Source organism: Chiloscyllium punctatum, chromosome 17 (genome assembly GCF_047496795.1).
Source record: "Chiloscyllium punctatum isolate Juve2018m chromosome 17, sChiPun1.3, whole genome shotgun sequence".
NCBI lineage: Eukaryota > Metazoa > Chordata > Chondrichthyes > Orectolobiformes > Hemiscylliidae > Chiloscyllium > Chiloscyllium punctatum.
Genome location: NC_092755.1, coordinates 73,450,432 through 73,708,419, shown reverse-complemented (window position 1 = coordinate 73,708,419; position 257,988 = coordinate 73,450,432). Strand labels below are relative to the sequence as shown.

Here is a 257,988-nt window from a genome sequence, read left to right as displayed (position 1 = left end):
GAAAGTAACGGATGAGGATAGCAAGATTTGGGAATTTTGGGTGACAAAAGAAATTGTGAGCTTTGTCAAAAAGAAAAGGAAGTATACATAAGGTTTAAGAAACTGCAGGCAGACCGATCCCTTGAAAACTACAGAAAGATCTTAAACAAGGAGTTAAGCAGGCTAAAAAGGGCCATGAAATCTTTATGGCAAATAGGATTAAGGAAAATCCCAAAGTATTTTTGTACATATAAGGAGCAAGAGGGTAACTAGGGAAAGGGCAGGTCCACTCAATTCCAAAGGAGGGAATTTACTTGTTCAGCCAAAAGAATTGGATGAGGTCCTCAACAGATAATTTGCATTGGTATTTGCAAAGGAGATGGACATGGTGGATGGTGAGGTTAAAACAATGACTGCAGATGATGGCAACCAGATTCTGGATTAGTGGTGCTGGAAGAGCACAGCAGTTCAGGCAGCATCCAAGTAGCTTTGAAATCGACGTTTCGGGCAAAAGCCCTTCATCAGGAATAAAGGCAGTGAGCCTGAATCGTGGAGAGATAAGCTAGAGGAGGGTAGGGGTGGGGAGAGAGTAGCATGGAGTACAATGGGTGAGTGGGGGAGGGGATGAAGGTGATAGGTCAGTGAGGAGAGGGTGGAGTGGGTAGGTGGAAGAGGAGATAGGCAGGTAGGACAGGTCCGGACAAGTCATGGGGACAGTGCTGAGCTGGAAGTTTAGAACTAGGGTGAGGTGGGGGAAGGGGAAATGAGGAAACTGTTGAAGTCCACATTGATGCCCTGGGGTTGAAGTGTTCTGAGGCAGAAGATGAGGCGTTCTTCCTCCAGAGGTCTGGTGGTGAGGGAGCGGTGGTGAAGGAGGCCCAGGACCTCCATGTCCTCGGCAGAGTGGGAGGGGGAGTTGAAATGTTGGGCCACGGGGCAGTGCATAGTGGATGGTGATTCCAGAGAGGAGTATGTTGATATTGTGGGGCACATCTATTTTAAAAAGGAGGTGGTGTTGGGTGTTTTGAAAGGCATTAAGGTAGACAAGTCCTTGGGTCCTGATGGGATCTATCTCAGAATACTGAGGAAATCGCTGGGGCTTTGTACAAGTCTTTGTATTCTCTTCAGTCATAGGAAAGATCCCAGAGGACTGGAGATTAGCCCATGTTCTTTCATTTAGGAAAGGAAATAGGGATAATCTAGAAAATTTCATTGGTGGTAAGGAAATTATTGGAGAAGATTCTTAGCGGCAGGATTCACTCACATTTGGTAAAATATGAACATATTGATGACAGGCAGCATGACTTTGTATGGGGAGGTCACGTCTCTCAAATTTTGATTGAGTCTTTTGAGGAAGTGACAAAGATGATTGAGGGCAGATTGGTGGTTGGTTTCTACAGTCTTTCGCAAAGCCTTTGACAAGATTCCTCATGGCAGGCTGATACAGAAGGTAAAGCTCTATGGGATTTATGGTGAGCTCTGGTAAGATAGATACAGAACTGGCTTGGTCATAAAAGACAAAGTAGCAATGGAAGGATGTTTTGATTGGAGATCTGTGATCAGTGATTTTCCGCAGGGTTCTGTGCTGGGACCATTGTTTAATATATATAAGTGATTTGAAGAAGAATTTAGGTGATCTAGTTGGTAGGTTTGCAGATTACACAAAAGTTGGGGGGGGGAGTGGTGGGGGTACGGTATCAACAGAGGATCCAGCAGGAAATGTATGGGCTGGAAACTTGACAGAGAAACAGCAGATGGAATTTGCGAGGTGATGCATTTTGGAAGGTCTAATGCAAGAGAGAAGTATACAGTAAATGGCAGAATCCTTAGAGACATTAATATACAGAGGGATTTGAAAGTGGCAATGCAAATGGATAAGGTGGTCAAGAAGTCATATGGCACGCTTATCTTCATTTGTCGGGAACTAGAGTATAAAAATCGACAAGTCATATTGCAGCTGTATCGAAAGTTAGTTAGGCCAGATTTGGAATATTGCAGACCATTCTGGTCACCATACTACACAGAAAGCTTTACCAGGATGATGTCTGGTTTGGGAGGTATTAACTGTAAGGAGGGATTTGTTTTCACTTGAACTTCAGAGACTGAAGGGTGACTTGATAGAGGTTTACAAAATTATGAGAAACATACAGAGAGTGGATAGTTGGAGTCTTTTTCCCAGCATAGAATTATCAGTTACTGGGAGATAAAGCTTTAGGGTAAAAGTGGGTAAGTTTAAAGGAGATCTGAAAGGCAATTTTTTTTTATGCAGAGGACTGTAAGTTCTGGGAATGTGCTGTCAGAGGAAGTGGTAAAATCAGAAACAGTAGCAACATTTAAGAGGCATCTTGAATACATGAGTAGATAAGGCATGGAGAGATATTGTCCATGTCGAGGCAAAAGATTTTAGTTTAGAAAGTGTTGGTGCAGGCTTGGTGGGCAAAACGGCCTGTTCCTTTACTGTACTGTTTCTTCTTTTTAACATGCTGCAAACCGATAATATATATATTTTCTTAGATGGATAGAGAACTGCTTCGCCATCTTAGAATCCCAACAGTATGGAAGCAGGCTCTTCAGCCCAAAACGTCCACACCGATCCTCCGAATAGTATCCCACCCAAACCCATTCCCCATTATCCTACATTTACCCCTGATTAATGCACCTAACCTACACATCCCTGACACTTTGGGCAATTTAGCATGGCCAATTCACCTGACCTGCATGGTTTTGGATTGTGGGAGGGAACCGGAGGAAACCCACACAGATGTGGGAAGATTTTGCAAACTCCACATACAGTCACCTGAGGTTGGAATCAAACCTGAGTCCCTGGTGCTGTGAGGCATCAGTGCTAACCACTGTGCTGCCATGCTGCACTCCCCTGAGCAAAGCCAATCAATGACATTCACATGCAGAGGACATGGTTTCTGTTCCTTGAAGAATACGTGACACATAAATAGGTTGGAATTTTTCAGACTCTTTCTGGTAAAGTACTGCAGTTGAACAATGTCCTGTGTAAGTGACTTCTAGGTTGAATAGTAGGGTCAGGTGTAGAAGACTAATAACCTGAGTGACAGTCATTTAAATTTTATTACAATTGTTATGTGGCAATCTTTCCAATTTGGCTGAATATTATCTGCGACCTAGGACTTTTGAAAGTTTATAAAGTGACTTTTTCATATCTGCAAAATGAATAAGGTTAGAGGCTATTTTCCCTGGAGCATCAGAGGCTAAGAGGTGACTTTTTATAGAGGTTTATAAAATCATGAGGGTAGGGTAAATAGACACGGTATTTTCCCTGGGGTGGGTGAGTCCAGAACCAGAGGGCATAAGTTTAGGGTGAGAGGGGAAAGATTTAAAAGGGAGGTAAGGGGCAACTTTTTCACACAGAGGGTGGTCGTGTATGGAATGGAATGAGCTGCCAGAGGAAGTAGTGGGGGCTGGTTCAATTACAACATTTTAAAAGGCATCTGGATGGGTATATGAATAGGAAGGATTTAGAGGGATATGGGCCAGATGCTGGCAAATGCAACGAGATTAATTTAGGATATCTGGTCAGCATGGATGAGTTGGACCAAAGGGTCTATTTCTGTATATCTCTATGACTCTGCCTAGACGCAAAAATGATTTGAGAGCAGTTCTAGATGTAGAGATTGGTAGTCTCTGGATAATCCTTGCTTTTGAGCGAAATTGCAGTGCTCATCCAATTGATTTTAATTGCTACTCCCAAACAGCATACATTTTTGAACAATTCATGTTTTTAAAGCATTGTGTTCAAGCCTGTTAGATCAATTTCATAAATAATTTAATCCAATAGGAACAAATGTGTGTCCATGGTTTTGATTATTAAAAGGATGTAATTAACATATTGCAACAGTCAGTCATGTCTTGAAAGTCTCAAATGGCCACCATCTGTTTGTGAAATTATTGTAGGAGCATTTTGGGACTCCTGTGGCAAACAAGTCCAAGTGTAAATTTGGAATCGAATATGAAAGCCCATCCACACTGATCCTCATTTCCTAATCAGAGTACGACAAAATTCATTAGAAATATCCAGCATGGCAAAATACTATCCAAGAAAATATATTAATTCATTGGAGGCAATTCAGAAAAGGTTCACTAGAGAGTCTACTATACAATATGATTACAAGCTGGTGTTGCAGAATTACGTTTACGATAATAGATAGTTAACCTCCAATTGTCATCAGGTTTCTTTTGAGTTAGTTGTGAATGTGCCTTATAACACCAAATGCCATTGGAGTCTCCATTTAACAATTTGTCTCCTTCCATCTACCTTTGTTTTTTTTTCCTTATGGCAAAAAAAAGATGTTCTTGAATTAATTGTTCCACTGAGTCATTTTCATTTTCAGAGGGATCATACACAAGCCATTTTTAAGTTGTAAACACAGATTAAACAAGATTACTGCAATATTTTCATTTTATTGTCTAAACCAGATGTAGTCTATAAGACCATAAGAAATAGGAGTAGGCTGACGACCTCCTTGAGCCTGTTCCGCCATTCCAATAGGATTGTGACCGATCAGACATTTCTCATATTCCTGTAACCCTTGATTCCCTACTGATCAAGAATCCATTTATCTCAGCCTTAAATTTACACAAGGACTCTGTCCCCATAGCTCTTTGTGGCAAAGAGTTGCAAACTCTGAACCCTCAGAAGAAATTTCTCCTCATCTCAGTATTCAATTGGTGCCTCTTTGTTGCCTATGCCTTCTGGTCCTAGACTCTCCCAAGACAGGAAGCATTAACCCTGTGAAGCCCTTTAAGAATCCTATAAATTTCAATGAAATCACCTCTCATCCTTCTAAACTTCAGAATGTAGAGTCTCAAACCTGTTTAGCCTTTGCTCACAAGGCAATGCCACCATACCAGGGATCATTCTAGTGAACCTTTTCTGAATTGCCTCCAATGAATTAATATATTTTCTTAGATAAAAGATGAAAATGGCTCACAGTACTCCAGATGTGGTTTCACCAGCAACTTGTACAGTTGCAGTAAGACTTACCCTACTTTTATACAACAATCCCCTTGAAGTAAGGGCCGACATTTCATTAGCCTTCCTGATTACCGTTGCTCCTTTAAGCTAGCTTTTTGTGTTTGCACAGATACAACTAAGACCCTTTGTGTTGCATTTTTTCTGCAGTTGCTTTCCATACTGCTCTTCCTTCGAAAATGAGTACTCTCTCATTTTCCCACATTATACTCCATTTGCCAGCTTTTGTCCACTTATTTAGCCCATCCATATACTGTTTATATCCCCACCGCAACTTGATTTGTATAAAAATGTAAGTGGTCTGATTAGTAAATAAGTGAGGGTTTAGCTGGGTTGGTGAGATGAATTAGAGCCTGTCAGAGGGGTGGGGGTTGAGAGCTGGGGCAATCCAGCTGAGTTAAAAAGAAGAGGAAGTTAGGTTGGTCAAGTGTGTGTGGGCTTCTTTCGATGTCCAGTGAGGGTCAGTTTTGCATCAGAATTGGAGTGGGAAGAATACTTTTCAGGTAGCCAGGAATTAAAGCAAATTTGAATTTCTCTAACTTTTTCTGGCTAACTATTTAAGATATGTAAAATAACCTGGAGTTGGAGTCTTTTTTTTCTTGGGGAATTACCTGGCTGCTGGTGCCCTATCAGAAATTTCAACTTCTTAGCAGTTCATAAAGTCAGCTGCGTCAGGACCACTGCGTGATCCCAACATGGAGCTCATTTCAGCAATGGCCCTGATTACCTCTTGCGATAATACATGGATAATGATCGGGATTTATGGTTCCTAGCCAGGGTTTTGTAATTTATTGTAGACCCTCTATTGTAAAACCAGTTGAGATTAGCTAACATAGTACAGACCAGAATGTATCCAGATCCTTCTGATATTTCGATGACCTAATCTTGATGCATTCCTGACATGGGTGTGGCTGTTTAAACCTTTAACACACAAAACTGCATTTTTTTCACCCTTGTCTTATGTTGAAATAGTGCAGAATAACCACCTGTTTTCAAGACCGAAGTGAAAATACCAGTAGAAAACTGCACGTGCTTTTGTGGACTATTTCCAAAAAGAAAATCTTATCCGGACGAAAAAGATTGTTTAGCTTTTACTTGGTTTTAGTCATTATTCTTTGAATGGAACTTTGTTATAATATGCTAACTTCAGTGAGATTGTGTAATATGAAACTAAAGTTTAAAATGATTAATTACCAAGTGTAATTTGATCTTTCATCTGTTAAATCAGGCTTTTCATATTCTTGAAATCACAAGACGTTGTAAACATGGTTTGTGGAAATCTACAATTCTTACATCCTTATGGATTTCTTTCAAAATAACATTTGAAAATTTATCCCACTTTAGTTACTGGAATAATCATAATGAACTGTAAATTAGTTTGAATACTTCAGAAATATTTGGTATGTTCGTATGTGAAATCCAAACGTTTGTGAATAATTTGTCTGGAAGCGAGAAGTGAGTAGACAATTGGAAAGAGTGTTGTCATTTCTGCCCATAAATGTCTCAGATTCAGCAGAAGAGCTTTCCTGTGCAGTACCTAGTGTTTCGACAGGTGGCTCACTTCGCTGGAGATAGTTTGTCTGCATTTTCACTTCCTGTACCATTGTGGTAGCTGGAGATACTTCTGTTTTTCTCCCCTGTTTCTCTCTCTTTCCTGGACTTGTTCTGTACAGTCTCATAATCCTAAAAACACTCGTTAGTCCATAGAATATCTTCCAAGTACCAACTACTTGCTCCAAATTTATTCACAATGTGGAAGAGTTGGTGCTGGATTGGGGTGGACAAATTTTAAAATCACACAACACCAGGTTATAGTCCAACAGGTTTATTTGGAAGCACTAGCTTTCAGAGCGCTGCTCCTTCACCAGATTATGGTCCTGCTCCACAGCTACCTGATGATGTTGTATGAATTTCAAGTTTATTTAAGTGGCTTTCTATCTTTGTTCTGTTCAATCACTGAGGCTTGTATAGATTAGGGGAGAAAGTGAGGACTGCAGATGCTGGAGATCAGAGCTGAAAATGTGTTGCTGGAAAAGCACAGCAGGTCAGGCAGCATCCAAGGAACAGGAGAATCGACGTTTCGGGCATAAGCCCTTCTTCAGGAATTGTATAGATTAGCTTGTATAGATTAGCCTACAACTTCTGGATAAAGGTAAAGTCACCATAGTCCAACTAGATCATAGGGCAGCTCTCTTATTAGAGAAAGCTGACTAGTGGTAGTTTAACCTGAAGGTCACCTGCCTGAGTCAGGGGAAGAGGAGAATCCGTTCATGGTAACTTCAGCTAATGCAGGAATTGAACCCATGCTGTTAGTGTCACTTAGCATTGCAAGCCATCTGTTGAGCTAACTGAAATGAGAGGCAAAAATTGGAAAGGATTGTGGGAATTTCTTGAATGGCCAATATTTGCTCAAAGTATTTGGAATTTGTGGTGACTTGTTCCTCCTAGGTTATTAAGAATTACACATTCACAGAAAAGAAATTCCTCCTTATCTGTCTTAAATGAGCATCCTATTATATTGAAGTTATACCCTCTAGTGCTGGACTGTCCCAGCAGGTGATGCAATTTCTCAATATCTACCCTATCAAACATCCTCAGAATCTTGTATGTTTTAACGTCTGCTCTCATTCTAGAAAGCTAGTACCAGCCCAAAGGGACCAAAGCTGAGGTGAGACTGGCAGCCTTTGACATCAAAGCCAGGTTATATAGAGTGTAGGATCAAGGAGCCCTAGCAAAATGGAATCAGGAGACAAATCTCTGCTGGTTGGAGTCATACCTGACAATAGGAAATTGGTTGTGGTTGTTGGAGATCTGTTATCTTAGCTTCAGGACTCTGCAGCAGGAGTTTCTCAGGGTAGTGTCCTAGACCCAATGATCTCCCCTCCATCATAATTCAGAAGTGGTGATGTGCAAATATCGGTGAACAATGTTCAGCACCATTCATGACTCCTCAGATACTAAAGCAGTCCATGGTAATATCAGACTTGGCCTGACGAGTAACATTAGTGCCACACAAATGCTGGGCAGTGACCATCTTCAATAAGACACAATCTAACCACCGTGCCTTGACATTCAGTGGTGTTATCATCACTCAATTCCTCTCTGTCAAAATCCTAAGCATTACTATTGACCAGAAAATTAACTGGACTCACCATGCAAAGACACTGGCTACAAGAGCAGATAAGAGGCTACTACAGTGAATAAGTAACCTTCTGAAGCCTGTCCACCATCTACAAGGAGAAAGTGAGGTCTTCAGATGCTGGAGATAAGAGTCAAGAGTGTATTGCTGGAAAAGCACAGCAGGTCAGGCAGCATCTAAGGAGCAGGAAAATTGATGTTTTGGGCATTCCTGATGAAGGGCTCTGGCCCGAAACATCGATTCTCCTGCTCCTCAGATGCTGCCTGACCTGCTGTGCTTTTCCAGCAACACACTCTCGACACCATTTACAAGGCCCAAGTAAGGACTTTGGGTGTGATGGAATACCCCCTACTTGCGGATGAATGCAGCTCCAACAAAACTCAAGAAACTTAACACCATCCAGGATAAAGCAGCCCACTTAATTGGCACTATAACCAAGATGCATAGAAGAAATTCATCAAAGATCCTTAGCACCTTCCAAACTCATCACCATTTCCATCTAGAAGGACAAAGGCAGCATTTATACAGGAACACCAGGTGCAAGTTCCCACCTAACCTACTCACCATCCTGACTTAGAAATATATTGCCATTCCTTACAGTGTTCCTGGGTCAAAATCCTGGACTTTCCTCCCAAACTGCAGTATGGGTCGACCTACAGCACACAGATTGCAGTGGTTCAAGAAAGCAGATTGCCTTCTCAGGGACAACTATTATAAGGCAATAAGTGCTGGCCAGCCAGCAACATTCAAATCCCATGAGTAGATAAAGAAAAAAAATATTCCAGGTCTGACCAGAACTTCATATAGTTTTAGCAGAAGTTCCCTACTTTTAATACTTCATTCCCTTTGAATCAAAAACCAACATTCCATTTGCCTTCCCTATTTCCTGCTGAACTAGTTTGCTAGCTTTTTGTGATTCATGGATGAGGATTTCCAAATCCCTCACTGCTGCAGCTTTTGGCAGTGTTTATCACATTTCAGTCACATTCAGCTCCACTTTTTTCTGACCAAAATGCATAACCTCACATTTTCCCACATTATATTCCATCTGCCAAGGTTTTGCCCACTTGCTTAACTTGTCTAAATCCCTTCAGATTCTTCACCACTTGCTTTCTCACCTTTTTTGTCATTCAGAAGCTTGCTGATTGCTTGGATGTCATTTGGAAATCCATATATATTACACCTAGTTCCCCTTTATCTAAGCTGTCTGTTATACTCTATTTAACTCTCATAAATTGTTCAAGCTTGATTTCCCCTTCATGAAAAACTATGTTGACCCTGCTTGATTATATTAAGCAGTTGTAAATGCTCTTCTATTACATCATTTATCATGCGCTCTTAACATTTTTCCAATTACATTTATAGAGCTGGTATTCCCCACAAACTGGCAGTTGCGTCTCCATAAAGGGCAAAATGCCAGTGAGGTGATTAAAAAGTCCCAATTTGTTATCCTCTTCTGTTCAGTGGGCAATGTACCTTGCAGCTATAGGGTTTCCTAGAACATCCCTATCCATTCTGTGCCCTACTATTTCCCAAACTTCTGCCCTATCAATGAATAGGCTGAACTTGACAATCGAGCCCTGAGGTGAAATACCCTCCGTGCTCTGGGTATTATTAATCACAGCCAATCGTGGAAATGTTCTTTACCCAATTTCAAGTAATGAGCACAGACATGAGGTAGAGAGCTCAAGGTAGACTTCTAAAAATGTTGTAGTTCTCAATTATGAGCAAGAAGGTGGTGTTTTGGTGTCCTTGGCCATTGCAGATGGAGAAACTGAGCCCTCACTGTAATAGCAACGATCATGTATCATTCAGCACCCAGTCATTTCCACACAGTTTTGTCAGCAAGTATCATGTATAAGTTGCACTATTCTTCCCTTTCCAGCATTAACTCATATCTTCTGCATGTGTCCACAGGCATCACGGGTGACAAATCCTCAAAGACTTAATATCTTGTGAGGATGCCCCATCACTCACACTTCTCATGTACCAGCTTAGATACTTGCAGTTCAAATTAACATGGCAAATAGGTGGGCTTCCAGCTGTTGATACACACTTAGTGAGTGAGTGCAGATGGTATTGGCAGGGAGAGCAATGGATATTCTGTTGTCTGATGTGGTCCTTCTCAAAATTGGATCAGCTGGACGCAGATATTATACCCTCCTAGAGCTGGATTATCATTCAGCTGAAGTACAGAATGTATGATGTACCAGCAGACCTTTCAGTATACTGATTACAATGGCAGAGAGAATATGAACGTGTTGGCAGCTCACTTTACGGTGTGTCTTGTATGGCCAGAGTGGCAAGCTGTGTGGATGATCATGTGACTCCATGCATTCCTTGATTGTAGCCTTGCAGACACTGACTGCCATCGTGTCTGCTGCCTTCAAGGAATTGCATACTTTGGCCTTGTGCTATTGTGCTGTTTTGCACCACAGTGCTCCCCACACTGACATTTGGTTAGCCCAAGAGAGGAGAGCTGCACTTAGTCTTCCATTCTTACCATTTATAACACCCATACCTTTGGTAATATTCCATACTAACAGGAAAATCTGCTGCTTGACATTTACAATGTTTGGACAGATACACGAATAGGAAAAGTTTAGAGGGATATGGGCCAAATGAAGAAAGTGGGACTAATTTTAGTTTGGGAAACTTGGTCAAGTTGCACCAAAGGATGTGTTTCTATGCTCAGAGATGTTGACACAGGTCTGGAGCAGTGGGGCTTGAACCCAGGCCACCCGGCTCAAAGATAGGGACATTAACACTGTGTCAAAAGTGCATCTTCCTCCCAGTGTCCTATACTACTTGTTTCCCTAGATCCTTTGTTTAATGCGATACTTTATATCAAAATAATTTTTAAAGGTACCCAGCAGCTGTTAATGGTTTTGTGAATTTATGCAAAGAACACATAAAAATGATTTAATCTCAATGAAAACAGTGGAATTCCTCTAACGCTATTAATGAAAGTGAACAATGTATGTTATTTAAATAAAGAAAACTTTATAGAATTGTCAGTGACAAAGGATGAATGTAGCATTGTCAATGGTCTAAAATACTGCATTAAATACTATTTTCCATGTTGGTTTGCTAAAGTTTAAGTTTGATTCTCAACAAAGTCAAACATCAAAGTCAAAAACGACCACAGGCTTCAACTGTTTGGTACAGCTTTTAGCTGAACATCATCCTTATGATGCCAGAAATATTCAAAATGAATTAAAAGTCACAAGATTATCTGTATAAAATGCACTGGGAGTTGAAATCAGTCTGCACAAGCAAGAAACAGGTGATATTGAATCAACAGCTCCTTTTACATTGTGCCCATTTCTTTTCAGGTAAAATTACTTTAAGCTTATCTAGAGCACACTTCTGAAGACTGATTATTGTGCTACAGAAACTTCTATCCTGCTAATACTTAAGGAATCTATATATTTGTCAAAGCAAATACAGTGAATAGATCACTTTCTTATATCTTTGTATCATACTGGACAAGCCATCTTGGATCTTGGCTGCAGGAATAGGCAGACAGCTGCAGACATTTCTGTCAGCATTTTCTGGCATTTCAGCCGTCATGAACTAATAAAAAGAAGCAGTTTATTTCTTTATTGGTTTAAACATTTAACTTTTGCAACAATCAGGAGCCCTTTCTGATGAGGAAGTTAAGTTAGACAGTATACATGATTTGGAGATGCCGGTGTTGGACTGGGGTGTACAAAGTTAAATAATCACAACACCAGGTTATAGTCCAACAGGTTTAATTGGAAGCACTAGCTTTCGGAGCACTCCTCCTTCATCAGATGGTTGTAAACACATCAATTAAACCTGTTGGACTATAACCTGGTGTTGTGTGATTTTTAACTTTAAGTTAAACAGTGACTGAGTTATGAAAGGAAGAATGAAAAGAAGTTGAATTTTCCTTGGAGTGTGATGTTTAGTCCTAGAAAATCAGTAGCCTGTTTCCTAATTTCTCCCCCACTCTTCAGAAAGAGAAGCTTTAGGTCAACACTAAATGGAAATGAGTTTCAGGGGAAAAGAAATTTCAAAATGACATCTTCCTATTTCAAATAAGTAATCAATGAAATGACCAGTGAAGTTGCAAATGCAGAGCTACTAATAAAACCCTTTTTTTTGCCTTTTTAGTTAAGAAGCAAAGATAGAGAGAGAAAATCCTGACCACCAAGGAAAGGGCTGGAGTCTAGGACTGAGTGAAGAGGTTGGGATGAACAAACTTCAGTTCAGGTCACTTGATCTTACAATCCCTACAGTTTGGAAGCAGACATTTTGGCCCATCAAGTCCACACAAAACCTCTGAAGAGCATCCCACCCTATTCCCTGTAACCCTGCATTTCCCATGGCTTATCCACATAGCCTACACATCCATGGACACTGAGAGCAATTTACCATAGCCAATCCACCTAACCTGCATACCTTTGGACCGTGGGAGGAAACCAGAGTATGCAGAGGAAACCCACTCGGACTTGGGAGAATGTGTAAACTCCACACAAAGTCGCCAGAGGGTGGAATTGAACCCAGGTCCTTAGTGCTGAGAGGCAGCAGCACTGAGACACTGTGTGCTGCCCATCTTCTTTCTTCTTTGGACACAGCATAATTCATCGGAGTCTGGCTCCAAAATCATGCTTGCATTTGGTTATTTCTCTGAGCAAGGCAGAACAAGCAGAAAAGATTTGCAGCTGTTCAACAAAATGAATTAAAAACTTATTAAGATGTGTCTTATTTGTAGTGCTTTAGCAGCTTTCCTGATTGCTCATTTTGAAAGGCTGTGTGGTGGACTTGAGCAATGTAGATGGCAAGATATTAGTTTTATTTCCCATTTGGTGCAGAAGTAAATGTTTTCGACTGGCAGTGGTCAAAGGTACATTCATTGGCATCCAGAGACAATGGGTGGGGGAGGGGGAATATCGGCTAATATTCACAGCTCCTGGAAACTGAAGAGGAGTGGGTGGAGCTGAATATTATTTCCACAATGTTGAATAGCCCGCTGTTATTTAAGGTCAGGATATTTAACAAAAGAAATTTGAAAAAGCCACCTGAAGGTTAGGAGCCATGCTCGTGTAACCCTTTTGTGGGAGGGGAGTCATATTTCAATTTCTCCCCCACTCTTCAGAAAGAGAAGCTTTAGGTCAACACTAAACGGAAATGAGTTTCAGGGGAAAAGAAATTTCAAAATGACATCTTCCTATTTCAAATAAGTAATCAATGAAATGACCATTAAAGTTGCAAATGCAGAGCTACTAATAAAACACTTTTTTTTTGCCTTTTTAGTTAAGAAGCAAAGATAGAGAAAATCCTGACCACCAAGGAAAGGGCTGGGGTCTAGGACTGAGTGAAGGGGTTAGGATGAACAAACTTCAGTTCAGGTGGGACACACTTCATGCTGGCTTCGGAATTCAGTTGAATATGGAGCATGGAAATTGGTTGCCTTTTAGCCTGGGTATGTTTTTTGGAGGGGGAGGAGTGTTTTATTTTGTCTCAGAAACCACATTTGATTGGAGGATTTGATTTGATTTGCTCCTTGCAACATCATCCAGTTGCACTTAACTGGAACCACACTTGTGTTGGATGAGCCTGCAGTAGGCACTTGTGAAACTATATTCTTCATACAAGTCTATGCTTTCAGAAGCAAAAGGAAAAGGGGGAAATAGTTACTTTTAAAAAGTGCTTTAGTGCCATTAAACTGTGATTGCTTGTAGTGACAGGTTATACTGTTACTTCTCACACTTTAAAGCGTGGTTGACCTGAAAGCAGCTGCTATTTTACATTATTTTACAAAATAAACATTGAACGTAAAAATATGTTCAACCGTAAAAGTTGCATGAGACGCAGGCAGCACTAAATCCAACAGCAACAGTGATGGTTAAGTGATGTTGAGTGACATTAGCACAAGAATAAAACTTGCTGGAAATACACAACAGCATGTTAGCATCAAATTACATTTCAATAACAGCTCATCTTAAGTCATGGAGATATACCCTTTGAAAACACCCTCTTGGCTTCACCCTACATAGATGCTGTGATTCCATTAGGCTATGTATCTTTTTTGATTCAAATGGTCAGTGTTTACAATTTTTAAATTTTTGTATGGAGTTATTTTTTAATGTGGATGAAATGCCTGATTCTACAGATCACTAAAGACTTTTACTCTTCTTGCATCTGACGATTTATTGTGTGTTAGCAATGCATTTCTAGCCTGGAATATCTTGGTATATGGCAACATAACTTCTGAGGGATGTGAGAAATATCCCCTTATCATAAAATGTTTTCAGTGAGAATGTATCACAATTACAAATAAATTTGTTAAAAGCTATGACTAATTACAGTATATGCAGCCCAGTCTGGCACACTGATGTCCATTAACCTCTGTAGGTAATGACTGTCAAAGAAGCAAGCATTGTTTCTGCTTCCTCTTTTTGTTTTTCTTCTTCTTGATGGCATTTAAAGCTGCACTTGACGCTTCTCTGAAGATGTCCTCTATGTTCTCACGGAATTTAGCTGAACATTCCAAGTACATGACTGCGTTAATCTGGCGAGCAGTCTCTTCACCCTGAAAACAACAAAAATGAGAATCTGTTTCTTTTCTCTCTCCCCTTTCCACACACAAATTTTTGTTGTGTTGCCATTCAGCTCACACCTACAGCCTCGCAGTGGAGAGAGCTTTGCAGTGGATTTATCTCACGTAGGCCCCATAACGAGGTGTCATCCTTCAGGGGACTTGCCAACTCCTCCTCTTCACCTGAGAATATTTTCCACCCCAACACTGACTTATTACCATATGAAAATAACCTACCTGAAGGATCACTGTCAAAGGGCATTGACTAAGTATTTGAAGTGGAATAAAGTACAGAACCATCAATACAGATCAAAGATCTAGTTTGGGCATAACGGGCTGCATAACCTCCCGCTATGCATATAAGATGCTCTGATTCATTACAGGGCAAGCTGGTCAAATCATAACTGGCAAAATTAATCAAGCAACAATATAATTTAAGACCAGGGCTCCAATTCTAGCTGCCTGATTGGGAGTCCAAACTTCTTCTATGCTTGGAGAGAGATAATCATTGCTCAATCTGACGAGAAAACATATCTTTCTTTGTATCCCAAAGTCTAAAACAATTGAAATGCAAATAAAATAGGAACAATTTTGTTTGGGTAGAGAACAGGTAGAAAAAGGTATGTTAAGAAATAACTTGCACTAAGACATTATAATAAAGTGCATCCAAACCCACAACTTCTACCACTTAGGACATGGCTAGCAGATGCAGGAGAGTACCATCGCCTGTAAGTTCCCCTCCAAACCGTATTCTGTACTAGCTTAGAACTACATGGCCACTGGGTCACAATCCAAGATTTCCCTCCCTAACAGCACAGAGTGTATCTACATCACACAGACTGCAGTGGTTCAGGAAGGCAGCTCACCATCATGTTCTCGAAGACAAATAAGGATGGGCAATGATTGCTGGCCCAGACAGTAACGCCCATGAATAAAAATAAACGTTGGCGTATTGGGAATTTTTAAGCAGATAGAGTATCTGAAACATCAGAATTAGCTTGGTCTAAAAGTACTATTTATTAACCACAAAGTAAACTTGTGCTTTCAGCAATGTACTTTCAGTTTAACTTTGGCACAGTGGTAGTACCTTTACCTTAAAGTTGGAAGGTCTTATGTCGTAATCCATGCTCGAAACTTGAGGTTATCATGTAGCCTGTGTAAACTAGCAACCATATTTCCCTATCCATAATTAAAAGGTATTGAGTTTACTCTGAAACAACCCAACAGTGTATTATGCTACATTTTAAAAAATAAAACCTGTTAAGTTGTAAATGTGAATGATGCTTTCTTTGGTTCCAATTTCAATGTGTGCCGTCTTTTGACTTTAAGTATATATGAACCTTAAGTTTCACTTTTCTCAGAATTTTACCTTCTACTTTTTCCTGAGTGTCCCACTATTTTCCTTCAACATTTTCTTCTTTCTCAGTTTTTCTCATTTCTTTTAATAGTTTCTATTATTTCTGGTTTTACTTTCAGTTCCTTTTTTGCCTGCTCTTTTTTTTTAAAATGACTTACTTCACGTCAGCGATTCAGTACTTGCCCAGAGGCCAAGCTTTGGAGTAGTCACTAATCCTTAAATGTCAGGAAAACTGAATGGAAAAATTAAAAATCACACAAACACCAGGTCATAGTCCAACAGGTTTATTTGGAAGCACTAGCTTTCGGAGCGCTGCTCCTTCATCAGGTGGTTGTAACCACCTGATGAAGGAGCAGCTCTCCAAAAGCTAGTGCTTCCAAATAAACCTGTTGGATTATAACCTAGTGTAGTGTGATTTTTAACTTTGTACACCCCAGCCCAACACCAGCATCTCCAAATCATGAATGGAAAAGGAGAGACCAGTTTTCAATAAAAAGTGGGAACAGCTAGGTAAGAGGGTTTTAACATCTCTACAACAGAATGGTTACAGTACAGAAAGTAATCATTTGGCTCTCTGAAGGAACAATCCAGCAAATCCCACTCCCCTTGCTACATACCCAGAAAATGTTTCCCCATCAAGTACCTCATCACTTATTATTAACATGTCTGATTCTCTTTTGAAAGTCTCAATTGAATTGGCCTCCACCATCCTTTCAGGCAGTGGTCATAATCACTCAGTGGTTTACAAAATATTTCCCCATGTTGCCTTTGATTTTTTTAACCAATCATTTTAAATCTGTGCCCTTTCATACTTATACCAATGGGGACTGTTTCCTTCCAACTATTATGTCTAGACCCCTCAATTTTGAACATTTCTATCAAATCTCCTTATTTATTATTGCTCCATCCAAATTCTCTATCTATTTGCCAGGTGTTTGGATCAAGAGGATCTTCCTTTTATTTAACATTCCTTTGTGTAACTTTAGATTTATGTTTATGGAAAACCTGGTTCCTATCTCATTGCCAAAGGTGCACTATCAGTGACTGCTCCACTGAACACTTTTTAGTAAATATAAGGGTGAGAGGGGAAAGATTTAAAAGGGATCTAAGGGGGATCTTTTTCCATGCAGAGAGTGGGGAGTGTATGGAACGAGCTGCCAGATGAAGTGGTGGAGGCTGGTACAATTACAGCATTTAAAAGGCATCTGAATGGGTACATGAATAAAAAGGGTTGAGGGGGATATGGGCCAAATGCTGGCAAATGGGACTAGATTAGGTTGGGATCTCTAGTCGGCATGGATGAATTGGACCGAAAGGTCTGTTTCCATGCTGTACATCTCTATGACTCTAATTGCTACTCCAAGTGAAAGGTCTGGAAATTTATGGTAAAACTGGCCATGTGCAAATTCTTTTGAAAACCCAAAGTTAGACTGAAAGATAAGAAAATGACAATATCAAACTTATTTGATTGCTAATGCATCCAAAACACTGGAGACTTGTACAGCTGAAGTCTGCTATTCAAACATATCACAAATACCTTTACTTTTCAATAATTTTTAAACACTCAAAGGTTGTGTTGTGAATTCAGTTTTCATCTGCCTCTCAAGTCTTATTTTGACTCCTAGTCTGTAAAATTAGCTGATGTAAACTATAGTGACAAAAATTATCTTGGCATCCTAAGATTTGAGGGAATTGTAAACAAAAAGCTAATTTTCGATAAAGATTATTCCTTCCTCTCTGTCCATCAGTACTTGTATGTTGACTTTCTTAATTACCTGGAATTATCTTGCCATTATCTCTCCGCCTATATATTCTGTGCCTGTGCACTTCCCTCCGCTTCACCTGACAAAGGAACTGTGCTCCAAAAGTTTGTGATTTCAAATAAACCTGGTGGACTGGTGTCATGTGACTTCTGACTTTGCCCACGCAAGTCCAACACTGGCACCTCCATGTCATGCCCTTCACAAGATGGCAGCCAACCTTCTTGACAGTTCACGTAGTGAAGAAATGATATTCAGGAGAGAGTTCTATGATCCCGTGATGATGAAGGAAAGGCAACATATGTTTAACTCAGGAGGGCAATTTGAAGGTTGTGATGTTCTAATGCACTCAGTCTCTGAAAGTATTCAGATGTAGTTGTTGATTAAGGACAGGATCTGGCTATTTAGTGATTCCTCTGCATTCAAACTGCTTTCCATGATATGGCTCAAACATAAATAAGAACCTGCACAGCTCATTAACAAGGTAACACCTTGAATGTCGGAGAGAAAGTGGCCAAGAGAAATTGTACCGAGTGTGGGGTCCTAGAAAAGCACAGCGGGTCAGGCAGCATCTGAGGAGCAGGAGAACTGACGTTTCGGGCTTAAGCCCTGAGTCAATTCTCCTGCTCTTCAGATGCTGCCTGACCTGCTGTGCTTTTCCAGCACCACACTCTCGACACTGATCTCCAGAATCTGCAATCCTCACTTTCTTCAAGAGAAATAGAACAAATGCCAAATGTCACAATTTCAAGATAATCAGCAAGTGAGCTCGGAGTGAGATGAGGAGAAATGTCTTTACTCGGAGAGTTGTTAGGATTTGGAATATGCTGCCTGAGAGAATGGTGAAGATGGGTTCCATAAGAAGTTTCAAAAGAGAGCTGGCTATATATTTGAAAGTAAAGAAGTTAGAGCATTAGAGAAATAGGACTGGTGAATTGGATGGTGAGTGGGACTAGTTGGGTACCTGTTTCAGAAACCTGTATAGATATGATGGATTAAATGGCCTCTTGTTTTGTAAAGTTTTATGATTCTAAATTTACAGTTTGAACATTCATTTCTTTAGTAATAATGGTTTTTTGTGTTGTTTTAAGGTACTAAATGCAGGCAGAACTTGATAATTAGATCTATCTCATTTGCTCAGTTTAAGATCATTTCAATTTATTAAAAAAAGACAACGTCCCTTTTTGAAGAATTAGTTTGGAAAGCAGCAAAGGCATGGGCTTTAGTTTGACCCTCCATTTCAATCATACTGACATAATTCAGACACTCTACCTCGTTATATGTGATTGGTTCTTGCTGGGCAGCTCTCAATCTTCTCAAACGTTCTTTGTCCATTCGCAGGTCTGTTTTGCAACCGATCAGGAATATAGGCACCCCCTTGCAAAAGTGACTTACTTCTGGAACCCACTATCATTATTGAGGAAATACAAGAAAGAAAATATGTACACCTTAACATCATTTTTGGACATGTGCAGCATTTTGTATTTCTTCAGAATTGTTTCACAACATCACTGCAAAACATGGATGAGTTACTTGTGCTTCAGGCGCTTTTATTTATTCTTTTGATAAGAACCAACAGCCCAGTATTTCCTGCCAAAATAACAATGCTCACCATGATTAATTTGTAAATAGAAACTTGTGGAAATGAAAGAATACTCCATAAATTCTGATTCACCACAATTTGTGACAACTTGCCATTAGCTTATGAAAACGGCAACACACCCTCATCCTTTGAGAGTTTCATAAAAAAAAAGCTGCACTTGCACATTAATTATGAAGTCAACTCACAACAGGAAGTTAGTGTGGAGGAGGTAGGCCAAAAATGTTTCCAGAAATGAGGGAGTTTATCTACAAACTTAGATTGGAGAAACTGGGCTGTTTACCATGCAGCAAAGAAAGCTGAATGGAAATCTGAAAAAGGGGTACAAGATTTAGACAAGATAGATTTCTCAAACACCTGAAGGTATCAGGACTCGGTGACACAGACTTCAGGTTTTGGGTAAGATACAAGATTCTTCTAGCAAGGAAGAATTTAATACTCGGTGAGAGAATGTTGTCTATGAAGGTCAGAGACTAACAATTTCAAAAGGAAATTAGTTGGGCAATTTAGGGAAATAAACTGTACTGGAGTTTGGAATTTACTATATTTCTGCTGTTCATGACTGGGAGTGCAACCTTCAGAAAATTCTATAAAATCAGGCTTTGCAGTGCTGCAGCACAGAGGTATAATGCACTGCATTACATAAATTCAGAGGCAGCTTTACACCTAAAATATTTCTCCTAATTCTGCCATTGACATTAACAGCAAATGTTGAGTCCAGGTGAGGCACATCCCCACAACATCCCCCTCACATATGGATGGAAAGTGCTATTGGCAGACAGAGAAATGATTCCCCCCACCAAGCTTTATACTTAGGGTTATCAAAGATTACAAAGGGCCAATGGATCGAGGAATGGCAAATGGCATTTAATTTAGATAAATGTGAAGTGTTGCATTCTTTTAAGACCAACAAGGGCAGGACTTACAAAATAGATGGCATGGCCCTGGGGACGGTTGTAGAACAGAGACACCTAGGGTTTCATGTTCATAGTTTCTTGCATCACAGGTAGATAGAACAGTAAAGGCAGCATTTGGCACACTTGCCTTCATTGCTCAAACCATTGAATTTAGGAGCTGGGACGTCATGTTGCAGTTGAACAGGATGTTGGTGATGCCACTTCCTAGATCTAGGGTTAGGAGTTTAAAACTAGAGAGAATAATTTTAAGGCGAGGGGAGAAAGATTTAAAAGGGACCTGAGGAGTAACCTTTTTCCACACAGAGGGTGGTTCGTATATAGAATGAGCTGCCAGAGAAAGTGGTAGATGCAGATAGAGTTACAATATTTAAAATTCATTTGGACAGGTACACGAATAGGAAAGATTTGGAAGGATATGGGCCAAATGCAGGGAAAAATGGGACTAGTTTAATTTGGGAAACTTGGTCAGCAAGGATAGGTTGGACTGAAGGGTCTGTTTCCATGCTGTCCGACTCTATGATATTCTGTGTTGGGCTACCAGGAAGGGAGTGAAAGAAATTTAAAAGTTATTCATCCAGCAAAAGGTGATTACAGTCAATTAATTGCAGAGATATGGTAAAGCAAGTGAACAGTAACTACCAGGATTTTGCTTCTGATGAAAATAGAAAACATGATTTGCTTCCTCACCTTAATACGGACATTCTCAAAACTTGTGGGGTTTGTGACATCATAACAGATTAAGAAGATGTGTGTATCTTGGTAGGAGAGAGGGCGGAGCCTGTCATAATCCTCTTGACCTAAATAAAACAGCAAAGTTATCACCACAAAATAATGCATGTTAGTTTGAAGTTAGTTTACTTGAAACCATTTATTCAGTTAATAATGGCTTGTCCGTGCAAGATGTTTCAAACATAGGAGCACCGTGACAAAAATAAATGCAAAGAAACCTACTGTTGGGATAATGCTGCCATTATTGCAGACAATCCCCCTCCACCATAATCAACTGATTTTTGTTTCTTGAGTGTGTGTGTGTGGTAGCAATTGTCGTGAAACTATAAATATACACCTCTACCAGTAATCAGGGAATAGAAACCCAGACTGATTTCCATTAGCCAAAGAATATGAAGTAGCAAGACTTTCTTCTTAGCTAAAATCAGCAAAGTCAGTACAAATCAAAGATCAAGGACATGATTTTCCACATAAAAGCAATGTACTGCAGATTGCTTGAAATCAAATAAAAATAGAAAGTGCAGGAGAAACAAAAGTGGTTTGACAGCATCTGTTTCTCTCTCCACTGATACTACCTGACTAGCTGAGTTTCTCTAGCACTTTATGTTTTTATTCCACAATCCCCCAGCTCTCTGGAGCTTGAAACTAGCTTTATAGTCTATCAGCTGAACCTCTTTCCATCTAAACACTACAGGGTGGCATTGGTGGCACAGTGGTTGGCACTGCTGCTTCATAGTACCAGGGACCCAGATTCAATTCCAGCCCTGGGGACCGGTGTGGAGTTAACACATTCTCAGTATCTGCATGGGTTTCCTGGAAATGCTCTGGTTTCCTCCCACAGTCCAAAGATGTGCAGGTTGTGTGGACTGGCCATGCTAAATTGCCCATAGTGTCCAGGATGTGCAAGCTAGGTGGGTTAGTCCAAGTGGGATGCTCTTTGGAAGGCTGGTGTGGACTCAATGGGCCAAATGGCCTGCTTCCACACTTGAAGTATCATGAACAGAAATAAGCTATTCAGCTGATCAAGCCCAACCTGCCATTTAATACAATCATGGTTGGAGACAAAAAAAACTGCAGATACTGGAATCCAAAGTAGACAGGCAGGAAGATGGAAGAAACACATTAGGCCTGGCAGAATCAGGAGGTGGAGAAGTTGACTTTTTGGTGTTCCACCCAAAACATTAACCTCTCCGCCTCCTGATACTGTCTGATTTGCTGTGCTCTTCCAGCCTCCTGCCTGTCTACATTTAATACAATCATGGCTGACAGAACACTTCAATGCCTTTTACTCATACCAACCCCATGGCACTGCATTCCACTGGTAATCAGGAATCTATCAATCTCTAACTCAGGTATACACAAAGTTTGGGCTCCAAAGGTTCACAACTCTGAGTAAAAAAACAAATTCTCATCTTGGTCCTAAGTGCCATCACCCTTATTTTTAAATTGTGTCTCCTGGTCTTGCTGAATTTTGAAACCACAACATAAAACCAATATCGAGGGGTTTGGGGTGGTGGGGGGAAAGAGGAGGAAAGAGAGAAAGAAAAGAGATCATTTTAACCTACTACATGACATTCTATATGTATTAATGTCCTATTTTAACATTTACCAAAACAGGCTTTAATGCTGTTCATGACAAAAGATACACCATTCTATATAATGCAGAATGCAATATCTTGTGATTGCAAGATTGTACAATAGCAGATTAGACTGTAAGCTCTCTCTTTATATGTAAAAAGCATGGTTCTCAAGGTTATTCATTTTCAATGGAGATTTCCCATATTGTTTTGAAGTATGGAGACACGTACGCCCTCTAACAAGGAGACCAGCCTAAGTGCCTGCCAATCAGCACTCTTGGAGCGTGGGTAAGTTTCTCAGCCTGTTGCAGGCCTTGACATTGGAAACACAGGTTAAAGGAGAACAACCAGTGATGTAGAGGTGTCATTTTTATCCTCTTATCAGGCATGGGAATTCCAGGGAGCAGGAAATCAGTGGAGTTGGGTATAAGAGCCAATTCCACCATTCCCCCAACCTGGCCAGCCAATAACCATAGTTTCCATTGGGAAAGCAGGTAATAGGGGAGGTTTCATATTGAGGTGTTGATACCGCAATTAATTGATCTCTAAGGGCCTTAATCATTAGCAGGTCATGACGTTGCCCGTGGACATTCTTGCTCAGGCATAATTGCTGAGGTGGTGAGGAGGATGGCAGTCTCACTTCAGGGCCAACCCACCTAATTATTTTCCTTCACACCACCTCCAGGGAGGGAAATGTCATGCCCTCTGACTGGGTCAAAAGAGTATCATTAAAGATGTAAACATAACTACTGGCAAGACATGTCAGAGTGTCGACATGGATATTACCATTACTCGTTGAGATACTACCCACCATGTGCGCTGCGGGTACTCATGTGACTTGGCCAACATTGCATATCTCATATAGTGCAGGGAAGGATGCCCCAAGGCACAGTACATTGGCAAGACCAAGCAGATACTACGACAACAGATGAATGGATACTGTGCAACAATTGCCTGAGAGGGATCTTCCCTTTCAGTTGGGAAACACTTCAGCAGTCAAGGACAATCAGCTTTAGGATCTTCAGGTGATCACCCTCCAAGGCAGACTTCAGGATAAGCAACAATGCAAAGTGGCCAAGCAGAGGCTGATAGGCAAGTTCGGTATCCATGAAGATGGCCTCAACCGGGTCCTTGGGTTCATGTCACACTTTAGGAGACCCTACTACACTGTACACTTTCTCACACATACACCCCACTGGAGAGGCGCACGCACACACACACATTCTCTCTCTCTCTCCCTCACATGCACACAAGTCAATGAGGTGAATTTGTATTTGCAGAATTCTACTTGCACACACATTCTATTTTGTTCAAAAAGCACACAATCCACAGGCTTGTGGATCCATGTAACATTTTATAAGTTTCTACTTTGGAAATAGAACCAGTCTGACTCAAGATTGAAATACAGACAGACTTTAACCTCGCACCTTTAATACATTGTCTGAGCTGAGATGTCAACTTTCTTTTTAATAAAACCTTAAGTTATCTCAAGAATGTGATTTGAAAGTAGTTCTGGAGTTTACATATTAATGAACCGAAACCGACAACCCATCTAAAAGATGAAAGACTTAATAGCAATCTGGATTTGTTCAATATATCATATCAGTCGCATGACACTGTGATCTTTTACTATAAATTCTGTGTCTTATGATCCTGCTTCACAGCTACCTGATGAAGGAGCAGTGCTCCGAAAGCGAGTGCTTCCAAATAAACTTGTTGGACTATAACCTGGTGTTGTGTGGTTTTTAACAAATATAAACAAAGTGCACCACCTCAAACATTATTTGTGTTTTTAGTGAAGAAAATATTGCTTCAGAGACATGATAAAAATGCACAATGGGCAGAAAGTCTATGATACTCACTTATTTTGATTAATTCAAGTTTTAATTGCTTTTCAGAAAACAAAATAATTGGAAGACATTAATAGACATATACTACTTACAAAATATGGGTCCATTTAATGTGAGTCTCGAAAATTATAGTCCAGGACAAGGTTAATAGATCAAGAAGATATTTATACTTGGTACAAAGCCCAAAACTAGGGTCACAATAACAATGTAGTCACTAATAATTCTAATAAGGTATTCAGTAAAAAGTTCTTTACCCTAATAGCAATTAGAGTGTGGAATATAGAGTAGTTGTAACAAATACTATAGATACAGTTAAAGGCAATAAAGAAAGGACATGTGAGTGAAAGAGCTCAAAGGAAATGGTGATAAAGTTAGATGAATTGGGGCAAGATAAAGGTAAACAATGATATAATCTGATTGGGCTGAATGGCCTATTTCAGTGTTGTGAACTCTAGGTAACCAAAGTATATACAAGTAGGTTTGAAAGGAGATAAGGAGGAAAGAAAGAAATTCTAATAATGAACAATAAGCAACTTCTATCAAAAGCAAAAATGTAGCATGCTGAAACAATATACCTACAGAATTACTTTAAGGTTAAGCAACAAATATTTTTGAAATGCAAACAAAAGACAATCTTCAGAGGAAATGAATTCTCTTGCAGAGACAGGAAGAGGTGTGAAAAAACCTATTCATCTGTCTCTCTGCAAAAAATGCTAACCACATCCCTTTCCTCACATCATTTCAGTGAACTGAGTGAAGAATACATTGTGGATAAACAGATCTGTCACCATTTCAGATTTTTTGAGACCATTTCAACAGTGCTGCAACTGCAGTTCCTTTAAGTGTACCTTCTCCTTTATAGTCTAAAGTGGTAATTTTTTTTCACTTATGTTAGCAGAATTGTGTACATGATGCTGACAGTTATTCTGCAATGATAGCACTATTAGGCATAGGTGGAGAAGTAGGCCATCCAGCTGATTGAGTTTGCTTCACTTTTGGCATTATGTCTGACCTAATCATCTTCAATTCCACTTCCCTGTATTTCTCCCATAACCTTAATTCCCTTACTAATGAAAAAAATTATTCTTTCTCAACCTTGAAAATATCTAATGACTCAGCCTTAATAGCCCACTGCAGTAAAAGAACTGATTCACCAGCCTCAAAAAAAATTCCTCTTTATCAGTCTTAAATGGCTGAATCATTATTCTGAAAATATGACTTCCTAAACACTCCCACATAAATCAAACAACCTTCTCTGGATCTACCCCTTAAAAGGTGTCCTCTCATTCTCCTAAATGCTAACAAGGACAGGCCTAACCTTCTCAACCTTTCTTCAAACAAAATGGCTCCATACTTCATGAAGTTTCTCTGGACTGTCTCCAATGCCAGTGTATCTTTCCTTAGATAAACTGTTCACAGTGCTCCTGCTTTTGTCTGACCAGTGGCTTTTTAGCCAAACTTCCCAACTATTATATTTCATTCTGCTTAAAATAAAGGCCTTACCTTGAAGACCCGATCTTGAAGAAAGAAGCTTTGACGCTCAAAGGTAGAAGGCAGAGGGTGGTGATGTAGGGTTGTTTTTCAGACTGGAGGCCTGTGACCAGTGGAGTGCCACAAGGATCGGTGCTGGGCCCTCTACTTTTTGTCATTTACATAAGTGATTTGGATGCGAGCATAAGAGGTACAGTTAGTAAGTTTGCAGATGACACCAAAATTGGAGGTGTTCTGGACAGCAAAGAGGGTTACCTCAGATTACAACAGGATCTGGACCAGATGGGCCAATGAGCTGAGAAGTGGCAGATGGAGTTTAATTCAGATAAATGCGAAGTGCTGCATTTTGGGAAAACAAATCTTAGCAGGACTTATACACTTAACGGTAAGATCCTAGGGAGTGTTGCTGAACAAAGAGACCTTGGAGTGCAGGTTCATAGCTCCTTGAAAGTGGAGTTGCAGGTAGATAAGATAGCGAAGGCGGCGTTTGGTATGCTTTCCTTTATTGGTCAGAGTATTGAGTACAGGAGTTGGGAGGTCATGTTGCAGCTGTGCAGGACATTGGTTAGGCCACTGTTGGAATATTGCATGCAATTCTGGTCTCCTTCCTATCGGAAAGATGTTGTGAAACTTGAAAGGGTTCAGAAAAGATTTACAAGGATGTTGCCAGGGTTGGAGGATCTGAGCTACAGGGTGGGGCCGTTTTCCCTGGAGCGTCGGAGGCTAACAGGTGACCTTATATAGGTTTACTAAATTATGAGGGACATGGATAGGATAAATAGACAAAGTCTTTTCCCTGAGGTCAGGGAGTCCAGAACTAGAGGGCATAGGTTTAGGGTGAGAAGGGAAAGATATAAAACAGACCTAAGTGGCAGCTTTTTCACGCAGAAGGTGGTACGTGTATGGAATGAGCTGCCAGAGGAAGTGGTGGAGGCTGGTACAATTGCAACATTTAAGAGGCATTTGGATGGGTATCTGAATAGGAAGGGTTTGGAGGGATATGGGCCGGGTGCTGGCAGGTGGGACTAGATTGGGTTGGGATATCTGGTCGGCATGGATGGGTTGGACCAAAGGGTCTGTTTCCGTGCTGTACATCTCTATGACTCTATGACCTATCCCAACTTCAGATTTGCCAAAAACCTAAAGACTGTTATTATGGAACGCAATGCAGCAGCTTTTTGTGCCTGACAAGTTCCCAGGAAAATTAAATGCACAATTGAGTCTCCTTTCCTAATGTTATTAGTTGAGGCATGAATTCTGAGCCCAACACCAGGAAAACTTCCTGCTCTTCTCCAAATGTCTGAACAACCGGGAGGAATCTCATTTTGTCCCCTTGTGCTCGTGTATCCAGGAGAAAAATAAATCATTGGGTTCATTCAAAAGTCATCACTCTGATAATATAGCACTTATCAGTGCCACACTAAATTTTCCTTCCAGTTTCTTCAAATCCTATGAAGTGATTTGAAATCTTCTGAATCAGGTGATAGGGCTTCCAAATGAGCCAGGCCATAGCACAGTTTCTTTCTAGATTTAATACCTCAGAGTTTGGTGGTGCATCTGATTCACTGATATCCTTTAGGGAAGGAAATCTGCCATTCTTATCTGGTCTGTCCTACATGTGACTCTAGACCCAAAACAAGGTGGGCCAACGGTAATGGCAGCAGACTTTTCAAGATGGCAGGGCCGGCAAGGCAATATCTCAGAGGAGGGCAGCCGCAGTGGGTCCCTCGGTGAGGCTGCAGTGGCGGCGGTCTGGTCTGGCAGCGAAGTCAGGGATTGCCTGTTGCATTAGACCCAGAATGGGGACTCCTGCTGTTAGTGAGGTGGTGGCTGTAGCAGAGGGATCATGGTCTGCCCTGGGCCCGGCAGCAAGGGAGCCAGGAACTCACGGTTGCTATATCAGTGTAGCTTCAGCATGGGAGAAGAAAGTGAGGACTGCAGATGCTGGAGATCAGAGCTGAAAAATGTGTTGCTGGAAAAGCGCAGCAGGTCAGGCAGCATCAAAGGAGCAGGAGAATCGACATTTCGGGCATGAGCCCTTCTTCAGGAACTTATTCATTCCTGAAGAAAGGCTCATGCCCGAAACGTCGATTCTCCTGCTCCTTGGATGCTGCCTGACCTGCTGCGCTTTTCTAGCAACACATTTTCAGCTTCAGCATGAGACCCGGCATCAGTGAGATGGGCCTAGTGCCCAAAGAGTGGCGATTCCTGCATTGGTGGGTCTGGCGCAGGTGGCAACGAGGTGGTGCAGGAAGAGTAGCAGCGCAGGGCTCAGGACCCTTTTTCAGTTATATCTTTTAACCTTTTTATTCTTAAACCATTCAAAATATTGCCAGATTGCGGCAACTGTTGAAGCTTTTCACTGAATTTTGATGTTTTTTTTCCCACTGTAAAGTGCAAGTTACAACAAATCATTCAGCATTGACTCTTCACTCCCCTCTGCGATTATCCCAGTAAACCACTTAGCTCAAGGACACTAGGGAAGAGGAATAAATGCTGGTCTTGTTAATGACATCCACTCCCATGAAAGAATAAAAAATCTCACCCTTCAAAATAATGGATATCAAACAGTTCAGATTTTATTAGCTAAACAATAATCACTATTTATGAACTTGTATTTAAAAGGTGACACCTAACATCAAAATCACTTATTCCAGATTTTAAAATTTATGCACAATGGGTCCCTGTAATAGGTTAATTAGCAATTGGAAGAAATATTTATATCTTCTGATCGATTATTAAGAGACATTCTATTTTGTGAATGGCAGGTTCAGCTCTTTCTTGTCATGCACCTGGTCCAGCTAACTATTACTGTATTATAATGTATTATCATTTTAGCATCTTTCAACTGATCAAATATTAGAATTTCAGAAATGACGTCAGCCCTTCTGCATATTTCAACAAGGGGACTGAATCTAGCAGTTCGTTGGGTGTTAAACCATATCAGTCAGGGTCTTCTGTGATCATCAGTTTAGGACATCACACGTCGATGGTTTCTGAAAAGTTAACAATACCCTTGAATTTGGCCAAACACAATGGACAGGTTATATTCTGTACAATTACCAAACAGTATGACAGTGGGAGATGCAGTCACAATTTGCTATCAGAGAATCACTTACATCTTAGTACATTCACCAACACGTTATTCACCAAGTTAAGTTCTAACTAAATAAAACAAGCAATTTAAACTTTGAGAAAATTTGACATCCTTTACTGATTGTTTTGTTATTATCAAGTCCTAAAGTTCTGGGGACTTTCCAGAGTACTCTTGCAGCGCACTACTTAGAGCTTTCTACCGTCAGTGCTGAAAGGAAATCAACGTGGATCAATGTTTACAAAATCACAAAATAAAAGGAAACAACGACTTTACAAGAAAGAGTCATGGCCTGTACCAAGTTGAAGAGAGCAACCAGAGTAGACATAACAATATTGCTGCACTATGTGATAGTTGAAAACATTCAGGCACAAATACGTCCTCAAATATATAAAAACACAAAGCCTGTTCCATTTGAAAAAAACGGTCAGTCTTCTGTTTATGGACTGTAAAAATGAGATATGAAAAAGTGAAATTTGAAGGATAAGTTTTTAGAGGGAAAGCACTATTGAACAATAGCTTACTTGGTAAAGACAATGTTATAACTCACCCATCCAGACAATGCAGCACTGGCTTTATTTCTAGTCTCTGCCGATTTAGCTAATTCTAATGGAGGCAAAGGCAGTAGCCTTCATCCTTGAGAGTTAGAGGGGGAAATATATCTCTTGTGTTTCTGTTCCTGATTACTTTCCAATACCTCCTGCTGGAATGCGTGTGCAGATGTCAGCTAAGGACAGAAACTCATGCTATTCATGCTGGAATAGTCTGCAACCTGGGATATCCAGCCTCATATTTATAGAACAGTTAGCTGGACCAGGTGTAGGAGAGTGACTGCTCCTCAAGAAATTGTACCCAGACCTTTACAGAGAGGTAGAGCAATTTACCTTCTCCCAGATTTCCAAAAGTAATTTATACAACTATCCCCACATCTGCACCAACACCAGATAAATAGCTGGAAATCTCACAGCACAGGACCTTGAGTGCAGCAAGAAAAAAAATTGGGAGAATTGCAGCGACAGGCCCGTGATTTTTCAATGTACACAGTACATGTGACCATGTGCTGCATTATCTTCCTAAGTTTTCTTTGCATATCATTCTAATATCTGAGCATTAATGCCTCAGTAGATTCTACACTGTACCTATCCTCTGTTAGTCCTTGAAAGACAACTTTTCTTCTTGGACTATAAACAAAAACAAAGAGAAAAAGGATACTACTGTAAACCAAGGAAGCTGTGTAAAAAGGTGTTTACAGTTTTAAAAAGAATTTCTGGAATGCGTGGAGAATTGTATGTACAATATTGCCTTATTCCAGCAATGGGGAGAATGTTAGGTGGGACGTGCACGTGTGTTCAGGCAGTTCTGCTCAGAGTCAGTTTTTGTTTTAACTGTTTTTGCTGATTAATCTGGAGAGGTCAGCATAGTACCAAATTCTTGAATCATTCCTTGTCATGTTCATGTGCAAACAAAATGCATCTATATCTCCTTCTCTCCTCCTTCTGTGAAAAAGTAACATAAAATCTCATGGTAGCTGTATGCACTCACTGCTTTCCTGTAAATGGCACTCTCTGCAAATTCCTTTGTGAAAGGGAAAAAAAAACTCACCCGAACTACTGATAGGACAAATTCTTAGCCAGTGAATGAAAGACTGAGAAACAGCTTTCCCATAACCTCATGGCTTCATCAAAGAGTTGAAAGGAACCGAAAGGAAATAATTCAAAGTTTGCGATTTGAATTAGTGAGTGAATTGTGCATCTTTGAATCTTTTGCCCTTCCTCACCTATAAATACTTCAGTTTTGTCTTGTCTTTGTGTGGCTGTTTATACATGAATTGGAATCTTTAAAGTTTAAATTATGGAGTTATAAGTTAGCAATTCATGTTTCTTTCTGCAGTTGGTTAAAAACAATTTGATTACAATAAACAATTATGTTCTTGTTTATGGAAACATCTGGTTGGCATTTTTTAAAACCTGAATTAGAGAGTTAGGTAAAATTGGGCAGTCTACTACAGGAATAGTGTCAGAATACTGAAGCATAGCAAATATTGTCCCTTTGTTCAAGAAGGGGAGTAGAGACAATTCTGGAAATGATAGACCAGTAAGCCTTACTTCAGTTGTGGTTAAAGTGTTGGAAAGGAATAGAAGAGATAGGATGTATAATCGTCTTGAAAGGAATAATTTCATTAGGGATAATCAACATGGTTTTGTGAAGGGTAGGTCATGTCTCACAAACCTTACTGAGGTCTTTGAGAAGGTGACCAAACAGGTGGATGAGGGTAAAGCGGCTGATGTGGTGTATATGGATATCAGTAAAACATTTGATAAGGTTCCCACGGTAGACTTGCAGAAAATACAGAGGCATGGGCTTGAGGGTGATTTAGTGGTTTGGATCAAAAATTGGCTAGCTGAAAGAAGACAGAGGGTGGTGTTGGAAATATTCATCTTGGAGCTCAGTTACTAGTGGTGTACTGCAAGGATATGTTTTGGGTCCATTGCTGTTGGTCATTTTTATGACAAATGACCTGGATGAGGGCGTAGAAGGATGGGTTAATAAATTTGCAGATGACACTGAGGTAGGTGGAGTTGTAGACAGTGCAGATGGATGTTACAGGTTACAGAGGAACATAGATAAGCTGCAGAGCTGGGCTGAGAGGTGGCAAATGGAGTTTAATGCAAAAAAAAGTGTGAAGTGAATCACTTTGGAAGGAGTAACAGGAATACAGAATACTGGGCTAAATGGTAAGATTCTTGTTCATGTGGTTGAGCAGAGAGATCTCAGTGTCCATGTGTATTAATCCCTGAAAGTTGCCACCTAAATTGATAGGGTTTTTAAGAAGCTTTTATTGGTAGAGGGATTGAGTTTCAGAGCTGTGAGGTCATATTGCAGTTGTACAAAACACTGGTGTGGCCGCACTTGGAGTACGGCATATAGTTCTGGTCACCGCATTACAGGAAGGATGTGGAATCATTGGAAAGAATGCAGAGAAGGTTTACCAGGATGTTGCCTGGTATGGAGGAAAGGCTGAGGAACTTGGGACGATTTTCATTAGAGAGAAAAAGGTTGAGAGGTGACTTAATAGAGACATACAAGATAATCAGAAGATTAGATAGGTGCACAGTGAGAGCCTTTTTCCTCGGATGGCGATGGCTAGCACAAGGGGACATAGTTTTAAATTGAGGGGTGATAGATATAGGACAGATGTCAGAGGTAGGTTCTTTACTCAGGACAGTAGTAAGGGTGTGGAATGCCCTGCCTGCAACAGCAGTAGATTCGCCAACTTTAAGGGCATTTATATGGCCATTGTATAAACATATGGATGATAATGGAATAGTGTAGATTAGAAGGGCTTCAAATTGGTTTCACAGGTCAACACAACATCGAGGGTTGAAGGGCCTGTACTATGCTATAATGTTCTATGTCATAGTTTAATCAAATTTTCATATTTGTAATGACTCAGAATAGTGAGGCTTGATTTCCCGTGCACTAACTCAGTAATCACTGAAACACTGGTTACTACTTATCTGTTTCAGTTTATGATGCTAATCATAGTATCGCAACAAGGCCTTAGGAATTTGGTTTTGTGCTATCAAGGTGGAATTTTAAGGGTGTGTTGATGTGTTCTGAACTTTTGGTACCACTTCCTGCAGCACAAAAATAACCAGTTTATCTGCTGCAATATGAACTTCTGTAATGTGATTCTTCAGGATTTTTTTGGTTGTACATCACACACAAAAAGAATGAAAAGGATGATATCATTGTCTCACTGAAAATTTTGCATTCTTCTTCTAAGGCCGTCAGAAGAGAGATCTTGTTTCAGCACCAGCACCAATCATGCATTATAAAATGATTGTGTTCTGATTGTAGACAGCAACTGTTACAGCTGTAAAGAAAGCCAATTCGGTATAGGTGCAGATGAAGAATTTGTGGACTGTAATGGTTAGCACACAATTAGATTACTATGGGTGAAACTGATTGGTGCGTTCTCAAAAGGCATTCTAAAGCCATGGAGGATGCACAAGAGCCATAATACCAGGGATTACAAATATTAGTTAAATGGAGGGGTTACAGATTTTGGAAATATTCCCATGAGACCAGAGACAGCTAAGAAAATTTAATACATTTAAAATCAAAGAAGAGTGCTTTGATAAATCAGACCACCTCCTTAATCTGGGGAGTCAGTCACAAAGCTGTCAATTTAAAATTGTGACTAAAATATATTTTATGCAGTTTTTTTAATAGAATGGTTCTGTTAATGGAAAAATGAAGCATGCAGAAATACAGACTATGAGGAATGCAGGGTAATGAGAACAATTGTGGATTGTTCCAGCATAAGAGTTGGTACTGATACAATAGGCCACATGGTCACATTCCAACTGGAAGTTATAAGCAGCAGTACAATTTGTCTTTTGCTAAACAAGATACAATGCCCCAGGCCAGCTTACAAACCTAGCTCACTTCATCTGAGAAAGAACCTACTACTAACCTTGCCTGCAAGGTTCACTTATGCCCTAGATAAAATTCAGCACATTCACTCAACAATGAGGAAACTTAGAGTCCTGTAATTTAGTTGTTAATGGGAAGGAAGCTGTGGGTTAGCAGTCTGAGCTTACAGTATTTTTAACTATGTCATATTCTTGATTGTTTGTGTAACATGTTTCACATGTTTCTGAACAAGAGAAACATTTCTGCACAATGAATGCACGTAAAATACTTACTACACGACATAGAGTCATAGAGATGTACAGCATGGAAACAGACCCCTCGGTCCAACCCGTCCATGCCAACCAGATATCCCAACCCAATCTAATCCCACCTGCCAGCACCCGGCCCATATCCCTCCAAACCCTTCCTATTCATACACCCATCCAAATGCCTTTTAAGTGTTGCAATTGTACCAGCCTCCACCACTTCCTCTGGCAGCTCATTCCATACACGTACCACCCTCTGCATGAAAAAGTTGCCCCTTAGGCCTCTTTTATATCTTTCCCCTCTCACCCTAAACCTATGCCCTCTAGTCCTGGACTCCCCGACCCCAGGGAAAAGACTTTGTCTATTTACCCTATCCGTGCCCCTCGTAATTTTGTAAACTTCTATAAGGTCACCACTCAGCCTCCCATGCTCCAGGGAAAACAGCCCCAGCCTGTTCAGCCTCTCCCTATAGCTCAAATCCTCCAACCCTGGCAACATCCCTGTAAATCTTTTCTGAACCCTTTCAAATCTCACAACATCTTTCCAATAGGAAGGAGACCAGAATTACACGCAATATTCCAACAGTGGCCTAACCAATGTCCTGCACAGCCGCAGCATGACCTCCCAACTCCTGTACTCAATATTCTGACCAATAAAGGAAAGCATACCAAACGTCTTCTTCACTATCCTATCTACCTGCGACTCCACTTTCAAGGAGCTATGAACCTACACTCTAAGGTCTCTTTGCTCAGCAACACTCCCTAGGACCTTACCATTAAGTATATAAGTCCTGCTAAGATTTGCTTTCCCAAAATGCAGCACCTTGCATTTATCTGAATTAAACTCCATCTGCCACTTCTCAGCCCATTGGCCCATCTGGTCCAGATCCTGTTGTAATCTGAAGTAACCCTCTTCACTGTCCACTACACCTCCAATTTTGGTGTCATCTGCAAACTTACTAACTGTACCTCTTATGCTCACATCCAAATCACTTATGTAAATGACAAAAAGTAGAGGACCTAGCACCGATCCTTGTGGCACTCCACTGGTCACAGGCCTCCAGTCTGAAAAACAACCCTCCGCTACCACCGTTGAGCCAGTTCTGTATCCAAATGGCTAGTTCTCCCTGTATTCAGCGAGATCTAACCTTGCTAATCAGTCTCCTATGGGGAACCTTTTCGAACACCTTACTGAGTCCATATAGATCACATCTACTGCTTTGCCCTCAATCTTCTTTGTTACTTCTTCAAATAACTCAATCAAGTTTGTGAGACATGATTTCCCATGCACAAAGCCATGTTGACTATCCCTAATCAGTCCTTGCCTTTCCAAACAAATGTACATCCTGTCCCTCAGGATTCTCTCCTACAACTTGCCCACCACTGAGGTCAGGCTCACTGGTCTATAGTTCCGTGGCCTGTCTTTACCGCTCTTCTTAAACAGTGGCACCACGTTTGCCAACCTCCAGTCATCCGGCACCTCACCTGTGACTATCGATGTTACAAATATCTCAGCAAGAGGCCCAGCAATCACTTCTCCAGCTTCCCACAAAGTTCTCGGGTACACCTGATCAGGTCCTGGGGATTTATCCACCTTTATCAGTTTCAAGACATCCAGCACTGTATTCAATTGGCTTGCCATTATGGTCTGAACCTTGTATGATGTCCTGCTGACAGGACCATAAGCAAGGTCCCCAGCCCACAAGGATGGATGGCAGGACCCTGGAGGCAAGATCAGGTGCGCACTTCAGTGGACAACAGCCCACTCTCACTATGTTTCGTCCCTTGAATGCGAATGTAAATTGAAGTACCATGCCTCCCCAGTTGCCCACTATATTTTACTAGTCGGTTAGAACAACTCTTGTTTATTCCTCCAGCAATTGAGATCATTGCAGCTCAGACAGGAACACACCCTTAGCTGGTCATTATTGGCCACTTAAGGCCTTCAATTGATAGCAAAGCAGGAAGGTCAATGCAGACCTTCCCAGTCAGAACATAGTTTTGGGGTGCGGGGGGCAGAAACAGATGTGAAGACAGTGGGTTTCTGAGTTATCACCAACCCATCTAATTAAGTTGCCTTCCTTCTAAAGGCTTATCATCTCATTGACAGGAATATATTCTGCCTTACAGTTCTAAAGTACTCCATTGTCTAAGGAACTTTCACTCTCAAGAGATTGAGAGAGATGAGATTCAAATGCAGATCCTCTCTGTTTATGTCTCTCTATACAGGAGCATTGCAATCTGGTATAGAATCTACTGGTTTATCCAAAATCTTATGGCTTGTACTCGCTGGAGTTAAGAAGAATTGGGGGTGGGGGGTTTAGATCTGATTGAGGTATATGAAATGCTAAAGGGGACTGATGAAGTGGTCATTGAACAGATGCTGCCCCCTGTGTGGGACAGTGTCAAACAAGGAGGTCATAGGTAGAGTGAGAGGAGGTCGGTTCAAGACTGTGATGAGGAGGAACTACTTCCGTCAGAGGGTTGTGAATCTTTGGAACTCACTGCTCCAGAGTGCAGTGGACGCAGAATCAAATCAACAGATTCAAGAGAAAAAAGAGAGATATGTTTCTGTTGAAAAACAGGATAAAGGATTATGGGGAGCAAGCAGGAAAGTGGAGCTGAGACCAGGATAAGGTCAGCCATGGTCATGTAAAATGGCGAAGACTTGAATTGCCTATTCCTACTCCTAGTTTCTATGCTCCTATGTGGACAGTGCATTTGAGTCATTATTCTCAGCTATTTGCAAGATGTCCTATGCATCTCCAATGTGAATATCTGTAATTTGTTACAGATCAATATACTATATGAATCTCTTTCTTGGAATAAAGACTATGTGCAACAATTCTTATCACTAGTTGAAATCAAGAGAACTAAGGCGACCCAAAGCAGTTAAACTCTCCTGCAGAATGGAGCTAAATTCCAGTGAATCTGTTTGAAACTCATGAGCACTTCACCTAATGGACGAGAAAATTCAGTTGATTATAATATACACCTTCAAAAATGATAATATTTAGTCAGTTCCTTCCTGTGGTTTATCAAACTAAGTGCAACACAGACAGGAAATGGCTTTGTAAATGTCAGACACTCCCATGTGTCAAGTTAAAATTTTAAAAAGGGGCTCGGGTAAAACACCCATATCACCCAATAAAAAGGTGCTTTAGCATTCTTGTGCAGTTCCCAATTATTACACTACTCTTTAGATGCAGCCCGTTTAATCTGGTCTATCCCTTTGAATTTAATTCAAAAGAGGTAAATTTGGAGGTTAATTGCTCTTCATGAAGCAAATTTTCAAGTGCCACTAAATTCCTGGACCCCTAGCAGAGAAAGGAATATGAAATTGCTACAGTTCTTTTTCTAAATACCCAAGATATTTAAAATTTCAAATATAGCAGATAATGTACAGAAACTTGATTGTCTATGTGAACAAGCAAAGTGCATGCAATGTAAATTTTGGTTATTAAAGTAAGACAAAATTAGCATGTACTAAATATTTGTGTCTAAGAATTCCTATTTTCACACAAATGAACCATCAAACTCCAAGCAAGCAATCAAGCACAGTGAGCATCAGTAGTGGACAGACTCTCAATCAAATTTAGAACAAATGAAACATTCAACAATACATTGGTCTTATATCTTAGCTTCATCAAAGATAGTAGCATTGGTTTTGATCTTCCAGAACACACTAAACTTTAGAACAACCCCTGCAGATTGGATGGCAGAAATTGTAAACCCACTGAGAAAAAGGAAAAGAAAATAGGGAACTGTAGACCAGGTAGCCTGACATGCAACAAGAGAACTTGTCAGAATCTATTGGTCATGCGGTAATGATATTTAGAAATATGGATATACATTTGCAGAGTCAACATGGATTTATGAAAAGGGTAAACATGCATTACAAATGTATTGGTCATGCTATGTTTAAAAAGAATTTTTGAAATTGGCTTTCTCTTTATGGTAACATTTAGAGCTTCCCCCTCTTAAGATCAAGGTCACTAAACTACAGAATTCAAAAGGCACACAGATATTGAATAAATCTCCTGTGCCAGGAAAATCTATTTTGACAGTCTTTTCACAAGTGATGACAATGCTTTTAGCAGAATAGGATAATTGGTTGGTTAGCTATTCTGAGCATGGATCGGTCTTCTTTCCTGGCTTCCATGCTACTGAATTGAGGAAATACTTAACAACAGATGATCAAATTAATTTTCAGTATCACAGGCTAACAACGGATACCCCAAAACACTTCGCAACTAAATCAAGTCACTGTTCTAATGCAGGAAACATGGCAGCCATTCACACTTAGCAAACACTTACATACTGTAGTGTGACATGACAAGGTAATCTGCTTTGGTGATGTTGATTGAGGGATAAACATTGATTGGACATTGAGAATAACTTAACCGCTATTCATTACCATAGGATATGTTGTATCTACCAGAGGGGACAGATAGGGCCTCACTTAAAGACTGCAGTAAACTGCTGTCTCAGGATTGCACTAGAGTGTCAGCCAGCCTTGATTTTGACTGGTGTCAAAAATAGTTTCTCTATTACTGCTATGGTCAAAGTCACCAATTCAAGCACAGACCAGAAATAATTCCAGGACTTCTTAGGGCTCAGCCTTGTGATGCAGTATTTTCAAGTATTTTCAATAAAAGGTTCCTGAAGCTGAAATATATAGAAGAGTCTTACCTGCAGTATCATATAGAGTCAAAGTAAACTTCTTGTTTTTAACCGTGATATCTTTCACATACTTCTCAAACACAGATGGGGCATATTGCTAAAAATCAAAGCATGAATGAAAATAGTAAGATTTCAAAGTGGCTAAACATTTAAGTATGAACATTATTGCCCAGTTAGAGACAAGATTTTATTTACTACCACAATGAGTAAAAATTAATAAGACAGTACACGGAACCACATGAATCTTTCTAGCTGAACTTTATGGAAATGTAATTGGGAATGGCAGCCATCAGATGTCATTAGACAAATTAGTATTCAGAACAGCAGAAGGAGGCACATTTCCACAGGAAAGAAAATAAAGACCATAAGAGGGAGGTAGAGTCTACTCTATCATTGAATGGGATCATAGCTGATCTATTGCAGCAGGTCAGGCAGCATCCAAGGAGCAGGAGAATCGACGTTTTGGATATGAGCCCTTCTTCAGGAATGAGGAAAATGTGCCAAGCAGGCTAAGATAAAAAGTAGGGAGGAGGGACTTGGGGGAGGGGTGTTGGAAATGCGATAGGTGGAAGGAGGTTAAGGTGAGGGTTATAGGCCGGAGTGGGGGTGCTTTGAGTCCTTTGTGATGGGGGATGGAGGTGTATAGGGACTGGATGTCCATGGTGAAGATAAGGCATTGGGGACCGGGGAAGCGAAAATCATGGAGGAGGTGGAAGGCGTGGGTGGTGTCCCGAACGTAGGTGGGGAGTTCTTAGACTAAAGGGAGACAGGACCGTGTCGAGATATGCAGAGATGAGTTTGGTGGGACAGGAGCAGGCTGAGACAATGGGTCGGCTGGGGCAGTCAGGTTTGTGGATTTTGGGCAGGAGGTAGAAATGGGCGGTATATCCGCCACAAATTCACCTGCACCTCCACACACATCATTTTCTGCATCTGCTGCACCCGATGTGGCCTCCTCTATATTGGGGAGACGGGTCGCCTACTTGCGGAACATTTTAGAGAACACTGCTGGGACACCCGGACCAACCAACCCAACCGCCCCGTGGCTCAACACTTCAACTCCCCCAAGGACATGCAGGTCCTTGGACTCCTCCATCACCAGACCATAGCAACATGACAGTTGGAGGAAGAGCGCCTCATCTTCCGCCTAGGAACCCTCCAACCACAAGGGATGAACTCAGATTTCTCCAGTTTCCTCATTTCCCCTCCCCACACCTTGTCTCAGTCCCAACCCTCAAACTCAGCACCACCTTCCTAACCTGCAATCTTCTTCCTAATCTCTCCGCCCCCACCCCCATTCTGGCCTATCACCCTCACCTTAACCTCCTTCCACCTATCGCATTTCCAACGCCCCTCCCCCAAGTCCCTCCTCCCTACTTTTTATCTTAGCCTGCTTGGCACACTTTCCTCATTCCTGAAGAAGGGCTTATGCCCGAAACGTCAATTCTCCTGCTCCTTGAATGCTGTCTGACCTGCTGCATTTTTCCAGCAACACATTTTCAGCTCTGATCTCCAGCATCTGCAGTCCTCACTTTCTCCTCATAGCTGATCTAATCATCCTCAACTCGACTTTCCTGTCTTTTCCCAATAACCCCAATTCCTGACTGATTACAAGTCTATCTCAGCCTCTAAAATAATTAATGACCCAATCTTAACAGTTATCTGCAGTAAAGAATTCCACAAATTCATCACCTTCAGAAAAAATGTCCTCCTCAGCCTCTAACCCATCTCTGAGATAAGGCCCTCTGGTCCTGAACATTCCCACCTGGGGAACAAACACTGTGCATCTACCCTATCATGCCCCTAAAGATCTTACATGTTTCAATAAGTTTGCCTTTCATTCTTCTAAACTGTAATAGGTACAAGCCAAACCTATTAGGTGTCATTTAACTAGTACCTTATATAATTTTAGCAAGATATTGCTTTATTTACTCCATTCCCTTGAAGAGATCTCTGTCACTTATCAGCTCTGATCAAATGGCTCAGACCATGACATTTTCTTTCCTGAACGCCACTTATTTTTTTTCATTTTCAAACATTTCATTGTTTTAATGAAATGTTTAGAATACATCTTAACATTCATTTTTTCCCCACATATCTATTGTCTATTGGCAATGATTTCCTGAAGAAGGGCTTATGCCCGAAACGTCGATTCTCCTGCTCCTTGGATGCTGCCTGACCTGCTGCGCTTTTCCAGCAACACATTTTCAGCTCTGATCTCCAGCATCTGCAGTCCTCATTTTCTCCTATTGACAATGATTCTCAGGCACTCAGAAGTGGTTAGAATGTAACACTTTATCAAGTGTTTTCTGGTTACAAGCTTGTTTAGAAACAGTTCAGAAGAAATTTACCAGGATGTTGCCGGGTGTGAAAGGTTTGATTATAAAGAAAGGGAAAATATGCTGGGACTTTCTTCATTGGTGCATAGGAGGTTGAGAGGTGACCTTATACAGGTTTATAAAATCATGAGGGGTATAGATAGATTAGATTACTCAGTGTGGAAACAGGCCCTTCAGCCCAACAAGTCCACACAGACCCTCCAAAGCGACCCACCCACACCCATTCACCTACATTTACCCCTGCACCTAACACTATGGGCAACTTAGCATGGCCAATTCACCTAACCTGCACATTTTTGGACTGTGGGAGGAAACCGGACCAACTAGAGGAAACCCACGCAGACACGGGGAGAATGTGTAAACTCCACACAGTCAGTCGCCTGAGGAAGGAATTGAACCCGGGTCTCTGGCGCTATGAGGCAGCAGTGCTAACCATTGTGCCACCGTGCCGCCCCAGATAGGGTTAATGGTAGGTGTCTTTTCCCTAGGAATGGGGATTCCAAGACTAGGGACACATCTTTAAAGGTGAGAGAACAGAGATTTTAAAAAGTCAATGAGGGGCAATTTTTTTTTTTAACAAAGTGAGTTGTTCATGTGTGGAAAGAACATCCTGAGGAAATAGTGAATGCGGGTACGATTACAATATTTAAAAGACATTTGGATAAGTACATGAATAGGACAGGTTTGGAGGAATATAGGCCAGGAAGCGGCCGGTGGAACTAGTTTACTTTGCATTATGTTCAGCATGGACTGATTGGACTGAGTGTCTGTTTCTGTGCTGTATGACTCTACATGTGGACAGATTATGGAAAAATATAAAAAACAGCATTGTCATGGTGGGAGATTTTAACTTCCCCTATATTGACTGGGATTCCCTTGGTGCCGGGGAATTTGTTAGGTGTGTCCAGGATGGTTTCTTGAAGCAATATGTTAATAGCCCAACTCAGGAAGGGGCCTTACGAGACCTGGTATTTTAGGAACAGTGATCATAATTCCATAAGTTTATAGTACTTATGGATATGGATAAGAGTACTCCTCAGTTGAAAGTACTAACTGGGGAAAGCTAACCATGACAATATTAGGCAGGAACTAGGGAATGTAGATTGGGGGTCAGCTGTTTGAGGGTAAATCCACATCTGTTATGGAGGAATCTTTTAAAAGCCAGTTGATTAGAGATCAGGACCAGCATATTCCTGTGAAAATTAAGGATAAGGATATAAATAATTGTGACCATTGGATTACAAGAGAAATTGTGAGCTTATTCAGAAAGAAAAAGGACACATATATAAAGGTTTAGGAAATTGAAGACAGACAGAGCCTTCAAGGAACGTAAAGACAGCAGGAAATAACTTGAGTAAGGAGTTAGATCAGCTAAAAGGGGCCATGAAATAACCTTCACAAACAGGATTAATGAAAATCCCAAAGCTTTTTATACATATAAGGATCAAGAGGGTAGCTAGAAAGGACAGGTCCTCTCAAGGATGAAGCAGGAAATTTATATCTGAAGCCAGAGGATGTGGGTGAGGTCCCTAACAGAGACTTTGCACGAATATTCAGAAAGGAGAAGGAAATGGTGGATGGTGAATCTAGGGAGGGGTATGTTAATATTCTAGGGAAGGTCAATCTAAAAAATGTGTTGGTGTTTAGAAAAGCATTAACGCAGACAAGTCCCCAGGATCTGATGGGATTTATTCCAGAATACTGAGGGAGGAGAGGGAGTAAATTGCTGGGTCCTTATACAAAATATTTGCATCCTCTTTAGTTACATGAGATATCCCAGAGGACTGGAGGACTTAAAAGTTTATGTTCCTTGAGGGCTGTGTCTGTCTTCAATTTCCTTAACCTTTATATATGTGTCCTTTTTCTTTCTGACTAAGCTCATACTTTCTCTTGTAATCCAATGCTCACAAATATTTACATCGTTATCCTTAATTTTCATAGGAATATGCTGGTTTTGAACTCTAATCAATTGGCTTTTAAAAGATTAAAAGACTTAAGAAGGACAATTGGGATAACTTGAGAAATTACATACCCATGAACCTTATGTCTGTGATAGGGAAATTATTGGGGATTCTTAGAGACATATTCACACACATTTGAAATACGTAGACTTATTAGCAATAGACAGCATGACTTTGTGCGAGGGAGGGTCATGTCTCACAAACTTGATTGAGTTTTGAGGAAGTGAGAAAGATTACACAAAAGTTGGGGAGCTGAGAAGGATTGCCAGAGGATACAGCAGGCTTTAGATAGGCTGGAGATTTTGGCAGAGAAACTCAATTCAGACAAATGCAAAGTGATGTATTTTGGAAGGTCTAATGCAGGAAAGAAGTATACAGGAAGTGGCAGAACCTTTAAAAGTATTTACATACAAAGGCATTTATCCGTACAGGTCCACACTTCTGTGAAAGTGGCAACACAAATGGATAATTTATTCATTCAGTCACAGGATGTGGTTGTCACTGGCTAAGCCAGCATTTATTGCCCATCCCTAATTACTCAGAGGGCAGTTAAGAGTCAACCACAATGTTGAGAGTCTGGAGTCACCTGTAGGCTAGACAAGGAAAAGATGGCAGTTTCCATCCCTAAAGGACATTAGTGAACCAGATGGGTTTTTCTGACAATCAGTCATGGATTCATGGTCATCATTAGACTCTTAATTCCAGATTTTTTTATCGAATTCAAATTCCACCATCTGCTGTGGCAGGATTCAAACCTGGTTTCCCCAGACCATTACCTGGGACTCTAGCTTAACCACGCAGCCATAATACCACTAGACTTTCGCCTCCTTCTATTGACAGCTGTATAGAACTTTAGTAAGATCACATTTGGAATATTATATATGGTTCTGGTCATCATACTACCATAAGGATGAGGAGACTTTGGAGAAGCTACAGAAACGGTTTACCAATATGTTGCCTGGTTTGGAGGGTATTAGCCTGGAGGAGAGATTGGAAAAATTTGGCTTGCTTTCATTTGAATGCTGGTGGCTGAGTGGCTACCCGATAGAAGTTTACAAAATTCTTTTTCCCCCCAAGGTAGAAATTTAAATGACTGGGGTCATATATTTCAGGCAAAAGGGGAAAAGTTGAAAGGAAATGTAGAGGCAAGTTGAGAGTGTGGTGTTGGAAAAGCACAATGGGTCAGGCAGCATCTGAGGACCAGGAGAATTAATGTTTCAGGCATAAGCCCTTCATCAGGAATGAGGCTTGTGGGTCCGGGAGCTGAAAGATAAATAGGAGGGGTATGGGGATGGGGGAAAAGTAGCTGAGAATGCAGTAGGTAGATGAAGGTGGGGAATAAGATGATAGGTTGGAGGGGAGGGTGGAGAAGCTAGATGGAAAGACAATGGACAGATCAAGAGGGCTGTGCTGAGTTGGAGGCTTGGGACTGGGATAAGGTGGGGGGAGGGGAAATGAGGAAACTGGTGAAATCCACATTGATCCCATGTGGTTGCAGGGTCCCAAGGCAGAAGATTCTTCCTCCAGGCATTGGCTGCACGCATTTGTCAGATCCATGCCCCCCACTAGCCCTCACCCCATTCCCAGCACCTTCCCCTGCCACTGCAGGAAGTGCAAAATCCGCACCCACACCTCCCCCCTTCACATCCATCCAAGGCCCCAAAGGATCCTTCCATATCCGGCAGAAATTTACCTGTACCTCCACCAACGTCATCTACTGTATCCACCGCACTCGAAGTGGTGTCTTCTACATCTGGAGACAGGTTGCCAACTTGTGGATTGTTTCAGAGAACATCTCTGGGACACCCGCACCAACCAACCTCACCACCCCGTGGCTGAACACTTCAACTCCCCCTCCCATTCCACCAGGGGAATGCAGATCTTGAGCCTCCTCCATCGCCAAACCATTACCACCTGACACCTGGAGGAAGACCGCCTCATCTTCCACCTTGGGAACCTGCAACCACAGGATTAACGTGGATTTCACCAATTTCCTCATTTCCCCTCCCCCCACCTTATCCCGGTACCAAGCCTCCAACCTTGCCCGACAATTCTCCTTTCTTTGGGCTTATGCCTGAAACGTCGATTCTCCTGCTCCTCGGATGCTGCCTGACCTGCTGTGCTTTTCCAGCACCACACACTCGACTCTGATCTCCAGCATCTGCAGTCCTCACTTTCTCCGTGTACAGGCAAGTTGTTTGTTTACACAATGGGCAGTAAGTGCCTGGAATGCACTGTCAAAGCAGATACAATAGCAACATTTAAGAGGCATCTTGACAGACACATAAATATTCAGGAAATAGAGGGATAGAGATCACATAGAAGCAAAAGGTTTTTCGTTTATAAAGGCATTGTGTGTCAGTGCAGACTTGGTAGGCCGAAGGGCCTGTTCCCGTGCTATACTGTTCTTTGTTCTCTTTGTTATGCACTTTGATAGGAAGAATTGAGGCATAGACTATTTTTCAAATAGAAAAAGGCTTTGGAAATCTGTAGCATTTACAAACTTAGGAGTCCTATTTCAGGATTCTTTTAAGGTAAACATGCAGTTGGCAGTAAGGAAAGCAAGTATGATGTTAGCATTCATTTTGAGGGGGCTACAATACAAGTGCAGGACTGAACTGCTGAGGTTGTATAAGACTCTGGTCAGACTGTATTTGGAATATTGTGAGCAGTTTTGGGCCTTGCATCTAAGGCAGGCTGTACTGGCCTTGGAGGGGGTCCAGTGAAGGTTTACAAGAATGAGCTTGGGAATGAAGGGATCATCACAGAGAGGGCAGATGAGGACTACGGGCCTGTACCCTGACTTTAGAAGGGTTGGGGGGGGGGCGGGGGAAAGAGTCTCAATGAGACTTATGGAATACTGAGGCCCTGGACAGAGTGGACATGGAGAAGATATTTCCACTCATAGGAGAGACTAGGACTGAAGGGCACAGCCTCAGAGTGAAGGGATGACCCTTTAGCACTGAGATGAGGTATTTCTTCAGCCAGACAGCACTGAATCTGTGAAACTCATTGCCTCAGAAGGCTGTGGAGGCCAAGTCATTGACAGTTAGATAGGTTCTTCGTTAGTAAAGGGATCAGAGGTTATGAACAGAAGGCAGGAGAATGGGTTTGAGAAACCTATCAATGATCAAATAGCAGGGCAGACTAGCCTAATTCTACTCCTTTATCTTATAGTTAAAGGTTTCCATCCTGAAAATGCCCCTTTTATCTCAATTGTCTTCTAAATCCAACACCATCTCATTAAGTAGCCTAAATGTTGTACTTACCAAGCACCTTCTGGAAACCCAAATATATTAACATTCACTGCTTCCCTTTTATCTATTCTGCTTGTTACCCTTGCAAATAATTCTAATACATTTGTCAGGCGTGATTTCTCCATCATGAAACAATGCTGATTCTGCCTGATTTCTAAATGCTCTGCTCTTACATCCTTTATAGTGGGCACAAACAATTTCCTTTTTTTTAAAACCTCCTTCCCCTTTAAAAAGTGTTACATTAACAGGTTCCCAATCCTCAGGCACATTGCTCAATCTAAGGATTCCTGGAAGATTGCTACTATTGTTGGCGGGGGGGGGGGGTTTGTAGGTGTTCAAGTGGCTCAATTGACTGGATGGCTGTTTGCAATGGCACTGACTGAGGTTAACTCATAAAAGACTCCCCTTCTCAACCTCTCTCCTTACCTAACATATGGTGATCCTTAGGCTAAACCACCACAGGTTGGCTCTCTCCAATATGACAGCAGCTGTCTGGTCCAGTAGGTCTAAGGTGACTTGAACTGCCAGTGCATCTGCTATCTCTGTAGCTACTTCCTTCAAATATCCTGGGACACAGACACATCCCATCAGGTCCAGGGGATATATCAGCTTTCTCCCCCCATTTATTTGCCTAGTACTTTTTCCTCTTGTGCTAATTATTAGTTTGTTTCCTCTTTCCCTTTTGCCCCTCACTTCGGTATTTTCAGAATGCTATTATATCTTCTAGTGTGAAGACTGAGGCAAAATATTTATTCAACTCCTCTGCCAGACTTTGGTTCCCTGTTATTATTTCCCCAACCTCATTCTCTAAGAACCCTATATTCTCTTTGACTTCTCTCTTCCTTTTCATACATTTAAAGCCACCCTAGATTATGATGACTATAACGGACCAAGTCATTTACACCTTGTTGCAGTGAAAAGGGGCATTGGAAAAGATCTGGGAGCAGCTGAACAATTTGACATCTCAAAACAGTGACAAAATCGTTCTACTGAAAAATCCACCGTAAGATGGAAACTTAAGTTTCAAATGAGAGGAAGTAATATCTGACTCTTGTGGCTTTCTACCACTGCAAAAGCATAGCAGTACAATATCTATATGTGCAGGTAAAGTCACTAAAGTCCCAGAGGAATGTAGCCACACTGTGTCACCCAAGTATGAGTCTTCTGCGTGGGCCTTGACAGTAAAATTGCTAGATTATTGAAATAGCTTGTGGAAGGGTGGGGGGAACCATGGGCAAAGTCAATTATTTCACACGCTGCTTTGTTCTCTTTTAAAAGCACAATCTGTGGTGAGAAAGAAATACGTCATTTGTTGAAGGTTGCCACATACCGTTAGCTGTTTGTACAGCTCTGTCATTTGCCTCACACTAATTGAGCTCACAAATTTTTGAGTGTTAAGAAATTGTTAGGATTTAAATAAAGAAAGAGTTACATTCATAAAGCAGCTTTCTTAACCTCTTGATAGCTTAAGTTACTTTACAGTAATTAAGGCCTTTTTAAATACAGTCATAGGATCTGTTTCCATGCTGTGCAACTCTTTGGTCCAACCAGTCCATGCTGAACATAATTTTAAACCAAATTAGACCCCAAACTACCTGTTCTTGGCCCATATCCCTCCAAATATTTCTTATTTATGTGCCCATCCAAAAGTCTTTTAAATGTGTAACTGTACCCACATCCACCACTTCCTCTGGAAGTTCATTTTACACACAAACCGCCCTCTGTATAAATGATTTTGCCCTAATCTCTTTTTAAATCTTTCTCCTCTCACCTTTAAAAATATACCCCCAGTCTTGAAATCCCCTGTCCTAAGGAAAAGACGCCTTCCATTCACCTCATCTATACTCCTCACGATTTTATAAATCTCTAAAAGTTACCCCCAATCTCCTACACTCCAATGAAGAGTCCTAGTCTCTCCTTATAGCTCAAACCCTCCATTCCCAGCAACATCCTGGTCAATGTTTTCTGATTCCTTTCCAGCTTAATAATATCCTTCCTATAACAGGACAACCAGAACTGGACACAGAAAAAGCCTCACCAACATCCTGTACAACTTCAACATGATGTCCCAACTCCTGTACTCAAAGGTCTGAGCAATGTTGGAAACGTAGTAGCCAATTTGCACAAAGCAAGCTCCCACAAGTAACAATATGATAGAGTCCAGATAATCTTTTTTTTAAATGTTTATTGAGGGATAGGTAATGACCACAAGGCCAAAGTAGAACTCAAAAACATGTTGCTGGAAAAGCGCAGCAGATCAGGCAGCATCAAAGGAGCAGGAGAATCGACGTTTCGGGCATAAGCCCTTCTTCAGGAATGAAGAGGGCGTGCCAAGCAGGCTAAGATAAAAGGTAGGAAGAGGGACTTGGGGGAGTGGCGTTGGGAATGCGATAGGTGGAAGGAGGTTAAGGCGAGGGTGATAGGCCGGAGAGGGGGTGGGGGTGGAGAGGTCGGGAAGAAGATTGCAGGTCAAGAAGGCGATGCTGAGTCTGAGGGTTGGGACTGAGAAAAGGTTGGTGAGGGGCAAATGAGGAAGGTGGATAAATCTGCATTCATCCCTTGTGGTTGGAGGGTTCCTAAGCGGAAGATGAGGCGCTCTTCCTCCAGGCGTCGTGTTGCCATGGTCTGGCGATGGAGGAGGCCAAGGACCTGCATGTCCTTGGCGGAGTGGGATGGGGAATTAAAGTGTTCAGCCACAGGGCGGTTGAGTTGGTTGGTGCGGGTGTCCCAGAGGTGTTCTCTGAAATGTTCCGCAAGTAGGCGGCCTGTCTCCCCAATGTATAGGAGGCCACATCGGGTGCAGCGGATGCAGTAAATGACGTGTGTGGAGGTGCAGATGAATTTGTGACAGACATGGAAGGATCCCTTGGGGCCTTGGAGGGAAGTGAGGGGGGAGGTGTGGGCGCACGTTTTGCATTTCTTGTGGTTGCAGGGGAAGGTGCCGGGAGTGGAGGTTGGGTTGGTGGGGGGTGTGGACCTGATGAGGGAGTCGTGGAGGGAGTGGTCTTTCCGGAACGCTGATAGGGGAGGGGAGGGAAATATATCCTTGTGGTGGGATCTGTATATATTTGTATAACACCTCTGGGACACCTGCACCAACCAACCCAACCGCACCGTGGCTGAACACTTTAACTCCCCCTCCCCCTCCACCAAGGACATGCAGGTCCTTGGCCTCCTCCATTACCAGACCGTGGCAACACGATGATTTTGAAGCTCCTTGGATGCTGCCTGAACTGCTGTGCTCTTCCAGCACCACTAATCCAGAATCTGGTTTCCAGCACCTGCAGTCATTGTTTTTACCTCAATAGTCCTGACATGCTCACCAAAGGAAAAGGCCCAGAAAGGGGACAAGTTGGGAATCTTAGTTCTGCAGATTGCAAATTACTCCAAGCCTTTGTAAAACATTTAATTTCACATGCTTTCTTTGCTTTTTTGTCACATTTTCTCACTCAATCCAATCTTTCTTTCTTAAATTAAAACAGAAATTGCTGGAGAAACTCAGCAGGTCTGGCAGCATCTGTGTAACGAAAAACAGAGTTAATGGCTCCAGAATGGCTTCTTTAGAACCTTTCTTCTTTCCACAGATGCTGCCAGACCTGACAGGTTTCTCCAGCACTTTCTATTGTTATTTCCATTTTCAGCATTTGTAGACGTAGTTTGCTTTTAGTTCAATCTTTGTTTCTGTATCGAGTCTGATTCTAATTGGTTAAAGGAGATACTGGGATCTCTGAAGCCCCAGTAACTCACCACGCTGTTATACATTTACATTTCCAGGAATTTTCTCTGCAAAGATAATTGGAGCAGAAGGGTTTGGGAAAGGGATACAACAGGAATATAAATCCCCATTACAACATATTCCAGGCTGTTTTACTGCTTGTATTGGATAAACAGTTTTATAACCCATTCACATGGTAAACCCTATACTGTTATCTTTATATTGCACCCTTGGCATTCATGCTATGCATAGACTTCTTGGGCAGCTGCCAAAACGGTAGTGTATTGGACTCCATGCTGAAAAAAGCTAGAATAACTCCAAGTTGAAAGAATCCAACAAATAACATTCACTCGAGAGACCAAAATAAGCCCACTTTGTATGTGTTATTCACCTAACATGCTTATTTGGTTTGCACTATTTATGCTCGTAAAATAAAAGGTTCCACTGAGGGAAAGACAGTTAAGGAGTGCAAATTGAGAAGGTGAGAATTCACTCTCTCAGTGTGCCAGGTTAAGTAACTTACTTTCCAGCGTTTTCCCACAAATAAGTACAGGCATCCTTCTAAGAAAAATGTAAAATAAAATCTCCTACCATCAGACACTTCCTCCTAAAAGGGAGAAGCTCCTCGAGTTATCCTTAGCCTGTTTATATTGCAGCATGTTTAGTAAGTAACAGCAAAAATGTATCAGACACATTTACACTATCAACATCTGCGATGACCCTCACCACAATATTTTTGAGCCAGCAGACCAGTGCTGAACAGTCGGAATGAGGCCACCTGGGATTTCTAACAAATTTGAATCAGACCCGATTGTTAGTCTCGTTATGATGTCTCTGTTCTCTTTCCCCTTCCCTCCTGCTCGCATTTCATTTTCACATTCACTGCCACCCATGTCTGTTCAGACTCCCAGACCGCTTCAAGGAGATGCTAACTGCTAACATGACAGGAGGTGACAGAATTACACAGCACAGCCGTACTCTCGTCTATACACCACCGATAACTTCATAGATAACTGTTCTCTGTCCCTCTTACAACCTTGCAAGGATATACTCTTTGTGAATAAAATACTACAAGTTTTGCTCCTGTGATGAATGTATGACTAATTCAAATCTTTTAGGAACAGCATTCTACCAAATTACGCCTCTTTAAATGAAGAACATAACGTCAACTTCAATTGTCCAGACGGTGGGGTCTGATAAGATAGAAATTGGACTCTCGCGGCTAAACTCTTTACACGCTACATCCGTCTGATCGTTATTACGAGCGCTATCGTTATGTTCATTCAACTTACTTCTGGGAAGTCTCCTTTGGCAAATACCATCAATAGCGAGGTCTTCCCACAGCCACCGTCCCCCACTATCACAATCTTCAATTCTTTCCCACCCGCGCCGGCAGCTTTAACATTATGACCGTTTTCCATAGCCATCTTAATTGATGACTGATGCTTTCAAGAAAACTTTAGTTTTTTTTTAAAAAATCCCTCTTCTTCGTTCACAGTTAAGTCCCAGAAACTCCTCCAGGGCAGAAACGTGACATTTGGCGGGCTGTTGGAATATTACCTCCACTCTCCGCCGTTAAAACGCTGGCTTTCTGGTTGCATTGGTTTATCCGCACGTCCGTTTCGTTTGAATAGAGAGCATTTTGGGGCAATGTCAGGTAACCTTGCCCTTGTCTATCCGGAAGGACGTTAATCTGAGTGGTTGGGGAGGTGTTTCACGGATCAGGAGGACACTCCTGTTCAACAGACACGCCTCCCACTGGGCAGCCCCACGTCAACCCAAGAACATCGACTTCCCGTTATGAGTGACTCCGGGCTGCGCACTTAATTTCGGGAAAAAAAACTGGGAGCAGTGCTGTTTCCATTTACATTCTTATCTGGGTTGGCAAGAAACACCAGTGTTCCCTAAATCATTGTGTTTTACTGCAGTCTGTCGGGATTGGGGCTGATTTCCTGCTACTCAGCTCCTCAGAGATTGCTGACGAACCCCACTGGGCCAGAAGAGTTGGCTTTCTTTAGAGATTGTGCCCCCTCCCAGTTCCTTCTTCACTTCTGGGAGAAATCCCTTGATGTGCTTGCTGTGTTCCTGAATGAGCCTTCCCCATTTTGGTGGGCCACCGGTCACAATGGGGTTTCCAACCACCAGGATTGGCCTGGAACCTCCAGGCTGGGTGTGCAACTCTGGACAAAACAAAAATCCCAGGGACATTTAGGATTTGTTTTTCTGTTGTTTCCCCGTGGCCGAAAAGGCCTGATTCCATGCAGTCTAAAAAAACGTTTTGATTCCTGTTTACCAGATATAAACAAAATTCGAATTGGAAAAAATGTTTTTTTTTGACTGACAGCCAAGCAATATCCTGAATAATGGGTCTTTTTGCTTTCTATTTGCTGTAGCAAGACAGTGGGTCACAAGGATGGATTATCGAGTGACTGGAGTGTGGGAGCAAATCATGTGATAAGATCTCCCGGAAGAGATTTAAATCACAGTTGGTTACCCTCGGCCAAATTCTCCCGTGGGTTGGCAGGGAATGTTAGCTGGACATCCCCTAAAGCGTTCCAAGTAGCTGCAGGAGACGGCTGTTTAGTTATATGAACAACATGCCACACCCAGGGGAACTGATTTTAAGTGAATAACATCTTTCTAACTTCCAATGACATGTCACAAAACAAGCTGAGAATAATGACTTGTTGACACCTAATTGTAACTAAGTAAATCAAAACAAATAAAACAAAGTGCTGGAGAAACTCAGCAGCCCAGGCTGCATCTTAGGAGACAAGTAGAGTCACCTTTTCAAGTCAAGTAGGACTTTTTTTCTGAACTAAGCAGGGATGGTGATTGGATAATGTGTGGACCAAACTGTTTCCATGTTGCTTTGCCTTATAGATGGTACTGTCTTTCTTTCACCTTGTGTCCAAAATTCAATGAACTACATTTCTTTACTAACTATTCACTGATGGTCTGAAGGTAAGGGATTTGACCAGCTTCCTGGGGATGGATATCATAGCTCAACCTCAAACCTAAATGGGCCTCAGTCATAGAGATTTTAAAACGAACTTCCAGAGAAAATATTTGTCAGTAAAGATTATTCTAATAGGATATTAGTGTCCTCAGTATGACATTGTCTGGCAACTCTCCATTTTGTTCTTTAAACAAAGTTTGCTTTAGACAAATTGGTCACAACTTCGGAGAAAGGACACGTGCTGAACAAACCCAATGGCTGTCGACCGGTTTTCCTGAGACCTTCCGTTTACACAATTTGGTTGGGCAAGTGCCGCGACATACATTCAAACGGAACTCGATATCTTAGGAAGGGTGAAACAAGACTGAATTCCGGACATTGGCGGCTGCCGTTATTGTTAATGCTGTGTCGAATATTTTTCCTGTTTATGAGAACAAATAGCATTTATTTTAACATTGGGTCTTTCAAACTCTAGTTAAAATACGCCACCTGCTGTAAACTTGTAAAACGAGAGCTTCTACTCAGGTTTATTAAATAGAGTCACTCATTGCATGCAACGTTTCTCGTGTATTTAAATCCATACTACAAGACAGAATTAAAATGTTGGTGCAGTGAAGAGGGAGTTAAAAACCATGCCAGCAATAATTACAATGGACTCTATACTGGAGGTGAGCCTAGTTTCAATTGATAGCAAGACCCATTAAAGACATATTTCCCCTGATAACCAATTGCAGTCTTAATGAAGAGACAGGAGCTCAGCAGCATCACCGCTAGCGGTGGCAATTGCTGGGACTGCACCCGCAGGAGAAGTGCGCGTCGATGAGCAGGCACGCTGTAAGTCGGGTAACAAAAAACTAGGCATGTCCAGCTCAGGCAGATAGGGACCTGCTCTTCACAAGTAGAAGCATAGAGTACAAAAGGATGGCAGCTAATCTGAATGAAACATTGGATTACCTTCAATTGGAGTATACATTTGATTCTGGGAATCACATTTTAGGGAGGATTTGAGAGTTTGCAAAAAGATGCACATGAATAGTTCCAGGGAAGAGGAAATTCAGTTACGTGGATTGTTGTGTGTAGCTACCTCTAGAATCATAACTGGGCTACTAAAGAATTAATGGTGAAATTTAGCTATGATTCTACCAAAAGTGTCTGTCTTTGGATGTTCAGAGATCAATGTTTGTTTAATGTTATTCTTTGAAATTCTGCTGTTGAAGAATCCTCGAGTTGAATTTTTGACCACCTTTCTGTCCTTCAAGTTTATGGTGTGACATTATTGATGATCCTTTAGATTCTTTCATCCAAAATATTGACTACTTGAGGCAGCATGGTAGCACAGTGGTTAGCACTGATACCTCAGAACACCAGGGACCTGCATTTGATTCCAGCCTCAGGTGACTGTGTGGAGTTTGCACATTCCCCATACATGTGTGGGTTTCTGCCAGCTGCTCTGGCTTGAAGAACAAAGAACAAAGAAAATTACAGCACAGGAACAGGCCCATTGGTCCACCAAGCCTGCGCCGATCTAGATACTCTATCTAAAACTGTCACCTATTTTTCAAGGATTTGTATCCCTCTGCTCCCTGCTCATTCATGTATCTGTCTAGATACATCTTAAATGATGCTATCGTACCCGCCTCCACCACCTCTGCTGGCAATGCATTCCAGGCCCCCACCACCCTCTGCGTAAAGAACTTTCCATGCATATCTCCCTTAAACTTTTCCCCTCTCACCTTGAACTCGTGACCCCTAGTCATTGAGACCCACACTCTGGGGGAAAAAGCTTCTTGCTATCCACCCTGTCTGCACCTCTCATGATTGTGTAGACCTCATCAAGTTCCCCTCTCAACCTCGGTCTTTCTAAAGAAAATAATCCTAATCTACTCAACCTCTCTTCATAGCTAGCATCCTCCATACCAGGCAACATCCTAGTGAACCTCCTCTGCACCCTCTCCAAAGCATCCACATCCCTCTGGTAATGTGGCAACCAGAATTGTATGCAGTATTCCAATTGTGGCTGAACCAAAGTCCTATACGACTGTAACGTGACTTCTGGATTAGTGGTGCTGGAAGAGCACAGCAGTTCAGGCAGCATCCAAGGAGCTTTGAAATCGACATTTCGGGCAAAAGCCCTTCATCAGGAATAAAGGCAGTGACCCTGAAGCGTGGAGAGATAAGCTAGAGGAGGGTGGGTGTGGGGAGAAAGTAGCATAGAGTACAATGGGTGAGTGGGGGAGGGGATGAAGATGATAGGTCAGGGAGGAGAGGGTGGAGTGGATAGGTGGAAAAGGAGAGATAGGCAGGTAGGACAAGTTCGGACAAGTCATGGGGACAGTGCTGAGCTGGAAGTTTAGAACTAGGGTGAGGTGGGGGGAGGGGAAATGAGGAAACTGTTGAAGTCCACATTGATGCCCTGGGGTTGAAGTGTTCCGAGGCGGAAGATGAGGCGTTCTTCCTCCAGGCGTCTACCAACCTTTGCACACCTTCCACCCTACCAACCTTCGCATAAACCAAATCATTCACCAACATTTCCACCACCTCCAAACAGACCCCACCACCAGGGATATATTTCCCTCCCCACCTCTTTCTGCCTTCCGCAAAGACCGTTCCCTCCGTGACTACCTGGTAAGGTCCACACCCCCCTACAACCCACCCTCCCATCCTGGCACTTTCCCCTGCCACCACAGGTACTGTAAAACCTGCGCCCACACCTCCTCCCTCACCTCTATCCAAGGCCCTAAAGGAGCCTTCCACATCCATCAAAGTTTTACTTGCACATCCACTAATATCATTTATTGTATCCGTTGCTCCCGATGCGGTCTCCTCTACATTGGGGAAACTGGGAGCTTCCTAGCAGAGCGCTTTAGGGAACCTCTCCAGGACACCCGCACCAATCAACCACACCGGCCCGTGGCCCAACATTTCAACTCCCCCTCCCACTCTGCCGAGGACATGGAGGTCCTGGGCCTCCTTCACCGCCGCTCCCTCACCACCAGACGCCTGGAGGAAGAATGCCTCATCTTCTGCCTCAGAACACTTCAACCCCATGGCATCAATGTGGACTTCAACAGTTTCCTCATTTCCCCTTCCCCCACCTCACCCTAGTTCTAAACTTCCAGCTCAGTAACTGTCCCCATGACTTTTCCGAACTTGTCCTACCTGCCTATCTCTCCTTTTCCACCTATCCGCTCCACCCTCTCCTCCCTGACCTATCACCTTCATCCCCTCCCCCACTCACCCATTGTACTCTATGCTACTTTCTCCCCACACCCACCCTCCTCTAGCTTATCTCTCCACGCTTCAGGGTCACTGCCTTTATTCCTGATGAAGGGCTTTTGCCTGAAACGTCGATTTCGAAGCTCTTTGGATGCTGCCTGAACTGCTGTGCTCTTCCAACACCACTAATCCAGAATCTGGTTTCCAGCATCTGCAGTCATTGTTTTTACCTCTGTAACATGACTTGCCAATTCTTGTACTCAATACTCTGTCCGATGAAGGAAAGCATGCTATCAGTCTTCTTGACCACTCTATCAACCTGCATTGTCATCTTCAGGGTTTCCTCACATCGTTCAAAATTGTGCAGATTAGGTGGATTGGCTATGCTAAATTGCCCTGTAGTGTCAAGTATTATGCAGGCTAGGTGGATTAGCCATGAAACATTTGTGGGGTTACTAGGATAGGGTGAGATGGTCTTCATAGGATTATGCAGATGTGATGGGCTGAATGGGCTCTATCTGTATTGTAGGCATTCCATGGTACTCCTCTGGAGCTATAAAATCTGCAGCTTGCCTCCTTATCAGAAGTAGCTTTCCTGTTCCTTGTTAAATTTGGCATTGGCTGTTTGTTTGAAGACAAAGCTTTCCTGATTAATTCCTTAAATTCTTCAGCAGACAATCATTTGTCCTTGTGGCATTATGCAGCCAGTTATCAAGCAGGTGTTAAAACCATTTTGTTTATGTAGCTTCAATTCCTCCTTCTCCCAGACATGGCTAATTGCTTTCAATTTCTGCATAATAGTTTGTCCTTGTCCCTTAACAGTTTATTCTAGACAGAGTTATTGCAGGTTCTTTCAACTCATGAACTGTTCAAGTTCTACTATGACAGGATAGATTGGAGAAGTTGGTTTGTTCTTCTTCTTTGATAAGGAGAAGTTGAGAGATTGGATGATGTATTTGTGATCATTAAGGGGCGAACAGATTAATTGGGGGGAAAACTGTTCCTTTTGGCAGTAGTTTTGAGATCAGAGGACACTGATTTAAAGTGATTGGTAAGAGAAACAATGAGGAATTAGGGTTTCTTCAACAGATAATTGAAGTGGGGAGATGAGTGATTATTGATGATGGAAATAATATGGAGTTGAAAGCTCAGCTCAGAATCAAATAAGGCACAATTGTTCAAATTGATTTGGTTTAGCATCATGAATAGACAGGGAGAAAGATGCAGGCACTGCTCAGCATGGAGTTTGCGTTGAAGGCAAAAGTCTTTTTTTCTCTCAGTTTTCCAATATCTCTGCTCATTCAGTAATTGATGTTGGACAAATAGCGTGACACAGAAGTGAAAGTGAATTAGAGGTGGGTGTTATCAGTGTATAGGAGGAACTGGATATGTTTTTGAATGATGTTGCTGAGTGGCAACATACAGATGAGAAATACAAGGGGCCAAGGATTGATTCAGGGGTCCCAGGAGGTGGGAGTGTTGGAGTGGGAAGAAATGTCATTACAGGTGATTACAGTTAGACCTGCATAGATAGGAAAGGGCAGATCCATACAACTAAATGATGGTGATGTTGCATTGGAGGATGGTGTGGTCAACTGTATCAAAGGCTGTAGACAAGTCAAAGAAGATTAGGAATTATTGTTTAAAAACAGGTAGAATAACAGGATTTGTGACTTTGAGTGCCTGAAACCTACTTGGAGACACTTTCAATGGTGTACACTGACATTATAAGAAAAGGATACTAGTAACTTCCTTATCATTAAAAGTTCTTTACCTTAAGAGGTATTAAAATACAAATACTTTTATTTGAAACTCAACTTAAATTCACCTTTCCTTCTATGCCCATTGATTTACACCTCCAAGTAAGGTCTTTAATCAAAAATTGGAAAAAAAATCACTTGTCTAATCCTGTTTCAAAGATGTGTTCAAAGACTAAGGTTTTTTTGAGTCTTCCACTCATTTCAGAAAGGTTATTCCTTTAGATCTTCACCAATGTTTTAGATTCAAATCAACATGTCATTAGTATCTTAAATGTAAACATCTGATTCTATTGTTCTGGAGTCTTGCATCTAAAATGTTTTCTTCCATTTTCTCAGCTTTGGCCATCCCAAAAGTTTAATTCACTGTTACATGGAATTCTTTCATTAACAATAGTTTTACAGTGTTTCAGATGAATGCAGCCTAAAAGATATGGTTTCTGTCCTCAGCTTTATCTAAAGGTAAATCTGCCATACCAAGGCACACACTTACCCATATAATGAATTGCTGGCTCACCTTTTCTCTGCACTATTAATCTTCAGGGAGGCTTAGTCACAACACTGTTTATTGGAAGCCAGTGCTTTACAGAGACATTATCCAAAGAGAATCCTAGTTCTTAAAGGGACTATCACCCCAACCTAAAATAATTATTCTTCCCCAAAAAACACATGGGCTATCATAACATTTAATTATGGGAAAGATGGGTGTAGATTTAAAAGGTGACAACATGTTTGAAGCCTTTATAGAGGTAGTGAAAGTTCAAAATTTAGCTTTTGGGTTGGTGCAATGGGGGTGGGCTGATGAGAGTTCTTACAAAAAGCTTGTAATAAAAGGAAAATAGTGATAAAATGCTACCTTCTACCCACTCTCCTTCATACCTCAGAAACTTGGACAACAAATCAATCTGTGTAAGAAAAGGTCTTAGACATCTTTGAAAAGTGAATGCTAAGATCTATTACTTAAAATGCCATATACCAACCATAAGACAAATGAGTTGTCACAACAGAAAAAATACTATTTAAAAAGGGATGTCCAGAAAAGATGTCATCAGGATTCCTGACTTCTGATCAAAATTACGGAGACCACTTCTAGAGAGCACATTAGAAGGATCGCTTGGTGTGGATGGATGGTTGATATCAGAGTGGTCGTGGATAAACTACTCTGAGAATTGTGTAAAATGAACAAGTGTGACATATTGTGATAGCAGATCGTCTGTAGATGTAGCTATGAGCGGCAGAAGAAAGCATATTTGAAATGGTTGATGAAAACATCAAATACACATATAGTGCTATGTATTCTGTCCCATCCTTACAAAATCTTATACCCAAATTAAACATGCCTCAATCTCTTTTATTTTAATTAAATAGTACCAATTTAAAAAAAAAATTCCTCGTACAAAGCAGCAGTTTAGAGCAACGTGATATCCTCTCTATTACCTTAATAACCTTCTGACCAAGTGAACATGTAGCATCCAACCAGGGTCTTACTATGGTTTTGATTTGATTTTTATTACTATTGTCACAGACCGAGATACAGTGAAAAGTAATGTTTTGCATGCTATCCAGGCAAATCATACCTTACAAAAGTATATCAGGGCAATAGAACAGAATGCAGAATACAGTGTTACAGCTTCAGGGAAGGTGCAGATTAATTCTAATATATGAAAGGTCTGTTCAAAGGTCTGATGTTAAAAATCAGACATCAGGTTATAGTCCAACAGGTTTAATTGGAAGCACTAGCTTTTGGAAAGCTGCTCCTTCATTTGGTGGTTGCCTGAAAGCTAGCGCTCCAAACGTTAGTGCTTCCAATTAAACCTGTTGGACTATAACCTGGTGTTGTGTAATTTTTAACTTTGTACACCCCAGTCCAACACCAGTATCTCCAAATCAAAAGTCTGCTAGCAGCAGGGAAGAAGCCGTTCTTGGTATGTGTTTGCAAACTTTTGTATCTTCTGCCTAATGGATGGAAGAGAGTATAATTGGGGTCGGGGTGGTCTTTGATTATGTTGGTTGCTTTCCTGATGCAGTGGGAAGTATGGACGGATTCAATGGATGTAAGGTGTGACAGACTGGGATACATTCACTACTCTGCAATTTTTTGCCATCTTGGGTATAGCAGTTGCATACCAAGCTGTGATGCACCTGATTAGAATGCTTTTTATGGTGCATCTATAAAAATTGTTATAGAAAGACATTGCGGGTATCCTGAATTTCCTTAGTTTTCTGACAAAATAGAAGCGTTAATGTGCTGGATTCACCATTCTCACTCCATTCTTAATGTTACATTTCCCTTACCATAAATCCCAATATTTCACCTTGTATATCCTTGGATACAAACTTGCAATAAAACTATAAAATGTAGGAGCAAGAGGCCATTCAGCCTATTCTGCAAATCAATGAGATCATGGCTGACCTGATAATCCTCAACTCTACTTTCCTGTCTTTCCCTTCAAACCCTTAATTCCCTTACTCATCTAAAACCTGTCTATCTCAGCCTTGAATACATTTAATGAGCAGGATTCCACAGATTTGACAACCTTTGAGAAGAAATTCCTCCTTATGTCTGTCTTAGATTGGCAACCCTTATTCGAAGGTTATGCCCTCTGCTCCTAGGCTGTCTCACAAGGGAAAAACAGCATTTCCTCATCTATGCTCTCAAGTCCCCTAAGAATCTTATATACTTCAATAAGTCACCTCTTGTTCTTCTAAACTGCAATAAGTATAGATCCAACTTAGCGAACTTCTTCACATAAGACAGTCCCTCCAGACTTAGGACTCAATCTAGTGAATCTTCCCCAGACTGCCTTCAACACCAGTATATCTTGCCTTAGATAAGAAGACCCAACTGTTCAGTGAATTTCAGCTGGATCTGACTAATACCTTGCGTAATCTTAGCAAGGCCTCCCTATTTTAATATTCCAATCTCCTTCAAATGAAAGCCAACTCTCCATTTGCCTAATAATGTACACAGTAAATAAAATAATCCCAGAACATGATAGTTATGTACTTCCAACCACACTGAAAAAAACTGTCCATCACTCCCACTTTCTATACCTGCTCAAAGGCTAGAATATTACCACTGAGCCAAAACCAATATCTTCCTGAAATACAAGTTGGCAGCTTCCAATTACTTCCTATCCATGTTGAAATCTAGTAATTGTATCTCTAATGATTACCAAAATAATCTGCATTAGCTAAACTTCATTTTTGAACATTGGTCACACTACTATTCTTCAGCAATGGTTTCCTTTTATTAAAACTCTGAAATTATAATTCTAAAATCATCATTATATTTCCAATTTGCATCCTGCAGTTTCTAGTAACCAGGTCCTTTCTTGGTTTAACTAGCTTTTTTTTCCAGTCCTCATCACATTTTGACCAATTCAAAATTTACCTTTTTACTTTTAATTGAAGCACTTTAGTATCGAAACCAATTTCAACTCATCTACCAACTTTACTATCCTGTCCTATCTTCTTACTATTGTTTTGTTATTGTTGTAGAACTTTTCTTATTTTTCAGAATCTCTCTTCATCACTCTCTTAGCTATAATTATCTCATATTCTCTTATTTTCATCCTTGTAGTCCTTATTCAATTTCGATCTTGTTTTAAAACAAAAACTCTTGGTTGAACTACATATGCCAATTATTCTTTCTATTTCGTTCACAGAATTATAGAAGACCATTTGGTCCATTGTGTCTGAACTGGTTCCATTAAATGAATAATGCATCTTGTGTCTTTCTCTTGCCTTCTTTCCCTAACCCTATGCAGTTAACCTTTTTTCAGATAATAATCCAATTCTCTCTTGAACACCTTGATTTAACCAGTCTCCACCACACTCTTTTTGTCAGCATATTCCAGATCTGAACCACTCATTGTGAAAATGATTTTCCATTTATCTCTGTGAATTCTTTTGCAAAATATTAAATCTATGCACATTCATCCTCAATCCTTCCTCTAGTAGGAACTGTGTTCAAACCCTCAATATTTTGAATACCTCTATTGAATCGACTATCTCTGAGGAAAACAGTCCCAACTTTTCCAATCATAACTTGTTAATTTGCCTATCCAAGATGTTCTTCAGTTAAAAGAAAAATAAAACCATACCACACATTCTAGGTGGATTCAAGCAGTTTATTGTAGTTTACAAGCAGTGGCCTACATTCTGCTGGGTAATGATGGCAAGCATTTAATCATTAGTCCGTGGAAACAAACAGCAATGTTAAAGCCTGGACATGCACACAATGTGTGAAAATCCAGAAGCTGCTGTCACTGAGGGTATACTCTTTTCTAGGGTATGTTATGGACATAGTAAAAACAATGACTGCAGATGCTGAAAACCAAATACTGGATTAGTGGTGCTGGAAGAGCACAGCAGTTCAGGCAGCATCCAACGAGCAGGGAAATCAACGTTTCGGGCAAAAGCCCTTCATCAGGAATAAAGGCAGTGAGCCTGAAGCATGGAGAGACAAGCTAGAGGAGGGTGGGGGTGGGGAGAGAGTAGCATAGAGTACAATGGGTGAGTGGGGGAGGAGATGAAGGTGATAGGTCAAGGAGGAGAGGGTGGAGTGGATAGGTGGAAAAGAAGATAGGCAGGTCGGACAAGTCAAGGAGACAGTAACTGAGCTGGAAGTTTGAAACTAGGATGAGGTGGGGGAAGGGGAAATGAGGAAGCTGTTGAAGTCCACATTGATGCCATGGGGTTGAAGTGTTCCGAGGCGGAAGATGAGGCGTTCTTCCTCCAGGCGTCGGGTGGTGAGGGAGCGGCGGTGAAGGAGGCCCAGAACCTCCATGTCCTCGGCAGAGTGGGAGGGGGAGTTGAAAAGTTGGGCCACGGGGCGGTTTGGTTGATTGGTGCGGGTGTCTCGGAGATGTTCCCTAAAGCGCTCTGCTAGGAGGCGCCCAGTCTCCCCAATGTAGAGGAGACCACATCGGGAGCAACGGATACAAATAAATGATATTGGTGGATGTGCAGGTGAAACTTTGATGGATGTGGAAGGCTCCTTTAGGGCCTTGGATAGAGGTGAGGGAGGAAGTGTGGGCACAGGTTTTACAGTTCCTGCGGTGGCAGGGGAAAGTGCTAGAATGGGAGGGTGGGTCGTAGGGGGGTGTGGACCTGACCAGGTAGTCACGGAGGGAACGGTCTTTGCGGAAGGCGGAAAGGGGTGGGGAGGGAAATATATCCCTGGTGGTGGGGTCTTTTTGGAGGTGGCGGAAATGTCGGTGGATGATTTGGTTGATGCGAAGGTTTGTAGGGTGGAAGGTGAGCACCAGGGGCGTTCTGTCCTTGTTACGGTTGGAGGGGTGGGGTCTGAGGGCGGAGGTGCGGGACGTGGACGAGATGCGTTGGAGGGCATCTTTAACCACGTGGGAAGGGAAATTGCGGTCTCTAAAGAAGGAGGCCATCTGGTGTGTTCTATGGTGGAACTGGTCCTCCTGGGAGCAGATACGGCGGAGTCGGAGAAATTGGGAATACAGGATGGCATTTTTGCAAGAGATAGGGTGGGAAGAGGTGTAATCCAGGTAGCTATGGGAGTCAGTGGGTTTGTAAAAAATGTCAGTGTCAAGTCGGTCGTCACTAGTCGGCTTTTGCCCGAAACGTTGATTTCGCTGCTCGTTGGATGCTGCCTGAACTGCTGTGCTCTTCCAGCACCACTAATCCAGTATGTTATGGACATAGTTCACTTCTATATTCCACACTCCAACTTGAGATCATCCAAAACTCCTGTACATGAGTAAAATTATACCAAACTCCTTTCTCCATCTACTTGTGGCTGCTGATCGGCTTTGCTCCTGGTCAAGCAAAATCTTGGTTTTAAAATTTTCATCCTTGTTTTCAATTCTCTTACCTCAGTGTCTCCTCTCATCCACAACTCCAAGAGATCTATTGTTGTCAAATTCTGGCCTTTTGATCTCCAATTTTACTGATTATTGGAAGGAGTACCATTAACTTGAAAGTTCCAACCTCTGGAATTCCCACCCTCTATCTCGCTACCCCCTTGAAGTCAGTTCTTAAAACTTGAGTCTTCAATCACCCTTTGGCTATCTCACCAAATATCTCATGCAGCTTGGTGTCAAATTATGTGTTGCACTGTTCCTGTGTTGTATCTCTGGATGTTTGATGTTATATATTAAATAAGTTGATAAAAAACCCTGTTAAAAATATTACCCTTCATTGAATGACATATAGTGGAGGGTTTAAGCTTTGAAGCACCCTTACTGGCACTGTAAAACTGTGTTATTTTGTAATGTAATTTCTCCACTTGGATAATAAAAACCCAAACATTTAAAAGTTTATCATTATTTTAGCTTCTATTTTGGTGGAGCCATACTTATTGTGTCATCTGAAATAAAAGAATTAGACTGAAGCATGAGTGTTTTCATCATCTTTATTTGCCATTTAATTGAATGGTTACCTACCTCCTTGTTAGCAACATTGCTACTGCGTGGTTAAATATACCTTTGTTATGACACTAGATTTAAATTGCCACTAAGCCTGAAAAAGAATGGGTCTTTATGCATAGTTTTGTCCAAGGTCAGTGGCAAACACCCTTGTTTCACCTCTGACCATAAAATCCTGGGCCAAGCGCTTGGCTTCTTCTGTTCACTCTCCCATTGTTCTTTAGTTCAGCTCTATTTTAAACTTTTGAATTATGTATCATAAAGTTCACCTACCTTTAGATAGCAATCCCTTTTTTAAGGAAAAGAATATTGGTGATTAAATAGCTTCTTTAGAGGGACTATAAGTTTGATACTTAGGTGAATCCTCTGTACTGCTCACAAATTTCTAGTTTAAAATCACAGGAGTAAATGAGCTGTGTGAAGTCAGTAACTTTATTTCCATTATAAAATTCTGAATTAGGATTTGCATAATGCTGTCCAGTGAGGACTAAATTCTATGCATTGGAGCAAATGTTCTTGAAACAAGAACTTTTTTATTTATTTACAGTAAATAAGGTTTGGGAGAAAAAAAATCTCTCATGCAAAATTTATTTAACTTTGGATGTCATCCTTGTTACCTGTGCCTTCTAAGCTATCAAACCTATCACTATCAGTGGAGCAGACCAGGCTGCCTATTAGAGAATTTGGAACAAATGTAAAGGAGACAGGTTGGAAGCCTACACTAAACATAGGGTATGAAGACAAAGTATAATATAGAACATGGCCAGGGTATACACTTAAATTAGTATGCATTTAAAAGTGGGGTGTTTTGTCCTTACTTTAAGGTTACCATGATAAGTATTATACTTGTGAGAAATCCATAGCAAAAATGCATCAAATGAAAGGTGATATCGAGTCATAGAGATGTACAGCATGGAAACAGACCCTTCGGTCCAACCCATCTATGCCGACCAGATATCCCAACCCAATCTAGTCCCACCTGACAGCACCCGGCCCATATCCCTCCAAACCCTTCCTATTCAGATACCCATCCAAATGCCTCTTAAGTATTTCAATTGTACCAGCCTCCACCACTTTCTTTGGCAGCTCATTCCATACACGTACCACCCTCTGTGTGAAAAAGTTGCCCCTTAGATCTCTTTTTTATCTTTCCCCTCTCACCCTAAATCTATACCCTCTAGTTCTGGACTCCCCAACCTCAGGGAAGAGACTTTGCCTATTTATCCTATCCATGCCCCTTATAATTTTATAAACCTCTATTAGGTCACCCCTCAAAGCTCCGATGCTCCAGGGAAAACAGCCCCAGTCTGTTCAGCCTCTCCCTATAGCTCAAATCCTCCAACCCTGGCAACATCTTTATAAATCTTTTCTGAACCCTTTCAAGTTTCACAACATCTTTCCGACAGGAAGGAGACCAGAATTGCACACTATATTCCAACAGTGGCCTGACCAATGTCCTGTAAAGCCGCAACACGACCTTCCAACTCCTGTACTCAATACTCTGACCAATAAAACAGACCAAACGCCTTCTTCACTATCCTATCTACCTGAGACTCCACTTAAGAGTCGTCTTGAATGAAATCAAATTTCTTCATATAAACAGGTGAGGGAATATGATTATTTTAATTCAATTTAATCTTAAATATTTTAAACTGTTTAATTTATTTATAAAAGGTTACTCGTTTAACTTTTAATTACTAATCTCATTTTAAAAAAACTCCTTGGCAATTAGCTTTGTGGCTGTAAATGGTCTTTCATTACCTTACCTCAATAGCATTATTCATGTATGGGCCTTGATACTGATTTTTAACAAATTATTTAATCTTCAAAAGAATCAAAAAAGAGTGAGTTTTGAGAAGGTTTGTAGCTCTGGTCGAGGTTTTGGATGTAGGTTTGCTCACTGCGCTAGAAGGTTCATTTTCAGACGTTTCATCACCAGACTAGGTAACATCTTCAGTGACCCTCCGGACGAAGCCTTCAGGCTCACTGAAGATGTTACCTCGTATGGTGGCGAAATGACTGAAAATGAACCTTCCAGCTCAGCGAGCAAACCTACACCCAGAACATCAAAACAGAGTTTTAATTTGAGTAGTCCTAATCAGTTTAGCAGCAATAGCTGGATTGTCACTGGGTGTGGAAGATATTAACACATTTTGCCCTTTTTCTACTCCATATTCACTGATGCTAATTTTAGCACTTCAATTGTCACTATGACTGACTCAACTAACACAAGAAATAATTTGGTGTTGAATTCAACCCACGCTCAGTCTATCTGCTATTTATTTCCAAATAATTAAATCTTATTAGATAATGAAGATACTCTATTCACTGCTCACAATGTGGTCTCCTGTACATTGGAGAGTTAAAACACAGACTGAGTGACCACTTTGTGGAAGACCTCCATTCTGACTGCTAAAATGATCCCGAACTTCTGGTTGTCTGCCACTCCCTGGCCAACATCTCTGGTTTGGGCTTACTGCAGTGCTTCAGCAAGGTTCAGCACAAATTGGAAGAATAATATCTCATTTTCCTCTTGGGGATCCTGTGGTCTTCAGAAATCTTTATAGAGTTTAATACATTTTAGGACCAAATACCTTCCAGGTCCTTTACCCACCCCTAATAACCAGCCCTGTCATGACATGGCTGCTTTCAGCATAACCAACCCATTTTTACCTACTATTTGTCCCTATTATCAGTTTTTCTTTCTCTCTGACTTATCACTATCCACTCCCTTGTCTACCTGTCTTTCTCTTCCTCTTGGCTCCATTTCTCCACAGAATCGCAATCTCTTCTCCACCACCAGTCCCCCAACCCATCTTCAGCATATGTACCTCTTTCTAGCTGTCATCAGTTCTCAGGGGTCGCTTGACCACAAACATTAACTCTTTTCTCTCTACATATGCTACCAGACCTGGTGAGTTCCTCCAGCAATTTATGTTCTTGCTATGAATGAAGATCTTCTGTTGATGGCCTTGTTCACTCAAGGCCCAGATGTTCCTGCATCATTATTCTCCTACATTTTCATCAACTTTGAGCACTGAAAGCAGCCCAGGACAAATCCATGAAAAATGCTGTTGTTTGGTGATCTGCTATGGAGAAATCTGGCTAATTGTATGTAAAATGTGTCCAAAGAATATATATTATACAGCAACAACTCTGCTGGGGAGAGGTATCAAAGAGGAGTCTGCAGTTGTGTTCAGCAATACAAGCAACCTTTGCTCAGTGCTCTTTTACCATACATTGGGAGGGGCAAGAGAGTGCTCTGAATCTGGTTTTCACGCAGGACCCAGTTGGCCTCTTAATTACAGCTGAGAATGGAGTTTAATGACACTCTATTGGGAAAGGTAGAGTACAAATTATTTATACCTTCTGTGCTACAATGGTTACGTGCAACATTAACATCAGTGCATGCCACATTCCCCCGACCTATACATCCAATCCTGTGGATACATGATCAATGATGGACAACTTCATGGTCAACCTTAGGTCTTCCTATCATCTCATGAAATTTGCCAGATCCTTTATCACCTGTGCTTGGGCTCTGTTCAATATATCTTATTGACAATATTCCAACATAAGATTATTGCACCCCTTCCTAGATACTTGCCAGTTGCATTGTATACTTTATTATTACGAATGACTTCTCAAATTCGGTCGTGCAATTCCTATCCCTTGCTGACCTCAGTACAGAAGATTAAAAGGATGTTCCTTTCTACCAATTGATATATTTGTAATATCAGCTCTAAGAAACAGTTAGTTACTTATAAATTTATATATAGTTAAAGTAATGCTATTCTGAGACAAAGCTAACACTTTTGGCAGCAGCTTCCCTCTGATCCAATTTGGAAAAGTTAAAACAAACCCGTCTGTTTGCTTCGAAGCAGCAATTATTTATTCTCTCGAGGTCATAATTGTTTCACAATTGACTTTGCCCCCCCCACCCCACCCCCAATCCTACGATTTGTCTCTTGGTACTGTTATGAGGTAATCTTGTTTATAGTTTTCTGTTGTTTTGCAGAAGCAAAAAACACAGTTCTTTCAAGGGTGTTTATTGAAACCAGTCTCTCTATATACAAAAATCTTAATTCCACAATATCTAAAATTTAAACTATTATTGTACAAATGTGACTACTCTAATTATTTTAAAAGCCTAATTTCTGGTAAGTCAAGCTTTCTTTTTCTATTTCATATAAAAAAAACCCCGAAAATCTCAATTCAGATGGTTTTCATCTGATCTGCCTTATCAGAATCTTACTGTTTGCATTCTAGTCTCATCTTATTAAGACACTGCATTTTGTTGCAGTGGTAAAGGCTGTGATTTGAGTTATATGGAATGCTACATCACTTAAAACTTCCTTTGATTGTCTGTGTCAGTTATAAAGAAGACCCCCTAATAGCCATTTTATCATATTCGGCCAAGGGCAATACAACCAAACTTTTGTTCTATTCAAATGGATATATTTATCATCTACTTTGCTACAAAAATATGTAGGTACTAAACAATTCCAGGTAATTTTAAAGAAACATAAACTCAGAAAACACTGCAAAAAAATGGAAAAAACCATGAAATTAACATACTGCATCACTCTAAGAACCTATTTAATATTACATTTTTTAGTGCTACAAAAAACTGGACCATGCTTTGCAATATAGCTTATGCCGCTGAATGAAGTTAAACATAAATTGTAATGACATGCTCATTCATGAAAGCTTGCTTCAATATCATTGAATATAAAAATTGCTATAGTTCAAACAATAATTGCATTTAGAAGAATTTGATACATTTGACTGCATTGATTTCTCACTTCAAAAAGCAAACATTCAAACTAAAACTAAGAATATTAATGAACTTGAAAGTTATAAAATTACTTAATTTACTGGTTCATTTCAACGTCAAAATAAATCTGCCACTTTTCTTGAGAGAAGAGTGTAATATTGCTGCATTTCAACTTCAAACAAACTTTACCATTTCCAAAAGTAGACTCTCCAATAGCAAGGTAAGAGTACGTCAATGAATAATTTGAGCAGCAGAGTAGGAGGAAATTCCTGTCACGGTTGGAATTGTACATGGGTGCCCATTGGGTAAAAAGAGCATTAGGCATGCACTCAGGTGAGAAAACCAGCATGGTTGAACTTGATATTTATGGTCAAGTTTCACGTTAGACAAATGGCCACCCATGGAAGTTACCAGAAGCCTACCAGTTCCCATTGAATTATACCTTACAAGGGTTTGGCACTTTCAAAAAAAGAGACAAGATTATGGATCTTACAGACAAAGTCAAAAAATATAATAGATGCATAAATAATGTGAAGCAGGATTGCAAAATACTCAACTTTTTTGAATGATGGATGACATAACAATTACAGGGGCATACATATAAATTCTAACAGACACTTCCATTTGCAAAGGAGTAGGTAGAAACTAGAAGTTTGAAATCCTAGATCATTTTAGTGATGAGTTTGTGTTATATGAACCCATTCTGAAGTAAATTAACAGGTTTTCTGAGTATTGTTAATAATTATTCATCAGTTGAAAACTGACAGTAATGCATCCGAATAGAATAAGCAATGGAAGCCAAGATATAAATGGATAACTAAATATTACTTGTACGTACACAAAGTGAGCTGCATGTTCCATGTTCCATTTCAAATAGACAAGAAAATTAGATGTAGACACAAAAAAGGCTAATATGGGACATGCATCATTATTTAACTAACAGAAATTGAAGTCAAAGCTTCAAATACATCACATTTATGTTCATTACATTCTTGCTCGTCTGCAAAACTTAGAAATATTCTACCAACTGCATGTATGACATAATTAGAAGTAATTCATCAGGCTAAGTAAACCCTTAAGTACTGCAGTTGCCAAAATAACATTCAAGTCATGGTTGTACAAACAAGCTCCAATGACCTGACCAAAAAGCTTCCTGAAAGGTATATTCACTATCTGCTAATAAGTAAAAGGAGATCACACCATACAATGTATTTTAAACACATTTATTTACATAAAATACTAACGTATTAGGAAATGATTCCAGGCCAATGGTGTGAAATGTGGTGCAGTACATTCCAAGGTTTACAGAAGACATGCAACACACATAACTTTCAGTACCCTTCATTCTTTGGCCTAAGGAACAACTTAAACATTGTTGATTATGCTGTGCCTTGACCATATTCACTTTATGATTACATTTGTATTATAATAATTGAATAAACTGATCACAATTTGGACACCAGCAGGCTCATCATCTGAGATAGTGATGAGGCGGGAGGAACAACAACAGTCTATTTGAATGCATTTCCCAAACATACAACATTATACCTACAGGTCTGCAATAAAAACTGGTTGAAGCCAATTTTCATTCTTGACACGTTTGAACCCAATCACCTCATTTGTGCTAAACTCCTTGAGAGGCCTAAGTTATAACTTGTTGAATTTTTTAAAAAAGTAGTTAGATGGATACAAAATTGGCTGAGACACAAGATACAAAAATAGTAATTATTAAAAGTTTGGTCATTGCACAGGGATTATTACCAGGACACATCCTCTTCTAGAAGTATACTAATGAGGTAGAAATTTTGGGGAAGGCACACTTTCAGAATTAGCAGATGGATGTGAAAGCTGGAAGTACCTGTGAATGGAGGAGAATAGTGTAGGCCTTCAAGAAGGACACAGACAAGTAGGATGCAGAAATGGTAAATTATGTTCAATGTGGAGAAGCACAAAGTCATTCATGTAGGTTGGAAGAGCATACTGAGACAGTATAAACTAAAGGGTACTACAAATGTGAATGTATATGTGCACCAGTCATTGAAGGCAGCAGGATTAGGTGACAGCAGCTAAAGCATAAAGCAGCCTATGCTTTATTGATTAGAGTACAGTACAAAAATAATGTATAATACCCTAGTTTGGTCTCAACTAGAGAATTGCAAGTTGAGTGACATAACTTAGGAAAGACCTGAAGACATTGGAAAGAATGCAGAAAAGATTATTTCACAAGAAAAGTTTTTCATCCTTGTAACCACAATTATATGGAGAACATTTTCTTTAGAGAAGGCTGACAGAAGGTTAGATAGTATTCAAAATTGTAAGGGGTCAGGCACAGATGGGTAGGAAATAACTTCCCATGGAAGATTTGGGAACCAAGAGGGTACAGATTGATTTTGAAGGTAATTGGCAAAAGAAACAATAATGACGAGGGAAAAGGGAGTGATAAGGTTGTGAAATACACTAATTATGTAGTGGAAGTAGGTTTATTAAAGCAAAGGGAATTGAACTGAAGAATGTACAGGTTACAGGAGAAAGCTGGGAACGGACGCTCAGCGAACTGCTCTTACAGAAAATTGGTGCAGATTTTAAATGGGCCGAATAGCCTCTTGCGTTGTAATAATTCTGCGATTCTCCAAGCGAGGATAGTGGTAGAGCCAGGTCTGCAAAAACAGTTTCCTCTTTCATACGCATGCAAGCAAATTTCAGTTTCTCACATTCTAGCACACTGTCATGTTTTTTTTTCCCCTTCTGCGCTTGTTTCACACTCCTCCTCACCCTCGCTTTTACTTCTGTTGATTTCAGTTTCGAAACCTGAGCCCTTCTAGTAGAAAACAGCATCAGGAGTTGTTATGGGTTTGTATGTATTTCTAGACTGCCGCCATCCCCAAAGATGCAAGGAACAGGAAACTGACATTGGTAAAATAACCCCAAACAATATTTGATAGGAGCCAATCTCAACAGTTTCGCCAATGAAGGACATCAAGCAAGAAAACAATCAGGCTCAGATGATCTATCAATACTGTGCAAAAACAGTATTCACGTCAATAACAGCGAGAGGTCTCTGGGCAGTTTCTTGGCACGAGGCCATTGCATGCTACTGGGAAGGAATAAAAATGTTGCAAATCAATACCCTGCTCCAAAAAATATGTTTTAAACACAAGTATGTTAGACACCCGGGATTATTTCGTTAGAGTCGCTGAGTGTCCGGGCCCTAGCAAGTACATTAATCTATCCTAATTGCCGAAATCACATTCCCACGTTGGTAACCAGTATTTCACTACCGTCTTGGAAATCTCAGGTCCTCTAGGGATTGACTGAGACAAGAGGGCCACTTGACAATTACACAATGCGCATCATGATGTACTTTAGCTTCTGGGGGCATTGGGTCACACAATGTTGGCTCAGTAATGAACTTTGGATGGTGTTGCTAGAGGCGGAGCAGGGAAATTACTACCCGATTCACGATGCTGTAGTGATGACAGCACACTCGGGGGTCCCTGGTCAGATTGAAATAAAGCCATTGTTTTGTCAGTGCTTTCTCTATACAGAATTGAAACTCAACAAATCTGAGCCTGTTCGCCTCGTGATACTTCAGTTCGAACTAAAACATTCACCTCACCTACAATTAAAAGCTTTGTACAAATTGTTTTTTTTTAAAATACTGGTCGAATATTTTGGGGTATTTATAAGCTTTCCTTTTCACAAATGGGGACCTATTTCTGACCTTTTCCTGAACCAGAAACACGTTTCACTGTTTGCACAATGACTGCGGCCTACTCTGCCCAGGCACACTATTACTCAGCAGCTTGTTTACTCTTGCATGTTCATTTTAACGTCTTAGCGACACCAGGCACCAGCTCCATTTTGTTTCAACAGATTTTTTAAAAAAATGTACAGTAGGAGAGCTCTCTAACCGAACAAAAACTCACTACGCCCCAGGGCTATTTGTAATCCGAAACTATTTCGGGAAGCTTTAACCACCAACTGCTCGAACAGCATAGGCACTAAATATTCACAAATAGAAACGGGATACCAGTCGTCATTTTGTTGCATCAGCCGGCCATGATTTGTACATTCTGTTGAAAGGCAACAACAAAAAAAAACACTGCCAAAAAAACCTTAATTGAAAAAAAATGCGCTAGCTTCCCAGTAAGATAAAGATTTTAGACCTATAAGAAACGGATTTAAGAAATATTTGAGAACGAGAATACAAAAGTAATAGAATGATAATGACTTCGCATTTTTTTCTAAATCTAGGTTAAATGTTCCATGTAAACTGAGCGGTCAAAACGTGAATTAAGTGATCCCACTTTTAAAATAAATCTGAAACATAAGACGTGGAACAACGAAAATTAAAAGATAACATTTTTGCAAGCGATGCAGAATACAAAGAATATTTAAAGCTCCAAATGTGTGATAAACAAATAAGCATTTTCAAAATTGGTAATGGAAAATGTTTCAAACGCAGTACGTCGCCGGATTCGGTTTATAATAAAAGTGGTACAGACCTTCGTTTTAATCCAGATTTAAAATGTCACACTTAACGACAGTTGTCGGCCACACCACCTGCCAGTATTATATTTTGAGACGAAGCTCAGAGATGCGTTTTCTAAAAATACGTCTGCATACTGAAGTAGCTTATGTGCTATATAATGTGTTAAAAAGTCATGCCAACGCAGGATAAAAAAGACAATTTTAATTTGGGGGACAAAGAGCCTTGGAGGTTCCATTTTGAAAAACGTTTGGCGGTGTCCTATTACAGATTTCCACCACAGTCAAATATTTCTGATGCAAACAAATATTAAGGGACTTTCATAATGGGGTTAAGCTTCTGAAATTACTTAATTTCTAAAAAGAACGAAGTCAAAACTGAAAAGTCAGTGAGTTGGACATTCCTTTTAATAGATTGTCAATTATTCGCGGTTTCAGAGTCACGTACTGAAACGGCTAAGAGTTCGAATACATAAATTACAAGCAATTCTGGCAGGGATTAAACACTTTCAGTTAAGGACAACGCCTAACTGCTTTGGAAAAATTAAGAACCGCTCTACCCAGTTTGTCAAAACTGTCATAATGGGTTAGGCAGATCATTGATATTGAAAAAGTAAAAAACATCTGCTTGAGATTCTGCTGTTGATTTTTTTTTGAATGTTAAACGAATTAAAAAATTAAGATTAACACAAATCTTCAAAAGTGAAAAAATACTGCTGTCAAACAATCCATATCCTACCATTAAATCGGGTTTTTAAGTTATATAAAAAACATACAAAAACAAATCAATTGTGCTCCATTCTCTTTACAAAGATTTCATGTCAATGTAACTGCAGACAACGCTGGTGTGCCATGACCTAGTTTCAACCCCAAGATGCATTCCAAAGAAAAGTCTTCAGGCTTTAGCAGTTCGAAATCTTGCATCCAAATTCATCATCATCAGCTCTTCAAATGTAGCCAGAGATTATAGAACCTAAATTAGATCCATTTTTAATTAAAAAGGAGAAAACCCACTGTGCTTTGAAACTGTGAAGAGATCTTTCCATTTATGATAAAGGAGAACGCCAGTCCTTGCCCTTGTTGTTGCTGAGCGGGAGAACACACACTCTCTCTCTCTCTCTCTCTTTCTCAAGATTCACTCAGAAACACACACAGAGCCCAGTTTGAGCCTCTCCTCTTGCTCAAGGAGCTTTCAACTTCAGCTTCCAAAAAAAAACCCCACAAGGCTCAAGCAAGCCCCGCTCTGATTGGCTCCTGTTACCAGCCACCTTTTAAACAAGCGAAATCGGCCAACCATTCAAAACCACTCGGAAGTTAAGGATTGTGCGAGATACCGGGTGAAATTTCCAAGGCATTACCGCTCCGGCCGGGGGGTGATTTTTGTGGGGGGGGGAGGAGGGAGGGTCGGTGCAAAATAAAACCCCAAAAAGCAACAACAACATCAACAAGCAGAGGCGGCAGGGGGCCCCGTGGTAGGAGGAGGAGGAGGAGCAATGGCGAAGTGGAAGTTAATGCTCAATGGGAGTCCTCAAACTTGAACCACCTCGACCCATCTTGTTCGGAGACCCAGTTCGACGGCTGCGTAAACCTAACATGGATTCCCAGCCCTGATTCAAAAAATTACCGTCCGTCAAGTCGAGGCCCAGGTCGGCGGAGAGAGAAACAGAAAAACAATATATATATCAATAAATGAGTCCCTGCCCACCCACCCCCTCCCTCCCCCTTGCTCCCCGGGTGCAGGTGCCCCGGGCAGCGTCAGGGATCGGGGCGAGGCCGGGGATTCGGGGCCTACTCCAGCAGAGGGGGGAGGGTGGGCGGGGGGTGGTGGTGGAAGGGGGCGGGGAGGCAGACGCACGGAAACGTTGAATGTGCGGAGGGAATGGAAGACTAGCTGGTGGCCCCCAGACTGGGCGGGTGGATTGTGGGATACGTACATACACTGAGCAGAAGCACACAATATGTGTTGGCTCGCGAAAAAAAAAGGAGGCAGGAGCCGTACAATGTAACCTAATCAGCGAAATGTAATTGTTTTCCCAGATCACGCCGTTCGCTCCGAAACCGACAGAAATCGACGACAATGTCTTTCAAGGAGCTGAGACCCGGCGAGAAGCCGAGGCACCACGAAGATCATGGCAAGAAACAGAGTTCAAGTGAGTGTTTTTTTTCTCTCTCTCTCTCTTTCACTCCCCCCCCCCCCCCCCTCTTTTTCTCTAATGGTCCAGAGAGCTTAGATTCCCCCATTTCATGTGCAGTGTATTCGTGGAAGGGAAAAGAGAGAGGAATGTGTTTTTTTTTTAAATGTTGAGAACTGAGGCATTTGTCAGCCTAGCTTAAAATCATTTTGTGTTCCTCCTCCCCCCTCCCCTCTCTCCCCAACATTTGCAGGTTTGATCAATGGGATGGAGCACAGCCACGCAGGAGGGAGTTCAGCAGAGAGAAAAAGTCACCATTGGCGAAGTTATAAGTTGATTATTGACCCAGCGTTGAAGAAGGGACAGCACAAACTCTACCGCTACGATGGCCAACATTTAAGTCTCCCAGTGAGTGATATTGTGGAAGTGCAGCCATTAATTCCACGTCTGTCGTGTTTGTCACAGGATGCTGCCATTGTTACAGTGTTGTAAGCTAATAAAGTTACACTGTGGTTCCTCCTTTTTTTTGGATTAGTGGTGCTGGAAGAGCACAGCAGTTCAGGCAGCATCCGAGGAGCAGCCCTGTCAGGAGGTCTTAAGCTGACAGTCCGGTTACTCGCTAACATGTTCCCCTGTTTGCTGCATGTTCCCTAAACCTTTAAAAAAATAAATCATGTGTCATTCGTTCTTATTACAGAATTCCGGTGTTCCACCGGTTGATACAGTCAGAGACCCTCGACTTGGACGCATGTGGACCAAAAGCAAAGAGCTGGATTTACCTGTTCCAAAATTTAAGGTAAATGACTTGGGGAAGTGAAATGCCTTCTCCATTTCACCTCCTTAGTAGAATTTCCTTTCAGTAGTGTGTTACTCTAGCACTTTACTATGTGTAACTCTTAAAACGCAAGTAAATAAACATTGAAATGTGCAAGACAACCGTTTTTTGTTTAGCAATCGCAAGTTAAGTTTGTTTGAATGTGCTCCTGGTGCCAACAGATCGATGAGCATTACGTGGGACCTGTACCTCCAAAGCAGGTAACATTTGCCAAGCTGAACGACAACATACGAGAGGGGTTTCTCTTGGACATGTGCAAGAAGTATGGCGAGGTGGAAGAAGTGGAAATTCTTTACAACCCTAAGAACAAGAAACACCTAGGAATCGCGAAGGTGGTGTTCGCCACAGTGAAGGGAGCCAAGGATACAGTGCAGCACCTTCACAACACTTCCGTTATGGGAAACATCATCCATGTGCAACTCGATACCAAAGGTGCAATAAAGTTACTTTTTAATCAATTGGGATCTCTCCGACTGTGCATGCCTCTCGGATTTAAAGTCATGCTGGTTTCGCCATCAGAGATTAATGCAAATATGTAATATTGACTCATTTTAATGCCGAATCTGAATCACGTGTGCACACAAATGTAGCTTGTTTAATGTTGCTAGGAGACAGAGGGATTGCTGTCGTTTGTAAAATCCTCCCAACCGGTATATTTTGAGAGTCCTGGTACTGGGTCTTAATGGGCCTTGGGAATCGCGGGGCCACCTTTCAGATTAAGTTTATGAAGTTGACGCCGGTGTTTATAAATCCCACAGTCACGTGTAGTTCTGATCACTATGTTGACTCCATGTTATGGCGGGAGGGAGTGCTGCTTGTGTCCAATCGGTGGGATATATTTACAAAGGCCTGTGTCATTTTAAAACTGTTTCAGACTGTTAGTCTGTAGTTATCATACTCTTGCCATTCTGTAGGTGAACATCGGATGAGATACTATGAGCTACTGGTCAGTGGTTACTTTACTCCCCAGACTCTTCCGGTTGGTTCCGATGCTTATTTGGATGCCTCTCCTATAATCAATAGTGAATTTGTACAGGTATGGACAATTTCATTACGTTTTAAAGATATTGTGACACTTGACTGGCGAGTGATGCAATGAAGAAATATATTTCTTTAAGTTTTTTTTGCCCTTGCATTTGTTTATCGATGAATGGTTCGTTATTAGAAGGCCAGCTAGCTCCGCTGCAAGTCATGTGGGATTGGTATGAATGAATCTCTGCACACGCCAGGTTCGCTGGTGTTGTTAAAAGGCTGCTTAGAAAAAGTTGCGCGTCTGTCGAGCTCTTTAATAAGTGACAGCAGGTTAGCTAACAGCGAGCGAGATTGATGTTGCAGGGAGACGAATTGCCGTTTGTATCATAAATTTTGTGAGAAACATTTCAGATTGGGAAGTTTGATCTGAAGCAGGTGATATCTGCTATGCAAATTATTTCACTCATCTTTCTTGAGGTGGGAACTTTCTTATTTTTGTTCTTGGTTTCAGTATAATGTTTGCAAAAAAATATTTTAAGCAACAACCTCCTGTAACTTTTTGTATTTAAGATGTTTGTTACATATTACTGTAACAATTGGCTTTTTAAAAAAGATGTTAGAAATCGTCCATCTTTTGGTAAATATCTTTTTTGTGAACTCTTGTGCCTGGGAATTTGTATCCCTACTCTATGCTTATTAAATTGATTTGAATTTCCATGAAGACTTTTGTTAGTTTCTTAATTAAAAGGGCGGCATTGAAACAAGCTTTTACACTGTTTAACCTGTTTAAATGGCCTGGTATTTGTTGAGCACATCAGAGCCAGTCTCCACCATGCCATAAAGTTGTCTTCTCTCCTGGACATCAGAGATTCACTGTCCTTCTGTCTGACAAAGAAACATGAAGAGGCCAGAAGGCCATAGTGACTAAGGCAACAAGGGGAAAAAAATAATTTTAAAATTTCTTTTAAAGTCCTTTTTGACCAGTAAGGAATATGATTTTATTGGTGAAAAAGAAAGTGTTTTCCTCTTGGTGTAAATAAATGGCCTCTGTAATATTCAGCAGTTTAAGTTGCAGTTTAACTGTCAGATTTATATAACTTGGAGCCCTTAAATGATCTTTACAGGTTAAGGATTGAAAATTTTAAGAACTAATTAGTCATTTGGAGTATTTCCCAGTTTACTGGTACTTTCAAAATTTATCACTTAAGAAAGCTCTCTCACCCAAACAAGTTAATATTTTTCCTTGTTCTTTAGTTCTTCTGGTATGTCCTAGTCGCCACTACATAAGGCTTGGATGTGTGTGAAAGAGCTGACCATGGACCACCAGTAACCATGAGTGCAGTTGCAAATTACATTTTCTTTTGATGTGACCAGTTAATGGAAACTTGCTGTGGGGGAATTCTCACTGCCACCTTTTCTCTCTTGCTCTAAGTTAATCTGGTGATGTGTCTGGTCACCAGTCTGCCACTAACATTTAGATTACACTTTAATTAAATTGGAGAGCTGCTTGCTTGATGAGCTAAGAAGTATTGAATGGATGTTACCCAATCTGTTAAGAATTTTTAAAAAATCTGTGGTTTTGTGTTTCTACAATCCTTATATAAAATCTTGAAATGATACTCTCCAGAATGGCCAGGAGAGGCACACCAAATCTCAGAAACTGACTTCTTTAACAAAGCTCTCGGAAATGTAGGCTTTTCTTTTTATACGAATGCATTTTTCTCCACTAGATTCTTGTAACAATTCTACCTATTGGATTATCTCAAGTTTATTGTTGCAAAAATGTAATGTAGTTAAAGAATAGTCATAAAGTCTTGTACCAAACATTTTTGTACCATTTCATTACCAGTTACAACTGTGAACAAAGCCTAGACAATTTAATGTGGTACGTATGAATAAACTGTTACGGTGACTTCAACTTGCACTGTTTATTATTCCCCTGACAAAAAGTGCCTTATGATCCCAGTGTCAAAAATTGCTTCATAAATTTGAAAAGATATTTAGTGCTTAAAATAATAGATCAATTTCTACTTGTATAGTTTGAAAAGTTTGTGAAGTTATCCATTCATTCAAAGTTTCGGTCACGCTGCATTCTAATCTAGTTGCAGGATATTCAGTTTTTTTAAGCATTATGGGTTTAAATAAATATCTGTTGATGACATTGACATGAACAGACCAAAAAAGCTCATGGGCCTGAACCCTAATATTGATTGATTTTTTTTTACTGAACTTGGATAGATTGGCTCTTGATGTCACAATTGACTTTGTACACCTGGTCTAGGCAGAAAATTAACTACTCCTGATTTACTTTTGAAAGACCCACAACGTCTAAAAGTACAAATTTGGATGTTGGGTGACAAAAATATTTGGTTAGGTTTGGTTATAATCACTATGATTGAATTAACTGTTAGTGATTACAGTGTTTGGCTCATGTACGGATAATTACCAGGTGGACTAGGTACCGGTGAGCTGCTGGGAACCACGGAACTTTACTTCAGTTCAAATGTTTCCTTTTAGGGAAGGAAATAACGCTAACATATGTACAACAAGGTTCATAGAATAAAATCAATAAAAATTCAGTGTATTTTATGTGCATTTCTCATGTCATTTCATTATACATTTTGTTATCTCTTTTTATGTATTTATTTGAATCCATGAGCTTTAGTTCTCATTTTATGAACCATTTAAAACAGAACATATGAATATGTTTGTAATTTGAGTAGTTTACTGTTGAAAGTAACTTTTAAAGCCTATTGAGGCAAACACTTAATTTCTTCATGCCCAATACATGTTTTGAGTTCAATATTTGTGACACTCTTGTTTTATAAAAAGATGTTAAATATGTAAACACATGCATAAGTTCAAAATGTCAGCATATGGATGTATTTTCCTTGTGCAGTCAAAATGTTTGATTTTATAATTTATAAGTACTGTAATGGCAAAACTTTTCCTCTGTCTGTGTTTGTGTTCATTGTAACTTTTTAACACCGAAATGAGTAAAATGTGACCAAAATTTAATTTAATTATGTAGTGTTTAACTAGTGTAGAGTAATTTCTATTATCTCTCAATCTGAAACATTAATTAAATATTTTATTTTGCTCCCTTTTCTACAATACAAACCGGATTATAACTTCACTAATTCCAAGAAAACAGCTGACAAAAGTGCTTTGTCAGCGTCACTTTGACCAATATATTGAAGTGTGAATGATATGATTGCTTCCAAATTATTTGCTCTGCTTTACTTTGGGTAAAATCAGACATCTATTTTTAAGACCTCTGTGCTGCCTCTTCAGAATTATAGAGTTGGGATCATTTACTAACTGAGGGAGGTCTTAGAGGCATGTTATGCAGCTAGTGACAGGACGTGTATATTGTTAATATTCTCATTTTATATTGAGATTTTTGTTTGTAAACTCTCAAGTTAAATAGATAGATATCTGCATGTATGAATATGCGGAAGCACCATCTATTAATCAATGATTTATTTAAATAGCCTTTAAGGAAAATGTGAATAGAGTGCAATTGCATAGATGAAGAGCTGAACTTTTACTATGAATGTGTGACTTGAAGGGGAATTTGCGGGTGGTGGAGACTTCTGCTACCTTTCTCCCTCCATGGTTGAGGGTTTGGAAAGTGCTGTCAAAGCTTTATTAAACGTAGGAGCAATTATGATATTAAGAATTTGGATTGATAATGAATATCAAATAATGAGTTGCAATATAATAAAATTACGAATATTTTTTGGTTTGCTAGCTTTATAGATGTAGTAGTATTATTATTTATTTAAATTGATTGATCGACTCATTGGTATTGAAGCTCACAGTAAAGTTCAGCTCTTTGTCTATGTGCTGGGGGTTAGGATGCAGACAAGCTGTAGTAGCTCCTAAGATTAAATAGCTTAGTCAGTACTCTACACTGTATTTGCTCACAACTTGAAGAAACATCTTTTGGATGAGACAGTGAATATTGTATTAGATACTGTAGTCCAGGAAATAAATCAAGGAAAGTAATGAGATGGAGGCAGAGGGGAAATGACTGATTTTAAAAACTTCAGCTAGGAATTTATAAATAAAATTTAGTTCTTTTTACTAAGTGAATAACTTGTCCAGGAACATATTGAGAATATTTGATTTCTGGCTTAACTCTTAATTGTAATAGGAGTCTTTTAACATTGGTCTTGCATACACAAATTTGGATCTTTTAATGTCAATTATTAAATATCGTGTTTGTTTCTGGGGTTTTGTATTAAATGGTACTCTAGCTATGTTGTAAAATACTTTGTTTAGCTATTTTCATGTTAAATAAAGCTAATTCACATTATACAGTAACAATTTAATTCCCTTTTAGAATTGAATAACAACACTCATGTTTCAGTTTCAAAAGACATGCTACTGAACTTTTGTAGACAGTTAATTTAACTGAAGGTATTTTTAAACTGTAGTTTTCCTTTGATTTGGGTTATGTTAAAACCTGAAATTATTATAAAATAGAAAAAAATTCAAGTTTGCTTTCTGCTTTTTACACCACACTTATGAATTAAAATCAAATAATTAATTCTACTGGACTAGATTGTTTACATATTGCAATGTTAGCAAACAATATAGTATACACATTCATATAGTCTGAAAATATACTTTTAGACAAAATGCTGTGGTTAAAAATAAGTTTGCACTTTTCTGCTTCTGAGCTAGGCTAATTTGGAGAAAGGACAGTGAATGTTGTGAATCAGTCCATTGGAGTCAGTCAGTTATAGGGGATAGGTTGGAATGTGGAGTTGTGGCCACAATCAGTGCAGGTATGATGTTGACTGGAGCAGGCTGGAGGGTCAGAATGGCCTATTCCTACCTCTAATATGTTTCTAAGCCGAGATTGCTGAGCAGGGTGATCAGTGTCTTTCAGTTTGTTTCCATGCCCAATGCATTGTATTGCAGCAAAATTATAAATGAGGTAGCCTTGGCTTTGTGCATGAAACAGTGGGCTATAAGTGTAGCAGAAATTATGAAAGTAAATTAATGAAACACTAAATATTTCATGCTATTCATAATGGTGCTGCACATGAGTATGATGCCGAAAGTGTAATGATATGTTTTTGGTGCTATCTGCTCTGTTTTACCCCTCTTTATCTCAAGCGCACAAAACAACAGGAGACTCCATTCCTATCAACAGAACATCAGAAGACATACCAGCAGAAGTAGCTGTACACCTAAGGGCCAGCTGTGGACTGGCTGTAGCCAAGGCTTGGGAGGCACCCTTCACTGTCATGATTAACTGATTCTGCTAACTTCACAACTGAGCTGCGTTCCTAATTACAATTTATACTTTTTATATTTACAATGTTAAGTTCCTCTTCTCTTTGTTGACAGATTAGTTGATTTAAGAAACTTTATTTCTGTTCTGCCATTAGGCAATGTTAAGAATTCAGTGTTTGAAAACTGTTCTAGATGGTGCAGAAAATTAGAGCTATCTTTAATTATGTAGAATTTCATTTGGATAAAACTTCTGTTCTTTTTCTCTCCTTCTCACCCCCTCCGCCCACCCCACCTATTGCCACAGGTTAATGATCCACAGAAATCTCGATCTGGTGAAAATTACCCATCCATGGGACCATCTGTAACTCCAAATAGTAGTACCCCATTTTCCCATGACACTGCTTATTCCAGTTGTCGTCAGGATACACCAAATTCATACAGTCAATATACGCCACAATCCTCCCAAGGTACACCACATACACCACGGTTGGGAACCCCTTATTCGCAAGATTCCAGCTATTCCAGTCGACAGAGTACACCAGCTTATTCTTATACACAAGAATCTGGGTACAAATCCAGAAGACCTGATTCTAATTTTCAGGATTCCTTCAGGAGAGTGGGCCACCATTACTCGCATAACACAGGATCGTACAGAGGTACAGAACTACCAATTAACACTTACAAGTCAACTCGCTCAGAGGGTGGGTCATATTCACATAACACTGCAGCAAGCCAGTCTGGGATAATCTATCAGTCAGCCTTTTCTCCGTACCAGAATGTGCATTCTGCCCAACCACTCTATTCCCGTCCTTTGGAGCAACAACATGGTCAGACATCCAGAGACCATGATTACAGAAGACCTGTGCCACCATCTGAAACCTTTGGGCATAATAATGCCACTTTGGATGTTGTTCCTGTAAAGGAGAAGGCAGAAGATCCAGTTTCTTTGGAGAGTAACGTCCTAAATGATAAAACAGCTGTTTCGTTTAGCAAATCTCCTGAAAGGGCTGAGACTCCTGAAACTCTAATGTCTGAAACACCGAGTAGCTCAACACAACCCAACAGTTTAGATTCTCGTATTGAAATGCTTCTGAAGGAGCAGAGGACAAAACTTCCTTTCTTTGACCAAGAGTCTGATGTTGACATTAAGTTGGAGCACAGTCCCATATCCTCTTCTTCCTCTCAGCTTTCTCCATTACCACTTCCTGGGTCAAATACTCACTTGCTTCAGCGAGGTCTTACTCCATCATCACGTCCTTCTAGCACGGGCCTAGAAGATGTTAGTCCAACTCCTCTACCGGATTCAGATGACGAGGATCCTACGTCTGAAACTGTTCAACAAAATCAAAGCTCAAGGTCAGCATCAGAGGCTAGCATGACACCTGTTGATCAGTCTAGTCAGATGAGCAGATTTTCCACATCTTCAGATGGTAGGACTCCTGCATCTAAAGCAGAGAGCTGTGAGGCAAACAAAGAACCTGCTGAACCGACACCACCACCTGATGCACTGGAAGAAGTAAGTAAAATCATTTTAATACATAAAGATTGCACTATAATTTAGAAACACTTTGACTGAATGGAAAGAAAATGATCTCTCACCAGATTCCTGAGGTTCTTCGTCTGCAAAGAATTACCTGTCTTTTCTGGGGGGGTGGAGTCAGTGGCTAAAATTTGAATCTAATTATCCACCAGCATTGATTCATGTGCTAATCAGGATACATTTTAATAGTCACATGAACAATTTCATTTTGTTTTTTTTTGGTTTTCTTAGGGGGTTTCTGGTAAGACTGGTCAGAGCCAACAAAAAAAACTAGATAAATATAAGATGATTCCAGGTGCTTCAAAACATTATAAAACACAGTATAACATTGAGTCACATAAGGCGATATTGGGTTTGATGACCAAAGCTTGGTCAAAAAAGCAGGTTTTAAGAGATGCCTCAATGGAGGAAGGTGAAGTGGAGAGATATAGAATGAGATTTCAGGCCTTAATATGTAGGCAACTGGTGATGTGGCCACAATGGTAGAACCATTAGAAGTGAGGATTGTTGAGCAGATCTATCTCAGCTGGTTTGGGGCTGAAACAAATTGTCGACATAAGGAGGGATGATCCTATGGAAGGATTTGAAAACAAGATGAGAATTTTTTAAATCATAAAACATTGTTTTACTGGGAGCTATTGTAGGTCACTGAACTTGAGAATGGTAGGTGAATGTGAATTGATGCAAGTTAAGGCATTGAGTGAAGACTTTGGATGACTTCAAGTTTTACTGAGAGTAAAATGTAGCAGGTCAGCCAGGAGTGCACTGGAATAGTCAAAAGTTAGATGTAATGAATCAATACATTTTCTGATTTCCTTACATGCTGTTAATATAAATTGTCCTAACTCTTCAAATTTCTGATTAAACAATGTAGGTCAGAATTGTTCAGCAGATACTGATATGCTTCACTCATTGAAAAGTGGTGCGGCAGTGTATCTTTGAAATTTCATTAAATTAAGGCTGTTAATCTAAGGCTTAAGAGGCAAGAAAAATACAATGGGCACATGATGCCAACATTTCTACCAATACAATGGGTTTGTTTTTTGAAAAGTGTGTAAACTATGACCACTTTATGGATACACAAAGGAATAAAATTATAGCATGGAAACCGGTTAAAAACACAACCATTCTATTCAGATTTGTAATTAACCAGTATTTGGCTTACTTCATTGGATTTAATGTTTAAAATGATCATAGACTCCTCATATGACACTGGGGATCATTTGGAACATAGGAATATGTGACCAAGGAACAATTGTAATCACTCTGCCCTTCAAACCTGCTCCACGCTTCAGTAAGAACATAGCTGATCTGATTTTAACCTCAACTGTATATTTCTATGTATCCCCAATAGTCTTTCATTGCTTCCGTAATCGAGATTCTATCTACCTTTGCCTTACAAGTACTTAAATATTTATTATGCTTGTGTCAACTCAAAGTGCGATCCACTTGGTCCTACTTCCCCTGAGGTTATTTTTTTCTGTTCCTGGTATCTCTAATTCCTTTTAGAAAATTACTGTTGAATCAATTGCTGTCATATCCTTAGGCATTGTAATTCATATTGTGACATTCTGCTTAAAAAGAATTCTTTGTCTTCCCTCACGAGCAATATTGAGTGAGCAAAGAGCTTTTTAAGTTAGTGTTATGAATTCCATTTTGCTTTCTATTTCCCTTCAAGAACTATCTTGTGAAATCTCTAACATTCATTCAGTTTTTTCCTGGGGCTATCTCAGAAGCATGTCTTGGTTCTTAGAATGGACTCCAGTTTTTCTTCAGCATCCCAGTTATTCACCAAAGTACCAATGAGCCCACCTGCCTCTAACTTGCTCCAGAGGTATGTGGCAATATTTCTGAACAGGTTGGTTAGAAAATATCTACCCTTCTGTGAGCTCCAAGCTGTGTACGTTTCTTCAGATGAAGTAGATCAATGCTTTTCATAACTAGCTGTCGTATCCTGAGACTGGTGCTTAATTGTTCAAGTTGGACATCCTAAGATCCTATTTATGTCACCAGCTATGCACATTGTGCTGATAGTTTCGGTGAGTTTTCTAAAATCCCAGAACCATGCAGGTGTACCATTTAATTAATTTTTCCCACTGTTTGTTTCCATTCCCAACTTTGTATTTATTTTTTTAATATTAAGTTGCATCTCTCACCTTTCTGGCAAAATCTCCCACCGACTCCAGATTTCTCTCGACCTACATCTAATGGTTCTAAAAATAGGGAGCTGCAGTGATCGTGAATGCACTGATTATGATTGTCCAAAATTCTCAAGATGCTGAAATAGTCTTTGTGGATTGGAAGTTAGTAAATGTAACTCTTGTTCGGAAAAAGGAAGAAAACTACAATCCAGATGGCCTGACATCAGTCTCTAAGAAAATGCTGGAATCTATTATGAAGGAAGCCTTAGCAATGCACTTTGACTGAACATACCATTATCTTCTAAGTCAACGTAGTTTTACAAAATGAATTATGTTTGACAAATGTTCTGGAGGTAATTGAGGATGTAATGGGTTAGGTGAAGGGGAGCTGGTAGATTTACATGGAGCATTCCATAAATGCCGCACCATAGGTTAAAATCCATTATGGAGCTGGCAGTTTATTTTAACATGGAGAGAGGATTATCTAATAGACAGGAAGCAGAGAGTTTGGACAAATTGCAGGATTTTCACATTGCCAGGTTCTAGGTTGTGCCAGGTCGTGGGCAGCACGGTGGCACAGTGGTTAGCACTGTTGCCTCACAGCGCCAGAGACCTGGGTTCATTTCCCCTCTCAGGCGACTGACTGTGTGGAGCTTGCACATTCTCCCCGTGTCTGCATGGGTTTCCTCTGGGTGCTCCGGTTTCCTCCCACAGTCCAAAAATATGCAGGTTAGGTGAATCGGCCATGCTAAACTGCCTGCAGTGTTAGGTGAAAGTGTTAATGTAGGGGAATGGGTTTGGGTGGGTTGTGCTTCGGCAGGTCGGTATGGACTTGTTGGGTCGAAGGGCCTGTTTCCATGCTGTAAGTAATCTAATTCTTGTAATCTAATTCTAACCAGTGAATGTTCCAAGGATCTGTGCTGGGACCTCTGTTATTTACAAACTGTGTTAATGATTTAGATGAAGAAGCAGTGAAAAGCATATCGAAGTTTGCTGACAATATAAAGCTAGTTGGGGATGTCAGCTGTAAAGAGGACATGCAAAGGCTGTAAAGAAATATAGACTGGTTAAGTGAGTGTGCAACATAGTGGCTGATGAAGCATAATTTGGGCATTTGTGAGATTATTCACTTTTGCAATGAAAATAGAAAAGTGGAATTTTTCTTACAAGGTAGAACTCTTTTTAAATGTTGATGTTTGTAGACAGTTGGATTCCTTCTACAAGAAGCACTGAAGGTAGCATGCAGATACAGTAAGCAATTAGGACAGCAAGTGGCATGTTGGACTTCACTGGAAAAGAATTAGAATACAATTGTGCAGCATTTTGAGATTGCATCTGGAGTACTGTTTATAGTTATGGTCTCCGTATCTAAAGAGCGATATATGTAAGAAAGGCATTTTGAGATGATGCAGTGAAGATCAACTTGATTGAATTCTTGAACAAGAGTGTTTGCCTGTGATGAGATCCTGACCAGTTGATCCTATATTCTTGAAAGTTTAGCAAATAAATATGAAACATGAGTGGAATACACTCAGGAAAAAAGGTTGATTCTTTGTGACTGAGATGAACCCTTCAGTAAGAGGATTGTGAGTCTTTGTTTACCCCAGAATGTTATGGATGTTCCATAATGGAGTATCTTCAAGACAGATTTATAGATTTCATTTCTCAGGAGTCTAGACTTGTGGGGAATAGGCAAGAAAGTGGAGATGAGGCAGAAGATTAGTTGTGATCCGGGTGGTGCAGAATGAGAGGCAGAATGATAGTCTGCTCCTGTTTCTCATGTTTTTATGCTCTCTGCTGTTGTTGCATGTTCATTTCAAGTTGGCACTTTTGTCAGATATGGAGAACTTTGTTACTTTCCCCATTTCCATGACTAATGCAATGAAACATGCAATGTCTCTTGAACTGATATCTGTGGTACTTTGCTTGTTCTCCCTTTCTATGAAGATGCTACTCCCTTAACTATTGTTTGCATCCTTTCATGCAGCCACTCTCTTATCAACTTCAAAATATTAAGTTTTATTTCATGCCTTTCTATATTGTCAAATAATATTCTGTGTAATAAGATGTCCAAGGCTAAACTAAAGGGAAGAAACATCAAATCTCCTGAGCTAACACAGTTCTGTAATCAAGAAAATCCAAAAACTTGAATCCATGTTGACTGTTGCTTTTTATTATTTTATAATTCACCTTTCATCCTTTCCAAATATTCTGTTATTTTCCCATATGTGATTGCTAGGCTCACACATGTATAGAGATTCCTGATGAACGTCGATTTTCCTGCTACTCGGATGCTGTCTGACCTGCTGTGCTTTTCCAGCACCACTCTAATCTTGACTCTGATCTCCAGCATCTGCAGTCCTCACTTTCACCTCACACATGTATAGACCTCTTAAGTTTTCATTTTTTTTTAACAAACTGGTGCCAGATTTTTACTTGCTGTACTTCCTTGGTATATTTTGTGAATCCTTTAAAATATTCATCAAGATGCGATCAGTTTTATATGTCCATTCTCTTGAGATAGTTTGAAATCCATCAGATCAGTCCTTTGATCTCTTTTAGTGCCCTCAGTCTGTCCATTTCTTCATGAGTAATTTTCTCTACTTGTCTTTTTGAAAGTGTACTCCAATTCATTTCATGAAAATAAAACATTCGATAAAGTGATCTGTCACTCTATATTTATTCATTATCATATCTTTCCAGGACACTCAGGATTTGAGCTTTTTTCTTTATCCTATTTGATTTTCTTAATATATTTCTTGCCTTTATTTTCTCTCCTCCCTTTCTCCCCCACCCTCCGACCCATGTTCTTGTGTGAAGGCAGTTTCCTTCAAGTAAACCATCTTGTCAAATCTTAATTCAGTGGAGTGAAGAGCTATTTTGGATTTAAGCCTGTATTTTCTGCCTGCCCTGGTGGTACCTAACTGTGCTATGCTTAGTGTAACCGGGCTCCCAGTCAGCCTCAACAGGAGTGTGTGCAGGACCTAATGTATTTTTTCGTCTTAGTCGTGATAAATGTGAAGTGACTTGTATGGTCTTTCACATTGAATGCTTCAACAAGCTTCTCAGCTTACTGTCTTCATGTTTGTGTAAATATAATCATTCAACTGCAAGCTAGCTTTCCTTAAACATAAAACCTGTGCTGCTTATTAAATTAAAAATATAAAAAAATTGAATGCAGCAGAGAGAAAAGCAAATGCTGAAATTAGTCATAGTTTTTGTATCTATCCATGCACCCAAACTTGTAGCAGGTTTCTTCATTAAACCATTGAGGAATAAAATACAGCCTACATTTCTCAAAGTCAAGAGCACAGTTTTTTTCCTCAAAAGTGATGAGTATATTTTTTTTCAAAGCACTGTTCCTAAACTAGGTTCCATCTGAAGGTTATCCAGAATAACTTGGATGTATCTTTTATGGTACAGGCAGAGCAGTCCCATACACCTTTTCTACAGTTTGAAATTCATAATGAGTTCTGAGAAGCAAACTATGAGTTTTAATTTTTAAAATGATTGCGGTGTGTTATGCAATGATAGGATACCAGTTCACCTCAATAGTTGGAAGGTGCTACTGGACCACCTGCTGAAGTGTAAGTGAACGCAAATTGCTTTCCCATGAGCTTGTAAGGGAAATTAAACATTGATTAATTGGACACCCATGCCAGTCTTGCGTATGTATAAAGTGCTTTGTACACACAACATTGAATTGTTGTAAGAATTGCTTATTTCAGTGTCTATTGATGCAGCTTCATAAGTAACAATCTATACTTTTTAGCATATTATTTAAGCATTAACCTTTCTTTTTCTTAACTGCATGCGTTTTCGCAAGCTGTGAAGTGTTGTGTTCAGATTGTTGAAATATAATTGGCTGCAGCTGCGGGTTTCTTTTGGATGTTTGCCAGCACATGTTTTGAATACCATGTCTGAAGTATAAGTACAGTATATATGATGCGGCTTAAGTGTAAATCTGATGCAATGGTTTATATTCTATTGCTTTCAGGATGCCTTGTTAAGATTTGTTTTCTGACTATTACAATGTATTTGCTATAGTGTATTACTGCTAATAGCAGATATTCTAATAGTTCAACATGACACCAGATGATGTTTAATAATTTCCTCCACTACAGTTTGATCTCTTTTTGGCAAGTTGAATCATCGGCCTTCACATAGAACTGCAGCAGTAGTGCTGTTGGAAGAAGTTTGGGAAGCTGTTTTATTATAGTTGTAGATTGAACATCCTGCAATGATAGTGTGCCTGTGGTTGAGGGATAAATATTGCCTTCAGTGACAGACATATAAAGTGTCTTGTTCTGTTTTGGATGGTGTCAACTGTACCCATTCAGGTAAACATTTTGAGTCTCACGATTTTAGCTGTCCAAATACTGAAAAGGATAGGGGGAGTTAATAAATGGCAGTTGATCTCACCTCAAAAGTGACCAGACTGTCAGTTTTGGTGATGATGTTGAAGATATGTTTTTGTCAGGTCTGGAAAGAATGTCCCCATGTTCTTTGAGCAGACCTACAAAATTATTCTTCCCACTTCAGCGGATAGCTTGGGCCTCTGTTTAACCTTTCATCTGAAAGATGTTTAAAATAATGGAGTAAGTTATCAGTATTTCACGGATTCTAATCTACATTAAATGATCCAGTTCTCTCCAGAAACTTAACTGAGTATAAATTTGTGCGCTGAGAAAACAAAAAAACTAAGGCTGATATGTCCAAGTGCAAGACAATGACCACCTCCCCAGTCTTTAATGACGTTGTCATCACTAAGTTCCATTACCCAGTCTTTAGTCACTGTAATTGATTCAATCACTGGTGATCTCTAGAATGCCTGTGGTATGGGAATAGTGATTATAACTCTTTTGAAGGTTGGGAATGTTGTTACAACTTTTCTTGTTAAAGGCAGTCAATGGCTGCACTTGGGGTCAATCTTTGCTTCGTAATAGGACTTTTATGTCAGAATTTTCCAGGCTGAAGCTTTATTATAGAGAACTGAGCACAAATGCTATACTAAAGTTAGTGCAATTGGCTTAATGTTGCTATTTATGATTCTTTGCATTAGTGTGCTGATGATTGGGTGGATGCTCCTGAAGCAGTTGAATTTGAGTCTTTTTGCTTTCAGTGAATATACCTGGGAAATTTTATATGTTGTTTTGTTAAATGCCAATGTTTTTGGCTGTTCAGTTGGCTAATTCTAGTGGGGCAGTTTTAGGGGTCATGCCCTTCCCTGTGTCATAGAGTAATAGAGTTGGAAGAGCATGGAAACAGACCCTTCGGTCCAACTTGTCCATGTCGACCAGAGAGCCTAAATTAATCTAGTGACATCTGCCAGCATTTGGCCCATATCCCCCTAAACGCTCCCTATTCATGTACCCATCCAGCTGCCTTTTAAATGTGGTAATTGTACTAGTCTCCATCACTTCTACTGGCAGCTCATTCTATACATGCACCACCAGCTATGTGAAAAAGTTGCCCCTTGGATATCTTTTAAATCTTTCCCCTCTCACTTTAAACCTATGCTTTCCAGGTTTGGACTCTGCTATACTTAGGGTGATTACCCAAGGTCTCTGCCCATCTGTACCCCACATTCAAAAAGAATGGGTACTCAATGAACACTGTCCATCAACTTCTCAGCAACAAACCCAAACAAGCGGACAAAACACCCAGAAACCCTAGTCACTCTCCTGACATCAGAGACAAAGAGTCATAGAGATGTACAGCAGAGAAACAGACCTTTGGTCCATTCTCAGAAGTGACTGCCAGACTACTCAGACCTCTTGGCATGATGGTAGCCCACAAACACACTAAAACAGCAGCTAATGAACTTAAAAGTCCCTCTACAGACAACAAGCAAAACGAATGTCATTTACCAAATACCTTGCAGAAACTGTAACAAACACTACATTGGACAAATGAGCAGGAAACTAGCCACCAGGATGCATGAACATCAACTAGCCACAAAAGCCATGACCCACTCTCACTAGTATCCTTACATACAGATGAGGAAGGACAGAATTTTGGCTGGGACAACACATCCATCTTGGACAAACCAAACAGAGACACGTACAAGAATTTCTAGAAGCATGACATTCCAACTGGGACACTATCAACAAACACATCAATTTGGATCCCATCTATCACTCTCTCAGAAAAGGAAATGGCATCACCAACCCAAAGAAACTTAGAGACATAAATAGAAAGTGGGCCATAATACCTGTGCTTCATCGGAAGCTCTCTGTTACCTAGTATGGTGACAAAACGTCTGAAAAAGAACCTTCCAGCTCAACGAGCAGACTTACATCCAGAACCTCAACCTAAGCTACACATCTTCTCTAAACTCACTAAACCACACATGATTTTATAAGCTTCTGTAAGGTCACCCCTTAACCTACAGTGTTCTTGGGAAAACAGCCCCAGCCTATTCAGCCTCTCCCTATAGCTCAAACCCTCCAACCCGAGCATCATCCTTGTAAACTTTTTCTGAACACTTTCATTTTCACAACATCTTTCCGATAGGAGGGAGACTAGTATGGGATGCTGTATTCCAAAAGTGGTCTAACCAATGGCCTGTGCAGCTGGAACATGACCTCCCAGCTCCTATACTCAATGCAGTGACCAACAAAGGCAAGCATACCAAATGCTGCCTTCAGTATCCTATCTGCCCATGACTCTACTTTCAAGGAACTATGAACCTGCACTCCGGGGTCTCTTTGTTCAGCAACATTCCACAGGACCTTACCATTAAGTGAAGAAGTCTTACCCTGATTTGCTTTTCCAAACTGCAGCACAGCACATTTATCTAAATTAAACTCCATCTGCTACTACTCTGCTCACCGACCCATCTGATCAAAATCCCGTTGCAATCTGAGGTAACTTCCTTCGCTGTCCACTACACCCCTAATTCTAGTGTCATCAACAAACATACTAACCATACCTCGTCTGTTCACATCCAAATCACTTTTTTATAAATGATGAAAGACAGTGGACTCAGCACTGATTCTTGTGGCACACCACAGGTTACCAGCCTCCATATGGAAAAACAACCCTTCACCACAACTCTCTGTCTCCTACCTTCAAACTAGTTCTGTATCCAAATGGCTAGTTCTCTCTGTATTCCATGTCCTGTGCTGTCAAATGTTTGTGCCATTAACATTGGATGTTGAGGTGAACATAATGGTTAGACTGAATCGTTGCACAAAAATTTATGCCGGCTACTAGTAATTTCTGTTCTGAAAGAAATGAAAGAATTGTAGATGCTGTCAATCAGAAACAAAAGCAGCAATTGCTAGAAAAATTCAGCAGATCTTTCAGCATCTATGGAGAGAAAGCAGAGTTCACATTTTGGGTCCAGTGGCCCTTCTTCAGAACTTGTGATTTTTGGTTCATGGTTTAGGAATGTTTGTGGAAACTCTGTTCCCGTTTTCACTGGTGCTAATTTGCAATTAGTTTGCCAAAATGTCAGTTTATCATTTTTGGTGCAGGTATTGGTTATTTCATGCTAATGTGGTATGAATGGTAGTAAGAAGCAAGAGTGAATTTAAATAAAAACACTATTGGAACCATAAATTATTGCTGACCTTAAAATATTTCAAATTAGGTAGCTCAGTTTGCAGCATATTTTATGCAGAAACAATTTTGTTTCACAACAAAGCCCTGATTTTGGTTGCTCTTTGTAGGGAAGTGAATGGGTTGAGATACCGGGCTTCTGGACAGAATGGGGAGCAAAACAGAAGGGGAGCCATAACAGTGTTGAGTAGCATTTGACAAAGATCTCCAGACAGGTCAACTGAACAAAAGCATATGGTGCCTGGGGGAAATTAAAGACTGGGCAAGGATAAAGTTTAACTTAGAATAACAGAAATACTTCACATTAATTTATGATATACAATTTTATATAGTGTTAGAATTGTCATCTGTTTTTAGCAGATGACTTCTATTGAAAGCCTTCAAGGATGGTTACACAGTTCAATTATCTATATCTTGAAGTAACCTTAAAATAAACACATTACTGGCAATGTAAGTAGATTATATAATCAGACATGTCTGCTTCTGTAGCTTATATGCCTTCCCCTTGCTCCCTCCTGTTCTGCTGCCAAAATTCTTATTAATGGCTTTTTTTTTGAGACCTATCTTTTTTTAATGCTGTCCTCAGCTGGCCTTCACTTATTGATCCCTCAGAAGCGTCAACTTGTCCAAAATACTGTGCACTGAGTTCCAAACTCTCTCACCCTGTCTTTCCCTGGGTTCTCATGCCTCAGATTGACACTTTCAAGATTGTATATCTCCTTTTCAAACCTCTGTGCAACCTCCTTTGTATGTGCTCAATTACCTTGTCCCTTGGCATATATTGACAGCTATCTTAGCAGAAGATTGGGCGGCATGGTGGCTCAGTGGTTAGCACTGCTGCCTCACAGCGCCAAGGTCCCAGGTTCGATTCCAGCCTTGGGCGACTGTCTGTGTGGAGTTTGCACATTCTCCCCGTGTCTGCGTGGGTTTCCTCCTGGTGCTCCGGTTTCCTCCCACAGTCCAAAGATGTGCAGGTCAGGTGAATTGGCCATGCTTAATTGCCCGTAGTGTTAGGTAAGGGGCAAATGTAGGGGTATGGGTGGGTTGCGCTTCAGTGGGGCGGTATGGACTTGTTGGGCCGAAAGGCCTGTTTCCACACTGTAAGTAATCTAATCTAATTTCTTGTTCTCTTGACTGTACTAATGATGTCTTTAACAGCTACACAATATTCTGGATTTCTCTGGTTCTTTAAAACTTTTCTTGATGTATTCATAAGTTATCTTCAGGTTATTCCTTATGGCCATGTCTTTGGCTGCTTATCTTAGACTATATTTTGACTCATGATTTTTAAACTTGATCTTTACCATATCTTTATCTTTGTTATTTTGCATGGCTTTCTTTAGATGAGGATTTCTATAATAAATATAGTCATTTCAACTTGAATGGATATGTCCATGTTCATAAATGTCTGTACAGAGACTGCCTGAGTATGGAATTAGTTTTGCAAATCTTGGTGACATACTTAGGTCATTTGAGTTCTTTGCAAACATTTCATGAGAATGCTAGCTTTCTTTCGGTGTGCTCTGAAATCAGGCACAGCTGTAAGAATGAAGATAAAGTTTTTTTTCACTAAGTTGGTTGTTGACGTTTCTTCTCAAACTCTCCATGTATCTTCACCTTCATCTTATACAGAAAATGTTCAGATAGTAAAGATCTGATAAAAGTTGGGTTATGTTTTAAACAACAACCCTAAAAACTGACTTTTATAGCTCTAAAATAGCACAATTGGTCAAGGTCAAATTTTATTGCTCATTAACCTGATGATGACCTTTTATTTTTTATTTTCATTCATTCTGTTGTGGAAAGAGTTCCTTTGTTTCCTTTTGATCTAGATGTGTCATCCGTAGACATTCCATTCATTTCTCTGTGGATTCTGAGTTATATGTGTAATATTGACTCTGGTAGTATTTGCAGCAACCAGCAATTGTCAATGATTACTCTTCAGTGAAATTAATTTCCTAATTTTGGGAATAGTGTTTCTTAAGAATATGAAATCTAGATTTTTAAAATCTGAAGATAACTTATGAATACATCAAGAAAAGTTTTAAAGAACCAGAGAAATTCAGAATATTGTGTAGCTGTCAAAGACATCATTAGTACAGTTGAGGGAACAAGAAATCTGTCTTTGCATTCATCCTTTTTGAGAAATCTTTTTTACAAGTAGACCTCTGCATTACTATTATCCTTTTTCTCAAGGAAAACATAAGGCTTGGTCCTAGTATGTTTTTCAAGCCTCAATCATATGGCTGACTCAGGATTGGTGTTGTTACAGAATGAGACTGGTCTTACCACTATTTCAGCCAGTAATAGAAGATGACAAACTTGCATTATTTATAACTGAAAGCCACCAAAATTGCCAGATGTTACTGTCTCATGTAGATTATTTAAATAACATAATATTGATCTTTGGGCTGTATTAATGTCCTGAGCCATGAGGCGTGGGTTCAAGTCCCATTTGTTGCAGAGATATATAATAACATCCCTGAACAGGTTGATTAAAATTTCTGTCATGACTCTCCAATGTTATTATTGAGGAAAAGTCCCTCACAATTCTAATGTATTTGTCCGTGTTCTCTCAATTTGAGACAAACCTAGGCACAAGCAGGTGGTTTTTCGTTAAAGTTCAGTACAAATCTGTCTGTCTTCCTAATGAATTTGACATCTGTTCTAGCATCTGTTTCTAAGTGCAGTTACATTTTTCTTGGTTCAGTAATACTGAAGGTCTGGCACATGGACTTGTCACTGGTTTTTGAAATCTTGTAATATGGAGGAGACCTGGATGGAAACACATCACTTGCTGATACACTAATCTGCTTGTTGACCTAAGCTACTGTGTTTTTTTTTGGTATATTTGTGATTTTGGTTATACTTGTCCATTGTTAGCAACCTCAAGTTCAAGTCAGAAGATTTGAGTGAGGTGAAAGCCACCCAGTAATAAAAGGCTTTCCTATTTTTACATCCCATCGTTTTGATTGTAAATCAGAAGAAATAAATTGCCTTTGTATGTTATCAAAATATTAAGATTTGTGTGATGTTAAAGCTGTGTATTAAAGTTTTAGCACATATATGGGGAGAAAAAGACATGAAATGTATAAATATAAAAGCATGTCATAGCTGCATCACTGTTAGGATCACTACGAATGGTAAATGTTTGACGTTCTTCCTATTTGGATGGAAGGAATTTTAATACATGTTGTTATAACCTCAGATCCATCTATTCAAACCATTAAGAGTATTGATTTGGCTGATTTCTGGGGTAGGACGGAGTGTTGGGTGAGATGTTGAATACAAGACAGATTAGTAATTATATGCATCAATGTTTTTGGCTTGATTCACTTTGGGTTAGTGAAATTCATTAGCATCTCATCTTTAGTTTTTATTTCATAGACAAAATAGGTTGAATTAGTTGCGTCCAGCATGATCTTTTCCTGGACTTAACCAGAAACACCAGGACTCCATGCTGAGATTGGGAGATTTTCTTTCGAGATGGTAACTTGAAAACTTTGTGGGTCAGTCTTTGAAATACACAGTTGAGGGACCATCAGAGAATTAGCATTGTTTCTCTCTTTCTCTTTATGTCTCTTACATCGTTTCCTCCTCCTCGCTTTTATTTTCCCCCATTGCCATCATTCAACGATGCAGATCCATTTCTCTCCTCTTTCCTTCCTTCCTTCCTTTAATCAAAGAGAGATTGGGAGTACAAGTTTTGACACTTAAGCAAGTGAGCTTGAAGCATAATATTGCATCCAGATTGACAAATCAAAAACATTTATTTGTTATTTCTATTGTATGATTAATAATATGAACTTGTCATATCTGTATGGAAAATTGTAATTTGCTTATTTTAATGTTGCAAAGAAAATAATCTAATGCATATTGCTTAATGATCATGCCTTGCTACACTAAAGTATCTATTTAATTTAAATTAAGGATGGGAGAATGCCCATGATGGCATGTGCAGATATTTAGTACATATAATAGAAGGTCCACATTTTAAACTTCAGATTGTGCTTACTATATATTTAGCAGTAAAGGTGTACCCTTGTGTTTATATTTGTAGAAGGTATTTGGTAAGGTGCAGTTTCGAAGGTTATTGTGGAAAATAAATGTTCATAGTGTAGAGGATAACACATTGGCATGGATAGATGATTTGCTAGCTAATGGGAAACTGAGAATAGGCATGAATAAGTACTTTTATGGTTGGGAAGATGTAACGAGTGATTTGCTACAGGGATCAGTGGTAGGGCCTCAACCTTTTACAATCTTTGTATCTTTAAATGACTTGAATGGAACAAAGGTATAATTGCTAAACTTACTGATGACATAAAGGTAGTTAAGAAAGCAGATTGTGAACAGGACCTAAGGAGGTCACAAAGGGATTCAAATAGCTTAAGTGAATTGGCAAAAAAAAATTATAAATTTGAGTATGATGTTGGAAAATGTGAAATTGCTCATTTTGATTGGAAGAGTTTTAAAAAAGCATGTTACTTATTTGGTGTGATATTGCAGACCTCTGAGATGTAGAGGGATCTGGGTGTCCTCATGTATTAATTGCAAAAACGTTACAATGCAGGTATAGCATTATTGTTATTGTTATTGTTGTAAAAGCAATTGATTACAACAGTAGGGAGGTTATGCTTCACTATACAGAACATTTGGTCAGACCAAATTTGGAGTACTGTGTACACTATTATTTTCCTAAAGGAATGAGAGAAGTTTAATAGACCAATACCTGGAATGAGCAAGTTGTCTTTCAAGGAAAAGTTGGGCAGACAAGACTGGTATCTGCTGGAGTTCAGAAGGGGTAACTTGATTGAAACATACACCAGGACAAGACCCCCAGGATCTTGTGTGTGGCAAAGATGTTTCTTATGAGAAAATCCATAATTCGGGATCGCTGTTTCAAAGGGGTCTCTGATTTAAGACATATAATGAGAGTTTTTAAAAAATTCTTGTGGGTTATGAATCTTTGGAACAGTCTCTTCCCCAAAAGGCAGTGAAACAAGAGTTTTAGAATTTTTTAATGCAGCCGCAGATAGATCCTTTATAAGCAAGGATGTGAAAAAGTTTGGGAAAGTGGAGTAATCTGATCTGCCAAGATCTTGCTAAATGGTGGAGCAGGTTCAAAGGGCTGAGTGACCTATTTCTGCTTCTAATTTGTATGTGTCAATAAATATCAAGAAAAATTATTGGGTTTTGAACCTTCCTATCTCTAGAATCTCATCCAGTCCTCCAACCCTCCAAGACCAATGCGATTTGCAGTTTATGACAACTTGCGTATCCCCCAACCTCCTTCACTCAACAACAGTACTTGAACTGTGTAGGCTTCAAACACTTGAATTTACTCCCTGTTTACAACTTCTACCTCCACATCTAATATGCTGCCTAAAACCTTCTTCACACCGGCCTTTGGTTGTATGTCCTCATGCCTATTTCTTTAGCATAGTGTCAATCTTTTGTCTGATTACATTGCTGCAAAGTGCCTTGGAACATTTTGCAACGCAAACGTTTTGATATAAATGCACATTATTTGTGGTGATAGCCCTTCAAGGAACATCTCCAATTGCCTTTTTTAGCTGTGAGCCAGTAAAAGTCGATGTCCTACTCAAAAGAAAAAGGAAGCATACAATGGTTTCCTCCTTTTGATCTTTGTACAGATTTTAATGCATTGAGTAGACGGTGGCCAGTTGTGGAAGCCCTTGCCAAATTTTCTTTTGCTACATTTGGTATTTGCTGACTGAGCTACCAACGAAAAAGAATTACCTCAGTGGGGTTTCCAATGCACTCAATTGTTATCACTTCTCGCTATTTAAACTCTTATTTGCAACATAAGGTAAAATAAGAAGAAAGGTTAAATATTAAGTTGTTTCAGATCAACTACAGTACTTAACCCGCAGAGTGGGATTTTTAGGAAGATTCAACCCTGTTTAATCACTAGTTTTCATCAAATGTTTAACTTGCTTTAAATGTGCCACTCTTTGGTTCCCGTCAGCACTTAATTAGCTCCACAATAATTACATTCCCAGAGTAGAGCAGCTGGAGTTGCTAAAATAAGCTGGTAGATGTGCTTCCAAATGTTGCTCTCTGTTCCCTTTTGCATTTGCCGAATCTTATACCTTGAGTCATACTGCACGGAAACCGACCCTTTGACCCAACTCGTCCACGCTGACCAGGTTTCCCAATCTGAACGAGTCCCATTTGCTTGCATTTGAAATTTTAACATTTGTGTTGCTACTTCAGTACTATTTCCCAAGAGTTATGATTGTATCTGAAGTTGATCCTAAATTGTCACAACTCAGATTAAAAATAAATCACCAGACAATGTACCTTTTAGCACCTGTAGAAAAATAACATCACTTATTATTTGTTCTTCATGTATGTGTCTGACTGAAGTGTAGTATATTCTTTAAATCACACAATTAGTATTAACAGCCGTTTATGGTACTGGATGTTACTACTTTTTGTTTATTGGTGGCACCTGTTTACCTGTCTCTGTACCTTTTATCAGTTAACATAATCATTTTTAAAAATTGATTTTTTTTTGGTCTAATTTGAAGAAAATCATCTAAAACATTTCTGTTAGCAAGGGTGAGAGCTGAAATTGTGATTGGAAATTATGCATGAAATCACTCGTGATCAAAGGAAGGGCATCTGTCTCTAATCCCCATTGGTCATGCTGGCCAGTTTAATGATGATTTGGGTAGGTCTTTTTGCCCACATTTCCCATTGGTTTAATGCTAGCCATATACCAATGAATTCCCCCTTTAAGCTGAGGACAAGTGAGCATTTTCCTTCTGATTAGGCTGAAAATTGTGTTTGAGAAGCAATCATACACCATCTGCAAAAATATATTGATCTGCATAATTTAATATGACACACAATCCAACTGAATATCTAAATCAATCTTGTCTGGTTTATTTGATATAGGGAAACTTTTGTTTATTTATTCTTTGAATGCGGGGATTGTTGGCGAGGCCAGATTGTATTGACCATTCCTAGTTGCCTGAGATGATATTGAGCCAGATAACCTATGAATGTTGATTTTTAAAATCTATATGCAGTCAAGTTTTTATCACAAGATACAATTTGATGTGTTTTTTGGCACTATATGCTAATCAGAATTATGGACTCTACTTTTAAGAAAAAGTATAGGTTCTGTGTAAGTTCCTTCAAGCATGAAGTGATCTTGTGAAGATTAAGATGTCCACCTTTTTTGGTATAACTGGAAGAGTCCTATCGAGTGAATATGTAATGATGTACAGATTATATGAAATGACCTTTATTCCTACAGAGACGGTGTCTCCTACCAGCTTTGTTTACTCAAGTCCTCATGACATCATCACAGTGGGTGCACTCAATCAAGAATTTAGACCCATTACAAACACTGGCAAGGATTCTTAAAACTGTAGTTCATAGGCGGGCCACCAGAATGGAAGAAGATGTAGCTTGTGTTGCCAGGGAGACTGCATGTGGGAGAGAGGGGCAGGGTTTTTAATTTTTTTGACAAAATAACTATTACTGCCAGACCGCATTGTGAAAGGTAAGCCTGTACTCTAAACCTATTCCAGACACTACATGGGATCTATAGTCTGATTGGAAAAATCCAGTCCATTGCAGTGCTGTTATAAGTGGAGTTCCAAGACATTAACCCAGCGACAGTGTAAGAATAACAATATATTTCCAAGTTAGAATGGTGTATGGCTAAGAGGGGAACTTTTAGGCGTTGATCTTCTCATGTATCTGTTGCCCTTCTTGGTGGCAGAGGTTGTGGATTTGGAAAATGCTGTTGAAGGAGCCTTGGTGAGTTGTTGCAGTGCGTCTTGTATAGCCACTTGTGTCATTGCAGAAATGGTGGAAGGATTGACTGGTTAATATGGTGTCAATCAAGTGGGCTGCTTTGTCCACATAGTGTCAAATTCTTGTGTTGTTTGATGCAATCATCCAGGTTCACATCATGCTCTTGACCGCACCTTGTAGATGATAGACAGTCTTTGGCATGTCAGGAAATTAGATTTTTGCTGCAGAATTTCCAGTCATTGACCTGCTGTTAGGGCCACTGACCATTTCCTGTTTTTGTTTCTGGTTGATGGATACATGGCAGAATAGTGTGGCAGCGCAAATGAATGTTTTCAAAAGATGGTTTGAGCCTCTGTCATTGAAGATGGTCAATAACTAGCACTTGTGTCTTATCTGTTGAATGTTACTTTTTGACCAACTTCCAACCCTCCACCATCATTATCTTCTGTTTTGAATGAGGAAAACGATCCCTTCAATTCATGCCTCCTGAGCATACTCATATTATTGTTAAAGCATTTGAACAGGAAGATGAGATTTAAAATCTCTCTGTTCAATCAAGCTTTACATAACCTCGTTTAGCCCTGCCAGAGAGAGATGGCAGAGTTCAGATGAAAGTTTGACTTGCAATGTTCTGCAGGATTGAATTTTAGCATGATGAACAGTAAGATTCTATACGTTTGTATCATTAATTGCACATCTTTTGGCTTTAATAGCTTGGGGTTTATTCAGTGAGCAATAGAACCACTGTGTTGATTTAGTCCGGCTCAACCAGATTGGCAGTCTCGAGTGCTACAGCTGGGGTCTGTGCGCTAGGTTCTGGAGAAAACTGAACAAGACTGTTGTCTTGTGCAAACTGCTGGGAAAGGACAAACTTTATTTTCAACAGTATATGGTCAGGCGTCACCAAATACACTCACTATCGATAACAATATTTTCCAAAATTTATAAAGTCTTAAACAGTCTCTACACTTTGTCTTGATACTGGATAGCAGCTGGCTGTTGAGGATGTGGGGAGAGGTGCAAAACCATGGTTGAAAAAGAGAGGTTTTCAAAAAATAATCAAAGATAGAAAGAGAGATGATGAAGAACAGAAGCTGAGGAAGAGAGTTGTTGTGCAATGTCCTGGCTAGTAGGTAAAAGAAAATAGAAGCAAGAAATAGCCTGGTTGAAGGAGTCGAGGTAGGTTAAGAGCCAGTAAATTGCTAGAGATTTTGAAAGCTTTGGCGGTGAAGATTTGAGTTGTGAAACTCTGGGACATAGAACGTGGGTGAGAGCGTGGGTTCAAACATTGCCACCAGCTTGTAGTTTATGAAGGATGGAATTTAGAAGGCCAGCAAACTCTCCAGAATATCTGCACTTTAATCTAACTGGCCACTTCAGTTTTCTTCATTTTAGTTGTGCACCATTAGTGACTGAGTCCAAAGCTCTGGTGTTCCCTCCATTTCTGCCTCTGTATCTCTCTTCCCTCCATTAAGATGGTCCTTAAAGTCTGTTTCTCTTACAAAGCCTTTGGTCATCTGCCCTAATATTGCAACATATGGCTCAGCATCCAGTTTTGGTTCATTACACTCCTGCAAAACACCCATACAATGTTTTGTATCTTTAAAGGTACCACCGGAAAGAGAGAGAACCTTCAAAAAGTCTAGGTCAGGATTAATAAAGCGACTGTTAGAGTTTAGCGAGAGAAGGATTGGAGTGTAAGCAGGCTGTCATAGTAAGGTTTAAGGAGAGGGAGGTAGTTAGCTGAAGAGTTAATATGTGAGACAATTAACAAGCAAAGGTAGACAAGGAGGGTCAGGAAATGGGAGAAGCCACGAAATTGGAAAGAGGTTTAGTCAGAGAACAGGTTTAGAAAGATGCTGATCAGGTCACATGGTCCTGTGTCGCTCTGATGGGACATATCATTAAAGTGAGTCTTACAACTTTAAGTGAGAGGACAGGCCCCTTTTAAGTGACTAACATTTAAGTGGAACACCATTAGCTGTCAAGACCTTAAATGGGTTTGTTGTAATTTGTAAAAATGGAATCAGGAGAGAACAGTGCAGCAGTGAATCACCTGAAAACAATTACAATATATTGGTTTTATTGAATGATAACTAGAGTAAAAAGAGGAATGAGAAGAAATAGGGAGTTGCATTTGCAAACAATATAATATGATGCTGGTGGTATTGTCACACAGCTTAATTGGAGGATTTTGCTCAAAAAGGGAGGTATGCATATACTTGAGGTTATTGGAATGAAGAAGAAGAATTCAGCCTTGTTTGTTCTCTGGTTTAATCTGGAAAGGGTGCAAGAAATTGTCCATGGAAAGAAATATGGAATAATATTCATCAGAACAAGACTGTATATTGGGGCGGCATGGTGGCTCAGTGGTTAGCACTGCTGCCTCACAGCACCAGGGTCCTAGGTTCAATTCCAGCCTGAGGCGACTGTCTGTGTGGAGTTTGCACATTCTCCCCCGTGTCTGCATGGGTTTCCTCCGGGTGCTCCGGTTTCCTCCCACAGTCCAAAGATGTGCAGGTCAGGTGAATTGGCCATGCTAAATTGCCCATAGTGTTAAGTTTATTAGTCAGCAGGAAATGGGTCTGGGTGAGTTACTCTTTGGAGGGTCAATGTGGACTGGTTGGGCCGAAGGGCCTGTTTCCAACTGTAGGGAATCTAATCTAATCTATATTAATGATTTTTGAAGGGGAGACAATGGTCTGGTGGTATTATTGCTAAGCTATCAATTCTAAGACACTGGTAATGATGTGGGGACCTGGTTTCAAATCCCACCACGGCAGATGGTGGAGTTTGGTTTCAATTTAAAAATCTGGAAGGATGTTGTGAAACTTGAAAGGGTTCAGGAAAAATTTATAAGGATGTTGCCAGGATTGGCGGGTTTGAGTTATAGGGAGAGGATGAAAAGGCTGGGGCTGTTTTCCCTGGACGTCGGAGGCTAAGGGGTGACCTTATAGAGGTTTTTAATAAGAGGAGCATGGATAAGGTAAATAGACAAAGTCTTTTCTCTGGGGTGGGGGAATTCAGAACTAGAGGGCATGGTTTAAAGGTGAGAGGGGAGAGATTTAAAAAGGACCTAAGGGACAACTTTTTCTCGCAAAGAGTGATGTGTGTATGAATGAGTTGCCAGAGGAAGTGGTGGAGGCTGGCACAATTAGAACATTTAAAAGGCAACTGGATAGGTATATTAAGAGAAAGGGTTGAGAGGGATATGGGCCATGTGCTGGCAAATGAGACTTGATTTAGGTTAGGATATTTGGCCGGTGTGGATGAGTTGGACCAAAGGATCTGTTTCCGTGCGGTACATCTCTATGATTCTATGACCATGAAACTGGTGTAGGTTGTCAGAAAAATGCAAGTGGTTTGCTGATGTCCTTTGGAGCATGAAATCTGCCATTCTTACCTGGTCTGGCCTACATGTGATTTCAGAACCACAGCAATATGGTTGACTCTTAACTGCCTGCTGGGCAATTAGGGATGGGCAATGAATTGCTGGCCTAGCCAGTAATGCCCACATCTGTGAAAAAAAAAGATTATTTTGAAGTCCATTAAAGTATGTCTATTAACAGTCTAGTATTTTTGACTTCTCACAGCTTTTGTTGCGTATTCACAAGAAGATTTCTTATAAAATCTCCTTAATATTTGGAAAACATCCATTTCACAAACTGTTGAAGTTGTGAAAATGCGTTCATTCTAAGGAATCGAATATTTGACTATCAGTGTGCTGAATAGATTTTTGAGTTTTTTTTTGAGGGGTAATTTGGCATGGCTAAAGGATTGAAAGCATTGCTGAGGCAACTATATTGTTAACTTGCTGACAGCATACTGATCATGAAGTACTCCTGTAATTCTCCCTGTTTTTTGTCTTCTATCCATCCAACTGCAAAATGGTACTTACAAAAGAAAAAAACCCACAAAGTATTGGTAAATAAAGACCAAATCAAGTGTTTTTGGAATTTAAGACTTCGAAACATTTTTAGTAATGTTAGTTTCATCAGACGTTGTTGGCATGTAATGAACTTGGTTTTTCACCAGTGCTGAGCTGCATCGAGTTTGTTGCAATCAAATTAGTAATACATTAAAATTATAATACTTACAACATTATTAATTCAATTTACCAAAAGTCATTTGCTCTCTGATCTTAAGATCTTGATGTGTGTGTAAATTGTTTCTATATGAATGCAAGTTCCTTTTCTTTGCATCATATACAAAACATACCTTGTGAAATGAAGTTAAAAACCACACAACACACCAGGTTTATTTGGAAGTACTAGCTTTCAGAGCACTGCTCCTTCATCGGATGACGAGTGGGGTAGGATCATAAGACAGAATTTATAGCACAAGATCACAGTATCATGCAACGATATATACAATATATTTAACAAACCTAGATTTCTGTTAAGTCTTTCGTCTTTTAGAATGGGTTGCAGGTATAGATTCATTAATTTGTAAATCCCAGAACTACTTTCAAGTCACATTCCCAAGATAACTTAAGGTTTTATAAAACAAAAAGGTGACATCTCAGCTCAGACAGTGCATTAAAGGTGTAAAGTTAAAGTCTGTCTGTAACCCAATCTTGAGTCAGACTAGTTCTGTTTCCAAAGTAGGAATTTGTAAACCGTTACATGGATTGACTGCCTGTAGATTGTGCGCATTTTGAACAAAATAGAATGTATCTGCAAATACAATTCTGCAAATGCAAATTCATCCTATAGATTCTGTGTGTGCATGCAAGTGAGGGAGTGAGAGAGTGTGTGCGCATGTGTGGGAGAGCGTGAGTGCATGCTTAGTAGAGCGTGTGCATGATCTTGCTCCACTAATTACCTGATGAAGGAGGAGTGCTCCAAACGCTATTACTTACAAATAAACCTGTTGTACTATAACCTGGTGTTGTGATTTTTAACTTTGTCCATCTCAGTCCAACATCGGCACCTCCACATTGTGAGATTAAAGCTTTCTTGTAATTCCTTGAGATGACTACACATGCTTAATACTAACAAGTGTGTTAGTAAAATATGTGACTGCATTCATATTTAGGAAAGAATTCACTTTCATACCAATTTCTTTCATGCTGCTGAAATTGTAGAAATGAATTTAGTGCTGGAGACCAGATATTCAATAAGCACTTTTTGCACCACCTTTGTTTTTCAAGGCTGCTATCTGAGTATTTTAAATCTCTATTTGAATATTTTGTTCATTTTTGCCTGATCTTTTTGGCTGATCTTTTCGTGGACTCAGCTCCACTTACCCACCTGCTCACCATAACCCTTAATTCCTTTACTGTTCAAAAATCTATCTTTGCCTTAAAACATTCAATGAGGTACCCTCAACTGCTTTGTTGGGCAGGGAACTCCACAGCTTCACAACCCTTTTGAGTGCCTCCTCAACTCAGTCCTCAGTCTGCTCCCCTGAAGTTTGAGGCAATGCCTCCAAGCTTTAGATGCACACGCCAGTGGAAACCACCTCCCTTCTCCTTAGTTATGCCCTTCATAATTTTATCTGTTTATGTATATGGGCCCCACCCCCTCATTCTCCTAAATTACAGTGAGCATCTTCCCAATCCCAATTTTGATCTAGTTGTACAATTGTACATATTTTTGGTAAAGCCATATCTGGAGTACTATATACAGATTTGATCCCCATATTTCAGACCAGATTTACTGGCATTGGAGGCTGCTCAAAAGAAGGAGAAAGGGGATGACCTATTGAGAACAGCTAAACAGATTACACCTTTATTCATCAGAGTTTAGAAGAATGAGGGTTGATATTAGTAAAATATACAAGCTTCTGAGGGATCTTGACAGGATAGATACTGAGGTGTGTCCATTAGTGGGAGAATCTTGACCAAGAGAACAGCGTTACAGAATAAGAGGATACTGATTTTTTTTTTAAAAATGCAATGCATGGGGATTTCTTGTCTGCGATTCTCTACCTCAATGAGTTGCAGAGGCTAGATCACTAAAAGTATTTAAAGAGAAGGTAGATTTTTTTTTGAAATATTGAGTCATTGAAGGCCATAAGAAGCTGGCACAAAAGAGAATGAAAGAGGCCTGGGCAGATCAGTCCTGATGTTATAGGGCAGGCTTGAGGGTCTGAATGGCCTATTTTTCTTTAGTTTTTTGACTTCATAACATCCCTGTAACAGGAATAGTTTTGCATTCTGGAGAGTTCTGAACCATGTTTCTGTGATTGACCCACCCTGGTTGTTCACTGGATCATGAATCTATTCAGTCCAGGAAGAACCTATATTTAAACTTAGTTCTGTCCTGGGTTAGTTGACAACAGTCCAGTTGGTGGTAGCACTCAGCTGCCTTTTATCACACAGCAAGTAGGCAAGGAAATAATGTCCAAATTTCACATTCCTGATCACTAGTCCAGAACCTCCATAATTTTCCTAAAACAGAAGTTGCTGGAAAATCTCAGCAGGTGTGGCAGTATTTGTCAGAAGAAATCAGAGCTAATGTTTCAGCTCCAGTGACGCTGCCTCAGAACATGTTTTATTAAGTCTGTCTGTTTGCATGTCTCTCTCTCTCTCTCTCTCTCTCTCTCTCTCTCTCTCTCTCTGTCTCTCTCTCTCTCTGTCTCTTACCTTTTAACCCATAATTTTGATATTTATTTATCCTCTTATGAACAGGTATAGTGGGACTTTGACATTTTGCAAAGCAGAGTGCAAGGTTTGGTGAATTTACAATTGGCCCCTATTAAATACAGTGCTGACACCTATTCATCAAAATCATTTAGTGCTACATAAGGTTTTAAGATTCTATACTCTGTCATTGGGCAAAGGTGAAGTGAACTTTAAATTATAGTGAAGGTAATGGAATGGATAGCATCTATATCACAGCAATTCTTGAGGAGTGGAGAAAATAAATCTGTCTGCTGAGACAGTTTGGTCACTGTTGCCGGCCTTGTAGACTTTACATTGTATAGTATGGATATTCATGAATCATGATGAATAATGTGCAGCTGCAAATCCAAATTCTAAACAGAAACTCCTCCTTGTCTAAGATTTCTATTTTGTGCCAGAGTTCTTGTTTCTAGGCCACTATCCATGCTAGTTTATGGTTGGCAGTGATTTAGTAATTATTGCTCTCGTGAAGCGATACATTGCATCCAGTTCGTACGTCCCTGAAGACCTCCTCAAAGATGGAACTATTTGCTATGAAGAATATTGTCTGTGAACTTGCAACTCTGGCACAACATTTGACCACTTCACAGATTAGAAACACCAGTGTAGTTCCTTTCCTTCCCCTTTTGCTATGTTAAATGAACTATAAAAATGTATGGCTTCAAAAATACTAACCAACTAAGAGGTAGACATTCTCATAAAAACCACCCTAAGTTGTCTGAGCTTTGAGAGCTTTTCTTATTGCACCTAAGATGCAGTTTGCGAGATTTTGTATTTTGGCTATGCAAGCTGCAATGATCGCTCTTAGGTTCTTGTCTCTGCTATTTCTCCCTCTCTTATTTTAGAGTTATACAGTCCAGAAGGAAGTTATGTAGCCCCTTGTGTCTGCACCAACTCTTTGGAAGATATCCAATTTGTCTCACCCCCAAACTCTAACCCAGTATCTTTTCCCCTTGGTTTCTGTTGAATCTGCTGTCCCTTTTCAGGCAGTGCATTCCAGATCACAACTGCCTTTCATAGAAATTCCTCATATTTCCCCAAGTTCTCTCACCAATCAACTTAAGTCTGTGACCTCGGCAAATTGATTCCCCTACCATTATAAACAGCTTCCCTTTACTTACTCAGTCAAAACTTAAAAGATTTTGAGTACCTCTATCAAATCTCCTGTTAACTTTCTCTCCCCAAGGAGAGCAATCCCAGATTCTCTAATGTTTCCATATAACTGAATCCCCTCATCCCAGATTCTGTTTCCTTTTGTACTGCTCCACAGCTTTGACATTCTTCCTGGAGTGCAGTTCCTAGAATTAAGCAAGATACTCCAGTTGGTGCCTAACCAGTGTTTCATCCATGTTTTTAATTCAAGCATTTTTTTACAGTCTTCCCAACTTGATTTGCCATCTTCAGAGATTTGTTTCTGCACCATTTTAAACATTGCATAATTTTGTTTTTAATGTTTCTTCTTATTCTTCTAATTTTTTAGCAAGTTGTATCACTTCATACTTCTGTATGCTAAATATCATGCGTCTGCCCATTTCACTCATTTGTCTATATCTGTTACTATCCTCATTGCTGACTGCATTAGAGTTTCATATTATCAATAAACTCAATGTCATGTGTGCTCAAATCTGTATAATTAATGTATATTGACAAATCTAATGGTTTGTTGGAGAAATATTGCAATTTTTCTTCAATTTTGAAAAATAACAGTTGACCATTTCCCTTTGTAATATGTCCCTTAACCAGTTCCATATCTCTGCTTCCACTGTCCCTCAAAACCTCAGGATTTGATTTTGCTTGCAAATACACAGTATTTGGTACTGTTAAATATTGTTTGCATGTTCATTTACATAACCTGAAATATATAACCCTCATTGATTCTCTTAATTACTTCATCAAAGAATTAAAGCATTCTTGCTTGACTAGGTTCATTTATCAAATTCATTTTATTTAACTTGTCCATATTTTTTCCAAATAGCAATTCATTTTGACCTGGCTTATATTTCTAAAAGTTTCAGCACTGCCATTTGGGTGACTGGCTGTAGTTACCATGTTTATCCTTCCTTCCACACACACTTTTCTGTCTCCTGTCATCTTACTATCATGGTCGAGCGCATGGTGCTGGAAAAGCACAGCAGGTCAGGCAGCATCCAAGGAGCAGGAGTTTTGAGCACAAGCCCTTCATCAGGAATGAGGTTTGTAAGTCGGGGATGAGAGATAAATGGGAGAGGGGTGGGGTTGGGGGGAGGTAGCTGAGAAACCGATAGGTGGACAAAGGTGAGGAAGATGATGTTAGGTCAGAGGGGACAGTGATGGATGGGTTCGGAGGGCAGTGCCGAGTTGGAAGCTTGGGACTGGGATAATCTGAGGGGAGGGGAAATATGGGAGCTGTTGAAATCCACATTTATCCCCTGTTTGCAGATTCCCAAGACAGAAAATGAGATATTCCTCCTTCAGATGTCGGGTGGTAGCGTTTTGGCGGTCCTTGACAGAGTGGGAGGGGGAGTTGAAGTGTTCAGCAGTGGGGTTAGTGGGTGCGGGTGTCCCAGAGATGTTCTCTGGAACGATCTGCAAGAAGGCGTCCTGTCTCCCTGATGTAGAGGAGACCACACTGGGTGCAATGGTAGATGTACAGGTACATTTCTGATGGATGTAAAAAAATCCCTTGGGCCCTTGGACAGAGGTGAGGGGAGTGTTGTGGGCGCAGGTTTTTCATTTTGCAGTGGCAGGGAAAGGTGGCTGGAGTTGGGTATGGGCTGGTGGGGAGTGTGGACCTGACAAAGGAGTCGCAGAGAGAATGGTTTCTTTGGAACGCTGATAGGGGTGGGAGGGAAATATATCTCTGTTGGAGTCCATTTGGAGGTGGCAGAAGTAGCAGAGAATGATGCATTGTATGCAGAGGTTGGTGGGGTGGAAGGTGACCTTGTTGCATTGGGCGGGGTGATCTTCAAGGGCGGTGGTGCGTGAAGTAGAGGAGATGCACTGGAGGGCATTGACAACCACGTGGGAAGGGAAGTTGCGATCATGGAAGGAAGAGGCCATCTGGGACTTTGAGGTGGAATTGGTCATCCTGGCAGAAGAATTGGGAATAAGGGATGGTGTTTTTACAGGAGATAGGCTTGGGGGCGGGGGTTAGTCTAGGTAGCTGTGGGAGTCCATGGGCTTGTAGTAGATGTATGTTGTTGGTCGGTTGCCGAGAACGTGATGGAGAGGCCCAGGAAGGGGAGGAAGGTTGCCGAGATGGTCCAGATGAATTTGAGGTTGGGGTGGAAGGTATTGGTAAAGTTGATGAACTGTTCTACCTCCTTGTGGGAGCACGATGATGCTGATAGAGCCATCTATGTAGCAGAGGAACAGGTGGGAGGTGATGGTAACTGCGAAAGATGGACTGTTCCATATATCTGACAAACAGGCAGGCATAGCTGGGTCCCATGTAGGTGCCCATGGCTATCCCTTTGGTTTGGAGGAATTGGGAGGATTGGAAGGAGAGGTTGTTGAGGATGAGGTGGAAGAGTACTGGTTGGGACAGCGTGAGAAGAAGAAATGGAGGGCTTGGAGACTTTCGTTGTGACGGATTGGTGTACAGGGACTAAAACCTGTTCCTCCGCTACATTGATGACTGAATTGGTGCTGCCTCATGCTCCCACTAGGAGGTTGAACATTTCATCAACTTTACTAACACCTTCCACCCTGACCTCACGTTCACGTGGACCATCTTGGCAACCTTCCTCCTCTTCCTGGACTTCTCCATCACTGTCTCTGGCGAGCAACTAACCACAGACGTATATACAAGCCCACCGACTCCCACAGCTACCTAGACTATGCCTCCTCCCACCCTACCTCCTGTAAAAACTCAATCCCTTATTCCTAAATCCTCCACCACATCTGTTCCCAGGATGACCAATTCCACCTCAAAGTCGCAGATGGCCTTCTTCCACGATCGCAACTTCCCTTCTCGCATGTTTGACGACGCCCTCCAGCACATCTCCACTTCACGCACCACCACTCCCAACTCAAGAAGGACAGAAACCCCCAGTCCTCACCTTCCACCCCAACCAACCTCTGCATACAACGCATCACCCTCCGCCATGTCTGCCACCAGAGATGTATTTCCCTCTCCACCCCAATCAGTGTTCTGAAAAGACCATTACTTCCATGACGCTCTTGTCAGGTCCACACCCCCACCAGTCCACATCCCGCTCCTGGCACCTTTCTCTGCCACCACAGGAAATGCAAAACCTGGGCCCACATCACTCCATTCATCTCGGTCCAAGGCCATAAGGGAGTCTTCCACATCCGTCAGAAATTCACCTGTACTTCTACCAATGTCATCTGCTACATCAGGGAGACAGGATGCCTTCTTGCAGATTGTTTTAGAGAACATCTCTGGGACACCTGCACCCACCAATCCCAACGCCCCGTGGCTGAACACTTCAACTCCCCCCTCCCACTCTGTCAAGGACATGCAGGTCTTGGACCTCCACCACCACCAAACCGTTACCACCCAATGCCTGGAGGAGGAACACTTCATATTCTGCCTTGGGACCTTGCAACCACATGGGATAAATGTGGATTTCAACAGCTTCCTCACTTCCCCTCCCCTCACATTATCCCAGTCCCAAGCTTCCAACTTGGCACCACCCTCTGGACCCGTCCATCACTGCCCCCTCTGACCTATCACCTTCTCCCTCACCTTTATTCACCTATCGCTTTCCCAGCTAACCCACCCCCAACCTCCCTCATTTATCTTTCAGCCCCGACCCACAAGCCTCATTCCTAATGAAGGGCGTATGCCTGAAATGTTGATTTTCCTGCTCCTCACATGCTGCCTGACCTGCTATGCTTTTCCAGCACCATAGTCTCAACTCTGATCTCCAGCATCTGCAGTCCTCGCTTTCTCCATCTTACTATCATGTCTGCACATGAGAGGATGGTGGAGGCAGATATTTTCAGAACATTTGAAAAGCATCTGCACGAGCAATGCCAGGACATAGTAGGCTATGAACCAAGTATAGGTAAATGGGATTAGAGTAATTTAATGTTGGTTGGTTGGGACAGACATGGTGGGCCGAAGGGCTTGTTTCCATGCTTTATGATTCAATGACCCTATAATTGGTATGTATTGATTATTTTCTCACTGTTATGTAACCAGAATAACTTTCAATACCATGCACAACACCCTACTTTAATTCGGACCCAATCAAAACTCTAAGTTGGAAATAAAAGTACAATTTGCTCCTGAACAGCCATGTCACCCTAGCTCAGTTGGTAACCTTTGTGTCTCAATGTCAGAAACCCATCAAATGATGTTATGCGTTCGTGTCTTTAGTGCATTATAGCATAGAAAATAGGAACAGCAGTCGGGCAAGTGGCTCATTGAGCCTGCTCTGTTATTTGATGTGATCTTGCTGATAATTGGCTTTAACTTCACTTTCTTGCTTGTTTCCTATAGCCTTGATTCCCTGAGGGGTCAAAATAAATTGTATATCCCAGCCTTGAATATACTCTATGATGGGACACCCACAACATTTTGTGGTGGAGGATTCCAAAGATTCACATCACCTCCGTGAGAAAATTTCTCTTTTATGTCCGTCCTAAAAAAATCAATCCCTTATCCTGAGACTGTTAATCACCCACCCCACCTATTCTCCAGACAAGGGAAGGAACCTATTGATGGAGGACAGACCCTGTCATCCAAGGAATTCCATCTCCTGAATCTCTGCTGTATTGCCAGTGCAAGTATATTGTTCCTTTAATAGACACTGTAAATTGTACAGTGCTCAAGGTGTGGTGTCACCAAAGTTCTTTTATAAATATCACAAGACTTCATAATTCTTGCATTTCAGTCCTAATATAGTTAAGGCCAATATGCCATCTGCCATCCTAACTGCTGATTGAACTTGCGTATAAACTTTGTATTCCTTTACAAATACATTTCAAGTCTTTTTGAACAGAAACACTAGCAATTACTACTACTTTAAAAAAAAATTCTGCTGTTCTATCCTTACGATCAATGTACATAAGCTTACACCTCTGCAAAATATACACCATCTGCTGTCTTGTTGAACACTCACTCAACCTGTCTCTTTCTCTTTGTAACTTTTGATCCTACTCAGCTGAGCTTCCAATCTAGCTTTTATATCATTATTATATTAGCAAACTTACTCTCATTCTCCTTCCTTCTAAAGGACAATGGGTAACTTTAAGCTGTTTTCCTGTTTTGTATGCATATAGGAGTTCACGAAATCTGTTTTTATACTCCTGGGTAGTTTACGTTGTTTCTAGTTTCTAAAATTTCCGTTGTCTTTCAGGCTTACTATTATTCTTCAGTCTTATAAACCTTTTTATTTGAATTTAGTGCTGCCATTAACTTCCTTAGTGAGCCATGGATGGATCTTTTGAACTGTATTTTTTCAAAGTAATGATTCATTTCTTGTAATGTTTCTCACGGTTCATGTCTGTTAGGCTGTTTCCCAATTTGTCTAGGCCAGTTCATCCCTCACACCTATGTAACAAGCTTTGTTTAAATTTAAGAATCTTGATTTGTTGTTCAAATTCATTATGGGTTTGAATGCATAACGTGAATTCTCAATTCATTTCAGTACCATTGTCAGATATGTTCTCTCAAATGAGCATTAATTTCATAACCAAATAATGCCTATAATTAATGTTAAAGGTACAGCTTGAAGAGGAAAGAGTCTTCTTGATATGCTGCCCAACATTTCTTCCCCCAGCTAATGATAGAGTCATAGAGATGTACAGCGCGGAAACAGACCCTTCGGTCCAACTCATCCATGCCAACCAGATATCCTAACCTAATGTAGCCATTTGCCAGCCCATTTCCTTCTAAACCCATTCAGACACCTTTTTAAATGTTTTTGTGCCAGCCTCCACCACTTCCTCTGGCAGCTCATTCCATACATGTACCACCCCTCTGCATGAAAAAGTTGCCGCTTATGTCCCTTTTAAATCTTTTCCCCCTTCACCTTAAATCTATGCCCTCTAGTTCTGGCTTTGCCCACCCCGGGAAAAGCCCTTGTCTATTTACCCTATCCACACCTGTCATGATTTTATAAATCTCTATAAGATTACCCCTCAGCCTCCAATGCTCCAGGGAAAACCGCTCCAGCCTATTCAGCCTCTTCCCCCCTCGCTCAAGTCCTGTAACCCTGTAAACATCATTGTAAATCTTTACTGAACCCTTTCAAGTTTCACAACATCTTTCCTACAGGAGGGAGACCAGAATTACACGCAATATTCCAAAAGTGACCTAAATAATGTCCTGTACAGATGCAACATGACGACCTAACTCCTACACTCTATGCTCCGACCAAGAAAGGAAAGCATACGAAACGCCTCTTCACTATCCTATCTACCTGCAATTCCACTTTCAAGGAACTATGAACCTGCACTCCAAGGTCTCTTTGTTCAGCAACACTCCCTAGGACCTTACCATTAAGTGTATAAGTCCTGCCCAGATTTACCTTTCCAAAATGCAGCACCTCACACTTATCTAAACTAAACTCCATCTGCCATTCCTCAGCTCATTGGTCCATCTGATCAAAATCCTGTTATACTCTGAGGTAACCTTCTTTGCTGTCCACTGCACCTCCATTTTTTTGTCATCTGCAAACTTGCTAATTATACCTTCTATGTTCACATCCAAATCACACATAAATAACGAAAAGCAGTGGACCAGCACTGTTCCTTGTGGCACACCACTGGTCACAGGCCTCCAGTCTGAAAAGCAACCTTCTGCCTTCGAGCCAGTTCTGTATCCAAATGGCTAATTCTTCCTGTCTTCCATGTGATTTAACCTTGCTAACCGGTCTACTGTGAGGAACCTTGTCGAATGCCTTACTAAAATTCATATAGGTGACATCCATTGCTCTTTCCTCATCTTTGCTTCAAAAGTGATCCATTTGCTTTGAATCATTTCGGACATCCTGGGGATCTAAAAAGCATTAAATGCAAGTTCTTTGTAAACTTAAGATACATAATGATCGGTATTTTTTATAGTCAATTTATGGTTATTTGGGATTGTTAATGAAGTCTATTTGGAAGCAATGTAGTTTTCTTTCTGTAGCATCTCGTATCTATTCTGCCATGTCACACCAGTGTCAGTTAAAGATTTGTCAACGATTTTGTGAAATTAGAATTATTTTTGTAACAAAACTTGCACTGCTGAATGTATATACAAAAAAACCTGCCTCCTTTAAGTTCTATATAAGTGGAATGCATTGGAAACCTTAAACGGTGTGCTTTATTTTCCTAGGCGGAGGGTTACAATATCTATGCTCTAGTTATTTTAGAGAATGAAGCTACTAAACTGATGGTTTGAAATAGCATAGCGGGGGAGTGAGGGCAAAGATCACTGTGGCAGTATGTCAGTTTGATATTCAAATGACTGACTGAGATTGTGACTTATTTTCAAAATCTGAGTTTGAGAGGTGGAAAAATGAGAACACTTAACCCACGCAGTCATACGTCCTTCAATGTGCTTGAAAGAATTCTTGCTGTAAAGCAGCCAGCCACAGACTTGGAAGTAGTGGAACCTGCTTGACTACTTGGCTATTGTAATAGATGAAGTAAGTAACAGGACTCCTGATGCAGCACAGTAAGAATGGTTCTTGTTAAACAGGTTCAGGACAAGCCATGGCCCCTCTGCTAGGGCCTCAGTGCAATTCCTAATGCGCTTGTGAAGATACTTAAACATAATGCTGCACGTTATCAAGGTCTGTTCCCTTTTCAGACTAACTGATGGATTAACCACCTTAAATTCGACATTGACTTTTGGGGATTTGCATTCACTAACAATATTGAAGCACCTCATTGAAGCCTTAGATAAACTTGTAACTAAAAAGTGCTTCATTCAGTTTAACAATAAAACAAATTCAAGGCAGTACATTATTTAAGACAATACTGGCCCCATTACTTACCTCATTCCACACAACAGACAGCTAATAAGTAAAAATACTTTGTATTATCATGCAGGAGGGATGAACTGAGTGGAATCTGACAAAACCAGTAGTTGACCCCCTGTTATTTCTAATCTATGTTAATGATCTGCATCTTGAAACCAAGTTATGGAAAGGTTTAGATTAGTTATGCCATGGGGCAAATAAGTTTCTGGAAAAGCATGATGTCTCGCGCATTAGTTGAAAAAGAAGCTTTGTGAGTACAATGGAATGAAATTGATTTGGCGGATGGAGAACCTAACTTCACACAAAAAGAGCATCCAGTAATGCAGTCAAGTGTCTGCATTGGACTGCAGGGTTCAGCAATGCTACAGAAACTGACTTCTGCCTCTGCGGCTTAAAAGTAGAAGAGTGCCTTGCAGAGGTCGTTAGTGACCAGATCTACCTATAAGCACAAAGTAAGATTGCCTTTGAATTGTGCTGGACATATTGGTAGAATCATTACTTCTAATATTTGAGTAAATTCATTGTGAAACCTTTGCAGCTTGCACCTCAGTTGGAACAATGTATTCATCATCCCACAAAAATACATGCAGCCACTGCCATGGGTGGTGAGAAATTGATTAACACTGATTCCAGACTTTAAAGTGTTGAGCTGAGAGACTAATTTTGAATAACTCAGGCAATGAATAGAATAGGGTGTTTTTGTTTTTACAAATTCAAATAATTTATATATTTAACACTCTATTCAGGTTATTAGATCATGTAATAATGCAGGGAGAGGTAGGAATTTGAGTACAATGTGGGCTCCATAACACTGAGCCCCACAGCAAGAAAATGGCACCCTTTGCTCTTCCAGTCCCGTGGGCATGTGTCCCTATTGACATCTCTGTTGACAAATCTCTCTTGAAATGAACATAATGTGTATGTGACGCATCTCCTTAAAGATCACTATTCTAGAATTTTTCTGTTTAAAAATTAGTTCCAATTCACCCTGGTTAAATCACCACTTTTTATTCCATTGGAATTAGCCATGATCCGATTTGAATTTCTACTTTAGATTGTTCCTTGCTCTTCTCAGTTACTAGTCTAAACCTTATCATACGAGCATCACTCTTGGTCTTAAGTGTTCCTTCACAGATACAAAGTCATAGTCCACCTCATACCTCAGATCCACATCCAACAACTTCCTTCACCAGAAGTACTGAAATCCCCCCCCCCCCCTTCCTTTCCTTTTTCACTAACATTAATTGCCCACATATCAATTGGAATAAAAGCTCCCAATATCACCATTTTATAGTTCTTCCGCATCCCAATAATTTCACTGCAGATTTGCTTCTTTCTTTCTCTGACTATATTGGTAACCCCGTAGAATGCTCTTAGAATAAAAATAAGCGTGGTTATATTTTTCTTTCTTCACAGCTTTAACCACATGGATTCTGGCGCCCTGTAGAACATCCCTTTTTCCACCATTACAATGTCTTCCCTTTAAGTACTGACATCCTGCTTATCTATTTTCCTTCTTCATCTTTTTTGAACACTATGCATCCGACCTTATTCACCACACTTTGTGTGTTTACATTCATTCATTATTCATTTTGTTCCTTTTAATCCTCCTTAGTCTGCTCCCATTTAATATGGTTCTCTTGAAAATTCTCTCATGGGATTTGAGTATCACAGTTAAGGCTGTTATTTGTTTCCTATCCTGAATAATTCTTTTGACAAGGTAGTGGTAATGCGCTAGGGACCTGGGTTCAACTGTGGCATTGGGCGACTGTCTATGTGGAGTTTGTGCATTCTTCGCATATGTGCATATGTTTATTCCAGGTGCTGCAGTTTCCTCTTACAGTACAGAGATATTCAGGTTATGTGGATTGGCCGTGCTGAATTGCCAATAATGTCCAGAGATATGCAGGCTAAGTGGACTAGCCATGGTAAATGCAGGATAGGGTAGAAGGGTGGATCTGGATAGGATGCCCTTTTGAGGGTCACTATGTACTCGATAGGTTGAATGGCCTGCTTCCATGCTGTTAGTGTTCTATCATTCTGTTTTCACTAATCGCTATCTATCTGGTGAAGTACAATTACAGTATTACTAGGAAGGGAATTTCAGGATATTGACCCAGTGATATTGAAGAAATGGAGATGTAGTTCCATGTCAGGATTGATGGCAGAATCTATGCTTACCATTTAACAAACCTTTTCTGGTACCTGTGTTGGGGCATTAGTGAGAAGAGAAATTTATGTTGTGATGCTTCCAAGGGTAAAAACTGTCAATGAACATGTTGTAGGGATGTGTGTGTGAAATAGCTGTCTAGATGATGTAATGAAGGCTGCTTCTGTATTTCAGAAAGTGTCAGTAACAAGAGGAAAAGAGGGGAAAATGCTCAAAACAGAAAAAAAATCTCTATTGTACTTGGCTTTATGTACTAATGTGCTCAAACTCAGTGAAGAACCGAACAATATTCAAACTGAGGTTGAAAACATTGGTTTTTCATGTGCTCATCAAGCCTTATGTTCAAACATGCTGTTAACGCACTCAAAAATAGGCCAATTGTTTCCTGTATGCAATCAAAATGTTTTATTTTGATTAGTATTCTGAGGTGGCAAAGATTTTGAATGTAAGGAAGAAAGTCCTCAATTCAGTGTTGCATGTATTCTCAATGCAGCCGAGCACCAGCAGAAGGGATGAGAAATCTGAGATGAGACTGCAGGACCTTTTGGCTTATCACTTTATTTCTTAAACTGAAACAATACTCTGGTCACTGCTGAAGATCAGTAGCCAAAGAAATTCAAATAAACTATATCCCCGTGCTAGAGTCTCTGTAGAATGGACAGAAAATCCCATCAAAGCAATAGCCAATCAAAAATAAAAATCACACGACACCAGGTTATAGTCCAACAAGTTTAATTGGAAACACTAGCTTTTGGAGCCCTGCTCGTTCAACCACCTGATGGGCTATAACCTGGTGGTGTGTGATTTTTAACTTTGTATGCTCCAGTCCAACACTGGCATCTCCAAATCATCCAATCAAAGAGACTTTTATTTTTCCGTTGCAGCATCCAGGCATTTCCAAAATTCCTGGTGGATTCCTGATAAAGGGCTTTTGCCCCAAACTTCGATTCTCCTGCTCCTCGGATGCTGCCTAACCTGCTGTGCTTTTCTAGCACCACACTCTCGACTGATTTTCAAAATTTATGCCAGGTGTTTCACCTGTAGTAGCTTATGCAATAGTTCAATCCATTCCATGTAAACTAATTTCTGAAATCTATCTAATTGCTTCATCTTGGGAATACATTTTTTCTTACAGCAATCTAATTAAATATAACTTTATTGCCATTTATGTTTCCTTCTGTGAGATTGTCAGTGCCTGTTGGTATGAAGTGACCACCCAGAAGGTACTTTAGTGTAATAATAGGTAGCTTTGCCAAATGGCTCTGTTCAAAATGAAAAATAGCATTTGAATTTGAATATTTCTCATTCGGCTTGAGGTAGTTGAGCAAAGTGAGGGTAAGGTCTTAATCATAATGCAGTATAATGCAGAATGTGAGGGAGAAGTAGTAATTGATGGACAGAAAATGTGAATGGCAACCTGAATGAGTTGGGATCAGTGGAGACCAACAAATGTATATAATGGAGGGTGTGCATAGAAAGTCTGTTCAAACCAAAAATATACACAGATGGTTTGGTCTGATAGTCAGTTTGCACAAGGAATTTTGAGAGTGATTTATGAATGGGTCGAAGCAGAGTTAACACATGCAGTGCGGAATTTAGTTCTTCGAACCTTGCTTGGCAGTGACCTGGTGCACACACTTCTTATTGTTGGTAAACTCACCAAATGAGCGCATGCTTGTGTACAATTTTGCAAATTAGACCTTTTATTTAAAGTGCAGGAGTTTTGTCAATATTTCTCGTTTTAGATGGAGAGAACAGTGATCTCAGTTGGGCCCAGGTGGTAACTATTGATGCTGCCTCTCTCATCAATAAAATCACCACTGAATCGTCACATCTAGGCATATATGATCAAGGGTGCCGTTAGAAATAGAAAAGTTATACTGGTACTCTTGAGCTATTGGAATTAAATAACAATGTGAATGTCCTCTATTCTTAATTATAATGGTTCCATCACTGGAACAAGTTCTGGGATTCACTTTTGAAACCACTTTGCTTCTCTACGTTTCTTTCCTCCAATAAGCCATTTCTTAAAGCCAATCACTTTGACCAACCTTTTTTACAGAGGGGTTGGGGAGAGAAGTGGTTGGATGCTAAAATTTGTAGCCTGTTTAGCCAATGTAAAAGACCTGTGAGGATCAATTGGGCTTGCTAAAAGCTCCATTGACTCTAATATTATCATGCTCAGGCCATAATATGGTTTTCCTATTTTTTTTCGAAAATTGTTTTAAAAACTGTGAGTAAGAGTGGGGTTCTGCCTTTGGTGCCCTTTTCCCATTGGGGTCAGCCCCTGAGTAGAGAGACTCTGTCAGATTGGCTGGCAGCTTCAGAGAATGGGACTTCCTGGCTCTGAGGGTCAGAGTCCACTGTATTAATTTAGATTGTCCCCAGTACTTTGTAGAGTAAATTTGTTTTCTCTCTCCTGGCTTGCCACCACCATTTCTTATGGCACAAGTGGAAATGGGGAGCTATCCGCTTACCCTTAAATGTCTCCTAATATGTCCCAATGTGACATGGTGTCATACTTTGCTTTATAATACACTTGGGACATTCCATTGGGTAAAAGGTGCTATATAAATGAGTTGTTTTTGGGACAAAGTTAAGGGGACTCGTGCCTGGTGCAGTGACATTTGACACTGATGTGATGATACAGCAGAGAGGAATATAATCATATATTGCATTTACAATTAATCATCCTGTCATAACTGTCTATGGAATAAGTGTTTTAACTGCACTTGAGCTGAGACTTTCAATTTGTTCATTTGTTCAACATCCTCCATATACATATAGAAACTCTAAACTCATTTGACACAACTGAGTAAACCATATACTAAGCATAGAACTAAAACTATTACAATGACATTGTAGACAGATCATACTGCATAAGGATATTTTTTCACATTTCATACAAAATGCTCTCTTCTCACCTCATTTCTCCTCTCTAATATCAAAAACGCAGCGACCAGTGTCTAGTGTTGAGTTGTGTCCAATGTTTTTATTTTATTCATTTGTGGGATGAGGGGGTCACTGACTGGACAGTACTTATTGCCCATCCCTGGTTGCTCTTGAGAAGGTGGTGGTGAGCTGCCTTCTTGAACCACTGCAATTCACCAGTTGAGGGTCGATCCACCATGCCGTTTGGGAAGGAATTCTAGTCTGGAATGTCTAGTGTTTTCAGACAGAGGTCACTGCCTCCTGAGAAGCCAATGTACTGAGTAAATAAAGCTTTCAGATAGTCAAGTGACCAACTCATTGAGCTTTCCAGCTACAATTATCAAAACATATTCATATCTGAAACCCATGAAATTAATTTGTTTACAAACAAAGTTAAAAGTTCATACAATATGGTAAAACGTATTATAATCCCAGTTGATGTTATTACAGGGCAAGTCAGATCTCAGACTAAAATCTAGCTTGAGAAATCATATTTTATTTTCTTTTGTGTTGGTTTTAACAAGATCTTTCACTGAAGCACAAATACACAATATGGCAGATTTGGGTTTAACAATAAAGCAGAAGTTTATGATATAAAACATGAAAGAAACTGGATAGAACAAACCATAAAAAAAAAACAAAGATTTAGGTAAAAATACAAACCCATTTATCCCAACATGATCCCATTACAGTATTCAAGTGCTAGACAGAGTTGCCTTCAATATCCTACATGGAGTTTGATTTGGTTATGGCTTCAGTTCCCAGTTGTAAGAATCTGATTCCGTTAGATCTTTGTTGGTTCTTAACATAATCAAGGTTATTCCTTCTCAGCATTAAATAATCCCTTGAGGATTTTAGCCAAACACTTCTGGCCTGGAGCATTTACTGAACTTTTTAAATGAAAGCATTTTTAAAATTAAAAACTATTCTAAACTAGCTTCTCCTGTTTCTCAGGAGCAACACCTCCAGATTTGCCTAAACTGTGCAATCTGAACTACTTCTTTACCCTAAGCTATGGATGTTGCCCCTAATCAAAATCAATCTCTAAACTTTTAAACTGGAGCCTCATGCACAACTGTTTACCTTGTTTGCTCATAAACCTCTCCCAATCTAAACAAAAACCAAATTCTCTCTTGGAAGTCATTCTGTCACTGTTTTAAAAGAAATGCCATGCCCGGAGAAATACATAAAAGTTAGTCATTAAACCCTGCCAGACACACAGAAAATCCCGTGGCCGTTAATTCAAATTCAGAAATCCAAATAAAAAATAATTGATATTAAATCACCACCCCATACCTTGTACTTGCTGTTCTCAAAAAATCTTTGCCCCTTTCCCCCACCCAAAATCCAGCATTGAAGCTCTGCTGATGGGATGAAAATACAGAAATAATCTTTAGAAAATATAACCAAAGTATATGTTTTCTGTATGCAATAAAGTCACAGCAGTGCGACAGTCAGCTTTTCATTTTTTTGTAACACTACTTTTTAAAACTTAACTGTAATTTTCCTTTGAGAGATGCTGAATTTGTTTTGTCAAAAAAATCATTTGTAAGAAGTGAAATATTTAACTGCTTTCAGGCATTCTGAGTATTTACAACAGCAGATACACAAAAAAAGCTGCAAATTCTGTGAAGAGATCTGGCATATTGAGATTTATAGGGGCTTATGAGTAAAAGTTTTGAAGTGTTGAAGCATTATGTTTTAATAATGCAGGATTCTGGTTCAGGGATTGAAATGCAAAGTACCATGGGTGCTAGAAATCTGAAATTTAAAAAAATTAAATACTCAACTGTTGGGCTAACCTGAGTATTCCAGCATTTTCTACTTATAATACTATTTCAGGAATATTTGGTCAAGAGGAATTACTACAAATTTATCTGATCTTTTATGACTTTGTTGTAAAAGTATCATGTCCTTTGTTGTAGAAAGGTACACTGTAACTAAATGCATTGCAGTTACTGGGCAAAGCGCCCTTGACAGCAGAGTCCAACCACATGGCCTTTATCACCTAGATGGACAAGGGCAGCAGTATAATTATCTTCCAAACAGACTTGTTATGTGTACGCTCAAGGACTGCAGTGGTTCAAGAAGGCAGCTCACTGGGAATTAGGATGGACAATCGATGCTAGCCTAACCAGCAGCAGCCAAATCACTTGAACAAGTTTAAAAATATGTATGCAGTAGAAGTATAGGACTGCTCTTTATGTTGTTTAATTTATGTTTTCTGTAAGAGTAAGGGTGTCTTTTACTAGTTTTCTGTAGTTGGTAGAGAGAAATATTTTACTTTCTAGGAATTAATCTTGAATACTTCCTTCTTGGTCTCATGAGATCCTTTTTAAAAACTTTTTTATAGAATCTTTGGGAATTTCTACCCTTGAAGCAAGTACCAGAATAAATAAAGCTGTGTCCTCCAGATGTCTCCAAACCAGCATAATACTCTGTGCTGTGAGGCTGCACATTTGAGACTAATAGACAATTCCTCCACTCTTTTGGCAGAGAAAGTAAGAAGAGGCAACATAAAATGAAAAATGCACTTCTTAAAAAAAAGGTGCAAGAGAACAGGGACCTGTGCTATATGTCTACAACATGTTGAAGGTGGCATGGCAGGTTGAGAAAATGATTAAGAAAAAATGTGACTTTGGGCTATATAAATAGACAATACAGTACCAAAGCAAGAAAGTTATGGCAAATGTTTTATTAACTATTGGTCGGCCTCACCTATAATTTCTCTCCAAGTCATAGTCATATAGCATTGAAACAGACCCTTCAGTCCAACCAGTTCACGCCGTACATAATCCCAAACTAAACTAGTCCCATCTGCCTCCTCCTGGTCCATATCCCTCCAAGCCTTTCCTGTTCACTTACCTCTCCAAATGTCTTTTAAATGTTGTAATTGTACCCACGTCCACCACTTCCTTAGGAAGTTCATTCCATACACAAACCACCCTCTGTGTAAAAAAAATTTTGCCCCTCAGTTTTGTTTTAAATCTTTCTCCTCTCACCTTAAAAATGTGCTCCCTAGTCTTGAAATTCCCTATCCCAGGGAAAAGACACTACCATGAACTCTATCGATACCTCTCATCATTTTGTAAACTTCTGGCAGGTCACCTCTCAACCTCCTAAGCTCCAGTGAGAAATGTCCCAGCCTTCCCAAGCCTTCCAAACTTGACGACTTCTTGGTAAATTCATTATATTGCCTCTTCTGAACCCTCTCCTGCTTAATATTCTTCCTGTAACCGGGTGACTAGAACTTGACACAGTGCTTTAAAAGAGTCCTGCAAAACCTCAACATGACTTCCTAACTAACTGGCTCAAAGGTAAAAGATAGAGAGTGGTGATGTAGGGTTGTTTTTCAGACTGGAGGCCTGTGACCAGTGGAGTGCCACAAGGAATGGTGCTGGGTCCTCTACTTTTTGTCATTTACATATATGATTTAGATGCGAGCATAAGAGGTACAGTCAGTAAGTTTGCAGATGACACCAAAATTGGAGGTGTAGTGGACAGTGAAGAGGGTTACCTCAGATTACAACGAGATCGTGACCACATGGGCCAATGGGCTGAGAAGTGGCAGATGGAGTTTAATTCCGATAAATACGAGATGCTGCATTTTGGGAAAGCAAATCTTAGCAGGACTTATACATTTAATGGTAAGGTCCTAGGGAGTGTTGCTGAACAAAGAGACCTTGGAGTGCAGGTTCATAGCTCCTTGAAAGTGGAGTCACAGGTAGATAGTGAAGAAGGCGTTTGGTATGCTTTCCTTTATTGGTCAGAGTATTGAGTACAGGAGTTGGGAGGTCATGTTGCAGCTGTGCAGGACATTGGTTAGGCCAATGTTGGAATATTGCGTGCAATTCTGGTCTCCTTCCTATCAGAAAGATGTTGTGAAACTTGAAAGGGTTCAGAAAAGATTTACAAGGATGTTGCCAGGGTTGGAGGATTTGAGCTATAGGGAGAGGCTGAACAGGTTGGGGCTGTTTTCCCTGGAGTTTCTGAGGCCAAGGCGTGACCTTATAGAGGTTTACAAAATTATGCGGGGCATGGATAGGGTAAATAGGCAAAGTCTTTTCCCTGGGGTCGGGGAGTCCAGAACTAGAGGGCATAGGTTTAGGATGAGAGGGGAAATATATAAAAGAGGCCTAAGGGGCAACCTTTTCACACAGAGAGTGGTACGTGTATGGAATGAATTGCCAGAGGAAGTGGTGGAGACTGGTACAATTGCAACAATTAAGAGGCATTTGGATGGGTACATAAATAGGAAGGGTATGAAGGCGTATGGGTCGGGTGCTGGTAGGTGGAACTGGATTGAGTTGGGATATCTGATCGGTGTGGACGGGTTGGACTGAAGGGCCTGTTTCCATGCTGTACATCTCTATGACTATGACTGAGCAATGAAGGCAAGTGTGCCATACGCCTTTTAAACACCCTGTCTATATGTGATGCAAACTTCAAAGAATTATGTGCCTGCGTCCCTAAGTCCCTGTGTTTTACAGCACTACCCAAGAACCTACAATTAATTGTATAAGCCCTATCCTTGTTTGTTGTACCAAAACACAATACCTCAAGTTTATTCAAGCTGAATTTCATCTGGTATTTTTCAGCTCATTGACCCTTTGTAATTTTACAAAACCTTGAACCAAAAGACCTGTATTTAAAGTGAGTGACAGAAGCAAAAGGAAAATGGGGGAGTAGGGGGAGATCTTTTCTACACAGCAGTTGGTTCAGATCTGGAACTTACTGCCTGAGTGCATGGCAGAGATGCTTTCAAATTTTACTTGGATAATTATCTGAAGAGAGAAGATTTGAGTTGCAGTGAAGGGCTGGGGAGAGGGACTAGCTGAGTTGGCCTTGCAGTAATTTGGCATGGATTTCTCCTTCTATACTGTGAAATACCTGGACAGCCCTTGGGGGTGGAGCTGTTGATCAAAACCTACTTCAGCATACCTTCTTGTGGATCTGAATATTAGAGCCCAAAGTAGCTGCGCAAGTCCTAAAATTCAGCCCATTCAGATAAAAGCAAAATATTGGAAATCTGAAATAAGCGCAGTACTGGAGAAATTCAGTAACTCTAGCAGCATCTGTGGAGAGAGAAACCATGTGATTGTTTTGAGTGTGGTATGACTTCCTCATTGGAACACTGTAGCAGACCAAGGTAAAATGTTCTACTTGTACTTCTTTCAATCAAGTCTACTGTATTTGCAGCTCACAATGTGGTTTCCTTTAGTTTAGCAACACAGACTGGAAGACTGTTTGATAGAACACCTCCACTTTGTCCGTACGAATGACCCTGCCATTTTAATAAATCACTTTGCTCCAATTCTAACATTTCTGTTCTTGGCCTGTTAGTGTTTCAGCGAAGGAGATGATCAGTTGCGTAGAAGATCCATCCTTTTCAAATCATTACCAATTTCTATGCTTCATGTATTTATTAATTTTAGCTAATTTCAAATACACTACAATTTTAGATTTAGAAGAGTATTCTGTTAATTCATGCTGAGATTGGCTGCCTTATGCATAGATTGGAGTGGGCATCATTATGTTTTTGAGGATTAAACCTTTTGACAAGGCAACAGTCTTCTCTGGCATCTTTAATCATATTAAAGAAGCATGCATGACTTTGAACTGACTGCATTAAGTGAAAGTTTTTTTGACTTTGTTATCTTTGCTCTGTATTTTAACATATCCAGAATAAAGTGCTTCTGAGAAGATGCCAATAGAACTGCATGTGTCTGGTGACACCTCTCCAAGTATTAGGATGCCAGAATGAAAGTCATCTACAGCGTTTCATATATTAGCCTTCTGTTTTCAAGAATTAGCACTGATTTGGCCAAAACGGTTTTTAAAGTTGATCTCTGGAGAGAATATTGTTTCATTGTTCCTTTAATATTGCGGGGAGAGGGGTGCTGCTGAATGATACTTTAACTTCAAGTGTGTTAGGGAAATGGGCTACTATGTTAGGATATTCACAGAATCCCTGCAGTGTAGAAACAGGCCATTCAGCCCAACAATTCTACACCGACCCTTGATACGCAGCATTCATTGGTTATATCCTGTAGAAGATAGTACCTTCCCCACTCAGACTTTTAAAACCCACTTCTCTAATCTGCTTCCTCCCTTGGCAGCACTCTGTACTTATCTGGCCTGGGGATCTTTTGGAGTCGTCTTCTCGAGCATGCTTGGAGTCCAGGCAGTGTCCACTGTCAGGCTTGGTGCTGCCTGTCCATCAGGTTGGTTAGCAGCTCCAAAGGGTGGAAGTTCCTCCCACTGTTGGCCACTCTACATCAGTTAAGCCCACCTGCAGCATATTGTGGCTGTGGGGTAGGTTTCCTATCAGGCTGTGGGCTAACTGCCAACTTTCTTACTTGGCTAATGGTGAGAATGGAAATATGGTTGAGTAGTGTGTGCTGGTGTAGAAGGCAGCATTGTTGAAATGGCAAAAGGTACTATGGTGCAAGACAAAATGGTTGCTTACTGGACAAGGAAAGAAACAAAAGATTAGTTTGCATGATGTGTAGGTGACATTAGAATAAATGCCAGTAACTGTTCTTTGAATAAAATGGGATCAGTGTTTCTGATCTGTAATTGAATTCTATTGATTCCAAAATCACTAAACAGTAATGGAAAGATAAGGTGCCTGTCCTCGCGCTTAATTTGAACTTTACTAAAACAATAGAAGACCAAGGACAGCGAGATCAGAGTGGGTGCAAGTTGAAATGAAAAGGGCAAGCAACTAGAAGCTCAGCATCATGTTGTGGTCTCAACAGAGATGTTGCACAGAGCAAATTCCTAATCTGTAATTCCAATCATAGTACCAAAGGTCAGAGCAAATATAATGCAACTAAGGAGAAGTGGTAACTACAGCTGCTGGAGATTAGAGCCAAGATTAGAGTGGTGATGGAAAAGTACAGCAGGTCAGGCAGCATCCGAGGAGCAGGAAGATCAACGGTTCTGGCAAAAGCCCTTCAGCAGGAATGCAACTAAGTCTAGTTAAAAGTTTAATTTTCGTGCCCCTTCAGTTAATCAATTTCTTCAGCTGCAGATACCTGCTTGTGTGTGATGCCAATGCTAGCTGCAGTTGTCACGTGCCTTGCCCGAGGGATCGTGTTAAATGTGTCCAATAGTTTTTCAATGGTGGAAGGTACAACATAATGATGATGCTATTTTCACTGCCATTTATGTGTGAATATTTCGAGCTTGGGTTTATGATTTAGGATTGTGAAACTTTAATTTTTCCCTTCCCACCCAAGGATGCTGGGGTCAATTGTTGTGCTAATCTACTGTCAGTCAGACTCTAGATTGAAAATTGAACCTGGGACCTTTTTTGGTCTTGGTGTTACATGAGTGTCTGTCCTTTGCATCCTTGCCGATACTCATTATTTTTGAAAAAAATCTCAAAAACTCGTGAAGTAATTCATTTTAACTCATTCCTTTGGCATTCCCATCCACCCTACCTCATGTTTCCTTCCACAGCTTGGTAAATGTTCTATTCTGATTTGTAAAACTTCATGGACATTTGTTTAAAATTTTGAAGTTGCGATAGTTGGTTTAAAAGAGAACATCACGTGGTTTAAAATGAACAGTTTCATTGGCTATTTACCAGCTTATAACACAAGATTTTGTATGGTTATACACTGACAGCTTGATAGTATTCAACACTGTTGAACTAATGTTCAATCTAAGGTGTAAGAAGAATACAAAAATAAAAAGGACCAACCATTGTGAATGAAACACACTGATCAGGTGACATAGTATCACAGAGTTTGTAAGCACAGAAATGCACCTTTCAGCCCAACAGCAAAATGCTATTGATTATACTCACACAAGCCCCACTACCCTATTTCATCTTTCACCACTCTAGCCAGCACAACTAGCTTTTCCTTAAGACGCATCTTTACTGTTTGACTGAACTGCTACATGGTAGCAAGTTCCATGTTATAATAAATATGTTTTTCAGTCTATGTTTTATCCAACAATACAAGCCCCATCTAGTGACTGTGTGTACACTCAACGCCAAGCCTCCTTCAGCTATTACTACCAGCGTAACACCAGCAATGCAGAAACATGAAAACTAGGTTGCAAACTGAATATGAATTAAAGGACTTAGCTAATTTTGGGTTTGTTACTCCATTTAAGCATCACCCTTGACATTTGTGTCAACTGAATGTCTTAGCTTTATTTTTAAGGTTATTAAGAGGCCACCTGTGATCACCACCATTGTTAGAAGAGGAGTCTGTTTACTTCACTTACTGCTCAAAATCATTCATTGATGAATACTGCGTTGATCATAATTTTATTTATATGGCAACGTTTATCTCTGCAAAAAAAATCTATTCTGGTTGGTTTTTCATTTGTTTTCTGTCTGTGCAATTCTGACAAAAATATTTAACCCAAAACTGCATGGATACCACTTAAACTCCTACTATAAAGCTGAAGTAAATGCTACGTTATGTCTTAATATTCTTTGCTAAATAAAAACTAACTTTGCACTCAGCAAATTTTCTAATGTTGCCTTGCCACTACACTAGTTTGTTCTTTAATGTATAAATTTTGCTTTCTGGAGGTACATTCTGGTGCATTGTATGTCTTCTTTCAAAACACGTGGGCCTGTTTTAACTAGCACACTGCTTTCACAATCAGCCAAGTTTGCCTTGAATAAAGGTAAGTTACACATAGTGTAGTGAAGGAATGCTGCAAGTAAGCAAGTCCATCATATTTAGCGCACAATCTGGGAATAAAGAATATATTTTCTTTTTTTCGTGTTATTTTCCTGTGTTCATTTGTGAAGGTGGTAACTTTTTGCTGATTTCTAATTCCTCCAATGCCTCATTCAAATAACTGTAATTAATGTAAGCCCCAAGTGTGAATATTGGCAGATTTATTCAATTTCAGTTGCATCACAGCTAAGTCCTCTCACTATAAACAGACACATTTTTAGCAGGATAATGTACAATGAAATCTGGTTGAACTTCCTGTTTCAGCAAATTTGGCTGTTTGGGAATTCGACCTAGGATTGTGCAGGTCTTTGTTACTCAGCTAGTCACTGGATATATGTAATGATCCATGGAAGGAGCCCTAAGGTTACACAAGTGAATATAAGAAATGCGTTGTTCTTTCTGATTGTGTGAAATAGGTTGAGTTGTAAAGCTATGAAGTTGCAATCTGAGTTGTTTTTCATTCTATTTTATGTAAAATCACTACCTTCTAAAATGAAAAGTGATGCTTTGTTATGTTGCAGGATTAGTCATGTGATGCATTTTAATTTCACAAATAAATTAAAAGACTAAATTGTATACTCACCTAGTCTATTTGTAAATGTAATCTCAATTTTTTTTCAAGTTATTTGTGCTTCAGTCAAAGGAGTTGAGTGTCACCTGATGTGGTGCAATGTGTAATTTTATGAATATTAGAAGATGGAATCTTCATGGGTGCAACCCGGAAGGTGATACTCATAATTCCTCTATATTGTTGCATAGAAATAAATACAATATTAGTAATGTGCAATTATTTTACTACCATGAGGATTTATTTTCTCAGCAAAAAATATAACATTCATGATCAAAAATTTTGTTTATTCAATCCAGTATGCTCGATCAGGATTATGAATAAAACAGCAACTATCTTGATATTGTGGTCTTTTAGAAGGTAGAAACATTTTCTGTCACTGTAATTGTGGTTAAAACTTTTGCTACTTCTGTATTTCCTCTTTACATTTCCTATTCTTTCTCCTTTTGAAATTTGGTGGAGTGTCAGAGTCATAGTCATAGAGTTGTACAGCACAGTGTGCTAGTTAATAAAGCACTAAGTCCTTATGATTGTAACAAGCTTTGCATGTAAGGTTTCACCTGTGAAATATTGACCTTAAATGCCATTCACACTTTTATATTGTCAAATTTAAAGCTGCCTCTGCATCTTGATGGTATCAGTAGCTTGATTCATAACACCAAAGGTTAACAATTTTATATGTTTGCACATAACGTGTGCATGATACATAATCTATTGAGTTTCCATTAATTCCCATCTATTGATTAGAACACATGCCCCAAGGCATTAGATCCCTGTATATCTCAAGGAAGGAAGATTAATATTGTTGTTCTTTTAGATAAGTGGATTATAAGACAATCATTTTTAACTAATGAATGTATTGCAGTAGGTGGAAAGTATACAGAATTCTAACAGAGGAAAATTGTCTCAGAGAATCAGTATTTCTTTAAATTTAATATAGTACAAGTACTTAGCTGTGCTTTACCATTCTGAATTTAAAAGTTTGTTTTTATTCATCTCCAGCTATATTAGCAATGATATTGCGAATTAATGCATCATTTGTAGGTAATATATAAATTTATGTTTTCAGTTTAAAACAAACCCTAATATTTCTGTTAGATCGATAATGATGTTTGGGAATGATTAGAAAATAATCCCATTGATGTTCAATACTGCACAATGTAGTATACTACTGAACCATATTTTGGTTTATGGAGGATGACATCCAAGTTGTGAGTTTGTCTTGTATATCATTGCTGGATGTTGATCAAGTAACAGCAGCAGAATCAAGGAAGGATAATGTAATTGGCATATATTAGAGAAACAGACAATGTAGCGAACATAGTAGCAAGTTTCTTTCCAGATTAAAATGATTCTTTTACTGAGGCCGTTCTCAGCTTTTCACCTAATTTGTATATGACAAACTTTTGTACAGATTTTAACTTTAAAGCAATTTCAACAGCTTTGTAAATGGTGCAACATCACAGAGTCCGTAAGATTAGTATTTTGGCAAATTGTTTACTGATTAAGAGAACATTTCCCTTTTTGAGCACTGCATTCACTCCCGTGAAATTAATGTTAGCTTGTCCAAGTGACTGGCATGTAACTGAACTTAAAGCCACTTTCTATAATATGCAATTTTTACTTAAAATAATGCTGCCGTTCACTTTGTTTTCTCTGTCTCCAAAAGAAGCTTTCACCCTCCTAACCCAGATAGAAAGTCTTCCACTGCCCAGCACCTCCCGATTGTCGACCTCCCAACAGCACTACTCCTGCACCCCTGTTCCATCCACTTGTTATTGAGGAGAGGAAAATCAGTATTCACATTTTCTCTTACCTCACCTTAACCACCAGGGACAGTCCTTTTGGGAGTCCTGGTGCAGTCCAATGCTAGTGTTTTCTTCCAGTTCTCCCAGGTTGACTGTCTACTAAGCAAGAAGTGGAACTAATAAAATGTTAATGAGGCCTGAACATTGAGATCCCTGGATTTGTTGGGCTCTTGCATAACTTTTGGTCTGTCACCTGCACCCTTTGTTGCCTCTTCATAAATACCATGGGCCCATGAGTGTTAATGATCTTTGTAAATATGTTATTACTAGGAAGTATTGACTGCTAGATCATCAGTTGGTAGATGACTTGTTCAGCATAACTGACTAGACGGAGTGGTTTTGATTCAAAAAGGATATTTAATTTAAACATTTGTATGTATGTCACTGGGAAAAAAAAATCTGTCAATGGGAGAAGCAGCTGTTTTGCTGTCATAGATTAGCTTGGAATAAACTAAATCTAGTGTGGTGCCAGAAAAGACTGTCTAGGCTATAATTTACTCCCTACATTTAAAAAGGGAATCAACATTTTTCTACTTGCGTGACCCTCTTAATTACCAACTTTTCCTGTAGCAGACCTTATGAGCACTTCGTTCTTTTTGAGGACCCGGATAATGATTTGGTCTCCTCAACATGTTGTGAATTCTTGGTCAGGAAATGTGCTAGCTACAAGCCACACCAACAGCAGGCAGATGCCTGGTCATTGAGAGCTTTATTAAAACAAAATAAACAACATATTAAAAAGCACAAGAAAGATGATCTCAAATTATAATATTGTTATGATCCCTGTGAACGATCAATAGAATTTTAAAAGAAATTTGAACTTAGTTAAAAGCTGAAGATGATGCAACAAGATTTCATATTTTAAATTTTTGCTGTAGCAAATAACTAAAAGCACGATTAACTGAAATGTCTCTTTGTGGGCAACTTATACCTAACATGACAAAGGAATATTCCTCTTTTTTTGTGTTTATCACCTGTAGCATTCTCTGTAGAATTACAAACTGCCACAGTCACCTCCAGCTTCCAAGGCAGTTAACATTGTCTAATTTCACTGTGTAATAACTTCAAGCAATTGTCCCTTCGTTTGTGGAGATCTCCCAAATCCACTACCAGCAATAAAGCTCACTGATTCATTTTTGACCCTATTGTCTAGATTAGATTCGATTACTTAGTGTGGAAACAGGCCCTTCGGCCCAACAAGTCCACACAGCCCCGCCGAAGCGCAACCCACCCATACCCCTACATTTATCCCTTATCTAACACTACGGGCAATTTAGCATGGCCAATTCACCTAACCTGCACATCTTTGGACTGTGGGAGGAAACCAGAGCACCTGGAGGAAACCCACACAGACACTGGGAGAATGTGCAAATTCCACACAGTCAGTCGCCTGAGGTGGGAAATGAACCCGGCTCTCTGGCGCTGTGAGGCAGCAGTGCTAACCACTGTGCCACCGTGCCGCCTGGGACTAATCTCCCAGATTGCTTACATAGCTGAAGAATGCATCTCTTCAACCAGAGATCATTCCCCCTCCTGCATGCTTCTTTAGTAAGTCTCAAGGAATCTGTAGCCTTTTCTTCTAGCTGACCACATCAAACTGCTGTTCTTTTTATTTGTCCCTTTTTCCTTCTGCCTTTTAAAAAAAAAACTTGACCTGCTGTAGGAGCAGTGCTCCAAAAGTTAGTGCTTCCAAATAAACCTGTTGGACTATAACCTAGTGTTGTGTGATTTTTAACTTTGACAGAGGAAAGTCTACTTACTTTTTGTACAGTTGCCATTGTCTGTTGTTCCCAGTTGAACTTTGCACCATATTCCACAGGTTACCATTGACTAGAAATTGAAATGTTGAGAGTGTGGTGCTGGAAAAGCACAGCAGGTCAGGTAGCATCTGAGAACCAGGAGAGTCGACATTTCGGGCAAAAGCCCTTCATCAGGAATGCCTTTGCCAGCACCACACTCAACTCTAATCTTCAGCATCTATAGTCCTTGCTTTCATTGAAGTGGACTAGCTGTATAAATACTGTGGCTGCAAGAGCATGTCAGATGCATGAAATCATGTGGTAAATCATTCACCTCTGATTCCCCAAAGCCTGTCTGCCATCTACAGCGCATAAGTCACAAGTGTTTTGGAATGCTTCAAGTTGTCGGGATGAGTGCAGTTCCAACAACATTCAGAAAACTTGACATTAAAGCAGCTTGTTTGACTGACACATCTTCAAACATTCAGTCTCTCTATTGCCTGATAGCATGCTCAATAGCAGCATTGTATACCATCTACACAATGCACTGCTGGAATTCTTCAAGGCTCCTTAGACATCATGTATAAAAGCAAAATACTAAAGATGCCGGGAACGTGAAACAAAAAGAAAATGTTGGGGAAACTTGCCCAGTTTGGCTGCTTCTGGAGAGAGAGAAACAATTCTTCCAGTCCGGTCTGAGTCATCTTCAGAATATACTAACTCTAAGTTAACTCTGTCTGTACAGGTGCTTCCAGATCTGCTGAGTTTCTCCTTCTTTCTCTTTGTTCCTGAGACATCACTTTCAACTTCCAGTTGCTTCCATTTCATTGGATCATCTTATTCCCATACGAACGTTTCCATCCTAGAACTGCAGTCATTTTCAGTGAAACCCAAGAGAAGCCATGTTCATTTTCTGCTGAAACCATTATAGTCTACAGGTCTTAACAGTGAATTCAATAACTTAAGTGCATAAACACCTGTTGGTCACTATGATTATGCTTCTTTTCTCTTCCTTCACACTGCTCTGTTTGAATGGGTTTGTTCTCAGTACTGTTAACCTATTTTCTCCTATTCACACTTATCAGTAATACCTATTCTGCATCTTAATGTCTCCTGAATGACTATTAGAACTTGTTGGTGCTCAGAGCAAAAGACACAATATGTTTCACTTGCTCCTCCCCAGCTTTTGTCAACATCATTTTCCAAACCCTTTCAGTTCTAAAGAAGAATCATTGGACTCAACATTTATGCTGTTTATCTCTCCAGAGTCTCTCTGAAGTGTTCCCTTTATCCGTCTAAATTCTATACTGTGGGGTGTAGGTGACTCTTTTGTCTTAGCTAACTGGCTTATCAAATTCTAATAACTGTTTGTATCTGCACTTATGTTTGTCACACTAATTCTTCCTACTCCAATTATGTTTGCTTAAAAATTCAGAAAATGTTTGGTGTTGCTCACTCATTAAGGATAAATCTGAGGTGTAAGGTCTGTTACTTCTAGTTTCTTGGAAAGTTGTCTGGCTCCATTGTATGCACTGAAGTGATCCACAAGTCAAAAGTCCCCATGAATGATTTTTTTATTGTGTAAATGTCTTTGTTGCAAATAATGATCAGGAAAGATTAGAAAAACCTGCCAAATTGCTATGTCCTGGTTTGTACTCTTGCACTCAGTCAAAATCTGTCCTACTGAACACTTTGGGAGCACAGTGATCTGATTACTTCCAAGATTAGAACATTGCAGTTTCACAATGCATAATTGCTCAAGTTAAAGGATGTAAGAAAGGAACAAGTTCTATTTGAAAATTTCCAAAGACACCCAGCCTTTGTATGCAATATGTCAGCTGAATACAATTTGAAATTAGTTTGATTCTCTGTTGTGCATTGTTAATATCTACTCAGTACTGAATACAATGCTGAAGGTTGGATGTCTCCTTCAATGCCTGTTCTGTTTCTTAATTGCAATAAAGTAGTAAAAACTCTGCCACAAGTTTCATTTCCACATAACATGAAATTCTTCTTTCTTGGTCCTTAACAAGTCTGTTGTGGTGGAGGCCATGATGCTATGAGATGTAGACTTGTTTCCCTGATTTCTCCCAATTTGATGTTTATTGTGATGTTTACTTTAACATTCATACAGATATTTCCTCTCAAGTTCCTAGATATAACATTTCCTAACCAGGATGTAACATCACAAACTGTAAACCAAACTACATTTTAAAAGATTTTTCATGGGAAGTGGGCATCACAGGCAAAGACAGTATTGGTTACACCTCCCGAAATTGCCCTTCCACCTTCAGATGGTGGTGAGCCACCTTCTTTAGCTGCTGCAGTCTGTGTAGTTTAATTGCATGGGTAGTGCTGTTACGGAGCGAGGTCCAAGAGTTTTAGCCAGCAACAGTAAAAGAATAGTCATATAGTTCCAAGGCAGGATGATGTCTGACATCAAGAGAAGTCAGAGATAAAATAAAGACTGCAGTAAAGTAGAAACATTTGAGACAAGGATTGTTTGAAGTTTACGTAAAAGCTATAAACATTGATGACTGCAAATTTCTATTTCTGTGCAATTATTACAGTTATTTCAAATTCGTTGTTTCAACAGAGCCAGCAGTCATCAGGGGAAGACATGGAGATATCAGATGATGAAGCAAGTACAAGTCCAATAACCAGCGCAGAATGTTCGGAAACTATTGTGGTCAGCTCTTCTGCTTCTGCTATACCCATACCACCACCAGGATTCCATCCACTACCCCCACCACCTCAAACTGGATTTCCATTGCCACCACCTCTTCCTCCCCCTCCACCACCACCTCCAACCCATCCTACTGTTGCAGTTCCACCCCCTCCACTTCCTGCGCGACCAGACCTGTGCCCTCCTGGAGTGCCTCCACCTCCACCCCCACCTCCACCACCACCCCCACCCCCACCACCACCTCCCCTGCTTCCTCACCTTCATCCATTTCCTCCCAATATGTATCCACTGATGTCTATGGACCTAATGAACTGCATAGGCAACCACTGGGGGAGTATGCAGATGTCATTTCAGATGCAGACTCAGATGTTGAGCCGTATGATGCAAGGTCAAGGGCCATCTCCTTACCCACCTTTCATAGCTGGTGGAATGAACTTGCAGTTTGGAAATATGCAACCATACCGCCCATATCTTGTGAATTCAAGTCTAGCTCACGGTCAGCAATGGACTCCGTTGCCAAAGTTTGATCCAACTGTCCCACCACCTGGGTATGAAGTCAAGAAAGAGGATCCTCATAAAGCCACCATTGATGGAGTCCTTTTGGTGGTTATGAAGGAACTTAAAAGCATAATGAAACGAGACTTGAATCGCAAAATGGTTGAAATGGTGGCATTTAGGACGTTTGATGAATGGTGGGAGAGGAAAGAACGTAAAGCAAAGGTAAACCACTCTTTTTGTATGTATGTTTTAGGAATGAAACCCCTCCTGTATTTTGCAGATAATGCTGACATTTCGTTATTGCAATTTATTTTACTATTCTTTACTTGTTTACTATAAAAAGGATATGCACATGAATAGTTTCCCTGGTGTCTGCCTGACAATATCTCTCTTCCTTTCACTGGGCATGCCTTGATGTACAGGATACAACCTTATGTTTGACACATCTATGAAAAAACTTAACACATGAAAATTTAGTTTGCTAGTTTATCAATAAAGATACTGGAGCCCAGACTTTCCGGTTCATGTTATTTTAGATCTGACATTACATTAATTTGTGTACTTTGTTACCACATTGAAAACCTAAGCTTTGATATCTTATTCATGATTGCAATGATTTGGTTTTAAATTGTGCTTCTTATGCTAGAAAGCAGGGGTTTCAAAAACACTTGTCCGCAGCTTTTCTGAACTAAGAATTAAACTGTTTGCAATAAAATATTATCCCTTTGATCTAGCTGCTCAGCACAAGATTAACCCCGGTTTAATAGAGAGAAAAACATCAATACATACTAAGGCCATACCAGATGAAACCAATTGCTCCACGTGAATAGATGCATATTAAACCAAATAATTGTCTCCTTTTGGGACTGTTATATTATTTGTGCATAATAGCTCAGTTGTTTCTTTGTATTGTGCTAGCTGACAAAGACCTTTTTCTTCAGTTTTTTTTTAAACTAACATTTTATTCGTGAATTTGATGGCTTCCAGGTGTTCAGTTTGACAGCCAATGTGCGAAGTTATGAAAATTATGCGAATAGTTTGGCTACCGTGTGAGGTACACTTGCAAATGAAAGAAATTTGGACGAGAACAATGCCAACTGAAGCAAACAGGAAATTATCAGTTGTGGTTATTGCTAATTCTTTACTGCCTCAAGATACTGGTTTCTGAATTTTTTTTCTATTTGTATCATGGTCCAGTACATACAACTAAAGGACTTCCTCCTGCAATTTTAATACTATTATTAAGAAATATAGTGGCCTGGATATTGTGGGCTACATAGGTAAGATGAGAAGCTGGGGCAGGGTTTGGGGGGCATTGCAGAACTGTAGGAAATTGGTTGGAAAAACAATTAGTTTTAAGTTTTTCCTGAATGTGGTGCAATTTTATTTTTCATCCCTGCTGACTGGTTCCCTATCTTCAAGACAGCCCAATTCACAAACTAGAGGATAGGGATTTAAATAATTGTCAAAATAACCAGCAGGTATTTGTTGGACCTTGCAACGTGTCACGACCTAGATGCATTGCCTGGAGAGGTTTTGGAAGCAGATTCAATTGTAACTTTCAAAAGAGTAATGGGAAAACATTAAGCTAAGATTTTCAGAGGCACTGGGAAGAAACAACAGGGATATTGAATAATTTGTATTCTTCTGGAACAATTCCTACAGACTGGGGTGTTGCTAATGTAATCCCACCATTTAAAAATGGAGGTAGGGAGAAAACGAAATTATAGACAAGTGTGTCTGATCAGGAGTGGGGATGATGCTCGAGTCCATTATCAAAGGATTTTATGGTACAGCACTTAAATCAGGCACAGCCAGAATGGATTTACGAAAGGGAAATCATGTTTGACAAATCTATTGGACTTTGTGGATATAAGTAGTAGAACTGTTTGAGGGAAGTAGAGAATATAGTTTATTCGGACTTTCAGAAGGCATCCAACAAAGTCCCACATAAGAGATTATTGTGTAAAATGAAAGCACTTGAGGGGTAGAGTGCTGAGATAGTTAGAAAACTGGTTGGCAGATAGGAAACAAAAAGTAGGAATAAATGGACTTTTTCTGAGTGACAGGCAGTGACCAGTGGGATACTGCAGGGATTGGTAGTATGACTTCTATTCACAACACATGTTAATAATTTAGATGAGGGAACCAAATGAAACATCTCCATTTGCAGGGGACATAAAACTGGATGGAAGGGTGAGCTGTGACCAGGATGCAGAGATGTTGCAGTGTGATTTGGACAGGCTGAGTGAGTGGGTACATGCAGGTTGAATGCCGTGTAATGTGGATAATTGTGGTTATACATTGTGGCAGCAAAATAATAATTCAGATTATTATTTGAATGATTGGCTGTAAATTGAGAGAGGAGAATGTTCAGTGAGACCTGGGTGTCCTCCTACACCAGTTGCTGAAAGTAAGCAGGTTCAGCAGACAGTAAAGAAGGCTATTGTATGTTGGCCTTCATAGTGAGAGGATTAGAGTAGATTCAGGGATGTCTTGCTCCAATTAAACAGGACACTGGTGAGGCCAGAACTGGAATATTGTGCGCAGTTTTGGTCTCCATATTTAAGGATGTTTTTGATACAGTGAGTGCAGCGACAGTTTATCAGATTGATTCCTGGGATGGCAGGGTTGACGTATGAGGAGGGAATGAGGCGGTTAGGATTGCATTCACTGGAGTTTAGAAGAATGCGGGCATCTCAAAGAAATCTATAAAATTCAAACAGGGCTAGACAGGCTAGATATAGGAAGGATGCTTCTGATGATGGGGGAACTCTAGAAGCAGGGAGCAAGTTTAAGGATAAAGGATAAGCCTTTTCAGACTCAGATGAGGAGAAATTTCTTCATCCAGAGAATGGTGGGCCGGGGAATTCACTACAATAGAAAGTGGTCGAGGCCAAAACATTGTGTTTTCTAGAAGGAGGGGATTACAATTCTTGTGGCATGATTGATACAGCCAAACCAAATCTGGTTATAAATTATTGGATCTATTAAATTTTGAACTTAAAGCAAAACAAAAAGGTCTGTATTAAGTGAATACAATTAGGGGGTAGAAAGCTCGGTGGCTTAATACAGTTACACTGTTCTCAAAATTCTGAGACCAGTAAGTTCTCTTATGATGCAAATGCATAGTTCAGGGGGAGAAAGATCTTAGATAAATGATTTATAATAGTTTTTGTTGTAAATTGCTAAAGGAAACCATTTATTTTAAGTGTTATTTGTTTCTTTTGATGATTTGTTTCAGATTGATGGTTGGTGAGGGAAAAGCTAAATTGCTGATAACTGATGATAAATTCAATGTTGTCAAATTTCTGTATGGACACTTAACTTTTAACATTGTATTATAAAGTCAGAGCTGCTTGAGCCAGGTTGCTTGGGGGTTTCCTGACATTCTGCTTGGAAATAATGGCATTATTTTTAAGGATGTCCGATTTAATGCATCGGTGCTCCAGAGTTTACACTGGAAACCTCTAACCAGTTTTAAATGGGGGAGCATTTAATCAGTTTATTGTAAGCGTCTTAATTCATTGATATGCAATTCAGTAGATTTTAATGCTGATGAATGAAGCACATGTTGTTGATCTTGTAGTAAGCAGCTGGTGTTACATTTGACTTTCCATTCTGTTGAGACACAATTCACACAGGTGAGCAACCCCAATATTACTAATAGGCTGGAAGAAAAGTGAATGGCCGAATCTGTCAGACTTTGTGTTTTCAAGGTACTTCAATTTCAGTTGCGTTGTGTCATTTCATACGTTAGGTTGATATTTCAGATGCATCATTGCAGGACAATGTAGCATTACATTGAACAACTTTCCTTCATTAACTTATATATTCCTCAGCTAATCCTTTTTAAATTAATTCTTGGGTTTCTGCACCTTTGTTTTAGCTACAGGTCGACCTGCTATAATAAGTGTTTCGTTAACGCCAATTTGCTATAATGCGATTGACGAATTGGGACATGGTTTCTAAAACTCAAACTTTTTAAATTTGTGTTGGCTGTACCGTAATTACATTGCCAACACTTGAAGTGCTGTTTCTAAAGCACAATTTTTCTATAATGTGGGGTTGCACAAGAACGCAACTATCATGTTAAAGAAAAACTACCTGTATTCTGTCGATTTATGCGGGAAGACGCGAGTGCCTTTTCAGTCGAGTCAAACTTTTAAATATTTGAACAACTGATCAGCAGTGGCTTTATGAAGATTTTTGGAACATGTGCCTTAAATATTTATGCCTAGTTAAACAGCCATCACTTTTCATGGTTTATGTCTCAACATTCTGCCGCACATGTTCTGAGAGTGCTGCTCCTAACTATATTTGGACTGTATGATAAACTAATTAGTTTTTGCTGTATTCAAAGTTATATAAAATTGAATGCAGTTAAGAAAAGTTGATTGCTGGTAACTGGGTGTTTGATCTTCATTTTTTAGGTAGTTGGTCATCCATCATATCTCGAGGTTGACTTGAGTGTTATGGACACACGGCTGTCACCTGGGTAGTCTCTCATTTCGGATGATGGTGTGCAGAATTAAGTGACCAACTAAAGATTGACAGAAAATTTAAATAGTGAACAGCATAGTCAAAACAAAACTGAGTTAAATAAGACTTTTCTTCAGTAGTGGAACATGTTATTAATTTCCATACAAGCAGCAAAGATTGCATTATTAGCAGTATTGAGTTTGTTGCTAGGATATTTGTGCCTGAAGTACAGTCATTAAACTCTATTCTCGATTCTCCTATCCCAGGGAGTGTTTTTTTTTCTCTAGAGACCAAGTTTTGCAGTCCCTGCTGAGCCATCTGTGGGAGAGAGGAAAAACAGACTGCCCTGCTCTCTTCATGCAATTTAATGTTTAAATATTTTATCCAAGAAATGCCTTAATGGAACGAGTGTTGTTTTCTATGCTACACTTGCGTAATATGAACAAGATAAGTTGGACTGAAAAGATAAATGTCATGTGGCAAAAGTAATAATATCTTGAATTTGCCGCAACCGTATATTTTAAACACACACTCCAAGCAGTCGATCCATAGTTGTAAAGGGCTGCTATTCAGAGTGCAAGGGTCAGTTCTGGGGCCACTGTTGTCCACCATTTTGTAACGATTTAGATATTAGGATCAAAACAGAATTACTGTTGAAATATTGCGTGCAATTCTGGTCTCTTTCCTATCAGAAAGATGTTGTGAAACCTGAAAGGGTTCAGAAAAGATTTACAAGGATGTTGCTAGGGTTGGAGGATTTGAGCTATAGGGAGAGGCTGAACAGGCTGGGGCTATTTTCCATGGAGCGCCTGAGGCTGAGGGGTGGCTTTATAGAGGTTTACAAAATCATGAGGGGCATGGACAGGGTAAATAGGCAAAGTCTTTTCCCTGGGGTCGGGGAGTCCATAACTAGAGGGCATAGGTTTAAGGTGAGAGGGGAAAGATATAAAAGAGACATGAGCAACTTTTTCACGCAGAGGGTGGTACATGTATGGAATGAGCTGCCAGAGGAAGTGGTGGAGGCTGGTACAATTGCAACATTTAAGAGGCATTTGGATGGGCGTATGAATAGGAAGGGTTTGGAGGGATATGGGCCAGATGTTGGCAGGTGGGACTAGATTGGGTGGGAATATCTGGTCGGCATGGACGGGTTGGACCGAAGGGTCTGTTTCCATGCTGTACATCTTTATGACTCTATGACAAGGTTGTGGACACCACCAAATTAGGATGGATGGACAACAAGGAAGATTTTACACAAAACAATTTGCTAAACCTACAAATGAGCATATAATTAGCAGTTATGTCACGGTGTGTTTGTAAAGATTATCCAAGCTAAATTTCTCATCCTCTTGGTGATAATAGACACTATTGGGTGAGATGTCAAAACTGAATGCTGTTCAGCTCCAAATTTAAGGCTGCTTGCTGAGACACTGTAGTACTTATAGGAAGTTTTTTTTTAAAAATGCCTTCACACAAGATTACTAGCTCTATCACTCCTAGATCACTGTCAAGGCAAATTGAATCCTGTTTGATCAGATCTGACCATCAGTGCAGTAACTTCCTGACCAGGTTTTTTTTCCAATCGTGGCAGTGTCACTGTAAAGACCAGCATTTATTGCCCATACATGTGTTGTCCCCTGGAAGAATACAAGCTGGTACACTCTTCTTCACTTACCATGTGACTGGGAGGAAGTGCCACTAATCATGACTCCTAATGCTTATTTATCTTGTAACCTGCTATTCCTAGCTGAAGGAGTTCACTGTTACAGTGGAGGGTGAAATAAAATCAAATCCAAAATTTATACCTCTCACAAATGAAGAAGAGCGTAGTCTCACTGAATAGCATCAGTTTTGCTGTTACGATGGTGTTACACTTTTATCTCGAATTTCAAGTAAAGATATCTTTAAAAATAATCCTAATGAGTACCACTGTACCCCACCAAGCTGTTCTAAATTTGGTACAGACCAGCATTTAGTTTTCACTACCTGCATGTTGTGTGATCTCTAAAATAATGATAAATTAACATAGATGGCGATTGCAAATGAACCATGGTGGAACAGACTTTAATGACTGAAAAGTCTTAGTTCTATTTGTGTTCTGCTAAATGGTAACATGCCAAAGTATGCGAAAGGTGAGTTCCTGAGATTGATATAATTCAGTCTGGATTTTAAAAAAAGTCTTGTTTAACAACATAATCCCGCCTGCATTGTTTTGAAAAAAAGGTGAGGTGATGCGAGATCAGGAGAAACAGGGGAATTTTCATCCTAAAATGGACACTAAATTTATTCCTACACCTATCGTGAAGATGCTTGTGTAGTTGCTGACAACTGGGCTCTTACCTTTGTTCAACAGAAGGGAAAGAATCTACTGGAATGTTAACCTGAATTGGATTGAAAGTTGGTTAAACCGCCATTATGGCAAAAATAATATAAATTAATGTATCTCACTTAAGAAATTTCCTTATTTTTGCAAATTAATGCTAAACTTCATATTTAATCTGTTAGTACTCTTGCTGACTCCTGTGAAAATCTGTGGTGCAATGGTAGTGTCTGTACCTCAACTAGAAAGTCTGGATGCAACTCCCACTTGCCCACAGGTGTGTTTTTTAAAAAAAAAACTGATTAAGATAACTACATATGAAAAATCACACTTGGACAATAATCTTTTAGTGTGCTCCAGAATTAGCTATGTCTCTTTTCTGTTCAAGAACAGCCACGACATTCTAAGCGATGGACTCGCCATCCATTGTTAACTAAGAAAGTCAAAAGTAGTATTAAATTCAAAGAAATTATTTATAATTGTACTCTGATAGGTGGCAGGTCAGAAGATTGGATAAAATGTTTTTTTAAAAATAATTACCAAAAGATTAATGAGGGAAAATTAGAGTACGAGAGATAGTTAGTCAAAAACATAAAAACATAGAAGTTTCCAATCATATATTTAAAAAGTTTATAAAGTTGGTCCTCTAGAAAATGAGTCTGGGAAACGTAGAGTACTAATGATGGAGGATAAAGAGATGGCAGACGAATTGAACAGGTATTTTGCATCAGTCTTCACTAGACAGGATATATGTAACATCCTGGAAATAGCTGTCAATCTAGGTATTGAAATTAACTTACAATTATCAGGGAAGTAGTGGGTGGCACAGTGGTTAGCACTGCTGCCTACTAGCGCCAGGGACCTAAGTTCGATTGTAGTCTTGGGTGACTGTGTGAAGTTCGTATGTTCTTCTGTGTCTGCATGGATTTTCACTGGGTGCACCAGTTTCCTCTCATAGTCCAAGGGTGGACTGGCCTTGTTAAATTGTCCTTTAATGTCATGGCTAAGTGGATAAAGCCATGGTAAATGTGGGTTTACAAGTATAGTATGTAGAGGTGGGCATGGATGGGATGGTCTTCAGAGGGTTGTTGCAATCTCAGTGGGTCAAATGGCCTGTATCTACGTGGTAAGGATTCTATGATTCTAAATTGTTGGGAGTGCAAGTTGATAAATCCCCAGGTCATGATGGATTTCACCCTAGGGTCTGAAAAAAAGTAGATAGTTAAGATCCAGGTTGTTCTGCTATAATGTGTGTTTTGTCAGTGTGAATTGGCCATAATGCAATTGACAAATTGTGGACTTTTTTTTGGATAACGTGAGCTTTCTACTGAATGGGTATAGTGATTATTTTTTTATAAGCAATCTTCTGCAGTGTGATTTTCTATAGTGGCTTTCCATAGCATGATTTTCTATAGTGCGAGGTTGCAGAGGAACACACCTGACATGTTATAGCAGAACAACCTGTAATTGACATCATAAAAACTGAAAGAATTGCAGGTGCATAAATCAAACAAAAGCAGAAATTGCTGGAAAAGCTTAAGCAGGGCAGGCAGCATCTCTGGAGAAAAATCAGATGATAAATTAGAGTCATCATGTTAGTTTCCAAAACTCATTTGGGTTCCTTTTAGATTGGAAAATGTAGGGAAAGGGAGGGAGGTAGATAGGGTAAAACTGAGCGTCACTTCAATTACATATGTTATGCTTACATTTCAGAAAACAGCAGGAAATGCCTGTTCCATCTGCTAGTTGTCCAGTTGTCTTAATGTGTGCTTTCCAGAAGAAAATAAGCCCTTCCATTTTCTGCTTAGAACCCTCAAATTACATTATTGATTGTGTGAAGAGGGCCATTTCAGCCTCCATTCTTTCTACTACTTTTGTGGAAAAAAAGGTTTCTAGCTTAATGATGTACAACTCGTTTGTGTCCATAGGTATGAGAATGATTGTATGAATGCTTCCCTGCTTTGACATTTGTCACAATTGAACATTTTTATGACTAATCATGGTTCCATGACTATTTGAAGAGCTAATAAACCTGACTAGGTGGGTGGGAAGGGAAGATTATCCACAGTTGTCATTGGTTAACTCATTTTTTTGACAAACGCAAGGTCAGGAGACAAGTATAAACAAAATGAGGTTTATACAGCTAACAGAATTTGAGTTTAGTACATTAGAAGTAACTTAAAGAATTATTAGGGGCTTGGACCCAACAAAAATATTGAAAGTTGTTGAATCCTGTCACCTTTTGCTTACTGTTGCAGAGAGGTAGAATATGCTCTGCATGGAGCAGATTACAGAAGAATGTTGGCCGAAATCATTTTGTGCTGTGGAAATCTTTTGCAATTAAAACCTTTATGAACTATCAAATCACAACAGTTACTTCAAGCACTCCTCATCTTTTTTTAAAATATATTTTTATTGAAAAGAAAAAAATCTTTTGAGTATTACAACAAATACAAAACCAAACAATTTAATATTAAAAACAAAACCGATAATTATGTAAATAAATACTAACTTATAACAAAGCTAAAAAGGCAAACCTTAACAATAATAATACTGAAAACAACTGTAACACAGCTCAGCAAAACAAAGCAATAGCCCTCAATCATCGAGCGCATAAGTTTATACATATATATGTGTTCATAGCTCCTCCCCTCTGGATACCAAACCCATTACTTAGAATTGCCGTAGATATATAAAGGCTCTTATTAGTATGGCGGACAAATCTGTACCCAGGTAGTCCAAAAAGGGCCGCCACATGTTATAGAAATTCTTAGTTTTATGGTGCACCATACTCTTAAGAAAGTCCAAGGGGATGTGCTCCATGACTAGCTAACACCAGCCCACCAGCCTTGGGGGATTGTCCAACATCCACCCTAATAGAATGTTCTTTCTGCAACAAAAGGTGAGGATACTGTAAAGCCTTTTTTGTGTACATCTAATGAAAGAGAATTTAACAAAGCCAAGAAGAAGAGATACCGGGTCCATCTCCTCCTCTGTCCCCAAGGCCTTTTCTATTTCGCCTACCACAGCGCTCCAGTAAGCCTACAATCTGTGGCAGGGCCAAAGACAATGAGTGAGTGTGCCCATGTTCACTTTACATTTAGGACACATTGAAGAAGCTCCTGCTTTAAACTTAACAAGCAGTCTGGGACCAGATGGACCCTGTGGAGAATCTTCAATTGCAAGGTATGGGTCCTGTTGCAAACTGAGATTCTTCTTGCATTTTCCCAGATATCCTCCCATATTTCAGAAGAGATCTCAATGTCCAACTCCCTCTCCTATCCGACAAAGCCGTTCGGTCTCGTCCGAGAGGCCCCCTCCCAACAGATGATAAGTGTTGCTAACAAATAACATACCCTCAGCACTCTTTTCCATGTTGGACCTACAAGGATCAGTTAGAAATATTGTCTATTTTTGTATGAAGTTTCTAATTTGAAAGAAAAGAAAGAGGTCTCTACTGGGCAATTCCTATTTCTGAGCCAACTGGTCAAAAGACATCAGTATGTCCCCTTCAAATAAACCACCCAGACAAGACACTCCTCTGGCTGTCCATAGTTTAAACCCAGAGTCCACCATCCCTGTCTGAAAGCCTGGCATACCAACTAAGGCTGTCAAAAATGATGTTTTGGCAATATTGTCCTCATCCTGATGCATTGCCCTCCATGCCTTGACAGTATTGATGACTATTGGGCTATGACAATATTCCTTAACTATTCTCATTTTGTCTAAGAACAGCAGGCTAACAAGGGGGCATCTTGCCTGAGGTGCTTCAATGTCTAACCAAAGTGAGTGAGTGTCCCCCCCCCCCCAGGGCCCAATCATTCACGTAAGATAGCAACGTGTTTAACAATAGTTTTTGATATCTGGGAGGCCCACTCCTCCCAGTCTGTAAGGTAACTGCGATTTAGTCAATTTAATCAGGGGCCGCTTGTGATATCAGACAAAATAACTAAACCAGCTGTTCAATCTTCTAAATATTTGCTGAGTAAAAAGCAGTGGAAGCATTCACATAGAATACAACAGGCTGGGCAGAAGGTTCATTTTAATAAAGGCTATCCAACCTAACCAAGAGATCGGAAGCGCCTCCCATCCAAGAAGAACTTGCTTGATTCAGTCGAATAAATGAGCAAAGTTGACTTTAAATTGCCAATCAAAAATGGGAGTAAAAAAATACCCAAGTAGAGAAAGCCCGCCCTCAGGATCAGGCACTTTCGGGAGACCATCCGTTTGCATGGCCTCTGACTTCGCAAAGTTGATCTTATAACCCAAGAAGCCACCAAATAAGTTGATGCATTGTATCAGGTGTGACATTGAAGCTGCTGTGCTTGATGAGAAGACAAGAACATTATCCACATACAGTGCGATCTTATGTGACTTCGTCCACACTTCTGGAGCGGTTATTTTGGGATCCCTGCATATTGCCTCCGCCAGCTGCCTCTATGCATATTAAATTGCTTGACTGTACACCATTCGTGAGGACCACGGCAAGGGGATCACTATACAAAACCTCCACCCACCTGAGAAAGGTCTCTCCCAGGACAAACTGCTTCAAAGTATGAAAACGTTATCGTCACTCGACCCTGTCAAATGCGTTTTCCGGATCTAAGGAGATCACCAATCTCATACTTGGATCATGTTAAGTAATCTCCTGACATTATCCATCAATCTGTGACCTTTTATGAACCTCGTCTGGTCTACCTTAACGATGGAGGGCAATACAATTCCTAGCTTTAGTGCCAGAATCTTGGATAGAATTTTGAATTCAACATTCAGGAGTGAAATGGGTCTATAGGAAGCACAATCCTCCAGGGCCTGCATTTTTTAAGAATGAGAGGGATGTTCGCCTCTCTTAGAGATGGTGTAAGGAAGCCATGACTATGTGAGTAATTAAATATGTTAAGCATCGGCCCTGACAATATACTTATAAATTCCTTATAGAACTCACTGGGGAGCCCATCAGGACCTGGTGCCTTCCCATCTGGAGCTGCCTTTCAGCCTCCTGCACCTCTTGCTCTGACAATGGGGCATTGAGGAAAGACCCTTGTTCCGGCGTCACTGCCAGAAGGCCCAAATTCTTAAAAAAAGGACTCCATCCTAATCCGCCCACTCTCCCAGCATTCAGACTGGTATAATTCAGAGTAAAATTTCTGGAATGCTGCATTAATCCTTTTAGAATTGTAAGTCAAATTTCCAGCATCCTGTCTGATCAAGGTAATGGCTTGGGAGGCACTCCTTTTCTTAGCAAGGTATGCTAGATACTTGCCTGGCTTATCCCCATGCTCAAACAGCCTTGACTTGCAAATGTAAGCTCCCTCTTGGCTGTCCATGTGAGCGTGGAGTTCAGCATAGACCAGAGTGCCGTGATCCTCTGCATTTTAACCAGTAAGGACCTGTCAAAGTATGCCTTTCCAGCTACTTTCAGATGGATCTTGAGCAAGTGTGCTGCTCACCCGTCTGTTGCTGCTTCTTGGCTGAATAGGAGATAATCAACCCCTAGCATAGGCTTGAGCTACTGACCGAGCCTGAATTAATATCTAAAAAAAGCCTTGAATTCAATAGAAAGGAATTCAATAAACTTGTTATCCTTAAGGATGAAGGGATCCAGTCACCAGTTCCTCGAGACTACTACAGAATCCTTCCTCTTAACCATTAAATACACTGGGGCATGATCGGAAATAGTGATACTGCCAATTGTACCTGATGCCACCGAGCCCAGATGTGCCCCGGGGTCAGAAAAAGATCAATCCTGGTATGGCATTTATGTGGGTTCGAGAAGAATGTGAAGTCCCTGCCAGTAGGATGAAGGTGCCTCCACCCCAATTCAGCACACAAATCCCTTAATTGTTTACTTCACAAAGAAGATATCAGCGGGCCTTTGGGCAATCGGTCTACCGTAGAGTCTATGAGACAGTTGAAATCCCCTTCTATGATGATATGTTGAGATGCAAGGTTAACCAGTCTAGAAAAAGCGTCTGTCAAGAATTTAAGAGGGTGGGCCTGGGGGCAGTAAACATTTAAGATCCTGTATTCTTCCTCATGTATCAAAGCTTTAAGGATTATAGATCTCCCATGTGTGTCTTTAATGTACTCTAATAACTTCAATGGGGGATTCTTTCTAACTGAAATGGCCACCCCTCTACTCCTCATATTGAAAGGTGAAAAATAAACCCAGTCATACCCATTCTGTTACAGCTTCAAATGTTCTGTATCATCCAAGTGTGTTTCTTGTAAGAAGGCAACATCCACCCTTTCTCCCTTTTAAGGCTGGAAAGTACTTTCTTCCTCTTGACAGGTGAGTGACTCCCCTTAATATTCCATGTGCACTACTTTAACACATCCTTAACCATAACCTTCCACAGCACCATCTAGACTCCACAGAGGAGGAACCCAAACTACAGATCGCTGAGCTTTAATGCAAAAGAATCCACAAAACCCAAAAATCACACAGACTAAAATAACGACATCCAACAGATCTACAAACCTTATAAAACCAAAATACTGCAAAAACAGAAAAATAAAAAAATCACCAAAGGCACTAATTGAAGGAATTCACCCCTATTCAAAGGGGGTACCTACATATCCTACAACCCTACTAACCATCCCAAACACCCTCTCAGCTCCTACTAGCTAGTGTTGTACCACATACACTGACCATCAGATAGAGAAAATAAAATACACAAGAGCAAGGTTAGTACTATAGAGAAATAAACTAAATAAATATGTCACCCATCCCTTAACGTAACTTAGAAATTAAAAATAAATACTCTATCCATCCCGGACATCATTTCACGCAACTTATTACAAGAAAGGAGACTCCACCAAGTCCTTTCTAAAGAAGAGCAAACCCGAACAGTTCTGTCCTCTGCCTATTCGGCTGTTAAAGAATTAAGTCGACGTGTCCACAAAGTTCTTTGCTTTCTCTGACTAATCAAACAAGTATATGGATCCATTATGATTGATCCGAAGCACCGGTGGTTATCTTAAATAATACTAGATCCCAAGATCTCTTTCAATCTCCTCTCGATGCCAACATAGGACTTCCTTTTCCAGACCACTGCCACTGAGGAGTCTTGAAAAAACAGAACCCTGGAGCTGCCACATACCAATCCCTTTGGGTCTTCCTAGAGGCTTCCATGACCCTCTGCTTGTCTTTGATGATGGAATCTTACCAGGACAGGGCGTCGGCTCTGATCTGCAACTGGTTTTCGTGCCGTGATCCTGTGGCCTTTTTCAATTATTATCCTTGCCTTCTCAGTCTCTAAACCAAGGAACTCTGGGGGCCACTTCTCGAAGAGTTCCTCGAAGAGTTCCACTGGCTGCTCACCTTCTGTCCCCTCTGGTATGCCAACAACACAGATTGTTTCTTTTGTCCCTATTTTTGAGATTGTCTACCAGATCCAACAGACCCCAGACCTCTGTTTCCAGGGCTTCAGTCCGGCTTTTGGAGGAGTCAGTCTCTGCCACTACCCCTGCAGCCCGGTGCTCAAGCTCATCGGTCCTTTTTCCCAGGTCTTGCAGCATAGCAGATACAAGAGCCAGCTTCTGTTCAATTTTCCCCAGGATCTGCCTCCCCAGGACCTTGCAAAATTTTACCAGCTCTTCAACCAGGGTCTAGTGAGTAAGCAAGCCTGCTGCTTCAGTGGGCTGGGCTGTGGCCCTGGTGCTAGGCGAGCTTCCTCCTTTCTTCAGCATTCTCCAGCTGCAAGGACAAAGGTAAGTAAGATTTTTCAGGTTTCAGCTCCCTTAACTGTTTTTCTGAACAATAAAGTGTTTTGTATGGGTTCTGGCTCTGTCGGGCCGGTGTTGCAGTGAGGAGCCCAACAAATGCAATCCTATCAGGCTGTGGCCATCTTGGATCCCCCAGCACTCCACATCTTAACCTAACATCAAGGTCTTCTCACTAACCATGTCTGATCTGCTTCAATAACAGACTCCTAGATCACTTTGAAGAATGAGTTGTCCCCAGTCTTATTTTCCATAACCTTGTGTGCTGCAACATATTTAATTGTGTAAAGTTTGCAGGTGAAGTTATGTACAATAGGATAGACTACAATTTTTTGGACACCCTAGTTCTGCTTTGATTGTATACATTTTAACTTTCTGCTCCTTCAAGGTGTTCCCATAGGAAGAGAAAATGGAGTGGATGGTTGTTGCATTTCCAATGGCTGCTCTAAGGATGAGGTGGCCATGGGTCTACAATCCAAAGAAACAGTCTAAGGCATTTCATAAATAAGTGTAAGGAAACTGGACACAGAGCCAAGGGACGTAGAGAGGGAAGGGTTAGTATTCAATTAAACATTTTGGTCTTTAAAGATCTTTGAAGATAAAGGAAAATGTGCAAAGAACTGATATTTAAGAGAGGAAGTTTAAGTTAGTTTGAAGAAATTGAAAAGCAGCATTCCAAGATGTTGTCTCATGTTATAAATGGGGCATTTCATTTAATAGGTTATAGATTTTACATATATAGGTTAATTTCTAAATCTCCCAAAATATTCATCATTGGCAGCAGTATGATGGTAAGAAAACTTAATTTTGTTTATAAAAAATATTTACTGTATTTATAGAGCTTCTATTACTACTTACAACTATTTGATTACTTTGATAAATCCTCATTTGTTATCTGGGTAAATAATATGAACTTTGGTTTTTCTCACAAATGTAAAAACTCAGCAATGCAGTAGGGCAGCTCTTTTCAAGAGGTGGGAGAGCTATCCTGACAGATAGGAGAGATGTATCCTGGCAAGATGAAGAGATGTGAGAATTCGAGAGAGACTCGGTCACAGATGAGACAGTCATGGTAGACTGGAGGGGATAAAGAGCTGATATTAAAGAAATAAAAGCCACTGATGTAAGATATAACTGAAGAAGCAGTGAGGGCCATGAAGATGGTACCAATTTGTTGAGGGCAGTTTGGATTATGAGACTATTGAACTCTGAGGAGAGAACGCTGATCACAAAATTCTGAATATTTTTGCAATTTGAGGGAGGGAAACCATCAACAAGAACATTTAAAGTTTCAAACCTTAAAATAAAGAATGGGTGAATTAAGAGTTCAACAGCAGTGCAGAAGAAATATTGTGTCAGGAGATAATTTTCTGAAGGTGAAGGAAGGTGGCTAGTCTCATGACTTCCCAATAGTCATGAATAGACTGTTCCATTGCTCTCCTTTAATACTCCTAGCCTGGCCAAAAATTTATTTTGATCATACAAATTAATGTTTATTCCCTAGGAGTGCTCAGTGATCTGACCTTAATGTAGATATGTGTTTGCATTGTGTAACCTAACAAGCAGTACAAGCGTCCTTGTGTTGAGTGTAAAATTCATGTGTATCTCATTAGTAAAGTAACAGTAAACCTTAAGATTTGAAAGTAGGAGAAAGTGACTTTCAATGGGTGTAGGACCGTGTTGTGAATTTTGGAAACTCCCTAGAGTTTGATAGTGAAAACCTTGTCAGTCTCCAAACTGAGAACATACTGCTGAATTCCACAGAGGTCCTGTCACGTGAACTTCTCTGTTACACATCCTAAAGACGGTACTACGGACATGTGACACAATATTAGGAAGTGAATGTGCAAATAAAATTTATAAGAGTTTTTGGAAGAAAGGAAGAAGAAATTGCTCTGTCCAAAGCTGCAGTCTGAACAGTTTTTAATTTTCTACATAGTGGAACCTACTGAAGATCAACTCTGCATAGAAAAAATGTTAAGACTAGATTTCCCTGAAAAATTACTTCCATGAATAATATAATAATATTGTTCTGAAGGGACTACTTCAAAATTGAAATTTTATTTTAAATTGAAATGATTTAGCTCAGTATAGAATATACCAGCATAGTTATTATTACAGGGTTAAGCTCATCATGGCTAGTCTGTGAGATCAATGATCTCTGTGTGGCTTCTTGGGGATAGAAAAGGATCATCTACAGGTAAGAGAAGGAAAGTTGAAAGGCATGGTGTGTTTTTGGTTTGGTAAGTGATCTAATGATTGCAAGCTGAGTTTCTATAAATGGCAGTGATTAAAAAAACCTTTGGCATATGTCATTTTTAGAATGTATTATGTGACTTACTGGGCGGCATGGTGGCACAGTGGTTAGCACTGCTGCCTCACAGCGCTAGAGACCCGGTTCAATTCCTACCTCAGGCGACTGACTGTGTGGAGTTTGCACTTTCTCCCCGTGTCTGCGTGGGTTTCCTCCGGATGCTCCGGTTTCCTCCCACAGTCCAAAGATGTGCAGGTCAGGTGAATTGGCCATGCTAAATTGTCTGTAGTGTTAGGTAAGGGGTAAATGTAGGGGTATGGGTGGGTTGCGCTTCAGCGGGTCGGGGTGGACTTGTTGGGCCGAAGGACCTGTTTCCACACTGTAAGTCATCTAATCTAATCTAATCTATTTCATTTGAAGATCAATATCCCACAGTGTCGCACGTCTCCCACAGTACTGTGTTTAAGTTGTGCTCAAATAATGGACTGAGCCTCGAGTTCCAACTCTCTGACTTGCAAAATAGAATGTTACAAGCAGACACTTTGGAAGGAATTTTAATGCACTTGAAATGTCAGGCCAGTATGAGTTAGTGTTAAAATATGAATGCTAATTGAAACCTGCTTCCAAGCTCCCCATCTCTGTTTATAGTGGAGGTCAGTTGCCAATTTCAATATTGAAATGAGGTTCTGTGCCTCATACCTATGCATAATTTTAAATTTGGTTTTGGGCAGCTGGGATTTGCAGTCTCAGAAAACCCAGGAGTTCCAAGGAAGCAAGGATTGTTGATCCCAGAAATGGGCACATTTCTATTTATATTCCTGGTCTTGTGCCTTCCTACCTCTGTTACCGTTTTCAGCCCTACAGGCCTCTTTATGATTTTCCAATTATTACCTCTTCCACAATTGTTACATTAGTGGCAGCTGTATCTTCAGCTAGAATTCCTTCCTACCTACCTCCGCATTTAAAATGCTTCTTATAATATACCAACAATAATGCATTCTGACGTTTGACTTCTGGGTTACTGTTCAAAAATAAAGGGTCACCCATTTAAGGCAGACGAGAACATTTTCTCGCGGAGGGTTGATAGTCTTTGGAACTCGTTACCTGAAAAGGTGATGGAAGCTAAGTCATTGAAATCTTTTGAAGTCAGAGCTAGGTCAGGTTCTTGATAACCAAGGCAGTTTTCGAAAGGTCATTTGGGGAGACGAGAACGTGGAGTTGAGGTTGCAATTTGGTGACCCATGATTGTAATGAATGCAGAGCAGGCCCAAGGAGCTCAATAACCTATGCTTGCTCCTAATTCCTTGTTCGTATTTCTATGTTTGACCCAAGCATTTCATCATCTGTTCTAATATTTCCTTGTTTGTCTTTTATGATATTATTCTTGTAAATTGCCTTGCCACGTTTTGATACGTTCAAGATGCTATATTAATCGTTTACCTTCATATTGTAGTCAATAGTTGGTTAACAATGTAGACTGTATTGCTAGCAATTGGAGGCTTACTTTTCTTTTGCCTGTTTTGAATACTGAGATATCAGTAACTACAAAGGGTGTGCTTTGTTAAATAGTCAGCATCTTCAAATTCAATTTATATATAAAAGGCAACCAAACAAAAATTGTTTATGGGCACCCTGTGAATTTGTTTAAAGTGAGCATTTGCTTGGAAGCAATTAATTTTACACTGCATGCTTAATGAATACCTTACTTGGCACAGGGGTATTCTCATTTAATGGCTTTTGCATTCTAAAAATGGGTTCAAGGAAAAAGTAGGTCTGTATGGCACTCTATTTCATAATCAAATATTTTAATTATTATTAGAAATATTTTTGAATTGTAAATGCATTCTGTTAATAAAGTATTCAAAGCAGGTAATAAAAGATGTGGAAGATAAATACCACATTTTATAAAGTCACCTACATTAGACATCAGCTATTTGATTCATGCTGGTTCATTTTGCTCCTTGTATGGTAATGGTTAAAATACATTCGGTCTATGGTGATGAAATGAGGGAGTGTCTTGTAAGTGTAGAGAAGTGTAGCAATGCAAACTTAGATTCTTCTCAAACCACACTCTTTTCTCGTGAGAATATATAGTAAGAAATCTATCTTTGATTCTGGGTGACTGATAATTGGAGCATTAAAAACCTTTTGCAACCAATGTGAGTTTACTTCAAAGAAACAAATTGAAAAGCACTAGATGGGGTCAACCTGATATCGGTAATTAGTACAAATTACGTGATACATTTTGCGTTGTGGGTCTGACAATGTAGATCGAAATGTTCAAAGAGAGAAGGTTAACCATAAAACCATAGGTTATGGCACAATGGTCACATTAGCCCATAGTGTCTATGTGAGCTTAATGAACAAGCTGCCCATTTTAATCCCACCTTTCAGCACCTGCTCTGTAATCTTCAGGTTGCAGTGCTTCAGATTCAGGGCAGTAGAACCCTGTGCCCCTTTGCTTTCTAAATCTTTGCTCTTGCATTCTTGTTATTTGATGTTATAAAGTAGGCCTATACTTCTGTGGCATAAGGACTCTATATTTCAGGAAGCAGAAGTTTTTAGCAGACATGTTCAAACTCAATCATGCAGAAGGAATCAACTTACTGTCTAGAGCTCCATCCACTGTGTGGCTAAGAAATTACATGTACAGAAGCTGAAAGTGAGTTTAATCCCAGCAACTTCAGGAAGTGGATCTGTATCACTGGTTTCTTGTCTGTGTGCTGTAGAAATTATTCTGTTTTGTATTGCATAGTGCTGTCTCCAAAAGGCCATTCCAATTAAAGAAGACAACTGTTTGAAAGCAAATTAATGTATGGCCTTAAAATTATCTGAATGGTCTGCAACAATTTAGATGGGGACTAAACAATTGCCTGGCCTGTACAAGATCAACATGGATGCTTCAACTGTTCACGGCAATGTTTGAAATATTTGCGGGTGATGGGTGAATCTGCCTCTGAAATCCCCAAATCACTCAGGAAGTTTCACTCACGGAGAGCAGGAATTGGGCCCTTGAGGTCTGTCATTGGGGTGGTTTAGGAGTGCATGTCTGGCACAGGGGTCCTGAGAAAGGCAGGGACAAGAGGTGAGATGTCAAATGCTGGAGCTGGGGGCTAGCCACCGTTTTTGCTGAGGCAGGATTGGGATGGCCAGGAGCAGCTGTTTGCTGATAACCGGAGTGCCCTTCCAGTTATCTGCCTACCAGGTGGCAGGGAAAGGGGAGATTGCAAAGGAGTTGGAGAGGAGAGTGAGAGGCCACATTAGTCACAGAGGAAATAGGGAGGCTGCGACAGGGCTGTCGGGTGCAAAATCTATAAGGGAGCATGGGGAGAGACATGAGGGGAGCTAGGAGGCTATGAAGGACATTTGCGGGAGAATGTGAAGGCTGCAATGAGGCAACAAAGATATGAAGGCTGCAAGGTGGAGTGTAGGAGAGGGAAGCTGCAAAGAATTACAGAACTTTTTTGGTGCAGAAGTGGACTATCCAGCCTATTGTGTTCAGACCGGCTTTCTGAGCATTTTAGCTGTGCTAATCTCCTGCCTTTCCCTGTTAACATTGATTATTTAAATAGAAACAATTGCTTTTGGATGTCTCAGTTGAACCTGCCTCCACATTTCAAACATTGACAAAGATGGGAAACCAGTTTCAAATCTGTCAACAAAGGAACAGCCAGCTAAATAGGAGCTCAGAAATCTTGAAATCTGGGATAATGAAATACTTGCAAACGAATATCTAGCTTAAGGCTATATATGTTCAGGAGCTAGATGGGGAAACAAAGGCACTCATTGTAGAATGGTACCCCCTGGGAACAGAAAGCAAGGTGAACATAATGTGTGCTGGTCTGTTAATTGACCTACTGGCAACAAACACAAAATTTTGATCTGCAGCCTCAAGGCAAAAGCTCCTTTAAGTAATCTATCTGGTATTTACCCAACATCAAATAGATATTACCAAGTGATGAAAGTATCTGCCTTCATATAGACACTTTCATGACATCAGAAGTTCAAAATGACTTCACAGTTGATGCAGTACTTTTCAAGTGTGATTGCTGTTGAAATGTGAAGATACACAATAGCCAATTTATGCACGGCAATGGTGGCAAATGAGATTTGTCACTGTAAAGGAATGTAGACAATTACATTTCAGCAGATTATCACAGTGTAATGTAACTGATGCATCCCTTGACTTTGTCATCACTGTCAGTCAGTTTGAAGATCATGTCTTCTTTGGAATGCCATATTTCTGCCATGGGTTTTCATTGTGATTGAACAGGCCAATTCTCAACATGCAGGTCTTCGACAGATGGGACAGGACACCTCACAAGTGGGGTCTGGAGTGCAGGACTACTTCTGTTTCTTTCCTCTTCTGCTGCTCTGCCTCATCATTAAGACATTGGGATTGAAAGCATAATACAGCTTGATGGAAAAGTTAGTACCATTCTGAACACTTATCAGCAACTTCTGCCTCTTTAGTAAGGGTGAAAGCTATTGCATTTCAAAGGGAGCTTGAATTTTCTTGGAACGTAGTCATTTGAGAGTTGAGAAAACAAAACTTGGTGCTTGAAATGGTTTAAATTCATTTGGATACAGTATCCAGTCCATCCAGATTAATGTTGCTTAAATACTTATGTATGTAGCTTCAAGAAGGGGACTAATGTTTGTTTGATGGTCCTCACATTGGATCTAGAGGATGAGGCAGAAATATTGCTGATGGAATTTTTCTAGTGCTCTTGTGTTTTGCATGGTGACATCAACTACTTTGTATATTAGGAGTTACGTTGACTGCAGATCTAGTTTCGATTGTCTGCCTTAGATTGTAGAAGAATGAACTGGTGCAGCTGGACCTGTTAGATCTGCGTGTAAATAGTAACCTTTTGAGGGAGGTGAAGAGATTGAGAAGGAAAACCCTTCTTGGTAACCTCAGCTGGTGCAAGAATTGAAGCCATGCTATTGGAGTCATTCTGCAGTGACAAACCAGCCATCCAGCCAACTCAACTGTCACATAATACTGTTCCTCTATCTTGCCAGTATGGGAAAAGGTGGAGAGCTAGTTATTTGATGGTGTGATGGGGAAAAGTAAGAACATGGGGATAGGTCATTTGGAAAATTCAATGCTCCATCTCAACTTGAATGTGCAACCTAGTATAATACCCTATCAATTATAACATGAGGCCATCTGTTATTTTGTAGCTTGTGAATTTTTTTTCTCCTCCCCCCTAAAAAAAGGTTTATAAGTAACTGGTGACCTAAGGACACTATCTTCACTCAGCATGTTATTGATCTCCAAGATTTTCCATTTTCACACAAACAGAACTAAACAGTGGCCTGAAAATGCAGAGCAAGTTAAACACAATTGCATTTCTGCAAAAACCTATCAGTCACATCCAGTCCCTGTACACATTGATCCGCCACAACGAAGGCCTCCAAGGTCTCCATTTTTCCATCTCGCACCGTCCCAGCCAGTACGCTTCCACCGACACACTCATCCACCTGGCTGAACTGGTCCTCACCTTTAACAGCTTCTCCTTCCAATCCTCCCACTTCCTCCAAACCAAAGAAGTGGCCATGGGCACTCACGTCCATCTTCAGCAGTTACGCTGACACCATCCTCCACCTGTTTCTCCACTACATGATGACTCTTGATGATTCCTATCAGGCTACTGTGTGCTTCCACGAGGAGGTTGAACAGTTCATCAACTTCACTAGCACCTTTCACCCTAACCATAAATTCACCCGAACCATCTTGGACACCTCCCTCCCCTTCCTAGACCTCTTCATCTCTGGCAACCGACTAACCATGGACATTACTACAGGCCCACCAACTCCCACCCTACCTCCTGTAAGAATGCCATCCCTTATTCCCAATTCCTCCGTCTCTGCTGCATCTGTTCCCAGGATGACCAGTTCCATCTTAGAAAATTCCAGATGGCCACCTCCTTCCAAGATCGTAATTTCCCTTCCCACATGATCGCGATGCCCTCCAGTGCATCTCTTCCACTTCCCACCCATCCCAACGCAACAAGGACAGAACTTCCACAGTGCTCACCTTCCACCCAACCAACCTCCACAACACCACATCACCCCCCGCCACTTCCGGCATCTACAAACTGACCCCACCACCAGATATATTTTCCCTCCCCACCCCTATCAGTGTTCTGGAGAGACCATTCCCTTCACGACTGCCTTGTCAGATCCACGCCCCCCACCATCCCACACGCCACTCCTAGTACATTCCCCTGCCACTGCAGGAAGCGCAAAACCTGCGGCACACCACTCCCCTCACCTCCGTCCAAGGTCCCAAAGGACCCTTCCACAACCGGTAGAAATTTATCTGCACCTTCACCAATGTCATCTTCTGTACCGGTTGCACCCGATGTGGTCTCCTCTACATTGGGGAGACAGGACGCCTACTTGCAGATTGCGTTGGAGAATGTCTCTGTCTCTGTCTCTGGTACAGTCGCACCAACTAACCCCACTACCCCGTGGCTGAGCACTTCAACTTTCCCTCCCACTCTGCCAAGGACATGCAGGTCCTGGGCCTCCTCCCTCACCAAATCCTTACCACCCAGTGCCTGGAGGAAGAACATCTCATATTTCGCCTTGGGACCCTGCAACCACTTGGGATCAATGTGGATTTCAACAGTTTCCTCATTTCCACTCCCCTTACATTATCCCACTCCCAAGCCTCCAACGTGGCACTGCCTCCTGACCTGTCCATCACCTTTCCCATCCATTCACTCCACCCTCCTCTCCAACCTATCACCTTCTCTCTCACCTTCATCTACTTATCGCATTCTCAGCTACCTCCACCCCCCCCCTTTAATCTCTCTGCCCTGGCTCACAAGCCTCATTCCTGATGAAGGGCTTATGGCTGAAACATCGATTCTCCTGCTCAGATGCTGCCTGAACTGTTGTGCTTTTCCAGCTCCACACTCTGGAGTCTGATCTCCAGCATCTGCAGTCCTCACTTTCTTCATAGAGATTAGTTAGTCATTTCAAAGTACCCTTATTAAAATGGTTTTGTGACTTTAAAAAAACGTTATGGTGAACAATAATTTTGTGTTCGGGGTCTAATTTTCTTAGAATGAATAATGAACCCATCTGTCCATAATGTACAGAAAACTTTTGTCTCTGTGCACTTTCTATCAAAATTTCCCATCACTTTATTGCCTACATGTGTAATGGAAACTGTTTACGTAAACTGGATACACTTGTCTTCCAGGAGTAATGCTTCAGTGACTCAGATGGTGAGAGTATATACTTACAAACAAAATTATTTTTAAAAATGCATAAAAATGAAAATACAATCTAACACTTTGAGGACTAAATTATACCTGTGCCCTGGTCGAATTATTTCCTGCTTCACCTGACCATTACATTTGGGATGGATTCCTTCAAATCCTACAGGGAATTGAGTAATTTGCAAAAAAAATGTAGCAATGTAAAGATATGAAAAAGAAATTCACAACTTCAAAATCATGGAAATGTATATGAAAACATTAACATGAGGTAGCTGAACAAGTTAATCCTCGAGCTGACCTATGTGAGTTGTTATTAGCTTCTTGTGGAGTGGTGATGTCCCTTTTTCCAGCTTAAATTCAAAATGACACCACCTGTGCCTTTCGTACGCTCTGATTTACAGGACTTGGAGAATTTACTGGCAAATCAATCGACTGGAATAAACTAATAATTGGATAAACAACATAGTAAGTGTTGCTGTAACCTGGTATAATGTATGTATTCTTAATTCATGAGTAGGATGGCTTAGGATTTCTGATTTGAGATTCTGCATTTAGAGTTTCAGATCTAACATGAAGCAAATATTGTGGCAGTCTGACATTAGCTATAAGAATAAAATCTGCTAATTGCATTTCTTTTTCTGTCTCTTACTAGTGTATAGATGCATGTGTCGATTTATACACACATTTGTAGGGTCTCATGCAAGATTATTTTGCTTTTTGCTTTGATAGAATTTTGGCCAATAACTTAACCCATAGAAAATCTTTTAGTTGTGGGAAATACCTTGAACACTAATTTGACAAATAGGGTGTGTATGAAGCTACATGTCCATCTGTTGGCATGCTATTTAAATGTGAGTGAAATATTAACAGACAGAATATGAAAATCAGTAAATGCTGAAATTTCAAAATAAAACCAAAAATACTGAATGATGAGGGGGTCTATCAACATCTGAAAGAATTTGTTAGTGTAGTTAGATAAAGGATGTTACACCCAAAACATTCAATGATATTCCAAGTGAGGATCAAACTATTGTGCAATCCCAGCATTTCTTTTATGAAATCAATAATATGCAACAACTTACACAATGCAAACTCTTCAATGGCTCCTACTGTTCTGTTCTATATTGACGAACTAATTGAAAATTGGACAGAAAGTGTATTATTTATCTAGTACATTAGCTGGTTTTAAATTGTGTGTTCCAGCAGTTGAACTTGACCAGTGATAAATGCCTGTTGCATCATGTATTGGTCACATTGCATAACGTTCTTTATAACCAAATGGGAACAGAAATAATGTTTGCAGTACAGCAAAGTAGGGCATTTATATTCATGCCCTGCTTGTTCACTGAGTTTAGACTGTTTGAAGAGCTACAATTTGTAATTAGCCTACATTTCATTGAATATTAACAGCAAACCTAAAAGATTGAGATAGACAAGAATGTAGTGAATCGGGTAAGGAAAGACTTGGGAATTTGTAGACAGAAAATTATGATTAGTCAACTGTACTAATATTGTATCAAGTGAATACCAGGCGAACTAGATGGATCTTTGTGTTGTTTCATCTAGCAATTCTTGTGTTCCTAAATGAACATGAATGACTAAGAACTGACCGATGTTTAGAGAATGTTTGTCAAGGTAGCAAAAAGAGAAAGACAGGGTTAGAGAGCTTCAGGAAAGCAAATTCGAAGAACATTGAAAGAAAAGACATACTCGCATTTATATACTGCTTTTCACAGCCAGTAGAAATCCTAAAGTGCTTTGCAGTGGCTGAAGTACTGAGGCACTGAGGACCAATGTTGGGATGCATGGGAGGGCACACACAAAGGCCAGCGTAGCTGGAAAAAATATTTTAAAATTTGAGTTGTAAGTTTAATGTATTAAGGAAGAGATTGTTGTAGGGTGGTGAGAATAAGGTTTATGGGTGGATGGAGTGAATATGGGAAAGATTAGAGTCATAGAGTCCTACAGCAAGGAGACAGGCCCTTTCACCCAAACTGGTCCATGCTGACCAAAATGTCCAACCATGCTCACCCCATTTCCTTGCACTTGGCCCATATTCTTCTCAACCTTTCCTATTCATGTATTTATCCTTTGAAATGTTGTTAATGTGCCTGCCTCAACCAATTATACTGGCAGCTCATTCCATATGCGTGTCACCCTTTGGGGAAAAAAAGATTGCCTCTTGGGTTCTCTTTTATTCTTTCCCCTCTAACCTTAAACTGATGTTCTATAGTCCTTCATTTATCCTGGAAAAAAGACTCAGTGAATTTACCCTGACCACGCTTCTAAGATCACCCCCTCCGTCTCCGACGCTCCTGAGAATAAAAATTCCTAGCTTGTCCAACCTCTTCCTGTAACTCAGACTGCTTAGTCTTGGTAACATCCTTGTAAATTTCTTCTGCACCTTTTCCAGTTTAATAACATCCTTCCTACAGTAAGGTGACCAAAACTGAATGCAATACTCTAAGTGCGGCCTCACCAAAGTCCTATACAACTGTAACATAACTTCTCAACTTCTTTACTTAGTGCCCTGACTGATGAAAGCCAGAGTGCCAAAAGCCACTTCCACGGCCCTGTCGACCTGCAACTCCACATTCAGAGAACCATGCACCTGAACTCCAAGATCCCTCTGTTCCACTACTCTCCTTAAGATCTACCATTCACCAGGAAACTCCAATCTTGATTTTTGACTTTTCAAAATGCAAGACCTCACATTTATCTATATTAAACTCCATTTGCCATTTTTCTGTCCACTTCCCCAGCTGATCAAGGTTCTGTTGCAATTTCTGAGCGCCGCCTTCACTGTCCATGATACCACCTATTTTAATGTCATCTGCAAACTTACTGATTATACCTTGTACGTTCTCATTCAAATCATTAATACAGATAACAAACAGCAATGGGCCTAGCACTGACCCCTGAGGCACATCAGTAGTCACAGGCCTCCAGTCTACAAGCATCCTTCCACTATTAACCTCTGTTTCCTACCATCAAGCCAATTGTGTATCCAATTTGCCAGCTCCCCCTTGGATTCCATGCAATCTAACCTTCCAGAGCAGCCTACCATGTGGAACCTTGACAAAAGCTTTGCCATACAGACTACGTCTACCACTCTGGCTTGGCAACCTTCCTGGTCACTTCATCAAAGAACTCTTAACAAATTTTTGAGGCATGATTTTCAACTCACAAAAACACGCTGACTACTCTTAATCAAACTGTGTCTTTCCAAATGCATGTATATCTTATCCTTCAGAATCTTCTCCAGTAACTTACCTACCACAGATGTTAAACTTACTGGTTTCATAGTTCCCAGATTTTTCTTTGCAACCCTTCTTGAATAAGGGTGGCTGTTGAATGTTTTATTCGCAAACATCCTTCATGAGATTTAGTTTTGAAGGCAATTAACCTTTTTTATGTAGAAAAATGCAGCAGACGTTCTTTAGCAGCAGCAGCAGCAGCATGCCAGAACAGCAATGAGCAAAATAACCAACTAATCCAGTTTGCTGGTGTTTATCCTGCATTACTGGTTGGGACATGAAGACAACTCAGCTCATCTTCATATGTCATCTGCCTACTACCTGAATTTATGAACAGGGTTCATTTTGGCCTCTCATTAAAGAAAGGTACTTCTAATAATGCATCTTTTGCAAAGTACTGCACGAGTATGGTGGAGAATGTGAAGACTACAGATACTGGAGATCAGAGTCGAGAGTGTGGTGCTAGAAAAGCACTGCTGGTCAGGCAGCATCTGAGGAGCAGGAGAATTGACGTTTAGGGCATAATGAGGCTTCATTTCTGATGAAGGGCTAATGCCTGAAACATTGATTCTCCTGCTCCTCGAATGCTGCCTGACCAGCTGTGCTTTTCCAGCATCTCACACTCGACTCTGAACTACTATGGTCCCAATCCATGACTTTTCAACTCTCAATTCTTTCCCCGAGCCAAGCTCAGATTTCCTACAGATTTGTCCACCATGCTAATAAGAGCCTTTCTTTAGCTTTGGTATCCAGAAGAGAGGAACTACGACCATATGAATATATATATAAACTTATGCGCTCGATGATCGAAGGCTGTTTTGCTGAGCTGTGTTATGGTTATTATCACTATTGCTATTGTTAAGATTTTCCTTTTTTAGCTTAGTTATTAGTTATTTATTTGTGTAATTAGCAGTTTTTTTTTAAATATTAGTTTGAATTGTTTGGTTTTGTATTGGTTGTAATATTCTAAAGAAAAAAATTCCTTTTTAATAAAAATATATATATTTTTAAAAATCCAATTTCCTGTAAGGGAGGCAATGGCATGGCGATATTGTCACTGGATGAGTAATCCAAAGACCCAAGTAATGCATAGAGGACCGAATCTCATCATGGCAAATGGGAAATTTGAATTCAAATTTTAAAAAGGTCTGGAATTAAAAGGATAGTGATGATCATGCAACCATTGTTAATTTTTATATAAACCCATGTATTTTGCTAAGTCCTTTAATGAAGGAAATCTGCCATCCTTACCTGGTCTGGCGTACGTGTGATCCAGATCTGCAGCAATGTAGTGGATTCTAAATTGCCCTTTTCAGTGGCCTGGTTTGCATCTCAATTGAAGCAAACCACTAAAAAGTCTCAGAAAAGGAACAAACTGGATGAACCACCTGTCATTGACCTAGGGACCAGCAATGATAACAGCAAGCTTAGCCCTGTACGCCTGGGAAGGAACCTAGACATCTTCCTTCCTAACATCGGGAGGTGGGGATGGGATTACCAAAGTTGAAAAAATTCTTTTGCAGACTAGTTAATTATTAGATTAGATTACTTACAGTGTGGAAACAGGCCCTTCCAAAGAGCAACCCACCCAGACCCATTCCCCTAAAGTTACCCCTTCACCGAACACTATGGGCAATTTAGCATGGCCAATTCACCTAACCTGCACATTTTTGGACCGTGGAACGAAACCGGAGCATCCTGAGGAAACCCATGCAGACACAGGGAAAATGTGCAAACTCCACACACAGTTGCCTGAGGCGGGAATTGAACCCTGGTCTCTGGCACTGTGAGGCAACAGTGGTAAACACTGTGCCACCGTGCTGCCCACAGTGTTAAGCAACATTCAAACAATGTCCTGGACAACAATACTACCACTTGCAGGTATGTATTTACTGGCGTCTTCGATAATAGGAAATTCCGCACACCAGTGCAAAAAAACCCTGCAACAACAGTCAGCCCGACATGTTGAATAAATGATCCATCGTGGCCTCCTCTAGGGGTTCCTAGTATCACAGATGTCAGTCTGTAGCCAAATCAATTCACTTCAAGAAATGGCAGAAGACACTGGATATTACAACGGCAATGGAGTCCTGACAACATTTTGGCAATTGTACTGAAGATTTGTACTCCAGAACTTTGTATACACTGTCATAGAGATGTACAGTACGGAAACAGACCCTTTAGTCCAACTTGTCCATGCCGAACAGATATCCCACCACAATTTAATCCCACCTGCCAGCACCCAGCCCATATCCCTTCAAACCCTTCCTATTTATATACCCATCCAGATACATTTTAAATGTTGCAATTCTACCAGCCTCCTCTGGCAGCTCATTCCATACTCTCACCACCCTCTGTGTGAAAAAGTTGCCCCTTTGGTCTCTTTTATATCTTTCCCCTCTCACCCCAACCCTATGCCCTCTAGTTCTGGACTCCCCCACCCTAGGGAAAAGACTTTGTCTGTTTGTCCTATCCATGGTTAGTAAGTTTGAAGATAACATTAAAATAAGTGGAGTGGTGAACAGTGAAGAAGATTATCTTGGAGTATAACGGGACTTGATCAGATGGGTCAATATGCTGAGGAGTGACACGTGGAGTTTAATTTAGATAAATGTGAGACATTGCATTTTGCTAAGGCAAACCAGGACAGGACTTATACAGCTAATGATCGGGCCCTCTGATGTGTTGCCCAACAGAGACCTAAGGGTGCAGGTGCATAGTTCCTTGAAGGTGGAGTCACAGGTAGACAAAGTGGTGAAGATGATATTTGGCATGTTTACCTTCATTGGTCAGAACATTGAATATAGGAATTAGGATGTCACATTGCAGCTGTACAGGACATTGGTGAGGCAGCTTTTAGAATACTATTCAATTCTGGAAGCTCTTTTATGGGAAGGATGCTGTTAATCTTGAGTGCAGAAACGATTTACAAGGATGTCCCTGTGACTGGAGCATTTGAGTTATAGGGAGGGGCTAAATAGGCTGGGGCTTTTTCTCGCTGGCACATTAGATACTAAAGGGTGACCTTGTAGAGGTTTATAAAATCATGAGGGGCATGGATAGGGTGAATAGCCAAGGTCATTTTCCCAGCGTGGGGGAGTCCAAAACTAAAGGCCATAGGTTTCAGGTGAGAGGGGAAATATTTAAAAAGGACCTGAGGGATAACTTTTTCACGCAGAGAGTAATGCACTAATGGAACTCAGAGGAAGTGGTGGAGGTAGAAACGACTGCAACATTTAAAAGCCATCTGGATGGGAAAATGAATAGGAAGGGTTTTGGGGCATATAGGCCAAATGCTGGCAGATTAGCATGTCTGGTCAGTGTGGGCGAGTTAGACTGAACATGTATGACTGTAAGCTCTTCTAGCATAGCTGTGTCACTAGCATCTGTCCAACAATGTTGAAAGTTGCCCAGCTATGTGATGTACAGGGGAACCTCGATTATCCGAATGACATAGACAGGAAGTATTTTGTTCAGATAAACAAATGCTGGATAACACCATTTAGCCAAGCATCGGGACCTTGCAATCTTGTTTCGATAATCCAAAATTCGGATAATTAACATTCCTCTGTACACAAAAAGAACTGTTCCATCAGTCTACTCTTGATCATCAGTAAAGTGATGGAAGGTGTCATCAATAGTTCAATCAGGCAACACTTGGTTAGTAACAATTCAATCACTGATGCTTAGTTTGGGTATGCCAGGGCCCAATCAACCTCTGACCTCATTAAGGCTTGTTCAAACATGGGCAAAAGAGTTGCAGTTCCAGAGGTGACCTTGATATCAAGGCAGCATTTAACCAAATGTGACCTTAAGCAAAAGTAAACTCACTGGGAATCAAAGAGAAAGGTATCCACTAAAATGGTGGACTGAATAGCTGGATTTTGCAGCTGCTCCTGAGATTCAGGCTTATTTCTCGATTTTAATTCTATATTTCTTAGTTATTAAATTTTAGAAGTATAAAACTTTTATTTTGATTCATGTTTAATTATTCTATTATACATACATGAATAAGAAATGTTTGGAGGGACATGGGCAAAGTCCAGGCAGGTGGGACTAGTTTAGTTAGGGATTATGGTCAGCATGGACTGGTTGGATCAAAGAGTCTGACTCTATATCACTGGTTGGAGTCATAACTACCATGGGGAAAATAGTTGTTGTTGGAGGTCAGTCATCTTAACTCCAGGATGTCCCTGCTGGAGTTCCTCAAAAGGCAATATCCTTGACACAGCCATCTTCAGCTACTTTATCAATGACCATTATAAGGTCAGAAATGGGGGATGTTTGTTGCACACCATTCAGGACCATAGGCAGCACGACCTTGACATTATTCATGCTTAGGGTGACAACTGACAAGTAACATTTGTGCCAGGCAATGACCATCTCCAACAAGAGAAAATCTTGTCATTGGCATTGCCATTTCTCAATCCTCCACCATCAACATCTTGGGAATTGCCATTGGCTAGAAACCAAACTGGACGAGCCGTATAATTACTGTGGCAAAAAAAGCAGGTAAACAGCTAGGAATCCTGTGGCAAGTAACTCATTTGCTGTCTCCCCAAATCCTCTGCACGATCTACAAGGTACAAGTCAGGAGTGTGATGCAATACTCTCCATTGCCTGGATGGGTGCAGCTCAAACAACAGTATGACACTTGACATAATCCAGGACAAAGCAGCCCACTTGATTGACATCCTGCCTACATTTATTCCATTCACCACCAATGCTCATCAGCTGTACATACAAGATTCATACCAGTAACTAACCAAGGCTCCTCAGACAGCACCTTCCAAACCCAGCACTATTCCAATCTGAAAGAGAAGGGCAGCAGGTATATGAGAACACCATCACTGTGAGATTTCTTCCAAGTGATGCACCATCTATACATTTCCATTCCTTCAGAAGCTTTGGGTTAATATCATGGAATTCCCTCTGTATTAGTGTTACGGGTATTTCTACACAAATGGACTGAAGCAGTTCAAGAAGGCAGCTCACCACCACTTTCTCAAAGGGCAGCTAGTGATGGGTAGTAAATGCTGGCCCAGTCAGTGAAGCTGTCATTTCTTGACTGAATTTTTAAGAACTGAAAATGTGTTGCTGGAAAAGCGCAGCAGGTCAGGCAGCATCCAAGGAACAGGAGAATCGACGTTTCGGGCATAAGCCCTTCAGGAATGAAGAAGGGCTTATGCCCGAAACGTCGATTCTCCTGTTCCTTGGATGCTGCCTGACTTGCTGCGTTTTTCCAGCAACACATTTTCAGCTCTGATCTCCAGCATCTGCAGTCCTCACTTTCTCCCTGAATTTTTAAGAAGTCTATGTTATAGAAAGAGTGTAATTGCATCATTATATTTCATTAAACTGTTGCCTGAAATTCCTCCTGCATTTACCTCAGTTGCACTTATTAGTGACAAACCTATAACTGTCACTTTCAATCCATCATCACAAAGGTCTGTGTAAACATGATCCAAGATGGGTAAGATCTGTGCTGCTGAATGCTTTTCACACTTCCATTGGTCATTTCCCAACGAGCACACTACTGCCTGGAAACTTTGCCTGCCAGCAATATGCACTGCAGTAATATTACCAACTGCCCTTGTGAAAATACCATGTTCACTAAATAGTTTTCTGAATCTATACAGTACCCGGCAATCTTATTCCTTTCACTGGTTTTATAGTGGAAAATATTGTTTCTTTGGAATTTTAGGCTTCATTTACATATGAAAGATTTTAGAACCCTGTTCAAACTAAAACATTCTGCTTTTAAACAGTGTTGGTCAGAAGCGGGTAATATTATGGAGTCTGCAAATCAGGCAAGAAATGTAAGTGTCATGTTAATGATCCTATGGTCTGATTTGATTTGACTGATGCTGTAAGATTTTTCACATCAATTCTTGTTTTTATGGACAGCACAGTGGAACAAGATGAGTGTGCCCTGGGGTAGAGAGTCTACTTGACTCTGCTTAAAGCTGAAGTCCTGATGTTAGATTTGATTATTGCTACATCAGCCATTCCTTTCCTATAAAATATAATTGATATATTTTCCCTGTATATTTTTGAAGTGCAGTACTGAGCTGGTTTATCTATTTGAGTTTATTTTCTGTTTTTCATTGTATTCATTGTGCTCACGTCTTGTATTATTTTATTGGGTGTATTTCCCTATCAGTCACCATATTTCCTAGGTTTGTACACCACTAATGTGTGAATGAGAGTGAGATTCTCTATGCAACAATATAGTCTACCATATGATGTAAAAATTAAGCAAAACTGTTTGTTCAATTGAGTTATGGGCTCATGGGCCAAGGAGTGGCAAGTGGAGTTTAATTTAGATAAATGTGAAGTGCTGCATTTTTTGAAAGGCCATTCAGGGCAGGACTTCTGTACTTAATGGTAAGGTCCTGGGGAGTGTTGCTGAACATAGAGACCCCTAGAGTGCAGGTTCATTGTTCCTTGAAAGTTGAGTTGCCGATAGATAAGATAGTGAATAAAATGTTTGATATGCTTGCCGTTATTATTCAGTGCATTGAGGATAGGAGTTGGAAAGTCATGTTGCAGCTGTACAGGACATTGGTTAGGTCACTTTTAGAATACTGCATGCAGTTCTGGTCTCCCTGCTATAGGAAGGATGTTGTGAAACTTGAAAAGGTTCAGAAAAGATTTACAAAGCTGCTGTCAGGATTGGAGAGTTTGAGCTGCAGTGAGAGACTGAACAAGCTGGGGCTGCTTTCCCTGGAGTGTTGGAGGTTGACAGGTGACCTTAGGTTTAAAACAATAGTGGATAGGTTGACTAGGCAAGGTCTTTTCTCCAGGATAAGGGAGTACAAAACTAGAGGCCACAGGTTTAAGATGAGAGGGGAAAGATTTAAAAGAAACCAAGGGGGCAACGTTTTCATGCAGAGGGTGGTATGTGTATGGAATGACCTGCCAAAGGAGGTGGTGGAAGCTGGTGCAATTACAATTTAAAAGGCATCTGGCTAGGTATATGATTAGGAAAGATTTAAAGGGATATCAGCTAAATGCTGGCAAAGGGCCTAAATTTATTTAGGGTATCTGGTTGGAATTGTCAAGTTGGACTGAAAGGTCTGTTTCCATACTGTAGAGCTCTATGACTCTGAGTTGATTTTAGAAATAACTTTAGTGTGCTCATTCATCTTTAGGAATGATGCAATTTTAATTGTCACTTGGAATAAGTTTAAAGTGTGAGCTTGTTGCATGGTAAAGAAAATTCAATTTAAAAATCTACACTGTGCAAAGCAGCCTGGACTGACCACATCCTTAGCAGTTGTGCTCAATTTCTTTTTACTGAATTATCAAAGTCTCTGAATATTTTGTGCCTGAGGAATATCGCAGTCTTGTGATAAGTGATCATTGAATATTGATCCAATGGTTCCGCAACATTCAAGCCACTTGTCTACTTCAGGGAGTCATGAGGGAACATTTTAATTAAAACATAGCCAGCCATGTTCTTGTGCAAGAGTCTTGAGTTTTCTCAGTGACTGGCCTACTGCATGTTGAGGTGAATTGCTTCTGCTGCTGTTGAAAAAATGCTCACAATTAAATCGGGTATATTGGTTGAGCTGGCACTAAGTTTACAAAGATTGCACCAACTCAGATTTACGGGTAATAAAATCACTAGATTTGTTAATATTTAACATTACCTTTTTAAAAGAAAATACTGTGTTCTAGCATTTTAATTCTTTGAGAGTGATGATCTAGTGAAGACATCAGTATGAGGAACAGTAGTACCTGTACTTTCAGGTTGTCCCAAAGCAGTTGTATTCCTGGAAGATGTAAAATAAAGCTCCCTCGCACCCTAAAGTCACAATATCACGTGTATGTTATCTGTGTGATATTTTTCCACTTCCCACACTTATCATTCCATGGCCTCTGGGAGTGTAGCTGCAAGTGACCTGTTCTGTTATCCTTGATGGAAGTCAGCTAAGGTTGCCTCAAACTAATTTCATACAGGAGCGTTTTTTAGATGACAGAGAAGGCTTCATTCCTGTTTAGTTGCTTGGATTTGTAAAACCTAGCTGATGCACTATATCCTTTTTTCAGAGGAGGAAACTTGTTATTCTTCCGTTGTCTGGCTTTTATGGTAAGTAGAGTCTCTCAAAAACATGCTTGACTCTTAACTACCCTCTGCAGCGGTCTAGGAACCACGCTGTTAAATGGAACAACTAGAAAGAATAACAAGAATAGAAGAGGATGGACCAATGAACTTAAAATCAGAAACATTGAAGACACACCCAGTCAAGTCACCTATGCACATCAATCTGCAGACTGTTGTAAGATTTGGAGAGAGACATCTGACTGACAGTATACCAATCTGATGTTGACATACTCACAATTATATTCATCAGTTAATGTATTAGAACAAGCATCACATTCAATCACGTTTATTACATTGGAATTTTATTTGAGGCTCTCTTCACTATATTGGAACCAAAAAAGTGCATTGTATTGGTAATAAAATGCTTTACTTAGATAATGGTTGCTAATTTCAGAATTCAGCTGTAGAATTCTCATTAGATTTAGGTTGGTTTGCAGCTGTACATTTAGTGTATATTTTTGTAATTATTTTTATTTTCATCACCACTTCCCACAGGCTTCACAGGCACCAATAAAATCTGCAGATCAAAGTAAAGATGAGGAGAGACCAAAGCCTAAAGAATCAGCACCAGCTTCAACATGTCTGTTGGAGCACTGGCCCAAAGGAGAAGGACTTGGTTATGAAGGCATGGGACTGGGCATGGGACTGAGAGGTGCGATCCGGTTACCATCCTTTAAGGTAAGGGAAGCACAGTATCACCAGAGGACAAACCTATTGTTAAGATCTGTATTATTGCTACATCATTTTTGGTACCAGTTTTCTCATTTTAATTCTAGTGCTTGAAGTGCCACAAAATTTATAATTTGCAAAAATACCTTAATTCATTGCAACGTTGGAAAATAATGTTCGGTGGAGAACTGCTCAACACACAGCTTTTCATCCATTGTCCCCTGAGACACTTGTGTAGTCTTTAAAATAGCATTACATTTTTATGTGTTGTAATTGACTTTCTGATTCAAAATACCTAGAGTTCCATTTAAATGTTGGATTCCATTTTTGTTCAGTTTCAGTTGGTAGGTTGTGTTGCATTAATTTCTTGGCTCCATTGATAAGATGGATGTTAATTTATCAAACTTCTCTTACCACCAACCCCAGCTCCTCTTACTTTACTACGTCTTTGTTTTAAACGTTAGCTCTTTTTCATTTATAGTATGGCTTTTCTGATGGTGTTGTGCAACCTTTACTCATGGGTGGAGAGGGGATGGGTATATTAAGTTTTCCCTTATTCAGAGACTGGTGAGTCAATTTCAGAAAAAAAAAGTCATTTTTACCACAACAGGAAGCATGCATTTCAGGAAAAGAGAACAAAACAACAATTGAATGAGTACTTCATAAAAATTACCTTTTAAAAAGTGCCAAACAGCACATCTAACTAATAAAAACTTTTTTTTTCTGGTTAAGAAGCAGAATTAGGGAGAGAAAAACATAAGGCTCCAAGTCTTAGTCATGAGGCAGCTGGAGACCAGAGTGAACTGAGGAGTCAGATTTAATTAACACTGAGCATGGTCCACTCCTGGCAAGTGGATAAACTGGCCTTAGTGATTTTCACACAAGTTAGGGTTGGAAGCGGGCTGCCTTTCAGACTGGATTTTTCTCCATCCTCTACATTTTTGTGGATAGGTTATTGGGGAGGTAGGAGAAAGGGAAGGCTGGATATATGATCAGGATAGTTGATCATTCACTTACCCATTCATCCATCCACACACACTCATTGACTCAGATGCCCTGCATTTACTCTCACCTTTAACTTCCCTCACCCCCATTTATTCATTCACACACACCCTTTGTGCCACATTCACTCAATCTATCAAACCCCACCTTGGCATTTGCCTCCCCCAACTTAGTCATTCGTCCACCCCATTTCATTATTCTTGATATATCCTTCAGCCATTCCCTCATTCCGCAGCCACAGCTACTCATTGACTGTGCACTAAACCCCACTGATCGCACTTACACCTCCAGGTCATGGCCTGGCTCCACACCTATTGCCCCTCGTCATTCATGCACCACTATCACCATCACAGAAGCGGGTCTCATTCTTTTCACCTACTGCGCCAGCCTGACCCTCATTTCCTGTCTGCCCAAGCCATAGTCTCCTGTAATGCTGCCTGTCCCAGTCTTGCAGACTCACCCCTGCAGTCTAAGTCTTCAAGCTGAGAGAAACCATTCCTTGCTGAGCAGCTCACTACTCCTGCAATCATACACTGTTTCTATGAAATAACCAGCCTGTGTTTGGAGGAGCAGCTTCTTTTGTAAGTCCAGTTACACTTACCTTCATTTTGGATAAGGGTTCAAAGCCACGTTGTAGCCACTTGTTGGATAAGCTGGCAAGGCAATGTCTTTCGTTTCCATGTGCAAAAGACAATTAGTTAAATTTTTTTACCATTGCAAACCACATAAAAAAAGGGATCTTCCAGCTGGTGTTGCCACAGGCTACATGAGGCATGCATTTTGGAACCAGCCGCACAAATGTTTTGTTTCAGAACCAGTTTAAGGAGATAGCACCTTCCCAGGACATCTCTTATCTACCTACTCATCTGGCTCCGTTCTCCATGAGCTGGGTTACCCACAATTCCACTGTCATGCCTTAAGTCTCTGGAAGTTGACCAATTTATTTTCTAACTAGAATGTAAAAGCAATCGCAGGATGGGCCCACATGGCTAGTCAATAGGGTCATAGCTAATCATCTTCCTTAATCCCAATTTCTTGTCCTATCCCATATCTTTTGATCTATAAATGTCCAAAAGTATCATGAATCTCAGTTTGGAATACAGATAGAACATAGAACAATACAGCACAGAACAGGCCCTTCGGCCCACGATGTTGTGCTGAAGATTTGTCCTAGCTTAAGCACCTATCCAATTGCCGCTTAAAGGACACCAATGATTCTGATTCTGACTCTGCCACTCCCACAGGCAGTGCATTCCATGCCCGCACCACTCTCTGGGTAAAGAACCTACACTGACATCCCCCCTCTACCTTTCACCCTTCTCCTTAAATTTACACTCTGTTGTACCCGGGGAAAAAGTCTCTGACTGTCTACTCTCTCTATTCCCCCATCATCTTATAAACCTCTATCAAGTCACCCCTTATCCTTCGCCGTTCCAATGAGAAAAGGCCTAGCACTCTCAACCTATCCTCGTACGACCTATTCTCCATTCCAGGCAACATCCTGGTAAATTTCCTCTGCACCCTCTCCAAAGCTTCCACATCTTTCCTAAAATGAGGCGACCAGAACTGCACACAGTACTCCAAATGTGGCCTTACCAAGGTCCTGTACAGCTGCAACATCACCTCACGACTCTTAAATTCAGTCCCTCTGCTAATGAACGCTAATACACCATAGGCCTTCTTACAAGCTCTATCCACTGAGTGGCAACTTTCAAAGAGCTATGAACATAGACCCCAAGATCCCTCTGCTCCTCCACCTTACTAAGAACCCTACCGTTAACCCTGTATTCCGCATTCTTATTTGTCCTTCCAAAATGGACAACCTCACACTTGACAGGATTGAACTCCATCTGCCACTCCTCAGCCCAGCTCTGCATCATATCTAAGTCCCTTTGCAGCCGACAACAGCCCTCCTCACTATCCACAACTCCACCAATCTTCATATCGTCTGCAAATTTACTGACCCACCCTTCGACTCCCTCTTCCAAGTCATTAATAAACATTACAAACAGCAGAGGACCCAGAACTGATCCTTGTGGAACTCCACTTTGTAACTGTGCTCCAGGCTGAATATTTACCATCTACCACCACTCTCTGACTTCGACCGGTTAGCCAGTTCTCTATCCAACTGGCCAAATTTCCCACTATCCCATGCCTCCTGACTTTCCGCATAAGCCTACCACGGGGAACCTTATCAAATGCCTTACTAAAATCCATGTACACTACATCGACTGCTCTACCCTCATCCAAATTAGAAAAGATATCTCTTGCTTGTCACTCTTCATTTAGTGTAATGTAATGGTTCTGAAGCATTTTAATATTAGTATTACTTTGGCTCCATTCTACTAATGTCACACAGTATGTGGGTAGAGATGAGTTCTATTTCCGCTTTCAGGGGGATCAGATGTATCTGTACCAGTTGTCTAAGATCCTAGTAAATACACCTGACCAAATATGATTGTACTTGCTGCTACTAAGCAATTGACCTTCTTGTTATCCAAGGATACTGCCTTTCTGTATATACTTATGTTAGAATATCCTCCAACACTAGTCATTAGGTCTAAGGCAATGGTGGTTTGCTGACAGTGAGCAATCGCAAACAAACCTTACCCAGTACCACAAAAGTGAGGTGGCAAATACCATGTATCCATCTGAGAAAATACCACAGTGAGCTCTTAAAACCGGTGTGCGAAACAAAACTTACTTTCCAACAAGAAAACATAATAAAGATGGGTCTGGTTCCTGACCTGCATTTTTATAATAAAAATCTATTAACTGCCTTGAACCTAACTCAGCAAAAATCCTTTTGCTAACTTTATTTGTAACTTACTCTTATGCTTTCTACTTGCCTCCTGCTCACTGCCTTCCTCAACTTAATCCTCTCAATTCTGTCAGCCGAAACCGATGCTTGTCAGTTCCAGGCCTCGACCGACCTGCTCACTGCTTTACTCCCTCAATCATCTCTCTTGTCACTTAGCTGTCTCGACTTGCTTCCTTCTACTGACCCTCTGACACCCTTCCTCCTGTTTCCACCCCTCCGTTTCCCTCCACTCGCCACCCACATCCTGGCCTCTCCTCTCCTCGCTCCCCTCTCACTGCTTTGCTCACTGCCTTGCTCACTGCCTTTCTCCTGCTGGTGGGCTGGAAACAGTAAATGTGGGATGTGAGACAGAATGTGTGCAAAATAAAAATGGAGGCAGAGCTATTTGATGAACTTTTCTAATTTGCAAACCCTGCTAAGTGAGATTAGAATGGGCTTTAAGTGGTAGTGGTGGTTTGAGGTTGGAAATTCAGTGGACATTGGGTGATTCACTATCTTCGTCAATGTTTTCATGACCATTTATAACTCTATAGAAACATATATTTAATATTCATATACTTGAACTCTTAGGCCAATCTGAATCTGGGTAAATGCTGTTAAAACTTGGCATGGTATGGAGTATCCTGAAATGAAGCTCTGATTGGATTTTCTGGGGTTTTTTCCTGCACGAATAAAAGGAATGTTCTCCTCTCCCTGACACTTGGATTCTGATAAATTAATGTCAATGCCCCCTAATGGAGTACCGTGTCAGCTCTACAACACTGCAGCATTTGTCAGAACATTGCAGAAGACAATTTTCAGACAGCCTTAACTTCCTGATGGTCTTTCTACATTTGAGAAGTTGAAGTATGAGGCTGCAACAGAGTTATTTTCCCAAAACATTTAAGATTGCAGGTTTGATAACAAAAGACATATTTCCACAGATATATAATTAGCATTATTTGTAGACTGACGAGAAACAGAAGATAGCCAGGAACAGATGCTGTGCATTAGCCTGCCTTAACAAAACAAAAGCAAAATACTGCGAATGCTGGAAACCTGAAAAAGAAACAAAGCACTGAAGAAAGTCAGCACTTTCAGCAGCACATGGAGAGAGAGAGAGAAACCGAGGCAATATTTCACGTCCAATACGAATCATGTTTGGAACTGGTCAGCTGGTACTGAAGAAGTCACATTGGGCCCAAAACGTTCCCTCTGTTTCTCTGTCCACTGATGCTGCCAGACTTGCAGAGTTTCTGCAGCACTTTGTTTTTATTTTAGGCCAGTCTTAACATCTTGCTGTTTGGAACTAAAGTCATCAAAGTGATTACTTTCAATGGAGAAATATGTAAATGTGAGCGTTATTTTACTGCTTTAATATCTTTGCGCACAGACAAATCTATTGCAATTCCTTGTTTATTGATAGACAGATTGTTCAGAATGGATGAATGACTAAGATTTTCTGAATGTCAAGTCATGTGTTTTTGTAGGTAAAGAGGAAAGAGCCACCTGATGCTGCCTCCTCAGGTGATCAAAAGAGAATTAGACCATCTACTCCACTGGATGATGATGATGAAGGTTTGTCCACATTTGACGCATTTACATGCATTGAACTGTAGTTCAAGACTGCTTCACTCAAATTTTCTGAATGACTCTTACATAGGTTGCCTTCCCTCTGATCCAGCACTAGTTACAGGAGTTGATATCAGTTATTGTGCTTCTAGACTCTGGAATTCTGTTCTTAATTCTTGTACTTTACTGTCTCTTTCCCCATCTTCAAACCTCCTTAAAATTTGCTCCCTTAAATGCTTTCCCCAGCTTCTCCCCTACTTGCTGTTATATTATTTAATCTCCAATATCTCACTTTGGATTACTTCATTATGCATTGGATCCGATATTGACACAAATTATTTGGTCTGTACTTCATCTAATTTGTGACTGAAATATTATGTGTGACAGGTACTACAGGCACATTTGAGTGTTACCTGCTGTAAAATGTCTTTTGGTAATGTTACAGTTATGATGTCACAAAGTAGGTTATGTCACAAATGGACTATTTAATTATGAAGGGTTCAATGAGAACTGAATATATTAGAGAAGATTTATAACTTAACAAGAAGGCTGAGGGGTGGTCATTTGGATTTATTGAAATGCAAAGTTCTAATTTCATCCCTTCATCACCTGTAACAGAGTCTGAACGTGACCGAGACATGTCAGATGTAGCCAGTCATTCTTCTGAATTATCTAAGAGGGACTTGGAATCAGTCACCGAGAGGCGAAAGCCAGCAAAACCTTTAAAGCTAGACAGTGAAGGAGAGGAGGAAGAGGAAACTTCTGGGAAAGAGGAAGAAGAGTCATCATCAGAGAAGGAGGATGAGGAGGAACAGGATGAAGAAGAAGAGGTTTCTGAAAAGGCTTTGTCAGAAAAGGTTGGTTTGTTCTAGTGTTTTATTACAAGCTAACACAATTCTTCAGTACCAAAACTTGTACAGTCCAGTTTTCCAACAGATTATTCACTGAACCTTTTGATGGATGCATATTATGGGTACTTTGGTCTTTTCTGGAACAGGCTGGCTTCAATAGTATTAATTATTTTAGACCACTTTCAAACAGAGAATAAGTCTGTGAACAGCTTGAAACTGAAGTCCAACCAGCACTCTTAGACTTAACTGTAAGTAAATGTCCAGTCCACTTGACTGCAGCAGAGCTAATTAAGTGTTTCTGCAATGCCTCTCATACCCACTTGATGTCTTTAGTATGCCTTGTAGTTCAACTGCAGAATGCTACACTACTTCTGCTATCTTTGTAAACATGGTCATCAAAGGGTTGAGGCAATGTACTGGCGGTTTGATGGGTGAAGGAGCTTGTCATAAAAGAAAAGAAAGGAAAATCTGCAATGAAAGTATTCTGGAAAATGTCATTACGGAATGTGTACATAGAATCATCCGGTTCTACCTCATATAGTCAGCTTCCAGGAAAAGCTAATCTGCCTAAAAAGCTGGTTTCCTATGGGTGTTATAATTGACTCCAACAGAAATACTTAGGATACTCAAAATGATGAGTGGAGAGAGAAGTATTACATTTTCATTACTTTTAAAAGATAAGTCTCTCAGAATTGACTGCTTATTAAAGTTAAAACTACACGGAAAGAAACCCACCGCTTTTCCTATTTTCATCTTCAAAGCATTCTCATGGTGGCAGCCTCGCTACATATGTGATAAACCAACATGAAGGAAGGGATTACAGTATTGTATAATTGTTTAACTAAAATAATTCCTAAATTATCTGGCAGGTAATTATTTTTAATTATTATTTTTCAGTCTATAATCATTATTTTCTGTTGATCGTATGATGAAATTAATTTTACTGAATATTTTCAGGAGGAAGATGTTGAAGATGATGAAGCAGATATTGAGACCAGTGAAAAAGAGGGCCTGGATTCTGAAGAAGGTGAGGTCTTAATCAGGCATTTGGATTGTAGAACGTTAGTAACTTCAGTATAAAATTAAATGTACAACATTTTAATGTTCACTGTTCACCTGTATGTCATGACTCTTAGAATAAGAAAATGCCAAATAGGCATTTACTCTCGGAGTATTGTATAGCTAAAAAAGGAAGCATGTGATGCATACCAGACTCTTAATACCAATAGAAACAAGGAGGAGTATCTCAAATGTAGGAGACAGGCGAAGGCTAGAATAAGGAAGGCTAAGAGGAAGCATGAGAAAAGGATGGCAGGCTTTGCTAAAACAAATAGCAAAATGTTCTTCAAACATATTAACAGTAAAAGATTAATGAGGAATAGAGTGGGGCCCACACGGAATAAGCAGGGTAAACAGTTCACTGAAGCAAAGGGTATGGCAGAGGTACTAAACGAGTATTTGCTTTACAAAATTATAAAATGGTAGCATTGGCCTCGTTGAAAATGTGGGTGTTGAGCAACTGAGTAGTATAGTGATAGGTAAAGAAGAGGTGCTAAAAGGGCTGGCAGCTCTCGAGTAGAGAAGTCACCAGGCCTGGATGGGATATATCCTGGTTTGCTCAGAGAGGAAATGAAGCAAATTGCGGAGCTGTTGACAGAAATTTTCCAGGCCCCTCTGAACACAGGATTAATCCCAGGAAAGCTGCAGGATTTCAAATTAAAGTTTAGATTAGATTACTTACAGTGTGGAAACAGGCCCTTCGGCCCAACAAGTCCACACCGCCCCGCCGAAGCGCAATACCCCTACATCTACCCCTTACCTAACACTACGGGCAATTTTGCATGGCCAATTCACCTGACCTGCACATCTTTGGATTGTGGGAGGAAACCGGAGCACCCGGAGGAAACCCACGCAGACACGGGGAGAATGTGCAAACTCCACACAGTCAGTCGCCTGAGGCGGGAATTGAGCCCGGGTCTCTGGCGCTGTGAGGCAGCAGTGCTAACCACTGTGCCACCGTGCCGCCCACAAATGTGACACTGTTGTTTAAGAAAGGGGTAAAGAATAACCAAGGAAACTACAGACCTGTCAACTCAACATCAACAGTGGGAAAGCTGATGGAGGCCATAATATGGGATAAGGTAATTTTAGTGAAATAAGGTCAACATGGCTTTGTCAAAGGCAGGTCACGTTTGATAAATTTGATTGAGTTCTTTGTCAAGGAGAGACAGGCAGTGGTTGAGGGTACTGCTGTGGATGTTGTATATTTGGACTGTCAGAATGTATTTGATACGGTGATACATAGCAGGCTGGTTAGCAAGTTAGAAATGTTTGGGATTGATGGTCCTTGGCAGCATCAGAAATTGGCTAAAAGTTAGGAAACAGAGGCTAGCTATAAATAGGAATTTCTCAGATTGGAGACGAATTGAAAGCATTGGGACACTTATTTTTTTTCTGATTTGTGTTAACAATTTGGAAGTGGATGTTGATGTTGAGGGCAAAAACCTCCTAAATTCGCAGATGACATTAAGCTAGGGAGAGTAATGAATTGTGAGGATGACACTGAGTGACTTCAGGGGAACACTGACAAGCTGGCCAAATGAATTTTAATGCAGAGTATTGTGAGGTAATACATTTTATTAGAAGTTACATGGAGAGACAATGCAGGCTCAATGATACAACTTTAAAGCGAGTACAAGAGCAGAGGGACCTTAGTGTTCACTTGCATAATTCTCTGAATTTGGCCAGGCAAGTTGAAATAGTTGTTCAGAAGGTTTATAGAATCCTTGGATTCATAAATAGTCGTATAGAGTTTTAAAGCAAGGAAATTATGCTGTACCTGTACACATCGTTGGTGAGACCAATTTTGGAGTATTGCATTCAGTTTTAGGCACTTTATTATTTAAGGAAAGATGTAAAGCAAAGTGATAGACAAGTTAAAAGATCTAAAAATTGATAAATCTCATGGCCCAAATGGGTTACATCCTAGAGTTCTGGATGAAAGGTGGCTGAAGAAATTAGCCAAGGTGTTGGTTGTAATCTTTCAAAAATCACTGGAGTCAGGGAAAGTCCCAGATGATTGGAAAATTGCTGTTGTAACCCCCTTGTTCAAGAAAGGATCAAGACAAACGATGGAAAATTACAGGCCGATTAGCCTAACCTCAGTTGTAGGTAAAGTTCTAGAATCCATCGTTAAGGATGAGATTTCTAAATTCTTGGAAGTGCAAGGTTGGATTAGAACAAGTCAGCATGGATTTAGTAAGGGGAGGCCGTGCCTGGCAAACCTGTTAGAATTCTTTGAAGAGGTAACAAATAGGTTATACTAGGGAAAACCCAGTGGATGTTATCTACCTAGACTTCCAAAAGGCCTTTGATAAGGTGCCTCATGGGACGCTGCTGAGTAAGGTGAGGGCCCATGGTGTTCGAGGTGAGCTACTGGCATGGATTGAGGATTGACTGTTTGACAGAAGGCAGAGGGTTGGGATAAAAGGTTCTTTTTCAGAATGGCAGCTGATGACAAGGGATGTCCCGCAGGGTTCAGTGTTGGGGGCTGCAGCTGTTCACTTTGTATATTAATGATCTGGATGAAGGGACTGGATGCATTCTGTCGAAGTTCGGTGGACAGGCAGGTAGTTCTGAGGAGGTGGGGAGGCTGCAGAAAGATTTAGACAGTTTGGGAGAATGGTCCAGGAAATGACTGATGAAATTCAATGTGAGCAAATGTGAGGTCTTGCACTTTGGGAAAAAACAATACAGGCATGGACTATTTTCTAAATGGTGAGAAAATTCATAAAGCCAAAGTACAGTCTGGGAGTGCTAGTCCAGGATTCTCTAAAGGTTTACTTGCAGGTTGAGTCCATGGTTAAGAAAGCAAACATAATGTTAGAACATAGAACTTTACAGCGCAGTACAGGCCCTTCGGCCCTCGATCTTGCACTGCCCTGTCATACTAATCTGAAGCCCATCCCACCTACACTATTCCATGTACATCCATTTGCCTGTCCAATGACAACTTAACTGCACTTAAACTTGGCGAATCTACTACTGATGCAGGCAAAGCATTCTATACCCTTACTACTCTGAGTAAAGAAACTACCTCTGACATCTGCCTTATACCTATCTCCCCTCACTTTAAAGTTGTGTCCCCTCATGTTTGCCATCCCCATACTTGGAAAAAGGATCTCCCTGTCAACCCTAGTTAACCCTCTGATTATCTAATATGTCTCTATTAAGTCACCTCTCAACCTTCTTCTCTCTAATGAAAACAGCCTCAAGGCCTCAGACTTTCCTCATAAGACATTCCTTCCATACCAGGCAACATCCTAGTAAATCTCCTCTGCACCCTTTCCAAAGCTTCCACATCCTCCTTATAATGCGGTGACCAGAGCTGTACACAATACTCCAAGTGTGGCCGTACCAGAGCTTTGTACAGTTGCAGCATAACTTCCTGGTTCCGGAACTCAATCCCTCTATTAATAAAGGCCAAAGCACTGTATGCCTTCTTGCCACCCAGGTTGACAGGGTTGTTAACTTTCAGGGATCTGTATACATGGACACAGAGATCTCTCTGCTCACCTGCACTCCCAAGAATCCTACCATTAGCCCAGTACTTTGCATTCCGATTACTCCGGCCAAAGTGTATCACCTCACACTTGTCCACATTAAACTCCATTTGCTACCTCTCAGCCCAGTTCTGCATCCTATCTGTGTTTCTCTGCAACCCACTACATCCTTTGTCACTATCCACAACTCCATCGACCTTAGTATCGTCCGCAAATTTACTAACCCTCATCCAGGTAATTTATAAAAATGACGAACAGCAGTGGACCCAACACCAACCCTTGCGGTACGCCGCTAGTAACTGGACACCAAGATGAACATGTTCCATCAACCACAACCCTCTGTTTTCTTTCAGCAAGCCAATTACTGATCCAAACTGCTATGTCTCCCACAATCCCATTCCTCCGCATTTTGTATAATAATTCCTCCGCATTTTGTATAATGTTGTCATTTATCTCAAAAGGGTTGGAATGCAAAAGCAGCGATGTGCTACTGAGACTTTATAAAGTTCTGATTAGGACTCTTTTAGAATACTGTGTCCAGTCTTGGGCCACACACCTTAGGAAGGACATACTGGCACTCGAGCATGTCCAGTGGAGATTCACACGGATGATCCCTGGACTGGTAGGCCTAACACACGATGAACAGCTGAGGATCCTGGGATTGTATTCATTAGAGTTGAGAGGAGATCTAATAGAAACTTACAAGATAATGCATGGCTTAGAAAGGGTGGACACTGCCAATTTGTATCCGTCAGGTGGGAAGACTAGAACCCATGGGCACAGCCTTAAAATTAGAAGGGGTCAATTTAGAACAGAAATGAGGAGACACTTCTTTAGCCAGAGAGTGGTGAGCCTGTGGAATTCATTGGCACAGAGCGCAGTGGAGGTCGGGACGTTAAATATCTTCAAGGCAGAGATTGATCATTTCTTAATTTCGCAAGGAATTAAGAGATACGGGGAGACTGCAGGTAAGTGGCATTGAAATGCCCATCAGCCATGATTGAATGGCGGAGTGGACTCGATAAGCCGAATGGCCTGCCTTCCACTCCTCCTTCTTCTGGTCTTAAACACTTGGAGAGGGAGTAAAAGAGATTTACTAGAATGATACCAGGAATGAGGGATTTCAGATGTAAGGAAAGATTAGAGCAATTGGGATTATTCTTAGAACAGAGATGATTATGAGATGACCTTATTGAGGTGTTCAAAATTGTGAATAATTTTAAGAGTGAAAAAGAATATTCTGTTTCCACTAGTTGGTACATCAGTGAGAAGAAATCACATTTTCAAGATTGTCAACAAGAGAGCTGAGGATGGGATGAAGAGAAACTTTGTTAGTTGGATTTGTTAGGACTTGGAATGCGCTATCTGGGAGAGTGGTGAAGTGGATTCCATATGACTTTTCAAAAGATAACTGGATATATATTTGAAAGCAATGAATTTAGATAGGAATGGAGAATGGGTAGCTGGGTAGCTCTTTTGGGAGCTGGTTAAAAACATGAATAATTCGGGTCAAATGATTCTATTTATTGTCCCCAATTCTAATGTTTGAATTCTAGAAGTAATGCCTCTCCTTGGGTATTCTGTGTTACATTCCATTTTTCCAGTGAGGGTGTAGCCAGCCTAATCATAGCCTTTATGTGTCACTAGTGCAACATCAGGTAGGAAGTATGTGACTGAGGTATAGATTCCTATTCTTCGATTATTGATTTTCGCTCCGTGACAAAAATATCATGAATTAGATGTAAATGAACTTCCTATTATCGGTGTTTTCATGCAGCACCTATTAATATATAATTGTACTCTGTGTTGCTACTGTAACTGGTTATGTCTTTACAGCGTGGGAGAATGAGGGTGAAACATAGAAGATTCTAAGGTGGCTTGACAGGTTAGAGATGTTGGTCAAAAAGTGTGGTGCTGGAAAAACACAGCCAGTCAAACAGCATCCGAGGAGCAGGACAGTCGATGTTCTGAGCAGAAGCTCTTCATCAGGAATCAGAGCTTATGCTCGAAACGTCAACTCTGCTGCTTATCAGATGCTGCCTGACCGGCTGTGTTTTTCCAACGCCGCACGTTTTGACTCTGAACTCCAGCATCTGCAGTCCTCACTTTCTCCCAGGATTGAGATGTTGAGAAGATGGATCTCAAACTATGCTATACAGTTACATAATAAGGAGACAGTCATTTAAAACTGGGATGCAAAGGAACTTCTACTCCCTGAAGGTAATGAATACCTGGAACTCCCTACCCCAGTGAGTTGTGGATGCTAAATCACTGGAAGTATTTAAAGAGAAGATAGATAATTCAAAAATCTTATCAAGCAGTAGAGGGCAATGAGGTGCTGACATGAAAGAGGATTTTGAGGCCGAGGGCAGATCCCACCCATAATCTTGTTGAATGGGGAGCAGACTTGAGGGGTCAAATGACGTATTCCTCATATTTCTCTCTTTATGCCCTATACTGCCATTTACTTTCCTTTTGATTTACAATAATGGATGTTGCAAATAATGCAATCTCTATATTTGCAGATGAAGTGATCAGCGTTGCTTCATCCAAAGTGGAAGGGGAATATTCAGAAGACAGTGATGAATCTTCAGAATACGAATCTAGCTCTGAAGATGAAGAGGAGGAGGAGGAGGAGGAAGAAGAAAAAGAAAAACTGCCACTTCGACAAGGGACTGAAGTAAAGGTGGAAGAGGTAACGCGGGAAGTGGAAGAGGTAGCTGATGCCCCAAATGATGTTACGTTAGAAACTCCAGCAGAAACTGAATCAGGGTTACTGTCTGTTTCATCGCCAGAAGGAGTTCCAGGTAAACATAACTGCAAACTTCATACTATATCTTGTTACAATTAGGAATCAAACTCTGCTGTTTTTAATTAGCAAATCCTGTTGTCGTGAAATTCTAAATGTAATTTTTCAGATTTTATCAGTGTCATTAAGAAATGTTGAAATCCAATTAACATTATTGTTAGATTCTCCATGATGCGCTTTCCATTGCAAGGACACAGATACTCCTTGGGAAGGTTGGGTGGGGCTTTCACAAATCTGTCTTGACGTTGGCTGCACCCACAATATAAAAGACAGGATAATTAGAGTAATTGGGTTGGATGTTCAGACCCTACCACTAGGTCTCTCTCTCTCTCTCTCTCTCTCTCTCTCTCTCTCTCTCTCTCTCTCTCTCTCTGGGACAGAAAGAGCTGTATCAAAAGGTGAGTGATTTGTACCAAATTCTTTTTGAGCTCTCCCATCAAGACACACAGTTGCCATGCAGAAAAAGTCAGATCAATTCTGAAGCTAAGATATAAAGAAGGAACTGCGGATCTTAAACAGAAACAGATATTGCTGCCGAAACTCAGCAGGTGTGGCAGCATCTGTGGAAAAAGAATAGTCAACGTTTTGAGCCCGGTGACCCTTCTGCAGAACTGACAACAGCTAGGAAAATATGGTATTTATGCTGATGACAGTGGGTCAGTGGAGAGGGAGCCCAGAGAGAGAAAAAGGTAGGCAAACAAAGGGATTATTGATAATAAATTAAGGAATAAGAGACATTAGTTAGCTGAGAATGGGGACTATGAGTAGATGATAATAGGTTGGCTGTGCTGAAATCAACCCGTTTTCATGACAGGACCTGGGATGTAGGTAAATAGGCAATGTGTTACAATATCTGAGGATAGGCTGGCCACTGGTATCCATTACAAACCCACCGACTCCCACAGTTACCTTGACTATCCATCCTCACACCTTCTTCTTGTAAGGACTCCATTCCATTCTTCCAGTTTTTCCATTCCCATTGCAACTGTTCTAATGATATCACCTTCCACAAGGGGGCCTCAGGAACCTCCACATTTTTCCTCAACCGAGGATTCCCCATTACCGCAGTTGACAGGATCCTTAGCCATGTCGTCGTCTTTGATTTACTATCACGAATCTCCTACCTTTCTGTTTCTCTCTGGGCTCCCTCTTCACATGTTTAAAATTCCCCATCAGTCATCAGCATAAATACCACCCTTCTCTAGCCACTGTTAGTTCAGAAGGAGGGACATTTGATGCAAAACATTTAACTCTATTTTCTCTCCACAGATACTGCTAAGTTTCTCTAGCAATTCTGGTTTTGTTTGTCAGATCTCCAGCATACAAAGTTCTTTGTTATATTATAATATTCTAAAATGGTTATTTTAACCTGATGGGGCTATATTGAAGAGGGTGGTTGAGACTATTCTGAAGCGTAGGTGCTTTTATAGATCAGTTGAGCTGAAACACTCTTATCTCTTCTACAGACTGGAAAAATTGGGATTTTTCTTCTTTAAAATAGAGAACGTAAAGTAGAGATTTAATAGACATGTTCATTATTGAGGTAATTTGATAGAGAAGACAGGGAGAAACTGTTGCAGGAGGGTAGGTAATTGGAGGACAGATTTGAAATTATTGTCAAAAAGCTAGGGAGAGAGTGAGGTTTTCCTTGTCCAATGAATTGTTATGATCTGGAATATATTGCCTGAAAGGACAGTGGAAGCAGATTCAGTCATAAGTTTCAGATGGAAGTTGGATCAATGCTTAAATCAGTCAAATTTGCATGGCTATGGGCAAAGAATGAGAGATCTTTTAGGTGCTTTCAGAGAGCTGAGGGAAGGAACAAAATGAAAAATGCCTTTATTTTTGCTAGTGTCTTAATAACTAAATTGCATGCAAATTTAAGTATATCTTTATTTGAATGATCCACCTTTCTTGCAGCAGTGGAGCCTGAGGCAGACATTGAATTGGAACCTGAAATATCTGAGTCTCAAAAGACAAACACAACTGAGGACGTTCGAACACACAGGCCACCCACGCCAACAGGAGCTCTTGCTGCTCTTTCTGTCATTAAAGGCAGTGTTCTTAACAAGTCTGATGACAGTGACTCAGAGATGCGCAATAAAATGAAGTTCACCTCACCATCAGCAGATGAGGATGATGGTCTTCCACGTACACCTGGCAGAGAAATCTCAATCCATTCCGATTCTGACACTTCCATGTCATCCCTTGTCAAACCATCTGTGTCCATACCAGCAATCCCTCCAACACCTGGAAGACAGGAGGTCCCTGTAGTCATCAGATCACCCATTCCTGATCATCCAGTTTTGGTGAAAGCAACATCTGAAGATGGTCCACCAAGAACTCCTGGGCGTGATTTTGTGGCTGATTCTGCAAGAAGTCTGACAACATCTCTGAGCACTGAGACCATTCCTCCGACACCAGGAAGTGAAGGACCATTGACAGGAAACAGCTTGACTCTGAGCTCACCTCACGTTCCTGGTAGTCCTTTTACATACCCATCTCAGTCTCCTGGAGTAAATTCTGGAGTTCCTCGTACTCCAGGTAGAGACTTTAATTTTTCTGCAGCTTTCCCTGAAGCAAATACTGTTGTATCTCCATTATTGGCATCCAAAAAGTCTTCATTGGATGGAGGAAAAGAAAATCTAATGTCTTCTAGTACATCCCCATTGCTGGGTGTGAATAGTTTGCTACCCCCTTCCCTTCCTGTCACTTTCATTACGCCTCCTAATTTTCCATTGGACCTTGGATTATTGTCTGATTCTGCATTGAGTCCATCTATAAAACCCACAATTGTGCCAAATAACAGAGAAAAATTGGAAGATGAAAACAAAGCAGAAACTGAAATAGCATTAATTTTGACAGAACCAGTACCTTCTTTACCAAACCAAAAGATCACACATCACAAGATCAGCTATGCAAAGGAAAAGCCAGTGTCTCAACTACCAGTCCCTAGTCTTGATTCCAAGTTGATAGAGGAATCAAAGATTAAAGTTGGCAGCAAGCTACAGTCTCCCCTACAGGCCAGCATAATTCAAGCTGATAATAAAGACCTCTGTAGTCAGTGGAGTGATGATCAGTTTGGTGTGAAAGACCCAGCAGCTGTTATGTTGGACTTTAGGGAAGATGTCTACTTGCAGAATGTTAAAACCTCTGCAGAGGAACGTGCCATGATTAATACTGATACATTTTGGGACTGTAGAAGCAAAAAATTAAAAGAATCTGATAGGTTGGCTTTGAAAGAACTGCAGATGAAGGTCAAAATTGAAAATGAGGAAGATGATGATGAAGAATATGAAGATGATGAAGATGATAAGCAAGAAAAAGCTAAACTTAGAGAACGATGGACTCGGAGGCATAGGAGAAAACATGAGGATGCTTGGTATGATGATATTCTATCACCTGAATCTTCACCACCTAGGTCACTATTTAAACCCCGTTCAGAATTTGAGGAGATGACTATTTTGTATGACATATGGAATGAAGGCATGGATGAAGAAGATATTAAATTCATGAAGATTACATATGACAGAATGCTTCTGCAGGATAATTGCATGGACTGTCTGAATGACACACTATGGGTTCACCATCCTCATATCCTTTCAAATTATGATACTGATCATATGATGTCTATGTCAGCAATTTTTCTTGAGTATGATCAGATGTGACTTTTGAAAGAAGATAATTTTATGCTGCATTACAGATAATTGTCAATTATGTCTCACTTCTGAATTTCTCTGTGTTGATTAATAGACAAGTCAATTAACAGAAAATAATTCAGCTCTTTGACAGATTCTTTAGTCAGAACTACTTAGCTATTTATTCCTATTCACAGTAACATCCCAGAATATCCCGTGTTGAATATTTTTCTATTCTATTTTTCTAATTATTATGACCATAGCCTTGAAGCATACTTAAATTATTGTACGGCATTGAATAAATGGGAAAATTCAATTTGTGAATACAAAATTTGAGGTTAAAATGGGAATCAAGCCTCTTGTGGCTGATTGAAAAATGCATTTTCTAATGTGTTACCAGGTTATCTGTACCAAGATGATTCTACGTCACTCCCTAGTCTGTACTGAGTTGGTTGTTATATGATGACCACTCCAACTTACACTCAGTTTCTCTAAGCTAACAATGGAAATAATAAATCAGATAAACTTCACATTGGATGAGAAAACATAAGTTGAAGGGGCATCAACCTGTTAAATATTGGTTATTCTGCAGACTTCACCATGTGTACAGGAGTAAATTATTTCTAAGATAGGTTTTTAATTTGAAATGGAATATTTATTTATTAACTCCATGAACACTGCCTGACTTCCTTTATCTTTGTTTTGGTTTCACTAATCTCCATTAATGTTCCCTTCCTGTTGCAATGTTACAAATAAACCATTGCAGGACAGAAACTGGCTATCATAAATATTGCTCAGTTTTAACATTGTTGAGTGTTACTGCAGCAGAATATTAAATTCTCTGTTTTTTTTTTGCAATGGCAGTGTATTTAAAGAGCTTTAAAACTACACCTAAGTAATTAATACAGCAGTCGCTACCCTGGTGGCTACCCTGAGTCAACTACACATGTATGACGGTGTATATCAATCTTGCAGAATTATGTTTACTAATTAAAAATATGGTTTTATTTATTTCAATGAAGAGAAAGGAGCATTTGTTTTACAATTTTAATTGGTGTAAATACATTTGGGTTACTTGCCAGCTCCTTATGCCTATCATCTGACATCACTTCTGTTAACATTTCTGACTGCATCACAGTCTTGAGTTATGTCTGCCCAGTCAACATTTAACATTGAAATTGGCATTGTCGGTGTTTAAAATGGCAAAAGGTTTTTTCAACTTAACTACTTTTAAATGTTGTACTTTGTCAGTGACTCAACAGAAAATGCTTCTTGAGCAATAAATGTCAATTTTTCCCCCAGGAACTGAAATATCTATGTCCAAACTAATATTTTAAACAATGTAAAGTAAATCAAAAATGCACAGCTTTCACAGCATGTTAACAAATGTTCCTTTTGTATCTTATAATATCTTTTCCAAAGGTTTTTACTTGAAGATCTCAATTGCATTCAAAGGCAATATTTCCATTCAGATAATCATTCAATGTGCAGGGTTATGAGGAAAAGGCAGTTGAATGACACCAAGAGATAATGTTCATTCGGAGAACTGGAGCGAACATGATGGGCTGAAAGGCTTCCTTCTGTAGTGTAACATTTGTGTTTCTGCATCTAAATTATCAGCCTTGACTGGAAAGTTTTATCTCAACAATTATTCCCCTCTGCATTCTGAGCATATTTATTTACTGTGTTTCCCAAGATGCAGTCTGTGCATCTTCATGACTTGGAATTCACCTCTGGAAAAAATTTTTGAAATTAAACTGTCTTCATTATTATGAATGTAAAAGACCTAAAATCAGAGAAGACATCGACCTTTTTGGTCAGAAATGACTTTGTTTTTTTTACAAAGTTACTATGTCTATTTTTTGAACTTTCAATTTAGGAAAAGGTCTAAACCATTTTCAAAACTTAACAATTTTTTAAAAACTTGAAAATTATTACTTGTATAAGTTACAATTTGATTTTTGATGATTTTGTGGACTGTAGTAGTGCACCCAAGTTAAATTTGATGTCCCAGTCTATTATTTGCGATATATTAATAAGTGCATTAAGCCATTCTCATCAAGTATACATTGCTGACTAGCCATAGGTTTGGACAAAGTGATAACCACATGTATTCATTTTGGTAGAAAACATCATGCCCTTGCTTACATGTTTATTAAATTAAGTACTTGAACTTTCATTTTATCATCTTACCAAATCATGAACCATTCTACAAAATACCAACATAAGCCATACAAGTAAGTGTGTTGATGTCATATGCCCAAGATTGGGATTCATTTCTCATTGTTGCCTGATCGGGATTACAGTTAGCTACACTGGAATGCCCAGTTGGGCTTGGCTAATGTATTGAATTATCTTGTCCTAAAATAAGACTTTAAAGGCAGAAACTAGTTGACAACAAGAAAAATGATGGAGGTGATGGGTGAGTGGTATGGTCTTTGAGGGCATATACCCAATGGCACAAGGCAGGCTGTAGGTGAATTGAGTCAAGACTGGTGGATGGAAGTACAGATGGGAATTAGGCCTTTACGTTGTGACATGGATTAATAGTAGTTTGCTTCATAATCCTCTGGGCTGTTCTCCTCTCAAGCATTCACTATTGCAGTTCTCTGCCTCTGCTATCCAGCAATTATTGCCAGACTCTGGATAACCCTGTACTTTGTTGTTTTTGTTTAGGCTGCAACACTCTTATAACTTTGAATTTCGTCTTCTAGAATTCTATCTCCAATTCCCATGGTCACATTCCCAATTCTCTCTGATCTTGGAAACTTCAGCAACATTTCAGAACTTTCCTCTGTTCTAGCAACTGGGCCTCAAAATAATGCTACACTTGGAAAATCCATTCCACTGAAGCACCATCACCTCAATCCAATGCTTATATTGGTAATTTGGTGATAATAATTGCCATTATCCTGCTGTGCTTTTAAAATCTTTGACTCTAGGCATTGCAGCATGTGAAATGCTACTGTTAATTCTCATCTTGCATGTTGTGCATGCTTTGTTTACTTCCTGTTTCATACTTTTATATAAACGCTTGTATGCAAACTATCTACTCAAACCTATAAAATGCTGTAAACTCTTCGCTAAGCATATCTACATTCATAGTATAAAAGCTTAATCTCACATTTTATTTGCAAACTGTAATCATTTCAGCATTATGGTTTGTAAATTAACCAAAATGCTTCATAATTTTTAAAAATTCCATTCCTACGCATCATACTACTGCATTTTGGTTATATTAAGTAATGTTTAGAGAGTGTATTAAGTCCGGAAGTACAAACATACACATTATCTTCTCATCCTAATGTACTTTCAAAACCCTTGACTCTCAGCATTGCGGCATGTGAAATGCTACTGTTAATTCTCGTCTTGCAAGTTGTGCACGCTTTGTTTATTCTCATCCTATTAAAATAAATTAGTTGAATTTTAGAATCAAACAGAAAACATCTGTACTCTGTAGATGGTTGGAAAATGTGAATATTCCAATTAGAGTGAGAGGCACAAACAAGAGACTGGAAAGAGATAATAAAAGAAAGAGCAAAGATTCAGCCATCCGCTTCCAGGAACCAATCAGTAACCACTAAATTTAATTTATAAAGTTATCAACCAGTTTGCAAATTTAAGTTATAAATATTCTATACAATAGATTTCCCATTTTTCTATCATTTATGTTTCTTTAGCAATGCACTTTTTTAGTCAAATATTGAATACCTAGGAGGACATGTAGGAATAATGTTGCTTATACTGGAGGTGCTAAAACCTGGCAATAATTGGTGGATAGTGGGGGGCAGAGAGCTGCAGTAGTGAATGCCTTGAGAGGAGAACAGTCCAGAAGAATAGGAAGCAAACTACAACTGATCCACTTCCAATATTTTGGTGGTCCTAGAATAGTAAGATTTGACAGCAGTGATAGTAAAATGGTGATGTAGGTCCAGGATTTGGGCCCCAATGACACAGGCTTGCAATGTTTACTGGTCTTGGGGTTGGAATATAGAGTTTGACTCACTGGTGGATTCCTGATAATTGCATTCATGAGTGTATTGGGAATACAGGGTTGGAAATAACATCAGCGCTTCTGAATAGCAGAAGAAGAAACCTAAAAGGTCGATTACCACAGAATAATGGACTCCCATAGAACTTTACCCCCAATGAGCTAATAAAAAAAAGTACTAGCCCTAACAATTGCAAACATGGAATTTAGTTTATTCAGCAAATCAGTAACCTACTATTTTTTTCCCCCTAACATGACACAAATGATCCCAGTTAATATAAAGTAGCATGTCCTCTGAATCATAATGGTAGGAATATGGGAAATCTATCGTACAGAGTATTTATAACTTAAATTTGCAATATGCAGTAAAATGTTAATAGCGTTTTGTAGCATTCCTATTAACTATGTTTTTAATTCAGCAAAAAAATTACTTGTACCAATTTGTGGATTTTTTTACTTTGAGGGTAATTTTTATAATTTGTTTACCATCTATGAGGAAGGTGGAAGTGGAGATGATCAACTATTTCAGATGAAGATTGAAGAGATCCTTGAAGAAACAAATTTGTAGGTCTGTGAAATTGATCAGAAGAATCAGCGCTGACTAGCATGCTGTACAGATAACCAGCACGGACTTGTTGGGACAAATGGCTTTGAAATGACTCTGTGGCTCTAACTTGTATCTCAAAGCCAGTTTGAGAAAAGCTCATTGCTTTAGTCTTTTGGTTATAAAGTTACCTGTTGCTTGATATGTCTGGAAACATTTCAGAATTTCTCCTTAACATTGTGCACATACTTATAGTTCCACTGTTAAGAAAAAGAAAAAAGAAGACGGAATAAGGGAGCATGTCACAGGCTGTGCCCGCAGTGAAGGCTATTACAAAATCAGTAACAAGGACAAAGCGAAATACCTCAACATTAGTGGCACGTTAGCTGATGAGCCACCAACTGACACACAAGTAAGATAACGAAGTAGAGAGAACATTTAAAATTGAGATTCCAATTCCCTAATATTTGCCCAATTCCTTTCTCTAGACTCTACTATATTTAAAGTCCAAAATTAAATTCTGAAGCAACTTTAGAACTTAGGCAGCAATTTTTCTGTATTTGCAGCATGATTATTGCTTAAAACAATTCCATTGATTTTGCTTTTCCTGCAGGGTGGGTTCGTTCAAGCTAAACTAAATTGTTGAGTGTATTTTTTGTAGTGTATGGAACTAAATGAATGTGTTGTCTTCCTCTGCTTTTGATTGTTTTTAATGGGGCTATATGGGAGTTATTAATTTACACAGGTGAAAGGAGAAAGTTAAGTTTGCACTTTTTTGTAAAGCTAGGTGTACGCAATGGTCATAAACATTGTTTCAGATGTTCAATTTCATACTTGCTGTTTACAATTCAGAGTTTAGTTTCAGTACTTTTTAACAGGTACTCACTGGTTTGTTGTAGAGCTAATTAGATCATTATGAAATATCATTGTGTGAGTATTACAGTAGATTTACCAGTGTATGTGAATACCTTTTAAAGATTATCATGTCATCATGGCTTAAGCATGGTGTTCTGTTAATCAGTTGATAAGACCAAGTTGAGTAAAATGTTGTGACAGTTTACAATTCTGCTATTTATTGCATATAACATTTTATCTGAAGTAAATGAAAAAAGTTAGTGACCCATATGATATGCATATTAATTGTCCCTTTGCAAAATTTACTATCAAGTAAAACTGTATTTGAAGGTTGCATGGAAAGTCAGTTGTGTATTATTGAGATGGTATATTGTTTTTCTTTAATTCATGCATGCAATGTGAGCCAGCATTCATTGCCTGTCCGTAGTTGCCCTTCTGAAGGTTGTGATGAGCTGCTGCCTTGAACTAGTGCAGTCCATGTTCTGTATGATGCCCCACAATACCCTTAGGGAGGGAATTCCAGGATTTTGACCCAGTGACATTAATGGAATGGGATTGATATATTTCCAAGTCAAGATGGTGAATGGCTGAGAAGGAATTTTGCAGGTGATGGTGTTCCTATGTTATGCTGCCCTGTCCTTCTAGATGGAAGTAGTTGTGATTTTGGAATGTGCTGTCTCAGGATCTTCTGTGAATTTCTGTAGTACAACTTGTAGGTGGTACACGCTGCTGCTGCTGCTGAGCATCTGTGATGGAGGGAATGGATGCTTGTAGATGTGCCAGTCAAGCAGACTGCTCTGTCCTGGATAGTATCAAGCTTCTTGAGTCTTATTGCAGCCATCCAGGCAAGTGGGGAGTATTCTATCATACCCCTGACTTGTGCCTTTTAGATGGTGGACAGGCTTTGGGGGGAGGTCAGGAAGTGAGGTACTCGCCACAGTATTCCTAACCTCTGACCTGCTCTTGTAACCACTGTATTGATGTGGTGATTCCAATTGAGTTTTTGATCAATGCTAACCTTGAGGATGTTTTTAGTGAGGAATTCAATGATGGCAACACTATTAACTGTCAAGGAACGGTGGTTAGATGATTTCTTATTGGAAATGGTCATTGCGTGGTGCTAATGTTATTTGCTACTTGACAGGCCAAGCCCAGCTATTGTCTAGATCTTGATGCATCTGAACAGCATGCTTCAGTATCTGGGGAGTTGTGATGATGCTAAGCATTGTGCTATGATTGATGAACATCCCCACTTTTGGCTGAAGATTGCTGCAAGTCTTTATCTTTTGCACTGATGTTCTGGGCACTTCCATCACTGAGGATGGGGATATTTGTGCAGCCACTTCCTGCAGCAGGAGTTGCTTAATTGTCGACTCTCATTCAGACTGGATGTGGCAGGACTCCAGAGCTTCAATCTAATCTGTTGTTTGTGAGATCACTTAGCTCTGTCTGTCATTTGCTGCTTATGCTGTTTGTTGGCTTCATCAGGTTGAAGGTAGGTATTGGTAGGTATGCCTGGTATTGCTCCTGGCATATCTTCCTGCACTCTCCATTGAATCCCTGGCTTAATGGAAATAGTTGAGTGAGTGATATGTTGGGTCATGTGGTTGCAGATGGTACTGAAGTACAATTCTTCTGCTATTGATATCCCACAGTGCCTCATGGATGCCCGGTCTTGAGTTGCGAGATCTTTTCAAAGTCCTATCAAAGATCTATTCTGTCCGATATTGACAGTGATAGTGCCACATTACACAGTGAAGGGTATTCTCAGTGTGAAAGTGGGATTTCATCTCCACTAGGATTGTATGGTCGTCACTTTTATCGATACTGTTATGGATAGATGTAGCTGGTAGATTGGAATAGATGAGGTGAAGTATGTTTTACCCTCTTGTTGGTTCCCACACCACCTGCCGCAAACCAGTCTAGTAGCTATGTTGTTTAGGACCTGATCAGCTCGATCAGTAGTGCTGACATTAAAAACCCCCCACCCAGAGTATATTTTGTGCCCCTACCACCCTCGGTGATTCCTCCAAGCATTGTTCAATTATTGACTCATAAGCTGAGGGAAGATGGTGTATAGTAATCTGCAGCAAATAGTTTTCACCTGAAGCCATGAAACCTCATGAGGTCTGGAGTCAATGTTGAGGACTTGCTCAGACCTTTGAGTGTAGGAGTTCAGGTGTCGTGTTGAGTTTGTACAGGATTTTGGTGAGGCCTCTTCTGGAGTACTGTGTGCAGTTCTGGTCACCCTGTCATAGGAAGGATATTATTAAACTGGAGAGGGTTTAGAAAAGATTTACCTGGATGTTGCGGGAAATGGGAGGGTTTGAGTTATAAAAATAGGCTGGGTCTTTTTTCACTGGAGTATTAGAGGTTATGGAATTATATAAAATCATTAGGGGCATAACAAACTCCCCTACGGTTGGGGAGGCTCAAAGCTAGGCTATGTATTTTGAAGGTGAGAGGAGAAAAACTTAAAAAGGACATGAGGGGCAATTTGTTTACACCGAGAGTGGTTTGTGTGTGAACTGAACTGCCTGAGGAAGTGGTGGATGCAGGTGCAGTTACAATGTTTAAAAGACATTTGGATAAGTACTTGAATAGGAAAGGTTTGGAGGGATGTGGGACTAGTTTAGTTTGGGAACATAGTTGCTAATTAGACCAAAGAGTCTGTATCCATGCTGTATGACTCCCAGCATAACTCCCTCCTGACTGTTTGTTTGTCACTGTGCCACCATTTTTGCTGGGTCTTCCCTGCCAGTGTGACAGGATATATTAGTGAAAGACATTAGTGAGCTAGATGGCTGTTTTTCCCAACAATCAACAGTGGTTTCATTGTCCTGAGTAGATTCTTAATTCCAGATTTTTTTAATTGAATTCAAATTTCATCATCTGCTGTGGCGGGATTCGAACTCTGATGCCTGGAACATTAGCTGTACTTTCCTTCTGAATGAAGAATTGTGACACCTAATAAAAATCAAAACCAGATCCCCTGAACATCCTGTCAAACAGTTGTGAGGATTATTTCTTATTTCAGTGATCAAATTGAGTTATGTTGTGGATATATGTATAGTATATAATTCTCTGTTGCTTCATCGGAGTAACACAATTCTCGTATCCCTCACATGGTTAGTAAGTTTGCGATGACTTCAAAATTGACCATGAAGAAGATTATCTAAGATTACAAAGGGATCTTGATCAATTGGGCCAATGGGCTGAGAAGTGGCAGATGGAATTTACTTTGGATAAATGTGAGATGTTGCATTTTGGTAATTTGAAAATTGTGTCATCAGTAAACAGGGTAGTAAAGAAGGTATTTGACACGCTTGCCTTCATTGTTCAGATCATTGAGCATTGGAGTTGGGACATCATGTTGCAGTTGTACGTTGGTGAGGCCACTTTAGGAGGACTGTGTACAGTTCTAGTTGTCCAGCTATAGGAAGGATATTATTAAACTGGAGAGGATTCAGTAACTGGTTTACCAGGATGTAGAGGGTTTGAGTTGTAGAGAGAGGCTGAACAGGCTGAGACTTTCTTCACCGGTGCATAGGAGGGGCCATTTTATAGACATTTATAAAATCTCACGAAGGATGTAGATAAGATGAATAGCAAAGAGAGTTCAAAACTAGAGGGTGTACGTTTCAGATGAGGAGAAAGATTTAAAAATAACCTGAGGGGCAACTTTTTCACACAGAGGGTGGTTTGAACTGCTAGGAGAAGTGATAGGTGCAGGTACAGTCACAACATTTAAAAGACATGTGGACAGGTACCTGAATAGGAAGAGTCTAGAGGGATATGGGCCAAATGCAGGCAAATGGGACTAGTCTAGTTTGGGGAAACTTGGATGGCAGGGATGAGTTGTACCGAAGGGTTTGTGTCTCTGCTGTATGACTCTATTTAATGTTGCCATTTCCATTTTTCCCTTTGCCAGTGATTCGGAGTTATTGGCACTGTTTCCATTTCTTGGCACTGTTCTGTGGCATTGGACTCTACTACAGGATATGTGTGAGGATCACAATGATTTCCATCCTGCTCTATGGAACATTGTTGAGTCCAGTAGACCATCAGTCAGGTGGAATCCAGAATTGATAGTGAGAGTCTGTTGAGCAGTAGAGGAGAGTGAGTTTGATGGATTCCATGAATTAAAAGTGGCACTGAATTTTGTTAGTGACCCTGAACATAGTACCTGTGGTGTTTTGGAGATGTTTATTTGATCGTTAGATTGCTATAAAGCTCAATATCACAAGGCAATGAAAGCCAATCCCGTGCATGATAAACAGCAACAAAAATAATGCATTAGGCAAATAACTAATTATACAAATTCTTCATATTTTGTACAGGAATGAAGAATGTTTTTCAGGATCAATACCAATAACATGTTTTCCTTCAAACAGGGAATGAGTATTCCAGCACAACCACATGCTTCCAGTCGAGCTGGTTCAGAAAGGCGGTCAGAGCAGCGCAGACTCTTGTCGTCCTTCATGGGTGGCTTACCTGCAGATAGTGATCTCCTTAAATTTAATCAACTAAAGGTTTGTGATCTCCATTCCATTCATTTTAGTGGTACTTTCTAAAGCTTTTTCCAGAACCGATGTGTTCATTCTCATTAAACTAAACCATTTGAAAATTGAATGCCCTCTTTGTATGGGTGAGCATAATACAATGGGGAGTTATACTTTTTTGTTAAACCACTGATTTTCTCAGTATTACCCCAATCTTTCTCAGTTGTGTTTTTTAAACAATTAAGCCTCTTGAATGTTTGCAGAAAATTGTCAGTAAAGCATTTTATATTTTTATTTCCTTCATTCTTTGTTTTTCCTAAAATTACTCCATTATTCTTGTTCGTGTCTGGTTTCATAGGTACTGGATTCTCCCCGGTATTTTCCCCAAATGCCCATTATAGATAAGGACAATGAGTGTCAACGGGTTATATAAGTGCTGAGCTTGATTCCTGTGCAATTATCAAAGCGTAAACAGAGAAAGCTGCTTCCAGCTCGCTCTCCTCCTCTGCTCTTGCTCAGATTGGCTAACCCAGCACAAATTGAGCAACAAATCTACAGGCCACCTACGTTGTGACTTAGCTTTCCAATATTTATCCAGCGGAGTCAGAGCGACTACTTTTGATTTTATCCTTATCCGAGCCTGGTTGGAAACAAAACCTGGATTTGTACAGTCTTAAGAGGAAAACAAATTTGTAGATCTATTTTGTGGTTTTCATATTCATTCATGAGATTTATAGTACTTACAGTGGTGGATTTTACACTATTATTAACCCAGTCTGTATTAGAATAAGTAAAGGGCAGAGAGGCACAAAGGTCTCTCAAGTTTGTTCAGGTAATTATCTATATACGCTGTAGTATTTTTCCAATCCAACAAGGAAGAAGACATTGCAGGAATGGATAGAGAGCATCTGTTCCTTCTGACAGGAGAATACAGAACCAGAACACTGACAAAATTAGGTGATTGAAGAAAGAAGCAAAGCAACATGAGGAACGCATTAATACACTTCAACTAGTTAGGATTTGGAATTCACTGTGTGTGTGTGTGTGTGTGTGTGTGTGTGTGTGTGTGTGTGGTGGATGCAGATTCAATCAAAGCCTTTAAAAGAGAATTCAATAATTGTCTGAAAAGAAACAAAAATTGCTGAGTTGTGGGGAAAAGGTGAGGTAGAAGGACTAAGTGATTTGCTCTTGCAGAGAGCTGGTATGGACACGGTGGGCTGAATTGCCCACGATGTAACTGTTCGGTAGGCATTACCACAAGATCAGCATTTATTGCTATCGTGGAAATTAAATCGACTTGACTCAGCTGTTAGCAAGAGCAGAGAAAGGAGCTTTATTGGAAATTCCTCAGAATTTGACCCAATACATTCAGCTAGATGCCTCAATGTAAGGAATACCTGAGCATAGTTCAGATACTCGCCTTATATTGATTCTTATCACGCTCTCAAGGGCAAAGACTGGGAAAACTCAAGTTGTTATTCTCTCATCCAATGGTCTTGGACATAACAATTCTTCAGCTTGCGCTGAGTTCGACTGTCACAAGGTCGAGTTGAATGTTCACAAAATTTAAACAGAGACAAGCTGGCTGCAAACCTCATCAAAGTATTGTTTACAAAGCTCAGCACAGCATTACATTTCAGAAAAGCATTTTCTTTCAAGTTTCACAGTAAATGTAAAATTTGTTAATTTTCCATTACAATTGCCTATCCATAAATTCCCTTATCTGAGTACAAAGTTAAAAATCACACAACACCAGGTTATAATCCAACAGGTTTAATTAGAAGCACACTAGCTTTCGGTGCTTCCAATTAAACCTGTAGGACTATAACCTGGTGTTGTGATTTTTAACTTTGTACACCCCAGTCTGACACCGGCATCTCCAAATCATGACTCTTATCTGAGTAGTTTGCTAGAGCATTTTCAGTGGTAAGTTAGCAATCAGTCACAATGCTGAGAGTCTGGAGTAATATAAAGGTCAAATCAGCTAAGGGTGACTGACTCCGTCTGTAAAGCGTATTAATGAACTAAATGAATTTTATGACAGTCCAGTAATTAGGTGGTCATCGTTATTGATATTTGCTTTCATTCCAAATTTATTTATTAACTGAATTTAAATTCCACAACTCATAATGGCTATGTTCCATTCTCTATCAAATTGTGTACAATTTTGAAATAAGATCAAAATTCGATTATAAAATGGATCATAAAGAATACTTGGTTTTATGCATGACCATGATGTACTCACTGATGCTTACAAAAGGCATTTCTCTTTTGAAGGAGATTAGAAAACTGTTTTAATTGCACTTTGTCACTAACAGTTCCGTAGGAAGAAGTTGAGATTTGCGAAGAGTCATATCCATGAATGGGGGCTTTTTGCCATGGAACCTATTGCAGCAGATGAAATGGTCATTGAATATGTTGGACAAAACATCAGACAGGTAAGAACTAGTTTGTTTCTCACTGTGTATTTGTCCCTTTAGGTGTGCAAAAATGTTATGATATTTATATTGTCCCTCTGTAACTTGTGACACCAAAATTTACTTCTGACTGTGCTTGACACTTAACAACATTTGGCATAAATATATATCCAAAGTTGCTTTAGAGAGTATTATCCAACAAAATTTGACATGAAGTTATAGAAGGAGATGTTAAAGCCTTGATAAAAGATGTACTTTATAGAGAAGAGAGATACAGAGGCATAGATTTCGGGAAGAATTAAAGAGCTTAGTTGGTGCGATGGGTGGAGCAATTAAAATTGGGATATATAAAACTAGAATTGGAGAAGCACAGATGTTGGAGGATTGCAGGGCTTGAAGGGTACATGGAGGGACTTGCAAACAAGGATGCAAATTTTAAAATGGACATGTTGCTAGACCAGGTGCTAATGTACATCAGTAAGCAAAGGAATAATGGATGAACAACGTAGTGCAAGTTAGGATATGGGTAGCAAAGTTTTGGTTGACTTAAGGTGTATGTCAGGTGGAAGATGGGTGACCAGACAAGAAAATATTGTAATCAAGTCTAGATATAACCAAGGAATGGATGAGCTCAGCTCAGTAGATCACTGAGCTGGAAGCAGAGATATTATAGAGATGAAAGTGTGCAGTGTTGGTGGTGGAGTTGATTTTTTTTTGCCAGAAACTTGGCTCAGTCAGGTAGAAAACAGGAGTGGTTGTGAGCTCTGATAATATGCCTGCTATCAGACTCAAAGACTCATTAGTCCCAGAAATAATTGTGCTGCTCATAAAGCTGTTCCTGTACAGCTACAACACTGGCATCTACCCAACAATGTGGATTGTTGCCTTGGGCATGTGCTGTACACAAAAAGTACAAATGCAATTAGGGGACCAATTATTGCTCCATTAGTCTACTTTTAAACATCAGCAACGTGACAAAAGGTGCCATTTACTATGACATAGCACTTTATTCAGCAATAATCTGTTCATTGATAGTCTGGGTTCCTCCAGGACCGCTCTACTTCAAACTTCATTAGTCTTTGTTCAGATAATAGAAGAACTGAGTTCAAGTGGTGAAGTAAAGGTGACTGCCCTTGATATTAAGGAAGCATTTGACCAATGTGGTATCGAGCAAAAGTGTCCTAAATCCAATCACCCATGGTTGTTTTACCTATGACCTTCCCACCATCGTAAGGCCAGAGGTAGGAATGTTGATGCTTGGACTGTCATTCACAGCTCCATTAAATAAGAGTTTGCATACATTTAGGCTTCAGTTGACAAGTTGCAAGCAACATTGTACCTTACAAGTGCTAGACAATGATCGTCTTCAACCAGAGCAAATCTAACCAATCTCCCTTTGATGTTCAATGGCATTATCATTGCTGAATCCCATTTTGAGATTACCATTGTTCAGAAACTTAATTTAATGCACCAAAATAAATACATTAGGAGGTCAGAGGTTGTGAATTCTGCAGAAGTAGCGTGCCTCCTAAGTCTCAAACTCAACATCTACAAGGTACAAGTCAGGAATGTGATGGTTACTGCAAAGTTTTCTGGACATATGCAGCTGCAATAACACTCAAGAAGCTCTATACTCTCTAAGACAATTCAATCTGCTTGGTCAGCACCATTTAGGCCACTTTAAACAGTCACTCCCTCCATAACTTGGTATACTGTTACAAGATGCACTGATGCAATTTGCAAAGGTCTGTCAACAGCATCTTCCAAAGCTGTGACATCTACCATCTAGGTGGACAAGGGCACCAGGCATGTGGGATCATCATAATTAGTAAGTTTATCTCAAAGCCACACAACATCCTGACTTGAAGTTATATTGCTGTTCCTTCACTGTTACTTGATCAAAATCCTGTACTTCCACCTTGAACAGCACTGAGGGTATACCTACACTACATGGACAATTGTGGTACAAGAATGCAACTCATCACCACCATCTCAAAGGCTACAAATGCTGACCGATCCAGAAACTCTTTTATTCCATAAAAGAAAACTTTGAGAAAAGTTGGAAATGGTCTGTTTGAGGAGCAGAAAGTGGCGAGAGTGCAGGATGGCATTAGTTGTTAAAGCAAAGTATATAAAGCATGCACATAAGTCTTGATTTTAATTTGGAGGAGATTTCTGCTCATACAACACTTTGCATTATGTTTTATGTTTGTATGAAAAATCTGAGGTAAAGGATCAAGAGGGTTGATAGTGAGGTTGGGGTAAACGTTGTCTGCATACCTGTGGAACCTGACATGTTTCCAGCTGGGATTTGAGAGGTGCTGGAAAAGCACAGCCGGTCAGGCAACATTCGAGGAGCAGGAAAATCAGCGTTTTGGGCAAAAGCCCAAACGTCGATTTTTCCTGCTCCTCGGATGCTGCCTAACCTGCTGTGCTTTTCCAGGACCACTCTAATCTTGACTGTAAACATTAGCATCTGCAGTACCCACTTCTGCCATGTTTTCAGATGAGGTCAGCAAGGCTTCACGTAGGTATGAAATTGGAGAGAGCTAAGGATAGACACCTGGGAGTTCCAAAAGTAGTAGAAAGAGAGAACTGCAGGTAGTTCTCTGGCCACCACTGAATTGATAGAAATAGAAACTGAAAATGGAAGAACCACCCAGATGGGTGTTGGTGGAGAGGTGTTGGAAAAGGATACCGTGTTCGACTGTGTCAAAAACTGCAGCCAGGCCAAGAAAGATGAAATGGGCTCGTCTACCATTGTCACAATTACTTAGAATGTCATTTCTGATTTTAATAAGGGCTTTCTGTGGCAAGGATAGAACCTCAATTAAGCGACTCAGAATATTCATTTTCTTCAGTACCTTAGATGCATCGTATCTAGTCCTCATGTCTCAACAACTTTTAAGGATAGACAGCCTATCTAAGACTTATCTATTTTAAATCCTTCTACTGTATCCATTGCTGTTGCCTGAGTAGCATCATCTTCCTTGGTAAAGACAAATGTTAAATATTCACTTAAAACCAAACCTACTCCCCCTGCTTCAATTGCGCCAGTCCCCTATTTAGTGCCTTCCAAGAGTATTCCTCTTGAATGTCCTTTTTCAATTTATAAGCCTTAAAATGGCTTTGGGATTCCCCTTTTTTAAGCTGCTGTCATTATTTTTTTCATATTGTCTGTTTGCTTCTCTTATTTGCTTTTCACTTCCCCTCTGAACATTTATATACTTAATTTGTTGCAATCAAATTATCCAGATGACACCTATTATTAACTAATAATCTTGCTGCAGCTCATAACTTCTTACCAAAAATAATAAATCTTACTAATACTAACAAATTCAACAAGTACTTAATACACCTTACTCATAGTAATGATCCTTACTTTAAAGAAGGATTTAGACCTATTTGCTGCTCACTCGTTATTTGCTAATACTTAATATTTTTAATGTTTAAACTCAGTCTCTAAGCAACAATACTCACCAGCCATTTACCCATCTGTTCTCCTGTTAAATCACACCTTGATTTTTCTTTCTGACGTGGGTTCTTTCTAAATTTAAAAATGCATTTTATTATAATGATGTGGATCTTGACAATGAGAGTAAAGGGAATGATGCACCAAACATTTCAGGTAGACAATAATCTTGATGATGTGTAAATTTAAGAAAATATTGCATGCTACGGTTTAGATAAGGAATCTGCTTAATTTTTAGTTTATGCAGTGTTTTTGAAGCAAAAACATCACTCACTAAAATTGATGGTACTCTAATTGAAAATATCTTTGTACAGCAGTTTTTCAATCTTCTCATTGCTGAGTGCTATGCTTTGATACTGCAGACTAGAGGTAAACTGAGGATTGAGCTTAAGTGGAATCTTTGTTCCTTCATTGACGTTAAGAATGGGGAGCATAACCAGGCATCCTTTGGTGGTGATACTGAACTTCCTGATGATGCTGTCAATTTATTTATTTGCTAAGTATTAGCTGTCCACAGGAATCCAATCAGGAGAATTGAATGCCACTCTATAACTGACGCAGAAAACTAACCGCTTAACGTTGTTAAAATCTTCCACACAAATTTTTGTAATAGTTTAAATGAATTTCATTAAATTAATGATTTTGGGGTAATTACACCCCAGCAGATAATTGTATATCTGATTTGACCCACAGTACTCCGAATTGGAGAACCAGATGTCTCATTTCAATTAACCAATTATTCCTATGATGGATCTTTATAATTCTTTACAATACAATGTCCCACACATTATTTAGAAAATTTGTCTATTATTCACTTGTCAAACATGGAATGAAAATTCCTTTAATCCAAGTCTGATTTTATTTCTCTTCAGGTTATTGCAGACATGCGAGAGAAACGATATGAAGATGAGGGGATTGGAAGTAGCTACATGTTCAGGGTTGACCATGATTCCATTATTGATGCCACAAAGTGTGGCAATTTTGCCAGATTTATCAACCATAGCTGCAATGTAAGTACATGTGTTTGTCAGATGTGTTCAAGTGTTCAACTTTTAACATGTAAGTGAAGCTAGTATTATTTTGACTTCAACATTTAGAAAGCTAGAAATGTAGGAATGGATCGGCCATTTGGCCACATTGGGCCTGTTCATGATTCAGCTAGATTAATGCTAATTTGGTTTAGTCTGAGCTCCATTTTCCCATGTGCACCCATTATCCTTGACTACCCTGGTATATCAAAAATCTAACTAACTTAGCCTCCACTGCCTTGTATGGGAGGGATTTCTATGCACGATTGACCTCATGAGAGAAAAGATTCTCCTCTTCTTTGCCTTTAAATGGGCTGACCTCTTAATTTTAAACTGTGTCCACTGGTCTTAGCCTCCCCAACAAAAACTCTTCATGGTATCCACCCTATCTAGTTCCTTCAAGATCTTATGTTTCCCTAAGATCTCCTCTCATTCTTCTAAACTCCAGTGAATGTAGGCCTAACTTGCTTGTTCTTTCTTCCTAAAGTAAACCCTTTCTTCCAGGAGTGAGTAAAGTGAATGTTCTCTGAATTGAGTCGAAAGCAAATATGTCTCTTTTTCAAATAAGGACATCCAGACTGTACATACTACTCTGTATGTGGTCTTGCCAATGTCTACAGCTAAAGTAAAACTTCCCTAGCATTCCATTCAAATTTCTATTTACTTCCTGCATCCTAACCTTTCGATTCACATACCAGGAATTCTAGATTTCTATGTACAGCTGAGTCATGCAATTTAAATAGTAATTTAAATATCTCATTTAAATAGTATATTGCTCTTCTGTTCCCCTGATAAAATAACAAATTCACATTTACCCATGATCTCATCTATCTCACTTAACCTGTCTATATCCCTTTGTAAACTCTTTACCTCTTCTTGACAATTTACTTTCTACCCTATCTTGATGTCAGTTTTAACTGATATACGATCAGTTCCTTCACACGAATTTAGGTGTATAGTATATAATCTAGAAGCTGTATCAAACATTCAGTTATTGGATAATAGTAAACCCTGCCAAACTTGGAAAAATAAAGTCCTAGAAATACTGACTAGGCTTTGGTTTGGTGACTTTATAATGGTAGTTATCACATTATGAATTTTTTGAGGCATTAATAGATTGGCACATTGCATTTGTTGCTAATGTTGGAGCAACACAAGTAGTTGCATTTCTCAAAAGCCACCTACAATATTCTACAGAAATACAATTCACAGGTCTAATGTGCCTAACTGTAACTTGCCTTCTGAGAAACAAGAACATTTTATTTACTTGAGATGCCATACAACGAAATTACCTCTTTAAGTCTGAGTTCAGGTTTAAATTTTAATTGAGCCAGAGGCTTGTACCACACATCAGGAATGAACTAAGATTATTCTTACACTTGAATGTTTAACAGGGCAATGATTTTTGTGAATGTTTGATGTGTTGTCTTCATTTTGGTAGAATAGTGTTGGGAGTCCTTTTAAAGAAATACACCTACTAAAACTAGAAATATCTAAAATCTACATTCTTGGCATGGAAAGAAATCGTTGAATCTTGATCACAAAGCTATAGTATTGTTCTTTCTAACTATGAATTTCTTTTTTCTTAAAACAGCCTAATTGCTACGCTAAAGTTATCACGGTGGAGTCACAAAAGAAGATAGTGATTTACTCCAAACAGCAAATAAATGTGAATGAGGAGATTACATATGACTACAAATTCCCCATTGAAGATGTGAAAATTCCATGTCTGTGTGGTGCAGAACACTGTAGAGGAACCCTTAATTAAAAGGGTCTGGTCTAAGGTGCTCCATTTGAGAGCAGTAACCTAGATGTGGTTGCACTTGCCAAACCAACAATTCGCACTTCTGCTGAACCTAAAGCTAAAATGCACATAAGTGTTGGGACTGCATTTAGGATTCAGGTGCTCTTCCTCTGGAAAGAAAGGTGTTTACCACTTTATGTCACAGTAAACTAGTACAGTACTAGTTTTTCCTCCCAGGTTCCATACAGTGGAGCAGGGTCCCCACTCTTCTTTCTGCCTAAGTGAATGCTGCTACCTTTTCTTTTGAGTTCTTTTATACATTAAGGAAAGAGAAAATGCGAAGAAATGATCATTTAATACTTGATAAGGTTTATGGTCAGAATATATTTCTACGCAAGTAAATAAAGTAGTTGATGGGAATTTATGGCCTCGGCATTAGCATCTTGTATATCTAGTCTAAGTTTGGTGCTTTTTTAATGCTTTATTTCCCTAATTTTCTTTTACATATTTTAATTGTAACAAGTGTTTGCAAATTGTAGATATGCTGGCTTAGCAAATTTTTATTTTTGTGCTAATGCACTAGGGTTTGGCCGATGGAGGCTTTGTGCACTATTCGCTTACAGACTTGCACGTGACTATTGGTAATCACCTTCTCTGTATAAAGTTCCAGGGTTTTTTTGTGCTCTAGTGGTTATCCATAGCCAGGAGAGCTCTCTTCCTGTTGTTTATATTGTACAAAATAATTTCTAGCTACAGGAAAAAAAACAAAAAAAAACTTTCTAACCTCTGACAGAATTTTCACAACAAATTTCATTTATAATTTTTGTGAAGTTTTCAGGGATCATTTCAAACATGTAAACATTTAAAAAGAAAGGTTTTTTGAGCTCAATTTTCATTGTGTACATAAGCGCACCCGGGTTTCTCCTCTCCGAACATTGTTTCTTGTAGAAACATATCCTTTCAAATAAAAAGAATTTTGCTGGTTCCTTTGTACTTCAAAAGCTTGTAAATAATTTATTAAGAAAGTGAATATTGTAATTTGGGTTGTTGAAATACAACTCTGACTAGAGGAGGCAAATTAAAAAAAATGTTTAACAATGAGCTGGTAGCAATTTTTCAGCTTGTGTCAAGCTTTGTATCATGTAAATTCTGTATAAATATTACCTCTATCAATTACTTAGATTTATTGGAAGCATTAAGGAATACAGTAAAAATGTTAAAAGGTCAGACTTTTTCATCTCTGATACCTACTGTGCAAATTGTATTTATTTGGAGGAAGAAAGGAGTGTACAGAAATTAGAAAAAAATGGCATCCCTTGTATGTGTGTTAGCCAAGCATAAACTGGATATCAAAGTTTTTTTTTCCCTCCTTAATATCCACTGTAATATTTTTTCTCAAAAACACTGTAAGGGACACTCGGTACCTAATAAAGGGTTATTATTTTAAAACTAGCTCATTTGCTTGTTTTTTTCCTAATGTTGTACAGATGCTGTTATTTTAACCCTTTCACTCATAGATACCAGTTTACTAGATTTTATTCTATTGTTTCCTGGGCTATATATTCTCATAAACCAACCTATGTACAGTAACTCTCTGATCACTGTATTTAATCAAACTGGCACAAATAAGTTATAATTTCTCATTGAAATCATTACTCAAAAATATATTTATTCATAAACCTATGATGTTTCTGTAGATTTTGTCACTTTTATCAGTCTTTTAACACTTGACCGAATTCAGTTCCTTCATCACTTTGGGAACAAGTTATCCGAATTTTGGTTGTAACTAGGAAGAGGTGTGTGAAAGGGTTAAACCTGAAAGTGTTTGGATGTCTTTTTCTCTGTGGAAAGCAGGGTGTGGGGGGACCCAGTGAATTTCAGAGGGGTCTAGGTGTGTTAAGGTTTGAAAGAACAATAAATACACCTGTTAGCTCTAGGGTTTTATTTTATTACGGTTTCTGCTTTGGTGTTGTAGGGATTACTTTTGTGCTTGCAAATTTCCAGATGGAATCAAATGAATTTAAAGAGTGTTTTGTTTTGTGCATTTAGAAACTGTGCTAAGTGTCTCATTTTGATGAAAGTGAAACTGTTCTGTGGTTGTGTTTTACTTGTAAATATCTCTTCATATTTTTGTGAATTCATTACTATGTAACAATGTATGATAGTACCTTTTATAAAGCAATCCATAAATATACTGACCTTTTCTTACAGATAAACTGAATGTTGTCATTTATTCTGGAAACGTTATTTTCTATACAGTTACCAGATTAAACACTTAAACTGGTTTACTGTTTCTAACATATAACAAAATTGAACCTTGTTGGCTTTTTTTCTAGCTGTAGCAAAGACAGTTTGCAAATCCAAATGGCTGAAGATGTATTAACATTCATTAATTAAAATTCAGGGAACCATTTTCACCTTTTGAGATCTCAGGATGGAATCCATGTAATGACATAATTTCCAGAAAAAATTGTTATTATTTTGATGCTTTTAAAATAACATCACATACTGCAGGGTTTGACAGAAACATTTGACCATTTCAGAACTATAAAGCTTGAAATTAAAATGAAAATAATTTATAAATTGATCCTACAAGGCAAGACTGTTCAAATTTCACTATTGGACGTAAAGTACTGAATTCCAACTCAATGTTATTCCATATGCTGCTTAATCTTCTCTCCATTCTACATGCTCTGTTGGGAGACTTTTAAATTTACTTTTTTGCTTAGCTAACATCTGAGAAATATTTCTTTTTCGTTCTAATGTTATTGGAATTCAAATAGAATTTGTTTTGAAAATGAATCTCTTTTCAATCAATGCTGTTATTGCATCTTTAGTTTTGATTTGGAGTCTTCATGATAACAAGTGTAGATGTTAATTTTCATAACCTCTGGATTTTCAATAATTGTCTCTCAGCCTATGAATTGCTATATTGTGCAGATAACAAATGTGGGCATAGCAACCTCCCATGACCAACAATGATTTAAATGACCAGATCTTTTGTGTTTTTGGTGGAGTTGATTGATGGGTACGTGTTGGCCAGAACACTAGGAGATCATCCTCCCATTTGAATAGTGCCAAAGAATCCTATTCACGTGAATATAAAACATCTCACATTTGTGAGACAGCACCTCAGCTTAAATTTAACACTTGTCTCCTTCCATGAATGTGCAATTTTCAAACTCAAAATTCAATATTTTTTAAGACTGAGTGCATGCAGTTGCTGGGTAAGAGAGTCTAATTTTTTAATTCTGTAAGATCTGATTTATAGTTTGGTTGGCATTCAATTGTAATCTCCAGTATAAATTCTATTGTTGCAAGCCTTAAACAAAGACTTTAACAAGGCTTTCAGAGAAAAAGCAACTGAATTAACTCAGCTGAAACTGGATCCCTGTTAAATGAGTCTGAGACCCTTTGTCTTAGATTCATAGATAACCTAGCCAAGTCAGTGTGACTTACCATAGAGTGCCAGAATTAAGTGATTAAGGGAGTTGACAGTAGGAAAGGAGGGAGGTGTTCTATTGCTTTTTTTCCTAATCTTTTTCCGCCTCAGAAATTGATTGTTACTCTACTAAAGGAGAAGTTGATTAAATGCTGAGTATCTAGTGAAAAAAGTATATTTTATCACTAAGATTCAACATAGTATCACAATTCTGATAAAATTAATAAAATGTATTTTTAAAAATGAGTAAATATAAAATAATAAATTAGTTCCCAAGACCACATTTAAGGATGGCATGCCAAGTGTGTGTCATAGTTGCAGCATCTGGAAATCCCTGGATACTAGCGAGTTTTAAGATTTGTAGCTCAGGTTGAGGAAACTGGATGTAGGTTTGCTCACTGAGCTGGAAGATTCATGTTCCAGCTCAGCAAGCAAACCTTCATCTAGTTTGGTCCACAGCAAACATGCCTGTGGCAAATATTTGAAGTTCGAGCAGTTCCGCCTTTTTGAGCTGGAGGATGAATTACAAGAAATGGTGACTTATAAAGAAGAGGAACAGTGATCTGGATTCTCTGTTCAAGTGAGCAGTAACATCTCCTTGGGTTGAGTTGCTGATTTGGTCAGTGTTCAAAGTTCAATAGAGTGTTAGTGTGTGTCTCATTCACAGTGACACAAAATGCTCGAGCCTTAGCCTTTGCAATTGTGTGACAGGATTGAGGTTCTTGCAGTTAACCTGGATGAGAGTGAGGGCTGCAGAATGAATGATCACAGCACTGTGATACAGGATGCCATTCAAGACTTGAGAGTAACCTAGTGATCGTAGGAGGCAGCGTGGCGAGGGAAATTGCAGAGAATGTTGTCAGCAAAGTGTGAGAAAGTGAGAGTTAAGGTCGCTGTGTTATATGTCTGGTGATGGAGGCATCTGCTCAGGGCTGGAAAGGAACTTGCCTTGGGTGTGGGAAATCTAGAAGAAAGTGAAGACTGCAGATGCTGGAAAGTCAGAGTTGAAAAGGGTGGTACTGGAAAATAACAGCGGGTCAGGCATAAGCCCTTCGTCAGGAATGTGGAAGGGGAATGAAAGATAAGTAGGAGGGTGGGGCTGGGGAGATGAACTGTGAGCACAAAGGAATAAGTAATATCCAGTAGCTTTTTGGTTAGCAAGTTTTGAGAAGATTTTTACCTCTGGTTGAACTACATCCACAATCCAGTAGCTATTACAGGGACATTACTGCAGAAGACATGAATTAGAACTTGGATCTTGAAGGATACAGGACATTTTGGGAATGACAGGAAAGCGGGAGAAGGTTGAGGGGTATGGTATCTCAATATAGTGTGATAACCTAATTTCAGGAAGCCAAATGTGGAAACAGTTCATGTAAAATGGATGAATACAAGAAATCTTGCAGCTGTACAGACCTTTACAGGGGAACCGTGATTATCTGAACAACATGGGTGAGAAGTATTTTGTTTGGATAATTGAATATTTAGATAATACAGTTTAGCCAAGCATCTGGACCTTGCAATCTTATTCGGATAATCAAAAATTTGGATAATCTATGTTCGGATAGTCGAGCTTCCTCTGTAGTTAGGCAACATTTGGAATACTGGGTACCGTTCTGGTTGTAAAAATGTTTATCAGGATGGTGCCTGGTTTGGAAGCTATTAGCTATGAGGTGAAATTGGACAAACTTGGTTTGTTTTTCACTTGAATACCAAAGTCTGATGTTGTGATGGAAGTTTACAAAATTATGAGGCATGGATAAAATGGATGGTATGAGTCTTTTTCCCAGGATAGAAAAGTGTCATTTAGTAGTGGTCATAGGCTCTAGATAAAGGGTGGGAGGGAGAGTTTAAAGGAAATGTGAGAGGCAAGTTTTATTTTCACATAGTCATACAGATGTACAGCACGGAAACAGATTCTTTGGTCCAACTTGTCCATGCCAACCAGATATCCCAACCCAATCTAGTCCCACCTGCCAGCACCTGGCCCATATCCCTCCAAACCCTTCCTCTTCTTATATCTATCCAGATGCCCTTTAAATATTGCCCTCCACACTCTACTCCCACACACATATTCGTACTCTTACACAGACCCTCTCCCACGTACAAACTGTCACATGCACACTCATATATACACCCACACACTTAAATACATACACATTCTCTCAAATACTCACTCTCTCACCCACCCCTCCACACACACATACACACACTCACCCTCTCACACACTAGGAGAAATTATGTCATTCAAGACTCTTTTCTGTCAAAAATAAAATCGGACCTCAGCTTTAAACATAGATTCAAAGTGGGACCTAAAGTATCATCTGTTGTATATTTGTCCCTGGATGATTAAAGGTTTTATCAAAGACTTGAAAGGAATCTGGATTTTGTATTTTTATCAGCAGCCTACCTCCTAACCAATTAAAGGATTCAACAAGGGCTACTGGTTTTAAAGTTGTTAACGTTTTGCGTATAAATACTGTGTCTTATACCTCTCTCTCATACCACATCTAAGGAAGGAGCTCAGCTCTGAAGCCTTGCAATTTCAAATAAACCTATTCGATTATAATCTGATGTCATTTGACTTCAAGTCATATAGATGTACAGTACGGAAACAAACTCTGCAGTCCAACTCGTCCATGCCGATCAGACATCCTAACCTAATCTAGTTCCATTTGCCAGCACTTGGCCTGTATCCCACCAACCAACCCCACTGCCCCGTGGCCCAACATTTCAACTCCCCCTCCCACTCAGCCGAGGACATGCAGGTCCTAGGCCTCCTCCACTGCTACTCACTCACCATCTGACGGCTGGAGGAAGAACGCCTCATCTTCCGCTTCGAAACACTTCAACCCCAGGGCATCAATATGGACTTCACCAGTTTCCTCTTCCCCTCCCCCACCTCACCCTAGTTCCAAATTTCTAGCTCAGTACCATCCCCATGACCTGTCCTACCTGACAATCTCCCTTCCCACCTATCTGCTCCACCCTCCCCTCAGACCTATCACCTCCATCCCCACCCCCATTCACCTATTGTACTCTTTGCTACCTTCTCCCCAGCCCCACCACCCCCCATTTATCTCTCCACCCTGAAGGCTCCTTGCTTCCATTCCTAATGAAGGGCTTTGCCTGAAATGTCTATTTTCCTGCTCCTCTGATGCAACCTGATCTCCTGTGCTTTTCCAGCACCACCCTAATCTAGACTCTGGTTTCCAGGATCTGCAGTCCTCATTTTTGCCATATCCTTCTAAACCTTTGCTATTCATATGCTGTAATTGTACCAGTCTCCTCCACTTCCTCTGACAGCTCATTCCATACACAGACCACCCTCTATGGAAAAGGTTGCTCCTTCGGTTCCTTTTATATCTTTCCTCTCTCATCCTCAACCTAAGCCCTCTAGTTCTGGACTCCCCCACTCCAGGGAAAAGACTTTGTCTATTTATCCTATCCATGCCCCTCATGATTTTATAAACCTCTATAAAATCACATCTCAGCCTCCAGTGCTCCAGAGAAAACAGGCCCAGCCTATTCAGCCTCTCCATATAGCTCAAATCCTCCAACTCTGGCAACATCCCTGCAAATATTTTCAGAACTCTTTCAACTTTCACGACATCCTTTTGATAAGAAGGAGACCAGAATTGCATGCAGTATTCCAAAAATGGCCTAACCAATGTCCTGTACAGCTGCAACATGACCTCCCAAATCCTATACTCAATGTTCTGACCAATGAAAGAAAGCATACCAAATGCCTTCACTATCTTATCTACCTATAATTCTACTTTCAAGGTACTATGGACCTGCCCTCCAAGGTCTCTTTGTTCAGTAAAACTCCCCAGGGTCTTACCATTAAGTGGATAAGTCCTGCTCTGATTTGCTTTCCCAAAATGCAGCACCTCGCATTTATCTAAATTAAATTCCATTGGCCACTCCTCAGCCCATTGGTCCATCTGATCGAGATCCCGAGGTAACCCTCTTTGTTGTCCACCACAGCTCCAATTTTGGTGACATCTGCAAATTTGCTAACTTTGTTCACATCCAAATTATTTATATAAATCATGAAAAGCAGTGGGCCCAACACAGAGTTCTAGGGTACACTGGATCAGGTCAAGATATCCAGCACCACATCCTCTGTAACCTGGACATTTTTCAAGATGTCACTGTCTATTTCCCCACATTCTATAGCTTCCATGTCATTCTCTACAGTAAACACTGATGCAAAATACTCATTTAGTATCTCCCCCATCTCCTGCAGATCCACACAGAATGCCTTGCTGATCTTTGAGGGGACCTATTCTCTCCCTGATTATGGGCAGATGTTTGCAGGTAAAGGGATGATACCAGATGGGCGGCACGGTGGCACAGTGGTTAGCACTGCTGCCTCACAGCGCCAGAGACCCAGGTTCAATTCCCGCCTCAGGCGACTGACTGTGTGGAGTTTGCACGTTCTCCCCGTGTCTGCGTGGGTTTCCTCCGGGTGCTCCGGTTTCCTCCCACAGTCCAAAGATGTGCAGGTCAGGTGAATTGGCCATGCTAAATTGCCCGTAGTGTTAGGTAAGGGGTAGATGTAGATGTAGGGGTATGGGTGGGTTGCGCTTCGGCGGGGCGGTGTGGACTTGTTGGGCCGAAGGGCCTGTTTCCACACTGTAAGTAATCTAATCTAATCTCCCTAGTTACCCTTTTGACCTTAATGTATTTGTAAAATCCCTTTGGATTCTCCTTAACCATGTTTGCCAAAACTATCTCATGTCACCTTTTTTCCCTCCTGATTTCCCTCTTAAGTATACTCATACTGCCTTTATACTCGAAGGATTCACTCGATCTATCCTGTCTATACCTGACATATGCTTCCTTCTTTTTCTTAACCAAAACCCCAATTTCTTTAGTCATCCAGCATTCCCTACACCTACCAGCCTTTCCTTTCACCCTAACAGGAATATACTTTCTCTAGATTCTCGTTATCTCATTTCTGAAGGCTTCCCATTTTCCAGCCATCCCTTTACCTGCAAACATCTGCCCTTAATCAGTTGAAAGTTCTTGCCTAATACCGTCAAGATTAGCCTTCCTCCAATTTAGAACTTCAACTTTTACATCTGGTCTATCCTTTTCAATCACTATTTTAAAACTAATAGAATTATGGTCGCTAGCCCCAAAGTGCTCTCCCATTGACACCTCAGTCGCCTGCCCTGCCTTATTTATAGAGTCATACAGATGTACAGCATGGAAACAGACCCTTTGGTCCAACCTGTCCCCCCAATCTAGTCCCACCTGCCAGCACCCGGCCCATATCCCTCCAAACCCTTCCTATTCATATACCCATCCAAATGCCTCTTAAATGTTGCAATTGTACCAGCCTCCACCACTTCCTCTGGCAGCTCATTCCATACACGTACCACTCTCTGTGTGAAAAGGTTGCCTCTTAGGTCTCTTTTATATCTTTCCCCTCACCCTAAACCTATGCCCTCTAGTTCTGGACTCCCCCACCCCAGGGAAAAGACTTTATCTATTTATACTTAAGAGGGAAATCAGGAGGGCAAAAAAGGGACATGAGATAGCTTTGGCAAATAGAATTAAGGAGAATCCAAAGGGTTTTTACAAATATATTAAAGACAAAAAGGTAACTAGGGGGAAGAACATTTCGCTGCTCGTTGGATGCTGCCTGAACTGCTGTGACCTTTGAGGGCCCTATTCTCCCTAGTTACCCTTTTTTCTTTAATATGTTTGTAAAAACCCTTTGGATTCTCCTTAATTCTATTTGCCAAAGCTATGTCATGTCCCCTTTTTGTCCTCCTGATTTCCCTCTTAAGTATACTCCTACTTCCTTTATACTCTTCTAAGGATTCACTCGATCTATCCTGTCTATACCTGACATATGCTTCCTTCTTTTTCTGAACCAAACCCTCAATTTCTTTAGTCATCCAGCATTCCCTATACCTACCAGACTTCCCTTTCACCCTGACAGGAATATACTCTCTCTGGATTCTTGTTATCTCATTTCTGAAGGCTTCCCATTTTCCAGCCGTCCCTTTACCTGCGAACATCTGCTTCCAATCAGCTTTCGAAAGTTCTTGCCTAATTCCGTCAAAATTGGCCTTTCTCCAATTTAGAACTTCAACTTTTAGATCTGGGCTATCCTTTTCCATCACTATATTAAAACGAATAGAATTATGGTCGCTGGCCCCAAAGTGCTCCCTCACTGACACCTCAGTCACCTGCCCTGCTTTATTTCCCAAGAGTAGGTCAAGTTTTGCACCTTCTCTAGTAGGTACATCCACATACTGAATCAGAAAATTGTCCTGTACACACTTAAGAAATTCCTCTCCATCTAAACCTTTAACACTATGGCAGTCCCAGTCAATGTTTGGAAAGTTAAAATCCCCTACCATAACCACCCTATTATTCTTACAGATAGCTGAGATCTCCTTACAAGTTTGTTTCTCAATTTCCCTCTGACTATTAGGGGGTCTATAATACAATCCCAATACGGCGTTCATCCCTTTCTTATTTTTCAGTTCCACCCAAATAACTTCCCTGGATGTATTTCCGGGAATATTTCCCAAGAGTAGGTCAGGTTTTGCACCTTATCTAATAGGTACATCCACACACTGAATCATAAAATTTTCATTCACACTTAACAAATTGCTCTCCATCTAAACCCTGAATATTATGGCAGTTCCAGTCTGTATTTGGAAAGATAAAATCCCCTATCATAACCACACTATTATTCTTACAGATAACTGAAATCTCCTTACAAATTTGTTTCTCCATTTCCTGCTGACCATTAGAGGATCTATAATACAATCCCAATAAGGTGATCATCCCTTTCTTATTTCTCAGTTCAACCCAAATAACTTCCCTGAATGTATTTCCAGGAATACTCTCCCTCAGCACAGCTGTAACGCTATCCCTGATCAAAAACGCCACTACCCCTCCTCTCTTGCACCCCCCTTTCTATCCTTCCTCTTGCATTTGTATCCTGGAACATTAAGCTGCCAGTCCTGTCCATCCCTGAGCCACATCTCTGTAATTGCTATGATATCCTAGTCCCATGTCCCTAACCATGTCCTGAGTTCATCTGCCTTCCCTGTTAGGCCTCTTGCATTTAAGTAAATGCAGTTTAATTTTTCAATCCTACCTTGTTCGCTGCTTTGTTCCTGCCTGCCCTGTCTGTTTGACTTGCTCCTTTCCCAACTGTACCAGTCTCAGATTGATCTCTTTCCTCACTATTTCCTTGGGTCCCACCACCTTACTAGTTTAAATCCTCCCGAGCAGCTCTAGCAAATGTCCCTGCCAGTATATTAATCCCTTTCCAATTCAGGTGCAATCCATCCTTCTTGTACAGGCAACTTCTAGCCCAGAAGAGATTCCAATTACCCAAAAATGTGTGAACCCTTGTCCCCTCATGCATTCATCTGGTCTATCCTGCTATTCCTACCCTCACTAACTTGTAGCACTTAGTAATCCAGATGTGACTACCCTCGAGGACCTCCTTTTTAAAATTCCTGCCTAACTTTCTATATTCTCTCTTCAGAATCTCATTCTTTTGCCATCCTATGTCATTAGTTCCAATGTGTACAATGTCCTGCTGGTCACTCTGCCCTTTGAGAACATTTTGCATTCTCTCTGAGATATCCTTGACCTGGAACCAGGGAGGCAACACACCATTCTGATGTTTTGCTGCTGGCTGCTGAAACACCTGTCTGTGCCTCTGATTAGACAGTACACTATCACAATAGATCGCTTGAAACCTGACATTACATTAGAGCCAGTCTGAATACCAGAAACTTGGCTGTTCATGCTACATTCTCCAAGAGTCCATCACCTCCTACATTTTCCAAAACAGCATACTGTTTGAAATGCAGATAGCCACAACGACTCCTGCACTACCTGCCTACCTCTCCTACTTTTCCTGGAGTTAACACATTCATCTGACTGTACCTCCGGCTTTTCTCCCTTCCTATAACTGCTGTCCATCACACCCTAGCTCCTGTAAATTACTCATTGCCTCTAACTACTGCTCCAACCGATCCATGTGATTTGATAGGATTTGCAACCAAATACACTTCCTGCAGACATTATCATCAGTAACATGGAAACTCTCCCTAAACTCCCACATCCGACAGTAAAAGCACATCACTCTACTAAAGGCCAACTTTGCTCCTTCACAATCTACAAACCCAGAAAATAGCACCATCTTTTTGGTCTAAACATTTTAACCTTATAAATGTAGTAATTGTACCAGCCTCCATCATTTCCTCTGGCAGCTCATTTCGTACACCTCGGCTATTCACCCTATCCATCCCCCTCATGATTTCATACAAATTCAGTCATCATACTCCAACAGTCCAAGGAAAATAGCCCCAGCCGATTCAGTCTCTCCCTATAACTCAAACCCTTCTTCACCATCTCGTCTACATGCAACTCCATTTTCAAGGAACTATGAACCTGCACCCCAAGATCTCCTTGTTTGGAAACACTCCGCATTCTTATTATGTGTATAAGTCATGCCCTACCAAAATGTAGCACCTCACTTTTGTCTAAATTAAATCTGCCACTCTTGGCCTATTTGCCCATCTGATCAAGGTCTTGTTGTACTTTGAGGTAAATTTCCTTGCTATCCACTACGCCACCAATTTTGGTGTAATCTGCAAACTTACATACCATAGCTCCTACATTCACATCCCAATTGTTTATGTAAATAACAAAAAGTAAAACATCTGATCCTTGTGGCATACTGCTGGTCACAGGCTTCCAGTCCAAAAAGCAACCCCCTACCACAATCCACTCTCTCCTACCTTTGAGCCAATTGCTTGTCACTGAGGTAGTTCATAATCATACACACTCATGACCCCTTGGATGTACCACTGTATTGGATACAGAATGGGGGGTAGGGGTCCCTGCTGAGAGTTATCCCATGGTCTTGCTACACTTCCCCATGATGCCCAAGGTGGCAGGGGTCCCAGCGATTCCGATCCATCTCAGAATATCCCGGCAATGGCTATTTGTTCCAGGAACGGGGAGTGGTAGGAGAGGGCTAGTGTCAAATAAGAAGGGTGCCTTACAGCCAGGATGGGTAGTTAATGATTCTCCTGCTTCTCGGATGCTGCCTGACCTGCTGTGCTTTTCCAGCACCACTCTGATCTCAACTCTGGGTAGTTAATGAGGTGAGTTTGGTAAGATGCAGCAAGAAAGTCTGTTAGAGGCCTAGAAAACTTCGACAAACCTGACAGCAAAGCCAACACTAAACTGTGAGGTTCACCTCAGTGCTGCTACCCTTCCGAGGGACAGTGGGGAGAAGTTAATGAATAGCCTTATTGCTGAAGATTTGGAATAAAAAAAATACACGTTTTGGGAGGGGAGGGGGATTCTAAAGGATACTGGACCATGATTTGAGGTGGAGGAAGATGCAAATACAGAGAGAAGAAAAAAACACACTGAGGTGTGTTCCGAACTGAAGCTCTGCGTGTTTGTAGTGACTGGTGAAGTTCCTCCCCCCTCGCTGCTACTGCTGCTGCTACTATCGTGCGGGCAGTGAGTCACTTGGGCTTTGACTCGCAGCGCTGCCGGGCGGAAAGCGGAGGACCGCGGGCCAGAGCAATGCAGAGCTGGGCGCTGAGCTCGGTCCTGGTGACCGGCGCGAACCGTGGCCTCGGCCTGGAGCTAGTCCACCAGCTGGCGAGGGCTGAACGGCCTCCCCGCTACCTGCTGGCCGGCTGCAGGGACCCCCAGAGCACACGAGCACAGGTCAGTACTGGGTCTCCCGCTTCCCTCTGATCTTTTCACATTGTCAATCTTTTCTTTTATCCTGCCCGAGAACCGTGATACAAATAATTTTTAAAAAGCTTTTGTTTACTCGCTGGATTTGGAAAGAAAATGGTCGGGAATCATTGGCGTGTTCAGAGTTGTAATAAATACCCCAACAGATTTTAAGCGGTACTTCCAGTTATTGTGTTGCCACAAAATACTTCATTCTGTTGGACTTTTGCTGTCAGTTTATCTAATCAGTCAGCCATCGGGCCCCACAACATCCCCCACGCCCTTTGGGAAAACTGGACGGTGGATCTTGTTGGATGGTTCACAAAATCCCTGCAGTGTGGAAGTAGGCCCTTCAAAGAGCATCCCACCCAGACATACCCTGTCCCTGCACAGGTAGCCTGCACACTATGGGCAATTTATAGCATGGACAACCTACCTAATCTGTACACATGTGGACAATGACAGGAAACCAGCATAGTTATCAGAAACTCTCGCAGACACAGGGAGAATGTGCAAACACAGGCAGTCACCCAAGGGTGAAATCGAACCCAGGTCCCTGGTGCTGTGAGGCCACTGTGACACCCTCTGAACGTGCTATCAAAGTCATTTAGCAAATTGTTTCCTCACCAGAACTTTCGAATAAGTACTAACATCTAGCTCTGTGCTGATAAGAGCCTTCCCAGCCAAATCCTTCCTAAACACCTGCTAAGGAAGAAACTGAAAGAAATTTTGTTTTTTTTAGATTCATTCCAAGCAGCTGTATGACATAGGAATTATGTGATATGATTTAATCCTAGGAATGCACACCAATATTAATATCCACTCCAGTTGGAAGACTGCCAATTGGGTGAAATATAGTTTTTGGTATGCTGAAATATATTCATCTTCCACTGTTAATGATTTGAGTGTCACAGACTGGCACATCCTAAGGTCTGAGATTATATTTAAAGGGATGCACTAAAGCTGGGGCAACTACTGTCTCAAGTTTTTCGACCATAGGAAACAGAGCGGCTGGAAACTGGTTAAAAACCCTCAGGATATATGGTTAACATGCAATAACACATAACTGATTTATAAAATCGTCTGATCAAAAATTTAGTGAGTAACATATTGTCTTGGAACAATTGATTTGGTGTGAACCTTATATCGTGTCAAGTTTGAACAGTCATGCTGTATACTTTTATAAACTTTATGGATAAAGTGTATTTTGGAGAAAAATTGGACAAAATAATTTTTTACATCAAGGTTAGTGCAATATGAAACTTTTTTCCTCAAAACCCATGATGTTGCATTAATTGAAGCTTTTTACCATAAACGTTGATGGATCCTTGTAAGGTAAGGACGCAAAGGCACAGAGCAAGAGTGGATAAATGGAGCTTCGTGTATAAATAAGCCCTGATTTAGTTGATCATTGGATCAGGCTCAAGGACCTGATTGATCTATTAACGCTTGCACACACGTTAACTTCAATTCACCAACAAACTTTGTCTCTTGGCCACAGACTCCATGGGATGGGGGTGGGGTGGTGGTTATTTTATTAAATGCTGGAGCAGGCTCACAAGGCCCAGTAATCACTTCCTGTACCTATTTCTTATATTCATATGTATTTCTTAAGAGGATTTTTGACTTGAATGTCTATGTCTCTGTTCTCAATAGGATCTCATGAACCTAGCAAAGAGCTTTTCAAACATAAAAGTGCTTAAGTTGGGTGAGTATTATTGATGCTTTAGTGATTTTAATTCAAAAAGTATTGTAAATTTTCCTACACACTGAATTTTTTAACTGAGGGCTCCACCTTAAACTTAAACATTCATACATGTAAAAATGTTTATTTATATATAAATAAATGAATATCATCTTTGTCAGGAAGCAAATTGATACATTGAACTTACTAGTTTAATGTAAGTACATAATGAAATTCATGTCAGAGTCAGAGTTTTTACAGTACAGAAAGAATCTCCGAAGAGTAACCCACCCAGTTCTGACTAGTTCACCTAACACTATGAGCAATTTAGCCCGGCCAATTCACCTGACCTGCACATCTTTGGATTGTGGGAGGAAACTGGAGCAACCGAAGGAAATCCATGCAAACTCGGGGAGAATGTGCAAACTCCACACAGACAGTTGCCCAAGGCTGGAATTGTACCTGGGTCCCTGGCACTGTGACAGCAGTACTAACCACTGAGCCACTGTGCTGCCCACAAGAGTAAGGTAGCACTCGCTCCATAGCCTTGATGCAATGCCATTTCAAATGTTCATCTAAATATACCTTAACTGTGTTGAGGGTTCACATCTTTTATGCAGTGAGTTCCAGAATTGCACAACCCTCTGGGCGAAAGAAAATGTCTCCTCTTTTATTCAATAAATAGACATACTCATATTAGTGGTACTAATGGTATTAATGATTAACTGAATTTATGACATTGGCTTTTTGGAGACAGGTAATTTAAATTAATACTTAGCCCTGTGATGTTGGGATGAGTACAGAGAATCTTTTTAAGAGCACAGGTGAACAATTGCATATTATTGACAAGTACCTTAAAACCTTATTGAACATTGTTCTTTAGTTCATTTCCTATCTCCCTTCAGTCCCTCTCTCATTTCACTTTGTCTTTGAGACCCATCATTGACCTCTTGACACTATTCTCACCAAGCAGTTGACCACAAAACTTAGTTTCCTGGTCCCTGTGCTGGCTGATGTTGTTAGTAGTTCTTTCTCTTACGTTATTCCTTGTAATTGCATGTTGATTATGGACATTAAGTGGTGATTCGTTTGAACCCATTTTAAATAATGAGACTAAAACTGTGGTTGTTAGGTTAATGGGTGTGTGCTTGCAGTTTTCAACTCTGCAAGTAAATGTAAAAGCAGATAAAGCAGATTGGTTCTTATTTTTATGACCTAACTTTCAAAAACAGAACATGGTAACAGAGAATAGTCTGAAATTAAATGTTGGAAGCTAAGGAAAAAAAGACAAAACTATAAACATATTAACCACTGTGGGAATAGTAGAAAGTAAGTGTAAATTGATCGGATATGATTATGCTCAATTGTCATAAAACTCATTAGCTACGATGTGGAGTTGCTGGTATTGGACTGGATTGGACAAAGTCAGAAGTCACATGACAACAAGTTATAGACCAACATGTTTATTTCGCCTAAAGAAGGAGCAGCACTCCAAAAGTTGTTGGACTATAACTTAGTGTCATATGACTTCTGGTTTTGTCATAAAACTTGACAAATTGATAAGACTAATGAAACACGTTCACATTTGTTTACTTTCCTGCTCACACAAGGATAGCCAGTCTTATCACAGTGAGGTGTAAACCCAACTTTGCTGAGTTACAGCCATCTCCAAGCATTATTCAAGATATTACAGTATTCCCAGCACACAGAAGTTATACAGTCACAGAAGGAGCCCCATCAGTCCAACTTGTTTGACCAGGTATCCTAAACTGGTCTAGCCCCACTTGCCAGCACTTGGCCCATATCCCTCTAAAACTTTATTATTCATGTGAGGTAAAAACAATGACTGCAGATGCTGGAAAGCAAATACTGGATTAGTGGTGCTGGAAGAGCACAGCAGTTCAGGCAGCATCCAACGAGCAGCGACATCGATGTTTCAGGCAAAAGCCCTTCATCAGGAATAAAGGCAGTGAGCCTGAAGCATGTAGAGATAAGCTAGAGGAGGGTGGGGGTGGGGAGAGAGTAGCATAGAGTACAATGGTTGAGTGGGGGAGGGGATGAAGGTGATAGGTCAGGAGGAGAGGGTGGAGTGGATAGTTGGAAAAGGAGCTAGGCAGGTCGGACAAGTCTGGACAAGTCAAGGAGACAGTGCTGAGCTGGAAGTTTGAAACTAGGATGAGGTGGGGGAAGGGGAAATGAGAAAGCTGTTGAAGTCCACATTGATGCCCTGGGGTTGAAGTGTTCCGAGGCGGAAGATGAGCTCCCTCACCTCTATCCAAGGCCCCAAAGGAGCCTTCCACATCCGTCAAAGTTTTACCTGCACATCCACTAATATCATTTATTGTATCCGTTGCTCCCGATGTGGTCTCCTCTACCTTGGGGAGACTGCCTCCTAGCAGAGCGCTTTAGGGAACATCTCCGAGACACCCGCACCAATCAACCAAACCACCCCGTGGCGCAACATTTCAACTCCCCCTCCCACTCTGCCGAGGACATGGAGGTCCTGGGCCTCCTTCACCACCGCTCCCTCACCACCAGACGCCTGGAGGAAGAACGCCTCATCTTCCACCTCGGAACACTTTAATCTCAGGGCATCAATGTGGACTTCAACAGCTTCCTCATTTCCCCTTCCCCCACCTCATCCTAGTTTCAAACTTCCAGCTCAGCACTGTCTCCTTGACTTGTCCGGGCTTGTCCGACCTGCCTAGCTCCTTTTCCACCTATCCACTCCACCCTCTCCTCCTTGACCTATCACCTTCATCTCCTCCCCCACTCACCCATTGTACTCTATGCTACTCTCTCCCCACCCCCACCCTCCTCTAGCTTATCTCTCCATGCTTCAGGCTCACTGCCTTTATTCCTGATGAAGGGCTTTTGCCCGAAACATCGATTTCGCTGCTCGTTGGATGCTGCCTGAACTGCTGTGCTCTTCCAGCACCACTAATCCAGTATTTATTATTCATGTACCTATCCAGATTCCTTTTTAAATGCTGTAGTTTGTTCCAGCCTCCAGCACTTCCTCTGGTAGTTTGTTCCATACATGCACACATTGTTCTCTCACAGTGTACACAGTTATGGTGTGTATTTCACCGAAGGCGGTGTTATCCTGCTGAAAGTGTGGCTCCTAGACTCTTAATCTCCAACTGTACATCACAGACTGTTATATCCTTACAATGTGGAAGCAGGCCATTTGGCCCATCAAGTTCAAATTACGTTATTTGTTACCATCACTAACTTCATTTAATTAAAATATAAAGCTACTGAACCATACAGAACAGTAAGGCCCCAACATTTGCCAACATGTATCTGTATAAGTCTGCATGGATATTCTTAGGGCATAATTAACTGGTCCTCCTGCTTTGAGATCTCATCTAGATATGCATTCATACAGACATCGGGGAGTAGGATCAGCTTGGCAATGTCACCTGGAACACTTGTTTAGAGGTGTGTGTGCATTAATAGTGGCTACTTGTTGGGAAACTGTAGATAACAAGTACTTCTGCAGTCACAAATATGCAAGGCAGTAATCCCTTTCAGCATAATTCATTTACATGTAAATGCTTACATTCGAAGCATTCAATTTGGAAAGTAACAGGAGTGTTGGAAGTGCCAAGTATCTGTGTCACTTGTACTGCATTGTGATGAGTTGCATTAGAAATGAGAAAATGCAGTATAAACGTACAAGTTAACCCTTTATTTTGTGATGTTTCAAAGATGTTGATGATTTTGGCAGCATTCAAGAGTGTGCTGCTCAGGCTGAGAAGATATTGGAAAACAATGGCCTAAATCTGCTCATAAATAACGCTGGCGCCAGCTATAGTGGAGCCCTTAATGAAATTACTCCTGAATCAATGATGAACAGTTATAGAACCAATGTTGTTGGACCAATGATGCTAACCAAGGTAATACCATGTTTTTTTGTATTTGTTCAAGTTATAAAGCCACGACCTTACTTTTGACCTGGACCATATGGTTATTCTTCCTTACAGAAAGTATTTTATAGCTAACCACAACTATGCATAATATGATTGAAATCCTCACCTGCTTAATCAAGTCATAATTAGTAATCATTGAAATAGGTTGTTCAGATGGGGTGGAAGGGAATATACTCTCAACTAGAGGGGTTGGCTGTGAAGGATAAACAGCATCTTCCAAAGTGTGCTGCCTTCTCTCCTGCCCACTCTTTCCCAAAACTATGTTGCTTACTAAGAAGATCAGTTGTCTTTTGTTTATATATGATATGCCATATGATAGGTGTGAACTCAAGTGGGTATAAGATGATGGGTTGTCCTATCTGATGGCCGTCATTCCTCCCTCCTCTACCACCACCACCCCATGGAAATACATCTCGCGCAGACATGTAATACCCAGGCCACTGGCTCTCTCCCTTTCTCTCCGTGGATGCTGCCAGAAAAACTGAACTTCCTCAGCATTTTCTATTTTAATTTTAGATTTTCAGCATTCACATTTCTTTGTCTTTTGTCTCCCCCAGAATTTTAGTGATATCAGTAAAGATTGGTTTGGCAAATGCAAGGTATCAATGTCTTTGCACTTAAAGGGTCAAGCTTGGTTGAGGAAAGAAGTGCTGTGTAAAATGTGCAAAGCTCCTATAAATACACTGCAGAATCTACATATTTCAGATGTATTTTTGTCTTGTCTGGTCATATCTCTTGTAAAGTTATTTTTGACTCACGGTAATTGAATATACTGATGAGAAGAATATAGCAGTGACAGATGAAGTTATCCTTTGTTATCCTCATTCATTGTCATTCTTGTTTAGCACTCCACATCTCATTGATTTGCTTTATAAAGTTTTTGAGCTTAACCTGAAAGAGGTTCACCTGTGGTAATGCCCCATTATAACCTTTTTAAATTTTCAAATGAAATCATTTTTCAGTAAAGCAACTCCAACTTCTATTTTTCACTAATGCTGTCACTCCTCTTTATTCTGCAGGTTTTGCTCCCAACTTTGCAAAAAGCAGCATGCCTGAATGATGAATTTAAAGCAGCAGTTATCAACATGTCCTCAGTAATGGCTTCCTTAGAGCTGTTTAATGACAAAAGTGGGACTGCATACGCCTATCGGGCCAGTAAGGTCAGTATACTCCAAAACACACACAATAAAAATGATGAGTCAGAAATAAAAAGGACTGCCTGTGTAAAGAAACTTACAGTTTATCAGTTGTACTGGCTATTGCCTATACCTCTTTCAAGATATGAAAAGAACTTCTCTTTTTTGTCTGCATGAGGTGCTAGGTAATAAATGTTCTGCTTGGTTGTACTACTGATGATAAAACTGTTTGTATTTCTTTCATGATATGGAAATACCTCCGGGGTGGACAAAGTTAAAAATTACACAACACCAGGTTATCGTCCTTATTTGGAAATCCAAATAAACCTGTTGGACTGTAAACTGGTGGTGTGTATTTCTTTCAGACAACCTCCGCATCCACTGATGCAACGTAGTTAGATATAATGTAATTCATTTACTTTTCTTAACATGTCTGAACCTTGCCCTCAGGCATGGTAGCTTTTTTGGTTTCCACACTCAATGTTTTCTTTAGTGAAATTGCTACTTAAGAATTGTTATGATTGGATCTCCTGTATCTAGCACCCCAAACACATTTTAGAGACTTCATCTCATTGGTCTGGCATTCAGTTCAGCCCTGGATTTAATCAGTCAGTATCAAAGTGAACCACTTGTCCTTGAAGCTGTTTTCTGAAAATGTTATCACATTATTGTAATGCAGGTAGACAGAATGTTAAATGTTAAATGCCACAGGCTAAGTCAGATCATGGAGAACAGAAGCAGCAAGTAATGATAAATGTGAACGTTTAAATCAAAGTTTAAGTGCTGTTGATTCTTTTGTAAAGATAACAAAACCTACAAATCGCACACCATCAATTCACCATAATAATACCAGATATTAGAAATTATATAGACTTGACACCAGGACAGGAACTATTGGCAGAAACAGTTGAAAGATTTAAGTCTAGATTAGAGTAATTCTGGACCTAAAGATTTAAGTGCAAAGGCAAATAAACAGTTGAAGTGTAGGAGGAATAAGGGTTACGGGAAGATTAAAGGACAGTAGGATTAATCTTGAAATGTTACTGCTATATGTACAGTGACCAAAGTTTTACAGTCAACAGTGCGGCAAGGTTGGTCACTGCTGACTGTGAAGAAAACTGTCCACAAAGATGTAACAACCTTCATGTTGGAAATTTCCATTTCAGTTTGAGTCTTCTGCCAAATCAAGACAATGTCTTTACATTTCTCACCAGTGATGCCAACAAACTGGTATACAACTAATCAAGTGGAAATACTGTGTTCACAGACCGTAAAACAGGAAGTTTAAAAGCCTTCACTTTTTATTAAAGTTTCAGGTAGTTAACTAACTATGATTTGTGTTAAGATGGAAGCTAAAATGAAATGAACAAGGTAATTATCGCGTTAATATGGTTGATTCTTACATGCTCTCAGAAATGGTCTAGCAAGCCTCTCAATTTATAGACAGTTAGCGATGGGCAACCCTACCAGTGATGTCTGAGTGCCACTTTTAAAAAGAAAAATTACATCTCATTCAACAGGATGCGACTTTGTTGAGGATTGTTACAGTCAGACTAAGCATTAGAGTGAAAGTTCTTGTTATTTCACGATTGTGTTAGAAATTGCACAGTATGGGAACCAGGTCAGTGCACTAATGGTGAAGTGTAAACACAGTGATATACAGATAGTGCAGAAATCCAGACACTGTTATGTCCAGGCCTCTGAAGTTGCTATCAATTCCAGTAAATAAAAATGACAAATACTAACTTTTTTTTGTTATTACTCCAGTAAAACTGGGCAATTGAGTGACAGGGCCTAAACCCTGCCGAATCTGGCAGCACTATGCCACAGGAGTTATAGAACATAGAACATTATAGCGCAGTACAAACCCTTTGGCCCTCAATGTTGTGCTGGCCTGTGAAACCAATCTGAAGTCCATCTAAGCTACGCTATTCCATTATCCTCAATATATTTATGCAATGACCATTTAAATGCCCTTAAAGTTGGTGAGTCTACTACTGTTGCAGGCAGGGCATTCCACGGTCCTACTACGTCCTGAGTAAAGAACCTACCTCTGACATCTATATCTATCACCCCTCAATGTAAAGCTATGTTCCTCATGCTAGCCATCACCATCCAAGGAAAAAGGCTCTCACTGTCCATCCTATCTAATCCTCTGATCATCTTATATGTCTCTATTAAATCACCTCTTAACCTTCTTCTCTGTAGCGAAAACAGCCTCAAGTCCATCAGCTTTTCCTCATAAGATCTTCCCTCCATACCAGGCAACATTCTGGTAAACCTCCTCTGCACCCTTTCCAATGCTTCCATATCCTTCCTATAATGCGGCGACCAGAACTGAATGCAATACTCCAACTGCGTCCGCACCAGAGTTTTGTATAGCTGCAACACAACCTCATGGCTCTGAAACTCGATCCCTTTACCAATAAAAGCTAACACACCATATGCTGCCTTAACAACCCTATCAACCTGGGTGGCAACTTTCAGGGACTAATGCAAATGGACACAGATCTCTCAGCTCATCCACACACCCAAGAATCTTACCATTAGCCCAGTACTCTGTATTCCTCTTACTCCTTCCAAAGTGAATCACTTCACACTTTTTTCTGCATTAAACTCCATTTGCCACCTCTCAGCCCAGCTCTGCAGCTTATCTATGTCCCTCCATAACCTGCAACGTCCTTCCACACTGTCCACAACTCACTGACTTTAGTATCATCCGCAAATTTACTAATCCATCATTCTATGCCCTCATCTAAGTCATTTATAAAAATGACAAACAGCAGTGGCCAAAACAGATCCCTGTGGTATACCACTAGTAACTGAACTCCAAGATGAACACTTCCCGTCAACCACCATCTTCTGTCTTTCAGCTAGCAAATTTATGACCCAAACTGCTAAATCGCTCTCAATCCTATCCTGTTTCCAAATACAGAATCTACAAAATGTTATATGGATTCTGCTGACTCACAGTGCCAGGAATCCACATTAAATTCCAGTCTTGGGTGACTGCGTGGAGTTTGTACGTTCTCTCCGTGTCTGCGTGAGTTTCTGCTAGGTGCTCATGTTTTCTTCCACAGTACAAAGATGTAGAGGTTTGTTGGATTGACCATACTAAATTACCCTGTAGTGTTCAGGGATATGTAGGCTAGGTGGATTAGCCACAGAAAATGCTGGCTTATGGGGAGAGGATGGGGGTTTGGGTCTGAGTGGGATCTCTTCAAAGGGTCAGTGCAAACCTGATAGGCCAAATGGCTTTTATCTGCGTTGTAGGGGTTCTGTGATTCTATACTCCTAGTTATGTTCTGTGATGTCTTTGAGGAAATCCATGGCTTATGATTCACCTGAAATGGCTGTTGTTGATACTGTTATTAATGTTGTTGATTTTTATGATTTTTTTTTAACCAGACTGCATTGAATATGGTTACCAAGTGCTTGGCGAATGAATTAAAACCTCATGGAATCATCAGTGTTTCACTGCACCCTGGCTGGGTCCAAACAGATATGGGTGGTGAAAAGGTAAAGGAAATAAATAACTGAGATCAAGTCTCAAATTATAATCATTATAATGATGATCATATCTAGTGAACTGGGACATTGGGTGTTGCATCCTTTCTGAGTATTAGATCCTTTTTTTTTGAAATTGCTATATCTAATTCTTGGATAGTTAATTTGCAGTATTATTTTTCGGTTAATTATGTCACACTTTCCTCCTCCTCTCACTTACCTCAAACTTTATTCTAATACCTGATGTCAAGAATAAACTCTACAATTTCTTTGTTTCTTTTTAAAAATGCTGCTTTTGTCTCCTCTGATTATGGATTGTATGGTATAGGTTGTGGAATAATCCTGACTCAGGAAAATCCAAAGGCCTATGTTCTGTCCATATGTTCCTTGAAGGTTTTGGGGAAAATATCACCTTGTTACTACATCTTGTGTCATCGTCCTCAGGCTGTTCTAGTGATGCCACAGTATCAGAGGAAGGGTAGAAGAGTTACTTAGTTCAGTTTTATCCAAGCCTTCTAGGTTTTGGCAACCTCAAACTGGTTTGAGAGTTGATCCAGCATTACCCACTCTTGGCAAAATAGATTCCGCTCCCGAGCTGTGTTGTTTTCCTCATTGACAAATATTAACATCCTGTCTGGCAGCCAGTCACTTTAAATTTCTCCTTCTTATTTTCACATGCCTCCATTTCTCACCACTCACTATCACTGTAAAAGACGAAGAAATTTATAATTTGTGTTTACTGTCAATCCCTAAATTAACCTTTTTTTAAAATGTAATTTCATCAGGCACCACTAACGAAAGAGGAAAGTGTTCGTGGAATTCTCCAAGTAGTGTCGAAGCTTTCAGCCAAAGATAATGGATCGTTTCTAGACTGGAAAGGCCAGCATTTACCTTGGTGAAGAATAGCTTGCTGTGCAGTGAAATATTAGCTTTGCTGTTAAAATGAATAAAGGCTACAGAAGATGACATTAGTAGTTACTGATGTTCAACAGTACTGAAATGCTTATGAAAATTACACTGTTTTTGATCTATACACAATTTTTAATGATTCACAAAATAATGACTTTATAAATCATGGAATCATACAGCACAAAAGAGGTCCATCAATGTACCACCAAAGCTATACTAAGTCTACTCTAATTCCATTTGTCAGCACTCCGCTTGAATGTTTGACATTTAATGACATGAATTATTTGTGCATATTTGCTTTATAACCCTTCAATTCAATTAAATCCTGTAGTATTGTTCACATCAACGGTGTATATTCCTTGAGTTAACAGGGAGTTGGGTAGTTTGCAAGCACTGCTAGTGACAAGGCCATAACATATGATTCATAACAAGCCCAGCACTTAGGGAATTGGGAGTCCAATGGAAAGAGACAGTATGTAGATTATTGCAACAGATTGTTCCATTTGACATAGGGACATCAACTGAAGTGAGACTTATTAATTTCATGCACTATATTATTTTTGAATAACAATTAAAGAGTAATACAGCTCTTCATCTTTAACCAAACAACAACTCTTCTTTCTTTGGAAATAATTGATCATTACTAAACAGTATAGAAATTATATTATACATGCCCATTTGGTTGTGACTTGGTATTATAACAGGTAAGATGTTGGTCAGGATGGACATAGTGAAGATAGGTTTTGTTTTACATGTAGTTGAGTGGAGGGGCAGTTGGGGCAGCTGACTCCTGGAGAAATCACTGAGGGACTATGCTGTTGCGTTTATTGCACTTTGGCGGCTCACTGATGGTATAACAATGTGAAAGATTCCCAAATAGTTTGCTCATCCTTCAGATAGAAAATTGGGCCATGAGATTCACTGCTCAGTTGGGCCTCAGGTTGACTCTTTGATTTAACAATGATTGCATTGCTTTGTAGTCACACAGAAACATTTTGTTCTGTACTGCAAAAGGGTAGGAGAATGAGGCATTGCCACAAAATAAAAGCATTGCAATTGCCACCAGGTGAGGAATCAAACCTGCATGATGCACAGCTAGTAACTGTAGATCAATAGAGTGAAAATTCTTGCTGTCTGAAATTATTGAGACTTTAGAATTGGGGGAAACAGTGAAAATGTGTGTGAAACCTAGAACTCTGTCCTCCTGAATATTACTGGGGAAAGCAATTAAACTGCTTCAGCAAACAAAGTCAGTCAACTCCTTGTCAGTCAGCGCAGATTGATTGCATGAATCAGGTCAGTCTATCAAAGACTTCAGAACTGCATGGACCTTGATTGCAACATGCAGTGAACTCTCTCTTATGGTTGGGTTTAAATCTTGTAGAATGTGACATAGCTCTGCAATCTGTCTGAAGAAGCAGAGTCTTATTGTGGGTGGTTTCTTTAGAAATGTATGTATGTTTCCCACACACTGAAGGGCAAGAATTTGATGAGCATGTCTCCCGATTTAGTCACCTTCTAGATTTAGTTGTGTTTTCTCCTTCGTCATTTAGATGCTCCTCTTACAAGTTTGGAATTGCAGAACAATTCTGTCAATGAAGGTTATGATGTAATATACACATTAAGAGCTTTTGAAGGCAGCAGTGACTAGAATCACTTCAAAATCATCCAAGGCGAATACCACAAATTAAAGCAATGAAAGCTTTCTGCAGCTTTACTGAAGAGCATCAGATGATCTCTAAAACGTCAGTGCACATGGTGTCTTCTTAAAGTAAATAGTGACTATCAAATAAATAATTAGACTAGGTTTTGTGCACAATAGTAACTAGCCAGAAGTTATAGTTTATGTAAGAACAACGAATACACAAGTCCTATTTCAAGAGTTCAGTCAGAGATTAAGAAACAGGATTGCAATTGATAATCTGTCCAATAAACTATTCAATGTAGGAACAGGTAAATGTGGTGAGAAAGCGAAGGAAGGGTTCAGATTCCTGTTGCGTTATTATCACTTTTGGAGTAAGTGTTGCAACTGTAGGAAAGGCAATAACTAAATACCTGTGCCCAACAGAATTTCATAAAAGACCTATTGACCTACCTCTGTTTCCTGTTAGCTAGCCAATCTTCTGTTCATGCCAAGATGTTACATACCCTACACTATGAGCTCTTATTTTCCACAACAACCTTTGATGGAACACCTTATCAAATCTTTTGGCCCCAGTTCTCTTGGAAATCTAAAACAACACATTCCTTTATCCACAGCATCTCTTATTTATTCAAAGAATGGCAGTAAATTATTTAAACATGATTTCCCTATCACAAAGTCATGTTGATTCTGCCTGAAAACCTTGAATTTTTCTAAGTGGCCTGTCATAATGATTTAATAATTGCTTCTGTCATTTTTCTATGTTCAGTGTTAAGCTGATTGGCCTGTAGTTTCCTACATTCTGGTTCCCTTGTTTTTTTGAATAAACATAGGACCTCAATACCTACTCACACTGGTATCGTAGGTATCATTGTGTTTCACAAATTCTACCCATACTCTTTCCCCCTACGGAGTATATTAGACCTAGCTGTGACTAGGTAAAAACAAGGACTGCAGATGCTGGCAACCAGATTCTAGATTAGAGTGGTGCTGGAAAAACACAGCAGTTCAGGCAGCATCCGAGGAGCAGGAAAATCGATGTTTCGGGCAAGAGCCCTTCATCAGGAATAGAGGCAGAGTACCTGCAGGGTGAAGAGACAAATGAGAGGAGGGTGGGGGTGGGAGAAAGTAGCATAGAGTACAATAGGTGAATGGAGGTGATGGGTCAGAGAGGAGGGTGGAGTGGATAGGTGGAAAGGAAGATAGGCAGGCAGGACAAGTCATGGGAACTATGCTGAGCTGGAAGTTTGGAACTGGGGTGAGGTGGGGGAAGGGGAAATGAGGAAACTGGTGAAGTCCACATTGATGCCCTGGGGTTGAAGTGTTCTGAGGCGGAAGATGAGGCGTTCTTCCTCCAGGCGTCGGGTGGTGAGGGAGCGGCTGTGAAGGAGGCCCAGGACCTCCTGTCCTCGGCTGAGTGGGAGGGGGAGTTGAAATGTTGGGCCACAGGGCGGTGTGGTTGTTTGGTGCAGGTATCCCAGAGATGTTCCCTAAAGCATTCTGCTAGGAGGCATCCAGTCTCCCCAATGTAGAGGAGACCGCATTGGGAGCAACAGATACAATAAATGATATTGGTGGATGTGCAGGTAAAACTTTGATGGATGTGGAAGGCTCCTTTGGGGTCTAGGATGGAGGTGAGGGAGGAGGTGTGAGCACAGGTTTTGTAATTCCTGCATTGGCAGGGGAAGATGCCAGGACAGGAGGGTGGGTTATTGGTTGTTAGAAATACATGACCAATTTTGGAATGGCAGGCTGTAACAGTGCTTGAGCCCCATCTGTTCCCAAGTTGTCAATAATTTGGATGTGGGCATCAAACATGTTACTAGACTTGTAGATCTAGATCCGGAGACAGAGTCTCAGAATAAGGGACAGGATTGTTAGGGCTGAGATGATGAGAGAGTCCTTCACTCTGAGGGTAGTGAATCTTTGAATTCTGTGCTCCAGGGAATCATGTAGACTCAGTCATTAAATATGCTCAAAATAAAGATCAATAGATTTCTATGAATTAAAAACATCAAAATGTATGGGTTTGCGGCAGAAAATTATGTTGAAGTGGAAGATCAGTCAATATCTATTTGAATGGCAGAGTGGGCTATACCACTCCTATTTCTTATATTCTCTCTGTAATATTTTTTACCCTTGTCCCAGGTAGGTAAAACACTAAGCAGAATTCACAATCACAGTTACAGTTCAAATTGCCTGTCTGACTCTCTAACGATGGAATCTATCTTCAACAACAATTTGTATTTATATAGTGTTTTAATAAGATATCCCAAGGTGCTTCACAGAAGCATTATAAAGAAACGTTAAATAACGAAGCATATGAATGAGATAGATGAACAAAAACGGAGAAGTTTTCAGGAATAGTCTGAAAGCAGGAACGAGAGCCACAAACATTTGAGAAAATTAGGGCCTAGGCAGTTGAAGGCAAGGTGATTAAAATGAGGTTGATTAAGAGTCCAGAATTTGAGAAACATGGATACCTCCAAATGTTATGAGGTTGAAAATATTACACGGAGATGGAGGTCACATGATTGTGGAGGGATTTTAAACCCAGGCTTAATTTTATTAAAATCAAAGACAGTGTCAAATCTGAGATCAAATCTCCATTTTCATAGTCCGGGTTGTTCCGGATTACTTATTTCTGGTTTGTTAAATTTAATTCACCTTGTGGAAAATGACCACAATTATTAACATCTAAATGCTGTCACTACTTCTCGCTTTTGCTGAAATAGTGGCAACCAATGAGGCTGCCAAGATTAAGAGTCCACTCACTGGATGTGTATTTTGAATTATGCGGTTGCGTTTTGAGGAGGGACGGTCTGAGCGCTGCCGAGATCCGTAGTCAGACACTCAGTGGAACAATGTCGGAGGAGGGCTCGGAAAGTTCTTCACAGGCAGTGACCGTGGCTGATGTACAGCAGCTGGTGAAAAAGAAAGATGCCATTGAGGCTCAGATCAAAGCTTACTATGATATTTTGGAGGGGGTGAGTACTCTAAGGCTGTCTTGGGTGTACAATACCGTCAGGAATAGAGCAGTTCTCACAGCTGGGGCTGTGGGGCTGTGGGGCTGTGTGGCTGTGGTCAGGCTTTGGCAGCAGTTGTTGATAATGTCCTTCACACAAACATAGACCCCCTTCAACCCACCAAACTCGGGGAAAAGAAAACTGTCCTCAAATAGAAACAACTGCCTCCAACTGAATAACAACCTTGGCTTAGACAACTGCTTCAACACACTGAAATGAACCAAATATCTTCCTGATCACATTCAGGTTTCAGAATTTTATTAAGTTAGTACCATTCTTCTGCACTTTGGGAAGGTATGAGCTTTTCCCATTCATGTCACTGGTGAAGTTTGGAAAACAGGTGATTGAGGGACTACACTTCCTCAGTGACACACTCCCTTTATGTTCTTTGTTATTGCTGCTTGATGGATTATCATCCATTTCTGCATCATACTTTTGTGTGAGGGGTCACGATAGAGTCACACACTGCCTGTGGTGGGAGCCGTGTGTTCTGAACGTTCACGCGTGGAGGGGGGGATTTTCTCTCATCATCTCATGATAATGCAGCCTTTTTATAGCTGCTTCACTTACTTGACCATGTCAAAGAAGGCCTTTCCCAGGCGTATGGATCATCCAGCACACTAAGTATTATGGGAATTAAGGGGCATGCCTGAATATGAATTGCTGTGACTGCGGAAGTCTGAGGCACTCATTTTCTCTTGCATTAAATCTGGCTGGCAAGAAAACAAATTATAAATCTGCAAAAATTACTGATGGGCAGCACGGTGCCTAGCACTGCTGCCTCACAGTGCCAGAGACCCGGGTTCAATTCCCGCCTCAGGCGACACTCTGTGTGGAGTTTGCACATTCTCCCCGTGTCTGCATGAGTTTCCTCCGAGTGCTCCGGTTTCCTCCCACAGTCCAAAAATGTGCAGGTTAGGTGGATTGGCCATGCTAAATTTTCCATAGTGTTAGGTGAAGGGATAAATGTAAGGGAATGCATCTGGGTGGGTTGCGCTTCGGTGGGTCGGTGTGGACTTGAAGGGCCAAAGGGCCTGTTTCCACACTGTAAGTAATCTAATCTAATTACTAGGTTTTGTCAATGATCCCAGAATCATTTACTTTCAACATAACAGCACGAGTAGAAGCTGGAAATACAATTGCCAACTCCAAATCGAACTGTTAACATATTATCAATTACATATTTTGACAGTTTTGGGATTTTAAGGTCTTTATTGATCTAATTTTCCACTCTGAAGTAAAGACTAGTTAGGATGTTTCTAGCCCATCACATATCAGCCATGACCAGATAAACCAATGTCTATTTAAATTATAGACACAGGCTAAGAAATGGCACTGGAGAATTTAATGAAGCTAATCTCTGTATCTAATGGATTTGAGAAGTGGGTCTGGGTGGATTACTCTTCGGAGAGTTGGTGTGGACTTGTTGGGCCAAATGGCCTGTTTCCACACTGTTGGGAATCTAATCTATTTTAAGAGAGCTGCCAAGATAGTGGATGCATTGATTTTGATCATCTAGAATTGTTTAGTTTCTAGACAGTTCCCAAATAATTGGCATTTGGAAATATAATCAGCTTTGTAAGAGAAGAGAGAGTTCCCAGTTTGCTCTCTATCGACCAGTTAGCCTAACAAGTAGAAGACAAAGTACCGTATTGTTAAAGATATGGTAACAGGGCTGTTAGGAAATCCTATTGTGATTTAAGATGAATTAATCTAGGAAAGGGTAATTGTATTTGACAGATATGTTTTAAATGTTTTTTTGTAACCAGGAAGGTGGATAAGAGTGAACCAGTAAATGTGGTGAATTTGAATCTTTAGAAGCATTTGAAAATGTGTTACACTAGAGGTTATTGTGAAAAAATAGAAGTTGTAATTGGGTGTAATATACTAGCATGGACTAAAGACTTTATTAATAGATAAAAGCAGAATAAAATAGAGTACAGCATGGAAACAGACCCTTCGGTTCAACCCATCCATGCCGACCAGATATCCCAACCTAATCTAGTCCCACCTGCCAGCACCCAGCCCATATCCCTCCAAACCCTTCCTATTCATTTACCCATCCAAATGCCTCTTAAATGTTGCAATTGTACCAGGTTCCACCACTTCCTCTGGCAGCTCATTCCATACCTGTACCACCCTCTGTGTGGAAAAAGTTACCCCTTAGGTCTCTTTTATATCTTTCCCCTCTCACCTTAATCCTATGCCCTCTAGTTCTGGACTCCCTGATCCCAGGGAAAAGACTTTGCCTATTTAACCTATCCATGCCCCTCATAATTTTGTAAACCTCTATAAGGTCACTCCTCAGCCTCTGACCCTCCAGGGAAAACAGTCCCAGCCTGTTCAGCTTCTCCCTATAGCTCAAATCCTCCAATCCTGGCAACATCCTTGTAAATCTTTTCTGAACCCTTTCAAGTTTCACAACATCTTTCCGATAGGAAGGAGACCAGAATTGCATGCAATATTCCAACAGTGGCCTAACCAATGTCCTGTACAGCCACAACATGACCTCCCAACTCCTGTACTCAATACTTTGACCAATAAAGGAAAGCATACCAAATGCTGCCTTCACTATCCTATCTACCTGCGACTCCACTTTCAAGGAGCTATGAACCTGCACCCCAAGGTCTCTTTGTTCAGCAACACTTCCTAGGACCTTACCATTAAGTGTATAAGTCCTGCTAAGATGGCATATTGTGTTGGAGTGTTGTGACTAATAGGACATGACAAAAAAAAATCAGTACTTGGGCCTCAACTATTTGCACACTAGATTTATAATTTAGATGAGGGGAGAGGATGTAATGTAAGTTTGTGGACTATACGCAACTATAATTTGGGAAGTAAGTGGTGAGAAAGTTACAAGCAGGCTCCAGAGGAAGAAAATCATCTTGAGTGAGTAGAAAGGAGCTTGACAGCCTGAACACAAAGTGGCAAAGTGTAGAGTATCACTTAGGTCAAACAATTTTGAATGGAGCTTAAAATAGAAGAATCGACGTTTCAGGCATAAACTTCTCCTGTTCCTTTGATGTTGCCTGACCTCCTGCGCTTTTCCAGCAACACATTTTTAAGCTCTGATCTCCAGCATCTGCAGTTCTCACTTTCTCCCAATTTTGAATGGAGAAAAGCTGGGAAATGTTTACATTCAGAGAGACCTAGTGTTGTACATTTAATCACAGAAAATTAACATGAAATATACAGCAAGTATTTAGGAAGGTGGGTGGTATCTTAACAGGCACAAAATATTTTTCAAGGGCTCTGAGATTAGAGAACCACCTTGTGGTTTTGAGGGCTATGTTTTAGATTTCAAAAACTTTTTTTTTTCATTCTCACTAACTCATTTGCTAGGTGATGTAGTCACATTAGTAACACAACCTGCTGCATTGGTATTGATTGCATGAGATATTTGGATTGTCTCAGAAGCAGAATTAGAAAAATTCATTGATATCCACAAATTATCAACCCTCCAGTGAACATTAAGATGCAACACACGAGGAAATAATTAATTTCCAACACACCACAGCATTTAAATTACAATATAATAGGCAGTAGCAAACAAGTTGTTTTCCAAAATAACTGACAATTTTACACATAAAACATCATCACCCAAGTCAGAGCTTCCGTCAATTGATGAGGTCACAGCTTATGCTTATCCATCCGTAAACAAAGCTGGAAGATTTTAACCAGGCATTTAATAGTTTTTTTTAAAACATCTCCAATCTGACTTTCACATTAACTACACTTTTACCCAGTATGGTAACTTCTGAGTTTATATAGCAGAAAACTAAATTCCAAGTTCATTTGCCGGGAATTCATTACCTCAGTAATATCATGCTTTCCTGACTCAAGTCAGCTGAGCGTTTCTTTGTTCACAAGTCAAAAACAGTACTTTCTCCTTTGTAGCCTCCCTGCCCCTATCTCTTTACTGCAATCTCACCCTGACCCCTCTTGAAACCTGAACTACTGCCTCACAATTGCCACCTGCTTTCCAAATGGCTCACTTCTCCTTCAACCACAGACTTCTTCTCCCACATTTCTTTTGATAGGTTCATTAATTAATTCAGAGTGGTTTTCCCTCTGGTTGCCTATGTGGTTGAGTTTTCATGGGCGTTTTGGGATTTTTACTGTTATATCAGGTCTTAAAAGAGGGGTGTTAGCTTTTATCACATAGGGATTAGTATTTGAGTTAATAAGCCTTACTGTGATTGTACAGGGCATTAGTGAGCCACATCTGGTGGACTGCGTGCAGTTTGGTTACCTTTATCTAAGGAGGGACATCCTTGCCCTAGTGGGAGAGCAATAAGCATTTATTCAATTGGACTACACAAAAATCAATGAGGAGAGATTGAGTGATCAAGGTTTGTATATATCCTAATGTTTACAAGAATGGGAGGTGATCTATTAAAATTGAAACTTTTTAAACTATTGAGAGGTTTGATAGGGTATGCGAAGAAAATGTTTCTGCTGTCTGGTGAACCTGGCACACACGTTCACCGTCTCAGAATAAGGGGCTGGTAATTGGGGACTGAGGTGAGGATAAATATCTTCACCAGAGATCATGGGAATCTTTTGGAATTTTCTATTCCAGAGAGCTGTGGATATTGAGTTTCTCCATATGTTTAAAATCAGTAGAGTTTGCATGTTAGGAAAAGATAGAGTTGAAGTAAAAGATCAGCTATGATCTTGCTGAATGGTGGACCAGGCTTAAAAAACTAAATGATCTACTTCTGTGCAAAACAAAATAAATTAATAAAATAAAAACACAAGATGTATGAAACTTGTCAAACTCGGCACATTGGATTTCTGTACTGTCATTTGTGTAATGTGATGGTTTAGTCAAACACTAGAAAACACAATGCATCCAGTTTCTGACATACCAAACCCAGTAGTTTACTTTGATTACATCAATTCTTGATTCAGACACCTGTTTAAATGCATCAGTTTTCATTGTGTTGTGCAGCAGTACATTTATCGCTCACATCAATGAATAATTTGTTTGTTCAGCAAAATGAAGTGTTTGAGTAAATTTTTAAGCCATGAAAATTTGTTTATGCCTTACATTGGTATGAATTAGAATTAAATCATAAAATCATAGAATGATACAGCGCATAAAGAGAGAGTTCAAATAGTTGTACAACAAAAGCCTTTTAAAGCTACCTCATTAAACCTGCTCCCCTCCTCTTGCTTCAAAGCCCTGTAAATAAAATATTCTATTACTTAACCAATTGATTTTGAATGGTACCATTTAAATTTGTTCCATCACACTTTCAGACTGTTACAAAAGTCCCTTTGTCTCTTTGGCTTATTTGCCAATCAGCTTTACGTTTGGTAGTACATGTTATTTTTGGTCGTTAAGGTTGAACACAGAAAAGGAATAAAACAGTCCTGAAAAAAAGTTTTCAAGTATTTCCTTTGCATTTTAACACTAATTGAAGCATTTGAACCTGTGACTTTCAGCAAAATAAAGCTGGAATGGATGCGCCTTTAGTTGATGTTGAAGGATATCCTCGAAACGATATTGATGTTTATGAAGTTCGAACAGCTCGACATAATATAATTTGTAAGTAATATTGATACATTTAGAAATGTTGAAATCTATTAACATGGAAATAATACTTCAAGCAGCAATGTTAATGTTTCAGTGCAATTCAAAAATAATACTCTAAAGTTGATAATTCTTTTAATAGACTAATTCAAATTAGAATGATAGTGCATTCAGGTTTGTCAACCTCATAAGTGACCTTTTCTGGATTTCATTGAGGGAGGGAAGGAATAAATGAGGCAGTGAAAAGAAACAAATTTTTGTTTTAATTATATTTTGGCACATTTTTGCTTTTGTCAAGTTGAGACATAAGTGTGTTTAAAAAAAAATTGAACAGTTTTGAAACTTTGCCTCAGCAACAAAAGCCCAGGTGCACATTCCTTCATTTTATGTGAAAGTTTTCAGTCTGTATTTTTCTTCATCTCCCATTGATGGCTCACCTGAAGTAAGAAAATCCAAGCAAGCCTAAAACTATGGATTAGGGGCTCTTGTGGCCCAGTAGTTATATCCTGACCTATATGCCAGGAGACTCGGGTTCAAGTCACACCTGCTCCAGAGGTGAGAATTAACATCTCTCAACAGAGATTCCAAATCCTCTCCAAATTCTGAAGGTATTGCGGTGTCCAGTTACATCTCTAGCTATATCTAAATATGCTGCGAATTTTTCTTGCTTTTTGTAAGGCCTACAAAATGACCATAAAGCCTTAATGAAACAAATTGAGGAAGCACTCCATCAGCTACATGCACGTGACCGGGAGAAGCATAGACTGGATGAGGCAGAAGTGCATCCTGAAGTAATGGAACAGGAGAATAGTTTACCAGCTGCTTTTGCCAAAGTAGACACTGTTAGTCCAGGTTCACCTGCCCATATTTCGGTAAGTACAAATCTAAGTAAGTAAATCTTTGTACTCCAAGTTATTGCTAATATAATGATATCTCTTAAACAGAATTATTTTCCATGCTAGATCTTTTTGAAAAATAAATAAAAAGCAAATGATGTTGCTTCTTATATCTGAGATCTTAAAATTAAAGACCTCATTAGGTTACTTGTTTTCCTTTTTAAGGACTGCATTGTATCCTGGTCCGCTATATAAAGCAGATAAGTTCATTTAATAACTAAGTGCAGCCTTTAAATGACATCCTAATTTTTTCAGTTGAGGACAATATGTATTTTGCATGAAAATTATAATGCTTTCTTATTACGATGTTCATAATTTTTCCCAAAACAGAAAAATAGAATATTTATTACCAAGTTGACTTTGGATCCATAAGGAGTTTTGAGGTCATAAGGTCTTTCTTTTTTTTAAAAAATCAGATCTTGAAAAACTGGGAGTCAGTATACAGAGACTCTTGCAGGATAGAATATAGACACCTGGAAATAGCACAAATGTGAAGTTCTTTGAGATTAGCCAGGAGAGTATTAGAGCTGAGAAAGCCATTGATGATAAGAGTTTCAGCAGTTGATTGGCTGAGGCAGGAATGTGTGGGAAGCACTGCTCGTGGACAGATTTTAGAGATTCAGGAATAACTTAAAACAGAATTTCCAGCTTTTGTAAACTCTTTGTTTACAATTGAACGACTGTTTAATTTCTGATTATTGGTAATTCTAGGATATTAATTGCAGAAGGGGGAATAGGGAGATGCAATCAAAGGGCAGTAGCTTGAATTTCCCTTTGATATGCAATGATAGTGTCGCAGATGGTTGTTGCCTGCCAGTAATCAGCCCAAAGCTGTGTATTTTCTATGTCTTGCCCCATATGAATATACGCTACTTTAGCATCTGAGACGTTAGAAGTGGTGCTGATCATTGTGCGATCATCAGTAAACTCAGACCTTTATGTGGATAGGTCATTGATAGAATAGCTGACAATTGTTGTGTGAGGACACTATATTAGAGGAACTCCTGCGCTGATATTTTGGGCCTGAGATGATTGAATTCTGCAACCATCTTCCTCCTTTGATGGGTATGACTCCAACCAGTGGAGAGTTTCTCCCTGATTCCCAGTTTTACTAGGATTCCTTGATGTGACATTCCATCAAATGCTGCCTCCGTGTCAAGGGCAGTCACTCCCACACCTCACCTCACCTCACCTCACGAGTTTTGCTCTTTTGCCCATGTTTGGACCAAGGCTACAATGACAGGTCATTAGGGGCTGGATAGTTCTCATGAAACCAAAACTGAACATCATTGAGCAGGTAATTACAAAGTAAATACTGATTGATAATAATGTCCCCTTGACATCCCTGGATTTCAGCAGCATATTAGTGGAAACTGACTCCTGGGGCTGAATTTTCCTTTTTATTTTGGCTAAATGTCATTTTTGAGGGCATTATTGGGGAGTTTCAGCCATGGCCTACGGTGACTCTTCTCGTGCAGCCTCCTATTACTCACCTCATCAGTTATGCCTTCAGGCTTTATAGCTCCCTTCTAATTCAGTCATGTGACAGCAGAGGTGAAGGGGCTTGCCCCAACTAGTTTGTCACCTGGACCTGGGAGAGTTATAAGTGACGTGAAATTAGCCAATGATTCCAAGTACTTGGAATTAAGTGGTTGCTGCTTTCTAGTGAGAATTTCATCAAGCTATTGAAACTTTTTAAGAGGCGAAGAGTACCTTATTTTTCTTAATGTTGAGAATTAGATTTTCTTCGTTCTCCCTGTATTTTCCAAATTTCTCATTATTATCTGTACTGTTTTTGAATGATGTTGACAAGGCAGAATATAAAGGTGTGAAACAGCAGGAATTGAGGGGAAAAAAAAGAACAGAACAGGAATCTTTCCATCTTTCCTTAACACTCAGCATGAGATTCAGTGACAGTAATGTCCTCTGAACATGCTGGTGGTCCAGTTGACCAGAAACTGAACTAAGTCCGCTATCTAAATACTGTAGCCAAAAGAGCAGATTAGAGATTGGGAATGCTGCAATGAGTAACTCGCTTCCCAGTTCCCAAATTCTGTTTACCATTGAGAAGGCACAATTCACGAGTGTGTTGAAATACACTCATTCAGACAAGTGGAGAGTATCTCAAGAAACTCAACACCAGTGGTAACAAATTAGGGTGATAGGCGCCAACAGTTGAACTCCATTTAAAAATATTTTGAGGATACAAATTTTTGCAAAATAAATTACAATATGTTTTGAAAAAGAAGGCAATTTTATTTTGCACACTGTTTCTCTTTTCTTCTAGGGTTTGCAAGTTGGTGATGAAATTATAGAATTTGGTTCAGTAAATACTCAAAACTTTCAAAACTTGCAAAATATTGCCACAGTGGTGCAGCACAGTGAAGGGGTGAGTGACGTGCTCGTGGAAAACACTTTTTTGCTTATTTTTGACCGTATGCTGAAGAAATTTAGTGTTTCAATTTAGTTTTTCTTGAAGTTATTGCTGTTTCCTAACCATATTTCAGATTTAATAAGAACCTTTTAGATTCCAGCATAGTTTTTATAGTGTTGGTGTCATCTGCACCTTTAGGGTTTTCAAAGATGACGCAAATGTAGCCTGAAATTTTGTTCCCGTTTTTAACTTTAGTCTGAGCCTGCACCATCTGGATAAAGGAAAGGGTCAAGCTTGTCTGTGACTAGTTCTCTCTATTCGGGCAGCATTTTGTGTAACTAGTGATTTCAGAATATATTGATGTTATCTGGAAATCTCTCACCACCTGCTTTACTGCAAATTGCTCACTTTGACAATTCCTCTTCCCCTTCAGCCTTCGATGCACATACCCCCCCAAAAAATAGGCTGTCAATATTCAAAACTTGAAGAGAGATGTGGCCACAACTCAAGGTGTTTAAAATTATGAAAACATTAAGACAAAGCAAATAGCAACTACCTGTATGTGTGGACATTGAGAGGCCTAGATTCAGGACATTTCGCTATGGTTAAGCACAAGATTTTTGATAGCAAGCAGAATCTTTTTCTTTTGTACAGACCAATGCAACTGTAATTCACTACTGGAGTTCGCAACTGAAGCAAACACGGTATCAACGTTTAACAAATGTTGGTGCTGGACGTAAAGATGCAAGAGATGGACTTTTCCTTCCTAAAGTATTATTGTGACACCTCTTTGCCGATTAAAGCCTTGAGTTCAAAAATCATCTACAGAGAAAGCAATGCTGATAGACTATCACTCCCTTAGTACTGTACAATTTGCTAGAGTGGAACTTGAACCTATCTTTTCCGATTCAGGAGCAAGAGTGTCAGTTTTAAATGCAAACAGAATAACATGGTTTTCACAGACTTGGTGCTAGTGATATAAATGGGACTCTGTTGAATAGTATTGACTTTTCAGGAAACCTTAAAAATGTACTTCATTGATGGGATTGCTGATGTTAGGACTGCACTTTATCTTATCCTATTTACTGACTCAAGTGTAAGATGTGGCATCCTCATCAACATTCCGCTGTCAACCAATACCAGATGATCTTATGGGGTTTTGCTGGTTTCAAAATGACTGCTGTGTATGCCAATGTAACAGTTAGTACATATTAAAATAATTCATTATATTTAAAGTACTTTGAAATATCCTTGGATAACATAATAAAGGTAAAATCCTAGAGAGACAACTGTGGTGAGCCTAACCAGAGGGTCAGCACATGTCGGGTGAGGTTGAGAAGACAGGATCTTTCTGGAGACCTCAGCCGGAACAGGAATTGAACCCGTGCTTGTGGTGACCACTCCCCATTGCTAATTAGACAGCTAGTAACTGAGCTAACCAACCCCCATCAAGTCATCACAGTAAGTGTGGATTTAAACTGGTTTTTTGTTTTGGCTTACTGAAGTAATATATTTCCTTGCAGAATCCTTTAAACATAACAGTTATTCGAAATGGACAAACTGTACATATGAGTCTCTCACCTCAGCGATGGAGTGGAAGAGGATTATTAGGGTAGGTTTCACTGTATTGGAATGACTGAGAAACTTTCAAGAAAACCTCACTTTCTGCAGAACACCTTGCCATCTTTGATTTTAAAAATAAATTTCCTGTTCTGTATCAGTGGGCAGTTTTGGAAAACAACAACTGTTTATAATAATTTCTATTTTTAAACAAGTGTGTTTTCAGTCTATTTTATTTCTTTGCTATCTGATATTATTGTAAAGCTTTTTGTTGAACTTGATAGCACAGTTTAATAATATTGCTTCTTTCTAAGACGTAAATTTGCTTGGGGGGTCAAAGTAAAACAATATTCTGAAATTCTTTCAGTTGAGTTGTTTTACAAAATATAATGACTTAAAACTTCAATCTCGACTGAAATCCCCTTCCCCCAACAAAGATCAGACAACAATTTGCCCACTTATCTTTTAAAAAGGCTTTCTGGGCCAGGAACTTTCTTATCTAAAGCAGTTCGGTCTAGTCCAGCAATCTTCACAGCAGGAGAGTGGTTTTGTGCTGAAGCCACCACCTCTGTTTGCAGCAGTAGCTGCCATATCCTAAAGCTACTTTGGCAATTGTTGAGAGAAGATGAATTTATGTGCAAAGTGAAGGGGTGGTGACAACTGGTTAGGATGATCGGATCAAGTTTAGGGTAGTGCTGGAAAAGCAAAGCAGGTCAGGCAGCATCCGAGGACCAGGAAAATCGATGTTTCAGGCAAATGTCCTTCATCAGGAATGAGATTGGGAGCCTTGGGGTGGAGAGATAAATGGGAGGGAATTGGGTTGGGGGAAGGTAGCTGAGAGTGCAATAGGTGGTTGGAGGTGTGGGTAAAGATGATCGGTTAGAGGAAGGTGGAGTGGATACGTGGGAGGGAAGATGGACAGGTGATGAGGACAGTGCTGAGCTGGAAGTTTGGAAGTGGGGTAAGGTGGGGGGAGGAGAGGGGAAATGAGGAGACATTGATGCCATGGGTTGAAGGGTCCTGAGTTGGAAGATGAGGCGTTCTTCCTCCAGGCGTCAGGTGGTGAGGGAGTGGTGATGGAGGAGGCCCAGAACCTGCATGTCCTCGGCAGAATGGGAGGGGGAGTTGAAATGTTTGGCCACAGGGTGGTGTGGTTGATTAGTGTGGGTGTCCCGGGGATGTTCTCTGAAGCGCTGTGTGAGAAGACGTCCATAGAGGAGACATTTGTGGAAGTGCAGATGAAACTTTGTATGTGGAAGGCTCCTTTGGGGCCTTGGATTAGGTGATGGGGGAGGTGTGGGTGCAGGTTTTGCGATTCCTGCGGTGACAGGGAAAGGTGCCAGAAGGGGAGAGTGGGTTGTGGGGGGGGCGTGGATCTGACTAGGTAGTTGCAGAGGGAACAGTCTTTGTGGAAAGCGGATAGGGGTGGGGAGGGAAATATGTCCCTGTTGGTGGGGTGCGATTGAAGGTGATGGAAATGTCAACAGATGATCCTATTTACGGGAAGGTTGGTAGGGTGGAAGGTGTGGACCGGGGAGTTGGGGTGGGGTTTGAGGGCGGAGGTGCAGGACATGGATGAGATGCATTGGAGGGCACCTTCAACCACATAGGAAGGGAAATTTCGGTCTTGAAAGAAGGACCCCATTTGGTGTGGGTTCTATGGTGGAACTGGTCCTGCTGGGAGCAGATGCAGCAGGGGCAGAGGAATTGGGAATACTGCATAGCATTCTTTGCAGTAGGTAGGGTGGGAGAAGATGTAATCCAGGTAGCTGTGGGAGTCGGTAGGTTTGTAAAAAAAATTGTCAATGTTGAGTCTGTCATCATTGATGGAAATGGAAAGGTCCAGGAAGGAGATGGAGGTGTCAGAGATGGTCCAGGTGAATTTAAGCTCAGGGTGGAATGTGTTGACCAAGTCGGTGAACTGTTCAACCTCCTCATGGGAACATGAGGTGGCGCCGATGCAGTCATCAATGTAGCAGAGGAAGAGGTGGGGAGTAGTGCCGGTGTAATTCCGGAAGATAGACTGTTCCACGTAGCTGACAAAGAGACAGGCATAGCTGGGGCCCATGCGGGTGTCCAGGACTACCCCTTTTTGTCTGGAGGAAGTGGGAGTATTGGAAGGAGCAATTGTTGAGGGTGAAGACCAGTTCAGCCAAACGAATGGGAGTATCAGTGGAAGGGTACTGGTGGGGACGTCAGGAGAGGAAGAAACAGAGGGCTCGGAGGCCCTGGTCATGGTGGATGGAGGTGTAGAGGGACTGGATGACTATGGTGAAGATGAGGCATTGGGGGGCCAGGGAAACGGAAGTGTTGAAGGAGGTGGAGAGCATGGGTGGTGTCCTGACTATATGTGGGGAGTTACTGAACTGGGAGGACAGGACAGTATCGAGGTAGGTGGAGATGAATTTGGTGGGGCAGGAGCAGGCTGAGACAATGGGTCAACCGGGGTGGTCAGGCTTGTGGATCTTGGGTAGGAGGTAGAATCAAGCGGTACGGGGTTCTTTAACTATGAAGTTGGAAGCTGGGGATGGGAAGTCCCCTGAAGTGATAAGGTTGTGTATGGTCTGGGAGATGCTGGTTTGGTGATGGGGTGTGAGGTCATGGTCGGCGGGGGGGTAGGAGGAGGTGTCTTCGAGTTGGCATCTGGCTTCAGCGGTGTAGGGGTCAGTGTGCCAAACTACCACTGCACCCCCTTTATCCACTGGTTTGATGGTGAGCAGAGGGATGCACGTTGTGAGGGTGAGAGGTGGTAAAATGTCAGGCGGGTGAGGGGAGACTCAACTCCGAGATGGGAACTTTTCTCGGATGATTCAGGATGCTGTGTCATTGCCTATCAGAAATTTCAACTGCATCAGAAACTCCTCATGGTCCCAGAGTACAACTCCAGCCTCCGCTTCAGCAACAACTATCTTCCTTTTGGAAGTGTTAGGCCAGTATTTTCAAATAAGTATCTGAAATCTATAGCAGTAGAATTTGACCATTCTGAAGTGTATTTTTGATTTACAGATTCATTGACCAAGTTAAAGAAAATTACTTTTCTTTCAATTGACAAGTTTCAATTTTACAAACTAGAATTGTTTCTTCAGTATTACTGATGCTAGTAAGTCCTGCCTGAGTATCTTGTGCATAGGGATATGCCTGTACTGTCCAGTACCTGAGTAACTATAGGTATATGAAAATGAGCCTATAATATTTCCTTGTGATCTGAACTAAAAATGTCTCTTGTGTGTGTGCTCGTTAAGTCTTGTCAGTGAACCTAAAGAAACATTTAGGAAGACAAGGCCTCACACTAATAGTCAATTGATTTAGTTCACATCAAATGAACAAATAGACCAACCATTACAATTAGATTCAGTTTGTTTATTATGACACAAATAATACTACTTGAATTAGGTACACTTCTCCACATCAATGAGTTGTATTTCAGCACTTAAACAAGAGCTGTGCTGCTTTGCTAATTTTGAACCTAGTGAATGCTTGCCCTAGCAACCTTCTGTTTGAACACAACTGAGAGTCTCTCTTTGCCTACATTTCTTTCATCTGACCTTGTTCATAGCCAAACAAGAAGAAGAGCATTTTAAGAGTTTGTGTTTGTTGATTAGCTGAGAAATACTTTATTTACATTCTGTGGGGAAATAATGTCAAAGCTAACCTAGTAGTATTTAAATTGCCTCTTGCCAAAGTACCTTTCTCAACTAATGTGAACACACTAGAATTGCAAAGCCAAACTTAAAAATATCTTATTCACCTGAAATTAACCATTGCATGATATTGAGAGAGTCATTTGTGGATAGGGAGCTGGTTAAAGACTTTAAGAATTGGAGAACACATCCCCAACACACCTTCCTTTCTTAATGATTGTGAATATCAGGGCAAACAATAGCAAGATACACCATTTAATATGAATTAATATTAAATAAGGCACCTTTTATTCCAATTAGGAACCTGATTTCAAACTTATTATTGCTGTGTGTGTTTCCCAGATGTCAGGAAATATGGCAAGGAAGGAGAGGTAGGATGTGCTGATTCTGCAAGATATGAGTTCATTTCACTGCTCGGTGGCTAGAAAGAACAGATATGCTCACCAGGACCTTTGCAGAAAGCCTTCAGCCTATCCTCTCACAGTCACTGTCTGTCCATTTTGACTTCCTGCTTTGATTGTGGTTCCTTCTCTGACTCTTTCTCTGCCTGTGTTTCTGTGTGACACACACACCCAGGTGAAGGAAGCAGCAATGAATGTCTCCGGCTGCAGCTTCCATCCTGTCTCCTCGGATAGGTATCATAGTCCATGCTGATACTGTGCCTTTGGCCCTTCCATATGACACAACATTTGCAAGTTACCCATCACCAGGTGGATTGTCATATATTTTGATGCATTTTCCCTCTGTTATTGAGGGCATTTAATATTTCAATGGAATATAATTTAAATCATCTATTTCTCTTTCCCCAGGTGTAATATTATTCCTTTGCAGCACTGAAGGTTGTTAATTCAGCATGAGAAAACCTTCACATACTGCAAAATGCTCATACCACAGCAACGTGAAATTGGAGCAAATCTGGACATTGGAACATTACAGCTCCCTATTTCAAGCAAAGTTATTTAAAGCAAAGTATTTATTTAATTTGATTAGTTTCTATGGAAAAATTTCTTTTTTCTCCATTTTGTTTTCAGATTAAATTTAAATCCTTTCATAATTTACCATCATATTCATCAACTGAGACTGTCACAGCCTTTGTAGCTATGATATGCGACCGATATATCAATGGGTGAAAAATTGAATTGATTTTGCTTGCTCTTTATTTCTAAGCTCAGTTGAATTGATTTCAAATTAAGGATATTATGGAAAACATTTGCTGATTTGTAGGGATTGTTGGTATAGTACCTGCTTTGGGAATAGGTCAAATGCATAGTTGGGTATACAAGGGTCTTCAATATGCATAACAAATTGCAGATGCTGTGTCTGAATAAGAAAAATGGAAATATGTAGTTAGTGAGCTTTCTCATGTGTAAACATCACAAATGAAGTGACTTTTTTATACAGGTTCAATGATTTTTCTGAATCTTTACAAATCAATATTCAGTATTTTGAAATTGTATTTTATTGAAATATACAAGCAGTTCATGAATAAAATAAATTTATTTTGTGACAAGTATGCTGGCATTTCCTATAAAAGTTTTGTTTTGAAGTAATGAGATTCATGTGTTTGATAGAATTAAAGGTAATGTCACTGTGGTTACATGTTTTTTTTTCCTAAGAAAAAATATTGTTTGCATGTTTATGTAAAAACTGTACTGAGAATGGGAAGGACTTTTGTATTGTGCTATTTGGACCAGATTCTAATCCAGAAAAACCTATACAGGTCGTTCTGCTGTAACACGTGTTTTGTTAATGCAAATTCACTATAACACAATCCACAAATTGTGGGCACTGTTTCTAAAGAGCAAACTTTTAAAGCAGGTATTGGTTATAATTTGATTCCAGCCCCCTTAATTTAAATGGTGCTGCTATTATGCGATTTTCTTATAACACAGGGTTGCATGAGAATGGAACTACCATGTTATAGCAAAACCGACTACTTAATTCACCACACCATCATTATGAACCAATGAATATATAATCTGCATGTAACAGAATAAAGCTCTCAAACGTATATTGACAAACCAAAACTCTAATTGAGTATCTCTTTGTTACTTGCAAATGCTGTTTGTTATTCAATCCATGGAATCTGTGTTGGCTATCTTTTTAGGAGTGATCCAGCTAGTCCTGTTTTCTTCCTCTTTGTTTCTTTTTCCCTGCAATTTTTACTCCTTCAAATATTTATCCAGTTTCCCTTTTGCAAGCTACTATTGAATCTCTATCTGCCAATCAGAGATTTTGAGCAAATCTAATTACTCATTGTGTGGACATTTTCTTCATGTCATCTTAATGTCACAAAATAACTGCAATTTCTGATCACATTTTTCGTCAAATTTAATCTCATACCTTCTGGCTGTTACTAGATTAGTGGCACCACAAAACTCCTGGTACCTCTAAAACAATCTCAGTAAATCCATTTTAAAATCTACTATATTTTGCAGTGATTAAATAATGAATTGCTATATTTGAGTTCATGGGAATATTTACAATTTCAAAAATAGAAATACTTGTGATTTTTTTTTATAACTGAATGCGATTAACAACATTGAAAAATAAATCTGAAGTGCTTCTAACTAGTCGTAGTTCAATTGCTTAATAAATTGCCTGACTAAATCATAGACTCTTGCAACATGGACGGTGACTATTTGTATTTGAGCTTATACCAAATCTTGGGGCGGAAAAGCATTGTTCTTAGTCCCATGCCTCAGCTCTTTCCAATACCCCTACAAATGAGTCCTCTTTGAATCTGTTGCCTTTTGAAAGTTTTCTTGCTGTTTGCTTCCATCCTTTCAAGTAGTGTATTCCGGATATAAATGTTCCTTGAGGGGGGAGAAAAAGTAATTCTGTTTCCTCTTTTCATTTGCTCCAAGGAGAACAACCCTGTAATACCTTGCAATGTACTTAAGAAAATATCTCAGTCATTTTAACTTGACATTTCATATATGAAATGTCACATTTTAACAAAGACAGCATACCAGGGCCAATGGATGTTTCTGTGGAGTCCACAACTGACAGTTGTAAAAATGACCAGTTAGTTTTGTTTTGATGGAGTTACTTTATTCGTTCCTGGGATATGGACTTCACTGGCTGTGTTCAGCATTTACTGTCCACCCATAATTGCCATGGAGAAGGAGGTGGTGAGCAATCTTGGAAACTTGTGCATCTAATTATCAGGTAGACGGTCTCAGTTTAACTTAAAAATGTGTTGCTGGAAAAGCGCAGCAGATCAGGCAGCATCCGAGGAGCAGGAGAATCGACGTTTCGGGCATAAGCCCTTCTTCAAGAATGAGGAGGGTGTGTCAAGCAGGCTAAGATAAAAGGTAGGGAGGAGGTACTTGGAGGAGGGGTGTTGGGTGGAAGGAGGTTAAGGTGAGGGTGATAGGCCGGAGAGGGGGTGGGGGCAGAGAGGTCAGGAAGAAGATTGCAGGTTAAGAAGCGGCGGTGCTGAGTCTGAGGGTTGGGACTGAGATAAGGTAGGGAGGAGGGGAAATGAGGAAGCTGGAGAAATCTGCATTCATCCCTTGTGGTTGGAGGGTTCCTAGGCGGAAGATGAGGCGCACTTCCTCCAGGCGTCATGTTGCCATGGTCTGGTAATGGAGGAGGCCAAGGACCTGCATGTCCTTGACGGAGTGGGAGGGGGAGTTAAAGTCTTCAGCCACAGGGCGGTTGGGTTGGTTGGTGCGGGTGTCCCAGAGGTGTTCTCTGAAATGTTCCGCAAGTAGGCGGCCTGTCTCCCCAATGTATAGGAGGCCACATCGGGTGCAGCAGATGCAGTAAATGATGTGTGTGGAGGTGCAGGTGAATTTGTGATGGATATGGAAGGATCCCTTGGGGCCTTGGAGGGAAGTGAGGGGAGAGGTGTGGGCGCAAGTTTTGCATTTCTTGCGGTTGCAGGGGAAGGTGCCGGGAGTGGAGGTTGGGTTGGTGGGGGGTGTAGACCTGACGAGGGGGTCACGGAGGGAGTGGTCTTTCCGGAACGCTGATAGGGGTGGGGAGGGAAATATATCCTTGATGGTGGGATGTGTTTGGAGGTGGTGGAAATGACGAAGCATAATACGATGTATCTGGAGGTTGGTGGGATGGTGGGTGAGGACCAATGGGGTTCTGTCCTGGTGGCGATTGGAGGGGGCAGGGTTCAAGGGCAGAGGAGCGGGAAGTGGAGGAGAGCATCGTCAACCACGTCTGAGGGGAAATTGCGGTCTTTGAAGAAGGAGGCCATCTGGGTTGTTCGGTATTGGAATTGGTCCTCCTGGGAGCAGATGCAGTGAAGGAATTGGGAGTATGGGATGGTATTTTTACAGGGGGCAGGGTGGGAGGAGGTGTAATCTAGGTAGCTGTGGGAGTCAGTTGGTTTATAGTAAACGACCGTGTTGAGTTGGTCGTCCGAGATAGAAATGGAGAGGTCTAGGAAGGGGAGGGAGGAGTCTGAGACGGTCCAGGTAAATTTGAGGTCGGGGTGGAAGGTGTTAGTAAAGTGGATGAGCTGTTCAACCTCCTCGTGGGAGCACGAGGCAGTGCCGATACAGTCATCGATGTAGCGGAGGAAAAGGTGGGGGGTGGTGCTAGTATAGCTGCGGAAGATGGACTGTTCCACATATCCTACAAAGAGGCAGGCATAGCTGGGGCCCATGTGGGTGCCCATGGCTACTCCTTTGGTTTGGAGGAAGTAGGAGGATTGGAACAAGAAGTTGTTCAGAGTGAGGACCAGTTCAATCAGTTGAAGGACGGTGTCAGTGGAAGGGTACTGGTTGATTTGGCGGGAAAGGAAGAAGCGGAGGGCTTTGAGGCCTTCATGATGGGGGATGGAGGTGTATAGGGACTGGATGTCCATGGTGAAGATAAGACGTTGGAGGCCAGGGAAGCGAAAATCATGGAGGAGGTGGAGGGCGTGGGTGGTGTCCC

The 257,988-nt window shown here is 40.2% G+C and overlaps 4 protein-coding genes across 6 annotated transcripts; 3 read left to right on the top strand and 1 right to left on the bottom strand.

The window, feature by feature from the left end:
* Positions 1-11,108: 11,108 nt before the first annotated feature.
* On the bottom strand, positions 11,109-51,448 carry rhof (ras homolog family member F). Its single transcript, XM_072587454.1, has 5 exons — positions 50,999-51,448; positions 38,444-38,531; positions 21,013-21,122; positions 19,081-19,215; positions 11,109-14,685 (listed from the first exon to the last, which is right to left on the bottom strand). The coding sequence occupies exons 1-5, from the start codon at positions 51,131-51,133 to the stop codon at positions 14,518-14,520; spliced, it is 636 nt and encodes a 211-aa protein (XP_072443555.1). The 5' UTR covers positions 51,134-51,448; the 3' UTR covers positions 11,109-14,517.
* Positions 51,449-74,598: 23,150 nt separating this feature from the next.
* On the top strand, positions 74,599-212,236 carry setd1ba (SET domain containing 1B, histone lysine methyltransferase a). 3 transcript variants are annotated; one of them, XM_072587452.1, is made up of 19 exons: positions 74,599-74,641; positions 75,342-75,454; positions 75,690-75,844; positions 76,134-76,232; positions 76,433-76,703; positions 77,186-77,307; positions 82,798-84,009; positions 137,610-138,419; positions 174,082-174,264; positions 179,548-179,635; positions 180,248-180,486; positions 181,438-181,507; positions 187,568-187,849; positions 189,772-191,448; positions 196,273-196,436; positions 201,274-201,411; positions 203,700-203,819; positions 208,143-208,280; positions 209,893-212,236. In XM_072587452.1, the coding sequence occupies exons 2-19, from the start codon at positions 75,382-75,384 to the stop codon at positions 210,064-210,066; spliced, it is 6,015 nt and encodes a 2,004-aa protein (XP_072443553.1). In that variant the 5' UTR covers positions 74,599-74,641; positions 75,342-75,381; the 3' UTR covers positions 210,067-212,236. The 3 variants fall into 3 exon arrangements, with proteins under 3 accessions (XP_072443553.1, XP_072443552.1, XP_072443554.1); XM_072587451.1 differs by lacking the exon at positions 74,599-74,641 and adding an exon at positions 74,751-74,950; XM_072587453.1 differs by lacking the exon at positions 74,599-74,641 and having other exon boundaries at positions 75,175-75,454; positions 189,775-191,448.
* A 10,735-nt stretch (positions 212,237-222,971) lies between these two features.
* On the top strand, positions 222,972-234,750 carry LOC140487972 (C-signal-like). The gene is made up of 6 exons (XM_072587450.1): positions 222,972-223,225; positions 224,894-224,945; positions 228,636-228,823; positions 229,876-230,016; positions 233,401-233,511; positions 234,285-234,750. The coding sequence occupies exons 1-6, from the start codon at positions 223,079-223,081 to the stop codon at positions 234,396-234,398; spliced, it is 753 nt and encodes a 250-aa protein (XP_072443551.1). The 5' UTR covers positions 222,972-223,078; the 3' UTR covers positions 234,399-234,750.
* Positions 234,751-238,875: 4,125 nt separating this feature from the next.
* Positions 238,876-255,116, top strand: psmd9 (proteasome 26S subunit, non-ATPase 9). The gene is made up of 6 exons (XM_072587449.1): positions 238,876-239,037; positions 244,531-244,633; positions 245,297-245,490; positions 247,802-247,903; positions 249,412-249,500; positions 253,899-255,116. Exons 1-6 carry the CDS (start codon positions 238,915-238,917, stop codon positions 253,924-253,926), a joined length of 639 nt encoding a protein of 212 aa, XP_072443550.1. The 5' UTR covers positions 238,876-238,914; the 3' UTR covers positions 253,927-255,116.
* Positions 255,117-257,988: the final 2,872 nt, after the last annotated feature.

Bases quoted from the DNA above. Each gene is read 5' to 3' on its own strand.
- rhof (XM_072587454.1), bottom strand. From the start codon at position 51,133: ATGGCTATGGAAAACGGTCATAATGTTAAAGCTGCCGGCGCGGGTGGG. The intron at 38,532-50,998 runs GTAAGTTGAATG...TTTGATTTTTAG, and splicing joins CCAAAGGAGACTTCCCAGAA to CAATATGCCCCATCTGTGTT. The intron at 14,686-19,080 runs GTAGAGTGTCTG...TGTTGTTTTCAG, and splicing joins AACCAATCACATATAACGAG to GGTGAAGAGACTGCTCGCCA.
- LOC140487972 (XM_072587450.1), top strand. From the start codon at position 223,079: ATGCAGAGCTGGGCGCTGAGCTCGGTCCTGGTGACCGGCGCGAACCGT. The intron at 224,946-228,635 runs GTGAGTATTATT...GATGTTTCAAAG, and splicing joins CATAAAAGTGCTTAAGTTGG to ATGTTGATGATTTTGGCAGC. The intron at 230,017-233,400 runs GTCAGTATACTC...TTTTTTAACCAG, and splicing joins ACGCCTATCGGGCCAGTAAG to ACTGCATTGAATATGGTTAC.
- psmd9 (XM_072587449.1), top strand. From the start codon at position 238,915: ATGTCGGAGGAGGGCTCGGAAAGTTCTTCACAGGCAGTGACCGTGGCT. The intron at 244,634-245,296 runs GTAAGTAATATT...GCTTTTTGTAAG, and splicing joins AGCTCGACATAATATAATTT to GCCTACAAAATGACCATAAA. The intron at 247,904-249,411 runs GTGAGTGACGTG...ATTTCCTTGCAG, and splicing joins TGGTGCAGCACAGTGAAGGG to AATCCTTTAAACATAACAGT.
- setd1ba (XM_072587452.1), top strand. From the start codon at position 75,382: ATGTCTTTCAAGGAGCTGAGACCCGGCGAGAAGCCGAGGCACCACGAA. The intron at 174,265-179,547 runs GTAAGGGAAGCA...GTGTTTTTGTAG, and splicing joins TCCGGTTACCATCCTTTAAG to GTAAAGAGGAAAGAGCCACC. The intron at 180,487-181,437 runs GTTGGTTTGTTC...GAATATTTTCAG, and splicing joins AAAAGGCTTTGTCAGAAAAG to GAGGAAGATGTTGAAGATGA.